The sequence below is a fragment of the Cotesia glomerata genome, linkage group LG9, assembly GCF_020080835.1.
Source record: "Cotesia glomerata isolate CgM1 linkage group LG9, MPM_Cglom_v2.3, whole genome shotgun sequence".
In the NCBI taxonomy this organism is placed as follows: Eukaryota; Metazoa; Arthropoda; class Insecta; order Hymenoptera; family Braconidae; genus Cotesia; species Cotesia glomerata.
In genome coordinates, this window is record NC_058166.1 from 9,824,672 (window position 1) to 10,064,671 (window position 240,000).

At 30.8% G+C, this 240,000-nt stretch overlaps 17 protein-coding genes and 2 long non-coding RNA genes across 36 annotated transcripts; 11 read left to right on the forward strand and 8 right to left on the reverse strand.

Annotated features, from left to right (window-relative positions):
* The first annotated feature begins 23,885 nt into the window (after positions 1-23,885).
* On the forward strand, positions 23,886-44,616 carry LOC123271852 (muscle LIM protein Mlp84B). Of its 3 annotated transcripts, none has more exons than XM_044738359.1 (9): positions 23,886-24,043; positions 25,041-25,160; positions 26,616-26,775; positions 29,811-29,937; positions 31,118-31,214; positions 39,251-39,338; positions 42,578-42,874; positions 42,956-43,276; positions 44,247-44,616. In XM_044738359.1, exons 2-9 carry the CDS (start codon positions 25,046-25,048, stop codon positions 44,521-44,523), a joined length of 1,482 nt encoding a protein of 493 aa, XP_044594294.1. In that variant the 5' UTR covers positions 23,886-24,043; positions 25,041-25,045; the 3' UTR covers positions 44,524-44,616. The 3 variants fall into 3 exon arrangements, with proteins under 3 accessions (XP_044594294.1, XP_044594292.1, XP_044594293.1); XM_044738357.1 differs by lacking the exon at positions 23,886-24,043 and adding an exon at positions 24,446-24,590; XM_044738358.1 differs by lacking the exons at positions 23,886-24,043; positions 31,118-31,214; positions 39,251-39,338 and adding exons at positions 24,447-24,590; positions 31,481-31,577; positions 38,924-39,008.
* Positions 44,617-46,815: 2,199 nt separating this feature from the next.
* LOC123271872 (paired mesoderm homeobox protein 2A-like) lies at positions 46,816-100,815 on the reverse strand. Of its 2 annotated transcripts, none has more exons than XM_044738399.1 (4): positions 100,709-100,815; positions 90,241-90,593; positions 86,885-87,078; positions 46,816-47,305 (listed from the first exon to the last, which is right to left on the reverse strand). In XM_044738399.1, exons 2-4 carry the CDS (start codon positions 90,590-90,592, stop codon positions 46,865-46,867), a joined length of 987 nt encoding a protein of 328 aa, XP_044594334.1. In that variant the 5' UTR covers position 90,593; positions 100,709-100,815; the 3' UTR covers positions 46,816-46,864. The 2 variants fall into 2 exon arrangements, with proteins under 2 accessions (XP_044594334.1, XP_044594335.1); XM_044738400.1 differs by lacking the exon at positions 100,709-100,815 and adding an exon at positions 90,695-90,807 and having other exon boundaries at positions 46,818-47,305.
* Positions 64,721-82,583, forward strand: LOC123271955. Its single transcript, XR_006510987.1, has 3 exons — positions 64,721-64,731; positions 70,918-70,923; positions 82,157-82,583. It is a non-coding gene; the product is annotated as an uncharacterized LOC123271955 (long non-coding RNA).
* LOC123271942 lies at positions 95,962-96,294 on the forward strand. The gene is made up of 2 exons (XR_006510974.1): positions 95,962-96,052; positions 96,204-96,294. It is a non-coding gene; the product is annotated as an uncharacterized LOC123271942 (long non-coding RNA).
* Positions 100,816-100,885: 70 nt separating the features above from the next.
* Positions 100,886-102,758, reverse strand: LOC123271927 (60S ribosomal protein L31). Its single transcript, XM_044738486.1, has 3 exons — positions 102,635-102,758; positions 101,979-102,206; positions 100,886-101,104 (listed from the first exon to the last, which is right to left on the reverse strand). The coding sequence occupies exons 2-3, from the start codon at positions 102,197-102,199 to the stop codon at positions 100,954-100,956; spliced, it is 372 nt and encodes a 123-aa protein (XP_044594421.1). The 5' UTR covers positions 102,200-102,206; positions 102,635-102,758; the 3' UTR covers positions 100,886-100,953.
* A 26-nt stretch (positions 102,759-102,784) lies between these two features.
* On the forward strand, positions 102,785-104,876 carry LOC123271902 (39S ribosomal protein L21, mitochondrial). Of its 2 annotated transcripts, XM_044738450.1 has the most exons (5): positions 102,785-103,047; positions 103,993-104,130; positions 104,214-104,534; positions 104,624-104,736; positions 104,809-104,876. In XM_044738450.1, the coding sequence occupies exons 1-4, from the start codon at positions 102,951-102,953 to the stop codon at positions 104,722-104,724; spliced, it is 657 nt and encodes a 218-aa protein (XP_044594385.1). In that variant the 5' UTR covers positions 102,785-102,950; the 3' UTR covers positions 104,725-104,736; positions 104,809-104,876. The 2 variants fall into 2 exon arrangements, with proteins under 2 accessions (XP_044594385.1, XP_044594384.1); XM_044738449.1 differs by lacking the exon at positions 104,809-104,876 and having other exon boundaries at positions 104,624-104,749.
* On the reverse strand, positions 104,741-106,667 carry LOC123271864 (WD repeat-containing protein 55 homolog). Its single transcript, XM_044738389.1, has 4 exons — positions 106,204-106,667; positions 105,945-106,127; positions 105,798-105,871; positions 104,741-105,474 (listed from the first exon to the last, which is right to left on the reverse strand). Exons 1-4 carry the CDS (start codon positions 106,527-106,529, stop codon positions 104,804-104,806), a joined length of 1,254 nt encoding a protein of 417 aa, XP_044594324.1. The 5' UTR covers positions 106,530-106,667; the 3' UTR covers positions 104,741-104,803.
* A 7,156-nt stretch (positions 106,668-113,823) lies between these two features.
* On the forward strand, positions 113,824-119,760 carry LOC123271823 (E3 ubiquitin-protein ligase TRIM33-like). 6 transcript variants are annotated; one of them, XM_044738277.1, is made up of 9 exons: positions 113,824-114,053; positions 114,290-115,829; positions 116,818-117,612; positions 117,700-117,808; positions 117,920-117,997; positions 118,082-118,238; positions 118,833-119,016; positions 119,108-119,260; positions 119,340-119,760. In XM_044738277.1, the coding sequence occupies exons 2-9, from the start codon at positions 114,291-114,293 to the stop codon at positions 119,505-119,507; spliced, it is 3,183 nt and encodes a 1,060-aa protein (XP_044594212.1). In that variant the 5' UTR covers positions 113,824-114,053; position 114,290; the 3' UTR covers positions 119,508-119,760. The 6 variants fall into 6 exon arrangements, with proteins under 6 accessions (XP_044594212.1, XP_044594208.1, XP_044594211.1 ...); XM_044738276.1 differs by having other exon boundaries at positions 113,825-114,053; positions 118,079-118,238; XM_044738275.1 differs by having other exon boundaries at positions 113,825-114,053; positions 117,700-117,997; positions 118,079-118,238.
* Positions 119,761-120,910: 1,150 nt separating this feature from the next.
* Positions 120,911-125,564, forward strand: LOC123271828 (RNA cytidine acetyltransferase). Of its 2 annotated transcripts, XM_044738288.1 has the most exons (5): positions 120,911-121,162; positions 121,245-121,508; positions 122,677-123,277; positions 123,377-125,326; positions 125,392-125,564. In XM_044738288.1, the coding sequence occupies exons 1-5, from the start codon at positions 121,055-121,057 to the stop codon at positions 125,412-125,414; spliced, it is 2,946 nt and encodes a 981-aa protein (XP_044594223.1). In that variant the 5' UTR covers positions 120,911-121,054; the 3' UTR covers positions 125,415-125,564. The 2 variants fall into 2 exon arrangements, with proteins under 2 accessions (XP_044594223.1, XP_044594222.1); XM_044738287.1 differs by having other exon boundaries at positions 123,377-125,564.
* A 2,579-nt stretch (positions 125,565-128,143) lies between these two features.
* Positions 128,144-132,593, reverse strand: LOC123271849 (nuclear fragile X mental retardation-interacting protein 1-like). Of its 2 annotated transcripts, none has more exons than XM_044738347.1 (7): positions 132,432-132,593; positions 131,839-132,283; positions 131,315-131,506; positions 129,170-129,468; positions 128,875-129,095; positions 128,611-128,781; positions 128,144-128,547 (listed from the first exon to the last, which is right to left on the reverse strand). In XM_044738347.1, the coding sequence occupies exons 2-7, from the start codon at positions 132,277-132,279 to the stop codon at positions 128,165-128,167; spliced, it is 1,707 nt and encodes a 568-aa protein (XP_044594282.1). In that variant the 5' UTR covers positions 132,280-132,283; positions 132,432-132,593; the 3' UTR covers positions 128,144-128,164. The 2 variants fall into 2 exon arrangements, with proteins under 2 accessions (XP_044594282.1, XP_044594281.1); XM_044738346.1 differs by having other exon boundaries at positions 131,839-132,359.
* Positions 132,594-133,755: 1,162 nt separating this feature from the next.
* On the reverse strand, positions 133,756-135,036 carry LOC123271922 (60S ribosomal protein L22-like 1). The gene is made up of 4 exons (XM_044738474.1): positions 134,895-135,036; positions 134,328-134,486; positions 134,124-134,245; positions 133,756-133,974 (listed from the first exon to the last, which is right to left on the reverse strand). Exons 1-4 carry the CDS (start codon positions 134,901-134,903, stop codon positions 133,827-133,829), a joined length of 438 nt encoding a protein of 145 aa, XP_044594409.1. The 5' UTR covers positions 134,904-135,036; the 3' UTR covers positions 133,756-133,826.
* Positions 135,037-135,485: 449 nt separating this feature from the next.
* LOC123271821 (protein mini spindles) lies at positions 135,486-145,199 on the forward strand. 2 transcript variants are annotated; one of them, XM_044738265.1, is made up of 8 exons: positions 135,486-135,715; positions 136,156-136,229; positions 136,314-136,507; positions 136,705-138,364; positions 138,972-140,500; positions 141,160-142,023; positions 142,156-142,311; positions 142,821-145,199. In XM_044738265.1, the coding sequence occupies exons 2-8, from the start codon at positions 136,173-136,175 to the stop codon at positions 144,250-144,252; spliced, it is 5,892 nt and encodes a 1,963-aa protein (XP_044594200.1). In that variant the 5' UTR covers positions 135,486-135,715; positions 136,156-136,172; the 3' UTR covers positions 144,253-145,199. The 2 variants fall into 2 exon arrangements, with proteins under 2 accessions (XP_044594200.1, XP_044594201.1); XM_044738266.1 differs by lacking the exon at positions 142,156-142,311 and having other exon boundaries at positions 135,487-135,715.
* LOC123271882 (transmembrane protein 165) lies at positions 145,136-147,854 on the reverse strand. Its single transcript, XM_044738415.1, has 6 exons — positions 147,579-147,854; positions 147,295-147,499; positions 146,589-146,764; positions 146,162-146,341; positions 145,986-146,091; positions 145,136-145,903 (listed from the first exon to the last, which is right to left on the reverse strand). Exons 1-6 carry the CDS (start codon positions 147,708-147,710, stop codon positions 145,827-145,829), a joined length of 876 nt encoding a protein of 291 aa, XP_044594350.1. The 5' UTR covers positions 147,711-147,854; the 3' UTR covers positions 145,136-145,826.
* A 3,265-nt stretch (positions 147,855-151,119) lies between these two features.
* Positions 151,120-170,287, forward strand: LOC123271835 (soluble guanylate cyclase 88E). 6 transcript variants are annotated; one of them, XM_044738319.1, is made up of 13 exons: positions 151,120-151,403; positions 151,478-151,528; positions 151,603-151,717; positions 154,530-154,715; positions 154,803-155,016; positions 155,091-155,364; positions 155,446-155,569; positions 158,675-159,151; positions 159,232-159,378; positions 159,450-159,582; positions 161,037-161,264; positions 161,334-161,684; positions 169,792-170,287. In XM_044738319.1, exons 4-13 carry the CDS (start codon positions 154,548-154,550, stop codon positions 170,220-170,222), a joined length of 2,547 nt encoding a protein of 848 aa, XP_044594254.1. In that variant the 5' UTR covers positions 151,120-151,403; positions 151,478-151,528; positions 151,603-151,717; positions 154,530-154,547; the 3' UTR covers positions 170,223-170,287. The 6 variants fall into 6 exon arrangements, with proteins under 6 accessions (XP_044594254.1, XP_044594253.1, XP_044594252.1 ...); XM_044738318.1 differs by lacking the exon at positions 151,478-151,528 and having other exon boundaries at positions 151,120-151,407; positions 151,607-151,717; XM_044738317.1 differs by lacking the exon at positions 151,478-151,528.
* A 7,377-nt stretch (positions 170,288-177,664) lies between these two features.
* Positions 177,665-183,081, forward strand: LOC123271914 (FMRFamide-related peptides-like). Its single transcript, XM_044738464.1, has 2 exons — positions 177,665-177,815; positions 182,022-183,081. The coding sequence occupies exons 1-2, from the start codon at positions 177,813-177,815 to the stop codon at positions 182,538-182,540; spliced, it is 522 nt and encodes a 173-aa protein (XP_044594399.1). The 5' UTR covers positions 177,665-177,812; the 3' UTR covers positions 182,541-183,081.
* Positions 183,082-184,135: 1,054 nt separating this feature from the next.
* Positions 184,136-212,825, forward strand: LOC123271824 (transient receptor potential protein). The gene is made up of 13 exons (XM_044738278.1): positions 184,136-184,454; positions 184,530-184,770; positions 184,863-185,005; positions 202,351-202,552; positions 202,641-202,811; positions 203,580-203,814; positions 203,947-204,099; positions 207,330-207,475; positions 207,725-208,285; positions 208,365-208,529; positions 210,336-210,558; positions 210,805-211,245; positions 212,261-212,825. Exons 1-13 carry the CDS (start codon positions 184,300-184,302, stop codon positions 212,776-212,778), a joined length of 3,354 nt encoding a protein of 1,117 aa, XP_044594213.1. The 5' UTR covers positions 184,136-184,299; the 3' UTR covers positions 212,779-212,825.
* Positions 212,826-214,240: 1,415 nt separating this feature from the next.
* On the reverse strand, positions 214,241-214,619 carry LOC123272226 (cytochrome b5-like). The gene is made up of 2 exons (XM_044738926.1): positions 214,509-214,619; positions 214,241-214,393 (listed from the first exon to the last, which is right to left on the reverse strand). Exons 1-2 carry the CDS (start codon positions 214,617-214,619, stop codon positions 214,241-214,243), a joined length of 264 nt encoding a protein of 87 aa, XP_044594861.1.
* A 1,673-nt stretch (positions 214,620-216,292) lies between these two features.
* On the reverse strand, positions 216,293-219,011 carry LOC123271880 (collagenase-like). The gene is made up of 3 exons (XM_044738410.1): positions 218,749-219,011; positions 216,902-217,276; positions 216,293-216,827 (listed from the first exon to the last, which is right to left on the reverse strand). Exons 1-3 carry the CDS (start codon positions 218,861-218,863, stop codon positions 216,427-216,429), a joined length of 891 nt encoding a protein of 296 aa, XP_044594345.1. The 5' UTR covers positions 218,864-219,011; the 3' UTR covers positions 216,293-216,426.
* A 13,096-nt stretch (positions 219,012-232,107) lies between these two features.
* Positions 232,108-234,242, forward strand: LOC123271878 (collagenase-like). Its single transcript, XM_044738408.1, has 3 exons — positions 232,108-232,341; positions 233,038-233,412; positions 233,675-234,242. The coding sequence occupies exons 1-3, from the start codon at positions 232,218-232,220 to the stop codon at positions 234,073-234,075; spliced, it is 900 nt and encodes a 299-aa protein (XP_044594343.1). The 5' UTR covers positions 232,108-232,217; the 3' UTR covers positions 234,076-234,242.
* The last annotated feature ends 5,758 nt before the right edge of the window (positions 234,243-240,000 follow it).

A 240,000-nucleotide genomic window follows, 5' to 3' on the forward strand; every position in this document is an offset into this window, starting at 1 on the left:
GTGTTAGTGATAAGTGATAATTAATGATTGTGTTTATTCCTGCAATACGAATCTATTTTACTCATTTTTATTAATTGACATATTGTAACTCCGCATATTAATTTGATTGTAATAACAAAAATGAACGTACACGATAATTCTGATACTCCAACAATTATTCATGACTTACCGACATATATATATACATATATATATATATATATATATATATATATATATATATATATATATATATATATATATATATATATATATATCGGTATCTGGACGGCCCAGACCAGGAATCGAACCTGGATCTTTTGGTATCGCGCCAACTGCTCTTCCCTTAAGCTATCCGTCCGAATTATTTTTTCAGTCAAATTTACCTTTAATGACAAATTTATATACGAATTTTAAAATCGTTTATGCCTGTACGGAATACAGGCGAACGATATTATAAATTATTAGATAAATAATTAGTTAAAAAAATCCGTGCAATAGACTGGACAGTCAATAAAAAAATTCAGATTTATAGTATTAACCAGTCTACAGAAAATATATTGTATAAAAATATGAACAATATTAACAAAATAAGATATCGTTAATGTTAGACGTTAGAAATAATAAAACGACGACAGACTTGGATAAGAGAACGAATCCACGATCAGAAGGACAGCAAACCGTTATCGCTCACTGTTCGGAGAGAACTAACTATTCTCAAAACTTATTTTTCAATCCATAGCTCCTCCAGGTAATTATTCTAAAAAAAATACACAAGCTACGTCCTGCAATTGTACATCCCGATGATGTACACTTAGGTATTGCTGTCCCTTGACTGTGGCTACGTTAGACCCGCAGATGTGATCTTTCGAACCCGAGCCTACCGTCATAAAAGACTTAAAGAAAGTTTTGCTGAAATTTCCTTAGCGGATTAAATCATAAAATTAAAATACTAAGTTTTATTTTCTAGCTATAAACTAAAAGTGCTTAGGATTTTCCTAGCATCCCTTGGAAAAACCCAGCTATTCTCATCCCCGACATCTATGTATATATCAAAAATGCATGTGGGTACTCAAATGAAAGCTCTTGATGAGTGTGACATCAGGATGAGCTTACATCATTAAAAATATCAATAATTAAGAAATGACCTTGTATCTTGTAAACTATTGACATTTTCATTTGAGTACCCAGATTGACAATTTCATTTGAGTACCCACATCAACTTTTCATATATTTTATATATATATATATATATATATATATATATATATATATATATATATATATATATATATATATATATATATATATATATGTGGAATGGTCATTTTTAGATTTAAGTTTTTCTATTTTATTGTTTTATTGCACCTTTGTACTTAGCAGTAAGTATTTTTTTCAAAAGGTTGTAAATAAAGGGATGAAGAAAAATTCACAAATAACAGATGTTTAGTTAAGATAGTTTAGAAAATTTTTGTATGCGTAGGAACGGAAGTATAGATTTGTCTCGTGGCAACAATGTACATTATAAGTACAGAGAGTGTAAGAACGAAGTATGACTGATGCGGGGGTGAGAAACCCAGGTAGTAAGTAAGATCTAATTGTATGAGACTCGAAGAGAGAGTTCCTACTTAACTTCGATGTACGACAGACCTCTGTCCTTTAACTCTGTCAATTTTTTCTAATAAATACTCACTTTAAATTAACCGCCCCGTGATACCTTAAAAATAACAACTTAATAAACATTTAGTATCCTATCCTATAAAACCAGATACTACATTTGGGGGCTCAACCGGGATCACGGAAAATCGGAAAATAAAAAGTGTGTAAAAGACGTGTCGGTGTTGTGTGAAAGTTCATATAAGTGCGCGAGTTAGTAAGCCATGGACGATTTAATTGACCAGGTTGCAAGAGGTGTTGCCGCGAGAGGAGCTAAGGCGCCGGAACCTCCGGGTGACAGGTCGAAAACCAGAGTTGTTGGCGAGGCTAAGAGCTGCACTGTTGGTGGAACGGGATCATGTAGCCGACGATGATGAAGAAAATATTGCAGACCTTGTAGACGACGAAGAAGAAGACGACTTTGAAGACGCTCGAGCTGTCAATGTTGAGGGACTCCCAGGAAGAGGAAACCATTATGTACGTATCCGAAATCCTGTGAATGATGGCCGAGGATACAACGACGAAGACGACGATGGCGCAAATAGACGTGAAGAATCACGAAGATTAATTACCTTTAAAGACGTTGAAGGTGCGTTAGAGAAATTCAGTGGGGATGACCACACAAATGTCCAGCAGTGGTTGGATGATTTTGAAGAAATGGCGGAGCTTTGCAAGTGGGACGAGACCCTGAAGATTACATACGCCAAAAGGTTATTAGACGGATCAGCAAAAATGTTCGTGAACTACGAAAAGTGCGCGAAAACGTGGAAGAAGCTGAAAGAATCTTTGAAAGAAGAGTTCGAGGAAGCTGTCGATTGTTTGAAAATTCATCGAGAGCTGAGCAAGAGAAAGAAGAAGAGTGAGGAAACTCTGCAGGAATACGCATATAAAATGTTGCAGATTGCATCACCAGCGAAGCTAAAGATACAAGATGTGATACAATACATAATAGAAGGTATTTCTGATGATGTCGTAAATAAAGCTGTGCTATATGGAGCTAAAGATTTTAAACAGCTTAAAGAGAAATTCGGACAGTATGAGAAAATGAAACAAGAGATGTCCAAATCAAAAGCACGACCACCGGAGAAGAAGTTGGAGAAGACAGGACGACCGCAGAGCTACAACCAAGGAAGAAAAGGAAGTCCAGGAGGTGCCGTTTCAACCTCAGGAAAGAAGACGAGTACAAAGTGTTACAACTGCGGCGGAGAAGACCACGTGAGTGTGATGTGTCCCGAAAAAGAAAAAGGGAAAAAGTGTTTTAAGTGCGGAGAATTTGGGCATATAGCCTCCGAGTGTCCACTGAAGTCGAAGAAAGTGTATTTAGTGTCGCGTCCTGCTAAAGAAAAATACCAGAAGGAAATTAAGATTAAAGACAGTAAGATTTTAGCATTAGTAGACACTGGTAGCGATTTAACGTTAATGAGTATGAGGGAGTACAAAAATCTAGGATCACCACCTTTGTGTAACAAACAGGTATGTTTTGAAGGTTTGGGAGCTGAGATGACTGAGACCTTAGGTATGTTTACTACCAGCATGATGGCAGAAAATTATAAGTTTAATGTAGATTTTCATGTTGTACCCGACTCAATACTTAGACGTTCGGTTATACTGGGCACTGACTTTTTGGACCAGGTAGAACTTAGAGTCAGACGGGGCACAGTTACTTTTTTTAAATTAGACGCTGATGAAAGTACAGACGAGGAGACAAAGCCGCACATTTATAAAATAAACACTATAGACGAGACGAAAGAACTTGAATTATCACACATTAAGGAGGAGCATTATCGTGAAGAAATTAAAAAGATCGTTTCAAATTATAAACCGGAAGCTACGCGTGACGTTGGTATACGCGCGAAAATAATTTTGACATCGGATAAGCCAGTAGTATCACGACCGCGCCGATTGGCTCCTTCAGAGCGAAAAGAAGTAAATGACTTAATGAATTCATGGTTAGAAGAGGGTATTATTCGTCCCTCTACTTCGGAATATGCAAGTCCGATTGTTTTGATTAAAAAGAAGGACGGTACGCTTAGAATTTGTGTAGATTATCGGAAGATAAATGCTATTATGTTAAGACCTCTTTCTCTATTACCACTTATTGAAGACTCAATAGATGCTTTAGCCGAAGACGTTTGGTTTACATTAATAGATTTGAAAAACGGATTTTTCCATGTCTTGATGGACGAAGGTAGTATCAAGTATACAGCGTTTGTAACACCCGACGGTCAGTATGAGTTTGTTAGATTACCGTTTGGTTTATGTATTGGTCCAACGGTATTCCAAAGTTATATCAATTACATTTTTAAAGATTTAATACATGAAGGAATTGTAGTAGTGTATATGGATGACATTATTATTAAAGCTAAAACTTCTGAAGAGCATTTGAGAAGAGTAAAGTTAGTGATTAAAGACGCAGCTAAGTATGGGTTAATCATAAAGTGGGAGAAATGTCAATTTTTTAAGACGACTGTTGATTATTTAGGGTATGTAATATGCCGGGGTACTGTTCGCCCGTCAGAGGCAAAAACATTAGCTGTACGAGATTTTCCCCGACCTACGACAGTAAAATCAGTTCAAAGTTTTTTGGGTCTGACAGGGTATTTTCGTAAATTTATACCTGGATATTCACTAATTGCCCGACCATTGACTGATTTACTGAAAAAAGACGTTAAATTTGTATTTGGTATGAGAGAGATAGAAGCTTTCGAGAAATTAAAAGCTGCATTAGTGTGTGAGCCTGTTTTAAAATTGTATCGTCATGGTGCAGAGACCGAGTTGCACACAGATGCATCTCGTTTAGGGTATGGTATGATATTAATGCAGAAAGATTGTAATGACGGTAAATTTCATCCTGTATATTATGCGAGTGGTAAAACGACGGATGCTGAATCTAGATATAGTAGTTATGAATTAGAAGTATTGGCTATTGTAAAAGCGCTAGAGAAATTTAGAGTGTATCTGATTAATATAGCGTTTAAGATTGTAACCGATTGTCAAGCTTTTACTGCTACTGTAAGCAAAGAGAAAGTATGTTTGCGAGTTGCGAGATGGGTAATTTTGCTTGCTGATTTTAATTATTCAATAGAGCATAGACCAGGTAAAAACATGCCACATGTTGACGTGCTTAGTAGACATTCTTTACCGGAAATATTGTATGTTTGTGAAAATGACGATGGGTTGATTGCGCGATTGAGAAGTGCACAAGACAAAGATGAATGTCTTAGGCAAATTATAGATGCCGCATCGCGCAATGAAGCCAACGGATATTTATTAAAAAACAAACTATTGTACAAAAGTGTAAATGGTGAGCCATTAGTAGTTGTACCGAAGAGTATGGAAGCGCAGGTAATCAAAAGAGCGCACGAGCGAGGACACTTTGGTGTTACCAAAACCGAAGCCATTGTAAAAAGGGACTTCTGGTTTAAAGAAATGCGTCCGAAGGTTGAGCAGGTAGTCACAAATTGTATCGACTGTATATTAGCTGAAAGAAAACAAGGTAAACAAGAGGGATTATTGCATCCTATTTATAAAGGTGATACTCCACTCGACACTTACCATATTGACCATGTTGGGCCAATGACTAATACACCAAAGAAATACAAACACATATTTGTGGTTGTGGATGCTTTTAGCAAATTTGTATGGCTGTATCCAACTAAATCGACGGACACCGCTGAAGTGCTTCATCGACTGCGTAGTCAGTCTAGTATTTTTGGGAATCCTCGAAGGATCATCTCTGATCGAGGCACGGCTTTCACATCAAGAGATTTTCAGGAATACTGTGAAAGTGAAAAGATTGAACATTCGCTAATAGTAACGGGTATTCCAAGAGGAAATGGACAAGTCGAAAGAGTTAATCGAACTCTTATTCCGCTTCTCACGAAGATGGCCGCTCCAACGCCGGAAAACTGGTATAAGCACGTGGAAAATGTGCAGAAGTATCTCAACGCAACTCCAAGCCGCAGTACTGGACAAGCACCCTGCCAATTGTTATTTGGAGTTAACATGCGGCTCAAGGACGACTGGAATTTAAAAGAATTGCTAGAGAAAGAGTGGACCACGCAGTTCGAAGAAGACCGAAAAGAACTACGAGAAAAAGCAAGAGAGAAGATACAAAAAACCCAAGAGGAAAATCGCCGAGGGTTTAATAAACATCGTAAACCAGCAAATGTTTACGAGGAAGGAGATTTAGTAGCTATTCAGAGGACGCAGTTCGGGCCAGGCTTAAAGCTTAGAGGAAAGTTTTTGGGTCCCTATCGCATTACTAAATTACTAAGGGGTGATCGCTATGTCGTTGAGAAGGTAGGCGAGCACGAAGGGCCTCAACATACATCCACAGCAGCCGATCATTTGAAGCCATGGGGAATGGGTCCGGAAGAAAACTACAAAACAACAGATGTGGAAACAGACGATGACAATTGAGGGCAATTGTCGATGCAGGATGGCCGAATGTGGAATGGTCATTTTTAGATTTAAGTTTTTCTATTTTATTGTTTTATTGCACCTTTGTACTTAGCAGTAAGTATTTTTTTCAAAAGGTTGTAAATAAAGGGATGAAGAAAAATTCACAAATAACAGATGTTTAGTTAAGATAGTTTAGAAAATTTTTGTATGCGTAGGAACGGAAGTATAGATTTGTCTCGTGGCAAAAATGTACATTATAAGTACAGAGAGTGTAAGAACGAAGTATGACTGATGCGGGGGTGAGAAACCCAGGTAGTAAGTAAGATCTAATTGTATGGGACTCGAAGAGAGAGTTCCTACTTAACTTCGATGTACGACAGACCTCTGTCTTTTAACTCTGTCAATTTTTTCTAATAAATACTCACTTTAAATTAACCGCCCCATGATACCTTAAAAATAACAACTTAATAAACATTTAGTATCCTATCCTATAAAACCAGATACTACATATATATGTCGGAAAAGCATTATTAGGGGCGTTAGTACAGTCCATTGGATTCGTTTATTCAATTATTTATTAATTTAGAATAATTAAAATATACGCTAACTTGTATAAACAATACTACGATTAATTATCCAAATATAATTAATATACAAGGTAAAAGCGCTGGGGAATGAGACCGAGAACGAATCCGGGGTCAGCAGGATGTATGCGATCTTTACTTGATCAATGCTCAACGAGAACTACTCGTCTCAGTACCCTAAGTACTTCTTCTCTCAAAAATATTTCGACAGCCCTCATTGTCTGTCGATATCTTTAACTGTATACTTTTTACTTCTATCCTGTGACCTCGGCTACGTTTGGTGACCATTGTCACTCCGGACTCAAGCCCATTTCCATAACCATAAAAATTATAATCGGCTTAAGTTATAAATAATTATTAAATATTCTATGCTTTACAATTTTGCTTAAAACTAACAGACAAACTAAAATATTGGGAATTTCCCTATCTCTAGGAAAACCCAGCTCGATATTATCTCCGACACGGCCAACCTGACGATCACACGTCCTCGGGTGCATATCTAAATATTTTATTACAAGCCATGTCATATTTTTTTTTTTTTTTTTTGAAGATATAACTTTTCTTTGTTCAGAGGCTAATTCAAGTGACAAAAACTTTCGATTATCAAATCAAATAAAATTAGTTTTCTTGAGGATGCCTTTTCAAAATTTCTATGATTGTCTATTCCAGCGATAACATGCAAGCTATATTCACTACCACTCCAGGTATAGATCCTTAGCACTCACAATGGTCTGCAACTGTATACTTCATACAGAAAAACTGTGTACCCACATAGTAATCCAACTATGTACACCTCAAGCCCCCGCCACATTGTCAAACACATATGACACATGTAGTGCAGCTTAAAACCATTTCTGGCCCCCGCCATCTCACCAGCTGGCCCTCGCGCCCTGACAATCTTGATAAACAAGATTGATTCAAACTACTCCGAGTTTGCAGTTGCGACTACAGACTGGCGCAAGTAGTGCAGACTGTGGGAGTGATAATTGTCAAAAAATTCATATTCTTCACATACAGTTCCTACAGATATAAAATTTGATAGAATCTCAAGAGAAACAAGAAATTACAGAGATGGCCTCCAAGGTCAACAGATTTCAATATTTTTCTTTCTTAATAATTATATTTTCTAACAACAATCGTCCCTTTGGCAGCGGCGAAAAAAGTCATTGTAAAGTTTCCAAAATTTAACTTCACTTGTAGCCATTCAGTCAACGGACTAAGAATTTTACTTACATTTTATTTTTGCTGATCACATAACCGATGAAATCTTCTTATTACGGGATCACGGGAAATGTAACAGATTGAAATGAATGCATTTTCTAAACACTTGAGGTGTGGAAAAAAAATTTGGCTACTTATTTTAAGAGAATTCGTAAAAAACATGTACAAAGAATTTTCTATGAAAAATTTGTCACGGAGGAAATTTTAATTATTGGTAAAATTCGTCGCACTTTAAGCTAGGCAGATTTCAACTTCACTTATGAGACCTGCAATTAGTTTAACTGAAAATTTCAATGCTCATTTCAAATTTTTTTCTTCCTGTCAATTATTATTCATTTTTGGAAGAAAGCCACGGGAATGTTATAGTGATTGCACATTGAAGTTACAATGAATACTAGCTATATAGAATAATCACATGGATAAAAGGTACAGACCACTCTAAGGAAATTTAGAATCTATGCAAGTCAAAACAATACCCCAATTGAATTTCAAGTCTAGATCTAAAAATATAATTCTATAAAGTGCCCAGCGGAGCGAGCGGATAACAGCTAGTTTTTTAATATGAAAAAGCGTGTAGCTTCACTGCGAATGAATCTATTAACTTATATCTTTTCTTTTAGTCTTTGTTTCTCATTACCCTTTACGAAAAAACAATATGGCAAAATTTGATGAACCGTTCTTTTTATTTCTTTTTCTTACTTTTTAAAATCAATGACAATTTTTTTGACAAAAACCACTTTTAATCATTATCAAAAGTATAAATGATTTATTATTCACTTTTTTTATAAAAAATTTCAGGGGCCCACTTTCCCCCCCCCCCTTCCCCTACATAGATATGATTTTAAATGAACATATATAAGGAAAAATATTTAGTTTTTTTTTTTTTATTGTTTGAAGCTTTATGTATCATCATATGTGGGACATATGAAGAATATACATCGTTTCATCAGTGTAAAATTAATACATGGTTATATATATATTTATAGATATGTGAGAACAGATGTGTATTATATTTTTTTATCAGTGTAAAATTTCACATAAAATAATATGTGATCATATATGATTCATATGTGATTAACTGACTATTAATAAAGAAAAATGAAGAAAAATATATATTTTTTACTGTTTTAAATTCCATATCAAATTATATCGACGGTCTAATTAGCAATTTGTCTATTTTTTAGAGGGTGATTTTTTAACATTTTGATGTAGCAATAATCCAATTATAAATTATTTGAATGATTCAAACCTAAATACTATATTAGATAATAATGATATTAAATGGTTTTTTAAAGTGATAATAAATTTTGAACTAATTGTTTTTTTCGTACAAATAGAAGATTCTCTAAAATAGAGTTAGACAATTTGCTAATTAGAACGTCGATATATAATTTATATGTGTTGGTACATAATTCACAATCGATTTTAAATTAACATGCGTGATGAAAAAAATACATTAGTTTTTATGCTGTTTGAAGTTTGATATAAGATGATATGTGGTCACACATAAGGAAGAATATATATTTCTTCATTTATATATGATCCAATAAAAATATAGGGGAGGGTGGGCAGAGCGGCCCCCCTAAGCCGATTATTACTTTTTGTGGTTTTTTAACATCTTATTAGTTTACCTTGGTTCTACGATGAACGAATTTACCAAAATTTTGGAAAAATTCTTGAAAAAAATTTTTTTTTCTGGGGCATACGGCCCCCACCAAAAAATGGTAAAACAAAAAATTTTTTTCTGGGGCATAACGGCCCCCACCAAAAAATGATAAAACAAATTTTTTTTTCCACCATTAAAAATACTTTAAAAAATATAAAAGTATTTCCTTATTTTTATTATTCTCTAGATTTCATTATCATTCGAAAAATAACTGCTATACCTGATGCACCTCGTTTCTTTCCGCCCCTAACCTTTTTTATTTTCTAAAAAATAATTATAATTATAATGGTTTTTCAATTGCCATGAAAATCATCATACTCCTGCTAAATTTAAATTTGAAATTGCCGCTGAAACGTAAAAGAACTTGATGAAAGAAAAAATAGAAGTGAAGCTAAGAAGAAAGTAACTCAAAAACAAAAAGTATGCAAAAAAAAAATTTTTTTAAAATAAAGGCTCAAAAAATGGAAAAAATGATTGTCATCCATAGATTCGGTAGAATCTGGCGCCAAGTTCCGTTCAAATCCGTTGTAAATGGAGCGCCAGACTACCGACTGTGTTTACTGTAAGCAGAACGGTATTTTGAGGTTGCAAAATTTTATTTAATTCTACGGTACTTCTTGTTCCTAAATTTTATATTATAACAGTAATTCATGCTTTATTTTACTGATGTTAATTAATTATATTCAATTATAATAATTAATCTACTTGAAATTATTAAATTTTATCAGCACAAACTATAGCAAGCTCAAAAATTTCGATCCTGACTTTTTTTCTATGTAAAAAGTGACATGCCAAAGACTAAATAATTCGAGAATGCATGGTAATCATCCAATAGATGGGAAACTACAGTTAAAAAAATACATTTCACAGCTTGCATCTACATCCACCAGGGTGCGCTGGAATTGTTTTTACATAAACTGTAGCTTCAAGAGGATAGTTTGCTATAAAAAATGCAGCCAACGCGAGATTTAAGTTGGTACCAATTTTAAATTTTTATTATAATTACAAAAAATACTAAAATCCGAACAAAAACAGTTTCACTGTAAAAAAAATCGCGCCAAGTCCACGTTCATAAGACTATTAAAAAAAAAAATTTTCTTATTTCTTTACAAAATAGTATATTACACACCTAGGGGAAGTAAAGTAAAAATGTCTCAGATCACATGTAATTGTTGGGCCGAGGCGAAGCCGAGGTCAACAAACATGTGATCTGAGGCTTTCTTATTTACTTCCCGAGGAGTGTATACTATTTTTTGTCCGACGAAGGCGGAAAGCGGCAACTTAGTTTAGCGCAGCGGGACGAAAGTTGCCACTTCTTCCGCCCGGAGGGCAAAATATAATAAAAAAAAAAATAAAAAAATCCAAGTAACCGATATGATTGTATTTGATTTTCGGAAATTAAAAAAAATTTTATTGTAAATTTGAAAATTAAAAAAAAAAATTTTTGGAACGTACTTGGTGTGCGTCATTGTGTATTTCAATTTTTTTAAAGTCCTGATAAATAGATTTTACGAATTTCATTAAAAGTAAAATATTTTGCAACCACGCACACTAAATACGTTCCAAAATTTTTTTTTTAATTTTCAAATTTACAATAAAATTTTTTTTAATTTCCGAAAATCAAATACAATCATATCGGTTACTTGGATTTTTTAATTTTTTTATTTTATATCTTTTTGTAAAGAAATAAGAAATTTTTTTTCTTAATAGTCTTATGAACGTGGACTTGGCGCGATTTTTTTTACAATGAAACTGTTTTTGTTCGGATTGCCTTTACTGCAATGGACTTTATTCAAAATCCACTGAATCATGGATTGTTCAAAAGTTGCAATAAATGGTCCCCTGATTCGTGTGCGGGTATCAATGAAGATCATTCTGAAGAATATATTTGTCACTATTGTTAAAAATAATTAATTAATTGTAAATAATTTACATTTGAGACTTTATTTTAAAATATTAATATTGTTACGTTTTTGAAAATTCATCATTAATAATAATTAATAATTTAATAATTGTAAATAATTTACAATGATTTGATGTTTTGTTAAAAGATTTTAATTTTGTTATGTTATATTAAAATTTATTATAAACAATCTAACAATTAATAATTTTCTTAGGATTTAATGATATAAAATATATAATTTATTAATTGTAAATAATTTACAATTAATGTTTTGTTTAAGCATTTTAATTTTGTTACATTTTATGAAAATTTATCATAACTAACAAACAATTAATAATTTTCTTAGGATTTAATAATATAAATAATAAATAATTTAATAATTGTAAATAATTTACATTTGAGACTTTATTTGAAAATATTAATATTGTTACGTTTTTGAAAATTTATGATAATTTGGTGAAAAAAAAAAAAAATATTTTTTGACCAAATTTTGAAGGGGGGCCGTTATACCCCAGGTATAATATATTAGCTCAAAAATATATAAATATGTCAGATTTAAGATAATTTGGTAAAAAAAAAAAAAAAAAAATATTTTTTGACCAACTTTTGAAGGGGGCCGTTATACCCCAGGGGGCCATTATACCCCACCCTCCCCTAAGTTGATAAATATAAAAATATAAAAAATTTTTTAAAACACGAGAATAATCATGAAACTTATCTATTTCCAGCAAACTTCAAAATAACATCTTGTCATAAAATTTAAGTGATTACCAGTTCGAAAAATAGTTGTATGAATTATTTATTTAATAATTTCCGTAAAGCATCTAATGATTTCAAAATAAGTCTTTACCAGTCATGTAAACTGACAATTAGTCGTCAAGAGAAAGGAAATATACATGAAGTAAAATTAAAGTGACAAGCACTTTTTATTTCTTAAAATACCTCCAAGATCTTCGAATATTTTGTGATTTCTTTTATTAACTTAGTACACGGTCTGCTTTTAAATAAAGTTCATGCACTCCTGAGCATACAAGTATTCATGTCTTCTTTATATACAAATATCTATAAATATTATATATAGCTAACCTATAGAATATCTCAAACTTACTAACGATGTTTTAAATTGTTACGATCTAGGGCATTTTGAATCATAGAGATTTTTTTAGAATTCTATTAATATTTAATATTTATTATTTTTTTTAAGACTTATAATGAAAATTAAGATATTAAATAAAGTAATTACACTGTTGATACAAATAGTACAATATACAATAGCTCAAAGATAAATATGTTGACAGATAAATATACAGCGATACCAAAAATATTATAGAAATATCCCACGCACGTAATACAATCCTCGTTGTAAGGTAACCAAATTTAGTTAGTGACTAGCAGACGCCCTCGAGACAAGTAAAACTTCAACATTTAAATGACTAACTCAAAAAAATGTTATCTTTTGTTAAATCTTAAATAAGCCAAGAATTTGCATTAAAGATTAAATTAATAATTGCATAATTTCATAATGCCGCAAAATTAAAATTAAAATTCCGAAAAATTATTTATCATTGCACATTGCATTCAGTAACATTAAGCTCCACTCGATAAATTTATTACCAGAGTATCATCAAAATTTAGACTAATGCCTGTTGGAATTCAGCCATCATTAGTAATTAATTACGCTGTTTTAAAAATCTCTTTTATAAGGCTATTAATGCTGATTCATACAGACTTATGAATAGAATTTTAATATTATTAATATCCATAATCTAGGTTGGATATTTTTTATTGTGATTGTTGTTTAATAATCACTTACTGATGGCTTGCACAATTTTTTTAACGAGCAAGAGGCTAAAAGTTTAGTTATGAATTATTTTTAGATCTCAAATTTTCGTCCTTCACTTGAAAAATATGAAGGATTTGAGAAGAAACGACGATTTTGAGGAATAGAATATGCTTAATTTATGTTGAAGCATGAATTATGGAAATATAAAAGAATTTGAAGTTGAAAAAGTGAATTATGCTAATAAAAAAATTGTTGATTCAAGAGAAATATTGTTGGTTAATATAAATAATATATAAAATTAGGATGAAAAAAATTAAGAAATACATGTATGAAAATTAAAAAAAAAATTTTAATACATAAAAAATATACTAAAAAATCGATTAAAAGTTATCTAATCAAAAATATTTTTTAAACAAATTTTAAATTCATTTTTTCATTTTCTTGATTTTATTCATGAATTTCTAAAAATAATTTGAACTGAGTCTCGAAGAAAGAATAAAATTTTGAGTAAACTGTTTTATTTGAATCCAAATTTTTTTTTTCAGTATCCCAAACATTATTAAATTGTTTCTATGATGAAAATAAATTTTTGGCTTAAGATTTATTGACTCAATTATTATTATCTATTATAAAACTAAAAAAACGATTTATATAATTTTTTTTATAAATTATTATACACTTCAAATCTAAATGATCTGTTTATTAAAAATAAATTTTTCAGCAATAAAGTTATCTTAAATTAAAATTGAATTATTAGAATAATAAAATCTATAAATAAGTGAAAATTGTTTGTTCATTAAACATGTGTTTATTTAAAAATAACTTACACATTCATTTGTAGAGAATATAAATGTATATAAATAGCGATAAACATTAATGAATAATAAATATTTAAAATGAAAAATAAAAATACAAAAAAAAGATAAACAGTTTTAGTAAAACTAAAATTCGGTTATAAAATCAAAGCGTCCGTGAATATTGATAATATTAAGATCTCTCGTTTTCTTCAAGTTCTTATTTCGAAATTATCAAGACGACTTATACTAATTATAGAATGGTTCACGTAAGACGATATCTTACAGTAAAGCTTCTTCTTCTTCCTCGTATTTTGTGTTTAAAAAAAATAAAAAAATTTTTCCATTATAAATATACATATTTTCTACAACTTTATTTATAGAACGTACTTTCATGCTTCAATTAAAAAATACAACGAAATAAGTCTTTTACAATATTTTGCTCCGTTTAATAAATTAATTTTTATTTATTTTGATAAGGTTTTTTCATGAAATAATTTCTAAGATTTCTTGATACAAATTTATATGATTGTTTGTATTATGGTTGCAAGATTTGCTTATAATAAAATTACTTACAATTAGATTTTGCAAAATTATACCAGATTAACTTTTTATAAAAAGGTTTTATAAGATTTCTTCACAAAAGTTTTGTTTCACATAAAATCCCTTCAAGTTTTGCTTAGAGAAAAATTATTTTTAATCAAATATGGATAAGATTGTACAAGATTTTTTTTTATGAAAAGATTTTACAAGATTTCTTTATAAAAGTTTTTTTTTAACATAAGATTATAGAAAGATTTGCTTGTAGAATAATTATTCACAACCAGATTTGCTCAAAATTATACCAGATTTATATTGTACGAAAAAATTTTACAAGATTTGTTTATAAAAAAAAATGATTTATAATAAGATTTGAACAAAATTATATCAGATTCATTTTTTACAATAAGATTTTATCGTGAAAATTTTTTATGACAAGATTATTGTAAGATTTCTTTACAAAAAAATTATTTATAACCAGATTAGAACAAAATTATACTAGATTTATATTGTATGAAAACTTTTGCAAGATTTCTCTGTAAATTCCCTCTTTCTTACAAGATTATTTCAAACTTTGTTTGTAGAAAAATTATTTATGACTAGATTTACGTTTTAAAATCTTCTAAATTTTTATATCTTGCTTAAAAAAAAAATCTACTTGGATTTTTTGAATGTCGCAAGATTTTATAAGATTTACCGATCTAAATATTAATTAAGTAATCTGACAAAGAATCTGTACAAAATTTCATCGAAATCTCTTCATAAAAAGATTTCGCAAGATTTTCTCAACAAAAGAAATGTATGAAAATTAAAGTATCGCAGCCCGTAAAAATTAAACGAAACTTCAATTCAACATTTACATAAATGTACATTGAAATATTATTCAAAAGTACTTTAAACAATGCAGCATAAACACACATATGTCGGGTATTTGCATTCATAGAAGCTTAAAGCCAAAAAAAAATTCTGAAAGATTTGTGTTCCATCTGATTGAATGATATTAATTCACCGACTATAGCGCGTTAATCCAGTCTTATCCGTCCACTGTTACTGTTCCTGAATATAAACATTTAATTCAATATTTATGCGAATAGAAATTCTCTGTGAACTAACATGCAATGTCTGTACCGATATATATATGTATAAATAATACATATAACATGTAAAACATACTGTATACATCTATTCTACTTCTATTTGCATGTTTTCGCTCACTCACCCAGCGTTTTCTGTGTTTACCTCGGCACTAATTCTCTGTTACTAATCCATGTACGTTTTACTGATTTTATAACCTTTCTCTATACATTATTACATAAATCATACATAAAAAATTTCGTATATTTCATAATAATACATAACTTTTCCTTTAATATATCTCCTTTTTTATTTTTCCGCACTTTTAATTATTTAAGGGGTTACATGGGTTTCCTTCGGGGAAAAATGACCTATTTTCAACAATTTTTTTTTAATATAAAAAATAAAATATTTTTTTCGAACTTTTTACTGTCTTAAAGATACATGTTTAATAAAGGATTATTGAAATTAAAAAAAAAAGAAAAGTATTAAAAACTCTGCTATTGTGACGTCATTTCCGGGGAGCCCTCGAAAAAAAAAGCGTCCGCAAGACCAGCAGAACTCCTAGCAGGATTATTTAAAGTGAAAAAAAAAATATGTGCTTTAGATAAAATTTCAAATAAGTAATTACTTAAGTAAGTAAGTAAGTAAGTAATATAATGCAATTTTAAGCGCCCAGGTATGGAATTAGCGGGAAGTTTCAGGGATGGTCTTCAGGGACAACCGTTTACCTAATTTTTTTTTAAATAGTCGTAATTAAAAAAAAGAATCCTTTGTCCCCGACCTTGTAAATTATATCTCGAAGACCTGTCTAAAATTTCATCAAGATCGGTTGAGTAGTTCTCGAACAATCTTGGCCACCGTCTTTGAAAACATAGTGTTGAGAAAAACGCGTTTAAAGTTTTGAGTGACAATACAACAGCGCCTTGAGCGCGCAACTTTTTAAAACTGTATCTCCGAAACTATTATTCGGAACGATTTGAAACTTTAGGACAATATTCTAGATATATTGTAAAATTTAATAAGACAATAAAAAAAAAAATCGATTTTTTGAAACCATGAAACCTATGTAACCCCTTAATCAAAAAAATCATTATCAGAAACTCAGAAACTTAGCATAACGACGGAGTATAGTTGGCGTATATGGGGAGTAAACTCGGAGTATTGTGTGCAGTTGTGACACATAAAGACGATAGTGGTTAATTGGTGTTTAATTGAGATCGTTACGGAGTTTGGTTAGAATTTCGCTGGTGTTCTCATGAAGTTTTCCCCGAGTTTTATCAGTGTTTTTTCGGATTTTCTGTCGAGTTTAGTCGGCGTCTTCACCGAGTTTTTGTGGAGCTTTCCAAGAGTATTTTGCGAGTTTTATCGGAGTTTTCTGATGGATAATAAATGAAAAACCAAAAAAAATAATTTGGACAGACCGGGACTCGAACCCGGACCATTTGATTACAAGCCAAGGGCTCAATCGGTCAAACTATCTGAGACATTTTCCGTATCTACTATTCAATCACCTAATAAGACCCACCAAGTAATAAACAACACTGTCTATCTTACGGAAACCGATTAAAATTTTGAATCGCTTTATGTATTGATAAAATTTTAATTTTAGTGATGATAATATTGTTTCAGTGTATCAACTGTAAACTTTTGACAATTTTTTTATGATGTCATTTTTTTATATATATCGTATATTTTACTTATAAACTTCATAACATCCCGACTAGAATTTTAGTGACGCATGCCGAAAAATCAGTTCGGGGCGAAGTTGGCTTTCCGAACTTAAGCTAGCCCAATTCGGATCTTATTTGTTTTAAATTAGGCAAGCCGAACATTGGTATGCCAAAAGAATTCCACATTCGATGTAATCTCGTAATAGTTTGGCACTGCCTAAGTTCGGCATATCATGGATTGCCTAATTGGTACGAAATAACGGTAACCAAAGGTTTACCGAAGTTTGGTTCACCAAGCTCAGGCTCACTTAGGCAAACCTGTGGCAATACCTAAGTTCGGCATGTCATGGATTGCCTAATTAATATGAAATAACGGTAACCAAAGGCTTACCGAAGTTTGGTTCACCAAACTCGGGCTCACTTCGAAAAATCTGTGGCAATGCCTAAGTTCGGCATTTCATGGGTTGCCAAACTGTTATGAAATAACGGTAACCAAAGGTTTACCGAAACTTGGCATACCACGATCGAGCTTCTTTAGGCAAAACTGTGGAAGTGCCTAAGTTCGGTATGTCATGGGTTGCCAAATTGTTATGAAATAACGGTAACCAAAGGTTTACCGAAACGCTTACCCGACTAGAATTTTAGTGAGGTATGCCGAAAAATCAGTTCGGGGCGAAGTTGGCTTTCCGAATTTAGGCTAGCCCAATTCGGATCTTATTTATTTTAAATTAGGCAAGCCGAACATTGGTATGCCAAAAGAATTCCACATTCGATGTAATCTAGTAATAGTCTGGCACTGCCTAAGTTCGGCATATACTGGATTGCCTAATTAGTACGAAATAGCGGTAACTAAAGGTTTACCGAAGTTTGGTTCACCAAGCTCGGGCTCATTTAGGCAAACCTGTGGCAATACCTAAGTTCGGGATATCATGGATTGCCTAATTAGTACGAAATAACGGTAACCAAAGGCTTACCGAAGTTTAGTTCACCAAGCTCGGGCTTACTTAGGCAAACCTGTGGAAATGCCTAAGTTCGGTATATCATGGATTGCCAAACTGTTATGAAATAACAGTAACCAAAGGCTTACCGAAGTTTGGTTCACCAAGTTCGGACTCACTTCGGAAAACCTATGGCAATGCCTAAGTTCGGCATTTTATGGGTTGCCAAACTGTTATGAAATAACGGTAACCAAAGGTTTACCGAAACTTGGCATACCACGATCGAGCTTCTTTAGGCAAAACAGTGGAAATGCCTAAGTTCGGTATGTCATGGATTGCCAAACTGTTATGAAATAACGGCAACCTGTATTCTGAAGCTTGGTCTATCAAAATGAAACTTGACTAGGTAAGTCTGTGGCAAGTCCTCACTTAGGTATAATATCGGAATTCCTAACTCGACCGTTGCAACGGTAACCGAATGTTTGCCGAAGTGTCGGGCTTATAAGTATCTTGAGGCAAGAGGTCGCTCATCATCGGCGTAGCGTCGCGGTATGGTATAGGGCTCTCGTGCGTCGGGTACAGTGTTCGAGTCTCGCGTTTGACATGTAAAATTTTTAATAATTAATAATTATTAATTATAATTATTCTTAAGGCGAGTGTGAGGTAAATTTAAGTGTTGTGTGTGACTAATGTATCTAACTCCATCATTTCCTCCCCCCTTGACCCATAAAATCGACCAATCAAAAAAAAACTTCTTCATAGTAAGAAAAACCCTAAAAAGCGAAAAAAATGACCGAAAATATAAAAAAAATAATACTAAATAAAAAAAAAAAAAAATTTTTTTTATTTACTTAATATTTAAAAAATTTTGTCCTAAAGTCGATATTTATATTTAAAATTTAAAAAGTAAATTAAAAAAAATAAGCATTCATTATTATTAATTTTTGCTTTATAATAAAAATAGCTAAAAACAAAAAAAGGATTCAATTTGGATTCTTCCGTGCGAATTTAGTTTCTGAATTGCTGCCTAGTTAGGTAGCCAAATTCGGACCGAATGAGGCTTGGATAGTCACCAGCAAGTGTGGTTTCCAAACCACTGCCTAAGTCGGAAGCCAAGTTAGGCCCAATCTCGCGACTGCGTTACTTCCGGGACGTGGGCCAACTTTGGCTTCCTGGTTCGGCGCGAACTTGGAATTCGGCATGCCTAATTCGAAACGAACCACCGCCGAACTTAAATTTCTGGTCGGGATATTTATTAAATAACATATTCTATGTAGATAAATATATTTCAACTCGTAAATAAATAAATAAATTAATTAATAAAAAGTACACCGTAATTGAAAAATGATTTATTTATACCCACACTGAAAAAATATATATACGCATATATGCTGACAAAAATATATATACGTCGCACATATAAAATATATACGCCACATACTTTTTTTTTGCCTCCGTATATGCGGCGTATATTTTTTTTTCAGTACGGGTAGTCATCTTTGTGAAATCAAGATTAATTTTCATGCCATGAAGTATTATTAATCGCGAGTAAACTCCACAATAACACTATCAAAACTCCGAAAAAAACACCAGCGAAATTTTTATAAAGCTCCACAAAACATCGAAAAAAACTCGACAAAAACTACCTAGCAACTCCGAAAATACTCGACGAAAACGCCAAAAAAACTCCACTGCAACTCCGAAAATATTCGACAAAAACGCGAGGAATACTCATAGCGACTCCGAAAAAACTCGTCAAAAACTTCTCGAAAACTCCAATAAAACACTTTTGTGACTCCGTGTCGTAACTGCACACAATACTCCTTGCATACACCTCTAAAACTCCGCGTAAACTCTGCTTATACCCCGATTAGACTCCGAGAGGGAGTATACTCCATAATAACTCCGCGTAAACTCCGAGTTTACGCTGAGTCGTCGAAACCGCTAGGGTAACAGAAAATTTTAAGCCTACTTAGAAGGCAAAAAATAGCGGTCATTAGATCATTTCCTGAAAAGAACTTTTAATTGATTAATAGGAAAATAGATATACATACAGTAGTGACTTTTAATGAGTTCTTTTTCTTTTACAAATAATGATTTTTTTAGCTCCTGTAGACGATCTTCAGGAGGTCTTCTAAAAAAGGTTACTTGCGGTGGGAACGATACCTTCACTTTGAATCATCGAAAATCAATAAAAAATTCTGTTAATATAAGTCATCATCTAGTAATTTATCGAAGGAATTGTAAAAATATTTGTTTTGAATAAAATCATGGCTTGTCAAAAAAAATTTTCGATGAAAATGTTAACCTTAAATTGTTGATAAAAATCCCAACTAAAAATTTCGAGAGGCATTGCCGAACAATCAATTCGGGGCAAGTTTGGCTTTTCGAACTTTGGCAAGCCTAATTCACGCTTCATTAATTCCACTATAGATAAGCCAAAGTTCGGCACTGCCATAGTTTTTCCAAGCTACGCCCAAATTTGGCAAACCGAACTTTGGTAAATCTTCGGTAACTGTGATTTCATGCAAGTCAGGCATACCAATAGTATATCAAGCTTCGGACTGCCGCAGGTTTTCCAAGCTATGCCCAAGTTTGGCAAACCAAACTTCGGCAAATCTTCGGTAACCGTGAGTTCATGCAAGTCAGGCATACCAATAGTATGTCAAACTTCGAACTGTCGTAGGTTTTTCAAGCTATGCCCAAGTTTGGCAAACCAAACTTCGGTAAATCTTCAGTAACCGTGACTTCATGCAAGTCAGGCATACTTATAGTACGTCAAACTCCTGACTAGAAATTGTAGTGAGAAATGCCGAAGAATTAGTGAGAGACAAGTTTGGCTTCCCTAACTTAGGCTTGCCTAGGTTGCACCTCATAAAAATCAAGGTACACGGAAAGATTAGAACTCGACTGGTTCGTGTTCTGCACCAGACTCAGTCGTGTGCAAGAAAAAATGGAAAAAAAATTACTTTACACCAGACTGAGTCGTGTGCGCACCAAACTGAGTCGTGCGCACGCGACTGAGTCTGGTGCAAAACACGAACCAGTCGGGTTCTAATCTTTTCGTGTAGGCAGAACGAAAATTGGCATGCCGAAAATATTCCAAATTTGGTTGTGATCCTGAAACTGTGTGGCATTGCCGAAGTCCGGCATATTATGGAAATGCCGGACTGATTTGTAATAACGGTAACCATAAATAATTGCTGAAGTTCGGCTTGCCAAACTTGGACGTAACTAAGAAAGTCTCATGGATTCCTTAAGTCTGATGTATCATGGAAATGCTGAACTGGTTTCAAGTAACCATAACCTGAGTTTTGCCAGTTTGGAGCGAACTTGGCTTTCTGAACTTAGGCTAGCCCAATTCGAATCTTATTTGTTTTAAATTAGACAAGCCGAACATTGGTCGTGCTTATAAGTATTTTGAGGCAAGAGGTCGCTCATCATCGGCGTAGCGTCGCGGTATGGTATAGGGTCCTCGTGCGTCGGGTACGGTGTTCGAGTCTCGAGTTTGACATGTACGATTTTTAATAATTAATAATTACTAATTATAATTACTATTAAGGCGAGTGTGAAGTAAAGTTAAGTGTTATGTGTGACTAATGTATCTAACTCCTACATCACCTCCTTCCCCCTTAACTTATCAAATCTACCAATCAAAAAAAACTTCTTCACATTATAAAACGCTCCAAAAAATAAAAAAATAAAATTACCGAAAAACTAAAATTGAATAATAAAAAATAATATTAAATAAAAGCAAAAAAAATTTGTTTTTTTTTATTCACGAAATATTTCGAAAATTTAGTCCTAAATTCCATATTTATACTTAAAATAGTAAAAGTAGATAAAAAATAAGCATTTGTTGTTATTAATTTTCGCTTGATAATAAAAAAGCTAAAAACCAAGAAAGAATTAAATTTGGATTCTTCCTTGCGAATTTTGTTTCCGAAATGCTGCCTAATTAGGTAGCCAAATTCGGGCCGAATGAGGTTTAGATAGTCACCAGCAAGTGTGATTTCCAAACTGCAGCCTAATCAGGAAGCCAAGTTAGGCTGAGCCTCGCAACTGCGTTACATCCCAAACTTCAGTCTAGTTTGGATGCCTCACTGACTGCAAGTTTGGAATTCGGTATGCCTTACTTGCACCAAATCACCGCCTCACTGAAATTTCTAGTCAGGATATTAAATGTGTATCGAAATTATTAATCTTTAGATCAATTACTGGAAAATATAGTTTAAAAAATGGAATAAAACTTAAAGACTGATCTGATCAGCTGTTGTTGGATAAATATTGCTCGATAACTATGAAAATACAGTTTTCAGAAAAAAACGTTTAAAGTTTTTCGGCCTGAGCCCTATTTTTGTGCAATACGTTCCGATTTGGCTTTACAAATATATCGGTATAACTTTTATCTGAGTGACGTTAAATTTTCTGGTGCACACTGAACAAAAAATTAACTTGATTCAAGTTAATTTTTTTTTTCTGTGAACATATTCTAAACTTTGTACATTACAAAAATAAAATTGCGAAATATCTATTTTTTTAATAGTCCAAGTGTGTAACATCCCTTAAATTTTATTATAAAAATAATTTATAACAAAATACTTATGAATCATACAATTAATTTCAATATTTATAGTAAATCTATCTGAGTCATAAGTGATAAACAAAGTGAGGGGTCAGCGTTCTCATTGACTATTTACTTAGCAAATTTGCAATACGTCCAACAATACACTCTTAAATACAATAAATATCACTATTTATTTTAACAATACTCAAGTATTTACAAAACTCGTTATTTTAAATCCATCTTCAATTAATCTTGATTAAAAATAGTCCTAAAAACTATACTTCATTACTAAAAAAATATGAAAAAACGGCTGGTGCTAATTTTTCATGCACCCATGCCGCTGTTTGAACGCTAGTAGTCTCTTTATGAAACTAAGGGCTCACATTTAATAATCATCTTACTTAAAACTATAATCTCGAATCCCATAAAGTATTATGAATAGTTTTGCGTGATTATTTGAGTAGAAGAAGTTATCGTTCAGTTTTACTTTATACTTTATACAACTTTTTAATCAACTTCAATAATTTCAAATTATCTTTAAGATTACGTTAATACTTCATACTAACCTTAAAAAAAATTTTAATAATAGTAATAATAAAATAGTAGAGCGAAGATAATTAAGCACTTAACTAAAGTTAAAGGGAGAGCACCGAATCCTCTAGCTCTAGCCGAAAGACGTGGAGGAGGCGGTCCTCAAAATAGAAATTTGAGCAAGTGACTATTAATATCCGATGAGTGCGTGCCATTCTTCGTCTCTGTTGCTCTCACAATTGTAATTGGCTCTATTACATTAGATCTGAGCGCACGACGTTCCCGTTGCCTCTTTTCTATGACCCCCTCTCGGAAATCAAATTTAAAAAAGTCGTAATTTTTAAAAATTAACCTTTTTCATTTTGTCTTTTTTTTTTTTTTTTTTTTTTTCTATAGACGTATGTATGTAAGTAATACTTACTAAGTATGTATGTATGTATGCATGTATGCACTCCACCCTACCCGGGTTGGAGACTCCTCGGCACCACCTCACACCATCCACTGTCTCTCTCTCGTGACTGACGTTGTTGTCCACGTGCCGTGTGCAAACTGGTACTCGGGACTATGACTAGGACGCGTCCGCGGCGAAAACAGCCAATTCGAACCCAGTATTAGTGCGGTTAACAGTGTTACAAACGGTGTCATATTCTCTGTAATTGTCTGTCTACTTTCGAATTATTATATTTATTGACAATTATTACGATACTTAGTACTATTTTATCTTAACGTGGTGAGTAAACAGAAGTTTTATTACTTAGTAATCGATAATCAATACTCAATAATCAGAAATCCAAAATTTTTACGGGGTATTATGTACTCCTAAAGTGAAGGTCTAACTGCGAGCAGAAATCACCACCTGGCGGCGTGCAAGAGAATTAAGCCCTTTTTCCCAATTATTTTAAATTTTTTGATCTTTTCATTGATAATATAAGAAATACTGAAAATGTGAGTGCTTTTCACGGAATAAACGTTGCAGTCGCGAAAATATAGAGCAAGGCAAACGCGAATGTGAAACATAAGAGCTGAAACGTGAGGCGGGATGGAGATGGAGATGGATGGATTTTTTTAACGGGGGGAAGATTGCGCGGACTTCCTTCCCTAATACGGAGTCGACGGCACCGGATTGCCGGCCTACAACTCCCTCTACCTTTTTCTCGATATATATATGTGCTCAGATATAGAAATTCCCTCTTGTCCGCCGTTACGGTGTCAACTGTTCCACGCTTATTTTTTAGACTTTTTTTCGTTTATTCTTGCGCTCTCCTCTGCACTACACAGTTCGTCAATAACTTTTTAATTTTACTTATTTTTCGTACTTGCTGGTCAATTGACTTTTTTTAAAAATAAATGTTAATATTATTATTGTAAGTTTTTATAAATAGAAAAGTAATCCCGATGTAATTCAAAATTTATTCTCGGGTTCACGTAACTCTGGATTGAATAATTTTAACGCTTCCGCAGTTTCGTTCAACGGCTACCAAAATAGAATAAGATTACAGAGACGGTATTTTTAGACGGTGCCGAGTAGTGTGCACTGTGCATGTGGATATACTCTTACAAATTAATTGCTAGTATTTTTAAATCGATTTATTTGAAATTTCAGTCGCGACTAATGAACTGAGTTTTAATTTTTAATTTTTATTTCATTTGCAATTTTATTTTAATGAAAATTTTTAATGATCACGATGATAGGAAATTAATGAATAATGGTTAATGTATTATTGCAGTAAAAATGCCTTTCAAGCCAGTGGAACATCCAAAATGCCCCAAATGCAGCAAATCTGTATACGCTGCAGAGGAACGCGTCGCCGGAGGACTTAAATGGCACAAAATGTGCTTCAAATGCGGTAAATATATTTCAATTATTTTATTTTACTTTATCTTATGCTTGTTTCCTGTATGTGAGATAAATTACGCACTGTTTAGCGGTACCGAGAAATTTTTGCTTAACTCAATTATTTTGGGGGAAAGGTGGTATGGTCAAAAAAGGTCGAAGGATATGTACAATGAGTTCTCGGATAATTTTATTGGGTTTTATTGGTTTTAATTGGATTTTTTTATTTTATGATACTAGCTTCGTGTTTTAGATTTTTTTAATTTGGGCTTTTAAATTTTCATTTGAGTACTTCTTTTCTTTAGTTTTTAATATAATTTTTTTGAGATGATGGGAAATATAATTATAGTTTCAAAACTTACTTTTTTAATGCAATTATTTACAAAATTTTTTTTATTTAAGTTTTTCAGTTAAATCACCCCTAATTTTCCTCCGCCCAAATTTTGATTTTCAATGAAATTATTTATAAATTTTTGTTTTTTAGATCGTAATGATCGACAAAATTTAATTTTAAAACTATTCTACTGCTTAAATTATTCGAATTTCATTTTTCCAATTTCTTATTTTTTAATAAAATCATTCCTGAAAATTCTGTTTCCCAAATTTTTTGTTTTTTGGACCCTAATAATTTTCAAAATTTATTATATTACAAAATTATATCCAAAAATTCTTTTTTAAAAAAAATTAAAAGTTTTTGTCCAAAATTTTGGTTATTAGCAAAATCATTTTCAACATTTTTTTTTTCCAAATTATTTTATCTTTGGTAATATAACTTCCCTAACTGTCCGAAATTCACATTTCACGTACTCTAATATCAAATTATTCAAAAGTATTTTTTTTTTCCAAATTCTATTTTTCAGTAAAATGATTTCAGAAAATTTTTTCCCTAGTTTTGAAAAAATCATATTATTTAAATTAATCTCAAAAACTAATTTATTATTATTTTTTTCAATTCTCCAAAATTTCTTCCCAAATTTTTCAAATTATCAAACATACATTCTCTCGAACTTAACCACAATCTCATTCCACTTTTTTACAGTTAAAAAATTATCTATTTCCCAGTAAAAAATTCCAAATTTCATACTAATTTTCTGGACTAAAAAATTTTTAGAAAGATGAAAATTTTCTTAGTTTACGGAAGCAAAAAAAAATAATCTTTATTTAAGAGAAAAACTCCTAAACCAAAAAAATCATTTTGAATAGTTTCACTGTCTTGAATAAAGTAAAAAATTCTTAAATTAAGGAATGTTGACTCAAACCAAGAAAAATTTATTGTTTCAAGAATTTTTTTACTTGATTCAAAATAATTAAAGTTTTTCTTGAATCAAGTTTACTTTTTTATCAGTCAAGTTTGACTGAATCAAAAAAATGTTCTTGTCCAAATAAAATTTCTTTTTGCTGAAATAACTTAGGTCCAAAATTCTAATAAAAAGCAGCCTAAAAAACTGTAAAAACGTAAAATTTACAGGTCTCTGCAGCAAGTTGCTCGACTCGACAAACTGCTCGGAGCACGAGGGTGAGCTGTTCTGCAAAGTCTGCCACGCCCGTAAATTCGGTCCCAAGGGTTACGGTTTCGGCGGTGGCGCAGGATGCCTCTCGATGGACCAGGGGGAGCACCTGCAGAGAGAGTGAGTCGCTCGGAGATCGCCCCCATTTGCGTCTCCCACAGTTATGTCCCGAGATCCATGTTTGCTATACAATTTACAATTTACAATATAACTTAAGCCCCACACATATACTATTTTTTAAATATCATATCCCGATTTTGCCTATTTAAACTACCAGTTTACTTAGTTTACCCTTTTTTGTACTCCTTATCTATGTACAAATTACCCCGTCAGTCAATAACCAATAAATACACCTTCAATTGTAATCAAAATTATCCTTTATAGAAATTTTATCACTATTTTTTATTGAATGTTTACTTACCGATTTCCATTCGTTCCTGCACTTGAATCTCGTGAGACGTAAGCACTGTTTTAATATATCAATAATAATGATACTAAATAATAAATAATTGTTGTTATAATACTCATTACACAATCATACTATGCAATAATTATTATTATATCCTTAAATTATTTTATTTGACGATTGGATTTAGTACAGTGCCGTCTGTTTCTTGTTTCACTTAATTGTCTCCGTTAAATATTATATTTATTTTATTTAATATTTTATTTATATTAAATATAAATATATTTTTTTTACCCCAAAAAAAATCACATACTACATTGTTAAATTTATTTGCTCACACACAGACAAAATTTACACAGAAAAAATATAAAATAAATAATTAGTTTGAATAAAACAAAAAAAAAAACAATAAATTTAATTATTCACAAACAAGAACTGACAATTTAGTTTTAGGATTATTTGTACCATCTGTATTAAAAAAAATAATCAAAAAAATTATAAACAAATATACTAGTAACTTTATTGAATTATCTAACATTAATTTATTAATTGATTAACACTTAATTTGTTTTTTCTTTTAATTTTAATAAAATAATTATTAACGTAAAAGTAGAAAGGAAAATTATTAACGTAAAAGTAGAAAGGAAAAAATGTTTTTTTTTCATAAAGTAGAGAGTTTAAATATAATTCATCAAAGATCCAAGTCCAATGGATTTAAACTCTAAATGAAAATGAAAACAACAAAAAGAACTTGAAATAGAAAAAAAAAACTAGAATGCCTTCACCCCCCGCCAGCCCCGCCGAGTTCGAGCCACCGGAGGCCCATTGATAAATCCGAATCACACCCACACACATCCATTCGTGACTATAATGGTGAGCACCGAGAAAAATAATTGCCAATTCCGCGTGATAAAGCTTGCCCGCGTATAAATATCCTGCATGGCCTTTTATTCACTTCAATTAACTCACACACATACTACACATAAGTCATACTAAAAACAATATTAAAAACAGTAATAACAAGTAATTACAGTCACTGAGGGGGACAAAATAAAAGGGGAGCTTTTGACAAGAACAGATATCGGAAATCAAATGAAAAATAGAAACTTTTTGGTAATTTTTTTGGTATTTTTGGGTTTTTTTATTTTTAATATTGTAATTTAATATTGATTTATTTTAGATTTAATTTTTTGTTATTAATTTAAGAAAGATCAAAGTTGAGAATTTTTTTAATTTTTGACAAAAGGAATTCTTTTTTATTGATTCAAAAATAAAAACATTAAAAATTTAGAAAATTAAATTTTTTTCATTTAAACTTGTAAGTTTTAGTTTTTGTGGATATTTTTGAAAAACTGAAATTTTTTATTCCACAAAAATTACTGTTAATTATAAGAAAAAAAATTTAATAGTATTTGAATGAATATCTCTGATTTTAATTCATCTATAATATTTTACGACAAAAAATGTTTGAAATAATAATTCTGATTCAAGGAAATTTTGAAATTAAGAATTTTTAATTATTTTTAAAGTATTATCTCTATTTTCGATTCATTTAAAATATCCAAAAGTAGAAAAATTGAACCGATTTCGTTTATAATATTCTTTTGACTTACTTAATAAAATATTTTTGGATCAAAGTTTTTGAAACAAGATTAAAAATAACTATTGAACTTTTTGTAACGACCAAAAAATTAAAATAAATAATTTTCATTCATGGTGTTTTTTTTTAAATCATGATTTTTTTGAAATTTTCAAATCAATCACTAATTTTCACTAATACAAACTATTATAAATGGAAAATTTCGACTAATTTTCTGAATAATAATCTTTATTTAATAAAAAAAAAAAAAAAAAAAAAAACTTTTAGGACAATATCGAAATTAACTTTTCAACTTATCTCCAATATTTTTTTTTTTTAAACAAAACAAAAAAAATTCTCCCATTTTTTCAAAAGTAAAAAAAAAACTCATTTCTTTCAAGCCACAAAAACTTCAAAACCAAAAAAAAAAAAACAAACTCTTAAAACAACAACCAATTAGAATAAATTTATATATCTTGTCAAAAATTTCCAAAATCACACTCTAACAATCTTAATCTAAAACCAAAACCACGCAACCCTTGCCACCCTTGTAATAACAAAATATTTATATTAAAATATTTTAAAAAGACTAACAAACGTTTCCAGCTAACCGTTTTCTTATTAACGGACCCAAACCAAGCGTCTTGCCCGACAGCCTCGCTCATTATTTATAAATAAATAGTCGCTTTTTATTACTTTTCTTATCTCTCTTGTCTCTGTTATCTTCCAATTTTAAGTTAATCATGAATTTATTTTTCCTTTAATGAATTTTTTATCAATTATAAATAAATATATAAAATGTCCTATTGTAAAATGTGCTTCTTGGCTCTCCTCTCGGGGCTCGGCGGAAGCGACTCGCGTGGTCGGGGTGTACTAACCTACAGCTAACTCAACCTTAACATATCATGTAATCGGTAATATATTTTACGTCACCACTTGTAATGAAATTAAAAAAATAAAAAAAAAACTATCTCTATAATTTTTATTTTTATTATAATTTTTAATAATTTTTTACACTACTGACTTATACTCTACATCGCTTATTTTAAGGCGTAAATTAACGCTAAGCTTATTTGCAGTTTATATTAATTATTTTATGATATTTTTTCATTTAAGCTAATAAAAAAATGAAGTGAAATAGAATTATTAATAACAATTATCTATTTTTAGCGGTGACTTACGGGGCTCGAGCGCGGTTATGGAGCCAAGGGCGATAGCCAAAGCTCCTGAGGGCGAAGGATGTCCAAGATGTGGAGGATTTGTGTATGCTGCTGAGCAAATGCTTGCACGTGGACGAGTAAGTATTAAATATTTTAAAATTTTAATAAAAATAAAAAAGTGAATAGATTTATAGTTTGAATTTTTATTAATAATCATCACTACGACCTTTGTATTAAATAAAGTTTACTTTATTTAATATGTAATATTTTATGTAGATCAAGGAGTATAATTATTATTAGTGACCTAAAATAATTTTGATGATGGAAAATTTAAAAACGGTCGAGTTATCGTTGGGTGTCCGCCCAACAAAATAGTTATACTACTTGGCGGAGCTGCCAAGTAAATGTAGCTCGCGGCTCGCTTTACTTCTCTATGTATAATGGGATTAGGAAGGGGGAGGGGGAAATGGTATGTAACGTACATACTTAACATATGTAGTATGTAGTCCAATAAAAAAAGGATTAGCTTGCCAAGAAACCGAAATTAATCAAGTGAAGCTAATTGCCAGTTTTATAGATTAATATTCCAATTGATTTAACATTACAGCTTACTGCTCTTTGATGTAGTGATGATTATTTCATTTCATTTATAATAAGGCTTTATGTAATTGGTTATTTTTTTTTTTATTAATTAATATTTTCTAATTAAAAAGATTAAAAAGTTTGAAAAGTTATTTTGTTATAATTAGAATGATACGTTATTTTGAATTTGGGAGTAACTTGAAATGTTCATAACTTTTGAAGTAATTAAAATTTAGGAACCAGATACGATTTTTTTTAAAGAAAAGGCTGTTAGCTACAATATTTGTTCAAAACTTTTTTTTCTCAAACCAATAGTTTATTTAATAAAAATTGCCAAATGTTAAAAAACAGATTTTTTGAGAGAAAAATTTCAAATCCTTACCAGAAAATTAAAGTAATTAGACTAATTATTTTTATGTCTTTGCCGAGATTTTAAGAAAGCTTATAGTCTAAACTTTAGAATTATAGGTTACTTTTTGTAGTTAAATAATTTTCTCACAGATTTTTCAGCGCTCCCATCTTAGTAAACAGAATCCAGGTTCAAAACAACGTTTTACATTAAAAAAAATTGCAATAAATATTTTTCCATAAAGTCTTATAATTAAATTATAAATACATAATTAGAATTAAATAAAAAATTCCAACGATGAATATGAAAGCGTGCAAGTATGCCAATGCATAAAGAAAAAAAGTAAAGCCGGTGTCATATTATGTCTCCTGAATTCTTATGACCAGGCTTTCCATAAGGCATGCTTCAAGTGCAAAATTTGCAACAGGACGCTGGACTCTACGCTTCATTGCGATGGTCCGGACCGTGAGATATATTGTCGAGGTATCATCAGTAAAAAAAACTCTATAATAAACAATACCGACCAAAAGATAAAACATTGCTCTTTGAGTTTTTTTTTCCATTTTTGTTAAATTTAAAAAACTAAAATCGATATTACTTCCCTACCCCATTAAAATTATAAAAATTTAAATCTCTGCACGCCGACATAATCAAGGTCACAGTTTATAAAAACAACAACCAACGTTTAAATTATTGATTATTAAAACATAATTGTGACTAACACTGACTCCTTTGTGTCCGATACGCAGCAATGGCACAGGGAATGTTTTAAATGTGGCACCTGCTCGAAACGATTAGATTCCGTTAACTGTTGCGAAGGTTCTGACAAGGATATTTACTGCAAAGGTAAGACTAAATAATCTTCTTTTTATTTAACATTTAACAAAAAGAAAAAAAAAAGATTTTTTTTCATTATTTGACAAGTTACGACACTTAATTACGTCAAGTTAATTGTTTGAAATTAATTTCACGCATTTACTGTCACATTAGGAGCTAAGAATATCGATATAATTATCAAAAAGTCATTCTGAAAATTCATTCACCTTGTCACCTATATTTTAACTTTAGTTTTATAATTAGATAATTTTATTAATTGGCCCGCAGCAGAATGAAATTATCTTCTATTTATATTTTTGTTTTAATGTTACCGATTTAATATTAATAGTTCCTTTTACATTTACACTGAAAAAAAAAATACTTGATTCACAAGAAAGATTTTTGATCAAAAAACAAAATTATTTAGTGTTAATTCAAGAACTTTGAACTCTTAAAAGCTCGTTTTTTTAGTGAAGAAAAATTCTTCATACAAATATAAAGATTAATTTTGTTAGATAAAATCAAATTCAACATTTAACAGGAAAATACTATTTTCACAAACTAACAATTATTATTGTTGTTTCTTAGAAATTTTACATTCTTGACCAGAGTTGCAAATAATGCATTAAATTTCTTCATACATTAGCATTTTCATTAGTGATTAAATTTAATTTATTAATGAAAAATATTTTCATTAAGGATTAAATCTAGTTTTTAAATGGAAATAATTTTCGTTGACCATTAAATTTAATTTTTTAATGAAAAATATTTTCATTAATCATTAATTTTAATTTTCTAATTATAAATATTTTCATTACCCATTAAAAGTTCTTTTTTAATGGTGAATTTTCCCATTGATTATTCGATTTAATTGTAATCAAAGTATTGTCATTCATAATTGAATGTAATAGTGTGTTCAGACTCCCTGCCCCGAGCGCATTACCCTGTTGAAAATCTCCAATAAGATCCCATCAAAAGCGACAAAAGCCACTTAGAAACTAATAAAATTTATGGGTTTCTAAGTGGCTTTTGTCGCTTTTGATGGGATCCTATTGGAAATTTGAAACAGGGTACCATTGTTTTACTCGAAACAATTTTATTTAAGAATAAGGAAAATTCGGATTAAGATATACTGATTATTAAAACGATGTATAATTGGATATAAAAAAATAACTTTTTATATCCAATTAATTAATATTAATTTTGAATGAAATTATTTTTCAAAAAAACATCTGACAGCAAATTGACTCTAGCCCTAGAGTGTTCGAATTTTGTTTACTTGCTCTATTTTTTCTTGATTATTCACATTTTCCAAAATATGAGCTCTACTGATGTTGTGCTGATCGAGATCTTTCATTTGAGTATACACATGCATTTTTTATATACGCGCTATATATCTACTTGATATACGTACTTATATGTCATATATATCAAATATATCAATAATGCATATGGGTACTCTAATGAAAGGTCTCGGTGAGTATAACTTTAGGATGAACTTATATTTTCGAAAATGTCAATAATAAAGAAATGTGCTTGTTTTTTCTTAACTATTGACATTTTTCAAGATATATCCTCATCCTGATGTTATACTCTTCGAGACCTTTCATTTGAGTACCCACATGCATTTTCATATATTTTTCATATATACATATTAGACCATATGAGACTGTTTCAAAAAAATCGACAATTTTTTTTTTCTTATTAATATTGAAAATATTGTTTGAAATGACAAAAAAAAAATCCTGTGAAAATTAGAGCTCTTAATATTAATATTAAGAGGTGCCAGTCGAAAATTTCAATTTCTCATTTGATTAACGTAGGAAAATTTTTTTTTCTTACTTTGGAATTTTGTAACTTTTCAATAAATCATCGAACAAGTTAAGTCAGAACATATTTTTGTAGAAAATTGAACGTTCTACAAAAAAGCTCTCTTATAATTTTTCGATAAACCGATGCGTTTCGAAGATATTCAACTTTAAAATATAATTTATAATATTTTCTTTCCAATTTTTTGACGAAACTATCAAGTTTATCAAAAAATTTTATCAAATTTTTCAAATTTTTTGTATTCTAAATTTTATTTGGTTTTACACATCCTTTTATTCAACTGTCAAATTTCTAATACTATCGTATCTTGATTTGCCAATAAATTCAAATTTTTTTTTTTCAACTAAAATTATTATTATCCATTATTTATTGGATTCTATAAGTTCATAATATTATGTATTTCAAATTTATGCAATTAATTTTATTATTTTAATAAAAATGTGCTAATATAATTTTATTATTATTATTATTATTATTTTTTTTTTTTTTGGAATCTTACGCGTCAGCCTTCAGGCCTAGACACGTGGGATTTTTAGGTCCTTTCCTACTATTTATTGTGCATGATGTGTACTAATTACCATCTTTACCTCCTTTCCGCGGCTGTGGCCGACTTACAGTCTGTACCCGCATTTGCCTGTGCCCCACCCCTTAGCACAGTGACCAAGAAAACCACAGAAACCTGGCCAGGGTACAGTCGGCAAGGGAGGAAGCCTTGGAAATCGCAGAAAAATTGCGACTGCTCGAACCCACGCCTGAGTGACTGTTGTACGGGCAGTTTAAAACTTAAACCGCTCGGCCACGCAGTCGCCGTTTATAATTTTATTATTTATCGAAGCTAGTTTCACAGTTAAAATGATCGAAGCGCGAAACAAAGAAGACATCGGTTGTACTATTTGTTCTTAATTAACTTCACTACTACCATACCATCAAAAATGCTTCGAGGACGCCCCCTCCCTTAGTTATCTAACCACCTTTCACTGCAACGCTCATTGTTTCGCGACTCAACGTTCTAACCGAGCTTTTTTGATTTGGGTAATAATTACCCATTGTTCTTACCTCCAAATTCGGACTTTTATTATTGCTATAGTTTATCATTGTTTTTTGTGAATATTTTGGCTTGTATTTTAAATTCATTTTTTTGTAATTAATTAATTCTTATCGTAGAATTCTTTTTTCATATGTTATTTGTCCAATTATTTGTTGACCGATATTTATTTTTCTCTAATTTATTTCGTAACTGAGTACTTTTTTGAATGGATGAAATCGATTATGAAAAATGGATAAAGAAGTTTATTTAATTGGTTTTCCAATAAGAGGTCTTGTTGGACGTACACTTCCAACTTTTAGGGACGTTTTAGCTTTATTTTTCTATAATCATAAAGTACAAAAATGTAGTGTTAAAAAAAGTGCTTTATTTACTGTGACCGAGGCTCAAGAACAATGAAAAAAGGCCCAAATTCCTACTTCTAAAACTCTAAATGCCATCAATAAGTTATTAAGAATTTTCGAAAAGTGGAAAAATTGCAGCATAGTTGTAAACGAAAACAATCATCCACGTAAATCAAAAATGAAACTGTTTATAAGAATAAGTTGAAGGAGTTATTTAATATTGCTCACCAGATAGCAGCCAAAACCTTAAGTGAAGAGGGAAATTAATTATTGTTAGCCAAGAAATCATCAGGTCGGCGTGGATTTATTGATAATTTTCCACAAAAACCTCTAACATATGAAGAACTGTTGGAGGTAGATGAAGAAAATATGTATTAATTCAAGTTTTTCACAAATATTTTATGTTAGTTGCTGATTGAATAATTTATTGACTTTAAAATGATATAAAAAGAATTATAAAATATGGAGATTTTTTACTTTTCTCTTTATCGGTTTAAAATTTATTTGTATTTTGATTCAATTTCATTCATCATTTCTTTTCTTTTCGACGAGTTTAAAATAACAGTTTATTAATCAATATTTTGAATTTTAACTTCTTTGCAGAAGTATCATCCAAGGAGTGACTATAGAGAATTTTTGGAGCTGTCATTAGTTTTTTTAAGAGTTGTACCAAAAGAAAATTTTTCGTTTAAAAGTCCAGGAAAATATTTCAGAATTGTATTAAAACTACTGTACACGGAAAGAAAATTGAAGGAATTTTTACTATTTCACTATCGTAATTTTTATTAAATTAAATAGTAACGGTGGACTATACTTCTCATTTAGTAATTTTTACGATCTACTATTGTAAATTTTATCCAACAAACAAGGCTAGCAAGAATCTTAAAAGTCGAATAATATAGAGCAAATTATACAATATGTGTTTGTAAACTTTACAATTCAACTATTGTAAAAATTGACGGTCGGTTTTTTTAAAAGAAATTTTAGGGAGGGAAAGAGATAGGAGGTTGGACTAATTGGTACCTATACAGTAACTGAAAAAAGAAATTGAAATTTCCGTCCTATCCGGGATTCGAACCCAGAACTCTTTGTTGGCAGCCAGAGACTCTCCCTCTACGCTATCCGAGGTAAACTAGAACAAATGCCCTTTAACATTTACATAAACTCGGAGTCTAGCGCTGTGCACGGCGATCGCTCACACTAATTGAGAAACATTCCAATTCAACTATTGTAAAATTTGTTATAGTTCCATTGGAAAGATACAGAGGCGGCACTGAAAATTATAATTCTTACTTTTTACAATAGTAATATCGTATTTTTTCTAATCGTAAATTGTAAAATTTCATGAATAAATAGTAAATTTTCTTCTAAAATCTTTGAAAATTAATAGTAATAAAAGTATGGTCCAGCTTTACAATAGTTGTATAGTAAATTTTCCCAGAAATTTTTTTCCGTGTAATGTTACAAAGTTAAGAAAATAAAATTAGAAAAACGGATGACCCGAAGGGCCATTCCTGCAATTTCCCGCTAATTTCTTACTTAAGGTAGTACTACCGTTACTACAAGAGTCAAATCATAAACCTAACCTTATTTGAATAACGTAGTAGATTTCCCTATACTAAATCACGTTGGAGAAAGAGAGACAGAGATAAATTTTGAATGTTTTTTATTAATAAATAGTCTCATATTCTTGAAAACCATACTGATTATTATTAAATATATTCTAGATGTTATTTTCTCTCGTTGTCTTGATTTTTATAAGAATCTGAACGTCCAGTTTTGTGAAATAAAATAAAGTCTGTGATTCTCCATAAGGATCAATGGTAAAAGCAAAAATATGTAGATATTAATATTTTTTTTTCAGGACTTGCTCAGGTTCCAAAAATTTTACTGCTTAATTATGATATTATAAAGTACCAATATGCCAAATTTCATTAAATTCTGAACGTCAATTCTAAAACCGGTAATACTACCTTAAGCGTTTAAAATTGCACTTACTACGTTTTTGAGCTCTTCGAGCTCAAAAATATAATTTTCGTGTCATTTTGAGCTGACGTGGTTTTTTGATATTAAGAGCTGATTAGTTTTTGAAATTGATCGGCACAGCCGTTTAAAAGTTATTCCAAAAAACCACATTTAAAAAAAATTTTTTTGTAGTTTTTTTAAGATTTATCAAAATCTACAGGTCCGAATCGGTCCAAAGTGTATTCAAAATCTAAGTTTGGTCAAACCCTTTCAAATGGCACCAACCGCGATGAAATCGGTAGAGCCGTTCAAAAGTTATGAGAGGTTTACCCACACACACACACACACACACACACACACACACACACACACACACACACACACACACACACACACACACACACACACACACACACACACACACACACACACACACACACACACACACACACACACACACACACACACACACACACACACACACTCATTCGGGGAAGCTTCCTAGGACCCCTAAACGTCAACATCCGTTGAAAACTCGATTTTTGAAAAACGGGGTGAAACCAATAACTTCCCGATTTTTGAAAATTTTCAATTTTCTTAGCGGGAAGTTAAAAAATTGAATAAAAATAATTATTAGCTGAAAAAAAATAATTTGAATTTATTGAAAAATTTAGATACGATGGTATTAGAAATTTGACAAAATTTTTTGATAAACTTGATAGTTTCGTCAAAAAATTGGAAAAAAATGAGAAAATATTATAAATTATATATTAAAGTTGAATATCTTCGAAACGCATCGGTTTATCGAAAAATTATAAGAGAGATTTTTTGTAGAGCATTTAATTTTCTACAAAAATATGTTCTGACTTAACTTGTCCGATGACTTGTTAAAGAGTTACAAAATTCTAAACTAAGAAAAAAAAAATTTTCCCATGTTAATCAAATGGGAAATTGAAATTTTCGACTCGGCACCTCTTAATATTAATATTAAGAGCTCTAATTTTCACAGGATTTTTTCTTCGTCATTTCAAACAATATTTTCGATATTAATAAGAAAAAAAAAAATTGTCGATTTTTTTGAAACAGTCTAATACATATATATAATATATATAAATATATGAAAAATTGATGTGGGTACTCAAATGAAAGATCTTGATGAGTGTAACATCTAAGTGAGCTTATATCCTTAAAAATGTCAATAATTCACAAGATACAAGGTAGTTTCTTAATTATGTTAAATTGCACTTCATTTTCTTAACTATTGACGTTTTGAAAGATATAAGCTCATCCCGATGTTACACTCATCGAGACCTTTCATTTGAGTACCCACATCAATTTTTCATATATTTATATATATTATACAGAGTGCCCCAGAAGTAACGGAGTAGCATCTGATAAACAATAGTATATTACACATCTAGGGCAGTAAAATAAGAAATGTCTCAGATCTCATGTAATTGTTGTCCGAGGCGAAGCCGAGGTCAATAAACATGTGATCTGAGGCTTTCTTATTTACTGCCCGTGGTGTGTATACTATTTTTCTCCTCGACGGAGGCGGAAAGCGGCATTTTCGTTTAGCGCAGCGGGAGGAAAATTGACGCTTTCCGCCCGGAGGCGAGAAAAATAATTCTGAGACGAAAAGTCCTTAGCCATTTTTTAATCAGATGCATAGATAATTAATTATTAATTAAAATAACGTCCTTTTATGCGTTAGAGAGAGAGCGCTAGTATCAAGTCAAGTGCGTTCCAACGAAGACGCTTGCACGTGTGAATGTGTAAGTAAATATGTGTGACTACGTTAGCTATAGAAACTAGTTAGTCATACAGTTAGTTGTGTCTTTGTTTGGCACATACTTTACTGGACACTGACGCTCTCTCTCTAACAAATAAAGAGACGTTATTTTTAATTAATAACTAATTATCTATACGGTTAATTGAAAAATGGCTAAGGACTTTTCGTCTCAGAATTATTTTTTTCATCAGATGCTACAATGGCGTCCGTGACTTTTGGGACATCCTGTATATATGTATATTATACATTATAAATTATTTATAAATTTTTTTTTTTAATTTTCGAGGGCATTTTAGAACTTTTTTTATTAAACAAAAAAAAAAACTATAAATTAAAATGATTTGTGTCGTAACTTGGATGATAATTAAAAGATTCTTCAAGTAATCGGTATTTTGTTCAGTCTGCTATGGCAAGAAGTTCGGTCCAAAGGGTTACGGCTATGGTCAGGGTGGTGGTGCCCTTCAGAGCGACTGCTACGCTAATGGGTGGGTTCATAATTGACAAATACCATTTAAAAGTTCATTTTTTCATTATTATTATTATTTTGCAAAAAAAACTCAAAGGCAGAGCAATGTCTGCCGGCTTATTATTGTCATTATTTTATCACATTATCATTAAGATTATTATCATTATTAATAATAATTATTATTTATTTATTACTATAATTATAAAATCAATTATAATAAACAAAGGATAGAAATATTTTGTTGGCTTCTCTGCTTAACAGCTTGCTATCCGAAGAAATTCGGGCCGCGGGGCATTGGTCATGCAGGACTTGTATGGCTCGGGCTGCAGTGCGACATTGAGGACGATAAGTACGCGCGTCCTTTAATGCTATCTTATTTTACGTAGAATTTGAAGTTTAATTTATTGCTGTTTGATTTGTAATTTGGATTTCTAAAATATTAATTTTAAAATGTTCAGTTCTTGTAGAAGTATTAAATTTGAAAATTTTCTTAATAAAAAATTAAAAAATCTTATAGATTCAAAATTATTTAAAATTTTATATTGAATTTAAAAAATTTATAATTTTTTTTTCAATTTTCTTCGAATTTTGTGATAAATTTCAAATCTTCTGTGATAAATTTCATTTCAAATAGAGTTTTCCCGTTTTATGTTGATTATTAATAATTCCTTTACTTTTTTCTTGTTTTTTAAGCCTTTTATTAATTAACAAGTCATAAGTTCTAATTAATGAATTGTTTTAAGCCAATTAGGGATTGTGATTGTGATATTAACAAAATATAAAACAATTTTTTTTTAAACTGATAGAAGTATTTGTTGATATCACCGGCACCCAAAAAAAAAAAGTTGTCAGTACTTTTATCGGTACCCATATATATTTATGTATTTCGACCCGCGGAATCTGAATTTGAGGTCAGTTTGACCCGTACACTGTCAAATTTTCGAGAAAACTTTGAAAAACCGAAAAAAATGACGAAAATCGACAGTTTAGGCGATTTAAAAATTTTTTTTGACCTAAACTAAGCATGATTTTTATGTATTTCGACCCGCTTAATACTTATCTGAAGTTTGTTTAGACCATAAACCATTAAAAGTTAGATATAAGCGGACAATTAAAATTAAAAAATAAACGGTTTTGAAAAGATTTTTTTAAAGAATTAAAATTTTTTGAGGATTTAGGTCCAAAAATTCAAAGTTTATATTCCACAGATCGGATAACATGTTAAAGATTTTTTATTTTTATTTAAAAATTGATTTTTATCATAACGGACTTGATATATTTTGATTTTCAGTGGTTTTTTGCCATTTATTTAGATTTTTAGAGATGTCTGAACCATATAAATTCGAGATTTATATTCGGCGAATCGAAATACATGAGAATCATGATTGATCTACTTTTATAAAATTGTTTTTAACACAATATCTGGAATTTATTGCTTCTTTTGCTATTTTTTGCTTTTTTTGCAATTTTTCAGGATTTTTTGGAATTTACTTAACAGCCGAGACCAGTGATTGCAGTTTCAATCGTCTTAGCGAAACGAATGGAAATTTTGAAAAAACGTTTTTAGAGATAATAGATATTTTAATAAACTATTTCACCACAAAGCGGTTTTTTAAAAAATTTCATTCGTTTCGTCAAATCAATCGAAACTGCAATTGCTCTGCTGTTAGGAGTGCGACAGAGATAGTTCCGTTGAACTCCGTGAGAGCAAAGCGAGAAAAAGATGGTCTCGCCTGTTAAACTTTTAATGGCTTATGGTCTAAATAAACTTCAGATAAGTATTAAGCGGGTCGAAATACATAAAAATCATGCTTAGTTTAGGTCAAAAAAAATTTTTAAATCGCCTAAACTGTCGATTTTCGTCATTTTTTTCGGGTTTTCAAAGTTCTCTCGAAAATTTGACGGTGTACGGGTCAAACTGACCTCAAATTCGGATTCCGCGGGTCGGAATACATAAAGATATATGAGTCCCGTCGAAAGTACTGATAACTTTTTTTTTTGTGTGCCGGTGATATTTAATAAGATTTATTAATTCTTAATAAATTAATTTTTAACATCATATGTTATAAATTATACGCGATTTATTAACAGTTAATTAACATTTTTTAATAGTTGAAATATTTATAAATAGTTATCAAATCGTTTATAAACACATAATGTTAAAACTGATAAAAAAACATTTCTTAGCTATTAATAAGTATTTATTTGGAGCTCTGAATAAAAAGTGAGTGTCGATATTCTATTTAGACACTTTTTATAATCCAATACAGAAAAAAAAAATTAGAAAAACGGTTGACCCTGAAGGCCATCCCTGCAACTTCCCGCTAACTCTATACCTAAACGCTTGAAATTGCACTTATGACGTTTTTGAGCTCTTCAAGCTCATAAATACAATGTGTGTGTTATTTTGAGCTCTCCGAGCTGACAAAATAGCTTTTGTAGGCTTTTGAGCTCTTCGAGCTCAAAAATTTGATAGCAGTTTGATAGAACACTATTTTTTGAATTTTCAAATCGCAATAACTTTTTAATGAATGAACCGATTTTCACGCGGTTGGTGGCTTTCGACGCAGTTTCTTAAGCTTCATGAAGAATCTTCAAGTTTAAATTGATAGAACGAAAAATTTTGGAGTAATTCCGAAAAAACACTTTTTTCGGTTTTTTTCCGGTTTTCTTTCGTTCACGCTATCTCTCGAACGAATCAACCGATTTTGACCGGATTAGCGGTAATCGACGTGGTTTTTTAAGCTCTAGGGCGGATTAGTTTTTGGAGTTGATCGATGGAGCCGTTTAAAAGTTATTTCAAAAAAACCATTTTTAAAAAAAATTTTTTTTCCGATTTTTTTTTAGATTTTTCAAAATTTCTTAAAATCTATCAACCCGAATCGATTAAAATTTATAGGAAATCTAAGTTTGAGGGAACTCTTTAGAACGCCGTTTGGTAGATTCCGATCGGTTCAATCGTTCAAAAGTTATAAGCGATTCACATACTTACACACACACACACACACACACACACACACACACACACACACACACACACACACACACACACACACACAATTTTACACACGGAAAATAAACCAATAACTTCCCGATTTTTGAAAATTTTCAATTTTCTTAGTGGGAAGTTAAAAATTAACTTGAATTAAGTAAATAATTTTGAAGTACTTTTTCATAGCAGGAAGTTAAAAATAATTGCTTATACTTAATAAATTTTTTCTAAATAAATTAATTTATTAATAATAAATTCTCCTACCAGCGTAGAAATTAATATAAGAAAAAAATTTTTTTTTTTTAACAACGTAAAATTTTATCATCTGAAATATTCAAAAATAGTTATTAAAACTCTTATATAAAAGTGTAATTTTTTTTTTTCAACAAAAGCTTAATTAACGCAATTGCAAGAGCACGATGTTTTGCATACATGTTTTTTTATAAAAAATTTTTTTGTATGTAAAATAAAAAAAAGTTACTGATAAAATAAATTTTAACCAGCTCGAATAGAAATTTGTTTGAAGATAAACTAACAATTAACAAAAGATAATGAAAAGGAGACCAATAATATCAATAAAAAATTTGAAAAAATAGCGATGCAGCTCCTCGAACAAAAGTGAGTGATACTGCGTCTATACAAGCACCACCAGGTAAAGGGTGTCCTCGATGTGGCGGCGTAGTCTTTGCGGCAGAGCAAGTTCTTGCGAAAGACCGCGAGTGGCACAGAAAGTGTTTCAAGTGCAAGGACTGCACTAAGACACTCGACTCGATAATAGCCTGTGATGGTCCTGATAAGGATGTTTACTGCAAAACTTGCTACGGCAAAAAGTGGGGACCCCATGGCTACGGATTCGCTTGTGGATCTGGATTCCTGCAAACTGACGGTCTTACGTAAGTATAAATAAATTTTTCTATTAAAAAATGGATGAATTGCTGTTTATAGATGAAATTAATTAAATTTATCACCTACAGAGAAGAAGAAATCGCAGCAAGTAGACCATTCTATAACCCAGATACAACTTCAATAAAAGCACCAGCAGGTCAGGGCTGTCCCCGATGCGGAGGAATGGTATTCGCGGCGGAGCAGCAACTTGCCAAAGGCACAATGTGGCACAAAAAATGCTTCAACTGTGCTGAATGTCATCGGCCTTTAGACTCTATGCTCGCTTGCGATGGACCTGACAAGGAGATCCACTGTCGCTCGTGTTACGGCAAACTTTTTGGACCAAAAGGCTTTGGATTTGGTCACACTCCAACTTTGGTATCGACTAATGGTGACGGCGCGCCTTCTTTGTAAGTTTTTAGTAACTAATCAAGAACAATTTAATATTAGTTCAAAGTTTTTTCAATTTTTAAATGAAAATTATGGCCAAAATATTGGAAAATCATCTTTTGTAAGAAATTCAATTTTCTACGAAAAAGATCTCTTGTGATTTTTTACTATTTTTAATATTTAAAAAAAAATTGAAAATTTGAAGATTGTATTAAGATTTTTTTTAGTTATACATTTTAGGTATATAGCAAAAATATTTCCAATAGTTTGAACTTTGATTTTTGAGTTAAATATTAAAAATATGGAAAAATCATATGAAACCTTTTTTGTATGCTGATAGAAGGATTTCTTAGCATTTAAGTAGAATTTTTTGTATTTAAGAAATGATTTCTTAAACATCATTTCTTAGTATTTAAAAAATATTTCTTAGTATTTAAGAACACATTTTTTACAAATATAAATAATGCTGTGAAGCGGGAAAGAATAGGAGTTACGGTAATTATTACGTGAAGCGTTCCTTAAATACTAAGAAATATTTTTTAAATACTAAGAAATGATGTTTAAGAAATCATTTCTTAAATACAAAGAAATCTTCTTAAATACTAAGAAATCTTTCTATCAGTGTAGAGGATTAAATTTTCTACAAAATTATTTCTTATCATTTTTTCATGTCTTTTATATTTTTAACTAAACTCGAATTCAAAAAACGTTTTAATATTTTTTTTAAGAATTGTATCTAATGAACATATTTCTAAAAGTTTGTATTTCGATTTTTAAGTCAATTATTATTGCACATTATTATAAGCAAATTATTGCAGATATGAAAAAATAATAAGATACCTTCTTTGTAGTAAATTAAATTTCCTATAAAAAAGATCCATCAATTTTACCCTATCTCGAATCCTGTAGCCAGAATTTTGATTTATAGTTATAATCAAAAATTTTTCTCATGATAAAAACAAATGTGATAACATAAAAATAATTTTTCAGCATTGACGCAAAACCGCAAACTGGAACAAAAAGCACCGACGGCCACGGGTGCTCACGTTGTGGCTACCCGGTTTACGCAGCCGAACAAATGATCTCCAAAGACAGACTTTGGCACAAACGTTGCTTCAGCTGTGCAGCATGCCATCGTTCATTAGACTCGACAAATCTAAACGACGGACCCGACGGTGACATTTACTGTCGCGGGTGTTATGGACGGAAATTTGGACCACGTGGAGTTGGTTTTGGTATGGGTGCTGGTACTTTAACGATGGCTTAATCGTTCTTTCTTTATCTTCCATAACAAATAATTAATAATTAATAATTAATCTTTAATAATTAATTATAATTACATTTTATTTTAATTATTTTAGAAGCCAACGATTAAAATATAACACCGCGGATTCGAGTACGAGACGAATTTAAGATGATTAATTTTTTTTAATAGAAATAAATTCATTAACTAAATTTATTTATTTTATTCTATTTATAATTTTTAATTAGTAAATTTAACATAAATTCTAATTAATTAAATTTTTAGCTCGGTGAATTTTATTCATAAAATTTGAGATCGAATAAAAAAATATTTTATTTAGTTGTGTCAATACGAACGAACGTTTGAAAAATAAATAACAAAAAAGAATAAAAGAGAGGACGTTTTTTTTTGTACAATAATTGAACGTCAAAATGCCGTGAGTAAACAAACAATACCTGAACTTTTTATCCATGCAATAAAATTACTTACCGTCATATCGGGTGTTTGTTTGTTTGTTTTTTTTTTTTTTTTTTTTTTATGTAATTGCATTCAGCTCGCGGGTATTTTTGTAACGAAATTAATCACGTATTTTAGTGCACATTTTAATACACCGTTATAATTGAAAAAAAAAAAAAAAAAATATGCTAAATATTAATTATTAATTTAACGTTATTATTACAACTATTATTATTATTATTATTTTACGTGAAAATGGTTAATTTAATTAAATTGCGTATAACGATAAATAAAGATTTAAAAATATTTTCAATAAATATAAGTTTTAAAATGTAAGTATTATTTATTTATTTCCTTTTTTCGTTTTAATGCTCTGTTATAGGGTGTAATATTATTAAATATGGTGCGATCAGTTGTCGCGGTGCGCCATATTGATTCGAACTCTGGTTTCAGTGTCTTAAACAATGAAACAGGTAAGTAAAAATTTTAATTACTAAACTAAAAATTTTTAGGGTGAACTAAAAATCAGTGTTAGTCGTTTTTTCTAAGTGTTTGTTGATGAAAGAGTTTTTAGGGCTATTTTCAAATAAGATAACTTAGAAATGGATTTAACATGAGTAGTTTTCTAAATATTTGAGTATTGTTCAAATAAGTAGCCATGAATTTTGTATTTTAGAGTGTATTGTTGGACATATTGTAAATTTGGTGAGTAAATGATCAATAAGAATACTGATGAATTCTTACTTTGTTTATGACTTATGACCCCAATAGATCTACGATAAAAATTAAATCTACAATTGTATGATGTCTAATTATTATTACAAATTACTTTTATAAAAAAATTTAAGGGGTCACACGCACTTTGAATTTATCAATAAAGTTCAAAATCACTTCTGCATATGTATCCATTTTTATAATAATCAATTGATAAACCTCTGCATAAAAAATTATTCAAAAATGGCTTTTTCAAGCTTTATAAGTGTGTAAAAACTCTTAAAGAACAAGAAGAAACTAACGATAGGTAATTTCATTAAAAATAATTATTGAACATAAAAAATTTTAATTATTAGATCCAGGGCTGTTTTTAATAAAAGTTTAGAATTAAATAACAATAAACAAACGTATAAAACACTGATTTCATATATTTATAGCAACAAATGTACAAGTTTTTATTCGACCCATTCACACATTACTGAGACAATAATAGAGATAATGATGATAATAATAATAATAATAAAGTAAAAGTTATCGAATACGTGCACGGATGACTACTCGATTTACCTCTTAGCTGATTCAAATTAATAAATTACAACTTCTGTCGATACTTGTTCTGTCGGTTCTTAAAAAATTAAAACCTCAGACTAAAAAAACTACTTATAAATAACGTAGGACATCCTTGCACCCTGTATAATCCAAATATATATTTATATATAATATATACGACTTAAATCCGTGCTACCACACCACGAATATCACATTTAATACTTAATCATATAAATTTATCATAACTCGTATCTCATATCATTCATCACATCAAAACTCATTACTCATTACATCGATTCAGATGCAACAATTGTTAATTGCGCATATTAATGTTTCTTCGCGTTAAATAATACCCGTCTATGTACAATTATTTTATGGACAGTTAATTATATTTTATTATTTTATTCGATTGCATTGATCTCTCTATTACTTTATCATTATATAATTATAATAATTAATAATTTATAATAATATTTTTTTAATGATTCAACAAAATTTCCAATTCAATGATTTTAATTTATATTATAAACTTCTAATTTTTTGGAATTGTAATTTCTACTTACTTATTAGAAAATCTTGAAAATAAAAACAAAAATAATTAAATGAAATTAAATAATTATGATGATGATAATAATAAAAATAAAAATTAATATAAATTAGCAGTTTTAAGAGGAAGAGGATCGAGAAGATACGGAGGCAGTGTCGTAGAAAAAGGCCGAGGACTACAGGATCCCCAGGCACCGACTCCACTTCCAGTTCCACTTCCATTTCCGTTTCCTCCACCCCCGCCGGCACTTCCACGACTGCCGCCATTCGAGGGATTTTCGCTGTGACTGTCAGCGTGCTGCTGCTGTTTTATGCTCAGTAAATTGGGATTCGCGAGCGGTTTTATCTCCGCTGCGGACAGGTGGCTGTTGGAGCCTACGGGGGTCGCGGGACTCCTGGGTGAACGGCTTTCAGCTTTTACGCTGTTCTGAATCGGGCTGGAAGCTCCGCTATCCACGCCGACCGAATTTTGGCTAGTTGATTTTTGCTGGGCCATGCGCTCCTGCTTTCTGAATTTCGCTCGTCGGTTTTGGAACCATACCTACAATTATAATTTTTATTTTATTAGTATTATTGTTATCATAATTAATATTACTGTCATTATCATGAATATCATTATCCATATAAATGTCATCAATTATATGAATATAAATATCAATATTATCATCAAGCTCATTGTCAATGTTATGAATATCATCATTATCAATATCAATATCATTATTAATATGAATATTAGGGTGGCGCAAAAAAACCGACTATTTTTTTTTTAGTCTCGAGTGAAAAAATGTTAGTTGTTGATGTTTTAAGAGCCCTCTCCAAAGAACAGCTCAAAAAAAAATTTTTAAGAGGTCGTTCTAAATTCTTTTCAATTTCAAAAATCGAATTTATTTTTTTTTTTTTTCTTGTTACGTCATAATTTTATAGACCAAAAAAAATAAGTTCCTGAAAGTTTCAATTCAAAATTTAAATTTTAAAAGGTCGTTCATAATTTTTTTTAAATTTCAGAGTCAAAAAATGCTAATCTAATTAAATAGTCACTAATGTACCATAAATGTCGAGAAAAACTTTTTGGTGCTGCTGAACCTAACTTTTGATTTTATTCTTTAAATTAAACCAAATCTTTTAGTAATTGTAAATCAATGCTCGGGGCTATAGTAGGAATTTGGCGAAGAAACGAGGCGTTCAGATAAATTTACGAAATATTAAGAACTCAGAGAAAAAACAATTAAATATAATAATACATTTTTTTTGTAAAATTATTAAATTAAAAAAAAATTATGTTTTCTATATTGTGCTTGATTTTTAGTACATCACGTGGTGTATTTTTATCGATTATTGTACTAAATAAAAAAAAAAAAAGAAATGCATGGAATTTTTATTTGAATATTAAAAGGTCGCTCAAAAAAATCTAAAATAATGCACTAATAAATTAAAAAAAAATTATGAGCGACCTTTTAAAATTTTAATTTTGAACTGAAACTTTCAGGAAATTATTTTTTTTTTGGTCTATAAAATTATGACGTAACGAGAAAAAAAATTAAGAAAAAAAATTCAATTTTTGAAATTTAAAAAAATTTGGAGCGACCTCTTAAAAATTTTTTTTTTAAGCTGTTCTTTGGAGAAAGCTCTTGAAACATCAAAAACTAACATTTTTTCACTCAAGACTGAAAAAAAAAAATAGTCGGTTTTTTTGCGCCACCCTAATGAATATCACTATCAATGTCAACACTATCTAATTTAAAAAAAAAATTTTTAAACGAGCGACAATATTTCTTCTTCAGAAGAGAAGATATTCAAAGGTATTGAAGGTATTCAGAAGTATCAAAAAGAATTCAAAATTCGGTATTTCAATCAGAAATGATGTCAATATCATTATCATCATCTATCATAATATCAATATCATTAATTATGTTAATGTGAATATAAACATCAAATATCTATATCATAAATATCATGATCGTTGTCTGTATTAATATCAACATTAATATAAATATCAATATCATCATCATTATTCATTATCAATATGAATATGAATATATTACTTTTATTATTATCAATGTGAGCATGAATATCACTATTAATATCATCATTAATACAAATATCAACATCATGAATATCATGATCAATGTTGATGTCATTATCATTATAATTTATAATTATTATTATGATTATTTTTCATTTAAAAAAATAAAAATAAAAACGAGTTGGAGGAAGAGCTGGACGGTACCAGTAATTGGTTCACTTGGAAATTAAATATTTAACAAATAAAACAAACGAAGGACGGTGACCTGCATGTTAAAGTAGCGGATTTATTTGCTCTGCTGTTAGTCCGACGGAGGGTGGATGTTGGATGTTGGATGTTGGATTCTGGATGCTGGATGCTGGATGCTGGATACCAGATAGAATGTATAGAACACACACATACACAGGCAAGGGGGCGGAGCAGGGAGGCTGAGAGCGGCCTACCCAACACGCTGTCAGGACAATCCAGGGCTGCGTGAGCAATAGCATCCAACATCCAGCATCCAATATTCTCATCCTCGTCCTCGTCCAGGGCACAGAAGGGAGTAGGGATGGTACACCATGACGAACGTGATTGCCCTTTCCGGACGGCAAACACAGCTATTGGATTTTTATCATTCGCTTTAGCTCCTCCACTACCTTTCCGGGTACTTTATACTTTATAGTTTATACTTTCTGTTTTCGCCTAGATGCTGGATGCTATACTTTGCTCCAGACCTTCTGTTTCCATTGCTGGAACTGCTATTTCCGGTTTCTACTTCTAGAGTTTGAATTACTCGCGACACCGGTTCGTTTCTTCGAGACTTTTTTTTTTATTAACAATTGAAACAGAGATCCGATTTTTTTTTAAGAAAAAAACTTTATTTGTCTGTTGATTATTTTTAAAAATTTTGAGAAAATCCAAAATTGAAAAACTTATAATGCTTTATAAACTTTTAGTTGATAGAGGGGAAAAGAAGAAAATTTATTATTGTCAATTACTGAAGTAATTTGTAATTAAAATATTCTACGGCATTTTCCTTTTTCAATTCAGCTTCAACTGATATTATGATGCGCATGCGCGTTAGGAACAAAGTTACCGTATATATTTTATGTTTAATCAAACGAAATACCAGTTAAGTTTTTCATTAATTATAATTAAACAACACTAGAAATTTGAATAGCGGGCTACGCGCGCGCCTAAATTTTAACCAATAATGAATCGTGGCCCGTTTTTTGCGAGTTTCGACCTTTGACTAACTTCAAGACTTTCATCTATTTTATAATATAGGACCAAGTTAGATAGCCATTTAAGATACTAAACCCTGTACACAGAAAGAACAAGATGACACTGGATATCATCCCAGATTATACTCTGAGATATATCTTATTAGTTTACCTTGGCTCTATGATGAACGAATTTACCAAAATTTTGGAAAAATTCTTGAAAAAAAAATTTTTTTTTCTGGGGCATAACGGCCCCCACCAAAAAATGGTAAAAAAAAAATTTTTTTTCTGGGGCATAACGGCCCCCACCAAAAAATGATAAAACAAATTTTTTTTTCCACCATTAAAAATACTTTAAAAAATATAAAAGTATTTCCTTATTTTTATTATTCTCTAGATTTCATTATCATTCGAAAAATAACTGCTATACCTGATGCACCTCGTTTCTTTCCGCCCCTAACCTTTTTTATTTTCTAAAAAATAATTATAATTATAATATGGTTATTCAATTGCCATGAAAATCATCATACTCCTGCTAAATTTAAATTTGAAATTGCCGCTGAAACGTAAAAGAACTTGATGAAAGAAAAAGTAGCAGTGAAGCTAAGAAGAAAGTAACTCAAAAACAAAAAATATTCAAAAAAAAAAAATTTTTTAAATAAAGGCTCAAAAAATGGAAAAAATGATTGTCATTGCCTTTACTGCAATGGACTTTATTCAAAATCCATTGAATCAAGGATTGTGCAAAAGTTGCGAGAAATGGTCCCACGATTCGTGTGCGGGTATCAATGAAGATCATTCTGAAGAATATATTTGTCACTATTGTGAAAAATAATTAATTAATTGTAAATAATTTACATTTGAGACTTTATTTTAAAATATTAATATTGTTACGTTTTTGAAAATTCATCATTAATAATAATTAATAATTTAATAATTGTAAATAATTTACATTTGATGTTTTGTTAAAAGATTTTAATTTTGTTACGTTATATTAAAATTTATTATAAACAATCTAACAATTAATAATTTTCTTAGGATTTAATGATATAAAATATATAATTTATTAATTGTAAATAATTTACATTTAATGTTTTGTTTAATTAAGCATTTTAATTTTGTTACGTTTTATGAAAATTTATCATAACTAATGAAACAATTAATAATTTTCTTAGGATTTAATAATATAAATAATAAATATCTTAATAATTGTAAATAATTTACATTTGAGACTTTATTTGAAAATATTAATATTGTTACGTTTTTTCAAAATTTATGATAATTTGGTGAGAAAAAAAAGATATTTTTTGACCAAATTTTGAAGGGGGGCCGTTATACCCCAGGGGGCCATCAGACCCCACCCTCCCCTATAACAATAACAATAGTTTTAAAGAAGAAGCAAAAAAAGTTCTACATTGATCGTAGAGTTATCGAGTTTATTTTTTTTTCCACTTATTAAATAAAATGATTAAAGAATAAATAATTTGATTTTGAATCATTTTTAATTAGATAATATGAACATAGATGGCGCTGTAGCAAATGCGCGAAATTTGAATCATAAATTATGAAAAATTCTGTTATTTTATCTTATTTTTATTTAATACTAGCTGACCCGGTGAACTTCGTATCACCTACAATATATTTTAAAACACCTTCCGAACAGTGATTATCAATCTAAACTCTAATCTAGTTCGATAAAGAATAAATACTGGCTGCATGAAGCGCGGTTAGAATTTTGTCAAGTTATTAAATGAAACTCGCTTCTCATTATCGCCTGAAAATCAAGATCCTAAAAAATGAACACTGAATTTATAAAATTTTTTTTTGTCCATACATACAGAAGATAAACGTTTAACAATTTTAGATCTGTTGATTTCCTTAGCTAAACTTTCGGATTTTTCAAAAATTTTTTTCTTTCGAAAACATCCCTGAACTATAGCGAGATTAACGCACAGCTATTCATTTTTATCTATATATATAGATAGACTTATATAGGTGACAAATGAAATACTGCTGTGAAGCAGGAAACAATTGATGTTACTTGATATTTTTTATTTCTTAATATTTATGATTTTTTTTTCAACTTTTTATTTTTTTATTCTAAACCATCCTCTAACTATACCTGATGATGTACAAAATAAAAAAAAAATTATCAAAATCGGTCCAGTCGTTTTTGAGTTTTAGCGAGACTAACGCACAGCTATTCATTTTTATACATGGAGTATTCCATGCCAAAGCGACCACATTTGAACTCGACCCCTTTAGATTTAACTGAAACTATCATTCTTTTCTACCTTTTGAAAAACATTTTTGAGAATTTTTTAAAATTTATTTGTTCAACCCAAAAAAGGTTATGAATTTAAAAAAAAAATGGCTTTTTTGAGCTAGAAGAGCTCAAAAGCATATAAAACCTATCTTTTTGAGCTCGGAGAGCTCAAAACAACACATAAATTGTATTTTTGAGCTCAGAGAGCTCAAAAACGGCATAATTGCGATTTTAAGCGTCCAGATATGGAATTAGCGGGAAGTTGCAAGGATGGCCTTCAGGGTCAACCGTTTTCCTAATTTTTTTTTTATTTAATTGAAAAAAAAATTGTCAAATTTTCTAAAATAAAAAATTTTTTTTTTTTTTTCAATTAAAAAAAATATAAAAAAAAATCGGCCCTGCCCGGGATGAGTGGAAATAGTTGTCAAATTGATTGAAGTTTTTTTTTGAGAAAAAAAATTAAAAACAAAAAGTCACCAACTTCGAAAAAATAACGATTGTGCTTAAAAAAAACCGATTATTTTTTATAGAATTGATCATATTTAATTTTTTTTGCATTTTTTTTCCAAAAGTTCATTCAAAAACAAAAATTTATTAAGTTAAAAGAAAAAGGTACCCAAAGGTCAATGCCTAAAAAAGTTATGGCTATTTGAAAATAAAAAAAGCCATTTTTTTGAAAAATTCATAACTTTTTTCGGGTTGGATAAAAAAATTTGAAAAAATTCTCAAAAATGTCGTTTGAAGGGTCGAAAAGAATCGTAAAGTTTCAGCTAAATCTAAAGGGGTCGGGTTCAAAAGTGGTCGATTTGGTATGGAATACCCCATTGATAGATAGATATAAACATTACAAAAATAAACACGAACAAAACAAAAGTAATGACAAACATTCTTCTTGCGTTTCTTCTTGAGATTTTTGGTTATGTCCGACAAACTGAATAGGTAAATAGTACAACTCTGCAGTATACTTGTACGTATCTTCCTATATATCGAACAATTTTGGTACTCTCTTGCAACCTTGAGGCTCAAGCGTAACAATAGCGATTCCAACACAAAATTAATAATTTTTGATTTTTTTAGCTGAACTTTCGCGTTTTTCAAAAATTTTTAACTTCCCGCTAAGAAAATCGAAAATTTTTTAAAAATCGGGAAGTTATTGTTTTCACCCCGTTTTGAAAAAATCGAGGTTACAACAGATCTCGACGTTTTGAAGCCCTAAGAAGCTTTCCTGACTATTTTTACGATGATGCCCGTACGTCTGTATGTGTGTGTGTGTGTGTGTGTGTGTGTGTGTATAAACCTCATAACTTCTGAACGGCTTGACCGATTTGATCGCAGTTAATGTCATTCGAAAGGTCTTCGCCAAACTTAGATTTTTTTGCATTTTTTTTAAATATCTCCGAATTGGCTGAACCGATCGACCTCGAAAACTCATTAGCTCTTAACCTTAAAAACCTTCATCGATCACCAAGAAAAGCGTCAGAATCGGTTGATGCGTTCGTGAGATATCGTTGTCGAAAAGAATCGAAAAAAGTGTTTTTTTGTAATAACTCCGAAATGTTTCATCAGATCAATTTTTATATTCTGAATTATTTATAGAGCTTAAAAAGCTGAATCTATCACTGCCAAATGCGTGAAAATCGATTAATTCATTCAAAAGTTATAGCAGTTTGAAAATTTAAAAATTGTGTTTCATTGAACTTTGATAAGATTTTTGAGCTCAAAGAATTCAAAAGCATAGGAAAGCTGTCTCCTTGAGCTCGGAGAGCTCAAAATAACATATAAATTGTATTTTTGAGCTCGAAGAGCTCAAAAACGTCATAAGTGCAATTTTAAGCGCCTAGGTATGGAATTAGCGGGAAGTTGCACGGATGGCCTTCAGGGTCAACCGTTTTCCTAATTTTTTTTTTAAATCATCCCTTAACTATAGCGAACAAAACAAAAAAAAATTTTTCAATCGGTCCACTCGTTTTTGAGTTTTGGCGAGACTAACGCACAGCAATTTATTTTTATATTTTTTTATTATTCGATGATGATTGATGATAATGATTTTTTTAGCTAAACTGTTGGGTTTTCCAAAAAAATTTTTTTCTGAATCATCTCTGAACTACAGCAAACAAAACAAAAAAAAACAATTTTGAAAATTGGTCCAGCCTTTTTTGAGTTTTAGTGAGACGAACGCACAGCAATTAACTTTTTTTTTTTTTATTTTTTTAGCTGAACTTTCGAGTTTTTCGAAAATTTTTATTTTTCTAAACCATCTCTGAACTATAGCGAACAAAACGAAAAAAAAATTTTGAAAATCGGTCCAGCCGTATTTTAGTTTTAGCGAGACTAACGCACAGCAATTTATTTTTATATATATATAGATAAAAAAATATACTTGTAACGAATTAATAAATGGTTATTAATGAATAAAAAAATTAGGAAAACGGTTGACCCTAAATGTCATCTAAATGTTGACTAAAGGTCATCCCTACAACTTCCCGCTACCTCCATACCTAAGTGCTCAACAATTCACTTATTTTTTAAGCTCTTCGAGCTCAAAAATATAATTTTTGTGTAATTTTGAGCTCTCCGAGCTCAAATAAATCGCTGTTCTGTGCTTTTGAGCTCTTCGAGCTCAAATGGCTAATGCAAGTTTTATAGAACACTATTTTTTGAATTTTCAAACCGCAATAACTTTTGAATGAATTAACCGATTTTCTCGCGGTTTACGGCATTCAACGCAGTTTTTTGAATTCTTTGAAAAATCTTCAAGCGTAAACTGGTCAGACTAAAAATTTTATAGAAATTCTGAAAAAAACATTTTTTTCAATTTTTTTCGACAACGATATCTCACGAACAAATCAACCGATTGTGACCGAGCTGGTGGCTATCGACGTGGTTTTTTGAGGTTAAAAGCTGATTAGTTTTTGGAATTGAACGGTTAAGCCGTTTGAAAAACGAATTTTTGGAAATTTTATTTCTGAGATTTCTCAAAATTGATCGACTCAAATTCTGTGACTCAAATTCTGACTCAAAATCCGATCGAATCGGATGATCCGTTCAAAAGTTATGAGAGATTTACATACATACATACACTAGAGTGGTCCAAAAAAAACATTTTTATTTTTTTTTTCAAGTGCTGCTGTTTCAAAAACTTCTCTAAGGTATAAAAAAAATTCTCTCCAAAGCGCAGCTTGATATCTCAATTGTTCATGAAGCTCAATGAATTTTTATTTTCCCATTTAAATAACACATCAAAAAATTTTATTTACGTTTTCATCCGGTAAAACTACGAAAAAAATTTTTTCTTGTATTTTTGGTCAATGATTCTTGTAGGAAATTTAATTCTCTATAATCAAGTACTAAGGTAGTTTTTTCGTAATCCTAACAAGTAAAAAGTTATTAAGCTTTAAATACTCGCAATAAAAGAAAATTTAATCAGATATGATTTTAGAATCCATGTTGTATCACATTTTCTGTTTTAAAGTATTTGATTAAGTAATTTATATTTTTCTTAAAAACATAGTATACAGTCTGATATCGGTCATTCAGTCTGGACCAGTGATAACAAATGACAATTCAATATATCGGTTTGTTTATTTGAACCACATGTTAAATGCACCGAAGGAGATTACCAGACTTTGTAAATACTCTAACCACTGCTTAAAAATTAAACTAGATAATTTACTTTTAGCACTCTCTTGCGGCCTACATGAAGATATATAGTAAATTAAATTTTTGTTGACAATTAGTTTTTACCTCAACCTAGCTGCATTTTAATAATTATGTCTTATAAGTCATATAAACTAAAATAAGAAATAACCAAAAATTAAATCAGTCTCAAAGATTATATTGGTTGTATGTTTATTAGCAATTTTTTTTTATAGTCAAGCTTATTTACTTAAATATGTGATGACTCCTGAGATAAGGCAGTTTTCCGCACTAACTCTACCTGTTTATTTATCATTTTTTTCAATGATTAAATTTAAAAATAAAAGAATCAATTCACGAAGGACTTCTATTTACGTACTCCTGCAAAGTTTCGTGATTTTTCATTCGGTCAAAAAGCGTCCCAGCATCATGTTCAAAATTTAAATATTCACCTGTTCTACCTGTCCTACATCTTCTTAAATAAAAAAATTAAATTCGGTATACATCCGGAAGTACTAGCTTGCTCTTGATTCAGATTCCGTAATGAAATTCAAGTTCAATTTTAATAAATCACTGCTCATCGGAAAAAATATCCAAATTGTAATGAGAGAAATTATTCATCATTCACAGTTAATACTTCACCAAAAGACATGTGTTAATTATATTAGAAACAGTCTAGTTTGATAAATTTTGAAATAAATACATGCAGTTACCGAAAAGTTTTCGAAAAGTTGCTTTGAAACTATCTTCGTTCAAATTTTTTTTGTGCAAGTATTTAAAGCTCAATAACTTTTTACTCGTTAAGATTACGAAGAAACTACCTCAGTACTTTTTTGTAGAGAATTAAATTTCCTACAAGAATAATTGACGAAAAATACAAAAAAATTTTTTTTCGTATTATTGCCGGATAAAAACGTAAATAAAATTTTTTTACGTGTTATTTAAATGGGAAAATAAAAATTCATTGAGCTTCATGAAGAATTGAGATATCAAGCTGCGCTTTGAAGGGAATTTTTTTTATACCTTAGAGAAGCTTTTAAGATGATAGGCAAAAAACTTTTTTTTTTTGGACCACTCTAACATACACACACACACACACACACACCTCGTGTCGGGCTTGCTGGGTCCCGCATCGGGCACCTCCCCAGGTGGCGGATAGGGGAATGCCCGGCATATCTACCCTTCAGATACGTCGGGTACCGAGGAAATAGAATACTCGGGGTGGACCAAAACCTAGCAAAAGATGATATGAAAATGACATGAGGGAAGGCGTGCAAACGGGCCTAAACTCGTCGTTATCAAGCGACCGTTTGAACAGCGGAGTAGACCCCATGGCTCTGCTGTCTAGCAATGCTAGAAAGGTTACAGGAAGTACGAAATCAGCCCAGATGGCAGAGAACGGACAGCTGAGCAACATTCCTCCAAAAAGTGGAGGACCTTTTGCTCCTGTCACTAATCAAACCTACCGAGGAAGAATCAACTCTGTACCGACCGTTACAGGCCAGCAGTCACCAATGGAGAGGCTCGGCAGCAAGATCGAAGAGTTAGCCGACTTCATAAAAGACAAGAAGAATCTCCATCATGAGATCAGAAAATTGGTTACGTCTATTAGTACGGCATATAGGCTGGCCAACAAATCACCAACGACGTCGGCGTCAACGACTCAAACTCAAACATCTCCGAGTCTGAGCAAAAAATCACAGCCACCTCTGGTCACTCCTAAGAAATTATCACAGCAAGGAGAGGGCAACAACAAGAAGAGGCCGCTGTCCACGCCCAGTCCTTCCGCAGAAATTGACAAGCCAGCACAGAAAAAGACAGCCCGGGATGATACCTGGACTAAAGTGACTCGGCAAAACAAGAAAAAGAAAGAACAGGAGCCAGCGGCTCAATCTGCTACAGCCCAAAACCAGCCAAACAATGGTGGCTCCAAGAAACTGAGGAGGAAGAAGACAAGAACTAAAGATGTGCTTGTCCAACCAGCTGAAGGGCGAACATACGCCGATCTCCTCAAGGAAATCAAGGCCAAGGTAAGCCCTGTCGAGACGGGCGTAGACATAAAGTCTATTAAAGAGACGAAACACGGAGGCGTTCTCCTTGAAATGGCTCGAAAGACCGAAGACAGCAAGGCTTTCACCGATGCAGTATGGTCAGCCACTGCAAACATCGGCACAGTCAAGACGCTAACACCAACAACAACGATCGAGATCCTCGATTTGGATGAAATCTCTACCGAGAGCGAAGTCCGTGAAGCACTTAAACGTGAATTCACTGACAGCCTGGAGGTCAAACGGGTAAATTTGACAAAACCCACACCACGAGGCAATCGGGCAGCCTTCTGCGAAGTAGACGAGGCCAGTGCGATTAAGGCCCTTGACAAGGCCCGTATAATAATCGGTTGGGTGAACTGTCGTATACGCCCAGTTGCAAAAGTAACACGCTGTTTTAATGTCTTGGTTTTGGACACCAAACACGTCAGTGTGCGGGACCAGACAGAAGCAAGTGCTGCTACAAATGTGGCGGAGAGAACCACAAGGCCGTAAACTGCACGGAGAAGCCAAAATGCTTCCTTTGTGCTCAGGACAACAATGCCCAGGACGGTCTATGCCATATTTCTGGCACTTGAGCTTGCAAGGCATTCCGCACAGCACTTGTAGAAGCCACGAGAGGGCAGAAATGACACGCATACTACAAGGCAACCTGAATAGGTGCGCCTTGGCGCAAAACCTGCTGCGCCAGCGTGTCTTTAAAGATAAAATCGACGTCTGCTTTATCTGCGAGCAATATCTAAACATCGAAGGTAAAACATGGTTCGCAGACGAAACTGGCATGGCAGCAATTTGGATTGTGAACACAAAGAACGTTACCGTCAACAACAGCGGAAGTGGAGTAAATTTTGTCTGGATTCAAACCCCCACAACCTACTTCATGAGCGTCTATCTCTCACCTAACGAAGGGATTAGTGTGTTCCGACAGAAACTGGCAAATATAGAAAATGCGGTCACTAAATTCGACGGTGAAGTCATCGTAGCCGGAGACTTCAACGCTAAATCGGCTGAGTGGGACGCTGCTTTCTCCGACACCAGAGGTAACGAGGTCGCTGACGTCGCGGCTAGACTCGACCTTATAGTGCTGAACACCGGGAGCACCACGACCTTTAGAAGACCAGGTTACCAAGAATCCATTCTCGACATCTCGTTGACGACTCCAAGGACTGCCAACATGATTTAAGACTGGACTGTATCCGAAGAATACAGCGGCAGTGATCTCCAGCTCGTGACATTCAACGTTGGATTGGCATCTGCTTCGGTTTCACAACGCGACCTTTCTAAGCAGAAGTGGAATGCCAAGAGGCTTGATCCAGAGGCATTGCAAGCTTCACTTGCACGAAGCTGGTCTATCCTTCAGAACAACCCGACTCCGGATACCTGCAGCGAGACGGAAAAGGCAGTGCTAAATACGATGAAGGAAATTGCTGCCGCATGTGACGCCTCTATGCCACGGCTGAAAAATCAGAGTTTTCCTAGGCCGGGTTCTGGTGGTCAACAGACATAGCAGAACTCCGGAAAAAATGCCACAGACTACGTCGACTAGCAACGAGAGCTGCGAAATGCTCCCCCAATCAAGAACTACATTTAAGCGAGTATAAGCAGGCCAAAAAGAACCTAAACCGGGCAATCAAAGCAAGCAAAGCGAAATTGTGGCAAGAGATCTGTAACGACCTTGATAAAGATATCTAGGGTAAAGCCTACCAAATTGTCACCAAACGACTTGGAAAAGCTCCACCAGAGGCGCCGAAGTCTCCAGCCTTAATGGACAGCATTGTAGCGGAGCTTTTCCCCAAACACCTGCCGCGGGAGAAGAAACACTACACTAAAAACAGCGAAGTAACACCCTTCACATTTAAGGAACTACAAGACGCGGCCAAGTCACTCAAAAAAGGAAAGGCACCCAGCCCTGATGGCATCCCAGCATCGGTGATCAAGACTGTTACCCTGGAATACCCAGACATACTTCTAAACACCTAAAACGCATGCATGGCAACTGGCACGTTTCCCGCGGTCTGGAAGCGGCAGAGATTGGTTCTTTTAGATAAAGGCAAAGGTGGCCCTGTAACACCCTCGTCGTTCAGACCTCTTTGCATGCTGGACATTGCTGGGAAATTGCTCGAAAAGCTTATACAGGGAAGACTACGAAACGACATCGATCGTGCTGGAGGCTTTGCCGCAAACCAACATGGCTTCCGGAAAGGACGTTCAACAGTCGACGCGATCCAGACAGTCGTAGGGACAGCGAGAGAAGCATGGACTGATAGCCTCAAAGCTCGTAAAGTATGCATTCTCCTCACGCTAGATGTCAAAAACGCATTTAACAGCGCGAATTGGAGAGATATCCTAGACGCTCTGGAACAAAAATTTGACGCAAAGCCAGAGGATTTGGCACTAATCGACAACTACCTTAAAGAAAGAAAGCTAATAGCGGAAACTACAGAAGGACCACAAGAATACGCCATAACGGCTGGCGTGCCGCAAGGCTCAATAATTGGGCCCGATTTATGGAACGCCGACTATGACGAGCTTCTTAAGATTCTGTTACCAAAGCAAGTAGAGCTAACGGGCTTTGAAGATGACGTCGCAGCCACGATAATAGTAAACAGTGTAGAGGAGGCCGAACAACTAGTTCGGGAAACCATTGATGCCGTCGAGACTTGGCTCGATAAACACCACCTGAAATTCGCCAAGCACAAAACCGAGATGGTCGTTCTGACTCGTCAAAAATGGTTCCCAAAACCATTCGCTGTGGACATGGGAGGAACAACACTAACGTCAACAAGGGCCCTGCGCTATCTGAGGGTAATAATAGACGAGAAACTATCTTTTCACGAACACCTCGATAATGCATGCCAGAAAGCCAGCAAGACGGTGTCTAGCCTAGCAAGAATTATGACCACCATGGGACCAAGAACAAAAAAGAGAAGAGTTCTTCTAGAAGCAGTCCACTCGGTACTGCTCTATGGAGCTGAGATATGGGCAGACATATTAAAGCAGAAGACCTACCGGCGAAAGATAGCAGCAGTACAGCGGCGAGGCGCTCTCAGGGTTGCCTGCGCCTACCGCACAGTTTCCGAAGCGGCTGTATTGGTCATTGCGGGAGCCACGTCCATCGACCTATTAGTGTTCGAGAGAGTTAAACTCTATGACGCTAAAGATAGTGACGAAAACATGAAGGACGCAAGAACGAGGATAAAGGTGGAAACGCAGCAAGAGTGGCAGGACCGATGGACATCGGGAGAGACGGGTAGATGGACAGCGCGCCTGATCCCAAACATCAACGTCTGGCTTTCTCGAAAGCACGGGGACACGGACTTCTTCCTGACCCAGCTATTGACGGGACATGGGCAGTTCAATGCCTATCTTTTCAAGATGAGTTTGCACAGCACACCAACATGCAAATACTGCCCAGACAAAATTGACAACGCCGAGCACACGTTTTTCGAGTGTGATCGGTGGAAGGACGACAGAATCAGCACCGAAGAAATAATAGGCACAACGCTCTCCCCTGAGAGCTTGGTAACCTGCGTGATCACAAAAGAAAAAAACTGGTCAGCTGTCGCAGCCTACGCGCAGCGCCTTTTAAACGAAAAAATCGCAGAAAGGAATTAGAAGCCAGTAGTAAAAAGAAGTAGGTGTCGTGAGACACAACATGGACTGGATCGAAGTAATGCTAACGCGGTCCCGATCCAGTCTTCCCTGTAACATCTATGGGGAAAGGAGAGAGGAGGATGTTTAGTCGGTATTGTTGCAAAATAATATTAACTTCTGAGTCCTACATACCCAGGCACCAACACCTAGTCCTGGCACCAACACCAAGCCCTGGCATACGTAAATGTATTTTACCTCCTCTATAAAAAAAAAAAAAAAATACACACACACACATATACATACAGACACGGTGAAATCACCGCGGAAATAGTCAGGAAAGCTTCCTAGGACCTCAAAACGTCGAGATTCGATGGAAACTCGATTTTCGTAAAACGAGATGAAAACAATAACTTCCCGATTTTCTTAGTGGGAAGTTAAAAAATTAGGAAAACGGTTGACCCTGAAGGCCATCCCTGCAACTTCCCGCCAATTCTATACCTGAACGCTTGAAATTGCATTTATGATGTTTTTGAGCTCTTCGAGCTCATAAATACAATTTGTGTGTTATTTTGAGCTCTCCGAGCTCAAAAAAATAGCTCTTGTATGCTTTTGAGCTCTTCGAGCTCAAAAGTTTGATAGAAGTTTGTTAAAACACTATTTCTTGAATTTTCAAATCGCAATAACTTTTGAATGAATGAACCGATTTACATGCAGTTGGTGGCATTCGACGCAGTTTTTTAAGCTCCATGAAGGATTTTCAAGTTTAAATTGATAGAACGAAAAATTTCGGAGTAATTCCAAAAAAACACTTTTTTCGGTTTTCTTTCGTCAACGATAACTCACGAACGAATCAACCGATTTTGACCGGACTGGCGGCGATCGACGTGATTTTTTTATGTTAAGAGCTGATTAATTTTTGGAATTGATCGGTAAAGCCTTTTGAAAGTTATTCCAAAAAAACCACATTCGAAAAAAATTTTTTTTGTAGTTTTTTTCCGATTTCTCAAAATATACCGGTCCGAATCGTTCCAAAGTATATTCAAAATCTAAGTTTAGTCAAGCCCTTTCGAATGGCACCAACAGCGATCAAATCAGTCAAGCCGTTCAAAAGTTATGAGAGGTTTACATACATCCACACACACACACACACACACACACACACACACACACACACACACACACACACACACACACACACACACACACACACACACACACACACACACACACACATACACACACACACACACACCATCGCAGAAATAGTCAGAGAAGCTTCCTAGGACCTCGAAACGTCGAGATTCGATAAAAACTCGATTTTCGTAAAACGGGGTGAAAACAATAACTTCCCGATTTTCTTAGCGGGAAGTTAAAAATATTTTATAAGCGCAGCACTAAAAAAAAAAATTTTATAATTAATTAAGACATTGTGCTTCTCATTGCGAGTCGTACAGAATTTATCATTAAAAGTAATAACTTTTTTAGTCAAATTTAATTCTTCTACTTTTATTATTACTGTAAATGTAAATCTCAGCGTAATTGAGCTTAAAAATCTCTGTAATTTAACGTAAATATGTATACGCCTTAGGCAGTTAATCCAATAAAGAAAAGGGTTGCCCGGAAAATCAAATACTGATAGAAAAAAAAAAAATACCGGCGGCTTAATGTTGAGTATTTCATCATATAAATAAAACTATCAAGTAATTAACAAAAATAAAAAAATGAAAATAATAAAAATAATGAAAACGAAGATAACAAATATATCACAGATGTACGAAAGTTTATTTAATTTATGAACCGGAGAAGAAAATACTCGTGACGTTTATAAACATAAAGTCGTAGTTGGAAGCTGGTAGCTGTGGCTTATAGAGCCTCGATTAAATATTTATCCACGGAGAGGACATCTGTCACCCTGTCCGATGTCTTCTTTTGGTAGATATTCTTTTTCTATCTCACCCTTGTATGTTACTTTTATCTTTTCACTCTTTCTTTTCAGGATATATTCGAGTTCGATTTAGCTGCATGTAGCCCACCTTGTAACCTCCACCCTCGGATCTAACGCCTAGTTACATTTTATTTAACCCCTGTATTTATTCAACATTAACGCCAGCCGTGTGACTAAACAGGGGGCACATGTTATGGTCCAGACTCTTCTGTCAGTCTGGGGTTTTTCTATTTAACAATTGAATACATTTGTAAACATTCTAGTTCATTATTAGCTTCATGAATATACTCAACAGAGGCTTCATTACTTGTGTATACATATGTTATGAAATTTAAAGTTAAATGAGACTTAAAAATTTTGGTAATTATTTTGAAGTAGGGTTCACAACTTTGAACTCGAAAAATTCTTATCAAAATTTTTTTAACGATGTTTTTTTTTTAAAGTTCATAAAAAAAACAAATATTTTCAAAAATCTGTTTTTTTTTTATAAAAAAAAAATTTTTAAAAACGGGTCCCATGTTTTTCTCTCCTTGCACTCAACGAAAAAAACCGTACTATCCTTGTCGCACTCGCAACAGCAAAGCTATCGCAGATTCATAAATTTTACTTTAAGGACGTTCCGAGAAAAAACCGTTTTCTTAAAATATCGTTCAATTTTTAATACACATACTTTTAAGTGTCCTTTATGCGTAGAAATTTTTTTTTTTTAATAGTCTTTACGGTACTAAATTTCGAAATATTAACGATTAAAAATCGTAGATTTAACATGTATTCCCTATGCTGACCGACGTTCAAGCAAACGTTGCATTAAATATCAATCGTACGTTACTTAGATTGTTTTAAAAAACTGAAAATCGTTAATTAAAGATATAACAAGTATTTTTTATCAAAAATAACATAGACGAGCGGTATTCATTTTTAACTTCCCGCTAAGAAAATCAAAGATTTTCAAAAAATCGGGAAGTTATTGGTTTTACCCCGTTTTGCAAAAATCGAAGTTTCAACAGATCTCGACCTTTTGAAGCCCTAAGAAGCTTTCCTGACTATTTTTACGATGATGTCCGTACGTCTGTATGTATGTGTGTGTATGTATGTATGTATGTAAACCTCTCGTAACTTTTGAACGGCTTGACCGATTTCATCGCGGTTGGTGTCATTCGAAAAGGCTTCGCCAAACTTAGATTTCCTGTAAGTTGGAACCGATTCGGACCAGTAGATTTCGAGAAATTGCAAAAAAAGTGGAAAAAAAAGTTGTTTTTTTTTTCATTTTTTTTAAATATCTCCGAATTGGCTGAACCGATCGGTCTCAAAAACTAATCAGCTCTTAACCTTGAAAACCCGCATCAATCACCACCAAAAGCGTCAGAATCAGTTGATGCGTTCGTGAGATATCGTTGTCGAAAAAAATCGAAAAAAGTGTTTTTTTGTAATAACTCCGAAATTTTTTGTCAGATCAATTTTTTTGTTCCAAATTATTTATAGAGCTCAAAAAACTACATCAATCGCCGCCAACCGCATGTAAATCGGCTGATTCATTCAAAAGTTATAGCAGTTTGAAATTTGAAAAAATCGTGTTTTATCGAACTTTGATAAGATTTTTGAGCTCGAAGAGCTCAAAAGCATAGGAAAGCTATCTCTTTGAGCTCAGAGAGCTCAAAATAACACATAAATTGTATTTTTGAGCTCAAAAAGCTCAAAAACGTCATAAATGCAATTTCAAGCGTTCAGGTATAGAATTGGCGGGAAGTTGCAGGGATGGCCTTCAGGGTCAACCGTTTTCCTAATTTTTTTATAAAAAATGTTTGAAGTTAGTGGCTTTCGATATTTTAAGTGAGTGGAAGTAAGTGAACAATAGCCTGTAAAGAGAGGCAGCACTAATGTGTGAGAAAGAAACCAATAGCCATAATCTATTGGTGTCGTTTTCTTGTCTATAGGAACGTCCTTAAACGAATTAAAGTTCCGTAAAAAACTCTCTGCTAGAATAGATAGTTAAATAATCTAGCTGTCAAAATTTCACATGTAAAATCATGTCGTTTTTGTACTCAGAATGTGTTCCGATTGATAAAGATTATTTTTCAAAAACTTTCAATGTGCAATCACTATACCATTTCCGCGGCTTTTTCACCTAACTGAATAGTAACTGACATGAAGAAAAAAATTTGAAATGAGCATTAAAAGTTTCAGTTAAAGTAATTGCAGGTTTCCCGAATAAAGTTGAAATTTACCTAGCTTCAAGTGCGATGAATTTTTCTGTTAATTGAAATTTTTTCAGTGACATCAATTTTTTATAAAAAATTAATTGTACATGATTTTTACGAATTCTATTAAAATGAGTAACTAAATTTTTTTTTTACATATCAAGTTTTTGGAAAATGCATTTTAATGTGTTACATTCCCGCGATCCCACAATAAGAACAATTCATCGGTTATGTGATCAATGATCAGCAAAAAGAACATGTATGTAAAATTCTTGGTCCGTTGACTGAATAACCACACGTAATGTTAAGTTTTGGAAACCTTACAATGACTTTTTCCCCACTGTCAAAGAGAAGATTGTTGTATGGAAATTTTCAGTAAATGTTATTGGAGTTTAATAGATCGGTTTTAAATTTAATATCGTCCTATAGTTTATAAGCAACATTTTTTTCTATTCTACTCACCACTATGACATAACCTGCATATGAAGTCAATTGTCGCGAAGTTCGTTTATTTAGCGGATATCTAATTATTAAGAAAGAAAAATATTCAAATCGGTTGACCCTGGAGGCTATCCCTGAAATTCTCCGCTTCTCTTAAGCTTCAAACGTTCGAAAATCAAACATTCGATTATGAATACTTTTGAACGCCATGTCCCCCATGCCAAGCTGTTAATTCGTTCTGAAGATATCGTATGACAAAATTTTATTTACATGCGTATTAGACGCACACAGATTTACACACAGTCGTAAGTCCACACAGATAGAAGGATTTATTTGTATTAAATAATATTTGTTAGTAGTTAACAAATCATTTATTAGAGACCACTTTTTAATATTAAACAAATATTTCTTAGTATTTAAAATGATTTGTTTGTATTTAATAAATCTGATATTCATTTATTAAATATTAATAAATCTTTTTAAATACTAAGAAATATTTATTAAGGACTAACAAATGGCTGATAATAAATGATTTGTTAAATATTAACAAATCTTTTTAACTATAAACAAATTCTTCTATCAGTGCAGCCGGAAACAGTCGAAATAATTTCCTAGGCCTTCAAAATGTGGAGAACTGATGAAAACTTGCATTTTCTAAATCAGACTGCAATCACACTGTAAAAAATTTACGGATCGAACGCGGAGTGAATGAAGAGTGAATGATTTTTAATTGATTCACTCCCAACGGGAGTGATATTTACTCCGAGAAGGAGTCAATTTTTATTAATAATAAAATTCACTCCGCATTCACTCCCAAAATAAATGAATTTAGAAATAAATAAATTTTTGTAAAGAAAATATTTTTATAAACCCTTTTTATATTTAATTATTAAAAATTTAATTTATTATTTTTTATAATATTTCATTTTAATTATTATTATAATGTTTTTATTTATTTTTTTTTTTTTATAAATTAATAATTAAAAATTGTCAAATGTCTCAACAATAAAATTTGGAATTTTTTTTATATTCAATATCTCAAATAGTTAATAAAAAAAAATATGTATACATATATAGCGGACCCGACAGACGTTGTCATGTACACACGTCTTAAATTTAGAAATTTTAGGAATGAGCTTGTATAGTTAAAAACATCATTAGTTAACAATATGCAATGGGCATTCTTCAATAATTAACATTTTCGTAAATATAAGCCCATTCTGATTTTATACTCATCAAGAGCTTTCATTTGAGTACCCACATGCATTTTTGATATATTTTATATATTTATATATTTCACAAATACCATATATACAGAGTGTCCCAGAAGTAACGGACGCCATTGTAGCATCTGATAAACAAAATAATTCTGAGACGAAAATTCCTTAGCCATTTTTTAATCAGACGCATAGATAATTAATTATTAATTAAAATAACGTCCTTTTATGCGTTAGAGAGAGAGCACTAGTGTCAAGTCAAGTGCGTTCCAACGAAGACGCTTGCACGTGTGAATGTGTAAGTAAATATGTGTGACTACGTTAGCTATTGATAAATGGCAATTGCACGACACCACCTAGTGGTCAAAGTCATCACTACTCAAAGCGGGTCATGGGCTCTTATGGAAGTCGATGCAATCGCCACCTGGATTTCAAAAATGTAACTACTCAAAACGGGCCGCAAAATACATTGGAGACATTTACCAATAGAAACTAGTTAGTCATACAGTTAGTTGTGTCTTTGTTTGGCACATATTTTACTGGACACTGGCGCTCTCTCTCTAACAAATAAAGAGACGTTATTTTTAATTAATAATTAATTATCTATGCGGTTAATTGAAAAATGGCTAAGGACTTTTCGTCTCAGAATTATTTTTTTCATCAGATGCTACAATGGCGTCCGTGACTTTTGGGACACCCTGTATAAAATATATAAAAAATGAAGCGGCATGATGGCCGAGCGGGTTAAGTCATTATCCCGTTAGTTCGCTCGCACATCATGCCGTGAGGCGAGGGTTCGGGCCCCGACGGTTGTTCGAATAGTTCCAACACCAACCGTCGAGGGTCGCTCCGGTAGCCGAACTGTACTGGCATGGGTTTTCTCTGTGGTTTCCCCATCGCCACTATTCCAACAACCGATAAAAAGAGGTGAGGAATAGGGTAAATACAGTACAGAAAGCACAAGTCGGTCCACAGCCGCAGTGATAATAATAAAGAGTTGAATATATAAATGTGCGAAAAATAAGGTTGATTATGTAGTGAAAATACAGGAGTGAAAAGAGGACGTGCTGGGGTCCAAAAGAGCGTTGAATAAACAAGGACAGTATAAAAACACAGGACGGTGGCGCACTCGCGGAATGCGACAGCTACCATCTACCCAGCCTTGTAAAAACCAAGAACGGTATACAAGTAAAAATCAAAATAATAATAAACTATATAAAAAATGTTATGTGGGTACTCAAATGAAAGAACTCGATGAGTGTAACATCGGGATGAGCTTATTTCTTTAAAAACTTCAATAATTAAGAAATGACATTGTATCTTGTTAACTAATGATATTTTTAAAGATATAAGCTCATCCCGATGTTACACTCATTAAGACCTTTCATTTGAGTACCCACATCAATTTTTCATATATTTTATATATTTATATATATTACATATATATGTATATATGAAAAATATATCAAAAATGCATGTGGGTACTCAAATGAAAGCTCTTGATGAATGTAACATCGGAATGAGCTTATATCGTTAAAAACATCATTAGTTAACAAAATACATTATCATTCGTTAATTATTAACATTTTTATAAATATAAGTCCATTATGATTTTATACTCATCGAGACCTTTCATTCGAGTACCCACATGAATTTTTTCATATATCTTATATATATGATATTTATAAAATATATGAAAAGTGCATATGGGTAGTCAAGGTCAACAACAATTTATAAATAAAAAATCTATTAAATAAAAATTTTCCCGTGGACTGAATTGTGAATCTAAACCATTCTGAAATCCACCGGAAGACACACAAAAAATTTCATTAAAATCGATCCAGCCGTTTAGGAGGAGTTCAGTGACAAACATACGCATATATATATATATAAAGATTAATTTTGAGATTTTTTTTGTAGAACGAAAATTCAACCTTATTTTGTTTATTTTAAAAACTCCGAACGCGGATGTTTTTCGGAGTGAAATTCGAAATCACTCTGAAATCACTGCGCAAATAAAAACTCCGGATTCACTCCCTACGCGGAGTGATTAATTACTTCACTCCGGAACTCCGAGTGATGGGAGTGAAATTCACTCCCGATTCACTCCGGATTTTTTACAGTGCAATAGCTCCCGAATTTCCATAATTATTAATTGTCGAATTATTTATATTCTAAGCGACATTATTCGTACAATCACATGTTTTTACTATATCTTTATTTTTATCAAGATTGGTCAAACCGATCTTAAGTTACAAGAAGACATATAGACAGACAGAAAGACAAATAAAAATTTAAAAAAAATAACAGAATTTGAGATCAACGCATCATAAAACGATTATTTATCACAAAATTAGATGAAAAAAGTCAATGTACAGACAGAGCGAATAGATTTATATAGTAGTATAGATATAAATAAAATTAATTACTTCGTAATCAATAAATAAGTATTTTTCAAAGCAATTGAATATCAAAGATTAATTATAAATAATTTTTGTCAGAAAAACCATGTTAATAATTGAAATATAATAATACTCTGGTCAACAATTGGTGTTATAAATTATTGAATGTATCTAATATTAGTATGGCTTTGGCTATTGATTTTAATATGAGTACTGAAGATAATATTGTATCAGAATACTGAAGAACTAACAACAATACTGAAATTATCAACATGTCAGTAGGTAGATTACCTCATGTTGAAACTATTATAAATTAAAAATAAAAGTTATTCATACGTCTAGTAAGGATAAGTAATACCACTGGGCAGTATTTGGTACATAGGCGGTCAATATTTAGCGCGTAATAGTCAATATTCCGAGTAATCCGCTGTAACGTAAATTATCACAATTTAATGTTTATTATTTTATATTTTATTAACAAAAGTATTTTATAGTTTGTAAGCTAAAACTATAAAAAAATTATAACACTCGTTTCATCAGCTCATAAACTTTTTCTATAAACTTACAAATAATGTATTTATGTTGATTTTACTTAAGCTGATCGATATTTGGAGCCTTAATCCTAAAAAAAAATTTTTAATTTAAAAAAAAAAATTTTTAATTTGGAAAAAAACAATTTTTTTGACCGCATGAATTAAGCAAAAGGTATTTTTATATTTAAATTTGAAAAGGATTTCACGTAAATTTGTGCCTATTAGCGATTCTATCTATTTTTTTGTGATGGTAAAATTTTTATGTCAAGTTTTCGGAGGAGCTTTGAATATTTTGTTGGTTCTATAAATTTGTTCCGTGAAATTTGTCCATTTAACAATTTGGTTATTGATCCTGTGACAGCAATATTATTTTTAACATTTATTTCAAAACTATCAAACTTTGAATATTGTGATTAAAAATATTGAAAAATTATTAATCCAAAGTTTTTTTATTAATGATTTATAATTTTCGGCAGTCACATAATGCTAATAGTTAATTAAGACTTTATACATTAGAAGTAATATCTAAAAATGAATTGAATAGTTTCTATTAAGCATTAGATAACTTTTAGCATCGATCGACAAAAGTAATCGGCTAATTAAAAGTATCTGGCAAATGGTATTAGTTACAGCAATAAAGATCAGAAAGTTGTTATTGTAAATGTATAGAATCCAGAGAATTTAATTAAGCTGATGAGGAAAAAATAATAGAGAAAAATAAAACGATAATGTAGGAGAGAAGATACTGAATTGAAGATCGTTACATCTACATTCTAACTACGATTTATGAGAGTAAATGTGTGTAAAAGTGTATATGTGTGTGTGTATGTAGTTTGGTACACAAACAAGTCTACACTTGTAGCAGAAGATGCAGGAGCAGGAAGCAGAACGACGTTACTTTTCGTGGCAATAGTGTCGGGATGATGCTCGACAGGACGGTTTTTAATCACTGTAAGTGGATCTACATGGAACTCGCAATTACCTCGGGTACACTTGCAAGCACACACAAACACAGTAACCCCCTTGTGTATCAGTCATCCCCGGTGCTAGCATACTCTACATAGTACATAGTACATAGCGTTGAACGAAGCTGGTCTTTCTGGAAAGCAAAGGGAGCGAGAAAGATAAATGGAATAGGAGCAAAGAGAACCCAAAGAAAAGCTACGAGCGCTTTTCCCGTTTTCTCGCTTCAGACTTTTCTCTTTTACACTTTGCTTCCCGTTTTTATTATTTTATTTTTCTAGACGTTCGCCGGATGTCGTTAATTTTCGACGATTAAATAATGTATTTTTTTTTTTTTTTTTTTTTTTTTCTAAAGGTAATTTGATAAACTGAATTTTTGAGTCCAGTGTTCTATTTTTATAAATAATGTTTTTATATCTTTTTAATTTTGATTTTTTTTTATTTTCCCGCTTTGTTTTGAATTATACCAAAAAACTCATCCTATTTTTGGCCGTAAAAATTATAATTTAATGAACCAAATTAAATATCAAAAAGTCCATTTTGACAGTAATTGAGCCTATTATTTTATTGTAATATTATTTTTCATTGATAAATTCAATTTACAAAAAGGATCAGTCAAGAATATAGCGCCAAAACAAAATTTTTCCGTTTTAATGTTGAAAATACGAGAAATAACACACGTAAATGGCACATCGGTAAATGCGTAAAATTTGAATTGTAAAATATGAATAATTCTGTTAATTTAACCTTTTTTTGTCATTTGACATTAGAAAAAAAATAATTATAATATTGTATTCATATTAATCAATAATTTCTTATGTTAAAAAAAATATTTTTTAAGCGCAATACTATATTTTCAAAAAAATTAAAATTATAAATGAAATTAATTATTCAAAAATGAAAAATGATTTGAATTTTATTACTTATTTGAATAAATATAAACATAGTTAAATTTTTTTTAAAACTGATGTATTAATTACAAGATCTAAAATTTGTAAATTGAATATTTGGTTCATAAAGCTATTAAAATTCTGTGTAAGATTTAGCTCAATTACAAGAACTATTATTTTAAGACACAATAAAGTATTAATATAGTGTTAGAAGTTTGTTTTAACTTTATAATAAGGGCGACAAGATATGAAAACAGATTTAATAAATCAATACGACTTAACACTAGGTCAAAAGTAATATAAATCGGTTTTTATATTATGCACAGGGTGTAATAATATATGATCTTAATGGGATTGCAATTCACATTAAACTGCTGATTGATGATTTTGAAGCGGCAAGTGAACGAGTAAAGAAAGGAACGGAATTGAAATTATTTATCATGTGAATGAGTCACAAGTGAATTTGCGTTTGTGAGAAATGAAATTATATTTTATATTTTTGTCCTACTGATTACTTTTATATGCTTTGAGCATAGAGGTAAGGGTAAAGTGGAGACACAGCGTGATGCCGGCACGCGTCAATGGGATTCAGCATCCAGCTTGGTGTTACGATGACGCTTTGGTTGTAATTTAAGGGGTCAAGGGGTCGACCACGGTATTATATGTCAAGTGCGTTATTACATTCGGATAGGTCGGTGGATACTATACATATAGATTTAGATTGATAAACATAAGTATATTGGATGAGTGGCTTGTATCCAATTTACGAATGAGTACTTTGATAATTAGACTGTTTATCGTTCTTAGATTATCTTAATTATTTTTTTCGTTTTTAATAACAATAATAATCAATATTATACTGTCAGAAATTTGGGGAGTGATTTACGGAGTGAATGCGGAATAGATGATTTTTAATTAATTTAATCCCTCTGAAGTGAAATTCACTCCGAAAAGAATTTTATTTATATTATTGATAAAAAAAAATCTGTATGGAATGAATTCTTTATTTTTTCATAAAATAAAAAAAATAGTAGTTTTTTTTTATTAAAAAATTATAAAACACGTATTTGAAGATTTTTAAAATTGATGTTAAATTTTTTCCACAGTCTGACAAAACAAATGAATTTCAATTTTTAAACAAAATTGCATTAATTTTTTTTAATTTCTACAAGTAACATTTTTTAATAAATTCTCTCTATAACAATTTATTTATTAAAAAATCCTAAAAATTATCATATAAAAGCTAATTTAAGTAATATTAAAGTTATTCTATTTATTTAATTGAATACAGTGATGCTAATAATAGATTAATTTTTTCAATGTTTCAGGGTCAAATTTTTTAGAAAAGTATAATTAATATTCACAAATTTCAACTTAGAATAAATTTTATAAAGTATTTATAAGTAATTTGGCCCAAGTAATTTTTTTTTTTTGAATTAAAATTAATATTCACGCCGCTGACAAAAAAAACTCCAAATTTACTTCGGACGCAGAGTGTTTTATTTCTTCACACCAATACACCCAGTGATGGGAGCGAAACTTCACTCCTCATTTTTAACAGTGTAAAAATAATAATAATAATAATAAAATTTCATTGATAAACTTAAGTAATTAAATGAATAATTAAAGATACAATTGATACAAATTTTTAAAAATAAATATTCTCAATCGAAAATGACATTTAAATAATAGATTATTAATAAAATATTCACGCTTATCGACGGGTTTAATTAATTAATTTCATTCAATCTTTCTTAACTGAAAATGAATGACTTTTTTTTTAAATTAAACTTCACTCAAAATAATGAATTAAATTTATCAAGAAATAATTATAATAATATCATTATTTCCTGTCTAAGTGATCTGTTTTATACAAACTAAAGGATAAAAGATTTAATCCAGGAAATAACATGAATAATTAAAGTGACAGAAGACTTTATAAATAAAGTCGATTTTTAAATGAATGATTATTAAAAACTAAACAGATGTATGAATTTACTGTGGGATTAAGTTGTAGTTTAGTCATGTAAATTAAACGAAATGTATTTGGGACGTGAGTTGGATCGCCAGCGAGCAGCTTTCATGTATAGTCTTGTGCTGGTCTTTGGTATGTGTAGTGTAAAGGAGTCCATAGATACTTTACTTACACTAGTGCAGGGAGAATAATAGTAAGACCGCAAGTACTAGAAAATTTATAATACGGCGCTAATAATCTGATGTGGTTGTGCCTAATGTCAGTTCTCATAATAATCAAGTACAAATATCTTTGCTATTCTAGACTTAAATTATTGTAAGAATGTTTAGACGTTTATCTTTAAGATTTTTTTGTATAGTATGTATTATTATTTTCCTAAAATTTAAAAGATTTTTATGAAAAACTTTTTATAACTGAATTTCAATGCTTAAACTTGAACTTTTACTTGAATTTTTACTGCCAAAAAAGTTTTTTTTTATTTTTTAGGGGACAAAAAGAAATTTGCCCTAAAAAAGTGAAGACAAGAAATGAAATAAAGTTTGAAAGAATAACATTTTTCATCAATAATTCTATTAATATACTGTAAAATATTTCGATGTAAAAATGGTCCCCGAAGTGGACAGTGTATAATCAATAAAGTTATAATTCAAGAGTATAAAACTGACAAAAAAATTTTGTGGAGTTAAAACTGTTAAATTTACAGTTTCGCTCCACTCAAGGCGTAACTGTAAAGTTTACATTTTAAAAAGTGTCAACCTGAAAATGGAAATTTTACATTGTAATAAATGTAAGTTTTGAATTATAAAAAATGTAAATTGAGTAGGTAGAAAAACTGTTAAATTTACATGGAAAAATGTAAATTTTGCATTAGAAAATTTGTAAATTTTTTTCTGAAATATTCATTAAGTATATAAAACTATACAAACTTATGCATAGCCAAAATTTATATTGTGTAGATCTAATAATAATACATTTAATTAAAAAATTTTTTTAACTTCCCCCTAAGAAAATTAAAAATTTTCCAAAATCGAATTTTCATCAGATCTCGACGTTTTGAGGTCATAGGAAGCTTCCCTGACTATTCCCGCGATGGTGTCTGTATGACTGTATGTAGGGGAACCTGGGGCACGAAGGCCCCCCCGGGGTACGACGGCCCCCCTCAAAAATTAGGTGAAAAATTTTTTTTTTAATTTCCCTCAAGTTATGACCTCTATAATGTTTTTATGATATTTTGGGCCAATATGTGATGTGGGGCATAATGGACCACTCGAAAAAAAAATTGTAACGAAAAAAAAATTTTTTTTTAAATTGTGATAAATTTGTGGTAAAATGAATCAAAAAAAATTTTATTGAACTGAAAAATTTTACAAAAAATTGAATTATATAGCTTATAAAAAATTGAAAACATAGTTTTTTAAATTAAAACAGTAATAATTATATTATTAATTATTGATCACGGTATCTTCTGCACCAGACAGAAACCTAATCTTAAAAATTTATTTGAATTCCTCCAAGGATATCTTACTTTACCCAATTCATATTTCTAATTTTGACTTGATAAAAATATAAAAAAAAGGTCTGGTTCAAGATATTACGGATTTTAAAAGCTCAACCTGAAAACTCAACCTGTGATTTCAATCAATGTCAACTAATGTAACCAATTCATTGCTAAATAACATCTATATTTTTTCTTGTACGTAGATTTAAAACCTCTAAGTTCAATAAAAGGAATTAATTATATATTAATTATTATCTATTTAAAATTAATTAACAGCTTAACAATAAAATTTATAATCATTTTTTTATTAAACGTTAACAAAAATTAAACTTTGAATAAAACATGAAATATAAATGTTCGACGATTAGGAAATCACATCGAGATATTTTAATGAATTTACGATTATTCGTAATGATCATATCAGACATATTCGTCAGAATAATCTTCGCCAATACCTGCGCAAGAATCACCCGCACGAAAAAAGTATATATTTTGGAATATATTCTGAAATATATTCCAGAATATATCCGAGAATATATTCCGAATATAACCCGTTTTGCCCAAGGAATATATTCCGGAATATATGGGCATGCACTCACTTGTATTCCGTTTTACTCAAAATTTTTCTCTGTTCTATAGTCTGGTCAGTCGTCAGATCTATGGTCTGATCCATCGTATATATACTGAATATATTCAGGGCGATTCCGTACTCGCGGGTGCAACATTTAGACTCACTCAAGGCTTCTTACTAAGAAAATAAAAACTCTTTTTAAAGAAATGACTGGTCGCAGGATTACATTATAATCTGTTTTACAAAAATTAATATAAAAAACATTTAATAAAATGTCTAAATAGACACGGGAGAGGTTCAAAGTGCTATCGCGGATGCAACGAAATCGGCCCACCATTAAAGGTCATGAAGCTAGAATGAAAAAAGTCTGTTAATTATGAAATATTTATTAAATTATTTTTACATTCTTTGAAAGAATACAAAACAAACTAATTATTAATTTAAATAAAATTATTAAAAGAAATAAATATTATAAATTATTCACTTTTTATCCAGTCGCGGGTGCAACGTAAAACTATCGCGGGTGCAACACGTCTCACTGTAGTGAATATAAACATTTCCATGTAACTTTAAATTAAAGATATGAGATCATAGATGCTGTATCACTAATTAGCACTTTCTTATGTAACTAAAATAAATTATTTGTTTGGAATAGTCGGCGATTTATCAGACTTAAGGTTCATCTTCAGAATCGCTGTAAACATCAGAAACGCGTAACTTTTGCGTAACTTTTTTGCAACTTTTCTACGTTTTTTTTTTAGTAGCAGTTATCAAAACTAATTAGCTTTTCAAATTAGACTTCGACGTTCGTGCAACACAATTACTCTTACCCTCCTCAAATTGAAAAAAATCGGTATAAAAAAAAGTAACAAATACTGTGATTTAAAAATTTATGTCAAAAATCGTCTCCCGCGGAATCGCCCTTCAGGTATATATACTTTTGAAATATATTCCTTGGGCAAAACGGGCTATATCCGGAATATATTTAGAATATATTCTTGGATATATTCTAGAATATATGGGTCATTCCACCAAATAAGAACATTTTTACGGGGCGACCCTCGCGGATTATGTTTAAAATTTATAGAGGTGTTCTCTATCATAAGACAAAAATTCCCTGAGAGTTTTAGCTCTTAATACGCAGCGGTCTTGAAGTTATGATTTTTTGAAATTTTGGAAAAAATTTTTTTTCAACTTTTTCGTCAATTTTTCTGATATGAAAAACATTTTTAAACAAAATTGACAAACATTGTATTTTGTAGGAAAAATTCTCAGCTTTTGAATGAAAATATTTATTTTTTCATAAACTCATCAGAAGACCCTTAAAAATCGAATTAAAGTGGAAAAATTGATTTTTTTCGGTGTGCAGCCCAAAATTCTTCAAATTTGAATTTTTTTTCTGAAAGCTGAGAGTTTTTTACACAAAATATAGCGTTTTGCCGATGTGCATATTTTTTATTTCGTCACAATTAAATTAAATGTTAGATTCACTATGCAGTAATATAATTCAGAATATTAATATAATTTTCTCTTTAATACTAAAATTATAGTACTCAGAAATTTTGGACCACCTGCTTAAAAGATGAGTCTATACTTCGTCACTTATCATGCAGATGGCGCTCACAACTCCCTCTATTTACTTTCATTTTGTGATTCTTTCTTGAGCGATTTCTTTTCGGATCGTTTGTTCTTAACAAAAATATAATTGCTCAAGTTTTTAAGTAATAATTATTGCGTTACTTTGATATTTCATCGCCATGAGTAAACGTATACGGTCAGTAAATTGTTGTAATCCATTCAATGAGTCACGTAAGTAACTAATACAGTGCACTTGACCTCTTATGTATAACCTCTACGTAGAACCAATTAAATTAATGGCCTTGTGTTTAATATTGACTTTTGACATCTAATTAAACGTAACTTTTAGATAAAAAAGGAGTTAAAGATTTAAGAAAATTTCCCGACGAAGATCGTTGGAAATTTCCTGACTTAGATGACACTTCAATGTTATGTGTGCGTTGTCGATTCCGTGTCAAAGAATATATTCCGCCGGCATCAAAGGAAGACGAAATTATTTCAAGCCAAATTAGTGTTGAAAGTCTGAGTATATCAGCTGAAATTTGTACTGAAGGAAGCAGTTTATCTCGAACTGTCAGTAATTTTAGCGACAATCTATGTGATTACAATGATCATTCTTTAGAGCGATTTTTGAAAATTCCTCTTATTGAAAAAGGATGGTAAAAATTTTCTATTGATTAAGTTTTTCATTTACTGAGTGAGAACTTACTTAATTATTTTTCTATGCGTTTAATTTAAGGTTATATTCTGAAAAAAATTATGGAGTAAAAAAACTTGATGAGAGCTATGCTGCCCTAGAGAATAAGTTCCAATCACAATTTGGAATAGTACCTGAATCTACCTACAGAAAGATTAATCAAGATCATTGTTCCATGATAGCTAAAGTGAAGAAATTATATAACGCTGAAAGTGAAAAGTAAATTTTTTTAACAATCGATCATTTTAAAATATCTTCATTTTTTCATATTAATACGATCGATCGTTTGCTTTACAGATCAATAAAAAAGAAGCTGCTTTCAATTTTACCCGACAGTTAGGAAGTCAGTCGTATAGCATCTGAATTTAACTGTTCTCGAAAAATGGTACTGAATCTTAAAAATGATATCAGTGAATCTGAGAATGTTGATTTAGACTCTGGTGAAATGACTACTAATACTTTGAATCCCACAAAAGTTCCAGGCAATCAGCTGCTTAAGTTAGATGTAAAAAAACTTGTCATTGATTTTTATGAAAGCGAAGAAAACTCAAAACAATTAGCGGGCATGAAAGATTTTAAATCTGTGAAGAATTGTGATGGAAATCGAACTAGGGTACAAAAAAAGTTGATTCTTTGTAATTTAAAAGAATTGTACCAAAGCTTCAAAGCGCAATATAATTCAGTGGCAATCGGATTTTCTAAATTCGCTAGTTTGAGGCCTACTTATTGTATTCTTGCTGGAAGTAGTGGTACACATGTCGTATGTGTTTGTACTATTTATCAAAATGTAAAATTGATGTTAGAAGGTACTTGTGTATTTGACATTCTCTATAATTGTACTAAAACTAGTTATTAATCTTATTACATTTATTCCATTTAGGATGTAATTTTCCAAAATTTGCGAAAAACACCGATTGGGTTGTAGAATCTCAGCCAATTTACAAAAATTTATTAAATAAATTAGTTTGTAACAATCCAAAAGAATTGTGCTTTTCCAGAATGTGCAATAGTTGTCCAAATAATGAAGAAATCGCTGATTATTTTCGTGTGTCGTTTAATGAATCTGATTTTAATGAAATCCAATATAAAATGTGGACATCAACAGACCGTTGTACTATTGTGAATGTTACTTCAGATTCCGAAGACTTCATCGAGACTTTAGTGACGCAACTTGATAAGCTTTTGAAACATGATTTTATTGCGAAAACACAAAGTCGATTTTTTTCTGATACAAAACTAAATTTAAAGAGCGGGGAATTCGCCGTAGTATTTGACTTTGCGGAAAATTATGCATTCGTTGTGCAGGAAGCAGCTCAAGGCTTTCATTGGAATAATGATCAAGCTACTATATTTCCAATGGTGATTTATTATAACGAAAATGATACTATCAAGCATTTGAGCTTTGTTGGTATTTCAGATTGTCTTAAGCACGACACAGTTTTAATTTATTTATTTCAAGAGCAATTGATTGCCTTTCTTAAAAAGAAGTTTGCTGTCATCAATACGATTTTTTACTTCTCTGATGGAGCTCCACAACAATTCAAAAACAAGAAAGCATTTACAAACTTTGTAACGGAGTACACGGGGCCTTCTTTACCCAGAGAAGGTCTCCAACCCGCGTGAGTTAGTTATCGACTGATCCCCCAGAGCGCTGTGCTCCGAAGTACTCGCGCCTCTAGCTATAAGTTAGTGAGTAAGTCCCTGAGAGGGAAACGCCGGCGAGGAGAGTGAGTGGGGGAGACGGAGCGAAGAAAGAAACGTACCGACAAAGCTCAGAAGATTCATTGTGACCGAACAGTCAAATCTAACGGTCGCACAAAAGTTAACAAACATCAAAGCACAGGTAATTATTTTTATTTCGCTCAAGATATAGTGGAACGAAGCGATACTAATCAATTAATTTATTGCTTGCTAGGCCTTCTGCCAGCTTGCGTAAATTGATTTTAATTAGTGATAATTTCTAATGCTTATTTGCGGTTACAGATTTTGTAAAGTATCCGGGGAACGAGTGACGGTGACCTGGGTCTCGCCGCCAAGTAGATTCATCCACCAAAGAGGGACTTGTACCAGCAACGACGACAAGAAGTTGTAGCTCCTCGAGGGAGTTCATTAGCGTCGTAAAGGAAAACTCCAGGTACAAATAAAATGTCTCAATAATATCTTGGTGGTGCGCCATCAGCCAGGCATTGAAGTCGGCTGAAGGTCATCGTCATTTCACGTTCGGTCACAATCATTAGTTTAAGTATTATATCGTAGAATTTACTTAATTATTATATTGAAATTTATTTATTAGAATTTACTTGGAATATTATTTGGGATATTATTTAAAGAATTATTTAAAATATTGTTTAGAATATTCTTTAGGAGGTTAGTAAGAATTTATTAAAAATAAAATTCAGAATGAAATTAAGAAAAGTCCAGAATAAAATTAAAAATGAAGTTAAGAACAAGTTAGGGATAATTACTAAATATTTAATTAACAAAACCAGGAATTATTTCGGATTGTTAATTAACTACGTAGGCAGAGTTTGGACTGACTTTACCAGGAATAATTTCGGTTGGTCATTTCATGACTTCGGTGCCATGTAGAACAAAATGTCGTTGATAATCGAGTTGGTCGGATTTATTTAATTAATTGCTTAAAATAAAATCAGTAAAATGTTTTAGAGGAACTTTAGTAAAAATCATTTGAAGTAAAATTTATTAAATTCGGGAAAGTAATTTATAATAAAATTTAATTGTTTAAAATAAAATCATTTGCAATAAATTTAGAATCAGTCAAAATTGCTAGAAAATTGTTCGTGTAAATTTGTTAATTAAAAGTAGAAAATAAAACTTGTAAAAATTCGTCAGAGAAAAAATTACACCAAAAACTTGCGACAGAGACGCAAGACCGAGCGAGAGCGTCAGCCATCTTGTCCCGCGTGAAGCGCTGGGTAGAGGACACTCAAGGTCGAGACTAAAATCTTACGATGTTGCTAGGCAGAAAATAATCCTCGAATAAAATAAAATAAAATAAATGCTAAGTTTTTCGTGCAACACAATAGAACGTAAAATAAAATAATGTAGAGAAAATAAAACTCGATTATTGAATGACAAGTAAAATAGTTTAGTAAAAATTAATTACATAAAATCAATTGATGAATTTTAGTTGATAACAAATTAAGTTCTTAATTAAATAAAATAATCTGGACATAAATTAGAAATATTCGGAGAACAACCAAATAAATAATTGACAAATTCTGGTAAAATAAATTATCCAAAGTAAAATAAATTAACGAAACAATTTATAAAATAAATTAAGTAAATTCAGGAAAAATTAATTTGTAAAATCTAGGAAGTAACCGATCATTGTTGGCAGATTATTAAGACCTCTGTCAATAGATTTTAATCTATTAATTCAAGATACGAAGACCTCTTGTAATTAAATATTTATTGTTGTATTATTAAGACCACGGCAATAAATTAGTTAATGATTTTAATTTGAAATTTGGAATTGGATTAGGATTTATGAAACAAGTTAGGAACTCGGATTTAGCAAATTAATGAATGGAATAAATGGATCTAGGTATTAAATCGGATTTCATTTAATTTTGGGAAATTAATTTTGTTAAATTGGAAAATAAATATATAAATTTTAATCTGTAAAGTCCGGGGAAATATTTAGTGTGTTTGGAAATTTAATTAATAGTGTGGGTGGGTTAGTGTTAAGTATTGTAGTGTTGCCTAGGGATTCATGGTATCCTCCTCTGCTTCCTGGGCACACTTAGAGTCCTTTGCATAGACGCCCAGGTGGGGGTGCAATAGGCATAAGTATTTTAAATAAATATTGTGGGTGTGTGTGGAATAGAAAATATTATTGCAGTGTAGCCTAGGGATTCATGGTATCCTCCTCTGCTTCCTGGGCGCACTTAGAAGCCGTTGTATAGACGCCGGATTTGGGGTACAACGGTAGTAAGATAGAAACCGCGGTATAGACGCTCCATATGAGGGTACCGTTCGGGAATAGAGACTATGATAGAAACCGTGATAGGACGCTCCATAAGAGGATATCGTCGGGATTAAGTTGTTTTGATATTTTGTAAGGGGTTTTATTGTGTATTAAGGGTTGGTTAAATAAAATGGATTGTAAAAATGAATTTCTTGTTATAATTTCTGTTTCCTTCCCGACAATCTCTTACGACCCTGAGTGTTCACTCCATGTTCTGGGCCAGTTTCTGGATACTGTGGGAAAAATCCAGTGGCGCCTTAAATAAATTAAGAGGCGACCAAGAGAGCGGTGGATCACCGTTTCAACTTATGTTATCATTATGCTGACTTCGAAATCAACGTTGAGTGACATTTTTTTGCAACTGCCCATGGCAAAGGACCATGCGATAGTCTTGCGGGTTCATTAAAACGATATGCTGCTAGAGCTTCATTACAAATGAACAATAAAGAGCATATACTGAAACCACAAGATTTGTTTTCCTGGGGAACGAAAAATTTTACAAGCGTTGACTTTACTTTTATAGCTAATGACGATTATTTAATAAAAAAAAATGTGTTAGACGTACGATATTCTCAATCGAAAACGGTGAAAGGTACACAGTCATTACACACTTTTGTGCCTTTAAAAGATGAAATTGGTTATGATTTCATTAAAACTGTGTCCACATCTCAAAAAAGTTCAAAAATAAAAGTATTTTAATTATAATGAATTTGCGTTTAATTAAATTGTGACGAAACAAAAAATATGCACATCGGCAAAACGCTATATGTTGTGTAAAAAACTCTCAGCTTTCAGAAAAAAAATTCAAATTTGAAGAATTTTGGGCTGCACACCGAAAAAAATCAATTTTTCCACTTTAATTCGATTTTTAAGGGTCTTCTGATGAGTTTATGAAAAAATAGATATTTTCATTCAAAAGCTGAGAATTTTCCCTACAAAATACAATGTTTGTCGATTTTGTTTAAAAATGTTTTTCATATCAGAAAAATTGACGAAAAAGTTGAAAAAAAATTTTTTCCAAAATTTCAAAAAATCATAACTTCAAGACCGCTGCGTATTAAGAGCTAAAACTCTCAGGGAATTTTTGTCTAATGATAGAGAACACCTCCATAAATTTTAAACATAATCCGCGAGGGTCGCCCCGTAAAAATGTTCTTATTTGGTGGAATGACCCATATACTTTTTCCGTGGGGGCATAAGACCATTTATTACAATTTTTACATTGAATCCATGACTCTGAGGACTCTGAGGAAAGTCCATAGCAATAAAGACAATGGCAATCATCATTTTTATATTTTAAATGTTTTTTTTTTTTTTCAAATTTTTTGATTTTGATTTTGTTTTATTTTTTTTGTATAATTGAAGTCTTTTTTTTTTTGCTTCATGTTGATTTTTTTTTCTGTGAGTTCTCGGCGATACTCAAGACTCGTAAGAATCGTGGTTTTCCCTCGACGCCGTTTTCTGGGAGGAGAATCTCTAGATTTTGATGGTAATAGCTTTAGTAAAAAAAAATTTTTTTTTATATGATTTTTTGGGGAGGGGGCCGTCGTGCCCCAGTCTCCCCTATGTATGTATATTTGTTTATGTGTGTATGTGTGCGTATGTAAACCTCTCATAACTCTTGAACGGCTTGACCGATTTTATCGTGGTTGACGCTATTCGAAAGGGCTTGGCCAAACTTAGATTTTAAATACAATTTGGATCAAGCGGCATGATGGCCGAGCGGACTAAGTCATTATCCCAATAGTTCGTTCGTGCGTCATGTCGTGAGGCGAGGGTTCGAGCCCCGACGGTTGTTCGAATAGTTTCAACACCAACCATCGGGGGTCGCTCCGGTAGCCGAACTGTACTGGCATGGGTTTTCTCTGTAGTTTCCCCATCGACACTATTCCAACAACCGATAGAAAGGGGTGAGGAATAGGGTAAATGCAGTACAGAAAGCACAAGTCGGTCCACAGCCGCATTGGAATGAAATTATATGTGCGAAAATTATATGTTGATTATAAAAAGTGAAGAACATGTTGATAATAAAAAGTGGAGAACATATTGAGTATAAAAAGAGTGGAGCATATGATGATAATAAAAAAGGGTTGAAAAGCTGAGTTGATAATATAGAGCGGAAAGTAACCTTGTAAAAACCAGAAAACGGTATACAAGTAAAACTCATAATAATAATAATAATACAATTTGGATCGATACAAAGCGGTAGATTTTGAGAAATCTCAAAAAAACTACGAAAAAATTTTTTTTAAATGTGGTTTTTTTGGAATAACTTATAAACGGCTTTACCGATCGATTCTAAAAACCAATCAGCTCTTAACATTAAAAAACAACGTCGATTGCCGCCAAGCCGGTCAAAATCCGTTGATTCGTTCGTGAGTTATCGTTGACGAAAGAAAACCGAAAAAAGTGTTTTTTTCGGAATTACTTCGAAATTTCTTGTTTGATCAATTAAAACTTAAAGATTTATCATGAGGCTTCAAAAACTGCGTCGAATGCCGCCATTAACCGCGTGAAAATCGGTTCATTCATTCAAAAGTTATTGCGGTTTGAAAATTCAAAAAAAAAAAGTTTTATTAAACTCCTACCAGACTTTTGAGCTCAGAGAGCTCAAAATGACACGAAAATTATATTTTTGAGCTCCAAGTTATAAGTGCAATTTTGAGCGTTTAAGTATGGAATTAGCGGGAAGCTGCAGGGATGGTCTTTAGGGTCAACCGTTTCCCTGATATTTTTTCGATTTTTTAAAGTTATAAAAAAATTATTTTTATATAAAATTTTTGGGATACCCTGATTTTTTCCCCTTTCTCCTCTATTATTATTTTTATAGTTATTATTATTGAAACCTGAGAATAATTATGTGAATGGAAGTATATACATATATTAAGATAAAAGAACCAGAGCTCTTAATGATGTATACATCACTAGGGATCTAATTTTAAGGCTCTGTCTGGTTGACGTTTTTAATGAGATTATCAAGAACCGGGTGACTCGTCTATCGTCTTTCACCTATCGCTCCTTTATACCCCTAACCTCCGCAAATCCAAATTCACTGATTGTAATAATAATAATAATAATAATAATAATAATAATAATAATAATAACAATGAGGTAAAAGATATTGAAATGAGTGAGTGAGCTTCAGCTATATTGCATGACGAGGATCATACTACCGACGGAATATTAAACTCACTCGTGCATTTCCTCCTCTCATTTATCTCCTATCCTGTCTACCGGTAGTTATAGTCACGGACCTAGCCGTGACACTCGTCTAATTGATTTATACCCAATTCAGCCTCGTTAATGGATCCTACATACATCACTCCTATCAATTTTCAAATTTTACATTCGTGAAAAATTGTCTAAATATATATATATATATATATATATCTTCCTTTACCTTAATAACTACTTTTTACCGTTTCTAAATTTACTGATTAATTATAACTATAATCAATAAACAGACTTAATGTTAAATAACGTATGTCACGGCTTTTATTTTATTATTATTATTATTATTATTTTTAGGCTTTAACTACAGCGTAGCTAGTCTTGTAGGGCAATATAATCTGTCAAGATCAACGGGCAATGTAATCCATCAGATCACAAGACACTACCTGTCCATGAGTACTAGTCGAGGGTAATTTAATTCCATCAGACATCTCAGAAATAGATCTTCAATCTTACAAAAAACTTATCCTTCTTCAGTTTCTTTTAAAAAATGTATACATTTTTTTAATACACAATAATTAAAAATTATTACAATTAATAATTGTATTTTTAAATAATTTAAGGAGTTAGTTATACGCCCAAAGAGGACGAAAAAAAACCGGTATTTCAATCATTTATTCTGAAGAGGCTTTTTAATGAATTGATATAAAAATGGATAAAAATTTAGTCGTGACTTTTAACTTTATTAATAAGTTCCTTTTTTACAAACAATGATTTTTTTATCTCCTGAAGACGATTTTCGGAAGGTCCTCTAAAAAAGGTTATATGCGGTGGGGACGAAATCTCTACTTTAAATCATCGAAATTCAAAAGTCCAAAAAAATTCCACCAATATAAAATATTATTTAGTAATTAGTTGAAAGTATTATAAAAATATTTATTTTTAACAAAATAGCGGTTTGACAAAAAAATGATCGATTGTGTAAAAATTAGAGACTGATTTTATTAAGTTCAATAAATTTTCCTCACCGACTTTGAAGACAGTTTTGAGAAAAAGGTATTTAAAATTGTCGACCTCAGCCCCTTCTTTTGTGACACGCTCCGATTAGGCTTTTCAAATATGCATGTAACTTTTAAAATACTCGTCCGATTGACATCAAATTTTCTGTGTATTTACCTAAATATACGTACATTACAAAAATGAAATTAAAAAAATTGATTTTTTTTAATTCCAAGTGTGTATAACCCCTTAAATCATTTAATAATTATTAGTTCTCACCTGTACTCTGGCTTCCGTAAGGTCAATCTTCATGGCAATTTCTTCTCTCGTATAAATGTCAGGATAATGTGTTTCTTGAAACGCGCGTTCCAGTTCTTTCAGCTGCGCTGATGTAAATGTCGTTCTTATCCGTCGCTGTTTTCTTTTCTCAGCTAATCCGTCATGAGCCGAATATGCTTTGTACCCAAGACCACCTAAAGTCAGATAATCTTTATATTACTATTAAAATTTTTTTTTCAAATTTTTCAATTATATTTTAATTAATTAATATCAAAATCTTTCTGTATATTTAATTCAATAGTTTCCAATTTTTTTTTTTATTCAGAAATAAAGTTATATGGTCCATTACTTCTCTAATCATAAATCAGTTGGTAAATTGATTCATTACTTAATTTCTATTTTATTAAGAAAAACAATTTAAAATAATTAAAAAACAATTAAAAATTATTTTAGTTGGCTACTTTATAGATATACACTTTGCAAGGATTGAATCATTTAAAATTTTTTTTCTTATCAATAACTAAAAATAACATAATTTTTTATCGACTGTTAATTAATAAAAGTAAATTTCTTCATAAAAATACAATGCTCGAAAAATACTGAACGTTTATTGATGATGTTGTTATTACTTATTTTTTATGTGAGGTTTGTGTCGTTGAGTAACGATATTAAATCGGAATGAATATCGAAATTTTATTGATGCATTACTGAATTTATACTCCATAAAAGGTGATAAAAAGATACAAAATATTTAGCAGATAAATTTCATATAAAAAATTGAGAAATTACATTTTAATTGTGCAAGATTTTATTATTATTTTAAGTTGTAATTAAAACTTAAATTTTAAACTTAATTTATAAACTGATACTTATTGATCGAAAAAAAATAATAATCACCGACTTATATTTCAATAAAGTTTGTAATTGTTAAAAAAAATTGTTTTCAAATATTTTTTAACTGTAGTAGCTTTCAATATTTTTTTTAAATATTTATCAGGTCACTCAAGAATATATCTTATTTCAATAAATTTTTTATAATTTTAAATGTACTCGATAAAGTAATAAAATATTACTTATTTTAAAAGATCTTTTTCCAGCTTCGAATTTTAAATTTCCAATTTCCGTTGAAGGATTTCTGTGAATAATAAATTAGTGTTAATTTTATTGTATAAACTCTGAATTGTAACATCGTAATCCAGGGCCAGATTTTCAATATCTTCACTTTGATAATTTTATAATTTTAAATTTACGATGTTATATCGTAAAAATTTAGATATTTGTCACTTTTATAGGCATTTTTATGATGTAACATCGTAAATTTTTAAATATTAAAGTATTAAAGTAATTATAGAGGTTAAGGCATACCGTCAAAAAATTCTAAATTTTTGTATACTTATCAAGGACATGATGATACAATTGCCCTTAAAATTTGAAGTCGATTGACCACCTATAACCCGAGATGAATTCAATTAAAAATTGGATATTTAACTTTGATTGCATACGCTCTCTGCAGTTCTGTACCAGTTTTTTAGTTATAAAAAAAAAAAAAAAAAACTGTTAGAAACTTTCAAAAAATTGACATCTTCTAATGTATTTGTTGTGAGTTTAAAAAAAAGTTTTTGACCGTCTAATTATTCATAAGTAACGAATTAAAGTTCAACAATTTATGAAAAAGTTTATATCTACGGAGTCGGATAGAAATACTGTATGGGTTACGTCTCCACGGGGACATTCTTGCGTAAAAATTATGGATTACTTAGCTACAAGCTCAGATACTTTTGCGGTGCGTATAATCTCTAATTTTTTGACAATATTGTACCATGATAACTACCTTAAAATGAGCTATTGAAAGTTAAGTCCTGGAATACAATGTTACAATTGTAATTTGTCATACAAATTTTTTTTTCCGTATAGTTGTTGAAAGTATTGAATGATTTAAAATTGAATTAATGGAATGAAGATAAAAAGTAATTGGAAGATCATAAGATCATTGTGAATAAATTAGACTCATATGACTAAATGTAAGAGGGGATGTAACCATAGCAATGAGTGAGGACACCAGAGGAACATACATTGATTTTCAGTGCCATCTTGTCGTCGTATTCCGGCCAAACCGCTGACGGCTTGATGCTAATCGTCTGACTGTTTATTTGCTTGTTCTACTTGTTTATGATATTTATCACTCATTTCTTATTTCTTCTTTACATTTTTTTTTTTTTTAATGATTTTTTAGATTTAAATCGTTAATTTTGTTCAAGAAGAATAATTATTGGTCAGTAATTGTAATTGAATATTAATTTTAGGAAATTTTCTGGATTGGTATGACGAAACTATAATTTTTTTTAGATTCAAAAATATGATACTTAAATTAATATGCTTTTTTTTATTATTAGTAGTTTGATATTATTATTGAAACTTGATCTTTTTTGGAAATTATTTTCATAGAAAAAAAATTTTTTCACTTTGATAAAAGTTAATTTACAACATATTTATTTAATAAAAATTATATGAAATTTATTGCATAAATTAATTAATTTTAAATCGAATTTTGATTTTTAATATCAACTACCAACTAAGAATTTTTCATTTTCTATAATGATAATTTTTAATTTATATTAAAAAATTGAAATATAATTTTCGGATTGATTATTCTAATACTGACTAATCTATAACTAAAATTTAATTCAAAAAAATTCATTTTAATTTTCTAAATTCTTGATCAAAAAATGATCTATGATTTTAATGATGTGTATAATTAAACATTCATATATAATCAATGGAATCTATATAAAATTTTCAATTAAAAATAAAATATAATAATAGTAAGAGATTATGGAAAGTTTTTGTCGAGCAAATTTTTATCACAAAATTTATAAAATTTCTAGTTAAATTTGGTAGCATCACAAAGATTCGGCTTGAATTTTTTCTCTATACATTTGTTTTGTAATATTTTTAATTAAACTATTGGTATTTGCTCCTGTGATAGCAATATTATTTTTTTAATTTATTTCTAAATTACTCGAACTATGTATTTTATGATTAAAACTACAAAAATCCATTGAGTCAAAATTTCTTCAACCATAGTTCTTAATTTTCGGCATTCTGCTCTTATTTTCTTAAATTATTAAAAAAATTTTTAATAACTAAATAAATTTTCAATAACTAAATAAATTTTTAAACTTTCTTCGTAAAATTAAAATTAAAAATTTATTTAAAATAGTTCAACTAAATTTCTTTAGGAATAATAAAAAAAAAACTTAACTCATGAATAATTAATAAAAATCAACTTTATAATTACAATAAATGATTAAAAATAAAAAATAATTATTCCTACAAATAATAATGATGAAACTTACTTTGAAGATTAATAGACTGATTAAATATAGAAGCAGCATGTCGATGAACATCTTGAGTTCTTGCGGCCATTACCGAGCAGGGGGTAGCATGGGCCGCATGGTGGGCATGGGCATGAGGGTGACTTGCATGGTGGCCACCAAGCGTGGGCCCGCTGGTAGCGCCTCCTCCTGCGGAATTTCCCGGATACCCTGCGGCTCTCGCGGCCGTATATCGGTACGCCGCTTGGCTCATCTGCGAACAAGATCCTAAATCTCCGTATCCACACTGCATGTCGCTCGCCAATGCACAACTTGAAGCTTCGAATCCGGCGGCCGCCGCTGCCGCCGCTTGGTTCAAATACGAATAATCCATCCTGACAAAAATTATTAACCTTCAATTTTTAACACTTTTATTTCCTTATTATTTATTATTTAATCACAAACTTTTTAATTATTTATTTCACTTAATTATCACCTTGTATTAAGTACTAGTTATTTTTCCACATGTCTTCTTTCTAATTTTTTATTTTCAATCTATTTTCTTTTTTAGTAGTTTCTCACTCTATTTTTTTCAGTAGTATGAAAAGTTTTTTGTCAGACAAAATTTTATACTTTTTAATATTTTAAGTTGATCTTGAATAATTTTTTTTTTGAAATTGTAATTCCACACTTTGTTTGGAATAAAAAAAAAGGCTAATAGTCGTCCGGGAAGAAATCACCTACACAGAAAAAATTTTTGTTAGGAATTAACTTAAAAATTTATTTTTCTTTCAACACAGTAAAATGTTATTTGTATCAAAATTAATTAAAATAATTGATAAAATTAATAAAACATAATTCAAAACATTCATCATTAATTTTTTTATTCAAATCTATGATCTTTGATCTTCTTTTGCCAAATTAATAAATTAAAATTGGTCTCTTGCTGAAATATATTTTGTTTTTCTAATTAATTAGTCATGAATATTAAATATAAGTAAAAACTAAATAACACGCATGTCCGATTATATACACATGTGTTTGAACGTATACTTGGCGCAAGACTCTAGACAGTCTCTAAATTAATAAAATAACAGCCCCATGATAGACACGTGACTTGTTTGCTTTTGTAATATTGTTGTATTATTTTTCAATTGTCATTAAAATTTTTTATGACAAAAAAATTTTTTTTTAATTCTGATGTTTTTTAATTTTTCAAGTTTTAAATTCTCGTTCACGTAATACTTTAATTTAAGGTAAAAAGAATTATTAAGTCTAAAATCTACTATTTTAAAAATTATTTAGGTTTTATATTAATTTTTAATTTTTTGAATAATTATAAAAATTTTAAATTAATATAATCAATAAAAGTTACAATTTATAAGATAACATTTAAAAGAAAGCCATTTTTCATATAAACTAGTGAATTTAAAATATAAATATTATCAATTTGTTCCTTTATACAAATAAATTATCTTAAGCAGATTTTTTTGATAAAAAAGCAAAAATTATTTCTTTATTCAAAGTTTCAAAACTAATGATCAATTAAATAGACTTTTAAAATGTATAAATTTTGTCATTAATAATTTAAATAAAACGTTCACACATTAACATTCTAAATTTTCCAAATTAACATTTCAGTGTCAAAAACACTTAAATATAAACCACGTATTTCACAAATAATTTTTTACCGTGAAATTATTCACATCCACTCTGAAATTTGTATAAAAAAATCACCACAAATACCACCCCCAGATCTAATTAAAAAAAGTCTAAACTAACCAAAATAAAAAAAAAAAAAAAAAAAAAAAAGCAAACAAACAAACAAAATATAAGAAGCGATTATTAGCGAGCTCCTACAGTAATCTTAAAGGTTCCCCACCCTGACAAAATGAGCAAACTTGAGACAGACCGCGGTATCAGTGTGTAAGCCGCGGGGTGCTGCTTACGATATAATCGTATCAAGTGCGATATCAAATTATTGCGATTATCCCGACGATATAAAAGTTTTTGGTGGTGCTTAAGAGCACCGATAGAACCGACTGGTGGCTCTCCTCAAAATCAAATGATAAGCTTAATTCAATAACCTACGGTGGATGGAGAATGGAGGATGGAGGATGGCGGACGGAAGATAGAAGAAGAGATCCAGAGAAGAAATCCACCGAACAGAGTAGAGCAGAGAACCGATGACGAGCGAGGGTTGCGCGCAGGGGCGTGGTTTTCCCGCACATCGAGATGGCCCCCGAACACCAGGATAACTCTCGCCGGTTATTGGCGGATTAAAACCCTCCCGTATTTTATCCTGGGGGTGAGTTTTACATCCCGGCACTTCCCTCCTATCTAGATTCCCGAACTAAATCGACGCCCCCGAAGAGAATCGAGACTGCTAAGAGTGTATTTGTTTTCCAGCATCTGCCACCCTTTTTAAATCCCCGACGTTCTCTTCTCCAGCTCTTTATTCTCTCTTACTCCTGGGGAAGATAACTTTTACTCACTCTAACACCGCATTATAATCACCTCTCTGTTCAGCTCCTCGTCCTCGTCCTCGTCCTCGTCCACATTCACATTCACCGTTTCCCTTCCTCTTCACCATCACTAGCACTGCTGGCTGTTTTAACAATTTTCGCTGGTGCATGAACAGAAACGGGACGATGTGGACGGTTTGAGGGTGTCGGTGTTAAAACGAACGCTATCGCCTGTGATGATGCCTAATGTGTTCGGTGCTCGCGATTTTACGACCCGCGAACCGTGGAATGCTATAGAGCTTTATTCCTACTTTTTATGTCTCTCTCGCTCCAAACTCCAATTCGTTATTCGCTATGCGTATACGTACTGGCAATATGAGCCCGCTTCTATAGTTATCTCTCTTATCTATTTTTATTCTGCTACTGTATGCGCACGTATCACAATGCTGCGAAATATTCGCGACCAGGAATACGCGATCGAATCGACATTTTGCGGCTTGTTGATTTAGTGCTCAATACGAGTCAACTACATGCGAATCTCATTCGCTTTTTTAGATTATTACTGAATTTTACACAGAGAATTATTCGACTAAAATATACTGATTTATTTGTTTTATTAATTGTTATAAGCAATTAATTTTGTTTTTTTTTTTTTATTTTTTATTAAATTAGGAAACTATGTACACGGTTAAAAAATTTTGGTAAGGTAAAAGCCCCAATAGATGATCATGTACCAGTATATGATCACTCCATGTATTTGTATACCTATACTTATGAATACAGATATACAAATACATGGAGTGGTCATATACTGGTACGTGATCATCTATTGGGGCTTTTACCTTAATTTAAAATTAAATATCGATAATATGAAAATAAATTTATAATTCATGCATAGTAATATTTCGATATTATCCCGACCAGAAATTTAAGTTCGGCGGTGGTTCATTTCGAATTAGGCATACCGAATTCCAAGCTCGCGCCGAACTAGGAAGCCAAAGTTGGCCCACGTCCCGGAAGTAACGCAGTCGCGAGTTTGGGCCTAATTTGGCTTCCGACTTAGGCGGTGGTTTGGAAACCACACTTGCTGGTACCTATGTAAGCCTCATTCGGTCCGAATTTGGCTACCTAACTAGGTAGCAATTCAGAAACTAAATTCGCACGGAAGAATCCAAATTGAATACTTTTTTTGTTTTTAGCTATTTTTATTATAAAGCAAAAATTAATAATACTGAATGCTTATTTTTTTTAATTTATTTTTAAAATTTTAAATATAAATATCGACTTTAGGACAAAATTTTTTAAATATTAAGTAAATAAAAATTTTTTTTTTTTTTATTTAGTATTATTTTTTTTATATTTTCGGTCATTTTTTCGCTTTTCAGGGTCCACAGATTCGGTAGAATCTGGCGCCAAGTTCCGTTCAAATCTGCTGTAAACGGAGCGCCAGACTACCGACTGTGTTTACTGTAAGCAGAACGGTTATTTTGAGGTTGCAAAATTTTATTTAATTCTACGGTACTTTTTTTTCCTAAATTGTATATTATAACAGTAATTCATACTTTATTTGACTGTTATTAATTAATTATATTCACTTATAACAATTTATCTACTTGAAATTATTAAATTTAATCAGCACAAACTATAGCAACGCAAAAATTTCGATCCTGAGTTTTTTTCGATGGGCAAAGTGATCTGCCACAGACTAAATAATTCGAGAATGCATAGTAATCCTTCATTAGATGGGAAACTACAGTTAAAAAAAGATATTTCACAGCTTGCATCTACACCCGCCAGGGTGCGCTGGAATTATTTTTACATAAACTGTAGTTTCAAGGGGATAATTTGCTATAAAAAATGCAACCAACGCCATATTTAAGTTGGTACCAATTGTAAATTTTTATTATAATTACAAAAAATACTAAAATCCGAACAAAAACAGTTTCACTGTAAAAAAATCGCGCCAAGTCCACGTTCATAAGACTAATAAGAAAAAAAAAATTTGTTTTTTTCTTTACAAAAATATATAAAATAAAAAAATAAAAAAATTCAAGTAACCGATATGATTGTTTATGATTTTCGGAAGTTAAAAAAAATTTTGTTATAAATTTAAAAATTAAGAAAAAAATTTTGGAACGTACTTGGTGTGCGTCATTGTGTATTTCAATTTTTTTAAAGTCCTAGTAAATAGATTTAACGAATTTCATTAAAAGTAAAATATTTTGCAACCGAGCACACTAAATACGTTCCAAATTTTTTTTTTAATTTTTAAATTTGTACCAAATTTTTTTTAATTTCTGAAAATCATAAACAATCATATCGGTTACTTGGATTTTTTTATTTTTTTATTTTATATATTTTTGTAAAGAAAAAAACAAATTTTTTTTTCTTATTAGTCTTATGAACGTGGACTTGGCGCGATTTTTTTACAGTGAAACTGTTTTTGTTCGGATTTTTCTTACTATGAAGAAGTTTTTTTTGATTGGTCGATTTTATGGGTCATGGGGGAAGGAGATGATGGAGTTAGATACATTAGTCACACACAATACTTAAATTTACCTCACACTCACCTTAAGAATAATTATAACTAATAATTATTAATTATTAAAAATTTTACATGTCGAACGCGAGACTCGAACACTGTACCCGACGCACGAGAGCCCTATTCGCTATGAGTGTGACTGCAGCGCCAGTCAAAATATGAACTACGGGAGGCTGTCAGAGTATGTTTTTATACGTATGTCAATAGCAAGAAACATAAAAATAAATAAATTTTATAAATAATTGTAAAAAAAAAGTTATAAAAAATATGTGACAATTTTATACACCGATAGAAGGATTTGTTTGTTAATGAATATTTTTTAACTGTTAGCAAATATTTATTTAAAATCAAAAGCAAAAATAGCATTTTCTTTTGACACTTTTTATAATCCTATAGCTGGAATACATGATAATAATTCAATTCACTAAATAAATTAACCTTTTTAATATTTATAAATACAAAAGATAATTATGAGCTATGATAGAATTCGGTATTTTACAATAAACGTTATTATAATGTAATATAATTAATACAAATAATTTATAAAAATGATTTTTGTTTATAAGAAATCTTCATATCATATGATATTACAAGCAAAACAAATTCACTCAACAAAATATTTATTAACTGTTAATAAATATTCGTTAACTATTAATAAATAGTTATTAACTATTAATAAATGTACTTTCCTACCAAATAAATATTTATTGAATGTTAAAAAATATTTATTAAAGTTTAATAAATTAAATAATTGTCTTCAAATAAATTAAATTATTAATAGTTAATAAATCCTTTTATCAGTGTAATAATTGCAGTTTTGTTTTTTAGTTAAACGAATCAACAACAAGTACGTATAATGATAAAAAATAAAAAAGAATGCAGTAAATATTTCTGCTGGTATTTTTTAAGACACAACAACTCTGGTGTCTCATTTTTTTTTAATTTATTAAAATTAAAACAAAATAAATACTTCCACGTGTACTTGCTTATAATTTTAGGAATAATAGCCTCCCGTAACTCCGAAAGTAACCACTGCGAACGCTTCAGTCGATTTCATTTCCCCTACCATGGCTTCACTCAGAGCGAATACCATACCGCAACGCTACGCCGATGATGAGCGACTTCTTGCCTCAAGATACTTATAACCCCGACACTTCGACATTCGGTTACCGTTGCAACGGTCGAGTTAGGAATTCCGATATTATACCTAAGTGAGGACTTACCACAGCCTTACCTAGTCAAGTTTCATTTTGATAGACCAAGCTTCAGAATACCTTTAGTTACTGTTCGGTAAGCTTTTGGTTACCGTTATCTCGTATCAGTTTGGCAATTCATGGCGTACCGAACTTAGGCATTGCCACTGTTTTGCCTAAAGAAGCTCGATCGTAGTGTGCTAAGCGTTTCGGTAAACCTTTGGTTACCGTTATTTCATAATAATTTAGCAACCCATGACATACCGAACTTAGGCACTTCCACAGTTTTGCCTAAAGAAGCTCGATCGTGGTATGCCAAGTTTCGGTAAACCTTTGGTTACCGTTATTTCATAACAGTTTGGCAACCCATGAAATGCCGAACTTAGGCATTGCCACAGATTTTTCGAAGTGAGCCCGAGTTTGGTGAACCAAACTTCGGTAAGCCTTTGGTTACCGTTATTTCATACTAATTAGGCAATCCATGACATGCCGAACTTAGGTATTGCCACAGGTTTGCCTAAGTGAGCCCGAGCTTGGTGAACCAAACTTCGGTAAACCTTTGGTTACCGTTATTTCGTACCAATGAGGCAATCCATGATATGCCGAACTTAGGCAGTGCCAAACTATTACGAGATTACATCGAATGTGGAATTCTTTTGGCATACCAATTTTCGGCTTGCCTAATTTAAAACAAATAAGATCCGAATTGGGCTAGCCTAAGTTCGGAAAGCCAACTTCGCCCCGAACTGATTTTTCGGCATGCCTCACTAAAATTCTAGTCGGGATCATGTGAGTTGAATAGTATATTACACATCTAGGCCAGTAAAATAAGAAATGTCTCAGATCACATGTAATTGTTGTCCGAGGCGAAGCCGAGGTCAATAAACATGTGATCTGAGGCTTTCTTATTTACTGCCTGTGGTGTGTATACTATTTTTTTCCTCGACGGAGGCGGAAAGCTGCATTTTCGTTTAGCACCGCGGAACGAAAGTTGACGCTTTTCGCCCGGAGGTGAGAAAAATCTATTTATAATAGTTTCAAAATCAGTTTATTATATATTTAATAACATACACTGTAAAAAATTTTTTGGACTCGGTGTGGTGTAAATGATTCGGTGTAAAAATTTTTAACATGGACGGTGTGAAAATCGCACTAAGTGTAGTGTTAAATTTGAACGGTGTGAATCCTAAATTTTACACAATCAAGCGTGTAAATGTATTTCCTAAAAATTTCTCATTAATTAATTTGATTGTTTAGTTTCAGACTTGTACGATATTAGATTATGAATATAAAGATGTATAGAAATGAATATTTAAAAGTATGTTTTTTTTTATATTATGTCATTTCACGGAGTAAAGTCATTCCAACGTAAATCTTCATATCATTGAAAAGTCTGCAACAAGAATGTTAATATTCAAGTTGTTAAAAATTTATCTAAGTATCTAAGAATCTTCATTTAAGTACCCACATCATTTTTTCATATATTTATATGTATATTACATATATGTATATATGAAAAATATATCAAAATACATGTGAGAACTCAAATGAAAAGTCTTGATAAGTATAACATCGGGATGAAATTATATATCTTTAAAAATATCAATAATTAAGAAATGACCTTGTATCTTGTGAACTATTAACATTTTTAAATAAATAAGCTCATCCCGATGTTACACTCGTCAAGACCGTTCATTTGAGTACCCACATGCATTTTGATATATTTTTCATATATACATATATATAATATATATAAATATATGAAAAATTGATGTGGGTACTCAAATGATAGATCTTGATAAGTGTAACATCGGGATGAGCTTATATCTTTAAAAATATCAATAATTACGAAATGACCTTGTATCTTGTGAACTATTGACATTTTTAAAGATATAAGCTCATCCCGATGTTACACTCGTCAAGACCGTTCATTTGAGTACCCACATGCATTTTGATATATTTTTCATATATAAATTTATATAATATATATCAATATATGAAAAATTAATGTGGGTACTCAAATGAAAGGTCTTGATGAGTGTAACATCGAGATGAGCTTATATCTTTAAAAACGTCAATAGTTAAAAAAGTACAATATAATTTTACAAAAGTCATTATTCAAGAAAGCAAAATTTTATTTATTTATAGTTTACAAGTCACGGCAATCACATACAGACTGCAAGGTTGCTAGTAATATTTATTAAATTTTCAAAGTGATAAATAGTAACACGGAATAGTGTAAAACAGTAAATTACACCGTGTTAAATTTACACGAGTGGAAATTTAACACGGAAGAAATTTTACACTTACACGGCGGTATAAAAGTCCCTGGATCCAACTTTACACCGAAATTTTTTACAGTGTAGTGGCAAAAATTCAAAAGAAGAATACATTGAAGTAAAAAATCAAACTCTAGTACATTAAACACAAAATTATTAATAAAATTATAAAATTTTGTTATAGTTTTAAGAACATTTTCGTAATCTCTAACACATTTACGCAATTACTTTTATAAATTAAATGTGAGATTTTTTATTTAAACCGGCTTTCGTATTTTTACATGGCAGAGTTTCTAAAACTATACATAACTTTCATTTATTATTACGAATTATGATCAATTTTTTAAATAAATTTATTACCAGACATATAAAATAAAATGACTTCTTAGAAATGAACTTCCAATGTTGGTAAAAAATTACTTTTTTTTTTTAACAGTGTTATTATCAATAGACAAATTTTCTAAAAATCACAGAAAATATATTGATATTGATAAGATTTTTAGAATTGTAAATAAATTTTTACCTAAAACTATTTTCTTCTTTGATAAAAATTTTTTTATAAATTTCTTCATTTCCTTTGTTTCCGAAATTAGAACAGTAACATTATTTTTAAAATAATTTATTTCTTCTTAAATTTTTACTACTTTATTTTTCAACCTCTGCTGGGCTTATATTCTTCTATAATTTTTATCTGAAAATAAAAGAAAAGGTGATATAAATCATCTGATGTAAAAATGATCTAAACTATGATAATGTAAGTTACATTAAATAGAGAATTTTTTTATTGGGAAGAAATACAAATAAATTATGAATTTTCTCTAAGTCAGAATTACTATTGAAAATTTTAAATGAAATATGAATTTATAAGAATTAAAAACGAATATACTTAAAAAAAAAAAAAAAACATGAGTACCTACAATAAGTAATTTCAGGTTATTGAAAATACAATGGCACTTGTTCTCACGAGCAAGCTGAAAAAGGCTCTTTTTCCAGAGTCATCCCAAGGGATTGTTAGTAGAGTTTTCGACGTGTGGCACACGCTGGCGTCTATTGCTCTCAGGCTAAAATTTTCTCCCTATTCCCTATCCTTACCCCATCTCTCTCGTTCGTTTATTACATATGTATCATCATACATGATTGTAAGGACGTCACGCATGTGCACGCGACCCTTACATAAGTCTCTTTGCACACATAGGTACATATGTACAAAAATTTATCAACTTTTACATAGTATAACATACCCGCCGCAGCTACAAGCTACATATGTCCTTGATTTGTCCGGAGAATAATATTCTCTAGTATATTCTATAGTAAAGTTGATTAAATATTGGTCGGCGCAATCCCCGAGGGATCTCGACAATTCGCAGGAATACAATTTAATATCTCAACGCCAGGATGAGCACCCGATCACTTAAACTTTGTATCTATCCATCTTATTCTTTCTTGTTGTTGAGTATGCAACTTTTTTTTATTATTATTCAATTGACCTTTAGATACAAAAAAATCTTAAAATTGAAAATATTAAGTTTGAAACATAAAATTTTAGTACCTGTTATTTATTAATTTGAATTTTTCTTAAATTCAAAGTCATAAATTATTTAGACGGATTTATATTATTGTTAAAAATTTATTATTTTAAAATATATTGGAAGTTGGAATGATAACTTGATTTTAGGACATTGACGTGACTTGGTGATTCTATAATATAAATTTTTGATAATCAAGTTTCGAATTTCAGAGCGCAGAGGTACCCGAAATTTAAATACTGAGGTATATAAAAAGAATGATTGACAAAGGGCTTAGTAATAAGAGAATATTAATTAAATAAAATAGAAATACCGTAATTAGAGATCATAGATATGATCGTAATAATCCAATAAGTAACGGAGAAGCTATCAAGAGATATTTAAATTCTTACCTTTCGTCTACCGTCTTCATTGATTATTGAAAACCTGAACCATTTGTACATCTTCAACAATTGATACCCAAATAAATTAATTAGCTTATTGTATTAGAGGATAATTAACTTACGTAATTCCACAATCGTCGGATTTTACTGATTTAATTTAGCATTAAATTGATTTGATTTGATTTCAAAGTGACGTATTTAGGACGCATATGTATGTGTTCATATTTTTATAGGTGGGAAAAATATTGGGAAAAAATGGTCCTCTGGGAGATTGATAATAATAAATTATTAGAGAATAATTTAGCGTCAGAATAATTTATTATTTTTTTTCCTTTATTATCTTTTAAATGTGTAAAACAATGATAAATTAATCTTGGCTTGCATCGACATTTTCGGTTTGGAGCCCTTTGAAAGTCGCTACTGGTATGTAAGTGACCAGGGTGTACAATTTGTTGGCTGAGTCCTCGTCGTCGTTACGTCTTCGGCTCAAGCGTACACGTACTCGGAATGGAACGTTTCTGAAATATTATGATTTTATTAATTAATATATAATCTGAGAATAATAAAAAAATAAAAGTATCTCAACGTTTTTTTTTTAAAAACATTAATATGAGATAATGTTAAAATATTAATATCACCTAGAGTTATCATTTATAAATTTCTGACAGTGTAATATAAGAATGTAGAAAATTATAAGTTATTAATATAATTTACAATATAATAACAACATAGAAAATGATAAGTTATGAATAATTCAATATAATTGGTAATTAACTATTTCAATTTTAATAGTAAAGAAAAACTATTTTAAAATGTGGATAATTATTTTTCAATTTTAATGACTTAGATTTATCCATAAATTTTAAAAACCTTTGTATTAGTCTTTAAGATGATTGCATGTTAAATTAAATTAATTCTGTATGTTTATAACTTGAAATTTATACAAGACTCATACTTCAACTGTCATTATACTTCAATTCCAAATAAATAACTTAGGGTCAGTTATTCAATCCGAGATAAAATTTTAATGAAATCAAAGTTAGCAGTCGCTTGACAATTTTTTAATTTTCTTAAAAAAAAAATTTGCTCCAAAAAATCATTTTTAAAAAATTGGATTTTTTATTTTTCTAATTTTTTAAATGTCAATTTTTTTCTCATTTTCTTTGAGATAATTTATTTGTTAAAAAAATTCTTAAAATTATAAAATATCTGCTAAATTAATTTTCATAAAATTTTATCCAGGATAAAATTATTATTGCCAGTATATCTATAAACATGAAATATATAGATTTATTTTAACAGTGGATAAAATTTTATCTCGGATTGAAAAACTGGCCCTTAATGAAATATTAATCACAAATACGCATGATTGTAAAAATTCATTTCAATTACCTGATACCCTTGGACCACAATTGTTTGTTAAGTCTGGTGTCAATTCGGACATCAGGTGTGCCCATCTGTTTTTCGGCGAATTTTCTAATTTCCTTGATGGCGCGTGGTGCCCGTTTCTTGAAACCAACACCGTGTAGACGACGGTGGAGATTAATTGAGTACTCACGCGTCACGACTTCGTTGATCGCGCTTTTCCCTTTTTTGTCGGTTGTTTTGGCCATTGCTGTCCTGTAAATAAATAGAAACATTATTAATCACTCTCAAAAAATACTCGAAAAAAAATTGTATCATCAATAACACAATATTTTGAAAATTTTTAACGTCAAAAAAATTTATCCAAAAAATGAATTAATTTATAATAATCAATTTAATAAAAACGAAACATGATTAGAATTATTGTTGACACTATTGTTATTAACAAATGTTTAATCGTAAATTATTAGATATATATTTATCTTAGGCATGTAAACAATTGCACATTGAGGTTAAAACATAAGAATGTCACTATTTAACAGAAGAATTTGCAATTATCAAAAATATCGCAAAATTTTTGTAAATTAGCTTACGGAAATTTATGGGGGTGTGCAAAATTATTTCATTAGTTTATAATTACAGTGATGTTTGAAGATTTATTTAACATATAAAAAATAGCATACCTATCTTACGAAAGTGTGGACGAAAAGGAGTATTTATAGAACATTAAAGTTTTCACAGCGCGACAGTAGAAATCGAGCGACACAACCTTAAATACTTGACGCATTTTCATGAATTTAAATTTTCAGTTGAAAAGGAGTAGAAAAAAAATAATAAAAATACTATTTGATAAATAAATCATTAATTAACTAACTGTACAACAAAATAATTTTTGTTAAATAATTGATTGCTGAAGATAAAATTCTTTTGATTTCATGAGAATTGAACGGCGAGGTTCAGTAAAATCAGTAAAAAAAGACAGAAGATTAAAAAATAAAAATGGCGTTGTTTATCAGGTTACCACGAGTTTCTAATGTTATTAACAATTGTTTAAACAAACAATTGCCAATTAACAATACATGCATTGTACGACATGGTAATTATTTAACGTTTTTTTAATTTATATTTTTTCTGTGAACTGACATGTTTGTATGATACTGAAACTATCAGGGATTTTAGAATTTGTTGAGTTTTTTTCAATAAATAAATTATTTTTAAAAAATTAAAAAAAAATTCCACATGTATTTTTAAAAATAAAAATAAATTTTTTAAGAATACTTTCCAAGTAATTCATTCCAAAAAAATAATTTCTATATTCGGTATTGATTAATTTCAGTATCATCATTTTTATTTATTTATTTATTTATTTCAAATAGAATAAACGCCGATCGGCTATATACATATAAAGTTTTTATCACAATATTAAATGATTAGATGATTAGATAGCATCATTTTTATGCATGTACTTGATAAATATAAAGAAATTATTGCACAGACTAATGCAGACTAATAGAGTAGTAACAATTTTTTTACATTAGATGTAAAGGAGGAAAGTGAACCACCAAAGTAATCTAACTCAGTACAATAATTATTAACTAAATTCACAATCCTGTTTATTGGTCCATACCATACGTAGTTTTTTGTTATTTTTATTGAATACAGTAGCCTTCGTGATCTCAGATCTGGTCTCGAGCAGATGAAACTGAACTGTCCCAAGATTTCAGGGGAATCGATACATCCATTGATTGTTTTGTAAAAATGGATTAAGTCAGCACACTGTCTACGACTCTGTAGACTATTTATCCTGTACTGACTGTAAATATCATCAGTATTCCTTGAACGCTGTTTATTTTTCTGAATATTTTCATGTCATCAGCATAAAGTAGGTAATCGGATTCCAGGTTGTCAGCTATGTCATTGATAAAGATGTTAAAAAGTATAGGGCCTAGATGAGAGCCTTGAGGAACACCAGAATTCACATTACATTTTTGTTAATAAATTGATAGTTATTTATAAATATATTAATTATTTGTATTTTTAGTTGGTGGATACCGGGGGTTGTTTAATAATCTTCCTAAAAAACCTGTACGAAAATTATCACTACCATGGATATATAAAGACAGAAGTCAACCGATGGAGATACCAGAGCCGACGCAACAAGAAGAACAAATGGAAAAAAGTATTATATTTTATTTTATGTTAATATTTATTTGACACTATTCTAATTTAAAATTTTTATTAAACTTTTTAATTATTCTTTAGGTGTAATAGAAGAAATAAATAATCAAGTATTATCTAAAAATACCTCAAGACTGTTTGCTATCATAGTACTGGCTGGCAAACAATTCAAAGTAACAGAAAACGACCTGATAGTCGTACAAGGATACTGGCCACCTAATCCAGGTGACAAATTGAGGTTGGAAAAAGTATTACTAGTCGGTGGTACGGATTTCACTTTGGTAGGCCGACCCCTACTTAACAGAGAGCTGGTGGTTGTAGATGCCACCGTAGTTGATAAAACATTTTCTCATACCAAGTACGAGTTTCGTTACTTACCACGTAAACAGTTCAAGCGATTGCACAGTGAGTATTTTAACAAAATAACTTGGTAATTATTGATTTAGAATCAAATATAATATACATTAATTAAAATTATCTCTTAAAATGTGCAGTGATGAGATCTCAGCTGACAACTTTGAGAATAAACTCGATCGACATCAAAGGAGCCGTCGATGAGAAGAAGGAAGTTGAAGGATTGGATCGTGTTTATTAAGTTAAATAAATCGTAATTTAAATTACATTTCTTTATTTTGTACATAAAAAATATTAAAGAATAATCGATTGAAATGTTTTTAAGCATCGTTTTTGAAACCATCAAAAAAATCTGAGGGATTTTCAAACTTGCTGCTGGGTAAATTGAACTTGGCTTGCTTAACTTTCTTCCCTTTATTTCTCTGCGTTTGGACTTTCGTAATATCAAAGGTCTCGAAGTACTTAACGTTCCAGAATTTAACAGAATCATCAGACGAAGATGCAATCAACGATCCGTCCCGAGAAATGTCTAAAGCGTCGACAGAATTTCCATGCTGGCCTGCGATACCCAATTTTTCATGTGGAAAGACGCTGAATGCCCGTAACACTCCGTCTTCATCACCAGTTATCACGATGTTATCAGTAATGGGTATCATGCAAGCGATTGCCTTCTTATTAACATAACGAAATACATCCGTAGGCTCTGCAAATTTGTCCCAGTCGAAAACGTAAAATTTACCAGAATTAGTTGCTGTCAATATTTTACTACTGTGTTTGAACAATCCCATGCAGCTACATTCATCATACTCTGCATCCTCTGATGTTCGGCAGTAAACTTTTTTAGCAGGCATGTTTATGGTCGTAATAGTGCCATCACCGATCGCACATACTAAGTATTTCTTTTCGTCGTTTGTCAGCATTGCGTTCACCGAACTTCCCTCTCCTTTGACTGAAAATATTGGAAGTTTTCCTGACTGTCTCAAGTCCCACACTGTAAATATTTTTTTTTTTTTTTTTTTTTTGTAATTAATTATTGAATAAACTTAATGTAATTCATCGGATTAATAAGAAGCAGATGACAAATTTAAAAATTATTACAGAGTCATTGAATAATCAGTTTTTTTTCTACCTACTCAATTATTTTCACCTGAATAAATTTTTATTTTAATTTGTTACATTAAAAATTATTAACTCGTGTTATCAATTTAATAGACTGAAGACATTTTTAACATCGAATAAGATAAAAATATCATATTAAAAATGAAATATGTTTTGTGATTGATACATATACTTTTAGTATAAGAAAATACCTACATTTTATCGTTCCATCGTCATCTCCTGTCGCGAATGTATTTTCACTAATCACACTTATAACATGAATCGGTGAGCTGTAAATTAAATTACAGTATGATTAATATTTTAATTCATCAAAAAATAATTTATACAAAGTCAACAACTTACTCATGTGCTTCTTCATAAATTCCTTTGAATTTTTGCGTAGCAAAGTCTGTTATTGCGATTGATTTGTCTTTGGATGCCGAAAACAAGGTGTCTCCATTTGCACTGAATTTGACATCCCGACATGAATCCTCATGAGCTTCTATTACAGATTGCGAAATATTCTCATCATTACTATATTTATACCTGTAACACAAACAAATATGATGATAATAACAATAAAAGAATAAATGAAAAGAAATAAATTAATCAATGAATTTACACTTTAATGTCACCGTTGGTACAAGCAAGTGCAATAAAGTCCTGCTCGGGATGAAAACAAATATTGTGAATAGAAGGATCTTGATCATCAATCACTATATCTGGAGGGTGCTCTCGATGAAACTCCTTGGAAGCAGTAATAGCTTTGACAAGTTCATCTTCTTCTTCTTGTTCACCTTCTGCTCCAGCTTCTTGCTGCTCTTCTTCACTGTCATCGTCCTCCATCGGGGAATCTCCAGACATAACCTCATCTTCCGAAGAATCCTCGCTCATACTCACGTCACTGTCTGAATCTTGGTCCATTGAGAACGGATTATCCAGAAGCATATTCTTTTTTTATGATCAACTAATTTATTTATTTTTAATTTTATAATTTAGATTTGTAAATACACTTATTTGTTTCAAGATGTTGGTGAAATTATGGAAATAAATAACAACACAATCACATGGCCGCTGCTCATGGTGTTGTCATATTTCAAATCAGTAGTTGGTAGAACTGTCATTGTCAAACATAAAGTTTCTTGACATGGTAGCATTTAAATTCTTGGAAAAATCAGAATTATCCTTTTACAAGTAATTAATTATTTTAAAAATCATTCTATAATTAATGAAATTTTCGGATATTTAATTTTATTAATTTTTCAGTTCCTAAGAATAATACGAGAGTGGGAAAAACAGAAGAGACCTACTTTTAAACAAAAAAAAAAAAATTTGTAACACAAAAATTAACTAAAAAATTTATTTATTTTGTACGTAAATTTTGATAATTTTGTAAATAACTGATTGATATATTAAAATGAGTAAATTAAAAAAATTATTTTTTTTTTTTTTTTTTAATTTGTTTAAAGTCGCATAAACTACTAAGGTCATGAGCGACTACGGTAGGGGGTAAACTTTTGAGATTGGAACTCGTTTTATTTTTTGGGCTGAGCAGAATAATACACTTTAGTCCAGTTGAGAAGAGGCAAAACAAAGACTTTACTTCGCAAAAATCGCTAAGAAGAAATTTCTTTCACAGAATGATCCAAAATATGCTAAAACTACGACATTCGAAAAAATCCAACAAAAAAGTTTGTTGCGAGTCTATTTATTTATAACAAAATGGTCAAAATTGTGGTTTTAAGCAAATATATGATCAACTGCAGTACACAGATGAGTAAATCCTTCGTAGTAGTATATAGTTAAAACTAATGGATAGAACAAGTCAATCAGTAGACTCCTACGTGCTATAAACCTTTAATTATTTAAAAGTTATTTAATTTTCTCCGCAAGGTAATGTTTTTGTTGATCCGCCATATTGCTTGGCGTCGAAAGTCGTATTGCGCATGCGCAGCATGCGCGCGCACCTACTCAAATTCAAACGCTGAAAAATAATTCCAAATTTTTTCAGTGAACTATATTTTTATTTGGAGAAAAAAATTAAATAGTATCAAAATTTTTACATCAATAATTAAACATTAATTAAGAAATTCTTATTTTTAATTTTATTAAGAAACATTTCACTCAATAAAGTTTATTTAAAAAAATAATTATTTTCATAATCAAATGCTATACATCTTTTTAGTATAATCAAATTTTAAATAAATTAGAGCATATGTATATTATTTATTAATTTCAACAATTTATTTATCACATTTACAATAAAAGCAGTAACAATAAAAAAATGCTGATTCAAAAGTTCTCTAAAATAAATTAAAATTTAAATGTCATCGTCAGAACTATCAGAACTTTCGTTGTTATCCAGTTTAGCTACTGTTTTTCAAATTTCATCAGCCTCTGAACAATGTTCTCCACATATGAAACAAAGTGATCTAAAATTAGTGCTGATTTGAAATTGAATCGTTCATTGAATTTTCGCGGTTACGACTTTCAATACTCCGTTTTCTCGCGGTACTTACACTTCTTGCAATAGTGTACGACTTACGACATTTTTCGTGTAAGACAATTGATGGACAATTATTCGATTTATGCCACAGATTATCATTTCGCTTTTGAGTTGCTTCTGTCTATTTCAAAAGTCCCGTCGACACTGTAACAGTTTTAAAATCTTTCAAATTTTCATCACACAAAACACACGAATCTAAATATGCACGATCAACTTCCATTTTTTCCTCTCCACTTACACTTGATTATGAATTTTAGTCACTTTAATTTTGAAAATTATCGATTTATGTCTGCTTACTACTGAAGTTCACGTAAGAATATAACTTATTACAGCAAGAATTGTTTACATATCCTCCTCAGAGCAATACAAATTTTATATTCAACGTTATAGGTATTGTGTTACATTTGAGAAAAGGCATAGATTAGTATTCAATTAAGTAAGGAGCTTGACGGACCCGTACTGAAAAAAAATATATGCCGCATATACGGGGGCAAAAAAAAGTATGTGGCGTATATATTTTATATGTGCGACGTATATGTATTTTTGCCAGAATATATGCGTATATATATTTTTTCAGTGTGGGGGATTAAAAGGGGCGATCCTACCTGGACAGAGCAATTAAAAGGCACATCAAATTTGACAATTAACAAGAGTCATCTGTGTACTGCAGCTGATCATATATTTGCTTAAAACCACAATTTTTTTTATTTATTTATTTATTATTTAATTTCAATGCCAAGGCAGTATAGCCAGATGGCAAAAGTATACAAAAAGAATTACAATAAAAGTACACGTATGACTAATGAAAATATAAAATTTCAAAAATATTAGATATTAAGAATTGATCGTTTTTCTTTACTTTACTTTGGAATACAATTATGACAAATACAAGAAAAAAAAATAAATTTGAGTATAAAAATTGAGCATTCAAAATTTAAGAGTTAAACTCAGTGGTACAAATTATACAAATTATAGAAGATGATAATCTGAGATGATCTAGAACGATAAACTCATGTAACAGAAATGTGTAAATGAATATCAAAGGTTTGAAAATTAGGATTCATTGTCTTCTTTAAAAGTTTGAAATTAAGATTCATTATCTCGTTCACGTTTCATGAAGAATTCAAAAGTACTAGTTTTAAAAGAATTTAAGCTAAGTAAATTTGTGACTTCAAATGGTAATTCCCTCCAAATTCGGATCGCAGAAACTACGAAGGAATGTTCAAAAGTAGTAGTTGAGAAGTTTGGCATTTTAAAAGACACATTGATTTGTTTAGCAGCAATTCTTTCCGATCTTCTAATATCTGTGGATTCTTCAACGAAGAGACTTTTAAGGAACTTTGTATCACCTGATTTTAGAAGTTTGTAGATGAAGCACGCTAACGAGTACATTCGTTTAGATTTAACCGTGAGCCAGTTTAATGAATGCCTGTAGGGAGTAATATGTTCATCTCGTCTTAAATTAAAGATGAATCTGATGGTGTTGTTTATAAGACGTTGAAGTTTGTAGTCTAGCCTTTTGGATAAGTCAATCAAAACTATGGAACAGTATTCAACAATTGGAATTATGGTAGTCATGACTAGTAGTTTACGCGTTCAAGTAGAGAGTATGTTTTTTCTGTGTTTTAGACAATTTAATGTACCATAGACCTTACGAGTAATGTGAGCCACATGGATATCCCAAGAGAGATTATTAGTTAGGTGTATGCCCAAATGTTTGGTTGAGTTTACATATGGTATAATATTACCGTCAATGATAATTTAAGGCAAATCCCAGTTGTTCAGATTTCTTAGTTTTTTATTACTTCCTAGTATCATAACTTTAGTTTTATGAAAATTTACTTCAAGACCGACTTCCTTCGCCCAGTCAACTACCGCATTACCATCAGACATAAAAAATTTTGACCGCTTTGTTATAAAAAAATAGACTCGTAACAAACTTTTTTGTTGGATTTTTTCGGATGTCGTAGTTTTAGCATATTTTGGATCATTCTGTGAAAGAAATTTCTTCTTAGCGATTTTTATTAAGTAAAATCTTTATTTCGACTGGACTACTTAAATATTGAAAATATTCATTGGTGTACCCCGGACTCGAACCCGGTCCAATGCTTTGGTAAGCAATGGCCGGATCCGATAGGGCTACTGCGCGCCTAAAAAAAATATTAATTATTATAATATTTGCATAAAATATTAAGATATTGAAATAAAAATCTGATTAGCATTTTTTTGACAACCTGAATTATTAAAAAAAAAAAAAAAAAAATCCACATGTAAAAAATAATTGATGCAATTATTTTTTTTTCAATATTTTCATTATAGTAATTAAATTGTTTGAAAAAATCAATATGTGATCAGATGTCGATTGATTTTAATATCATTAAATGTAAGCATCAGCCGTCAAATGTCAAATGAAGTGGATGTAAATTTTTTTTACAGAAAAATTGGATTTTCAATGCAGTGTAAAAATATATCAATTGATCAAACGACAAAAATAGAAAAACTGTGATAAGTAAGTGATAAATTTTCTTTTAATATGTCTATTTATCATGTAATTCGTTAAAAGAAATTATGAAACAGATACATCAGTAAGAGTTTTTTTTACAATAATTTTTTATAGAAAATTATCAGAAGATAAAAAATTAAATTAAAATCTTTGATATCTTTTAAAAAATAGCAATTTTTAATTTTACAGTACGCAATTTACCAATACTCAAAACTAATCTATTCTTTTTACAAAATAATTCTCTGATTTTTAATTTAACTCAAAAAATTAAATGGTAACATAATATTTCTCCTCATGATTTTTTCATAAAAATTCTTTAGTACATATGTATTTTATTTAAAAAGAATCTATTGTAAAAAATTTTCATGAAAATTTACAAATCAGCAGACAATTTTTTCCCCTTGTCTTCGACTTTTATCTTGCGATATAACAGTAGGCGCCTGCAAGTAACTAGTACTATTATCATTATCATTGTTATTATTATTATTATTATTATTATTATTATTATTATTATTATTATTATTATTATTATTTTTCTTATTATTATTGTTATTATTATTATTATTATTATTATTATTATTATTATTATTATTATTATTATTATTATTATTATTATTATTATTATTATTATTATTATTATGTTATTAAATGCTCAGAGGGGTTGTTCCCGGAGTCCGATTCTCCGAGGGCCCAGCCTGAGCTCCATCCATTACTGCTGGACCACTCCGCACAACAAGGCGGTTAGTGATCACAGCAGGCCAAAGTCATTTTCCTAAGTAGACGGAGGGAACCTAGTATGACAGCCTTCTGCATCCTGACCGCCAAGAATTCAGCTTTTGATGAGCAAGCTGGAACTCTGGCAAGTGAGGATACAAAAGACTGTTTCATCCCTCCGAGGACGCCAACAATCAGGACGACGAGCTTGACACGGTAACCTGGGTAAAGTTTGCCAATTTCAAACAGGAGATCCTGATATATTTGTCTTTTGTGCTCTTCTTTGGCTGAGATGTTGTATTCAGCCGGGGCCGAGAACTCAATGACATAAATGTCACGAGTAGCCTTGTCGAAGAGCACAATATCAGGTTTGTTGTGATCTATCCGCCGAGTTGTTGCAAACGGCATGTTCCAATAAATTTTGCAACTGTCATTCTCAACAACCTGGGGAATATCTCCTGGCAGATAAGGCAGCACCGGTGTCACGTCAATACCGTAGCGGTGACGAAGATAGTAGTACAGTACTCTCAGGGCAGCATTGTGACGCTGGATGTATGCACCTCTCGCCAGCACAGGACATGCTGACAAAATGTGCATAAGCGTCTCCGGATGTTGTTTACACGCCCTGCAGGTCGTGTCCGGGAGCTGCACCTGGAGCACCTTGCTACGGTACTCTAGAGTGTTAATGACACCATCTTGGCAAGCAAATATGAACCCTTCAGTCTCGGACATCAGGCCAGCTGACTTTAAGAAGGAAAACGTCAGCTGGATGGACAAGCCATGATCACGATTATTATTATTATTATTATTATTAATTCACCCGATACCTAAAGTTAAGGGTACTAATAAGGCAGAAGAGTACAGACCGATTAACACCCTACCTGAATTAGAAAAAATTTTAGAAGAAGTGGTTAAAAATAGATTAATAAAACATCTTGATAGCAATAATATTTTAAAAGAGGAACAGTCTGGCTTTAGAGTACAACATTCATGTGAAACAGCATTACAAAAAACAATGTGTGAATGGAGAAATGAGATAGATCAAGGCAATATGATAGGAGTAGTTTTTATAGATTTTAAAAGAGCATTTGAGACGATTGATAGAAATAGATTGTTAAAAAAGCTAAAAATGTATGGTGTGAGTGGTAGTGCACTGGAGTGGTTCAAATGTTACTTAAATGATAGAACTCAACAGGTAAAATTTGGTGAGGCTACCTCTGATAAGATTTCTGTTAATCACGGTGTGCCGCAAGGGTCTATTTTGGGGCCCTTGCTCTTTATTTTATATATAAACGATGTTGTAGATATTGCAAAAATATGGCTGTCAATGCAAATTATTTGCAGATGATAAGATGTTATATTACAGTGCTAAGGATGAAACAGAAATAGAAAATGTTTTAAATAAGACACTAGATGATCTTGGAGTATGGCTTAATGTTAATTCACTTAAACCAAATGTTAAGAAGACTGTTTTTATGCTAGTTAGAGATAGAAGAAAAAGGAATGTTAAAAGTTTAGAATTGTTTTTAACAGGGGAAAAGATTGTGCAATGTAGTCAAACTAAATACTTAGGCGTAATGCTAGATGAATTCTTATGTTTTGATAGTCATATATATTATATTATTAAAAAATTAATACTAGAATTAATTTGATGTACAGACTGAGTAGTTATGTAAGTGATTACACAAAAGTATTAATTTACAAAGCGATGATCGCTCCATATTTTGACTATTGTTCAACTATTTTGATTAATATTAATGAGGAATGTGTGAAAAAATTACAAAAATGTCAGAATAAAGCGATGAGAATAATATTAAGAGTGAATAGATATACGCCAATTAGATGTATGCTAGATACACTATGTTTTCTGTCTGTGGAAGAAAGAATTAAATTTAATGTATGTGTGTTTGTATATAAGATGAAAAATAATTTGTTACCAGAATATTTAAATAGAACTGTTGTTGATAATGAACATAATTATAATACAAGATACAAAAATAGACTACTAGTACAAAGAACAAGAACTGTGAGTGCTCAAAAAACAATAAATGTGTATGGTTTTTCATTATTCAACAAGTTAAATATAAACACAAAAAATGCAAGAAATTTAGTAAATTTTAAAAAATTGTTAAGAGAAGAAATAAGAGAAGGAAAGATCTAAGATCTTTTATAAATTTTTTATTTTTTATATTGTATATATTTGTAGCTTAAAGCTAAATAAAGAAACTATTATTATTATTATTATTATTATTATTATTATTATTATTATTATTATTATTATTATTATTATTATTATTATTATTATTATTATTATTATTATTATTATTATTATTATTATTATTATTATTATTGTTATTATTATTATTATTATTATTATTATTATTATTATTATTATTATTATTATTATTATTATTATTATTATTATTATTATTATTATTATTATTATTATTATTATTATTATTATTATTATTATTATTATTACTTGCTATAGTCATTGTAAAGTCAAATAAATACCTATAGTAAAACATAGTTACCCAATCCCATCGAAGTACATACAAGTAGTGCAGAGAAAGCGCAAACTGTGTCCAATGAAACATCCCAAAAAAGTACTCACTCAAAAAAGTATCATAAAAAAAAAACGTTATTCTGAAAAATATTTACCACTGACGTGAAATGTGAATATTAAATAATTAAAACAGCCGTAACCTTTAAGTTACAAACAAGGGTTAAGCAAACAATTAAAACAAAAGTAAATATAAACACTTTGTACTTACAGTTATTAACCTAAAACGCTTGTATTGGCTACTGTTAATTTTTTCTATCTAAAATGTTGACAGTGTTTTCGTTAAAATGATTATTTTCATTAAAGTGATAAGTGATCAATGACCAATCAATAATTTTACATGAATAATTTTTAATTTATTTAATTACTGTAACTTCAACTCGTAATTATAGTTATATTCACAAATATATATTGTTTAACAGAATGGAGGAGCAAGGTGAAGAGGCGACAGTGTCCTTGATAGGCGTGAAAGAGGAGCCAATGGACATAAACAGTCAGGAAGTCCAGCCATCGCAGCAGCAACAAGTATCTCCAGAAGATGACCAGGAGCAGCGCAACGCTTGCACTCCAGAGAGTCATTCCGAAGCGCGAACATTCCTGGCGAAGTGCGTCTTCTGTAGTAAAACGTTCACAAGTGACGATAACTCGAAATTACTGGAGTGTCTGCATGCAGCTTGTACCGGATGCATCGCGTCTAAAGTCAGCGAGCACAATATTTACTCGGACTCTGACATTGTGATCGAGTCCAACATGATCGTCTGTCAAGTTTGTAACGTAACAACGCACACGGAGAATTTAATAGACAATAAATTTCACGCTAAATTTCTCCTGCTTGATGATTTAGAGGCTGGTGATACTTCTGATGACACTTCTGCGGAGGATGAAGAAAAAAAATGTACAAGCTGTCACGACAACGCATCCGCAACGAGCTGGTGTGTCGACTGTAAGGAATTTATCTGCGAAAACTGTGTTAACGCTCACCAGAGATTGAAGATAACCAAAGACCACACGATAAAACCGAAAAATGAAGTGACCACCCAGTCGACGAGTGATTCGCAAAAGAAAAACTTAAAGTTATTGCAGTTAAGTTCTCTGTTTTGCTCTATACACACTCATGAACAGTTGTCGCTGTTTTGCCAGACCTGTGATCAATTAACGTGCCGGGATTGCCAACTCAGCGAGCACCGAGATCACAAGTATAAATTTATCCACGAAATAGCAGCGGAAACGCGGAGCTCGGTGTCTACGCTGCTAAAGGAAGTTATTTATAAGCGAGTGTTGTTGAAAAGTGCAATGAAAGTTATCGAAGATCGGCAGGTCCTGATTTTTGATAAAAAGAAAAGCCTGGTTCAGGAAATCACACATATGGTGGTCCAGCTGACTAAAGCGATTAGTTCTAGGGGTAAACAGCTGATAACGAGGCTGAATGAAGTGTGTGATCAGAAGCAGAAGACGTTGAATGAGAAAAAGGAAGCCTTGGACCAGTTGTCCAAGCTCACTGATCACTGCATTCAGTTTGTTGACTACGCACTGGAGAAGGGCTCGGATATGGAGCTGCTCTATAGTAAGAAGTCCGTGGTGGGTCATTTGCAGCGGATTAAAAACCGGCGAGCTGATATTCCCAACCCGGAGATCCCCGTGAGGATTAATTTATCGCTGGAAAAAGTTCCGGATTTGATTAAAATTATTTCGTCGATTGGAGCTATTGTGGTTGATGGAAGAGTTTACCCATCAGGGTCGCCTTCCTCGAGGACCAGCACGCCGACTACTCTGGATGTCGAACCGAAGCAAGTGAGCGTAGCTGGTGCTGAGGCGTCTGGGAGTCAAGCTACCACACAAGCTGCGTTCCCTTCGGTTACTTTGCCTTATCAGCAGCCGACAAACCCACCACAGCCGCAGTCTCAACCGCAACCTCAACCCCAGCCTCAACTTCCAGGATTACAATCAATACAACCTGCTCAAGTAATTTTTTCATTCACTTTTTATTGTTTTTGTTTGGTATGATAATTTTGGGGGTCGCAAATTTTATTTTAAGATCAATTAATTTTTTATATAATTGAGAGAATAAGGAAAAATTTTTTTTTTTTTTGTGTAATTATATGATAAAATGTTTTTTTTCTTTTAAGTTAAATTTAGTATAATTAAAAAGGTCTTCACTTGAATTTATGCCTTCTAAAGGTTTCATATGATTTTCTTAGATAATTTATTTATTACGATAAATTTTTGGAATAGTTGTAAATAGATCAGAATTTCGCACGAGATAAATTTGTTTATTTATTCATTTTGTTCTATACATGTAAATATTATTGAATCTCAAATATTAATCTATATAATTAAGAGAATAAGAAAAATTTTATGATGGGACTATCTTTATTATGAAACGGGTTTCTATACTTCAATTCGATACCATTAGAAAGGTCGTAACCTCAATTGATGTCTTTTTATGGTTTGATATTTTTTTCGAAGATAAAAAATTTATCATCTAAATAACTAAGATGACAAGGAAAATTTTTTAACGGGGACATTTTTATTTTAAAAAAGATTTTTTTATAACTAAGTTCGGTATCATCAGAAAGATCTGGACGTTTATTTGTAACTTTTCATGATTTTATATATTTCTTTATTCTAGTCAATTTTCTATTTTGATTTTTTGGAGCAGTTTTAAATAAATTATTGGTTCATTAAACATTGGTAATTGATCCTGTAATAGCAATATTATTTTTTAAATTTATATAAAAAAAAACCTAAACTAAAGAACATTAATAAATAACTAAGCTAAGATTTTTTTTAAAAATTTATTTATAATTTAAGGTAAGAGCCCCAGTAGCTGCTATTCACAAATATAGATATACAAATACATAGAGTGAGCATCTACTGGTACATGAGCAGCTATTGAGGCTTTTACCTGACAGATCGCTAATAAATCATTAATTAAATATTAAATTTACAGCAAAATTATCCACCACCGTATCCAGCTCACACAATGCCACCGCGATCATCACCACAAACTCTCCAACCTCATCAACGAATTCCGTACACGATGTTCAACGGCTCGACAATGAGACCAATGATAATGCCGCGAACTGGGCTGCCAAATTGTCACCAGCAGCAAGTGACTTCCTCGACTCATCCTCAGCAGCAGCAACAGCAACAGCAACAACAGCAGCAGCAGCAACAACAACAACAACAACAACAACAACAACAACAACACCAGCAACATCAACAACAACAACAACAACAACAACAACAACAACAACAACAACAACAACAACAGCAACAACAACAAATTCACATGGAACTTAGCGGGCAGAATTCCAGCTTGCGAGGACTGCTGGCACACAATCCACCACCGTTTCGCCCGACAAATCATGTAACTTACAGACTGCCTCCAGGATACAGATACCCTGGAGGTCCTGGCGGTAATATAACGATTCCTCGCACAGCACCGCCTACATATCAGCCGACAAATCCAGCTCTTGTTTCCGGAGGACGTGTCCAACAATTAACTCCCGGTGGTACAGGAGTAAATTCACCTATCAGCTATCCGCTGTATCCGCAGACTGCTCGCTGGCATATTCCTCAGGGTAACACGCCCGCGTACTACCCAAGACCTGCTGTTCATCCACAAGTGCCTACACCTCATGATGCATACAAAATAATTCTTAAAAATCAGAACAATAACAATAATAATAGTAATATTAGTAATAATAATCATCATCAGAATGTTAATCATAACATAAGTAATGTTAGTAATAATAATAATAGTAGTAGTAATAATAATAATAATAACAACAATAACAATAGTAATAATAGTAATGTTAATGCAAATCAGAAGAATATTGGCGTTAATCTCAATGGACAGAATCAACTGCTGGGTCATCCCAGTGGTCTGGCGAACACAGTATCATCTTCCGTACCAAAAACTCCAAGCCCAGTTCCAGGTAAATCTGACGAAACAGAAAAAACTTTGGATAAATTTTGTCAAAAGTCACTCAATGATTTGTTGATTACTATCGCTAAATTGGATTCTAATGGAATTGTTGTGATACCAGAGGCCCAGAAAAATCAAATGGACACATCACAGGTTGACAGTTCTACTGATGAGGGAATTAATCTTGATGCCGCCTCGGGTAAATAATAAATTCTTCATTTTTTTTAAGTTATTTTCATTAGATGGTGCGAATAATCGGTGTATTTTTACTCTTCTTCAGTAGACCCTAAAGCTACTGCAGTCTCGATGACCAAGGATGATCCTAATGAAGATTGGTGTGCAGTATGCATGGACGGTGGCGATGCTGTTCTTTGTTGCGATAAATGCCCGAAAGTATTTCATTTGTATTGCCACATTCCTAGTTTAAAAACTTTCCCTGAGTAAGTTTTTTATTTAAATTATTTTTAATGCTTTCAATCTATCTGATTTTCATATTTATTATTTAAAACCTATTGTGATAAATTTCTACTGTATTTTTTCATCATTAAATTCTATTTTCTTTTTTTTTATTGAAAATTTAAATATTAATTGTTATATGTATGTGCTTTCTTGAGATTCTGTAGAGGCTTTTGAAAAAAGTATAAAATATGATTTTGTATTTGATATTGAAATAGTAAGTCGATTAATATAAAATGATGCGTTAAATAATAATAAATTAACAATCATTATATGTGTTTATGTGACACCCTTTCACAACCCTGAATAAAAAAAAGTATTGAGACAAAGAAAAAAGTATTGAAAAGTATTGGATTGACTAGAAAACCAATACTTTTCAATACTTTTTTCTTTGTTTCAATACTTTTTTATTATCAGGGAATAACGGTTGATTTTTAATAACTGAATAAATATTTTAAATTGAAACTTGATGTTTTTGGCCATGAAAATATTTTACCCATAAATTATACTAACGGAGTGAAAGTGACTACAAATTGAATCTTATTATGTCCTGATTTTAAAATTTTCCTTTGTTTCAGTGAAAGTGAAACCTGGCAATGTATGCTATGTACAAATGTGCTAGACTGCACTGAAGACCCACCAGAAGATAAAAGATCCAACACAATGAGCCCTAAAGATTTAAGGATAGCTCAGAGAATTATTTTAGAGCTTTACTGCCAGTATGAGCAAAGTCTTCCATTCCGAGAAGTTGTTTCTCGAGAAGTATTTATTCAAATATACTTATTTATGCTTGTATTAATTTATTTGATAATTACTTTATTAATAATTTATATTTTTGTTTTATAATCAACAGATCACCGAATATCATCAAGTAATTAAAAAACCGATTGCCTTAGATGTAATTAGAGATAAGTTAAAATCAGATAATCCGAATCATTACACAGAGTTAAAACAAGTGTTGGCAGATGTCAGATTAATGTTTAAAAATGCTTATACGTTTAATCCTGTAAGTTTAATTTATTTTTATTTTTAATATTAATTTTAAATGATTTATTTAATTAATTTATTCACGTTTTTATTTAAAGGTTGAATCATCTGTTTATCAACAAGCACGTAGTCTCGAAGAATTTTTCGAGAAGTTATTGTTAAAGTGGGCTCCAAATTTTGCCTACGACGATCCGTTATTAACACCGGAAGAAGATGAAGATTTATTTCCCCCTCATAGGAAATATCGACGGATAATTAATGATTAATATTTTATTGATTGATTAATTATTGATTATTAATTAATTGAATAGATTTTAACAACAGAAACTATTGTTAAAATCTACTCTAAATATTTTAGAGTAGACTGATGATATATTTATGTATTTACAGGACATTTTTACAACTATTTTTTTTTTTGCAATTGTAAACTTTTTTATCACACGAAACGATTAGAGAACCGTAATCAATTTTTTTTTCTATTTAGAGAGATAGAACTATTTTTTTTTTTTTTTTTAATTACAGTAGAACCTCGATAACTCAAACCTCGATAAGTTCAAAACCTCTGTAACTTAAAAATTTTTTTGATTCCCTTCTCTTCACAGCTTGAAACCTCTATTACTTAAAGTACAAAACCTCGATAACTCAAACAATTATTTTGAGCATTGCCCTCGATAACATAAAATAATATTTTGGTGACTTCCAAAACTTAAAGTAATATCATTGAGTCATCGTATTACGTATGTATGCAAACAAAAGGTTTTGCCAAAAGCTTAATTGATTTTCACTTTAGTCTTTCACTAAATCGCTCAACGTATAGTTGTACGCAAGAAATATTAATAATCGAGTTCAAAAAATATAAAATGAAACGTAAATTGAATACTTTGACATATGCTGATAAGTTGAGAGCGATTGAAGCTGTGAAAAGTGGTTCAAAAAAGAAAGATGTTGTTGCTCAATTTGGAATTCACGAGAGTACGTTGTCACTTATTATAAAAAAGGAAGGAGAGTTGTTGAAAAAACAAGGGTTAGGTGTTGGACTTCAGTGTAACCGACTCAGAACAATGTTCGTTCACGAATTTCATTCATGAATTGCTGACTTTTTCTTGAGGAATTGAATTTACTCAAAGAAATAAATAAAAATCTATGTCATTTCTCTTGGATTATATGTATCTTTTTCACACTCAAGTTTCCAATTGGTAAACCGCTAAAAATTTTACTTTAATAACCTCTCTAACTTAAACTCTCGATAAGTAAAAAACTCGAGAACTCAAATTTTTTTACGTTTCCCTTGAATTTTAACTTATCGAGGTTCTACTGTAATTAAATTGTATTTTTAATTTTTTTTTTTCTTAAAATACATCTTAACGTTTAAAAATAGTAAAATACATTGTTTTTTAAATAAACAATAAAAATTTATTTACTGAATTTTACTAGTTCGAAATTATAATATTTTGTATAAAAAAAAATTTTTTTTTAGTTATTGGGCATTGAAAATCAATTGTAGTTCAATAAAAATATATATATCTTTTTGATAAATAATTAAGGTTCTTTTTTTTACCTTGTATGAAAATAAAATATTTTTGAATGTTACCGCTTTAAATTAATTATAATTTCTACCATCTGATGGAACTTCTCCCCCACTCGTTTTGTCACACGTTTCTATGTAAACTCAACTATTGTGAATGTAAAACATAACCTATTCACTTGTTTGCTTTCTGTAATAATACACACTCTGATCTTGGCAGCCACGTGTTTCAATAAAAATAAGTATACAACATTTACTTAAAAGTTTTAAAAAACAAAAAAGGTAACAATGGTTCGTAAAAAGTTAGACAATCGTATTCGTACATTAATTGAAAATGGAGTTATCGAGGGACATAGAACAATGTTTGTTGTAATTGGAGAAAAAGCACGAGACCAGGTAATTAATCCACCAAGAATTTTAATTAAATTTAATTATTAGTTATTAGCTTATTAATTTTATTTTTTTCCCTCTACTATAGATTGTCGTGTTACATCACATGTTACTGAAATCTTCAGTAAAACCAAAACCTAATATCTTATGGTGCTACAAAAAAAATCTAGGATTCAGTAGTCACCGGCAGAAACGTATGAAGAAGATAGAAAAAAAAGTTAAATCAGGAAGAATTGATACAGATACTGATGATCCGTTTGAATTATTTGTTTTGTCTTCAAAGATACGTTATTGTTATTACAATGAGACCCATACTATTTTGGGTCAGACTTATGGAATGTGTGTTCTTCAGGTAATTTATAAATAATTATATTTATATTTTTGTAATTTTTTACACTGAGAGAAAAAAACTACTATTAAGGAATTTTTCTCGACACAAGAAAATATATTCTTCATTATTATTAAAAATATATTTTCTTGTTTAATAAATTGGTCGAATTGACTAAAGTAATTTTTACTTAATTCAAGTAAAATTATTCGTGGTATATCTGTTATAATTAAGGCAAATACACTACTCACAAAAATTAAGGGAATAAAAAAAAAATGTTTTCAGGGGTACATTGAGGTTTAAAAATTCCTGCAATGCCTAGCTTCCCCGTCAATATTTATTAAGATACAGTCGATTAACCAAAATAAGAGAAAAAATCACTTTTTTCAACTTTCTTTAAAGCGGTATCGTACATCGATAAGATTTTTTTTATGGGATTTTATTGGAAATTTTTTCTAGTTTCCAAAACTGTCCTTTTTTTTGCTGTGCGATTATTGGTTGCAGAGATATTGATGGTTAAAGACATAAACGTCCTTTTTCGTCTAATCTCGGATATCTCCGCAACAAATGGTCGTATCAAGCTAAATAAAAAATGAAATTGAAGCTGAATAAATAGGATATCTGTTTCATAAGGTCGCTTTGTCTGAAAAAATTTTTCCGAGCCCGTAGAGCGAAAAAAAAAATCAAAAATTTGTAAAATTTTTTTTTTCGCTCTATTTCTTCGGATCATGTTAAAATCGTAATTCCTAAAAAATTTTGATCTCAAGATTTGAAAACTAGAGTCTTGGAGCTTTAAAATGCATTTTTTGTTTTTGCGATACGACCATTTTCCGCTGAAATACAGCCCATCAAAAATCTAAAAAAAAATTTACATTTTTTTTATTCCCTTAATTTTTGTGAGTAGTGTATTTTAAAATGAAAGCAGATATTAAAATTCTTTTGTCAAAAAATTGATGAATTTAAATGGTTTATTTCAATAAATTTTTGAGTGAAGAAATCCTTTTTTAGACAATAATTTTTCTGTCTCAGTTCATTTATTTAATATGTTAAATATCCCGAGTTTTAAAAAATGAACTTACACGTTATATAAAACAATCGATTTAAGTTCGTGTAAGTTCACTTTCGATTCGGGATAGTATTAGATTAGTCAAAAATTTTTATAAATAATGTAAAATAACTGAAATTTTTCCAGGATTTTGAGGCCCTGACTCCAAATTTACTAGCTCGTACGATTGAAACTGTTGAAGGAGGCGGTTTAGTAATACTGTTACTACAATCAGTAAACTCTCTTAAGCAATTGTACACCATGACGATGGATGTCCATCGGCGATACCGGACTGAAGCTCACCAGGACATAGTATGTCGGTTTAACGAGCGTTTCCTTTTATCACTCGCCTCCTGCAATCGCTGCCTAGTAGTCGACGACCAACTCCGCGTGCTACCTATATCATCAGAGAATTTGCAAATTGAGCCTGCTCCAAAGATTTCATCTGAAGAGGAGTCTGGTGAGCTAAGTCTTCTGAAAGACAGTTTTCGGGACACTCAGCCGGTCTCGTCGCTCATAAACTGCTGCAAAACTGCTGATCAGGCCAAAGCTCTGCTCCGATTCATCGAAACTATTTCTGAGAAAACTTTGAGATCTACTGTGTCGCTAACTGCCGCTCGAGGGCGTGGTAAATCTGCGACACTGGGGCTTGCCATTGCTGGTGCAATTGCTTTTGGATACTCAAACATTTATGTCACTAGTCCTAGTCCTGAAAATTTGAAAACTGTCTTTGAATTTATTTGCAAAGGTAAGTTTTTTAAAATTTTAATTATTGATTGACAAAATTTAAAAATTATGACCAACATCAAATTTTAAAACAATTGTAATAAAAAATGTTTTTCATCAGGTTTCGATGCCTTAGCGTATTCAAAAATTGCCGACTACGATTTGATAGAATCAACAAACCCAGAGTTCCGTCGAGCAATTGTTCGAATCAACGTAACCCGTGATCATCGTCAGACAATTCAGTACATTCACCCCACCGATTCAAACAAACTGAGCCAAGCCGAGCTTTTAGTAATCGATGAAGCGGCGGCGATTCCACTACCATACGTTAAATCACTCCTAGGACCTTACCTGGTATTTTTATCCTCCACCATCAACGGCTACGAAGGCACAGGACGTTCTCTGTCTCTAAAACTATTGCAGCAGCTCCGAAATCAGTCAACTGTTGCCCTCAAAAACGACAAGTCCAAAAAAGCCAAGTTTGAGAAAAGTTTAGGCCGCCAGTTGCATGAAATAACCCTCGAAGAATCTATCCGGTACAAGCCAGGGGATCAGGTCGAAGAATGGCTCACAAAACTACTCTGTCTTGATGTGGTCACGCCGATTTTATCAGGATTTCCTGACGAGAAAGATTGCCAGCTGTACTACGTTAACCGCGATGCCTTGTTTTCATACCACAAAGCTTCCGAGATGTTCCTTCAGCGTTTAGTATCGCTGTACGTCGCTTCTCACTACAAAAACTCACCTAACGATTTACTGATGATGTCAGATGCACCTGCGCATCATCTGTTCTGCTTATTACGTTCTTTTGATGCTTCTAGTACTTCTCTCCCAGAGATTTTGGTCGTTATTCAAGTGTGTCTTGAAGGAGAGATCAGAAAGTCCACAGTGACAAATAGTTTAGGCCGTGGCCAAAAAGCTGCCGGTGATTTAATTCCCTGGACTTTGGCGCAAAATTTTCAGGATGAAAATTTCCCGAGTTTATCGGGCGCGCGCATCGTTCGCATCGCCGTGCACCCAGATTGCTACGGTAAGAAGTACGGTACTCGAGCCTTTAAACTTCTCAAGCAGTATTATGAGGGTAAGATACCGAATATTGATGAGAGTGAAATTGAAGAAACAAAAACAGAAATAGAGAGCGTTCCTGAAGAACAGGTAGATCTGCTTGAAGAAACAATCGAACCAAAGAAAAAGCTGCCTCCATTGTTGGTAAAATTAAGCAAACGCCGTCCAGAACATTTAGACTACCTTGGAGTTTCTTATGGATTGACGGAACAGCTGCTGAGGTTCTGGAAAAGATCTGAGTTTGTTCCTGTCTACTTAAGTCGCGTCTGTAATGACATAACTGGTGAGCACTCGTGTATAATGATCTCTCCAGTAAAGCATAACGATGATGAAAAGTTCGAGTGGCTTGAAAATTACTGGAATCAATTCCGCAGGGTGTTTATAGCCGAACTGGCAGGAGTTTTTAGGAAGTACTCACCAAGCATGGGTCTCGAGCTATTGACAAGCAACGTTTTTAAGCCTCAAAAGGTGACTATGAGTAAAGAAGATCTGGATAGGTACTTTAACCCACTTGAAATGAAGTTTTTGGAACAGTACACTAAAAATATGATGGACTTCAATGCAGTGGTGCCCTACTTGCGTAAGTTAGCAGAGCTTTCCTTCCTTGGTCTTATGGCTGAAACAGAATTCAAGGCTTTGCCTGCTGCGATTATGTTAGGGTTAGGATTACAGCACAAAAGTGTCGACCTTATTGCGTCGGAACTTATAGTAAAGGACAAAAACATCAAAGACAAAAAAGACAAAGCCTTAGAACCGTCGCAAGTGTTGGGAATTCTCACCAAGTATATTCGGGGAGCGACGAAATATTTGGACGAGATTAGCAAGGGCCATGTAGCGAAGACTTTAATGGGCGATGAAACGATGCATGATAATGTCAAAGTCGATTCAGAGGGTAGTAAGTCTTTACAGAAAGAACTGGAAATGGAGGCGAAGGAATTGCAGGCTAAGCAGAAAACCGAGCTCGAGAGACTCAAGAGGGAAGATTTAAGACGGTATGAAATTAAAGGTACTGATGAGGAGTGGAATAATAGTTTGAAGGGTAAGGGTAATAAATCCTTGATTTCTGTTAAGAGTGGAGAGAAGAGGATAAGTGACGAGCCGATCGAGTTTAAGGAACCTGGTGAGCAAAAGAAGAAAAAGAAGAAACGCTTTTCAAAGTAATGTTAATGCTACTTTTGTATAAAAATATTTTTTTTTATTAAAAAGACTTATTAATAAATAAAAAATTTAATAATTCAAACAAATTTAATTTTTTCCTGTATTTTGACATTTAAAGCTAAAATTAGAGTTTCTCAATGCAAATCTACTCTTTTTATGTTCTGCATAAGTTATATGGGGTGATAAATGTCTAAAGGGACTATGAAAAAAATTTTTTTTCCATTTAACAGACGAGACCATCTTTTTCTCGCTTTGCTCTCACAGAGTTCAGCGGAACTATCTCTGTCGCACTGCCAACAGCAGAGCAATTGTAGTTTCGATTGGTTTCACAAAACGAATGAAATTTTTGAAAAAAACGCTTTGTGGTGAAATAGTTTATTAAATTATCTATTATCTCTAAAAACGTTTTTTCAAAATTTCCATTCGTTTCGCTAAGCCGATTGAAACTGCAATCACTGGTCTCGGCTGTTAACTCAAAATCTTTTTAAGCCATTGTACATGCGTCGAATGCTAGTGTTCTCAACTGAACAGCTGCGGCATTTTTATTCTAATGTCAACGATATTTTATTTAAAAAACAAGCGGCCATATTTTGATAAGCAACCTGGTAGACATATATTCTCTTAATCATAAGTAGGGTAAATACCCCAATAAATGGACGGTTAAGCCAACTCTCGTGTTCTATTAAAAAAACAATATAGTAATATACAGATAAGTTGTGATAAAGTAAATTATATTTATGTAAAAATATATAATTAACCAGGAAAAAATAAGTGAAACTTCGTAAAACGTTGTAGTAATTAATAAAAAATAAAAATGTAAGAAAAAGTCCAAAACCCCAGTAGATGGACAGTCAATACCAATAGATGGACACTACTTACAAGCGATATTTTCAATTCATTATTTATATCAGAAATAATTTATTAATCAGAATTAATTTATTAATTTTTTCCACTAAAAATTAAAGCTTGATAAAATTAAAGAGAAAAGATGATAAATCGGATAGTAATTTTCAAAATACATCATAAAGTAATTTTATTATTTTTGAATACGTGATGCTTTCTTATGCAAAGTAACATATGAAATATATTAATATAAAGAATACTAATAATTAATAAATAATCAATATAAATTTATAAAACACAATGTTAAAAATATTTTATGTTTTCTTCTTTCTTTTAATGAGTCTGTTCTTTTTTGCTTCTAAATTTCCTTCGTTCAATTTTCTCTTTTATTCAGAGTTTTCTTTTTTCTCTTCAATTTCTTCAATAATCATAATAATACTTTCATTTTCAGTACATGTCTGTTTATTATAGTCTTTACTCTTACTTTCACATTGATCCACCAAGAAAATTAAAAAAAAAATTGGTTGTCTGTAAAGTCGGTTTACGGACTATAGTTTTACGTGATAACGTCATAAAGAAACATTGATGAAAAATTGCATACTTTTATAAATTGAATTTTGTATTTAAAAATTAAAAAATTTTGAATTTTTTAAAATTATTTTAACAAAAAAAAGGACTTATTGATACATTGTTAATCAAAAATGGATACAATAATTTGATAATTGATATGATTATTATTATTTATAATTAATATTAATTTATTATTTTTTATTATTAATTATTTTATTAATTTATCGTTTATAATTATTATTAATTTATTTGTTTATTATTGATATTATTTATTAACAATTATTAATATTATCAACAATAATCATCTGATATAATTTGTTTAAATACAATCACGAACAATTAGTTATAAAACAATATTCTGACTGCTAGCTCTGACGTTACACGAATAGAGAGATATATGTGTCTCGCTTGCACGCACAGGCTCAGGCGGAAGGCGACATTTTTTCGTGAGCGCTGTCGGTGTTCATCAATTTATAAGACGTTATCACGTCAAAAAATAAGAAAACTCATCATATAAACTCAATGTCCATCTATTGGATAGATATCAGAAGTGTCACCAATAGATAGACACTAAATTTTATTATTTTTTTTCGATTTTATCATTAAAATATTATATTTCTAACTTTGTTAGTGAAATATAAGCGTAATCAAATGTAAAAATCTTACTTTTTTTTTATTATTTTTAATAATAACAACAAATAACTCCACCAGCTATCTGTCACATGCTTACTAGTGATGGCGCTATCGGAGCAAAACCTCGAGATGTCCAATTTAAATAATTTTTTTAAACTATTATTTTTAATAAAAAGTTAAAAAAAAATTACTTTTCGCTCTCAGAACTATATGTAGTTATAAAAAAAAATAATGACTCAAGATTTTTGTTCTTAAAACTAATGTAATTGCTCCTGGAAACAATATTTGTCCATCTATTGGGATATTTACCCTATACATAAAAATTTGGTTTTTAGCACAAACTCGATGAGCGCACTAATTCTGCAGCCAGATCTCGTACTATAAAACGTCAAGATCAATATAAAAAAAATTTTGGAATTACTAAAGCCAAAAAAGCGTACTTCAAGATATACGCCGTTTTGACTTCAAGAAATAGGCTATAGTTTTCTCATTCTAAGAAGAAGACATCTGATACAAATATAGAGTGTGGTTTTGGGGTGGCTTCGTTTGAGAAACTTAGCAAAAGAAGTAAAATAAAAATATATATATATTTTTTTTTTATTAAAAAAAAACTTATTAATAAATATAGTAATATACACCTTCAAGATTCTTTTTTTTCGAAAAAGTTATTATCCACAATATATTTTAAACATTGGCAAATGTAGTTTCGTTCATGAGCTATAGACTTTGACAATAGCTGCTCTAATAAAGCATGTCTTTGATATAAATTTTTTCGTTTGTCTGATTGACTAGTAATATTGTTATTATTATTATGACTAGTATTTTTGTTTTTGCTATTTTTATTATTGTTGCTGTTGTTGTGTTTTAGATCATTTTTATTAGATCTTTTACTAGTTTTATCTAATTGTGGCGAAGTTTTAACATCCTGAAATTGGTTATCTGTTGTATTTGAAGATATTGGCTTTTGATTCACATCAATTTCTTCTATTTTCGCTTTTTTAATTGGAATTTCTTCAGGTGGTTCTATAAAATAAAATAAACTTAGGATTTAAAAAGTTCTAAATAAGAGTTACTTAAAATATTTACCATCTTCTGAGCTACCGTAATCAGCAACCAAACTACTGATTGATTTAATAACTGGTTCCAGTGGTGCGTTCGTCGTTGGAACTTCATCTTCATCATCAGTGAAATGATTCTCCAATAGTGACTCTTCTTTTGCTACATCACCGTCTGATTCGTCTTCACTGATCATCATTTCTAAAAAATTATTTTCATGTTGAGTATTACATACTAAAAAAGTAAAGTAAACTTAATGAGGAATAAGATAAAAAAAAATTTGAGACTACATACTGATGCCTTTGAACGGTTTGACTCCTTGACAAGTTTCTTCGACCTCAACCTCTTCAGATTTAGCATCTGGTCTTTTTCTCAATTTTTTCTTCCTTCTCTTGTTCTTGTTATCATTCCGGATATTTGTTTTCGGCTTTGTATCTTTAATTATTTCTCCCCGAGATATTTTTTCAACTTGCTCGGCTTTTCTCGCGTCAACATTATTCTTCGTTGGATATTTCCTGCAATCAAATATAAAAATGATTTATCTTCGAACAATCAAGAAATTAATTAAATTATTGAATAAAACCATTACCGTTTACGTTCGTTGATCCATTTTTCAATATCTTCAGGTGTGCTCAAATTTTTTAATTTACTAAAATATCCAGTGCGGTGTTGCATAGCGATATGTTTGTCGACTAATTTCGGATGTGCCGAAAACTCACATCCGTCGATCCCACAAACTTTGTGAGTGCTATTGTGATCTTCGAGGAGTTTCTCAGTTACAAACTCACGATCACATATTTCACAGTAAAAAATAATTTCTTCATCCTCACTCAGATTATTTTCATCACGCAGATCGTGATAATTTTCATCATCTTGGTACAAGGCTGCCTAAAAATTTTCGCTTAAAATATGTTTATAATATTAATTTTAATATAAATTATTATAAAAAATTAATTCATCTGATTTTTTTTTTAATAACAAAACCTTTCGGATATTCGTGATTTTTTGTCAAAATTTAATTCAAAATTTGGACTCTTCTTAAGTTTTTTATGCTCAGGAAACTAGAGAATTCTTCATTAGTATTAAAATTTAAGTTATCAGTATATTCCAGTAAATAATAATTTCAAATAAAAAAAAAAAAAATACAAACAATTTTTTTTGCTAATGTAAATTGGTAATTAAAAATTTTTGTACACGAAATTCTTCATTTAGAATTTGTAGAAATATTTATTTTTGACATTATATTATTTAAATACAAATATCTTTGTTTTGTGTTTATTAATATTTTTTCAACTAAATTAATAAGTGAATAAAAATGCTGTCAAATTATTTTAAATATCCATAAAAATGAGTAATTATTTGCACAAAATCGTACCAATTGGCACATAGTAATAAGTATATTTGAATGATAATAATAGTAATAACTTACAAGTGACAGGAAAATTCAATTAATTTTTAATAAACAAATTTCAAATTACAATTTTCAGTTTTGAGTAATTGAACGCTGAAACTACGTATTTTATTCTACAATTATTTTTAATCAAAAAGAACTCTACTCATTTTTTAAATGAGACTATTATTAACCATTAATGTTAACATTAATTGATAATTTCGTAAACTATTAATTAATTAATTTTATTTTGCATAAACATTACCAGCCTCGTTCAAATATCTAATTCATCTCTAAACCACGACATTTAAAAAAGAAATAACTAGAGCTCCTTGTGATTAAAAATAAAATTGTTAAACTTGATATAATTGAATAAATTCATTAATCAATGCAATTGTCACAATAAGGAATGTAATGACAATAACTATGACTCTAGCATTCAATACAGAATTTCAAACACAAACAAAGCCAAACAATTAAACAAATCGACAATAATTTTCAAATTACAAAAACTATTTTAATGTATGAAAAAATTAATTTAATTAAATAAAAAACATCAAACAACTTGTACTTTAACTTGATGCTTGTTTTGTTATAACTTATTACTTTATCTTAATCAAACGTGCTAATGATTATTAAAATATTAACATAACTTGTTTATAATTTGAAAAATACGTTTGATTTTAGTAAATATTAATTAGTCGTATATTAATAACAATAACGATAATTATTATTATTAATTTTACTTATGAATTATTTTTTATCTTTTAAATAGACTTTTGTAAATAATTTATATTTATAAATTTGTAAATTGTTAATACGGAGGAGTAGCCCGAAGCTTTAAGACTGAGCCTGTTCGCTGGAAGGCCGCGACTCCTCCGTTACTTCCATTTTCGTAACCGGTTCAGCTTGAATTTCTGTTTTCTCTGTTTCCTGAACACTCTCGGACTCAACTGTATTCTTATCACTTGCTTTTTGACCACCCTGTAAGGAAAGTTGTTCATAAACTAACGTTTTTCTTATTAATTTTATTTAATTGTTTATTTTTTTAATAAAAATAAGAATGATTATTATTTATTTTTTATCAATAAATATAAAATCAATAACTTGTCAGTGACTTGGTCTTGACGTGATCCACACATATCTTTAAAAATAAAAATCAACATTTATGAATACTATCCAAGTGAAAAATAAAATTTAAAATACCAATTCCATCGAACATACCACCAGGATTGTCATAAAAATATAGTATAGTAATCAATCAATTTATCACTCGTTTTATCAGTTACTAATTAATTGATTAATTAATAAGTGTGATAAATAATATCTAGAGAATTAACATACCTGGTCAGGATTCTTAGCTAAATACTCATTCTTAGCGTCTTTTATCATACGTGTTACTTTATTCCTGAGATCTTTGAATTCTTCCCACTCTTTAGCGTCTTTATTTTTTTTGGCTTTTGCGTAAAGTTTGTTTTTACGCTGGACTTCACCTCGTATTTCATCCGTCATCCAAGGTTTTTTTAATTCCATTTCCTTTTAACATAAATGTATTTTGATTCATTTTAAAAATTGTTTTTATCAGTTTTTACTCAAATAATTTTTCTTTAATCAACTTTGAATTTTTTTTAAATAAAATAATAAAATCATCAAATTATTTGTTAAAAAATAAAATTTAAAAAATTTCCATACTAAAAAAAAAAAATAATTTTAATAATTCTGCTGCAATAATAAATATTTTTCTAACCTAAAAGTGATGGAAAGTTCTAGAAAAAAAAGCCTATCATGAAATTCCATTTTAACTTTAGGTAAAAAAAAAAACTATCGGATAAATTTTAAACTATAATTATGAGTAACTAAAAAACTACCTCTAATTTGTTGCCTTTTTTGGGATTATTCATAGATTTAGCTTTAATAACTCCATTTCCAGGCGGGAACCTCGGTCTCATGTGTGGTAGACCCTGTGGGGGTAAAATTCCTCTGGGTCCAGGTCTCATTGGCGGTCCGCGTGGGCCCATACCTCGGGGACCCATCATCATAAGTGGTGGTGGTCCTCGAGTTCTAGGTGCGAAAAGAGGCATTGGTGGAGGGCCTCCAGGTCCTGGACGCATCATCGAGCCAGGTCTGGGTGGTGGTGGAGGCATCCGCTGGCGCATCGGTCCAAAAGCTGGCCCCATAGGCGGAGGAGGTGGAGGCATCCTCGGAGGCATTCCAGGCATTGGAAGTCGCCCGAAGCGCGGTGGTGGAGGTCTCATACCTACTGGAGGCATCCGTGGCGGCATCAAAGGTCCTCTATTTAATGGGCTCATGTTCCTGTGTTTAAATTTCGGTATATTATTATTTATTCGCAGACTAGCCGGCAGTTATTTTAGAGTTTCGAGGTTACAAGCTGAAAATTTCAGTTTTTAACGAAATAAAAAAAAATTTAGAAAAGTTTTTATTAGTTTATTTTTATAGTTACCTGGTTATAATTTTTTTTATTAATATATAATCACTGAGTATTTGTCTTTAACAAATATATTTTCACTTTTACTAAGTAACTATGAGTTGGTTATAAACGGCGTTATCAAAATGGCGACTATTTATTTTCGGAGAGGCTATTGGCGCTATCTGGCTCTGTCTAAAGTCACGGAAAACCAATGGGAGAAAAAATAAAAGAAATCTTAAAATTTATAACGTCATCCGTGACTTTAAGAAATAAATTCACAAGACGGAGTTTTATCAACATATTTAAACACGAATGTGTACAGAAATTCAAGTTTTTAATTTATAAAAGCTATAAATATTTTTAAAAATTTTATTTTTGTAACTGTCCAAAATAAATTTTAGAATTAAATAAAATAAACATACAAATAAATATGTCCATTAAGTTTTTCGCTTAGCTTAGCTTGATTAGAAAAGAATAAATATTTCAAAAGTTTTATATTACCTGTTTTTTTTTTAATTTTTCCAAAAAGTAATTAAAAAAATAATAAAATTTCACGATACTGAAATTGACATATTTTTATTTTATCGAAGTTGAATTACAATCAAATAAAATTAAGTAAAAAAATTCTGATATTGAAATTGAGAGACACGTGATCATTTTCAGGATTTTTTTATAAGCGCGGGTTCTCAAAAATATTTTTTTATAATGAAATGAATTGCTTTAACCCTTCAGTACCCACGTTCTTTTTAGTGTCTCACTTGCACTGTAGCGACATCCTATAAGTTGAATGTTGTTGCGTGAGAAAAATTCTCATAGCGATTGTACTGAAGGGTTAATAGTCTCAAAAATTTTTAGATATCTTTTGATTTCAGCATCATTAAAATTTCTGAAGATACATTTAATATTATTTTCAACGTAATTAATATTACATATATTACTTCAAGTAGGGATAATTAATTGAAATTGTTTAACATCAGAAAACACTGCTGCGAGTTTCTAAAAATAACTGACCCTTTTTAGCTCGTTCATTACCTTTATTTAAATTCATAACAAAAACACCACAAATCCCTTATATTAGTCACGAAAGCTCGTACGAAACAACAGATAATTAAAATTATTCTTACATCTATAATTTAAATGAATTACTTGAATTAAGTTAAATAGATAAAATTTATTATTAAGTAAGGTAAAAGCCCCAATAGATGATCATGTACCAGTATATGATCACTCCATGTATTTGTATACCTATATTTGTGAATATAGATATACAGATACATGGAGTGATTATATACTGGTACGTAATCATCTATTGGGGCTTTTACCTTAATTCAGAAAAAAAATAAAGAACAGTATTCACAATTTCCCAGTCGAAGAACTTTATTTGATAAACACATAAATTATATGTACAAAAAAAGCTCAGGATTATACTTAATCGGCATCTTCTTCATCATCGTCTTCCTGGCTAGTAATCTGGAAGTATCTAAGTTCGTAGGTATTCTTATCCTTGGATACAACACGAAGCCAATCACGGAGCTTGTGCTTCTTCAAGAATTTCTTGGTCAAGTATTTGAGATACCTATAAATTAATCAAACAAGGCGTTCGAATTAATGAAAATATCTGTTCAAATGTAGCCTAATATCCACGTGCGTGACTTTTAATCATCACAACAGATATTTATAAGTGTAGAATAAAAATATAAACAATTTTAGATCTTTATTACACACCTCTTAGACAACTCGGTATCACTGTTGATGATGAGCTTGTTCTTGTTACGTTCAATATTAACAAGATTTCCCAAGTTTCCAGTTTTGCCATTGATCTTGATGCGCTCCTTCATGTACTTATCCTGTAATAAAAAATTTATTAATGAATTTTCATGACTCTTCAGTGAAAAATTAAAAAATAGCAGTAGTTACAATTTAACTTACGAAACTTGCAACATCCATAATGTTGTCTTCGACTGGGTGGGTGCAGTCAATGGTGAAAGACAGAGAAACTTTCTTCTTCTGTGCTTTACCACGAAGCTGGTTCTTTTTTGGAGCGCCAGTCTTCTTTGGCACTGGTTTTTTAGTGCTAATTTTAGCTTGCTGAAAAAAAAATAATAATTAATAATTAATTCAAGTTTGATGGAATGCTTTACTTGCTGTCATGCTGTCAACCAGCATGGTTGACAAAAAACAAAATTATTGAACCCATCAATTTTAATCTTTTTTCTTCAATAGTTTATAAAAAATATTTTAAAACTCGAAACATATCTCAAAAATGTTTATAAAGATTTTGTTATTAAAATAAAAACTATATGTTTACAATCTTCAGAATGCTTAACCTATGTGACCTCAATAATCCATAAAATTAAATAGCATCCCAATATTTATGCAAGTATTAATTATCCAAAATAAGTTATCAATGATTGAAGATTGTTAATTGCATAAACATTTTTCATTGTTTAAACTTTTTAATTATTATATATAAATTATTTATCAAAAAATACTCACAGGAGCCATATTAGCGTTGAGTGTTTATCTGAAAAGAGATTAGCCTGGCCGACTTTAATGCAGACCAACGAGATTTAAAAGAAAATCTATATTTAGTTTAATAAAAAAATTATAGATGGCAGCCAACGCACTTTTTTGTTCCCGCCATTTTGAAATAAAACAACAAAAGCTATTTTGTTGAAGTTGTAAAAAATTTATAAATTTTAGTTACAAAAAAATAATAATTAAAATATTTCTAATAATTAAACAATAAAATAATAACCCAAAGTTATTTTTTTAACAATTTTCATTTATTGGAAATTCATTTCACTCAAGCGCCATCTGAAAAAAAAATTGCATAAAAGATTTAAATTACAGTAATTTTTTAATTTAATAATAATTAGCTTTGTAATTAATAATTGTTTGGAATAAATTTAGAAATAAGTTCTTAATTTCTTAAGACGGGAATTTGAATAATTTTTAAGTGTTAAAAAAGTATAAAATTGTTCGAAATTTAATTTTTTTCGTGAATGACAGTTGAGCTCAATAATAATAATAGTAATAATGGAAATAAAAGTAAAAAAAAGAGGCAAAGTGAGTTACTGGTCGACCGTTTGAAAATCGAGACTATATTCACCGTGAACATCGCGACCGAAGCTCAAGTGCGCTAATGGCCGCCGACTAGGATCTAAAACCTCAAACGCAGTATGTTGTAATAAGGATTATTAACTTGCAGTATTATTAATTATAAACATTAACGACTTAACTAAGCTCAGAGACCTAGCATTTTAGTAAATAACTGCTAAAATAGTCAGTCAACCGAGTGTATTGTGTTCCTAAGGGTAAGTCATTATTTTACAATTTTCAATAATTATTTTTAAAATATTCAACGTACTTTTAACATCAGCATCATCGACATCATCGTCGTCATTATCATTGTTAGTAGTTGCTAAAAATTTTCGACAGTCGGTTGTCTTCAAATAAATTTATACTTTTTAATGCGACGTACTTTTTTTAATTTGTGGGTTAGCCGACATAAAATGAGACATTGATAAAAAAGGAAAACAGTTTGAATCATTCATAGTCATATATGGTCAATACGTTCTCCTTGTAGAATATAGACTGTAGGATGTTATCAATATTTCATTTATAAATAAATTTCATGACATAATTCCTTTTTAAACCTCAGATAATAATAATTATTATTATTGAGCGAATATATTTATTGATATTTAAGTCCCGGGTGACAGTAAATTATTTATTTGGTAAATTGTTTGTCTAGGAACAATAAAAAAAATCATGGAGGAAGAAACTGAGTTTACTAAGCTGCCAGTTGAGGACAGATGTGTGCATAAGGTATTTTATTATTATAATTGTATAATTGTAGTTTGATTATTTATTAAAAGTATTTTATTTTATTATATTTTTTGTGATTTTCAGTCATGGAAGGCAAGAGTTCATGGATATGAAGAATGTACGAAGAAATTCGGGTGTATTGACGACGAGAAATCTCCCGAGTGGAACAAGTTCTTGGGGTTGATGAAGAAGTTTGTGGTTGACAGCAATGTTGCTGCTCAGGAAAAAGGATTAGAAGCAGCGTTGGCTTTTGTTGAGAATGCTGCTTGCGCTGGAAAGTAAGTTTTGTTTAATAATAAAAAAAAACTTGAATCAAAATGAAACTAAAAATAATGATTTTTAGAATAATTTTCAGATGTTTGTCGATTCTAGTATTATTTAGTTTTACATTTTAATTATTGATTTATAATAAAAAAAAATAATAATTTAATACTCAAGTCAAATATTTATAATTTATTAATTTATTTTCAATCAGGACTGTTGGTGAAGTAATGAGCGGGATAGTAAATAAATGTATAGCAGCTCCAAAAGCCAAAACAAAAGACTTAGCAGTGCAAATAACCTTGATGTACATTGAGATAGAGAAGCATGAGACAGTACAAGAGGAGCTTCTGAAAGGGACTGAGGCTAAAAATCCAAAAATAGTCGCGGGCTGCATCAACACTTTAACTCTTTCACTTCGCGAGTTTGGGTCTAAAGTAATAAACATAAAACCACTGGTAAAAAAGATGCCTGGCTTCTTAGAAGACCGTGATAAGATCGTTCGTGAGGAAGGTAAAGCAATGGTTATTGAAATTTACCGGTGGATTGGGATTCCAATAAAGCAGCAGCTCAACACTTTGAAACCTGTGCAAATGTCTGAGTTAGAAGTCGAGTTCGGCAAGCTTGATGGTGCCAAAGCATATCCCACTCGCTACTTACGGTCACAGAAGCCGAAAAATGTAATTGCTGAATCCGCAGCTGCTGAAGGGGATGACGTTGATGATGACGAAGCCGGTGAAGAGGAAGCTGCTGAAGACATCGATCCTTACGAGCTTATTGACCCCGTGGACATCCTTTCCAAGCTTCCGAAGGATTTCTACGACAAACTCGAGGCCAAAAAGTGGCAGGAGCGTAAAGAAGCGCTTGAAGCTCTTGAAACTCTGTGCAAAAACCCCAAACTCGAGAGTGGAGACTACGGAGACGTTATTAGGGCGTTAAAGAAAATAATCGCTAAAGATTCTAATGTTGTCGTCGTTACAATCGCTGGGAAATGTCTGACAGGACTTGCCAATGGACTGAAAAAGCGGTTCCATCCTTACGCCACTGCATGCTTGCCGGTAGTCTTAGAGAAATTTCGTGAAAAGAAGCCCAACGTGGTCGCAGTACTTCGTGAAGCGGCAGACGCAGTTTTCCAGAGCATCACCGTGGATGTAATTCTTGAGGATGCGCTAGCTGCTTTGGAAAACAAAAATCCGTCAGTGAAAGCTGAAACTGCTGCATTTTTAGGTCGTTGTTTCGCACATACACTGCCTGCAACTTTAAACAAGAAATTGCTAAAGGCTTATATCGGCGCGTTGCTCAAGACTTTGAACGAACCAGACCCGACTGTGAGAGATAATTCCGCAGAGGCGCTTGGTACGGCGATGAAACTCGTCGGTGAGAAAGCTATGATGCCTTTCCTGACGGATCTTGACGCGCTCAAGATGGCCAAGATCCAAGAGTGTGCTGAGAAAGCTGTGATACTTGTCAAAGTTGTTGCGCCAAAGAAGCCAGAGAGACCTACAACTGCACCAGCTAAAGTTGAGTCCAAACCACCGGCCAAAGGCAATGCTAAGAAACCTGCTGCTTCTGTTAGTAACAGCAATACTTATAAAAAACCTAATTTGAAGAAACCTGCTGCTGGTGGTAAGAAGACTGTTGCGCCAAAAACACAAATCGAAAAAGATTTGAGCGCGGAATCGGTTGATGACATAGCGGGTGAATGCTTGACAGGAGATATTTTGTCGGGATTAGTTGATGCTAATTGGAAGTCCCGTTTGGCTGCAGTCGAACAGCTTAATGAGACGATCAAGCAAATGGGTTCTGATGTTCCGTGCCAGGTTATCGTTCGGATACTTGCCAAGAAACCTGGATTCAAGGATACTAATTTCCAGGTATAAAGGATTTTTTTTTAAAGTTATTAGATTTTAAATTCATACACGCTCAGTTTTATGGTAATGACGGCTATCTTTCATTTTTAATGATTACTATCGTGTATTTAAAAACATTAATCCAGTTTTTAATTAGTTTTTATTAAGAATTTTTATTTTTCATGCATCAAAAATTTTTTTTATTAAATATATCCAAATTTATTAATAAGTACTTATCATTAAACGATAACAACTTGTAGAAAATTGTTATTTGTACAATTTTTTTTATTTTTTTTTTTTTTTTTTTCAAAATTATTTAGAAACAAATTAAAACTTTTAACTAATCTATATTAGTGTAGAATTTTATTTGTAATTGAATATTTATTATTACTTGAAAAACATGAAATATAAAGTTATGTAAAAATATTTTTTATAAGTATAAAAAAAAATTAAAATTTTTAAAATAATATTTTCAATATAAAATGGTGACTATTACTGTCTTTTAATAATAATTATTATCATAAATTTCTTAACACGTAAAAACATGGTATTGATTTGCACGATTAAAAAAAAATTCTCTAATACCTACACTAAGTATAAAAAAATATTAATTAATATTTTATGTTTCTAGGTATTGAAGCAGCGTCTCGAGGTCATAAAAATGCTCGCTGAAAACTACACATTTTCGATCACAGCTGCAAACTATTGCATAATGGACATTGCGGAAAAGTTAGGAGATGCTAAAAATGGATCTACAGCAGCAGAAACTTTGCTAGCAATCGCTGAAGCGACGTCTTTCGAGCACGTGGCCAATGAAGTTGTGACTTTCGCATTTAACCAGAAGAGCCCAAAAGTACAACAAGAGTCGTTAGTGTGGTTGTCAAATGCCTTGTTAGAATTCAGCTGCGCGTTAAACGTCAAGTTAGTGATTGAGAGCGTGAAGAAAGCCGTGGCTGCAACAAATCCCGGAGTACGCACTGCGGCGATAACATTGATCGGTACTTTGTACTTGTATGTTGGCAAGCCACTTCTGACCTTTTTCGACGGTGAAAAACCGGCATTGAAGCAGCAGATCGAGCAGGAGTGCGAGAAACACGATGGAGAACGACCTCCTGAACCCACGCGAGGTCCCAAATCGCGAGACAAGAAAGTTGCCGACGATGCAGAGGAAGAAGAAGAAGAAAATTACGTTGCAGAGACTGTAGACATAAATGATTTAATTCCGAGGGTAGATATCAGCAACCAGATCACAGAAGCGCTGTTGGCCGAGCTGGGTGATAAGAATTGGAAAGTACGTAACGAAGGACTCATCAAAGTCCAAGCCATGATTACAGATGCTAAATTTATCAAAGGATCTATTGGAGAATTGCCTCGTGCATTGTCGCCAAGGCTGGTTGACAGTAATACAAAAATAGCACAGACTGCACTAGGAATTTGCGAGGCTTTATCGAGCGCAATGGGCCCTCCGATAAAGCAACATGTTCGTGTTCTTTTCCCAGGATTCGTTCACTGCCTCGGAGACTCCAAAAATTGGATCCGAAGTGCGGCAATTTCATGCATTAACTCCTGGGGCGACCAGTGCGGATACAAAGAATTTTTCGACGGCGAAATGATTGGTGACGCGCTTAAAGCCGGTTCGCCAACTCTACGTATAGAGTTGTGGAACTGGTTGGCGCAAAAATTGCCTCCCATACCGGTGAAACAGGTTCCTAAGGAAGAGCTAATGTTATGTGTGCCGCATTTGTACAGCAATTTGGAGGACCGTAATTCGGATGTGCGGAAAAATGCACAGGAAGCTATTCTAGGATTCATGATGCATTTAACTTATGAAGGCATGTTGCGTCAGACGGAGAAACTAAAACCGGGTTCCAAGAATGTCGTAGTCGCTGCTTTGGAGAAGACTAGGCCGAGTTTGCCGATAAAACCGCTCCCGACTAAAAAGCAGGAACAAGTTAAGACTGTAAAAAGCGGAGGTGCTGCTAAGGTTGCCAAAGCAGTGATTAAACCTAAGAGCGCGACGGCTGCCAAGCCTGCTAGTGCTAGGAAGAAGGACGATGATGTTGATACCAGTCCTTTGTTGGCTGTCAATAATTTGAAGCATCAGCGGGTTATTGATGAGCAGAAGCTCAAAGTTCTCAAGTGGAACTTTACAACACCTAGGTAAATTTTTTTTTTTTTTTTTTTTTTTAATTAATGGAAAATCTGAAAAAATCAAAGTTTAGAATTTGTAAAATAGTCAAAAAATTTATAAATCAATTTTTTTCATTATTTTCATCAATTTTTAATCATTTTTAAATGAACGAACAAAAATTAAATTTCAAATATTTCCACTGTTTGAATAAGTTACACTGAAAATACTTTAAAATAGGTATGCTTAAACAATTGAACCAAATTGATGAGAAAATTAAACTTTCAATCTTAGTCAACTGTGCTCTAAATTGAAGTTGATATTATTTTATATTATTTAACTTCTTCAATTTTTATTTTTTTTTAAACTTATGATATATAACAATTAAAAATTATTATAGAAATAATTAATCAAAAAAGTTAATATTGACTTTTACATTATATATTGTATTTTAAAGAGTTAATTTATTTAGTCTAATTTTTTAATTAAATACGGATTTTTCATAGTATTTTAAAATTATAATGAAAGCTTTATTAGCGAGATGGTTGAAAAATCTAATTTTTATTTTTTTTTTTTTTTTGTTGGTCTTGTAATTTTATTTAGAATCAGAAATTTGAAAATAAGCTTTCGATCGTCATATTCTAAATGAAATGATGATTTAATAAATATATTTATATTTTCTGTACTTTAGAGAGGAGTTCGTGGAATTACTGAAGGAATTGATGAGCACCGCTGGCGTAAACAAGTCCTTGATTGCCAATATGTTTCATACGGACTTCCGGTACCATTTGAAGGCCATTGAGTCGCTTTCTGACAACGTCCAGGACAATAGTAAAGCGCTGACTTGTAACTTGGATCTGATCCTCAAATGGTTGACCCTGAGATTTTTCGACACAAACCCCTCTGTCCTACTCAAGGGTCTCGACTTTCTACAAGCTGTGTTCCAAATTCTTATTGAAGATCAGTATCATATGCTAGAGAACGAGGCTGCCTCTTTTCTGCCGTATTTGATTCTCAAGATTGGAGACCCTAAAGATTCTGTGAGAAACAGCGTCCGTGCATTGTTCAAACGCATCGCTCTGGTTTATCCTGTCAGTAAATTGTTTTCTTACGTGATGGAAGGATTAAAGTCAAAGAACGCGCGTCAGAGGACTGAGTGTTTGGACCAGCTGGGCTCGCTGATCGAAAACTACGGTGTTACTGTCTGCCAGCCGACACCTGCGGCTGCTTTGAGAGAAATAGCCAAGCAAATTGCCGATCGTGATAACTCGGTGCGAAATGCCGCGCTGAATTGTATCGTTCAGGCTTACTACCTCGAGGGTGAGCGAATACACAAATTGATTGGTAATATATCCGAGAAAGACATGTCGCTGTTGGAAGAGAGGATCAAAAGGGCCAACAAAAATCGGCCAAGTAAACCGGCTTCGGCTGTTAGGATGTCCACCATGCCAATGATTGCCGCTGCGGCGAGTAATGAGGATATTGAGCCGGATGATGAAGGCAGCGATGAAAAAGACGAGGAAACTGAAGAAATCGCTGAGGACTTTGATGATCGGTTAGTTAATTTTTTTATTATTATATTATTGAATTTATTTATTATTTTTTTTTTTTTTTTTATTTATAATGATAATATTGGTTTTTATTAATTGACATTTTATTTTCATTCCACCACACAAAAAATTTACAGGACACATGTTTTATCAACAACAACAAAGATCAACAAAATAAATCTCAATGTTCCTCCTAGTGTTAATCGCGTCGTCGTTAAGTCGCCAGATAATTTGTCAAATGATCAGGAGAATAATTTTAACAACACTTATGTTAATAATAAACCTGAGAAAACGTTCGTGATAATATTACAGAGATTTTTTTTTTTTGTGGGTTCTGGTGATGGGTGAATGTCTTTCCATTTTTAAATCATATTATTAAGGATATTCATTCGTCATATGTCATCAAATGAAAAGTTTCATTTTTCTTATTAAAATTTGATTTTTCAAACTAATTTTATTTTTCATTAATAACTAACTTTTTGACAAAAATATTTCTCTTGAATTTTTGTATTCTTAAAAGTAAAAGTAGTTTTTGTCGAAAAGTAAGGATCCGTTTTTCAATTTGGGATAAAATTTTATTTAATTTTAAAATATATCTGCATACTGGAAATAATAATTCTAGGTTAAAAAACTGACCTTAAAAATAATTTTTGTCAGAAACAGCGGAAGAACGTCCTTAATATTGTTTTGTCTTAATAAATAAATTATATGAAAGCATGGTAGCGCTGATTGTGATGTCATCTGTGTGTCTAAAAATCCACTACTAAATTTAAAAACTAAATTAATTAAAAATTGTTTTCAGGTACGCAATATCACCACCTCAATCTCCTGTCCGAGCAAAACCGTCAGGGCCTTTCGGTCTGGACATGGAGTTCCTGCGACAGCTGGAAGAAAAATACCCAGCAAACTGGACCGTACCCGTGCTTCCAGAAATAAAGTGGGATCCAAATGACTCAATAACCTCCATTCAAAACATCGACCGGCTCCTCGTTGAGATTTCTCCCTCAAAATTACCAGCAAGCAAGCCATCTCTACGCGTGTCCCCAGTAACCTCGCCTGTCAGCAGTAAGAACGACAACTTGGACTGCATAATCCTTCTGATGGCCAGTCCGCGGCTACAGACCGCCCTTCAGGCATTGAACAACATGGACGAAATGATTAAGTCCTCCCCGTTAACCCTCATACAATCCAAAGAAGACAAGTTCATAAATTCAATAAACATGCAGCTTAAATTTTTACAAAAGTACCCACTGACTCCCGAGAATAGCGAAGTTACCAAAGTGTATCGCGCGACATTTGTTGTTCTGCTATCATTTTTAGAATCAAAAGTTCTGGGTAAGAACGTGTCGATGCCCCAGCTGAAGGAGCTTATTTATTTGATGTTGATGCTGCTGGCGGAGAATAAATTCGAGCATGTAGAAGACACAGACATGTACATGCGCGTCGTAAATGTGATAATTGTCAAGACTATTGACTACTCAAACCACACAACACTTATCTGTGTGCTGATAAAACTGCTGCAAGAGTGTGCAGAGTCGACGGTGATGCCTAAGTACGAAGAATTGGTGATGAAATGTTTGTGGAAAATAGTTAAAACTATTTCAAACAGATCAGCAGAGCTTGACTATGACACTATTCTACTAACAGTCCATCAATTTTTCAAGGACTATCCGTCTTCTTGGTGGAAAACTCGACATTCGGACTTGCCAGTACGTACTGTAAAAACAGTCCTTCACAGTATGACCAAAATAAAGGGCAGATCGATGCTGAACCACTTGACACTGATAAACAACATTCAGGAGTCAGAGTTGCGCTCGTATTTGAACCGACTGATTGATATGGTCAACAGCTCCAACAATGGCCAGACCAAACAAAGGCATATGTCTAAAGAAATGCATGCCCAGCTGACAGAGATCTTCAAAAAAATCGGATCCAAGCAGCAGAGCCACGAAGGTCTTGTTCAGCTCTATGATTTCAAGCAGGAGCATCCCGAGGCTGACATTCAGCCGTTCTTAGCCAAGTCACACCAGTTCTTCAGAAATTACATCGAGCAGAACCTCAAAATTATTGATCAGGAAAGGAAAAATCAAATGTCTGCGGAGGATCCGGTCCAAGAGACAGCTAGGGCAATTAGTGCTGCCGAGGAACGAATTTCCATGGATCCTGCGCAACGGTTAGAGAGATTGCGGGCTCTGGAAGCTCAGTACCGTGGCAATGGTTCCAGACCCACGTGAATTAACTTATTTTCTAATGAATATAATAATCGTTAATTTTATTATGTACACAGTCTAGAAACGAGTCTGATTTTTTTTATTTAAATGTTTTTAAATTTCAATCCTTTTGATTTTTATTTATTTATTGCGTAATATATTGAAACAGTGTCAAACTTGTTTGTTTTTGGAGTGTTTATAATGGCCTCATCATGACTACTCAGACGTTTAAAAAATTTCAATCTGAGTTTATTAATCCAAAAAAAAATTTTAATTAAAAGTTAATTGATTAATAAATAATAAAAATAACGAGGATTGATTTTTGAACATTTAAGAATCTAGTTACATGATCTGATAATTAAAATTTAACATATTTATTTATAATTTTGATTTTATAATTGATAAATGAGCCGAATGAATGAATAAGACTATGTACGTAATAAGCTCTCTTTATATATTAATAATAATAATGATAATAAGTACTATACGATATCAGTGAACAATTTATAGTTGTGTATAGTTGTCCTAAGTAATAATAGTTACTGATTTATTAATTGATATGACTATTGATTGATAATAATTAATATTGCTACTATTAATTAAAACAAAATAATTAAAGATATTTATGTTATGTATTAAATGTATTTATGGATAGTATAGATTCTAATCTAAAAATTAACAAAGAAGCGGTCCATATTTTTTTAGACTGATATTTTTTTATATTGTAGTTGTGTTTTATTTTTATCAATTTTTTTTTATCCGCTATTTAAATTTAATATGTACAGTTGTTTGTTTATGTAACGTGTTAACATTCAATTATCGTTATGCATTGATTATACACTTATAACGTTAAAAATAATTATATTATTAATCTTATTCTTATTATGCCAAGAACAAAAAAGAACACTTTTAAAACAAATCTCAATGTACACTTTATTCTATTAAATACATCAATTTATTTCGCATGGGCTCAAAAATTTGTTTGTTTTTTTTTTAATTATATCTAAAATTTTATTCGATCTTTTGAGTGTAGTAGACTAAGATTTTTTTTTTCAGTTTACAGTCAGAGTAAAGAATCAACGCTCAAAAGATCAAATAAATTTATAAAAATTACATAGTAATTTTAATCTAATTAGAAAAATATTACCCTGGTGAAAAAGAGCTATCACAAAAAAAATAAAACTAATAGAGCAACTTAATAGATCAATATTTAAAAATACTGTTTATTATTTACAAAAACACTAGTTACTTAAATCCTTTAAATAATTAATGTATTGATTATTAAACAATACAAACTATAGTGTTTGAATTAATTTCATAATCAGGTACGCGAATGCTATTAGTATAATACACTCGCAGTAATAAGTGAGATGCCCGTAAAAAATATTTTTTTTTTTTTTTTCAATATAAATGAAGCGTTCAAATCCTATGATAGAATTTTAAAAAATAAGTCAATTTACACTAGTGATAGCAATAGTAATTAGTAATTAATATTAACTAGTAACTAATATAAAATATAATATATAATTTCGATATCCATAATTTAGGAAAGTATTTTAATGTACGTTGTAATTTAATTTAAGGATTTAAGATCTATTTCACGTACTCTTAGTGGGGTCTATAAAAAGCGTAGTCAGTGCGAAGATTAGGAAGACAACTCCACCGATTATTGTTACTGTAAAATAATATTAATAATTATTTAGTTAATTGATTTATTTAAGATAATTTAAATATCATTAATGAGTGATATTATTTACCAGTACGGACGGAGATTTTTTGAGCAATCATTCGACCTCCCAAGACAGCTAATCCAGTGCACATCGAATGTCCCAGGATACCACCCACAATTACACCATAAACATCCTAAATATTTTAAATGATTAATAACATAACAGTTAAAATTATTAACGAAAAATTGAAGACTAAAATTTACCTCACGAGCAGCAAGAAGAATAGTAGTAAGTTGAGATCTGTCTCCCCATTCAGCCAAAAACGTCAAAGTAAATGCTTGTAAGAAAATCCGAGATAACAACATCCACGGATTAACTTTTGTTTTTTTAATCACACCTGTCTCTGGATCTTGCTCTATTGTCCCAGCAGTTTTTTTCTCGAACTAAGAATAAGAAATATTACATTGATAATTCATTATAAATATATTTTATCCATTAAACCACAATAACATCTTCCGTCATCCTAAAGCATATTTGCACATAAAATAATCTGTGCTATGTAAGTACCATGTAAATCGTAATTTTTATAATCGGTAAATCTTTATCAGATAAAGAATGATAAGAAGTGAAAGTAAACTGATAATTCATGATTATCTTGGTGGTATAATTAATTAATAAACAATAAATTACCTCGTCTTCGCGTTTTCTTAAGTCCAGCTGGACTTCTTCGAGCTCTTCTTGGCCTTCTGTAGGCGCCATATAGTATCCATCTTTCAGCATCTTCAGCCCGAATAACGTGAACAACGCCGTTGATATATAATTAACGTATTCACGTGGAATTATTGTCGCCGCGTATCCAAAGAGTACTAAAAATTTTAATAATTTTTTAGATTTTTATAACAATTAAATTATTATGAAAAAAATATAGTGAGAAATTTTATTTCCAAAAATGAAAAAAAAAAATGTTTAAATTTTTTTAAATATTTTTTTATAATAATAAATTTTTTATTGATACTGAGTTTAACAGACATCTAACAACTTTTTAGATTTTTATAAGAGTTAAATTTTAATGAAAAAAATTTAGCAAAATAATTCCAAATGCAGAAATTTTATAACATATTATAAGTGCGAATTTTTTAAAGTATTTTTTTTTAAATAATTGATTAATTTTAAAAATTCAAAAAATTGTCAGATGTCTGTTAATTTCAGCATAATATTTTTTAAAAAATTAAAAAAAAAATTTCAGATTTTTACTAATTTCAGAGTAATAAATATTCATATCATTTTCCAAGGGCTTTTTTTTTTAAATAATTGATTTCTTGGCTTGTAGCAATTTGCGATTTCTTTTTTTTTTTTTTTTTTTTTTTATTTCAAGAAAACAATTATTGTAAATTACCTGAGAGGATAGTCATTAAAGCAAGAGCCGCAATAGCTCCAGAGAAAACTGTTAACCTTGGATGCTTCATTGCCATGATAGCGGCGATGAAAAATGTTTTGTCACCAAGCTCTGACACAAGTATCACCGAGAGCGACCCGACGAAGGCATGTATGAATCCTAGATTGCTCGACTTTAAAACTTTTGAATCTAGTTGGTTGCTATCCTGAAAATAATTAATGATTATTAGAATTAATTAAAATTTTATTGTTGAAATTGTCAGAAAAAATATATTTTTAATTTACCTCGGTGGTATGTTGGTTCGGTTTTTCCATTTCCCGAGGGAATTCCTCGGCGAATGTTGATGAAATTACATAGCAACAAATAATTGATGACACCGCTAGTGCTCGAGAGGATGGACTTGGTAGGCAAAACATATTTGACAGAAGATTTGTTGTTTCGGAGTGGTGTCAGGTGAAATTCTAACCTCAATTAAAAGTAAACCTAAAGCTAGTAACTGCCAAAATGCACTGCCACAACACACTGATTTTTTATTTGAGAGTGTAGAATGGAAAACTTGTTTTTATTATGTATTTAGATAGATTGTGGAGATTGGAAGTTTAAATTGAGTAAGAGCTGTTTTATTGGTTTATTTTTAGCTGTGAGATAATTTTTCTCAGCCAGTAGCGAGATTTTCTTTTCGCGGGAAAATTTGAATTTTAGACATTTAGTAATAAATTTATGATACTGAAATCAATAGACAACAGAATATTTTTTAGATTTTTATAATAAATAAATTATTATGAAAAAAGTTAATAAAAAAATACTACATGTAGAAATTTTAAGAATTATAAGTGCGATTTTATAAAAATATTGCTTTTCTATCAGAATTGATTTGTTATGAAAATTTTTAAAGATTTCAGAAGTTTGCTGATGTAAATATTATATTAAATTTTGATATTTAAAAAATTTTAAGTTGCAAAAATAAGTAAATAATAAAAATTAATAACAATAATAATAATAATTATTATTATTATTACTATTTCTAATTGAAGTTTATAAATATTATCTTCATACTTAAGATTTAAAATATAAAAAAAAATTTTTTTTTCTTTATTCAATATTTAATTAAAGGAAAACTGTTGACATTAAAAATACCAAATAATTATGTTAAAATTACTTTATTAAAATTATGTATAAAAAAACTCATAATTTCTGTTAAGAACGTAACAAAAGAATTTATAAAAAAAAAAGAAAAAAATTTTGCTCTATTCATTGTTCTGGCAAGATATTATTACTTATGAATAGTTCTGAACATTTTTTACTAAGATATTAATTCGATATAAACTGAGTTGTTTCATTCACAATTGTAGAATAAATTTTTTTTTATTGGTAAATTGTACAAAAATTGGAATTACACTGTATTCATAATTTTTTTAAATTTTCACATGCAAAATCTGTTAATTAAATTAATTACGTTTTCTTTGATTAAGAGATACAAATAATTTTCTAATATTTATTGACTTCAAAATAATGAAATTACTTATTTATAACAAATAAAATTTGTAACAAACAATTATTTGTAACAAACAAAAATACTAAAAAGTAATCATTCATTTTCGATACTTTTTCTTTTTTAATTTTACTTCACTTAAAAGAAGAAATGAAACAAAATTATTTTCGAATATAAAGTGTATTAGTTTGACTTCTCTACTTAAATACATAAACCGTATATTAACGCGTAGTGGTCATTATAGATCTAGATGACCCCAGTTAATTTTTGAGTTGCTCTTGTTTCGAAGATATCATTCAAAATGGTATCTGTGGTACCATCTATTTTTGTTTGAAGATTTTTTGAGATTCATGGATACTTACGATTTCAATTGCACAAATAAATATACTTTTTGATAAGCTCGACATGACCACTTTTTTTTTAAGTATGCGATATCCGGAGTAGAACCCCGGAGATCATTTTCATTTATTTTAAAAAATGAAGTTTTATGAAGTTTTTAGTAAAAAAAAGTTAAATTTTTTGAAATTTGACTTTCTCGTATTTTTTTATGGTTAAACAATTAAAAAACGATTGAGTTATTCAACGGAAGTGTTAAGAATTACTCTCATGTACGGCTCGAGTGAAAATATTGAAAAAAAAAAAACGCTTTTTCCGTGCATAGGGTCAACTACCCCCAGTATGACCACTACGTTATTTTTAAGAAGTGTGACCACTACGTTAAGGTAGTAGGGGAGAGGTGCTGCAATTGTAACAAAAATTTTTATTTTCTTTATTCAATTTGTTTTTTTTAAGATACTAAACTTAAAAACTGTCAGAAAGTTAGTTGATAGTATCTTTTATGTGACTGACTTAGATAATTAGTAAAAAGTCAATGTTAACTTATTAAAAAATTAATTTATTTAACTAAAGTCAGGGACCAAGATGGCGGCGCGCATGGGTTGCAATTGTAACACAGTGCAGGGGCAATTGTAACACAGAACGAAATAGATATTTTTCATCAAATTGCTTCATAGATATAGATATTTTCATCAAATTGCTATTTAAATACTAAATATTACACAGTAAATAATCGAATGTGAAGTTGGAGGGAATCGACACTTTCATCATTCGAAGTTACGGAATGAAGAAATAAAACATTACGCGTATGGAGAAAATTTGAAAATTTTTTTTCAATGGAGTGAATATGAATTTTAATGAAAAAAACATCCACGTACGGAGTTTTTACACTAAAATTAATTTTTATTTAGTTGAAACGAGTTTCATATGACATATGACCAATTACTGACAAATACTTCAAACAATTTATTTCAAATTAAAGTTTGTAAATATTAATTATATTTTTCAAAAAATTTGACTTTGGAAAATTGAATCAAATTTTTATAAAAATTATTTTTTTTTTCAAGTTTTGTTGATAAATTTGAACGTAAAAAGTAAAACATAATAAATTATAAATATTACTACATTTAATTATATAAAATAAATAACTTAAAAATGAATAAAAAAACAAATTTTGATCTATTTTTTTTAAACTTACGAATTTGTTTGTGATGTCAAACCAGGAATAAAGGGTATATATTAATTTTTTAAATCTCTGAATACACATTTTGCAGTTTTTAAATGAATAAAAATAATTTTTTTTTTTTATTCCATGAATAAAATAAAGAATTTTCGCCACGGAGTTTTTTTTATTCAATAATATAAATAAAATCCTTGTTGGAGTGAGTTTCAAAGATGCTTCTATTGAAGAATTAAAGTAATTAAAAATTGTATACTCTGCATTTACTCTGCAAATAACTCCGTAAATTATAACAATCTAAGTATCAAATCCACTCTTATAATTTAGATGAAAAATATGAAAATATACACAATAAGACAAACTATTCGTAACATGATTGGTCAAATATATCATAAGTATGAAAATATAGATAATTCCATACTAAATTAAAATATTTTAAATATGTATAATCGAAATTTCGGAGGAAAAATAACTGTAAGGAAATAAGAAAATTATCTTATATTGACATTGAATTCAAGTATATAGATTACAACTTTATTATTACCCAAATCTTATCAAGCTTCTCATATAAGTATACATATATATTTCAATAGTAAAACTGTAATTTATTTATTTCTTCCATGTAGTTTATTTACAATGAATCTGTCATTATAATTCAAGTCATTTATTAAATAAATAATAATAAAACTCAATTAATAACTAGTGAAATAATAAATTCATGTGTGTCTATAAATAAATTCTGTACATCATAATATAATTATTATTATCATGTATCCATGCGTGACGGGTATCTTTAACAATAGTTAAATTAGCCCAAGTATTATAATTATTTCTTTTACACAAAATCAATTTTGTGCGTTACTCCCTCTTGAGTTTATGTTTGTGTAGTATTTTTTTTCGATAAAACCTAAACACATTTGATAGGGTGGATCGAGACTTGCGCGTTATCTTCCCTTCACATATACTCTTCTTTCGTCGGCGTACAACTAAAGGATCTCTGACTTTAGTACAACGTGTTGATCGCTCTTTACTTACTTTAATATTTATAAATTCAATCAGCATATGAATCTCAAAAATCGCCAATCACCGGCTTTATCTTTTGTAAGTAATTACTTTCAATTTTTACTCAACAAAAATTAATAAATTATCAACATTAATTTCAAATGATCAATTAGTCATCTTTTAAAAACACCTGTCACATGCGCGCGTAAATTTGTAAATTTATGGTACTTGTTGCTTCTACTTTTTCATTATTTCATTATAAGAGTTTTCGCTAATTAATTTTTTTTTTCTTTTTTAGGTAGAAAATGAAGCGAATCGTTGAAAGTAAACCAAACTGGAATTTTTTATAAATTTTTTTGATTGGAAAAATAATTTATTGAAGACAAATAATTGGCTATTTTTAAACATTCGAGGTATGTATAATTTTTTTTTGTTGAAAAAAATTAGTTAGTTTGTACTTGGATAAAAAACTTTATTAGTTGTCAATAAATTAATTTATTTAGGAAAAATTTATTCATTAATAAAATATTGCTAATTGTTTTCAATTTTTAATAAATAGTTTTTTTTGAAGATAAGTACATTTATTAAAACTTAATAAATTTTTTTTTAACTAATAATATTACAATTTTTGATAATAAAGATACACTAATAATTTTTAATAGGGAACAAAAATTTGTAATTTATTGCAAGTATTGTTTTATTATTAATTTTAAAAAGAAAACTATTAATCTACTTGATATCTCTTAGAGAACTTTATTATCAATAGAAATTGTAGGACTATAAAAAAGTGTTAAAGTGGAGTTTTTATACTCATTTTTTTTCAAGGGAATAAACAAATGCTCATTCAAAATTATTAAATCATATAATATTCAAAAATCATTTATTAACAGTTAATAAAGCTCCTTAATTAAATATTAACAAAAATTCTTCCATTACTGTTAAGTTACTAGTGTATAAAAGTTTTGGCATCAGTTTTGGCATCAGTGCAAAACCATGACAGATTCTTGCAGTTAATTTTTTGTAGTAGTTCTCAAAATCACCCTTAAATTTTGTATGCTATAATTAGTTTCTAAGGTATTGATTTTTGGGTATTTTGTCTGTATTTTATTAAGCAGCCAAAATTTATTATCAATTATAATTGTACTTCACAATAGGAATAGTTTTAATTTTTACTATTGTTATCAGTCATTAACTTTTATCATGTTTTGCACGGTTATGTTTTAATAAAGTTTGTAAATAAATTTTTTTTATTTAAAATTTATTATTATTATTATTATTATTTATAATTTTGATTTAATTCTCACTACAATGACAGAATGCAATTACATGTGTGTCATCGCCGTAGACCTTGTGCGTAAATCGTGACGCAGGTGTACGTTTTGTCATGAATAGGAAACGTTTATTAATTTTTAATAATTATAGTCCTAAAAAGTAAACTCAGTAGTAAAGAAGAATAAAAAAAAACAAAAAAGTCCATTGCCATTAGAAAACAAAAATACTAAAAAAAAAATTAAGCATAATAAGTATAAAAAAATTTTTATATATAAATTTCTAGTATAATATTATGAGAAATAATAAGTTGCACTGGAAATTTATTTCAGGATATTTTTTTAGTGACTCCACTACGGTCCTCGTTCGTTTAGTTGCCTTTTATTATTTTTAGAAAGACGAAATATACCGCACTTGTATCGAGAAGTTTGTGGGTTTAAAACCTCGTAGTCATACTCATTAGTTATTAATTATTAATTATAAATTCACATTCAATAATATAAAACCGATTACTGCCGAGTTAAATTTAAAAGTTGTGAGTTATTAATAGATGACAATTATAAAACAATCAGTGCGTGCTTACTAACCGTGAGAAGACAAGTTCGCGTGTTGTTTCAATTTAAAGGATATTTTGTTTTTAGTTTCGGAGGTAAGATCTATTTCTGTTTAATGATAATTATTATTTAATTTTCTAATCAATTTTTATTATTTATAGCTATAGTTTAAATTTTATTAATTGATAGTTTGTATCTAAAAGAGAAAGTTAACATATTATTTTAGCGAACTAAATTTTTGCAAATAAGATCAACTAAATTTAAAGACCTTGCTCCTGAAGAACGCTGCAGAAATTGATTCAAGTTTTATTGTTTAATGTATTCGTTGAGTAAGAAAACGTGACCGAACTTACAAGTGTGCTCACAATAAATCTTTTTATTTTTATGCTTTATTTTTTTCAGATAAAGTTCTTTAAATTAATATAATTCTTTTTTTTTTTTTCTTTTTTATTAAGTTTACTGTAAATAATCAAGAGTGAATTCGGAGTGAATTTACACTTCCATCATTTGAGGTATCGGAGTGAAGAAATAAAACACTACGCGTAAGGAGTAAAATCTGGAATTTTTTTTCAACGGATTGGATATGAATTTCAATTCAATTTTTCGATTTTTATTTAGCTGAAACAAGTTTAACATGAAAAATTACTAAAAAATTTTTTTTTTTTTTTTTTTTTTGGCGAGAGGAGGGAAATCTTCATAAGACTACGGCTAGATGTTGATGATTTGGTTGCCGGTAGTGTGAGATTTTTACTCACTAAAACCCTCCCCTCTCTTGTATCTGATACTGCGGGACCGCGTTAGCTTTACTTCGTAGTTTTTTTTAAAAGTCCATATTACAAAAACAAAATTGAAAAACTGGAAAAATCGCGAAATTTTAAATTTGCATATCTTTTGAAAAAAAATTTTTTATTTTTTTTTCCTTTGGCAGAACTTCGTTATATGATAAAAGAAAACTTCTGACCAAAATTTGTCCAAATCGAAAGGGGTCGATTCCAACTATTGGTCGATTTGACATGAAATGACCCATTTATAAAAAAAATGCCATTTATAGAAAATAAAATTTTAATGCACTTTTTTTTAAATATTAAAATTTATTTGTTATATATTTGTCATATGTCAAACTAGTAATAAATGATATAATAATTGGTTGAATTTCTAAATACTCATTTTGTAATTTCTAAACGAATAACAATAATTTTTTTATGTTTACTCAACAAAAAAAAATAAAGAATTCACTCCACGGAGCTCTTGTTTATTAATTATGTACATAAAATCCTTTTCAGAGTGAATTTCACTCTGGAGGTATAAAATCAATTAAAAATCATTCACTCCGCAAATTTTTTACAGTGTATTGATAATTATTAGTAATTGATTAGAAAAATTAAATTTATCTTTTGCGCAGAAAATTGAATGCGAGAAAATGTATGGACTAATACTCGAAAATATGTCCGAATTCATTCGGCAAAAATACGGAGAGGACAAATGGGAAGAAATAAGAAGACTGGCGGCTGTTGATCAGCCCAGTTTTAGTGTTCACCAAGTCTATCCGGAAACTTTGATCCCACGACTCGCTAAAAAAGCCATTGCGGTAAGTTCTTCTTAATAAAAAAAAAAAAAAAAAAAAAAAAAAAAAAAAAGTTAGCTCATCAATGATAATCCATTAATTCATCTTCAGATACTTGGTATCTCAGAAAAAGAGTTCTTCGATCAAATGGGAGTACATTTCGTAAGTTTCGTCGGTCAGTATGGATACGACAGAGTTCTGTCGGTATTGGGCCGACATGTTCGTGATTTTCTCAATGGGCTCGATAATCTTCATGAGTATCTAAAATTTTCTTACCCTCGTATGCGAGCGCCATCCTTCATTTGCGAAAATGAAACTCGTCAAGGTAAAAATAGTTATTTACATTAAATTTTGGAGATAAGAATAATTTTTAATTTTCAATGTTTAATAACTAAACAGGTTTGACGCTCCATTACCGAAGCAAAAGACGTGGCTTCGTTTACTACACCATGGGCCAAATACGCGAAGTTGCGAGACATTTTTACCACAAGGATCTGCTGATCGAGCTAGTGCGTGAAGAAGTACTTTTCGACACGGTACATGTAACTTTCCAGCTAACGTTCGATAATCGGGCGTTTACGCTAGCGTCACTAGCGATGACGCGGGAAGAAAAACATTTACCGATCGGGGCATCTGTTTTGTTTGAAATATTCCCATTTTGCATCGTTTTTGGGTAAGATATTAGGTCATAGATTAATTAGTAATAGATTAAAATGTTGGATTGTTACTTAAAAATTCAGATTTGTTACTTCAGATATGACATGATTGTTAAGAGCATCGGTAATTCTCTGATGGTAATTTTACCAGATTTGGTTGGGAAGAAAATCACACATTGGTTTGATTTAGTGAGACCGTTGATTGCTTTCAAGTTTCAATCGGTGAGTATCAGTGATTGATAGATTTTATTGGATTTTAAGACTTCCCTGATTAGAAAATAAAAATTCAAAACGATTGACAATGTTAACTCTCCACAAGAAATTAAAAAATATTGAAAGTATTCAGAAGTATCAAAAATAATTCAAATTTCGTTATTTTCAATACTTTTTAATTGGAGTTATTTAGTGCTTAGGTGGGTAATAAGGTCTGAAGAATATTAGTGATAAAATACAAAATATCCAATTTAATTAAAAGATTTTTATGTCAAACATTATTCGAGTATATTTTGTTAAAAATATAAACAATAATGGTTTTACCATAAACAAAAATAAAAATGCGTATTTAAAAAAACTTACAATTAGATCTCATTTTACTACAGTCGGAAAATTTTTACATATTTTTTAGCATAATTAAATAGTTTAAGCATTTTTAGTATTTAAAATCTATGGTTAAAGTATTATTTTTAAATCAATAACATGATTGTTAATTTCAAATACCATGTATATTAAGTATAGTTTAATGATTTTACACAGTAAAAAATTTTTCGTCAAATTTAACACAAAAATTTGTGTTGATGACTTTTTTTTACACAATCTGTATTGAATCAACACTCTATTTTGTTGAATCAACATACTAAAATGTTAAATTCTACACACTAAAATGTTAAATTCTACACAAACATTTTTACACTTTACACAATGAAGAAAAATTTTTTTTGTAATACCAACCGCGAAACTTGGATTTTCGAGCTATAGTTAGGAGGGGTAAAATGAATGATATCTGGTCATCTATAGTTGAGTCTACTTTTCATGCACACGTAAGGATAAGTGACATCTCTCTCTCAATCTGTCTCTACATTCTCGCATGGATGCTAAAAAGTACTATAGGATATTTAGTTTCGTTTATTTCTACAATCATCCACCAGGGAGAGTATGAATCGAAAAAAAAAATCTTGGCAACAAATCGATTCTTGTAAACAATTTTACTAATATTTTAGTTTGTCATTTATTTACGTGTGACAGTTCATAAATGAATAACATTTTATTTGCATCCTCTCAAATCCGAGTTTCACCGTTGCTTTTACAAAAAATTTTGTTCGATACGAATCCGCAAAGGTTGGTATTTTGATAATAAACTTGAAGTGATAACACTCGTCTGAGATTATAAATACATTCTCAACAAAACCTCGTACGTTTTATCTGGTCTCGCTTCGCTCGACCGATAACAACGTACTCGGTTTTGTTGAGAATGCACTCATAATCTCAGCCTCGTGACGTCACTTCAAGCTTACCAAAATACCTACCATTGCTCATACGTATCGAAAATAACTATTACTGTGTAGTTAGTGTGCAAAAAGCATAGACTTCATTACCCTACTACACTTTAAATGTTTAATTTTGTTTTTATTTGTAGTAAAAATAACTATTTTTCGATTATATTTGATAGAAAATGTCCTTAAATAGTTTTTAACATCAACATTTATTGATAGTTTTCTTTTCATTAAAAATATTATTTAATAAAGGGCCTTATTATCTACAGATACTTTTTTTTTACAACAATAATTTTAATTTGATAACCGACGGGCACATAAATTTATAAACAAAAAAAAAATGAATAGAAAGTAACAATTATTTCATTGAAGAGGTTCGAAGATATCTCATGGAGAAAAATTTTCTTCTACTTTGATACTTGAAATTTTATAATTGCATGGTTTTTTGAATATACATCAAACCATCAAGTTTCGTAAAAAATGTTTTTGACAATTACAAGCTTGAAAACTAAAATTTGTAGGAAAATTTTCTTGAATAACTCAACATAAGATCACTTTCGTTTTTAAAATTTTTTAATTAATAAAATTTTTGTTGATCAGATAAATGTATCGAAGAAACATTAGGGGAGAGTGGGGTATGACGGCCCCTCTCACAAATTAGGTAAAATTTTTTTTTTCCTTTTCCGTCAAGTTATGACCTCTATGATGTTTTTATGATATTTTAGGCCAATATGTGATATGTGGGGTATAATGGATTAGACTAGATATTTATTTCAATGTATAGCAGTGGAAACTGTCCTGTACACTTTTTCTTAACAAAATACAGTAATGACTATATAAAACCATCTTGTACTATATCTACATGACTAGTAAACTGAAAAATTTATAATCTTTTATAATTACCACATCGAGATAATTTAATAACGACGGTCTAAGCAATTGGTCTAATTCCTTATTTTTTAGAGGGTGATTTTTTAAGATTTTGATGTAGCAATAGTTAAATTTTAATACAAATTATAATTACAAATTATTTGAATGATCCAAGCCGAAGTGTTACACCTCTATTAGATATTAAATTGTTTTTTAAAGTGATAATAAATTTTGAACTAAATTTCCGAAACATATTCGTCGGAATAATTTTCGTTGATACCTGCGCAAGAATCATGAGACTATTTATTGCAATTTTTACGCTGAATCCATGACTCCGTAGATTCTGAGTAAAGTCAATTGCAATAAAGACAATGGCAATCATCATTTTTATATTTTAAACATTTTTTTTTTCAAGTTTTTTAGTTTTGATTTTATTATTATTTTTTTTTTTTGTTAACTGAATTCCTTTTTTTTTTTTTGCTTCATTTTGATTTTTTTTTCTTTGAGTTCTTGGCGATATCCAAGACTAGTAAGAATCGTGGTTTTGCCTCGACGACGTTTTCTGGGAGGAGAATCTCTAGATTTTGATGATAATGGCTTCAGTAAAAAAAAAAAATTTTGTTATATGTTTTGTTGGTGAGGGGGCTATCGTGCTTCAGAAAAAAATTTTTTTTTTCGATTTTCTGAAAAATTTCGACTGTTTTATTCAAAATATACAGAAAATAAACGAATTTGATGGTTAAAAACCCCAAAAAGAAATAACCGACTTAAGGGGGCCGTCTTTCCCCACCCTCTCCTACATTGATTAATTTTTTATTTGTCATTAATTGAAATAAAATGAAAAAAAATCTATGAAGAAATATGATTTTTAAATTAAAAAAAAAATGAATTCATAAAATATCTCTTAATTAGGCTTTATTGACTGCTGGTATCGAACTGTAATTAAAATCGGTGTAAATTGTTTCAGATATTACATAGAACGAATAATATATTCGAATTAGTATCAGTCGAGCCAGTTTTAACAGAGCGACCGTCAGATCGAAAGAAACACGCGTTACTTCTTAGTGACGATGAGGAAAATTTATCAGACGACAAAACGTTGAGATTAAAGGGACAAATGATTTACATGGATAATTGGCGGATGATGATGTACCTTGGTACTCCAGTAATGCCGGATCTTAACGCACTAATTGCAACTGGATTGTACATCAACGATCTGTCGATGCATGATTTTAGCCGAGATTTGATGCTAGCTGGTACTCAACAATCTGTAGAGCTAAAACTGGCGTTGGATCAAGAACAATTAAAGAGCAAAAAGTTGGAAGAATCGATGCGTAAGCTTGATGAAGAAATGCGTCGTACTGATGAACTTCTTTATCAAATGATACCGAAACAGGTTGCTGATAGGTTGCGAAATGGAGAAAATCCTATCGATACTTGTGAGGTGAGTTATTATCGATTTTAAGTGACAATTAATCAATCAATTTTATACCAATATTTAACATTTAATAATTATTCTTGCAGATGTTTGACAATGTTTCGATTTTATTCTCTGATGTAGTAACTTTTACAGCAATTTGTAGCAGATTAACACCTATGGAAGTTGTATCAATGCTGAATGGGATGTATTCACTTTTTGACACTCTCACGGAACGCAATCGTGTCTATAAGGTTTTATAAATGATTATAATAACATAAAGGACAATCATTTTTTTTTTATTGCCCATTGTTGATTGTTTTAGGTAGAAACGATTGGAGATGCTTACATGGTTGTTTCTGGAGCGCCCTCTAAAGAAACAGATCATGCTGATCGTGTTTGTGATATGGCTTTAGACATGGTTGAAGCTATTACTGATTTAAAAGATCGTTCTACTGGTAATTGAATATTAAATTAAAATAAGTTTGAAAATCTCAAAAGTGCACGATTCATAATGCTCATTGAATTTTTAAGAGAAAATATATTGTATTGGTAATTTATAGAGTAAAGTGGGAAAGAAGGAAATTTATGATTGTTGATTATTGGAGTAATTTAAATTTCAAACTTTCGCGGTATTTCCCTTACTTGACTCAGCTCCAGCTGGTATCAGAATGTGGATGCGCATTAGAAACAGAACTTACCATATAAATTTTATGAATAACAAGGAATATATTAGTTTAGTTTTTCATTAATTATAATTAAACAATACTGAGCTAGATAGACGTTTGTAATACAAAATCCTGATAGGGATACAACGAGTCTATTAATAGACATCCTTTCAATTAAAAGGAAAATGACGTAGATCATGAATTTTTTGTAAAGATATCGTGTTTCCAAACTGCAACCATTTTTCTATTTCTTGGAAAAAAAAGTTTTTATTTGTTTAAATGATTTTATCGTCTCTACTATACTGAATAAATTTTCGAAAATTGGAGAGTTAATCTTGATTAAGTTATCTATTCGATGGTACATAAATTATGTGGTCTCCGTGTACTAACAAGAGTATAACAATTACAATAGTTGTAGGCAGAAGGAAAAGAAATTTTTTCGATTGAGAGCACTCTAATGCTTGTGTAAGAAACTTTACCAACTCATACAATCTATTGTATTTCGAATTACGCGCGCTTACCGTGCGCCACCTATGTACGTCGTTTCCCTTATTGCCAATATAAACTGAAGAAATACTGAAAGATTAAATATTATTTTAGCGTTATATTCTTCACTGATCATTTTTTCAGTTAATTATATTGATGAAAACATAAAATATTAATTAAAAACTATAGAATTCAATAATTTCAATTCAATAAATTTAATCAGTATTTATAATTTTTTTGTTAAAATTTAAATTTTTAACCAGAATAATTACACTAAATATATTTTTAAAATTTAAGAATTAATCTCCTAGGAATTATCTGTTTGATAGTACACAAATTATGTTGGCGTCTGTTTGCTAACAAGAGTATAACAATAATAATAAGTTGCAGAGGGGAGACAAAAAATGTATCAATTGTAGAGCACTTTCTAATGCTGCGTAAAATCAATTTCATCCAAGATAATTTTGGACTATTTTATACATTTTTTGAATCAATAACTTTTATACTTCAAACGCTGACATTTTTTTTTGTTTTACAATTTAAAGCTAAATGAAAAAAATATTCGGGTTATTGATTTTGTATAATTTATTTATACACAAGTTAAGATTATATGAACCATTGGAAAGTCTTGTTAGAATAAAGCTTCATTCCTTTTGAATATAAAAGTCAATACTTGAATTTGTTCAAAACAAAACAAGAAAAATTTTCGTAAAAATGTGCCTTAATACAATTTAATTTTAATAAGAGTTATTTTTAAGGTGACCATTTGCAAATCCGGGTGGGTATCCATAGTGGTGCAGTAGTAGCAGGAATAGTTGGTCTAAAAATGCCGCGATACTGCCTGTTTGGCGACTCTGTAAATACTGCCGCGCGTATGGAGGCCACAAGTGAGGCCATGCAAATTCATATATCAGAATCGACTAAAGAGTTACTGTCGCCCTCCTATAAGGTCAAGGAGCGTGGTGAAATACAGGTCAAGGGAAAAGGTAACTAATATTTATAATTTACAATTTACAATTTATTTAATAATTCTTCTGTTAAATTCTATTCAATAGGTTCAATGAAAACATACTGGCTGGAAAAACGCCCCCTGCGCTCCAACGTAACAAAAAACATAATAATTCAAGAGCCGCCGATTTGGATGAACCGCGTTTCTGAGAAACGCGCCCTGATTTCTTCAAGTACTGGAGGTAATGCGGGCTGCGTATCTCCTAACAAATTAGCAGACAGCCATTCGCATGGAGATATGTCTGCGAAATCTCCTGGCTCAAGAATATCATCTCCCACTCCTTTTGGATCTACGGGAATTATTTCTGATGAGAGGCGCATTTACTCGCCAATTACGTTTCAAGATGTTGCGCGTCGTTCAGAAGCTAATACTCCTACCAAGAGCTCTAATACTTTAGGTAATTATTATTGTTATTCATTAGATTGCATCAAAAAATCGACTACAGTATTTTTTATGAATAGTTATCTGTATCATCTATATAATTGAGAGAATAAGTAAAATTTTGGCTCAGATTATTTATATGATTAAATGGTTATTTTAGTTAAATTTAGTATAATTTGAAAGGCCTTGACCTGAATTTGGACTTTTTTAAGTTTTCATATGCTTTTGTAAAATAGTTTATTTATTATGATAAATTTTCGGAGTACTTATAAATAGATTAGAATTTCACGTTAGATAAAATTTGTTCATTTATTTATTTTATTTTGGACTTGTCGATCTTGATATTTGTAAAATACTGATCTATATAATTAAGAGAATAAAGGAAATTTTGTGTTAGGCCTATCTTTATTATTAAATGGATTTCTATAGTTATATTTAGTACCATCAAAAAAGTTATTGATGTTGATTTGTACTTTTTCAAAATTTTATATATGTTTTGGTGATAATCAATTTTTTAATGTCGAGTTTTTTGTTTTGTAACATTTTTTATTAAATTATAGGTAATTGATCTTCTCATAGTAATATTATTTTTAAAAGTTATTTCATAAGTGCCCAAACTGTATGTTACGATTAAAAATGTCGAAAAATCATTAAGCCAACGTTTTTTTTATTCATAATTTATAATTTTTGACAGTCTCGTACACTGAGAGAAAAACAGCGTTCTCAAAATTAATAAAATCTAGTCAAATAGCATCATCAATCACGGAAAAAAATAATCTGTGGAAATGACAGATATGGGAATGTTAAATTGACATGGTTAGATTTTGTTAGATTTACAAAGAAAAACTGTCAAATTTACAGAAATAATATGTGAAAATAACATAATCATACGATGTTAGATTTACATATAAAAACTGTCAAATTTACAGTAATAATATGTAAAAAGTTAATTAGGGGAGCCTGGGGCACGACGGTACCACTAACGGTTTTTGACGGTTTCTGTAGGTTTTCACCATCAAATTCGTTTATTTTCCGTCTATTTCAAATAAATCGGTCAAAATTTTGCAAAAAATAAAAAAAAAGTTTTTTTCTGGGGTACGACCGCCCTCTCCCCAAAAAATTATATGGAAAAAAATTTTTTTTTTTTTTGAAGCCATTATCATCAAAATCTAGATATTCTCCTCCCAGAAAACGTCATTAAGAGAAAACCACGATTCTTACGAGTCTTGAGTATCGCCGAGAACTCAAAGAAAAAAAATCAAAATAAAGCAAAAAAAAAGAGACCTCAGTTAAACAAAAAAAAAAATTAAATTAAAACCAAAAAATTTGAAAAAAAGCTTACATCTTTAAAAATGTCAATAGTTCACAAGATACAAGGTCATTTCTTAATTATTGATATTTTTAAAGATGCACTGAGAAAAAAGAAATTTTTATCCAGAAAAAAGTCGTTTAAGATGAATTTTGGTTTTTTGACAAAAAATATCAATATCTATCATGATAATAATATGTTGGCATTAATTTCGATTTGTTAACAAATGAATGTGTTCACTTGAATTAAACAATAAATACTTTGATTAGTTCGATCAATTCTTGAGACAAGAAAATATATTCTTGAAAATTATCAAGAATATATATTCTTGTGACAAGGAAATTTTCTCAAGAGTAGTACTTTTTTTGTCAGTGTGTATGCTCATCCCGATGTTACGCTCATCAAAAGCTTTCATTTGAGTAACCACATGCATTTTGATATATTTTTCATATATACATATATATAATATATATAAATATATGAAAAATTGATGTGGATACTTAAATGAAAGGTTTTGATGAGTATAATATCGGGATGAGCTTATATCTTTAAAAATATCATTACTTGGCAAGATATCAATATCAGTTCTTAATTATTGTCATTTTTTAATATATAAGCTCTTCCCGATGTTACTTCTGGGACACTCTGTATAAATATATAAAATATATGGAAAATTGATGTGGGTACTCAAATGAAAGGTCTCGATGAGTGTAATGTCGGGATGAGCTTAGATTTTTAAAAATGTTAATAATTCACAAGATACAAGCTCAATTCTTAATTACTGACATTTTTAAAGATGTAAGCTCATCCCGATGTTGCACTCATCAAGAGCTTTCGTTTGAGTACCCACATGCATTTTGATATATTTTTCATATATACATATATATAATATATATAAATATACAAAATATATGAAAAATTGATGTGGCTACTCAAATGAAACGTCTTGATGAGTGTAACATCGGTATGAGTTTATATCTTTAAAACTGTCAATAGTTCACAAGATACAAGGTCATTTCTTAATTATGTATCTAGGGATAGAGAGCACTTTTGAATGCAGCCTAAGGACTTATCATCATAAATTGACTATTGGTGATAATGATATGAAACCATGAAAAGGCCCAACTCCAGGTCAAGACTTTTCCAACGATACCAAATTTAATCATAAAACCCATTTTATCATATAAATACACTGGCCACAGAATTTTGCTTATTCTCTTAACAATATAGATAAATCTAATATTCATTATTATAGTTATAGCCATAATTTATAGCTGTAACTTATAGTTAAATTTGTCATTAACGACAAATTTGGGAACTGGGGAAATAAAGGATGAAGGGGGAGGGGGGGACCTTACTCAGTAGGAATTTTCGGTAACCGAAAAAATAATTTGGACAGCCCAGACCGGGACTCGAACCCGGATCGTTTGGTTACGCGCCAAAGGCTCTACCAGTTATAGCTGGTTATTATATGCATCTTTATGCTTTTTACTTTCTATGGTTTGCAGATTTGAACAATTATTTTATGTGACCTAATTTTTAACTTCCCGCTAAGAAAATCGAAGATTTTCAAAAATCGGGAAGTTATTGTTTTCACCCCGTTTTGCAAAAATCGAGTTTTCATCAGATCTCGACGTTTGAAGGTCATAGGAAGCTTCCCTGACTACTCCCGCGAGGTTGTCACGGTGTGTGTGTGTGTGTGTGTGTGTGTGTGTGTGTGTGTGTGTGTGTGTGAAAGTATGTGAACCGCTTATAACTTTTGAACGGCTTGACCGATTTCATCGCGGTTGGTGCCATTCGAAAGGGCTTGACCGAACTTAGATTTTAAAAACTATTTGGACTAATTCAGATCAATAAATTTTGAGAAATCTTAAAAAAACTGAAAAAAAAATTTTTTTCAAATGTGGTTTTTTTGGAATAACTTTTAAACGGCTTAAAGGTTCAATTCCAAAAACTAATCAGCTCTTAACCTCAAAAAACCACGTCGATCGCTACCAGTCCGGTCAAAATCGGTTGATTCGTTCGAGAAATATCGTGAACGAAAGAAAACCGAAAAAAGTGTTTTTTCGGAATAACTCCGAATGCTGCCAACCGCGTGAAAATTGGTTTATTCATTCAAAAGTTATTGCGGTTTAAAAATTCAAAAAATAGTGTCTTATCAAATCTCTATCAGACTTTTGAGCTCGAAGAGCTTCAAAGCATAGGGAAGTAATCTCTTTGAGCTCGGAGAGCTCAAAATAACCCATAAATTGTATTTTTGAGCTCCAAGAGCTCAAAAACGTCATTGGTGCAATTTTAAGCGCCTAAGTATGGAATTAGCGGGAAGTTGCAGGGATGGCCTTCAGGGTCAACCGTTTTCCTAATTTTTTCAGTTAAAACTTCAATTTTTAGAATCTTTTTTTTGTTTATTGTTTACATTTTACGAAATGTGAAATTCTTACTCACAAATAACAAGTTCAATTATTGTTTTAACATAAATTTCACTTTTTTTTTTTTTAAGTGAATTTCACATTTTTTTAATGTCATTATTACATTGAAAAACTGTAAAATTAACAGTTTTAGATTGACAGTTTTCACAATGTAAAAATAACATTTTTAACTTTGTAAAATTGACATTTTCGGGTTGACAGCGGTAAATCTGTAAATTTGACAGTTTTTTCTGTAATTTCGACAGAGTCTTTTTTCCGTGATATTATTTAATTGAAGTCTTTATACCTAAAATTATTCATTATATTGAACCTCAATAGTTACTTAAACTATTTTTAGTTATGGGCTCAAAAGTCATCTTGATTCACTTTAACTCAGAAAACAGAAAAATAATTCGGACAGCCCGGACCCGGAATCGATCCGGATTTTTTGATTACGCACCAAAGGCTTTTCCCGTTAATCTATCTGAGACATCGTTCTCAACAATTTTTCAGTCACCTAACATTTTTTTGTTTAACACGATAACAGAAAAATATTTATTAAAATATAGTTCTTATAACTATTTACCCATAGTAACTTCAACTAATGCATAGTTCGAGTAACTACAAAAAAAAAATTCAGAAAACTATGTGATTAAACTTGTGATATAATAATAATAATAATAATAATAATAATAATAATGATGAACGATGACGACCCTGGCGCTTTAAGGACTTTCTTTAAGTGGACGGAGGAACTACGAGTCGACCTCTTGGTGTGCTACCAACGTAGCGAGCCGGGGGTGAGCGGTTATATGGCCCGGATGCACACTCTTTGGAGTGATATGCATCCGGAGCTAGAGCATTTTACGCCTAAACACCTGCGTAATTATGCCGCTTATCTTCGGCGTAATAGAAGATCGCTTGTGCCGGATAGAAGGCAGTCTAATAGACTTTCCTTTCCGGCGCAATTACACCAAGAGCGACGCCGTTCCTCCTTGGATGACAACAATCCCTTTATAGGACGGCAAGTAAGTATATCTAAAAAGATAACTTACTCCCAACAACAGCTAGAAGCGGTAAATGAAGATCTCCGTGCAAACATCCTGGAGGATTCCACCCTGCTCACTGTGAGCCAGGTTGTGTATGGTGCAGCAGTTTCGGCTTTTCCGAGAGAGAGAAATTGTCTCTCGATCGAGGCAAGGTTGAGACAGCGCATCTCACAACTTGGACTCAAAATTGACAGATCCCGGAAACAGGTCTCCCGCATTCAGTGTGTGATTGAGTTTGAAACAACTCAAAGAGCATACACGCCCCGAATTCGGCGCATTGCTGCTGAACTTCGGTGGCGTCATCACACATTGAATAAGAGTACTCTTCTTGTCATCAAGGAAGAGTCTCTCAATAAATTGCGGGCTTTAGTGACTGCCAAAAAGTCACTAGAGAAAAGGCTGAAGCGGTTGGTCGACAACTCGTTGTTTCGATCCAGCCCTTCACGCTTTCTGACACCAAAGACCGATGTTACCGGGAATTATCCAACACCTGAGCGGGTGGAAGCTTTTGGACTGAGTTGTATGGAGATCAACCAAACGTGAACGCCAATACTCCAGCTCTGCACGACTTTAAAGCATTCTGTCGGGAACACCGTAGACAGAATGCTGATGAAGAGAGCCCTGCAGTCAGTGTGAATGAAGTTCGTTCAGCTCTAAATGGCAGCAAAATTGGGCTGCCCCGGGACCAGATGGCATAAATGTCTTTTGGTGGAAGAAGTTTACTTCTACCCACCTCCATCTGGCCCGTATATTTACATCGTACATTAGAGCTGACGAACCGATTCCAGACTGGCTCGTGGAAGGGCGAACCGTACTGATACCAAAAAAAGGTGACTTGTCTGACCCAAAGAATTACAGGCCTATCACCTGCTTGAATGCGGTTTATAAAATTTTTACAAAAATTTTAAACAACCGTATTTTTGCATGAGATAGAACCTGTATGGCAACAGATATATGAACAGCGTGGCAGCAAAAGAGGCCTGTCAGGTTGCAAAGAGAACTTGATAGTTGATCGATGTGTCACACAAGATGCGATCTACTATCAACGCAACCTGTCAATGGCCTGGATCGACTATCGCAAGGCATTTGACTCAACTTCTCATGAGTTGATTTTATATCTCCTCAAATGCCTGGGGGTCAATCCTGAAATAGTGGAATGCATTCGGCGTACAATGCAGCTCTGGCGAACGCGTTTTCACATTGGAAGTGGAAACGCATTGCACATAACCGGAGTTGTAGAGTACAAACGAGGGGTCTTCCAAGGTGATTCCTTGAGCCCTCTGCTGTTTTGCATCTCACTGCTGCCTATATCTGTTGCTCTCCGTAAAACTCGTGGGTACTCTGTGGGGCCTCCGGGTGATCGAAAATACTCGATTACCCATCTGCTTTATATGGATGACCTGAAGCTGTATAGTGCTGATGAAGATCATCTACAGGCGGCCCTTAACATCGTAGCAGAGTACACGCGGGATGTCGGAATGTCTTTTGGGTTGGACAAGTGTGCGGTCGTACATCTGGCGAGGGGTAAGTGCTCTGTTACGGGTGATGATGTCGAGTTGGTAGATGGGAGCGTTTTAAGACAATTAGACGCCGGAGAGTTGTATAGATATCTAGGAATGGAAGAGCACCGCATGCATGCGGCCTCCGAAGTCCAAGCAACTCTCCGTAGCGAGTATGTTAGGAGACTCCGGAAAATTTGGTCCTCCGAACTTTCCGGCAAAAATAAAGTCTCCGCTACTAACACGCTCACTGTCCCAGTCTTACTATACTCTTTCGGTGTCTTAAAATGGGCCCGAAAGGATCTGCGAGATCTCGACATCAGAACCCGTAAGACTATCAACATGAACCGGAGCATGCACCCCAATTCATCAGTCGCCAGATTATACCTCTCCCGGTCGATCGGTGGGAGAGGTTTGCACAGCTTGGAGCGGCTTCACGATCGTTTAGTCCTGGGTTTAACACACGAAGTTGTCAATTTCACTGCAGATGAGGATGACTTTCTTATGCAAATTGTTCATAAACATGAGAATGCGCATAAGGGGTCGTTCTTATATAAGGCAGCAATATATGCGGCAAGAACCCTTGGTCTTGGAGAAATAAACGCTCTTATGGAACTCCGAAAGGAGAAATTCAAGAGCGCCATCAGGAACGCCGAGGAAAAACTACTCCTAGGCAAACTGATGGACAAGTCTATGCACAGCGTGTTCTTCAAACACGTGCGTGATCATGGCTTGTCCACCCAGCTGACGTTTTCCTTCTTAAAGTCAGCTGGCCTGATGTCCGAGACTGAAGGGTTCATATTTGCTTGCCAAGATGGTGTCATTAACACTCTAGAGTACCATAGCAAGGTGCTCCAGGTGCAGCTCCCGGACACGACCTGCAGGGCGTGTAAACAACATCCGGAGACGCTTATGCACATTTTGTCAGCATGTCCTGTGCTGGCGAGAGGTGCATACATCCAGCGTCACAATGCTGCCCTGAGAGTACTGTACTACTATCTTCGTCACCGCTACGGTATTGACGTGACACCGGTGCTGCCTTATCTGCCAGGAGATATTCCCCAGGTTGTTGAGAATGACAGTTGCAAAATTTATTGGAACATGCCGTTTGCAACAACTCGGCGGATAGATCACAACAAACCTGATATTGTGCTCTTCGACAAGGCTACTCGTGACATTTATGTCATTGAGTTCTCGGCCCCGGCTGAATACAACATCTCAGCCAAAGAAGAGCACAAAAGACAGATATATCAGGATCTCCTGTTTGAAATTGGCAAACTTTACCCAGGTTACCGTGTCAAGCTCGTCGTCCTGATTGTTGGCGTCCTCGGAGGGATGAAACAGTCTTTTGTATCCTCACTTGCCAGAGTCCAGCGTGCTCATCAAAAGCTGAATTCTTGGCGGTCAGGATGCAGAAGGCTGTCATACTAGGTTCCCTCCGTCTACTTAGGAAAATGACTTTGGCCTGCTGTGATCACTAACCGCCTTGTTGTGCGGAGTGGTCCAGCAGTAATGGATGGAGCTCAGGCTGGGCCCTCGGAGAATCGGACTCCGGGGACAACCCCCCTGAGCATTTAATAACATTTAATAACATAATAATAATAATAATAATAATTATTATTATTATTATTATTATTATTATTATTATTATTATTATTATTATTATTATTATTATGATCATAATATTATACGAAAAGTTATAAAAGACAAATAAATTTTTATTATTGCATTATATGTAATTAATAAATGTAAAAATTTTAACTGGTTTCATTTAAGTTATGGTTCATAAATTATCATAGAAATTTGTTTCAATTTTTTGAATATAATTTAACACCAAATTTTTAATCTTACCCCACAGAACTCCGTTCCAAATCAGTCAGTGAAGTATCATCAACTTCTACAGCAGTTTGCAATCCCTTAAACGTCTTCGGCTCTTTACTGAACGATACCGAGGAACATTTTCGTCTTCACCGAGACAGTCTTCCAATCAGAGAACAATCAGCAGGTGTACACGGTAGAACAGAATCGAAAAGCAACAGCAATATCAGCAATAAATCGGGATTAAGCAGCACAATAGACACCAAATCCCCCGACACAGAATTTTCAGGAGAAGCGACGCCTTGTAACGATATCAACGTCCTCATGAACGCATTTTGCCCTGCAATGGAAAGCAATGAATCTCTCGACAATTCGCAATTATTAATCAGGTCCGACCAATGTTGTCCTGGTTTTGCTATCACCAAAAGCGGAAAAGCTAAACATCATGGCAATGGATGCTCCATTTGTTAAACTTGATATTTTATTAAATTAGTTGATAGATAAATTGAAAATTAAAATATTATATAATTTTATTAATTGTTAGTGTTGATATTTATGGGTTATTAATTTAATTAATATTGTATGTATGTATGTAATAATTAATGATAAAATATATATAAATGATAATACTACTGTTATTATTGAAAAAATAAAACAATTGTAGTAATAAAATATTTGCATGTAGAATTACTACTTATTAAAGTAAAATTGGTTTTAGTGATTAGAGAAGTCGTAAGTCTAGAAAAAATCGGTCTGCCGTACTCGGGAATATGACCCAGGCATACTTGCACAGTCTTCCGGATATCGCGGATTAACAGCGGATTATAGGGTATATTGTATAGAAAGGATGGCTGTTCCATATAGTACCTCTGTACAATAGCAAAGCTGGATAAGAAAAAATAGACATTTTTCAAGATAAAGAATCGTATATACGATAGTGTTTGTTATATGAAGTCTATTCACACCTTTACTTAATGTTATTACACTCAACTTGCTTTATTATTGTTTTTTTCTGCTGTTAATTTATTTTATTCACTTACGTGGGCGGACCGCGAATGAAGAGGGGTTCTACGGATGAGAGTGGGTGGAAGTGTAAAGACTATTTAAGCTACGATTATTATGTGTTTTAAGTTTGTATTTATTGTATCATTTATCGGGAATTAACCGAGGTTGTTAATATAGAAGTACAATTCCGGAATTGGGTTGTGGGAAGTAGTTCTTAGAATTATATCATAATTATCATAACTATCTATTCAATTTTTGCAAAATTAATGATTTTAATATTTTCCAATTAATTGGAGTTTAAAAACTAATAATTATTATTTTTTCCTTATTTATTATGTCAAAATTTATTTGTAATCTCAACGAAACAGTTTTGTTGCCAAAAATAGTTGTAAGATTCTGAGAAGCTTTTCTCCAAAATTTGAATTAAAGATATAATTTCCAATTTTTTTATTATTGTAACAATTAAAAAATCCTGGACATAGTTCACTCTGCATCTTATCCCTGGAACTTCTTATTATATTAAAGTTCAAAACGTTAAAAAACTTTTCTATTGCAAAGTTTGAACTTCTTGAAGCTCAAAATACAACTCCAAGATTGAAAATTCAGTTACTGTATTGGAAAAATATTTTTGTGGAAATTTAGCTAACAAAATTAGTCGTTATTAGAAAAATATAATTTAGCTATTTTGACAACATTTTTTATACCAAATGACTAGTTTATATTGAACCAGCAAAAAATTTGTTGTTATCTTGTCACAACAATCTTGTTATTTCAACAAATCTATTTGTTCATTCAACTAAAATATTTTGTTGAATCAACTAAAAGATTTTGTTATACCAACAAAACTGTTTTGTTATAAAATATAAATTACTCATCATAACTTAGACTTTGTTATCATAACATACGATTTGTTATCCCTCTGCTAACATATTCATTTGTTACCACATATCTTATGTTGTCTTAACAAAAAAACTTTTTTACTGGATATTGCAATTTTTCATTTTCATAAAAACTTACATTTAACTAATGTTAAAAATGAATAACTTTGAAACGAATAGTGATAGGTTAATTCTGTTAATTGAATTTCAAGTTCATGCGATTTACTTTAATTATCGTTGTTTAACTTGCTTCTACTTTCATGTTAAAATTATTAAATATTGTATGACGTTGCTTATTATTTATTTAATATAAACAATAAGATTTGTAGCTTTATTGATAACAATTGGAGGAATCAAGTATCGATTTTTTAGTAAAATAATTTTTTTTTAATATTCTAATAACAGTTATAAATGAAAGATCGTAAATCATAACTTAATTTCATAAAATAAATGTTGGAGATTATAGAGTAAGCTTCAATTCATACTACTGCGACTTTATTCAAATAAGAGATCACAATTATGTCCACATTGTTTTACAAATTTCAAAGGATTAGAATATTATTTTAGTTAAAAATTTTTCAGATATTATAATCCGAACAAAAACAGTTTCACTGTAAAAAATCGCGCCAAGTCCACATTCATAAGACTATTAAGAAAAAAAAATTTGTTTTTTTCTTTACAAAAATATATAAAATAAAAAAATTAAAAAATCCAAGTAACCGATATGATTGTTTATGATTTTCGGAAATTAAAAAAAATTGTGTTACAAATTTAAAAATTAAAAAAAAAATTTGGAACGTATTTAGTGTGCGCGGTTGCAAAATATTTTACTTTTAATGAAATTCGTAAAATCTATTTACTAGGATTTTAAAAAAATTTAAATACACAATGACGCACACCAAGTACGTTCCAAAATTTTTTTCTTAATTTTTAAATTTATAACACAATTTTTTTAATTTCCGAAAATCATAAACAATCATATCGGTTACTTGATTTTTATTTTTTTATTTTATATATTTTTGTAAAGAAAAAAACAAATTTTTTTTTCTTAATAGTCTTATGAATGTGGACTTGGCGCGATTTTTTACAGTGAAACTGTTTTTGTTCGGATTTTAGTATTTTTTGTAATTATAATAAAAATTTACAATTGGTACCAACTTAAATCTCGCGTTGGTTGCATTTTTTATAGCAAACTATCCCCTTGAAACTACAGTTTATGTAAAAATAATTCCAGCACACCCTGGCGGGTGTAGATGCAAGCTGTGAAATATCTTTTTTTAACTGTAGTTTCCCATCTAATGAAGGATTACTATGCATTCTCAAATTATTTAGTTTGTGGCAGATCACTTTGCCCATCGAAAAAAAGTCAGGATCGAAATTTTTGCGTTGCCTATAGTTTGTGCTGATTAAATTTAATGATTTCAATTAGATTAATTGTTATAAGTGAATATAATTAATTAATAACAGTCAAATAAAGTATGAATTACTGTTATAATATACAATTTAAGAAAAAAAAGTACGGTAGAATTAAATAAAATTTTGCAACCTCAAAATACCGTTCTGCTTACAGTAAACATAGTCGGTAGTCTGGCGCTCCGTTTACAGCAGATTTGAACGGAACTTGGCGCCAGATTCTACCGAATCTGTGGATTATAAAAACTAAAAAAGCCATTCGGCAGCCAAAATAGAAGTGGATTTCATTAATAAGTACAAATAATAATAAAATAAAAAATATTTATAAAATCTTATTTCCAACATTTTCTAAACTCTTGAATCATTAGAATCTTTTTTCAGATTTAATTATATAATCCAGAATATATTATTGTGTTTAATTTTTGTTAAAGAATATTTAAGTAAGATACTAATGAACCTGTCAAAACAAATGCAATAGTAAAATTTCATTAAAGCTATAGGAAATTTTAATTAGATTTGACATACATATTATATACAGAGTGTCCCAGAAGTAACGGACGCCATTGTAGCATCTGATAAACAAAATAATTCTGAGACGAAAAGTCCTTAGCCATTTTTTAATCAGACGCATAGATAATTAATTATTAATTAAAATAACGTCCTTTTATGCGTTAGAGAGAGAGCACTAGTGTCCAGTCAAGTGCATTCCAAACGAAGACGCTTGCACGGGTGAATGTGTAAGTAAATGTGTAGAAGCTAGTTAGTCATACAGTTAGTTGTGTCTTTGTTTGGCACATATTTTACTGGACACTGGCACTCTTTCTCTAACAAATAAAGAGACGTTATTTTAATTAATAATTAATTATCTATGCGATTAATTAAAAAATGGCTAAGGACTTTTCGTCTCAGAATTATTTTTTTCATCAGATGCTACAATGGCGTCCGTTACTTTTGAGACACCCTGTATACATATATAAACTTGAACCACTACACGGAAAAAGTAAACTGTAATATTCACTCGGATTCCAGTTAATTTTTATAGTTTCAAACAGTAAAGCGGACATCGGGTTGGCAAAAATATAAATATTACAGAACTTAATGTAGAAAATATAAAAGCTACAATTTATAATTTAATATTCAAAATAAGTGATTAGTAGCTGTCACTGTAGTAAATAACGACTCTTTCATCTTAAAAAATTACAGTTTCAAACAGTAAAAATTGCCATTTCAATATATAGTCCATATTATGAGGAGAAGGGGAACTTAGATGAAAGAGAAGGGGTCTCACTCTGGGTGAATTTAACATTTGAAACAGTAAAAATTATCCTAATATAAAATTGAGATGAAATGTATGTGGCATCAAACTATTCGTAACGTGATTGGTCGAATATATCATAAGCATGAAAATATATGCAAATGCTACAGTCAGGCGCGCGCTTGCGCGCGCAAATTTGAATTCTAGTACTTTTAAAATATACATTTTACCAGTCCAAGCAAGTCAATAATTACAGTTTGATTTTTAGTGTTGCGTTTAAAATTTACCATTTTACTTTGTAAATATTGACGTTGCTTGTATTAGAAATTTAATAACTTTATTTTATACTTTTTACATATCATAAGATCATTTTTTAGGTACGAAATGATAAATATCAAAGTCTGGATTCTTAATTATTATACTTTAACATTTTAGACATTTACATAGCGAATATTACTGTTTGAAATAGTATTTTCTTCCATGTAAAGAGTAAATTGTAACGTTTAAATGGTAAATATTATATAGTGAATAGTAAAATCACGATTTTACTGTTTGAAATGGTAATTTTTAGTAGTTGATCATTACTTATTATAAATCGACTGTTATTTATTACAGTTTACTTTTTTCCGTGTAGTATTTTCTAAACCAGCTTGACGAACTGAATCGGAAAATATTAAAATCTTCGAAAGTTTTGAGGACAAATAGTACACAGTAAAAAATTTTTCGTCATTGTGTAAAGTGTAAAAATGTTTGTGTAGATTTTAACATTTTAGTATGTTGATTCAACACAATAGATTGTTGATTCAACACAGATTGTGTAAAAAAAGTCATCAACACAAATTTTTGTGTTAAATTTGACGAAAAATTTTTTACTGTGTAGTTAGATATTTAAGAAATCTACTAAAAAATTGAAAGGTCATTCACCTTAAAAATTATTAAAAAAATAGAATTAAAACGAATTTTACTGATAATTACAATTGACTCATCCGAGAAAAATGAGCAAAGTCATGATTTTTATATATTTTTTTTCGGATGGAAAATGTTACTCAAATAAACATTTGTAATGGATGAAACACGTTTTATTTGTCTCTTTAAACCGCGGAAACTACATACCAGACTTACACCCCTATCAATCCAAACTATTCTATTCAACAAATCAATTTAAAAGTTCAATTTCCTGTATGATGCATCCATATACATTTATCTGCTACACGTATTTTTAAGGCAAGCAAGTTTAATTTTTTTGTAACAAAATTTTTTTTTTTAATTTATGATAAATTTTTTTAAATAGTAAAAAAAAAATGTCTAATACAATTAGAGTGTTTTGCTTTTAGTAAATAAAAGGTACTAAAATTATTTTGGTTTGATGATTAATTGTTTTTTAATAAACTTTTTTTTAACAGTAAAAAAAAATTTGGTGTTATAATTAGAGTATTTAAATTAAAGTAAATAAAATTATAGTATTAAAATTTTTTTGGTTTTATTAACGAGATTTTCACGTGGTCAACAGAATTATTAGGCGATTAACTGTAATCTGTTGCTTCAAATGGGCTTCGGGTGTCTAGATCATTGTCAAATATTTTCGTACGAATTAAGAGAGACGTCTTGAAATAATGCACTTTAAATTGCTACTATTTTATTAAATTGTAATCAATTAAATTTAATTTTAAACAATTTTAACTTATTAAATTTTCGAAATTTTTAATAAAGCTAAAATTAATTAAAAAAAAATAATTGTTTACTATTACGGTCAATCGATTTTTTGAAATAAAAATCATATTCAGAATTTTTTCCAAAGTTCATGAACTATAAAAAAATTGGAAATGAAAAAATAATTTTCAATGTCAATTTATCAATTATAAATTTTTTTTTTTTTAATAATTTAAAAGAAAAGAAATTGACATTTTTAAGTTAAAAATTTTTTTTCCACACACAGAATACTGAAAAAATTACAAACGTTTTATTAACGATTTTTGGCGGACAAAATTCTTTCCAACCGGTGACGTTAGCCGAGTCGTCTAAGGCGCATGGCCTATAGAGAACTCGGACTAACTTACCGGCCAGGCGTGGGTTCGAATCCCAAGCTGGTCTTAGAAACCAATTTGGTTGATATTCGGCCCTTGCCGCGTAGGTTAAGATTTACACAACCCAAAAAGACCCAACGTACCACTCCCAACAGTTAAAAGTCGGCGATATGACCACAGCAGTTAAAACCGACTCTAAATAATAATAAAAAAAAACAAAAACAAAAAAAAATTCTTTCCGATATTAAAAACTTCAAAAAAAGAACCGTACAATTATTAAAAAAAAAAAAAAATTTTATAATTATCATCGCAAATTCGTCATGAAATAAAGTAATTTGAAAGAATAATATTTCAAAACATTTAGTTTTCAATTTCTCATGTCACAATAATAAATCGAGTATGAAACTAACTAATTACAAAAAAATTTGATTAAAAATAAAGTATTAATTTTTTTGGCAAAAAATCATATTAATCCTCAAATATTCTCCTCAATTATATACAATTACACGCTAAAAGTAATTAAAAACCAAGCATTAAATAGTGTCAATTACGCAAATCTTTTTAATAACCTGCCTATTAAAAATTTTTTTTACACCCTTTATAAATAGCAATTCACACCACTACCGTCATATTTATGCATTTTATCTAAAAAAACTGAAAGCAGTGTACAATTATACTTTTCAATTGACGAGTATCATGTAGGAGTTTTTTTTTGCATTTAAGTCCTAAGTGTTAGCCTTTTCACGCGTTTCCAAGATTTTTATAAAATTTAATTTTCCCCGTCTGTTTATGTTAAGATAAAAATACAAATTTCTGCTTAATGATAATTAAATGATATAGGGGCCTCAGACTTTTAAATATTCTCCCGAATAAATTTTAATTACCGTGGCTCAAGACAAAATTATTATTAATAAAAAGAAAAAAAAAGTATACATTACAGATTATTAAAATATTAGATTGCCTGAAGGTTCGGCGTCGTCGAATAACAAAATACCGATCTCGGGGTGTGTTTAGGATCAACCTACATCCTGGAACCTACTGTTTTTGATTATTATTCACGATTTATTATCAACAACGGTCATAAATAATGAGGTATAATTACGTGGTCGTCTGGGTACGGGTTACCGGTAACTAGGGTGTAATTGAATCAAAATATAATGTCGCGGTATCGTGTTAAATGCGTGGCAAATAATAATTCAGCGGATACTGTCTTACTATTGTTATCCCTATCCTTATCATCGCAGGTACAACGATCATGATCATATCCCGAGGTTACGGAGGGAGCGGGAAGGGAGCTGCGCACACCTACACTATCTCTATCTGTATCTGTATATATAAGGGTGTCATCTCCGTATCCCGGACACTCGTTACATCTCTCAGCTTCACACGCGATCTCCTTTAAAAAGTTTTCTATAACAACAAAATCGTACATACCAACATTTTTTGTGGGTTCATTTATTCGTTCAGTGCTACATTTTGGCTAATTATGGTGAGTGGATTTTTTATATTTACAAATTTTTTTTAGTTTTACTCGTAGGATTAATTTTTTTTATTCTTTGCTAACTGAATTTTTTTGAATTGCGCGGGTGGAATTTTTCTTGTGCTGTTTCTTATTTATTTTTTAAAGTGAATTGTGCGGGTTTAAAAAAGACTCTGACAATTATACACTAAAAAGAAATTAACTTGAGTCAAGAGAAAAATTCTTAGACCAAAAAAATAATTTTGAAGAGTTTCATAGTCTTGAATCAAGACAAAATTCTCGAATCAATCAAACATTACTTAAACCAAGAAAAATTTCATCGTATAAGAATTTTTCTACTCAAATCAAAAAATGAAGTTCTTTAAAATTATTTTCTTTACTCAATTTAATTTTTTTGTGTAAAAATTTTATTGAGAAAATTGAAGAATTTTTGGTTTAGGTTCATTAAATAAAAATTCAAATTTTTAAAAGATAAAAATGATTAATTCGCCGAAAAAAATACTTAAAATTTTTTCAAAATGTGTAATGATTTTTATCAAAAATAATTTTATTTTACCTAAGAATGTTAAGCTTCGCTTTATAAAATTTTGTCTGGCCATTTTCTGTGTAAAATTTAATGAAATTTTATTCTAATCAACTTTTTTCCGGGATTTTCAGAATTTAAAAAAAAATTTCATCATTCACAAAAAAAAATTTTTGGTAAATTTTTGTCAGTAATTTACTCAGAATTTTCATAAATTTTTTGAAGCGTTCATTGATGAAAATCTTAAAAATTTGCATTAATAGTTTCTGTACTATTCAATTTCTGACGAAATTCATTTGCGGATCGTAAACTCACGGTATTATTGCCGCGTTAATTACGCGCTGTAAGTATCAGCATTAATTATCCTCAGTTTACAGTGATAACAAAATCTAGACACCTGATACGGAGATGTCTTTCAAGGTGAAAAAAAAAGTCATTAGAAACACGAGAGTTTGTTGTGCAAAGATACATTGTTCGATGTAATAGGAAAATGCAGAGGAATCGAAACTCGTTTAAGGGTTCATTTATTTTTTAATTTCTTAACTTTATGCAATATTAATCTTATGCAATGACAATATTAGTTATTAAGAGATAAAGTTTCAAATTAACTTTACCAATTTAGAATTTTTTTTTATTTTAATATTACAGTCAAATTTTATCGTTGAAATATAAAATTGATAGAGTTTTTTCTAATAAATAAGAATTTTTTTAAGAAAATTTACACGCTCAAAAAGTCGAAGCATATACATTTAAGCATCATTAGGTTTCGTAATCAGATAAACCAATTGCTTATGCATCATAAATTTCAAAGTGAATTTTAACCTACACGTGATTTGAGTAAAATGCAAACTTGCTTCATTTCAAATCTTAAAAAAAAATATCTTCTAGTCAATTTGGAATTATTTAAAAAATTTTTTAAATAATATGCTATCCGAATAAGTCTTAAAAAGTAAGAGTAAGTAGGCTCTAGTCAGAAAAGAAAATCGAGTACCATCGGCTAGCAGCTACCGGAAAATTTTTTTAGAACGTAGTGTATCGTTTTGGCCGAAGTTAATTTAGTTTGAGAACGTTAAATTGGTTTGACTAGAATCCATTGACATGTTCGGAAAAAACTATGAGTTAAGTAAATATACCGAATAAAAACAAACTAGTTGATTCAAAACTAAAAACTCAGTTTACGAGGACTCAATGTAAAAAACAGTTTCTGAGTTGTCTATTATTCAATTATTTATTGTTTTTCCTTCTTATTTTTTTTTTTATTTTTTTTGATGAATTTTGTTAAAGAAATATTTTGTTTTCCAAGATATTAAAGTATTAGAAGAAAATGATTGAAATAATAACTACGTATTAAATAGTTAAATGCTGTAGATGAAACTCCCTCGGAGAAAAGTTTAGTCGGGAGATTAAGGAGATCAAAAATAACTTTTTCGCATCTATCGTACTAATTTTTTACGGGGATAATTTATTCTTTGGGCAAAAAATAATAAATATTACTCTTTAGGTGTAGCTTATTTTCTTTTGGACATATTTTTTTTTATTTTTTAATAAATTTATATATGATTAAACTAAGACAGAGCGACATTATGTTTAATAAAGTCTAATACACGGAGAAAAAAATTTTGCTATAGGAACTCTATAGTAGTTAGTTAGTTGTAAAAAGTTCCAGTAGGTTAACGTATTCTTATAGTAACAATACCGTTTGGCTCCTGCAACTCTACATCGTTGAGCTCTGAGAGCTAAACTTTATTTACCTCTCACAACTCTACATGATCGTTCTGAGACTATAACAAATTTTTGAAAGTCTGCTTAATAATTTTTTTTTACGATTTAGCATTGATAATTTAATAAATAAATGCGGCAGAACGAATTTTTATTGCCAACAATAATTGTATATGACAAATAAGAATAGTATTATAATAGAAATAAAATAATAATAGAACTTATATTAAAGTAGAGCTCTAGAGTTTTTTTTCAGTCTACACGGAAAAAAAAATTTCTTTCTGGTAACCTAACTGTAGAGTTACCACAACTATACTCAGTTTACTATTCGTTGTAGAGTTACAGTAACATAATGTTATTTAGTTCTGATAACTCAATGTTGTTGAGCTCTCAGAGCTCTACGGGATTGTTCTCAGAGCCAAACGGTATAGTTGGGAGCGCCCTACGTTGCGCAGTAGTGGAGTGCGCTGACATATTTCATAACCTTCTAAAATGACAAACAGAATTATTTTGTTACTCATCCATATTATTAAAAATATATGAAGACAATTAAGTTTCCAGTTTATTTATTTAAGGAAATAGGTTTTTTTTTGTGAAATTAAATTTCGTTAGAACAGTTATGTATTTATGGTTTTTCATAGTTCATTTGCAGTGACTGTTAATTTAATTTATTAGTTGAATATATTTCGATAAGTAATAATAAGTTATCGGAATACATTAAAAAGACCCCTTTTAACACAAAATAAAATTTGTTTTCGTTTATCTTTTCTTGTACATATACGGTAGTGATTTTATGTCCAATATTTATTGGTATAATTAAAAAAATAAGATAATTTTGTGACGACCATATTTTTATTTTTAATATAAGTTCTATTATTATTTTATTCCTATTATAATACTATTCTTATTTGTCATATACAATTATTGTTGGCAATAAAAATTCGTTCTGCCGCATTTATTTATTAAATTATCAATGCTAAATCGTAAAAAAAAATTATTAAGCAGACTTTCAAAAATTTGTTATAGTCTCAGAACGATCATGTAGAGTTGTGAGAGGTAAATAAAGTTTAGCTCTCAGAGCTCAACGATGTAGAGTTGCAGGAGCCAAACGGTATTGTTACTATAAGAATACGTTAACCTACTGGAACTTTTTACAACTAACTAACTACTATAGAGTTCCTATAGCAAAATTTTTTTCTCCGTGTAGCCGATACTTGAAAAATTTGTATTTTCTTTTCAATGTTATGTCTGAAAAAATATGATTTTGGATTTCGGTAGCCGGGTTAAAGGAGGTTCGGATAACAAGTGAATTTCCCTAACGGCTGAGCCGTTAAGTTTTTATTTTATGGGTTCGCGAAGGTGAAAATATCGGAGGGGGCCCCTCGAACACCACAATCGACCTCGGAAATAACCATAATAGCATCCACTTACTATTTTGAATCTTGACTCCAAAAAAATAATTTAATAAATAAAAAATGAAAAAAATGCATTTGTGGACAATAATAAAAAATACAAGTGAAATTTTAAAAATTATTGTCTGGAAAAGTGTCTTGAAAAAAAACAACTCGATTCAAGAGAAATTATTTTAAAGAGAGCTATAGTTGTTTTGGCTCAAGAGATTTTTGTCTTAAAGTGCGAGATACAATTAAATTTTTTATTGAAAAATTCAATTCTCCAAAAATAACAATAAATTCAGAAACTAACAATAAATTTTAATTGAAGAATTTATTCTCATATTAGGAATTGATTGAATGTCTTTATTTTTTGATTTGGGCAAGTAAAATGATTTAAATTTTGTTTAGTTTCTTGAAATTGAGATTGAAAACAGAGATTACACTGAAAAACAATTATTTGATCCAAGAGAAATATTCTTGCTGATTTTTTTCTGTGCATTTATAAACCTTCAACCTGAAATATAAACAAAAAAAAAAAATCAAACAGAAAACAAAACAAAAATGAAATTAAATTTTTAGATTGCCTACGGATTACTATACAGCCTCGTGATAATTGGAAATGGCATATTGTCATCGGCAACAATCCTGTCTCCTCTAAAAGTGGACCCGTCATCCTTGCACCTCTACAAAACCAATTTTCGTCCGGTGAACGAGCTAGACTATATCCTGAAGCGCAGCGGGGTAAGAACCGCCGATGAAACCCCGGATTCAAAAGAACGCCGCAGCCAAATGGGGTCATCATTCATCCGGTTTGGTCGGAATCACATGGCCAATAATGGGGAAAACATCGAGTACTCATTGAACACCGTGAATGACCTCGACACTTCTTCAAGAATTCCCCGCGGACGTTCCGATGTCATCATCCGTTTTGGTCGCAGCGGATCCGGAAAACTGGATTCGATGATTCTGCGCAACAATAAATTACTGAAAGTTATTCCGATCGAAATTTTTTGCGCAGATATTTTGGCTGGTGAAAATTCTCCCGAACTCACGCGTCTCTGTAATTCGTTTATGTCCAACGATGATAAAAATGAATAATTTTGTTTCATTTTTCATAAAACTTTTCTTTTTTTTATTACGAATACACTTTGTATTGTTTCTCGCATTCGCAAGATGTTATTATTATTATTATTATTATTTTTATCATTTTCATTTTAAGTTGAATTTAATTTTATTGAAGTAAGTAGAGAATTAAATGTATTATTCTGTTGTTACATTGAGGATTCATGACTCGATTATAGCTGCTCAGCTGTTCGATATTCAAGGCTAATCGTTATATTGTTCGTTACGTAAAAGTACATCCACCCGACACCCGACGGACGACAGATTTGTCAACTTTAAAATTACATATGGATATTCAATTACTATTCCATTATTCTTGGTCACGTTTTTTGTATTGTTATTTTTTCTATTATTATTTTTCAAGTAAATTTAAATTATTTTTTTAACTTATTAATTACTGACGTGATCTGTCTATTTGTAATGATAAATGTCTCGAACTCGGGGTAACTTGTATATGTATTTAGATTTAATACTTAAAGTTATAAATAAATAAAAAGAATATAATGGCTGGAATAAATTGTTTTATTTTTTTTTTTTTATTTTTATTTATTTATGTATCTGATTATATCTTACTGGATTTTGTCATATAGAAAAATTTTAAGGATATAATTACATATATCAGATGGATCAAATGTAATTTTTCCCCAGTAAAAATTTTTTAATTTAACAATGTAAGGAAAATTTTTCCTTTACTTTTAAGAAAAAAAAAACAATAAAAATTCAACAAATAATTTTCTAAAATTATTCAAGATAACAAAAATTTTTAAAAGAAATTCCTCGTATCTTTTTCCTTCATATTAGCCTCTCTCACTAAATTTTTTGGTTATTTTCTATCGAAGCCCTCGGGGAAATAAAAAAAGCAACTTCCAATCCAACAAAATTCAGTTGTCAAAAATGAATGAATTTTTATGTCATCTTATGTTACTTATATAAATTTAGACTTCTTACAAAGAGAACATAACGCTGGTGAATAAAACAGTAGTGAAAAGAATGAATTCAAAAAAAAAAATATCCCATCCTACACATATATACTGGTTTATATCAGTGAACATGTAATATTCAAAGATAAATATGTTGAAAAATAAAACAAGTAAAGAAGGGCATAAATGAAACGGAAAAGAATGAAACTAAAATCGTCTAAACTACAAATAAAAAGCGTAATGAAGATGAATGATAAAAGTACGAAGCTAGAATATCTGTTCATTAATCCCTCGAGCTATTTTCCGTGTCCACATAACATGTTCCTTATATATCCACATATGGATTTCTAATTTGATTATGATTTTATTAGAGCAGATCCACGTATTAAGTTGATAATTGTTACTAATGCGAGTTTATTGGACAAAATTAATCTTTTCAATATCAATTTATCGAACATATGTAAAAAGAAGAAACATCTATAACAACAAAATCATTTATATTAAAGAAAAAATAAAAGTAGAGCATGAAAACTTTTCGATACTCGTGGTTTATTTTGTTCTTAATCCAGTTCTTAACTCCCCCTCTTAGATTCGCATTGTTAAGGATTCTACGAGGTATCTAGGTACTATGTTCAGTCTCGTTAAATAATTTACCGTAAAAGCTTCGTAGAAATAATCATAACTCTCGTGATTTATAAATCACAAATTACCTCAATAATTTATATAAAATAAAAATTTTTAATTATTTATTTTTTCACTGTCGATTTTAAAAATTTACATGAAAATAAAAACAAATAATAATAAAATTAAAAAAAATGAATCAATCGGAGTCAAGGGAAAATTTAGTGGAGAATGAAGCGCGAGCTCCTTCTATGCAATCTCTGCAACCACCTACGGAGTATGTGCTCGGTCAAACTGAAAAACATTTTTTGCTAAGTGCTGAGAGAGGAGACTGCGCTACTGTCCGAAGGTGAGCTTACATAAAAATAATTGACTGGAAAAATGAAAATAATTAATTAAAATTGAACATTTATTGAAAATTCAGGCTGCTGGAGGAGCATAAGGACCACCCGGAGATCCTCAATATAAATTGTGTGGACCCGCTGAATCGGTCGGCATTGATCGCGGCGATTGAGAATGAAAATGTAGAGCTGATACATATACTTCTGGAGTGGAAAATTCAAGTTAAAGATGCGCTTTTGCATGCAATTAAGGAGGAATATGTCGAAGCGGTTGAGATTCTTTTGGACTATGAAGAAAAGATCCATGTTCCAGGAGAACCTTACGTTCGTATTATACCATTTTAATTAATTTTTTAATTGGGTTTTAGTGGTGATTGTTGATAGTGAAAAGTGGAAATTTTTTTTATTGATTGTAGAGTTGGGAAGCCTTGGAAAGTGGTGACTATAATTTCACACCAGATATCACACCGCTGATTTTAGCAGCTCATAAAAATAATTATGAAATACTTAAGATTTTACTTGATCGCGGGGCTACTTTACCGTGTCCTCATGATGCAAGGTTATTGTTATTATTATTATTATTTTATTTGGCAATCAAGTTAACTTTAAATTTTTTTTTATTAATTAACAATTCATGTGATATTTAGTCTTCTACACACTGATAGAAGGATTCATTTGTATCAAAAAATATTTATTAATAGTTAACAAATCATTTATTAAAGACCGCACTTTTTAGTATTAAACAAATATTTCTTAGTATTTAAAATAATTTGTTTGTATTTAATAAATCTTTTTAAATACTAAGAAGTATTTGTTAAGAACTAAAAAGTTGTCTCTAATAAATCCTTCTATCAGTGTACTGGTTTAAAAAAAATTATTGTGTGGTTTTATGAAACCACGATGCAAGTGAAACTTTTTTTGGATTGTTGACATTCAACTAAAAATTTTCAGAAAATTAATCAATTTAAGGTATTAAAATTGTGTTTTTAATCCTAACTTGATAATTAGTAAATGAAAAGGGTCAGCTTAGGGGATGTTGCCGCGATTGTGCTTATAGTCATTAACGGATCTTAATGAAATTTAGTATATACAGGGTGTCCCAAAATTACTGTAAGAGCTTTTATGGGGGTATAGAGATGGAAATTTTGAATCAAAAGTTCCTGAACGATTTTAAAGAATTTGCATTACAATTTAAATTACAGCTAATTAAAGTCGGCCAATGAGAAGGTAGCTAATTGGCGCCTCTAAAATTCGAGAGTAGGGAGGTCAGGTCGATAAGCTTAGAGTAAATTTGAACCTATGGTAATGCCTGTTTTATTTTTTGAACCTATGGTAATGGCTATTTTATTTTTTGAGCCGGAAGATGGTAGTAGCTTTTCTTTCTAGTCCAGAGGTCCGAAGAATTTTTATTTTCAGTGATTGTCAATGAAAAAATGAGTAGGTATACAGTTAGTATTCCAAAGGAAAGCAGGGATATGATATTTTCCTTTTCTAGGCTTCAGATGAATTTTTTGTCTACTTAGTTACCAACCATAAATAAATTTGAGCTAACAGTTTTACATTTCTAAGCAATTTCACATTGAAAAAATAATAAAAAGAATTAGTGGTGGCTTCAAGAGTTAACCGTTTTTCCGATTTTTAACTTCCCGCTAAGAAAATTGAAATTTTTCAAAAATCGGGAAGTTATTGGTTTTACCTCGTTTTTCGAAAATCGAGTTTTCAACGGATGTTGACGTTTTGAGGTCCTAGAAAGCCTCTCCGAATGTTTCTGCGGTGATGTCCGTATGTCTGTCTGTCTGTCTGTCTGTCTATGTGTGTGTGTGTGTGTGTGTGTGTGTGTGTGTGTGTGTGTGTGTGTGTGTGTGTGTGTGTGTGTGTATGTGGCCGTATGTGGCCGTATGTAAACCTCTCATAACTTTTGAACGACTCGACCGATTTCATCGCGGTTGGTGCTATTCGAAAGGGCTGGACCAAACTTAGATTTTGAATACTATTTAGACCGATTCGAAGCAGTAGATTTTGAGAAATCTCAAAAAAACTACAAAAAAAAATTTTTTCAAATGTGATTTTTTGGAATTACTTTTAAATGGCTTTACCGATCAATTTTAAAATCTAATCAGCTCTTACGATAAAAAAACCACGTCGATCACCGCGAGCCCGGTCAAAATCGGTTGATTCGTTCGTGAGTTATCGTTGTCGTTTGAAAATTCAAAAAATTGTGTTTTCTACCCTCCGGCCGGAAAGTGGCAACTTTCTGGCCGCTGCGCTAAACAAAGTTGCCACATTCCGGCTACGTCGAGCAGAAAAATAGTATACACACCTTGGCCAGTAAATAAGAAAGCCTCAGATCACATGTTTGTCAACCTCGGCTTCGCCTCGGCCAACAATTACATGTGATCTGAGACTTTTCTTATTTTACTGGCCTAGGTATGTAATATACTATTTATTAAACTGCTATTGGAGTTTTGAGCTCGAAGAGCTCAAAATGACATAAAAATCATATCGTCTCCTAATACTTATAAATTTTATAAAACAAATCAACCGCGTGGATTGAAAATTACAAAAAAGTTTTTTTGTTAATGCAGATAACGGATATAAAACGATAGAAAAAAAAACGAGTGAGCCTCACAGACATAAGGTTACAATAGAAGTGAAACTTTTTTTAGCCGTTTTAAATAAATAAACACATTAATATCTATATATATATATATACTATAGCAGCTCCTTATTTTTAAACAAAATAAATTTATTGCATCAATTATCCGGTATTTCAGAATTAAAACAATCACAAATTTTTTAATTAAAATATAAATGAATTTATTAATAAGAATAATATTTTTACAACAAATGTAAGTTTTATTTTTCCTTTTTTTTTTTTTTTAATTATTAATCTTATTATTATCTTATTTATTCTTTATTGATACTTGAATTATCAACATATGTTATCAGCGGCTTGTGATAGCTGAAATGTGAAATAAATATTTTTGTGTCTATTGTATTTAACTATCCGAACAAAATCAGTTTCACTGTAAGAAAATCACGCCAAGTCCACGTTCATAAGACTATTAAGAAAAAAAAATTTTATTTCATTACAAAAAGATATGAAATAAAAAATTAAAAAATCCAAGTAACCGATATGGTTGTATATGATTTTCGGAAATTAAAAAAAATTTTGTTGTAAATTTAAAAATTAAAAGAAACAATTTTGGAACGTATTTAGTGTGCGTGGTTACGAAAAATTTTACTTTTTATGAAATTCCTAAAATCTATCTACTAGGACTTTTAAAAAAAATTGAAGTACACAATGACGCACACCAAGTACGTTCCAAAATTGTTTCTTTCAATTTTTAAATTTACAACAAAATTTTTTTTAATTTCCGTAAATCATATACAACCATATCGGTTACTTGGATTTTTTAATTTTTTATTTCATATCTTTTTATAAAGAAATACAATTTTTTTTTCTTAATAGTCTTATGAACGTGGACTTGGCGTGATTTTTTTACAGTGAAACTGTTTTTGTTCGGATTTCAGTATTTTTTGTAATTATAATAAAAATTGACAATTTTAATTTAATCCATTTCCGGTGGCAAACTATCCCCTTTAAGCTATAGTTTATGTAAAAGTTATTCTTGCACCGCCTGGCGTGTGTAATTGCAAGCTGTCAAATATCTTTTTTTCACTGTTGTTTCCCATCTATTATAAGATTAGCATGCATCCTTATATTATTTAGTCTCTGGCCGTCCGCTTTTTACATAAGAAAAAAGTTAAAATCTAAAAATCTGGGTCGCTATAGTTTGTGCTGATTATTTTTAATAATTTTAAATAGAAATTATGAAGATAATTGATAATAATCAAGTAATACGCGTAATAAAAAGCATGAACTACTATTATAAAATATCATATAAAAAAAAAATCAAAATAAATTTGAAAAAAAATTTGTAACTTCAAAAAACCGTTCTGCTTACGGTATATACACACTCGGTAGTCTGGCTTGAGAACGGAACTTGGCGCCAGACTCTATCGAGTCTGTTGATCTTAAAAAAACTGCGTCTATTGTTGTCCCATGTTTTGTCGTTGATTCATTCGGATTATTATTCATCGATAAATCAAATTTGGTCCTTAAAAAATCAACCAAAAGGGCCGATGACTCCGATGAAAAATTTACAAATTCCACAAATAAATATTAAAATATATACTAAATAATTGTATGTATCTATATGTATTGCATGCCTTAAGCGCGAAGCGCGCAGGTATGCTCTACTCTCGCCTAAAAATCGTGATTTCGATTAAAACGTGATTTTCATAATTTAAATGAAAAAAATTATGGATAAAAAGCATATTGAAATAAATAATAGTAACTACAGAACACGTTAAAAAAATTTTCTTATCGATTAAATAAGATTTCTCAGAAAAAACTCGTTTTTGTGATGAATTAAATGGATAAGAGCGTGGTATTCACGGGAGCTATGGGCTTGATAACACCACAACTTTGTCAAAAATCACTTTCACGATTTAATTTTTTTTTTGTTTTATTCCTGAGGAAGTTTATCAAAACCCTTGTGAAAATTGCGTGTAAAAATAATTCCGTTTCGATACATTTAATTTTTTTCGATTGTCAGTTCAGTGACTTTTTCTGCGATTTCGGCAGCCATATATATTATTTTTCATAAACAGAATTGAAATAACTATAAACAAGCAGAAACTATACATACATGATGGTATAATTATTAACTGTTTTATCATCTGTTAAAATTTTTCTTTAGCTCGACCTACAGAGGGGATAATACTACTCGCGGGAAAATTCAAATTAAAAACGAATAATTTTTATGATCTAAATAATTTATGTATGACATGAGCGCTTAAGGTATGCTCATTTGGATTTTCCAAACTTTTTATGTATTAATTTATGCATATATTTATACCGAAATGTTTGAAATAAAAACAGTTTGCGACAGCTGATATACATTAGCCCGACCAGAAATTTAAGTTCGGCGGTGGTTCGTTTCGAATTAGGCATGCCGAATTCCAAGTTCGCGCCGAACCAGGAAGCCAAAGTTGGCCCACGTCCCGGAAGTAACGCAGTCGCGAGTTTGGGCCTAACTTGGCATCCGACTTAGGCGGTGGTTTGGAAACCACACTTGCTAGTGACTATCCAAGCCTCATTCGGTCCGAATTTGGCTACCTAACTAGGCAGCAATTCAGAAACTAAATTCGCACGGAAGAATCCAAATTGAATCCTTTTTTTCGTTTTTAGCTATTTTTATTATAAAGCAAAAATTAATAATAATGAATGCTTATTTTTTTTAATTTACTTTTTAAATTTTAAATATAAATATCGACTTTAGGACAAAATTTTTAAATATTAAGTAAATAAAAAAATTTTTTTTATTTAGTATTATTTTTTTTATATTTTCGGTCATTTTTTTCGCTTTTTAGGGTTTTTCTTACTATGAAGAAGTTTTTTTTGATTGGTCGATTTTATAGGTCAAGGGAGGAGGAAATGATGGAGTTAGATACATTAGTCACACACAACACTTAAATTTATTTAATGTTAAATAAATTTAAATATATTTAATGTTCGGCTTGCCTAATTTAAAACAAATAAGATCCGAATTGGGCTAGCCTAAGTTCGGAAAGCCAACTTCGCCCCGAACTGATATTTCGGCATGCCTCACTAAAATTCTAGTCGGGTAAAGGTTTACCGAAGTTTGGTTCACCAAGCTCGGGCTCATTTAGGCAAACCTGTGGCAATGCCTAAGTTCGGTATATCATGGATTGCCTAATTAGTATGAAATAACGGTAACCAAAGGCTTACCGAAGTTTGGTTCACCAAGTTCGGACTCACTTCGGAAAACCTATGGCAATGCCTAAGTTCGGCATTTCATGGGTTGCCAAACTGTTATGAAATAACGGTAACCAAAGGTTTACCGAAACTTGGCATACCACGATCGAGCTTCTTTAGGCAAAACAGTGGAAATGCCTAAGTTCGGTATGTCATGGATTGCCAAACTGTTATGAAATAACGGCAACCTGTATTCTGAAGCTTGGTCTATCAAAATAAAACTTGACTAGGTAAGTCTGTGGCAAGTCCTCACTTAGGTATAATATCGGAATTCCTAACTCGACCGTTGCAACGGCAACTGAATGTTTGCCGAAGTGTCGGGCTTATAAGTATCTTGAGGCAAGAGGTCGCTCATCATCGGCGTAGCGTCGCGGTATGGTATAGGGCTCTCGTATGTCGGGTACAGTGTTCGAGTCTCGCGTTCGACATGTAAAATTTTTGATAATTAATAATTATTAATTATAATTATTCTTAAGGCGAGTGTGAGGTAAATTTGAGTGTTGTGTGTGACTAATGTATCTAACTCCATCATTTCCTCCTCCCTTGACCTATAAAATCGACCAATCAAAAAAAACTTCTTCATAGTAAGAAAAACCCTAAAAAGCGAAAAAAATGACCGAAAATATAAAAAAAATAATACTAAATAAAAAAAAAAAAATTTTTTTTATTTACTTAATATTTAAAAAATTTTGTCCTAAAGTCGATATTTATATTTAAAATTTAAAAAGTAAATTAAAAAAAATAAGCATTCATTATTATTAATTTTTGCTTTATAATAAAAATAGCTAAAAACGAAAAAAAGGATTCAATTTGGATTCTTCCGTGCGAATTTAGTTTCTGAATTGCTGCCTAGTTAGGTAGCCAAATTCGGACCGAATGAGGCTTGGATAGTCACCAGCAAGTGTGGTTTCCAAACCACCGCCTAAGTCGGATGCCAAGTTAGGCCCAAACTCGCGACTGCGTTACTTCCGGGACGTGGGCCAACTTTGGCTTCCTGGTTCGGCGCGAACTTGGAATTCGGCATGCCTAATTCGAAACGAACCACCGCCGAACTTAAATTTCTGGTCGGGTAGTTACCGTTATTTCGTACTAATTAGGCAATCCATTATATGCCGAACTTAGGCAGTGCCAGACTATTACTAGATTACATCGAATGTGGAATTCTTTTGGCATACCAATGTTCGGCTTGCCTAATTTAAAATAAATAAGATCCGAATTGGGCTAGCCTAAATTCGGAAAGCCAACTTCGCTCTGAACTGATTTTTCGGCATACCTCAATAAAATTCTAGTCGGGTAAGCGTTTCGGTAAACCTTTGGTTACCGTTATTTCATAACAATTTGGCAACCCATGACATACCGAACTTAGGCACTTCCACTGTTTTGCCTAAAGAAGCTCGATCGTGGTATGCCAAGTTTCGGTAAACCTTTGGTTACCGTTATTTCATAACAGTTTGGCAACCCATGAAATGCCGAACTTAGGCATTGCCACAGATTTTTCGAAGTGAGCCCGAGTTTGGTGAACCAAACTTCGGTAAGCCTTTGGTTACCGTTATTTCATACTAATTAGGCAATCCATGACATGCCGAACTTAGGTATTGCCACAGGTTTGCCTAAGTGAGCCCGAGCTTGGTGAACCAAACTTCGGTAAACCTTTGGTTACCGTTATTTCGTACCAATTAGGCAATCCATGATATGCCGAACTTAGGCAGTGCCAAACTATTACGAGATTACATCGAATATGGAATTCTTTTGGCATACCAATGTTCGGCTTGCCTAATTTAAAACAAATAAGATCCGAATTGGGCTAGCCTAAGTTCGGAAAGCCAACTTCGCCCCGAACTGATATTTCGGCATGCCTCACTAAAATTCTAGTCGGGAGGGTGCTTCATTTGAGACGACTATTTTTTTTTCTCACTCCATTGACGAAATATTGTTCTGAACATAGAAAAAAAAATTCTCACCAAGGGATAGTTCTTAATTTCAATTTTAAGTACTCGCTGGATGAATTTAAAGTTTTCCCATATAATTAACCCGTTAAAATAATTTTTTTTGCTTAAATTATCTCTAGCATAGCGACATTTCATGATATTCATTTGACCATGGGCAGAAGTTGTAGAGGAATCCTTCCTCTTTAAAAGCTCTGACAGCTTATTTCCAATTCGATTTTTGCTCAAAAGTCGTGGTTTTTTGATTTTTTCTCCTAAACTATTGATCTGACACTTAAATTGCAAAGGACCTTTTTTGTAAAGAATTCAATTTTCTATAAGATAGATTGATAGCTGAACCCTTTCAATAAATTGCCTCTGAAATAAATTTCATTAATTACAAGAAAACAATAAATGACACTATTTTATCGTAATTTTTATACTTTTTAATAAAACAACAGTTGATAAAAAAAATTATAACATTGTATATTTTTATAATCAAATATTGTGATATCGTTATAATGCCTAAATTTTTAAAATTTTTAATTGTCTGACAAATATTCTAATAAATATAGTTGTTACATAGAATATATCCAAAATATATGATCATACATAACTCCGGCACACAAAAAAAAGTGGTATGTACTTTGGATTGCACCTACCTATCGAAATGAATATTGACCCACTGAATCCGAATTTCAAGTCCGTTTGACCCGGTAACCCTCCAATTTTGAGCATAATGCAAAAAACCCCCAAAAAAATGCATAAAACTGCAGTCACGGCGATGAAAAAATTCTTGTGGACCCGGATCAAGTATGATTCTTTTGTATTTTAATTTACTGAATCTAAATCTGAACGTTAATTAGCCCAGTGCCCCATTAACGTTTAAAAATTAAAAAAATCTCAAAAAACCAAAAAAATTGGGAAAATTGCAGTAACAAATTTGAAAAAAAAAACCTGTAAAACACGATTAAATACTATTCTTGTATTTTTCCACGCATGAAATACAAAAGAGAATAACAAACGGAAGAAAAATTTACGGCGTAGATCGTTTGAGAACAAAAGAGTTCGATTTCAATGAAGAACAGTTTGAAATTCGAGAAAATCGTTCTCTTTATTCTATTTACACGTCATTTTTTATAGATATTAAAATTTTTTATATTTTCAGAATCTTAATTTATATTTTATGCGCAAAAAAACACAAAAAAAATATTTAATCATGTTTTATAGATTTTTTCTCATATTTATAGCTGCGATTTTCCCGATTTTTTTGGTTTATTGAGATTTTTTTTAATTTTAAAACGTTAACGGGGCAAGAAAACTTCAGATTCAAATTCAGTGGAACAAAATACATGAAAATCATACTCAATCTGAGTCCAAAAAAATTTTTATCTCTATAACTTCAATTTTTCATGATTTATTGCAATTTTTTTGGGTTTTTCGTTTTTTATTTCAAATTTGGTCGGTTCAGCAGGCTAATTAACGTTCAGATTTAGTTTCATTAAATTGGAATACATCAAAATCATACTTGATCCGGGTCCACAAGAATTTTTTCATCGCTGTGACTGCAGTTTTATGCATTTTTTTGGGGTTTTTTGCATTATGTTCAAAATTGGAGGGTTACCGGGTCAAACGGACTTGAAATTCGGATTCAGTGGGTCAATATTCATTTCGATAGGTAGGTGCAATCCAAAGTACATACCACTTTTTTTTTGTGTGCCGGAGTTATGTATGATCATATATTTTGGATATATTCTATGTAACAACTATATTTATTAGAATATTTGTCAGACAATTAAAAATTTCAAAAATTTAGGCATTATAACGATATCACAATATTTCATTATAAAAATATACAATGTTATAATTTTTTTTTCAACTGTTGTTTTATTAAAAAGTAAAAAAATTACGATAAAATAGTGTCATTTATTGTTTTCTTGTAATTAATGAAATTTATCTCAGAGGCAATTTATTGAAAGGGTTCAGCTATCAATCTATCTTATAGAAAATTGAATTCTTTACAAAAAAGGTCCTCTGCAATTTAGGTGTCAGATCAATAGTTTAGGAGAAAAAATCAAAAAACCACGACTTTTGAGCAAAAATCGAATTGGAATTAAGCTCTCAGAGCTTTTAAAGAGGAAGGATTCCTCTACAACTTCTGCCCATGGTCAAATGAATATCATGAAATGTCGCTATGCTATAGATAATTTAAGCAAAAAAAAATTATTATAACGGGTTAATTATATGGGAAAACTTTAAATTTATCCAGCGAGTACTTAAAATTGAAATTAAGAACTATCCCTTGGTGAGAATTTTTTTTTCTATGTTCAGAACAATATTTCGTCAATGGAGTGAGAAAAAAAAAATAGTCGTCTCAAATGAAGCACCCTAATATACATAGTGTATATATATACGCATTTACATATAATATATACACACATAATATATATATATATAACTTGGTTAAATTACGACGCACGCGCACTGCACTCGTCCATTCTACTCGACTCTTCTTGACTCTCCCCACTCTTTAAAATATATAAGGCTTTCTCGGCTTGCTAGACAAGCAATTCCCCTTCTCGCCTATTCTAAACTTTCACTCAATGATTCTCCTCTGGCGCTACCTCCCCTTTTCTGTCTCAAATCGTTCAATTTTACCCTCCGTAAAGAAGTTTCACTTCAAAAATCGGAAAAACGGTTAACTCTTGAAGCCACCACTAATTCTTTTTATTATTTTTTCAATGTGAAATTGCTTAGAAATGTAAAACTGTTAGCTCAAATTTATTTATGGTTGGTAACTAAGTAGACAAAAAATTCATCTGAAGCCTAGAAAAGGAAAATATCATATCCCTGCTTTCCTTTGGAATACTAACTGTATACCTACTCATTTTTTTATTGACAATCACTGAAAATAAAAATTCTTCGGGCCTCTGGACTAGAAAGAAAAGCTACTACCATCTTCCGGCTCAAAAAATAAAATAGCCATTACCATAGGTTCAAATTTACTCTAAGCTTATCGACCTGACCTCCCTACTCTCGAATTTTAGAGGCGCCAATTAGCTACCTTCTCATTGGCCGACTTTAATTAGCTGTAATTTAAATTGTAATGCAAATTCTTTAAAATCGTTCAGGAACTTTTGATTCAAAATTTCCATCTCTATACCCCCATAAAAGCTCTTACAGTAATTTTGGGACACCCTGTATGTTACTCAGACGATTATCTCAAATAAGTTCAAAGATTAGCTAAGTAGGTCAATAAGCTTAGAAATAATAGCTGTTTGAATTTTTCTGAAGATAGTGGAAGTTGCATTTTCTGTCTTGTTATTTTTAAAGAACATTTAATTGAAATAAGATAGCTTATTATTGAAGTTATACTTGTTTTGGCGCCTGTAGATGAGAGTGAAATTTTTGAGCTGCGCGCTCATGATGTCCCAAAAAAGCGACATAATGAAGTTGGCCATCAAATAAAATTAAATTTATAGATTTCTTTTACTGGCTATAGTTTACTTAAAAGTTAACTCATATACAGGGTAGTCGAAAAGTATCCATCGAAACGTTGTTATTATTAAATTCGATAGAAATACCATTTAATATGAAATATATTATTCATATTATTAATAAATTCTAAAAATGGTCAGTTAAATATTTTACTTTTTATTTAACTTGGTGATAATTTTTTTTTAATTAATATTTTTTTTTAAATAATAACAATTTCATGATCATTCCTTTAACGTACAATTTTTAGGAGTATTTCCTTGATGTACGGTAACGATTTCATGAATTAAAATACTTGAACTAAAATATAAATATTGTAGTAAGGTAAAAGCCCTAACTAGCTGCTCATGTACCAGTACATGCTCACTCCATGTATTTGTATATCTATATTCACAAATATAGATATGGGGTATTCCATGCCAAATCGACCACTTTTGAACCTTACCCCTTTAGATTTCGCTGAAAATTTTTTACCTTTTTCTACTCGATGAAAGACGTTTTTCAGAATTTTTTCAAATTTTTTTATCCAACCCAAAAAAAGTTATGAAGCTTTCAAAAAAATGGCTCTTTTATTTTCAAATAGCCATAACTCTCTCAAAAATTGACCTTTCGGGACGTTTTTTCAAAATTTTTGTTTTAATTGAATTTTTCGAAAAATAAATAAAAAATTTAACATGATCGCTTCTATGAAATAATCGCGTTTTTGTATAAAATCGTTATTTTTCGAAGTTCGTCATTCTCAATTTTTTTTTCAAAAAAAACTTCAATCAATTCTACAATTATCCCCGTGTATCCCAGAGTGGGCCGATTTTTTTTTCTATTTTTTTTATTTAGTTGAAAAAAAAATTTTCAACATTTTAAAAATGCAGAAATTTTTTTTTTCATAAATATTATTTATATAACATAATTAATGTAATTATATGATTTTAAGGTATTATATTCTCTATATATTGTCCAAATTTACCATTACAACGATTAAGATTCAAATTTTAATACGTCAATACGATCGATAACCTAGGGCATGATAATTACAGACTTACCTACAGCCAGTTTACTAGAGTATGTTCTAATTTATAAAATATATACGGCTCTTTTATATTGAGATCTAAAACATAACCTATAAATCTTTTGTGCTTCATAGAGTTGAATAAAATATTTTTGCCATTACGTTTGTTAAGTAAAAAATCTCTAGTTTATGAACATTTTCCTGATCTATTCTTTTGAGGGTGTTTATTATTTTGATTGTACCAATCTACATTTATTGAGATAATTTGATCTCCACATAATGGCATCAAGTAAACAACGCAGCCGGTGTAAAAATCACGATGCTGTTGCTGTTCATGTTTTCATCAAAATAATTACTGATTATGTAAAAAGTCTTCCTGAACGTTGTAACAAGATTTATTATTTTTCTGATGGGGCTCCTCAACAATTTAAAAACTTTAAAAACTTTGTGAATTTATATTATCATGAAGATGATTTTGATATTCCTGCTGAATGGCATTTTTTTGCGACTGCCCATGGCAAAGGCCCGTGTGATGGTATTGGTGGCATCCTCAAACGACTTGCAGCAAGAGCAAGTCTCCAACTCGCGGTTGATAAACAAATAACGACACCTGTAGGACTTTTTGAATGGACTTCTGATTCGGACAACTTGCCAAATATTATCGTCAACTTTTCACCAGAAGAGGATTATAATACAGCAGTTGATGATTTAAATGAACGATTTTTGAAAACAAAACCAATTGTAGGAACTCAACAACTACACTGTGTAATTCCCGACAAAAATGGTTGTTTGTGCGTTAAAAACTTTTCTAACTCGAATGAATACAGAATTTGTAAAATATTTAAACGCCAAAGAAGAAATTAATAAATAATTTGTTGCATTATTTTTGAGTCATTAAATGTTAACTGCATCAATCATTAATCCTAGTAATTATAATGGTAAATTAGGACAATATATAGAGAATATAATACCTTAAAATCATATAATTACATTAATTATGTTATATAAATAATATTTATGAAAAAAAAAATTTCTGCATTTTTAAAATGTTGAAAATTTTTTTTTCAACTAAATAAAAAAAATAGAAAAAAAAATCGGCCCACTCTGGGATACACGGGGATAATTGTAGAATTGATTGAAGTTTTTTTTGAAAAAAAAAAAAAAAAATTGAGAATGACGAACTTCGAAAAATAACGATTTTATACAAAAAAACGCGATTATTTCATAGAAGCGATCATGTTAAATTTTTTTTATTTATTTTTTCGAAAAATTCAATTAAAAACAAAAATTTTGAAAAAAAAAACGTCCCGAAAGGTCAATTTTTGAGAGAGTTATGGCTATTTGAAAATAAAAGAGCCATTTTTTTGAAAGCTTCATAACTTTTTTTGGGTTGGATAAAAAAATTTGAAAAAATTCTGAAAAACGTCTTTCATCGAGTAGAAAAAGGTAAAAAATTTTCAGCGAAATCTAAAGGGGTGGGGTTCAAAAGTGGTCGATTTGGCATGGAATACCCCATATACAAATACATGGAGTGAGCATGTACTGGTACATGAGCGGCTACTGGGGCTCTAACCCTACCTATTACATTTAGGTATCTTTTTATTGAGTTCATAATTTTTTAATACAGGCTTAATCATTTTGTTTATCAAATCTAGTAATTCTATTTATATTTTTTAAAATTTATTTTATAGACCATTTTAATAATTTTTCGGAATTTTATTAGAAACAAAATCTAGTTTTGTACTACAATATTTGTAAGTCTTTTAATTCATGTAATTAATATTATTTTTGAAAAAATATTAATTAAAAAGATATTATCAATAGGTTAAATAATTAATAATGAACTATTTTATAAGATACACATATTTTAAATAAAAAACAAACAAAATAGCGTGGAGCACTGGCACACGGAGAAAAATTAATAATAGTATTTACTATACGAAAATATTAACTCTTACTATTTGAAATGGTAATAAAATTAATTAGTCACAAAATAATAGGTGTTATCATTGACAATTGTACTAGTTACTATTAATAATGGTAACGATTACTATCGAAAATGATAATTGTAATTATTAAAAATTATAACTGCTATAATCGAAGATGGTAACTGTAACCATCTCAGATTGTAAAAATTCTGAAAGAAAAAATAATATAAATTTATTTAATTTAATTCTTTATTTGCATCCATATTTTAGTGATGAGCATTTTTTCCTTTAAAATATTAAAACAAATAATAACACAATCGTTTAAATCTATACATGATAAAAATTTCCAAATATTAGAGCTGTTATTGATTATTTTGAATGATTGACTATGATTATCAAAATAGCAATCATCCAAGATTTGGGTTACTAAAAAAGTCTTATTATTATCAATTATTAATATTTTTTCACAAGATAAAATTATGAAACATCATTTTATGGTTCCATTATAATTGAATTAATTGTAATCCTATCATCTATATTATTAAGAGAATATCATTAAGAGAAAATACTCTATCTCTAGATTCATAATTAATAAATGACCTTATATCTTGTGAATTATTGACATTTTTACAGATATAAGCTCACTCCGACATTATACTCATCGAGACCTTTCATTTGAGTACCCACATTAATTTTTCATATATTTATATATTATATGAAAAATATATAAAAATGCATGTGGGTACTCAAATGAGAGCTATTGATGAGTGTAACATCGGGATGAGCTTCCATCTTTAAAAATATCAATAATTAAGAAATGACCTTGTATCTTGTGAACTATTGACATTTTTAAAGATATAAGCTCATCCCGATGTTACCCTGATTATCCTGATGTTACACTCATCGAGACCTTTCATTTGAGTACCCACATGAATTTTTTACATATTTATATATATTATATATATGTATATATGAAAAATATATCAAAAATGCAAGTGGGTACTCAAATGAAAGCTCGTTATGATTGTAATATCGGGATGAGTTTATATCTTTATAAATGTCAATAGTTAAGAAAGTAAAGTACACTTTAACGTAAATCATTATACAACTAAGCAAAATTTTATTTATTATAGTTCGCAATTCTTGGCAGTCACATAGGGACTGCAGGTTGCTAGTTTTGATAATTTGTGCATTGAATTTCTTCAACAGAATGCATAACTAGAACAGGTCAATGGGTTTATTTCATCTGCTAGCTTTAAGAATATCATTTAGTTTAATGCAGAAGAAAAATTACATGTAGTCAAGCTGATTCGGTGCATTTCAAAATACACTACCATCAGCTGGAGCAAAGAGTATGCTCTCTTTAATTGCAATTGTTAAAGGGAAAATTTTAATTTAAATAATTAGATAATTATGATTAATAATTAGTTTAAAGCTTCATTGTATTCAAAATTTTTTTTGAAAATCTTAGATTTTTTTAAAATTATGTTTTTTAAAAATTTTTTGTAAGATTAAAATTTTTTTTTGAAATTTTAATTTTTTTGAAATTTGAATTTTATTGAAAATTTTGATTTCTTTGGAAATTAAAAATTTTTTTTTTTGAAAAGTTTGGCGTTGAAACTTGTTTTAAACAAATAAAAATTTAAATATACATTCAATCCGAATTTAATCCCGATTTTTTGTGTACTACACTGCGCTACAACTGCTTTTAGTTTATTCAGAAATGCATCCACGCTAACGCAAATTTTAAATTTTTCAAATTTTTTTTACTAACTTAGATAGTAGCTATTATTATTACTGATGGTAACTGTAACCATCAGGTTATATTAGGAATTATGTCTTAGGAATTTTGATAATAGTAGTAACTAGTTAAAATAATAATAGCTATTATTACTGATTACCATGATAATAGTAGTAGTAACCATCAGGATGGTAACTACTACAATTCAGATGGTTTACATAATTATTTAAATAATATTTACTATTATCGAATTCAGTTAATAGATTTTACCATAACTAGATAGTAATCTCTACTATAAAATTTTCTCCGTGCACAAATGAGAAATTGTCTATACACTACACGGTCAGCTGCTGCGAACTATAGGCGCTGCCATATTCCATATTGGCCTTGGCTGCTCTGACGAGCGCCTTTCACTTTATCCCTACTCCGCGGCCGACCGTCACGCGACATGCAACACACCGACGAAAAAGTTTGAGACGATGTAATAAAAGTTTCACTTTAAAAAACATCTTCAAACAATTATAAATTACAAATAAGCAAAAATTATAAAAAAAGACATAACATCATCTCATAAATTTCTCTTACAAACTATTTAACAAATGAATATAATTAAATTTTAACAATTGATTTTTACATAATTTTTAATAACAACTACAAATGAAGGTAAATATCTCGTATCTTTACACAAACTGAACACTGAAAAAAAAAACATTAACTTGATTCAAGAAGGAAATTTTTGAACCAAGAATAATTATGTTTATGAGTTTCACTGCCAGGAATTAAAACGAGATTTTAAATTGAATGGAATTTACTTAAGTAAAGAAAAATTTCTTGATTCAAAAATTTTTCTACTTATATCAAGATTATAAAGCTCTTCAAAAAGAATTTCTGAGTTCAAAAATGTCCTTGAATTCACAAAAGATGTGAATAATTTCAATAAGCTTAGGCACATAGCTAATCATTTTATAAAACAAATAAATGGTTATTAGCATTATTTTTTTTTTTCCGAAAGATGCATGAAAAAATTGAATAAAGTAAATAATAAAATCACAATAAACATGAAAAGATTATTATAAAGTAGAGTAGGAAAAACTTTAAACACAATAATGTCAGGCATAAAATTCTATTTAAAGTGCTTTTAATTTGTTTTATTAAGGATAATTAGGACAAAAGTAAGAAAAACGGTAGTGAGAGAAATAGTAATTTAATGCATTTACAAATGAATAAAAAAAAAATATTTAAATATATCAAGGACTCTCTTTATAATAGTAAATTGGTGAAATTTTAACTTATTGAAATATGAAAACTACATTAGTCTTTATTTTGTACTAATTTAAAAAGTCATGAAATTTAAGTTCACCACAGAATTATTAAAAAAAATTACTTTTTCATTTGTGGAATTTCTCATCTAATTAGTACAAATTTTCTAATTAAAAATGTGAACATTTCATTAATTTAAAAAGTTGATAACTACACAGAAAAAATAAATTATAAAATATATTCAATATTTATTTATTTTTTACTGTTTCCAGTAATAGTTGTGGCTTCGGGGTGATATTTCATTTTTTTGACATTTGCGTCACTATTATTAGGATTTGAAATGGTACTTATTGCAATATAATTTTTGAATTTTAGCATTCGAATAATAGATTTCAAAAGTTAATTATTAAAATCACAATTTTACTTTTTTAAATAGAATTTATTATCCATTGATTATTATATATTTTTTATAGTTCATAATTCTCCTGACTAACTACTAATAGTACACACTTGATTTTTCGGAAAAGTAATTATAATTAGTTTTTTACTAATTCAGTTTTAAAGAGACAATTTCTTAAAATAAATTAAAAATAAGATCGATAAGAGTTGTTGATGTATTGTTTGAAAATATATATGATTTCATTGAATATAATGATGATAAATTTTATCAATACTCATAAAAAATTCTAAATTTGATGACCAAGATGTGGTTGCGACGAATGTGTAACGTCGAATGATCAAGATTCATTACGTCATTCACGCTCACGCATAAATGCTTATCGCGCTCTAACATCATCTTCTCTGATCGCCCTATCATCACGAGATCCTATTCTAACTGCCTTCGAATTATCCTGGGAATTGAGACGGCTAAGTCGTATGGAACAAGAGTTCAGAACCGATTACAATGTAATTATCAAAATATAAATTTAAAAAATGAATAATTATTAAAATAAATATCAATAAAATTATCATTTATTATTTATTATTTCTTCAGGAACTGAAAGAACTATGTCAAGTATTTGCGACATCGCTGCTGGATCACGTACGCACTTCACACGAACTTGAAATAATTCTCAATTACAATCCAACCGGTGATAATTGGGAGCCTGGCGAAAGGCAAACATTAGAAAGACTTAAACTTGCTATCAAGTATAAGCAAAAACAGGTCATTGTACCCTCATTATTTATATTTACCATTATCTTTTAGTCCTCTGCAATATATCTGCCAGCTATTTTTTTGGAAATTTTTCTCCTTAGGAAAATATTATACGCATTTAGAAGGCGAAAATTTTTTCGTGTTAACAAAAATTTTTTTTCAAAAATTAAATTTTTTTTTATCTTTGAAAAAAAAATTTTTTTTATCAGTATGAATAAATTAAAAATACTTTGTTTTAATTCATTTTAATTTAATCTATTTCTTACTTATTTATTTGTTCATATAATTAAATATAACTTAGTAACTTGCGCAGATAATAGAGCTAGTTGTAATAAATAAAACCAAATAGCGTCAAAAAATGGACCACACTGTGTTAAATTTACCGGATTAAAATTATACCGTCATTTTACGGTGTGCAGCGTTCTCGGACTTCATTTTTATATCAAAATTTTGTAAAATGTATAGTTAAGAAGAAAACTGTGTAATGTTTAAAGACTGATCTTATCAGCTGTTGTTCGATAAATCTGGCTCGCGACTTTAAGAAAACAGTTTAGAGAAAAAGATATTTAAACTTTTTAGACTACAGCCACATTTTTTGTACCACACGTTCCAAGATAGCTTTACAAATGTCCTCATATATACTAAAATATATGTACATCGTGAAAAAATTGATTTTTTTTTTCAATTCTAAGTGCGTATAATCCCTTAAAAGGATAAAATATTTCTTATAATTTCATTTAGTCAACAGTTAATATAAACTTTAACAGTTTTCAATAGTTCGTAGCACACCCCAATGTCCAACAATTGTTAGCTGCAATTTGGTACGACGGACTACCGGGTTTCCGGCGGCTGAGCATGGTCGGGCAATTAATAGAAGTCGGTAAGCTTGGAGCCATGTTTCCGGTGTACAGTACCATTTATATGGTATCACCTACATCGAAAATGGGATTATTCATGAAGAAACCATTCGTTAAGTTCATCTGTCACTCGTCTTCTTACGCGTTTTTTCTCAGTAAGTTTCAGTCTTTTTCTGATAATCTTCTAATAATTTATACAAAACGAATTATTTGGATCGAGAGAATTCAATGAGTAATAATGCAAATTTTATTTCATTATCATAATTATAATCATTTAATTACTACAGTGTTACTCGGAATGGCGTCACAGCGCGTTGAATATCTTGCAATTGAGTTATTTGGAACCGCCTGGATGAGAGAAATTCTCGCTGGATGGAAGAAACATGAGCGTGGGTCTATTCCTGGCTTTGTCGAAAGCGGAGTGATTATTTACATTATTAGTGAGTATTATTGATAATATTTAATTAAAAAGCAATAATTTAATAATAACAAACAATAACTATTAATAAAAAGAGTTTCAAATGCTTTTTACAGAAAGTTTACATAGTTGTTATTAAAACGGCGCGTAGAGTCCAAGAAAATTCGAGGATCCGGGTTCAATTCCTCGTTAGGGTTTTCCAATTTGTTTTTTTCTGATAAGTTTTAATTTATAATAACTTTCATGAGAAAAGACGAGGTTTTAAACTTTCCGCTATAAAAATAACAATTTAATAAACATAGAGAACTATTTTTATTTTATTTTTTACCGTAATGATATAGTTATTATTGGTAATTTAAAATTAATTATGGATGATGTAATTAAACTTCCCACGATTGATTTTCCACCCGAGTTGGTTCAGGAGAAAATTTAATTCAAGTGTATTTATCAATAACAGTAACAAGTTGTAAGTTTTAATTCACTAGTTTTGTAATTTATTTTCTTTCAGACATGCGTTGATTAATTTTCTTTGATTAATATGTTAATGGAATAGAATTAAGGAATAATTGAGCCGTTTTGAAAATTATTAGAAGTACTTATAAGTTATGAGTAAAGAAAAGAAGAAATAAAAGCTCTAAATGTAAATCGTTACAATTCGTGCGTGAGTCAATCTCATAAATTCTCACCTAAAATTTAACATCCCAGAGTAGAAAATTTATTGGTGTTAATAAAAGTTCATATTTTTACTGGATAGTAGATTATGGTTTATCTTGGGAAGACATGAGATGCATTGAAAAAATTTTACAGTCTGTTTACTATAAAGAATATTTTATTATAAAATATTTCATATAAAGTTTACTATAAATTATATGTTATAATAATAATAATAATAATAATAACATCACGATCGTTTAGTCCTGGGTTTAACACACGAAGTTGTCAATTTCACTGCAGATGAGGATGACTTTCTTATGCAAATTGTTCATAAACATGAGAATGCGCATAAGGGGTCGTTCTTATATAAGGCAGCAATATATGCGGCAAGAACCCTTGGTCTTGGAGAAATAAACGCTCTTATGGAACTCCGAAAGGAGGAATTCAAGAGCGCCATCAGGAACGCCGAGGAAAAACTACTCCTAGGCAAACTGATGGACAAGTCTATGCACAGCGTGTTCTTCAAACACGTGCGTGATCATGGCTTGTCCACCCAGCTGACGTTTTCCTTCTTAAAGTCAGCTGGCCTGATGTCCGAGACTGAAGGGTTCATATTTGCTTGCCAAGATGGTGTCATTAACACTCTAGAGTACCGTAGCAAGGTGCTCCAGGTGCAGCTCCCGGACACGACCTGCAGGGCGTGTAAACAACATCCGGAGACGCTTATGCACATTTTGTCAGCATGTCCTGTGCTGGCGAGAGGTGCATACATCCAGCGTCACAATGCTGCCCTAAGAGTACTGTACTACTATCTTCGTCACCGCTACGGTATTGACGTGACACCGGTGCTGCCTTATCTGCCAGGAGATATTCCCCAGGTTGTTGAGAATGACAGTTGCAAAATTTATTGGAACATGCCGTTTGCAACAACTCGGCGGATAGATCACAACAAACCTGATATTGTGCTCTTCGACAAGGCTACTCGTGACATTTATGTCATTGAGTTCTCGGCCCCGGCTGAATACAACATCTCAGCCAAAGAAGAGCACAAAAGACAGATATATCAGGATCTCCTGTTTGAAATTGGCAAACTTTACCCAGGTTACCGTGTCAAGCTCGTCGTCCTGATTGTTGGCGTCCTCGGAGGGATGAAACAGTCTTTTGTATCCTCACTTGCCAGAGTTCCAGCTTGCTCATCAAAAGCTGAATTCTTGGCGGTCAGGATGCAGAAGGCTGTCATACTAGGTTCCCTCCGTCTACTTAGGAAAATGACTTTGGCCTGCTGTGATCACTAACCGCCTTGTTGTGCGGAGTGGTCCAGCAGTAATGGATGGAGCTCAGGCTGGGCCCTCGGAGAATCGGACTCTGGGGACAACCCCCCTGAGCATTTAATAACATAATAATAATAATAATAATAATAATAATAATAATAATAATAATAATTTACTGGAACATGCCATTTGCAACAACCCGGCGGATCGATCACAACAAACCTGATATTGTGCTCTTCGACAAGGCCACTCGTGACATTTATGTCATTGAGTTCTCGGCCCCGGCTGAACACAACATCTCAGCCAAAGAAGAGCACAAAAGAAAAATATATCAGGATCTCCTATTTGAAATTGGCAAACTTTACCCAGGTTACCGTGTCAAACTAGTCGTCCTAATCGTTGGCGTCCTTGGAGGGATGAAACAGTCTTTTGTATCCTCACTTGCCAAAGTTCCAGCTTGCACGTCAAAATCTGAGTTCTTGGCTGTCAAGATGCAGAAGGCTGTAATATTAGGTTCCCTCCGTCTACTTAGGGAAATGACTTTGGCCTGCTGTGGCCGCTAACCGCCTTGTTGTGCGGAGTGGTCCAGCAGTAATGGATGGAGCTCAGGCTGGGCCCTCGGAGAGTCGGACTTCGGGGACAACCCCCCTGAGCATTTAATAACATAATAATAATAATAATAATAATAATAATAATAATAATAATAATAATAATAATAATAATAATAATTTTTTTTAATTAGGAAAGTGATAATACATTTTATGTATACAATTATTTTTAATTGTTATACTTTTTTTTTTTTTTTTTTTCGTTCTTATATTTGTCATCTATCGTTTGGAGCTGAAAATAAACTTTTTTTTTTTTTTTGGTTTTTTCTAATATATTGAAAATATTTCCTATGATAAAAATTGATATCAAAAATATCTTAAAATTGAATAAATATTATACAAAATATGTATAAAAAGTTTACATAGTTTTATATATTCTCCATTAATTTTTAATACTTTTTTCATATTCCAACATATATATTAGATATAAATTATTTTTTTTAGGGGATCTGGGCTATTCCAATCTAAACCAATAATTTTCAACAACTTTATTCGTAAAATTTATTTCCACCTCGGGGTGAAAAAATTTAATGTATTTTTAGTAAATTATAATGATTTGTGCCTCCAATGACCACCCCAAATTTTAAACTCCAATCACTAATTTCCAAAACTCGCATAGTATTTTTATAGTTCAATTCCCAATAGATATCATCTTAAAACTATCAAATAATAATTAAGTTATTTCCAGAAACTAATAAACGAAATCTTTTCAATAATAGGTCTGGTGACGGCTGAAATTCGATCTCTGTGGGCGGATGGTTTATTGGAATACGTATCTGATCTGTGGAACATCGTAGACTTTATCCAAAACACGTTTTACGTGGTCTGGATAATGTTGAGGGCGACGGCCTGGTTCGTTGTGCAGGTGAGTATTGTCAGATAATAACACAACAACAACAACAATAATAATAATAATAATAATAATAATAATAATAATAATAATAATCATGCTATTATAATCTCAATAAAATTTCCATCATACGTTTCAATTTACTGGATTTCATAAAAGTTTTCCATCAGCAAAGAAAAATATAATTAACTTTGACAGAGTTTGACAAATACTTATTACTATCATTGCTATTCCTAATTTAATTCAGTTTTAATAAATCTCCAGAGAGAATACTGGAGCGGAGAAGATCCTTGGTACCCACGAGATCAATGGGACGCCTTTGATCCCATGCTATTATCCGAAGGAGCCTTTGCAGCGGGGATGATCTTCAGTTTCCTGAAACTGGTCCACATCTTCAGCGTGAACCCTCACTTAGGACCGCTCCAAATTTCCTTGGGCCGGATGATCATTGACATTATTAAATTCTTCTTTATCTACACTTTGGTACTGTTCGCGTTCGGCTGCGGGATGAACCAGCTGATGTGGTACTACGCGGACTTAGAGAAGGCCAAGTGTTACCACCGAAATCCGGACATTCCCGACTTTGACAATGAAGAAAAAGCTTGCTCGATTTGGCGACGGTTCGCTAATCTTTTCGAGACTTCGCAGTCGCTTTTCTGGGCTAGTTTCGGAATGGTTGATCTCATGTCCTTCGATCTGACGGGAATCAAAAGTTTTACTAGGTTCTGGGCCCTGCTGATGTTTGGATCTTACTCGGTTATCAATGTTATTGTTTTGCTAAACATGTTGATTGCTATGATGTCCAATTCTTATCAAATTATCTCGGTAAGTGTCATTTTTTATTTATTTATAATTTTTTATTTTTTTTTTTGTATCACGGATTGATAGATGTTTTGTTTATTAGGAACGAGCGGATACTGAGTGGAAGTTTGCGCGAAGTCATTTATGGATGAGTTACTTTGAAGATGGTGATACTGTTCCGCCACCGTTTAATATGGTGCCTACTGCGAAATCCTTTAATAAGATTAATCCGTGTGGCAAAACTGGACGGCCTACTAAATCAATAATGGTATGTATTGCACGCCTAATAAGCGAAGCATTGAGGTTGTGCTCTACTCTCAACATTTCAAAAAAAGCAGTTTTCTCGAAACTGAAATTACTAACTTATTTACTTAAAAAAAAAAAACAATATTTTAAGTACCGGCCGATAATGAAGTCTAATAGCTTAGAAAAATTTGTGATAAAATGAAAAATATCCAATTTAATTAATAGATTGTTATGTTAAACATTATTCGAGTACACGGAGAGAAATTTATAGGAACCTTTCCAAAAATTATGGGAATGGTTCCTATAATAAAATGATCATTATAGGTATCAATCCTATGCTCATTATGGGATCCATACCCATAATTTATTGAAAACATTCCTATAAAATAATGGAATCGCTTCAATATATTATGGGAATGGTTCCTATAATATTATAGAAATGGTCCCTATATTATTAAACACTGAAAAAAAAGTTTTCTGCTCCGCACGATACGAGATCGCTATTGTCACAATCTACACTTTACTATCTAGAGGAGAGTGAGGTTAGGAAAACTGTATACTAACGGTAGCAATACGTTTCGTGAATGGCACCGAATAGATCGTGACGGTCATGATCCAGATTGCTACTCGTAGCCTCTACGGATCATACCGGTGACGATTCACTTTTACGATACAGTAGATCGTGCTGAGCAGAAAACTTTTTTTTTCAGTGAAGAAATGGTTCTTATAATATTATAGGAATGGTTCCTATAATATTATAGGAATGGTTCCTATGATATTATGGGAATGACGCACATAATAATAGAAAAATGTTTATGTTCATAATAATGGAGCAATCACATCAAAAATGTAAAGTAATTATTATATATTTTTTTGATAATAAATTTTTTTGTAAATAAAAATTGATCTTTCACTAGAGAGTGAAAAAGTTTCTTTTTCATCATTTTTATTCACGTGTGTACTTAATCTTAAATTGATTATTCCAACTCAGTTACTATTGTGTTAGATAATATTGAAAAATATTGTAGCAATTCTGAAGTTTCTCTAATAAAAGGGATATTTTCTTATTATACAATTAGAGGAGCAAGGTAGATATGGAAATTCATTGTTTATTTTTACAATTTCATTTTATTTTTAAAACAAATTATTTATTTACAATACATACGCTGAACATTTATTAAATCCACTTTTTGGGTGTGTAAATTTTATTATTTATATAAACAATATTACTTATTTTACATATTTCAAATGATGTTATTGGGAAGCAAGTAAAATTATCGAAATTACTAATAATTTCAAATGCTTCAAAGTGGTCATCGAAGTTGCAAATAACTTGAGTTCTAATGATAAATATCTCAATATTATTTGGCATCATCACTATAATATTATGAGAATAGTTCCTATAATATTATAGGAATGGTTCCTATAATATTTTGAGAACCATTCTTATATATTATGGAAATCATGTCGATATTACATTCATATTTATAGGTATCGTTCTTATAATTATAGGAACCATCCCCATAATTATAGTAACATTTTCCAAAAATTATGGGTACAATTCCCATAATTTAAGTAATCGCTCCTAAAATGGTATTGGAAAACATTTCATTATAATTATAGAAATGACTTTCATATTTTTCTCTCCGTGTACATTTACTTAATATTATATACAAAAAATGGCTTTACCATAAACAAAAATGAAAATACACATTTAAAAAAAGTTTATAAAATTTTTATGGAATTCACTGACAAAATAATTGTAATTAACTAAAATATTCAAAAATTTTTAAATTGGCTAAAAATATTTGTGTCTAATTTTTTACAGAAAAAAAATCGTGAGAAAGCTCAAGAAAGACACGACATAGTAATACGAATCCTAGTCCGTCGTTACGTAACAGCAGAGCAACGAAAAAGAGATGACTTTGGAATAACAGAAGACGATGTTATGGAGATCCGTCAAGATATTTCAACTCTGAGGTATGAGTTGATTGACATACTTCGTCAGAATGGAATGCAGACTCCAAATGTTGATCAAAATGATGCGTCAAGTAAGTTTCTTCTTTATAAATACCGATTACACAGAAAAAAAATTTACTTGAATCAAGTAAATAATTTTTAAGTACATCTTCTTGATTTGAGTACAAAAATTCCTAAATTAAGAAATTTTTCTTGGTTTAAATAAATTTTATTTGGTTCAAAGATTTTTATCTTGATTCAATTCAATTTTTTTCCCAATGTACTTATTGATAAAAATGAGATTTTAATATTATTAATAATTTTCCAATCTCTTATAGTTTCTGGTAAAAAAGGCCGTGTAATGGAGCGAAGATTGCAGAAGGATTTCCAGATCGGTATCGTCGAAGGAATAGTGAACTCAGTAATCCAAAGTGAAAAGGAGCCTAAAGATGTCTTCAGTCAATTAGCCCGGGCGATTGGAAAAAGATCCAGCGGAAGCAAAAAGAAAGATTGGAACGCCGTTGTACGTCAAAGTACGATTGCAAGAGATCCAATTGGCAGCAGAACAGATGCTCAGATTCGTCAGACACGTCGCAGTCTCAGGATTCATCAACGGAACCATCCAGAATCAGATTTGGCGTCTTTGGACCCGAATCGGCTGGTCGAATATAACCCGAACTTGTCAGAAGTATCTCCAGCGACTCGAGTCGCTTATGCTAAGTTTATCATGGGGAAGATGAACAAGGCGGAATTGAATCGAGCTGTTTCGTTTGAAAAAGGTAATTTTGTTTCTTCTTTTAATGATTTTGTTATTTTGATTGCATGCCTCGAGCGCAAGCATGAAGGTGTTCTTTGTTGTCGCTTAAAAAACAAAATTCCAACGTTTTTTCTTATGAAATCGTATCTGACGAATTAAAAAGTGGTTTGAATGGATTTTGGTATAGATTTTTCAAGTTTTTATGAATGATTAATCACGATAGCTTTTAAAAAATCAATTTTTAACTCAATATGTTTTTTAATCTCTTCAACTGTTTTATGGAAAGTTGTAGAATGAACATTGTAGCCTAATATTGTTTTGTTTAATTATAATTAATTTCTATCGGTTAGCAGTGGAAGAAATTTTTTGCTCTTTGAACAACAGTGTAGAAAAATTTATTTTTAAATACAGCTGGAAGTCAGACGATACTATACTCAATTATTTCGTTAAATTATGTTCAGTAAATCATTATTATGGTAAAGTTAGTACCAAATCTATTTGCATCACTCGGCATCAGTGGCATCAGTGGAACGGAAGATTTCATACTAACTTTACCATCTATACCTCTACGTGTAAAAGATGCAATTTCGAAAATTAATTACTTAAAAACGGTGCGGTGAATTGATTTAAAATTTTGGTGGTGAATTATTAATATATTTATCTTTCGATAAAAAAATTCCATAAGTTTCTTGAAATATGCTTTTCGTGGAGGTACTACCTTAAAATGGTTTTTAGTTGGTTCTTTTTTAGGATTCACTTATCAGAACGAAATAGGGCGTTCAATTCATATGAAAATATTACTATCCGCGGAAAAATTTAAACGAGCTTTAAAATTGAATTTTAAACAAAAATAATTTTTTGTAATTTATTTATTATTATTTTTTTTTAATTTATTTTTGTAGTGTACGGTAGATAATTATATTTTTTCTATCGACGATGGATATAAAATTATTAAAAAATAGAAAATATAATTAAGTTTTATTAGTGAAAACTTGTACGTTTAAATTTCACTTAGATATTTTCATTTTTTCCAACAGACGAGACTGGGAATGGAGGAAAAGATGGTAAAGAAGAAAACAAAACAGTATCAAGATCCTCGTCAAAGGTAACAATATCTGCTCCGGCTCAAGCTAAGCCGAACCCGCCATTATCAGCCGCTGGATCGGTGAGCGGGTCGCTTAGAAAGACTCTGCTTAAAGCCACTGCGTCGATGAGTAGTCAAGATAAGGGAGAATCTTCGGAGTCCAGGATTATTCCTTCGCCAATACCTGAAGAGCCCGTTGATGATGAGGAGAAGAAGAAGAAAGAGGAAGAGGAGAAGAAGAAAAAAGAGGAAGAAGAAAAAAAGAAGAAAGAAGAAGAAGAGAAAAAGAAAAAAGAGGAAGAGGAGAAAAAGAAGAAAGAGAAAGAAGAAGAAAAGAAAAAAGATGAACAACCTCCAGCTCCAGCTAAAACTGTTCCAGATAAACCCAAAGTTGAAAGACCTCCGGAAGCTGAAACTAAAGCGAGGGGCAAGTCGAAAGCTACTGGAAAGGTTATGGGCGGATGGCTTTAAATGTCAGTCATTATCATTATTATTATTATTATTATTATTATTATTATTATTATTATTATTATTATTATTATTATTATTATTATTATTGTTATTATAAATAAAAATAAACATATTTTATTTCATTGAATAAATATATTTCGACACCATTTTGTTTCGATTTTTGTGAAAATTGAATTAATTTTCAACTTTTATTGAAAAAAACTGTTATTTTGTTTGTGAAATTAGTGTTTTGGAATGTTATTTTTACATTCATGTTTTTAATACGCCTTTATTAGTTTGGTCTGCAGCTGTGACACGAAATCTTTCGATGTCATTTTTGCCGATTTCAAGACGTCTGATTGACTTAAAAACTCACACGCGTATTGAGGACCGATGATAATGCAATAATTTAATAAGTTTATCTGAATGCCCCGACCAGGATCATTAAGATAGAAAAATGAATCATTTCAAAAGCTAAACAAGCACAATTCATAGAATTATAGTGAAAATCGTTTTTTAAATTAGACAAAATACTAAAAAATTGAAAAAAATTTATAATTTGAAGAAGTCGAAAATAGGGCTTAATAACAAACACTTTTTGGTGTTGATTTAAGGAAGTTTGAGCGTAACTAATGAATCAAAATAATGTTAAAATTTTTTTTTAATTTTAGTTTCCCCAATATTCGTCAAAATTCTTTATTTTAATTTAAAATAACTTAAGCAATTTAATAATTGATAATTTTTACTTACTCTCTAAACATGAATTAGTGAAAATTCACTTGAATAAGTGAATATTCACTATTCCCAAGTGCCAATCAAACCACAGGAGAATTAATACAAAAAAGTGTTAAATTTAGACATAAAAGTGTCAAATATTTAACTTAAAGTTGTTTGACGCAAAATTTTTACTGTGTACAATATTTATAACAATTTTATCAAGCCCTTAAATATAATTTTAAATTATTTTCTACTTTTTAGTTTAGTTTGCTTTAAAACCGTGTTTTTTAGTTTTTAAAGAAATAATTTTAATTTAATTTTTACATGTACGAATCCAGAACTTAAGGTAGATAGTATTTGACTTATTTTAAATATTTAATATATTATTTTCCCTCATTATTTCAATTTTCATAAAATTCAGAAAAAATTTTTTTGTAAAATAAAACAAAATAAAATAGTGACTTCTGATAAAACTTAAACATTAAACACAGAAATTATAAATTTAAAGATATTTTTGCTAGTTTTCTGTAGCTCTTCAAAAATTTAATGATATCATAATTTACTAATACACCAAATTTCCTTTAATTCTGACTTGTAAGTGTACGAGTGACAGTATAACCTTTATTCAGTCTTTATTTACACAAGTACGGAATAATGGAAAAAATATTAGGTGTTTTCTCCGAAAGTTTTCTGTGCTTGAATTTGTTTTCTTCAAATTTTCTTCCTATGGGAGGAAAGATAATGTGAATTGTACATTGTACACTATTTAAAAAATAAAGTAAGCAATACCGACCTTAATTTTGCCAATTTTATATAATTTCATGAGATTGTTGGCATCACTAGAGTGTCCGAAATTATTAAAATCACTTGTTGCATCCTTGCCGGCGCATTCTTTGATCAAATCAGCACCCCCGGGATGCTGTCGATTAATTAAAATTAAATATTTACCGAGCCGGTATTATATAGAATAATACAATCAGAAATCAGTTTAAAATATATTAAATCATTATTCCACTAATCGATTGATACTTCACCTCATTCAAGTAATCCGTGACGTCATAAACATAACTTTTTATAATTATCCATACACTCTCACTGTTATTATGCTTTGCAACTTCTTCGTGGGAAAAATAGTTGATCGACATTATGGATTAATTCTTATATGTAATAAATATTCATTAAATTATAATGTCATTTGGTTGATTTATGAGCTGATAATTCATGTATTTATATATCAGAAAAATTAGGTGTTATTATTGTTATTAAAACAATTATCGATAACGAAACGAAAATCAGTAAATGATCTTGGAAAAAAATATTATTTGTTTGAAATAATTATTTATTATTAAATATTAATATTTAATCTTTTTAGATATCATCTGTAGGTGATATAGTAATACTCACATACAGTTTCATATCGGTCGATCTACTGCGCATGAGTTTGGCGCCAACACATATATTATACACATATGTGGATAATTTTACAAATTAATTTTTAAAATTAATAAAATTTACCTCTTACCAAAATATCTTAAATTATTTTGTAACATGATCTTTATTTTATAAACGATGCTAATTAGCGCTTTAATGCACAGGACCTTATTTGCAGAAAATTAAATTTTCTACAAGAAACTTAAATTCGGATTTTCAGTCACTTTAACCGTTCCATCGGAAAATGTGAAAAGTAAGATTATTTCATAGAAATTTGACTTGTCAGTAGTTTTTAAAAGTATCTTATCGTTTACAAATTATAAATAGAAAAACTTTGAAATTAAAAAAGTAGTTAGAATTAAAGTTAAAGGCTCTAATTTTCAGACATTTTTTTTTAGTATTCTGTAGGAGCGAAAAAAATAGTCATTTAAAATGAATCTTCTTAATGTTTATATTTATACAAAGGAACATGAGATTCTTTCCATTAAACTATGTGCGCGGTTTTTTTGACATTCTCCTAAATGGATGTCACACCGGTCGTATTTTTAAAAATATCACACAGGAAACATGACTCTAGTGGGTGTCAACACAATTCTGGTTTATCATCTTAACCTAGCTATTAATTTATACGGGCGTCGTAATAGATACGAAAAAATTTTGGTTTTTTTGTATCCGTATCACAAATCGCTGAGCATAGATTTTATACTAAAAATGTTTTTTTTAATTTGCATTTAGTTTTTTTTTTTTTTTTTTTTTTTTTTTTTTTTTTAATTTCGATACATTCTAAGCGATAAAAATTTTTGTTGTTGATATTTTTAATGAATTTAAGTTGACGATTACTAGTTTTTGACTTTTTGTTGAGTTAAATCTGTTAAAAAGTCAAGATTTTTTTTTGTGACGCTTGGGATAGAATTTTTTTCAAATCATAAAAAATGTTGGTTGTTTGTAATTTTCAGTTCAAAATATTAAATTTTCGTAAAATTCATACCAATAAATTTTTTGTAAGCATTCAATTATTTTGCACAGCAAAAAATTTTGCATCATAGCAAAATTTTTTACTGTGTAAAGTTTTTTATGTTTTTTTCTTGTATGAATTTAATATTTTTTAACAAAATAAATTAACGTTCTAAATAAAATTAAAAAATTTAATTTTCATGAATTGTAATAAAAAACTTAAGAAAATTAAGTGACCAATTATGGATAAAAATAAAAATCTCTTAATTACCATCTCACCGATAAGATAATTGCAACACTTTTATTTGTTATTACACATGTATAATTAGAATAATCAGAAAAAAAAATTAATTATTTATTTTAATGATAATAAAAAGAAATATGCTTATTATTTTACAGTAAATAATTCTTATACATTTTTGTAGTGGTGAGTAGTTACTCTTGAGTATTTACATTACTCAAGTCATTAACGACTAATAACTCTCAAGGTTAATTTCAAAAAAAATCTTCAGTCTTGAAATCTGTAAATGTCGAAAAAACATCAGTCAAATTTTAGAAATGTCAAAATCAAAATAGTATCCCAGTGATACTTTGAATCCAAAGATAGTGGGAGTCAACGCGCGTGTACCACCCAGGATACGCACTTGGACAATCATTGTCCAATCCAGTACTGAAAATACCAACTTGGATGAATTGACGGTAGTAGTGATTGTAAACGATTAGTGGACTGCCACTGTCACCTTGACATGCTTCAGCTCCAGTGTCGCTTGCCGTACACAGTAAATCTGGGTCGATGTATCCGTCTTCGTAACATTTATTATTCGGGATGATTGGCAAAGACCCATATTGAAGAATGCTGCTTCCTCTTCCCGTACCGTTGTCTCCCCAACCCATGATTAAGGCTTTCTTTCCATCGTAGGATTCGTCGGTATCCATGTGGCTGGAAAGTCTTATCGGCTTGACCGTGGCTGTTGATTAAAATGACTGATTATTAATTATTAATTATTTATCGATTATCGAGAATTTTTAAGAAAAAACTTACGTCCGAAAGGAATTTCCTCGGGCATGTAGATCAACGCAATGTCATTTTCGTGGTGTTCGTCCCAATACGGGTGAGAAAAAATGTTGGATGCTATCATAGCAAACCCTGGCCCCTGATAGAAACGAGAGTCAGCATGGTCATTGTTTACATCGCCGAACATTATCAATATTTGTTCAGATTGCTTCACGCAGTGTGCAGCGGTCAGTACCCAACGATTTGAGATTATTGACCCACCACAGTGGGAATACTCATCATTATTGTTGATTATGGATGCATGGATTGCTACCATCCATGGAAATTGTCCGATGCTTGCGTCATTTTCTCTTGATGCCATTCGGTCCGCCATTTCGTATATAGAATCCTTGAAAGTGTCGGCTGGAAAATCGTTCAGGTGTAATTGTATTGTAACTTATTGATTTTAAACAGAGATTTAGTGAACAAAATATGTCTAGATGAAAAAAAAATGTCAACAAATATCCGTTGCACAAAAGATTCCTCTGATATATACCAGACATTTCATGCCAAATCGGACAATTTAAACATTTTTTGTCATTTTTGGATATTGCTTCGTATCGATAAAAAAATTTATTAAGGTAAATTCAGAAATTTTTTTAATTACTCGTTCAAATGATGTCGAATTAAAAAAAAGCCTCTTTTTTTTTGGTTTTTCGCTCATAACTTCTACAAAAATCGTCTAAATTAATATTCTTTTGTCAAAAATTTTTGTCTTTCAAAAAAACAAAAAAAAATAATAAAAATAAATTTTTCAGTGATTTTTTCCAAATTCAAGCATATTTTGATTTTCCTGAAAATTTGTCATCATAAACTATTATATTTTCTGCAACTTTTTAGTCCAGTCTAATCAGGAGATCAGGAGATCTTCTTGGCAACTGATTATTTTTGATTTATCAAAACTTAATGGATTTACTTTTTCCTATTATGATGTTACTACACACGGCTATTGAAAAGAAAAGTAAAAATATATTTGTAGAGTACATATTTTATTAAAATCAACATAAATTTGTTTCATTTGTACGTCACTGTCGTTATTGTAATTAAAAAATATCATTTTACAAAATAGAAATTCAATTTTTTATACGTATAATTATTGTAATTTATTCATCATAATAATTATAATAAAATATATGTCGATTATTCCATCAATGATATTGATGACAGTAGTTAAGGTTATTCGGACAGTACTCCGTAAGTCACAATAGAATCTAAATTTTTTTTTTTTATTAAAATTAAAAATTTGAATACGAAAATTAGACCTGACAACATGGCGATTTACAGCTGTTTATATTTATCTCGCTGTGTAGTGTTGAGTTGAAAAACATAACCCATAAAAATACATAGGAATTATTAAAATTCGAAGTTGGCGCGTTCTATTCTGTGCAACGTTGCCACACTGCGCTGAGTCACGTGGTTTATTTATTTTAAAGTGTGGTGGACTGATATTTTTTTGTGAATTTCTTATATTTTGCATTAAAATGTCTTTAGAAGCTTTATACAGAAAATTTTCTTTTTCTTTTTAATGTATTTTACGAAAGTTGATTAATCGAAATAAAAGTTAGTTGTTTTTTAATCTTTATAAAAGGTAGTTACATAAATCGATATGTGTGAATCTTGCCAATATTCTCTATAAGCTACATGTTAAATTTCAATTTTTTAATAATTTATTTAACGACAATTCTTCGTCAGATCTATTCCAAAAAATTAATTTAGACGTATGTGATAGAAATTCATAACATATAAAAAAATTAGCTTTTGATCTTTACAAGTATATCTATGCCCGAACAACATAACAAATATTCGAAAAAATAAAATAAAAATAAAATGCATACCTTGACCAGGAACAAGAAAATCCTTGCGTTTAAAAAAAGTTATTGATTCAACAAAACTATTGTTGATAATAAGTGCATTGAATAAAATAATAATTGTCTGAACACTAAAAGCCATTTTATAATTTTGTAAAATTGTTCGTTTTTCTTCGAAAACGACTTGGTTGGCACTCTATTCAGTAAAGATCGAAAATATAACTGATTGTAACTAGCCAAATATATGTGCACTTACTATCTGAGAAATCAGCATGTTCTTTATCAAATTTCATCTACACTTAATGTTAAATACTTCTTAATTATGAAAATGTAGAAATTTGGATGTCACTTATACCTGGCCTTGCTTTAAAATTGAAACCCTTTAAGGAAGGATACGCTTAGATTTGACATAGTTTGAGTCATTGTCATATTATTATAAGTATAGTTAAAATTTTTCGCAGTATATTTAAGTTTTGGCTATGCTATTATTGATTTTGTTTACTACCATAAATCATTAGTAATTTTCTCTCATTAGTCAAAGATTTCTTTTAGAGCTCAGCAGCCATGTAATTCGAATCTTTAATTTTTATAAAATTGTAAGTAATTTTATGTACTTAAATTTCTATTAAATGAAAATTTAATCAGCTATAACCCATAGAGGAAAGTACCATGGGGCCTAGCTTGGCCCAACTATGTAAAAGTCTGGGCCAAGCTTGTAAGCCAGGCTTGGCTCAGTCTTGGTTGAAGTCTGGGATGATAACGATGGGCCAAGCCTGGTTACCAGGACTGGCCCACGCCTGATTACCAGGACTGGCCCATGCCTGGTTACCAGGGCTGAGCCATAGTTAATTTTCAAGTCTGGCCCATGTCATTTGATAAAAAAGAATTATTGGGATGTTATTTTTTTATTTTATTTTGTAAGTAAAGTAAATTCGAACCTAACTGTTGCTAATTATAGAAATAAAGTGAAAATCGTATCCGTTCTAACTGAGATCCGAACCCGAGCCGCGCGCTTGCCAGACTGATAACTAACCCTTACACCGTACGACCGATAAGTTGATGCACATCTCATTATTCTGATAAGCTAAATCTATATGGTGACGAAGTGTGGCGGTTTATTATTTATATAATTTATGTTATTTAATATTGTGCTTCGATGAAAATTAACTATTTTTTACAAATGTTTATTATAGTTAAAAAAAATGCAAGAGTCAAGTTCTTATATTACTTTAAACTTTGTACATCGTTATGTATATTTTTAATATCTTATGATAAATTTTTATGTTTAAAATTATCAATATTAAAAATTCAACTGTAAATTATTATATTTTAATTTTTTTAAGACTATATCAATTTTGACGATATGCAGTTGTCTTGGTTAAATAATAAATTTTAAATTTTAGAATTTGTTAGCAAATATTCGTTAAAAAATAAATATTTACTGTATAAAATTCTATTACTTAATGATTTATTAAATTTGAATTTCTCATTGAATGGCTAAGGCTAGGTTACCCAATTCTGGCTCAAGTCTGGGTTGCCATTCAACGCCCATGGCGACAAAGAAAAAAAAATTTACTTAAATCAAGTAAATAATTTTTAAGAATTTCATCTTCTTGATTTGAGTAGAAAAATTCTTAAACTAAGAAATTTTTCTCGATTTAAGTAAATTTTATTTAATTAAAGAATTTTTCGTTTTGATTGAAGAAAATTAAACTCTTCAAAGTTATTTTCTTGGTTCAAGAATTTTTTTCTTGAATCAAGTTAATTTTTTTTCAGTGTAGGTTTCCCAATCTTGGCTAACTCTTGGGTAATCATTGTGGCCGTGACTGAGTGACCCAGTTCTGGCCCAGGCTCGGGTAATAATTGGGCCGACCAAGGCTTGGTTGCCCAGTATTGGCCCAAGCTTGGGTCGCCAATGAATCGCCAAGGCTAGGTTAGACAGTCTTGGCACAAGGTTGGATAATCATTGGCATGGTCGAGGCTGGGTTAACCAGTCTTGGCCCACGTTTTGGTCGCCAATGAATGGCCAAGGCTAGGTTAGCCAGTCTTGGCCCAAGGTTGGATAATCATTGGCATGGTCGAGGCTGGGTTAACCAGTCTCGGCCCACGCTTGGGTCGCCAATGAATGGCCAAGGCTAGGTTAGCCAGTCTTGGCCCAAGGTTGGATAATCATTGGCATGGCCAAGGCTGGGTTAAACAGCCTGGCTCACGCATGGGCCAATACAGGTACGCCGAAGCTAGGTTTCCCAGTACTGGCCCAAGCCTGGCCCCTTTGTCAACTCTGGGGGTTTCCTGCATGGGAACGTAAAAATAAAAATTTTTATTCAGTTTTTCCCGATAGGGTCCTGTGTGGGACCTAAGAGGGATAACCCAACGAAAAATAAAAATAAAATTGCTAAGTTTTCCTAAGTGGGATCGGTGTGGGATCGAAGAGGATTTTCCCAACGTAATGTAAATAAGGCATCGATGGGTTTTCCTAACTGGGCTCGTAGTAGGATCCAATTGGAATAACCCAACCTGAGAGTAGAAACATGAATAAATAATCTTTAAATTTAGACAATCGTTTATTTATATAAAAAATCAATCACCCAAAGATCTGGTGAGCGTATATTCTTAGCACATATTCATTGTAAATTAATTAGAAATAAAAATAAAAATTAGCCGTTAAGTATAGAAAATAATTAGGAAAAAAATTCATCCAACATTGTTAAATAAAAACTACAAAATTTAGATTTATCAAATTTTACATAACTTTATATTTTGAAAAATTTAATTTTACGAGATTAAAAATAAAGTAAATCTTAATCCAAATTAAAATTTAATCCCATTACTCGGAGTTTTGGAGTAAAGTCATTAAACGATTTGCGTATAGAGTGAATCCGAAGTTTTTTTAGCGGAGTTATTCCAGATTAATTTGGGATGAATTCGAGATTAAATTCAAGTACTCCACAGAAAAAAAGGTTCACTTAAGCCAAGAAAATATTTTTCTTCCTAATTATTTTCTTAAACGAAAAAAAAAATTTTTTTGGCACAAGAAATTTCACTTATTCCAATAAAATTAATTTTCTTGCTTATTAAAGAAATAAGCATCTTGATCCAAGAAAATTTATTTAAGTTAAGAAAATCTTGTTGTTTTGAAAAAATTTAGTCTCTTGCTCCAAAAAATTTAGTTCTTGATAGAAGTAAATTTTCTTACCTTGAGAAAATTTCTCTTTTGCTCCAAAAAATTAAATATCTCGATAGAAGTAAATTTTCATTAATATTTTTATTGATCAACATGTCAAATGGGAAGATTATATAATATTGAATCTTTTTTTTCATTTAATATGTATAATTGCACGCTAAAATAATATAAAATGGGTATCAAATATTCAAGAGAAAAATTTTCTCAAAGTGAGAAAATTTTTTTCTCAGCTGAAGTAGATAGCGTTGCTTCTCTAAAGTACCTAAAAATCTTGATCAAATATAAAAATTTATTGTATCAAGTACTTATAATAATTTGAATTAAGAAAAAATTACTTCCACCGAGAATAGAATTTCAAAAAAAATTTTTACTTCGGCCAACACAACTTCGGTCTTCCTTCAGGCACCCGAAAATTTTCTTGAGCAAAGAATTTTGTTCTCCAGTCAAGAAATTTTGCTTTCCGTGTGAGTTTTTAGACTGAAATATATTTTGATGTTGCTGAAACAAGATTCATACTCCGAATTTTTTCTTCTCAGTATAAAAAAAATTTTATATAAAGATAATTTTTATTATTAGTATGTAAGAATTCAATTTTTGAAAAATATCCAACTTTTGAGTATTCACATTTGCAAAAGAATTTATATTGTAAAAAAAATTAAACTTTTTCATAATTAAATTTTTATTCATACAATAAAATTTTTAAAAATAACTTGCATTTCAAAAAAATTTTAATTTTCTAAAAAAAAAAATTTTATGTTAGTATAAGGGGGATACCAAATTTAATCGGACATTTTTAAGAAATTTTATTTTTGATTTTTTCAATTTTTTTACATTTTTCAGTCGTTTTTTTTTTTATTTTAAAATTTTTTATTTAATTTGTACAAAAATTTTATTTTCACGTCAGTAAAGTGGATAAATAAAAAAAAAAAAAAACAATTTCTTAAAGCTTGAACATAACATGAATAATGTCTCAGTCAACCGGTAAAGTTCATGTATACGAGATAGGAAATTTTCTCATCAGCACTCCTGCTTGGACCAGCGATAATGTCAAGGACTGAGGACCCAAAGGACGCAAGTTCGAGCCTAACTCATGACAAGGATTTTTTCTATCAACGATTTCATTTCAATTCAAATTAAATTTACTAACGAGATCATAATATAATATGAGTATATGGTTCTAAATTATTTTTAATCTTTTCGAAAATCACAATATTTTTTCTTTCAAAATTTAGATTGGGCTCTGATGGGGATTTCCCCATTGGGACCTGAGAGGGATTGCCCAATGAGGGCCGCATAGGACTTTGCATGACATCCCCATGTGGGGTCCCTATTAGGAAACCCAACGAGGGCCCAATAGGTCTTACATTATAATTTCTAGTCGGGGTCACGAGGCCTTGCTCGATATATCTCTCGAACGAATCAACTGATTTTGACCGGATTAGCGGCGATCGACGTGATTTTTCAAGATTAAAGGCGGATTAGTTTTTGGAGCTGATCGATAGAGCCGTTTAAAAGTTACTCCAAAAGAACCACTTTCAAAAAAATTTTTTTTCTTAGTTTTTTTGAGATTTTTCCAAATTTCTCAAAATCTATTGGTCTGAATCGGTTCCAATTCACAGGAAATCTAAATTTGAGGGAACTCTTTAGAACGCCGTTTGGTAGGTTCCGATCAGTTTAGCCGTTCAAAAGTTATGAGAAGTTTACATACATCCACACACACACACACACACACACACACACACACACACACACACACACACACACACACACACACACACACACACAAATTTTATTAATCAATAATTTTACAAATTTTATTCATTAATATCCAACCGTTGCCATGGTAATCGTTGCTAAAGTGCGGTTGCCATAGCAACGAAAAGTGACAAAAATGAAAACATTACATAAACTTTTTGATGAGGAATTGCCTGCCACATGTTGCTGTCACATGATTTTTTCATGTTGTTACCACAGGATTTTCCTGATGCTGTAACATGAAAATCATGTGGCAGCCACATTATTTTTTCATATGGCTACCACAGGAATGTATCATGTGGCAGCCCCTAATTTTTAACTTCCCGCTAAGAAAATCTCAGATTTTCAAAAATCGGGAAGTTATTGGTTTTACCCCGTTTTACAAAAATCGAGTTTTTATCAGATCTCGACGTTTGAAGGTCACAGGAAGCTTCCTTGACTATCCCCGCGAGGGTGTCACTATGTCTGTATGTATGTATGTATGTATGTATGTGTGTGTGTGTGTGTGTGTGTGTGTGTGTGTGTGTGTGTGTGTGTGTGTGTGTGTGTGTTCGTGTATGTGTGTGTGTGTGTGTGTGTGTGTGTGTGTGTGTGTGTGTGTGTGTGTGTGTGTGTGTGTGTGTGTGTGTGTGTGTGTGTGTGTGTGTGTGTGTGTGTGTGTAAGTATGTAAACCTCTCATAACTTTTGAATGGCTTGACCGATTCTATCGCGGTTGGCGCCATTCGAAAGGGCTTGTCCAAACTTAGATTTTGGATATAATTTTGACCGATTCGGACCGATAGATTTCGAGAAATCTAAAAAAAACTGTAAAAAAAAATTTTTTCAAAAGTGTTTTTTTTTTTTAATAACTTTCAAACGGCTTTATCGATCAACTCCAAAAACTAATCAGCTCTTATCCTTGAAAAATCACGTCGATCGCCGCTAATCCGGTCAAAATCGGTTGATTCATTTGAGAAATATCGTGCAGGAAAGAAAACTCAAAAAAGTGTTTTTTCGGAATTACTCCGAAATTTCTAGTTTGATCAATTTGAACTTAAAGATTTTTGAAAAGGCTTAAAAAACTGCGTCGAATGCTGCCAACCGCGTAAAAATCGGTTCATTCATTCAAAAGTTATTGCGGTTTGAAAACTCAAAAAATAGTGTTTTATCAAACTTCTATTAGACTTCTGAACTCGAAGAGCTCAAAAGCATAGAAATGTTATCTGTTTGAGCTCTATCTAGAAATGTTATCGGAGAGCTCAAAACAACACATGAACTGTATTTTTGAGCTTGAAGAGCGCTCAAAAACGGCATAAGTGCAATTTTAAGCATCCAGGTATGGAATTAGCGGGAAGTTGCAGGGATGGCCTTCAGGGTCAACCGTTTTCCTAATTTTTTTTTCCGTGTAGAAATTGAGTAACTACAAAACTAAACAATTGTTTTCAGTTTGCTCCTTTTTGAAATAAATGAGCTTTGTGTACTAAACTGTTTTTTTGATCTAACTTCTTGTGAAGCTATTTATCAAAATTTTTTATAAAAAGTTAAATTTCTTTCTATGCGCCCTTTTAGCTTTAGGCGCTACTTTTCTTGAAGCTAAAAGGACGCATGTTTTTAGTTACGCTCTTTTAGCTTTAAGCTGCTCGAATTTTTTTTGCACAGATCTGTGTTTTGAGTAATTTTAAGAAAAATGACAAAAAAAAATTTTTTATGTGCTCTTTTAACATGGATCCCTACTAACCTGTAGCAATGCGCCCTTTTTGCTTTAAGCACGCGATTTATATATCAAATATTATCACTTCACAAGCAAAGATTTTCCAATCAGATTACAATTAATATTGACATGCAATAATTGTGTTAATCCCCGTGGCTTGCACACACAATAGTAAAGTTATCGTATTGTTTGACACAGGAATCCCGGACACTCGGGATATCCCAAGGAATTTGACGGCACTTGCTATACCTATGCCTATATATTTCCATTCTATCTCCACATCTCTGTTGTGCCAACTCATAGACAACAAAACACTTGATCTAAACAATAGTAAGCTCTTGTTATTTATTCAGGTGCAGCTGTCGACCATCGACCATTGGCTAATTGTTACCGGATTAACACGACTACAGTTAAATGTTACTGTAAAGCATGGAGCAAATGGACTTTTATGCTACCATTTCTTTTCTCTTTATCTATTCAACCCTATTTTTCCGGGATTTTACCACGGAATCAGGTATTTTATCCTAAACATTAGGGAAACAAAAGAAAATTTTCCTTTATCTTACAGAGAATTTTAAACTCATTAACTTCCGAAATTATTTTGTCAAAAAACAAAAGTCAACTGTAAAGTAATATAAAATTTAATGAAAAATTATTTCTATACTTAACTCGAGGTTCAACCATAAATAATAAAATTTTGGAATTTTCTTTAGAAAGTAGGTAAAAAAAATTTGAGAAAACGGTTGACCCCGAAGGCCCGGCAACTTCCATCTGTGCAAATTTAGCACCTCATCCAAGGATTCGCGAAGTAAAAATGACCTTAATCGATAGGTCTACGTTAGGTCCGGATAGGTCCACCAAAATTTTCGTTAGGTCCCTCATAGTTTTTTTACAAAAAATTTTTTTAATTTTTACTAAAAAAAAAAAAAAAATAGCACCCCATTCTATGAAAAGCTGGCTAATTTTATCAAAATCGCATTCTTTATCGTTAGGTCTGTATTGGTCTATGTTTTTTTTTTATATTAATGATTTTATTGTCGTTATTAATAATTATAAATTAATTAAAATCTGCGCATGCGCACATCGCATCTAATACGACGCACAATTTAATGTATACCCGTTTTGATTTTTCAACTTTTAATAATTCAATAGAAAAATATATTAATTCATGAACTGCTTTCAAAATGATTAATTAATAGCACTTAAATGAGCTTATACCTTTAAAAATGTCCATAGTTTGCAAGATACAAGGTAATTTTTTATTTATTTACATTTTTTAAAATATAAACTCATCCTGATATAATACACTCATAAAGAGCTTCGATTTGAGTATCCACATGCAATTTTGATATATTTTATATTGTTTACTGATAATATATTTAAATAATATTTACGTTATTTTAATTTTTTTCTTATTTCGCCTAAAACGTCAACTGACATGTTTTGCCGACATATCAGTAGTAAAAATAATTATTTGAGTTTACAATGTTGAAACCTTTTATGCTACAGCTTGTAGACTCTGTTACTGCTTAATGAACAGTAATGATCTTATATAACATCATTACATATGTAAGTAGTTTAAAGTTAATGACCACGTGTTTTGGCTTATTTGTAACCAATAAATAAAATAATTAAGATTAAATAAAAAAATAATAAATATGTCAATAACGCCAAGAGTAGTGTAAGTATTTTTTATATATTAAATCAGTCAAAATTTTTTTCATATAAAGTTTATATTCGTTGATTATTAGCGCTTAAGTATGGAATTAGCGGGAAGTTGCAGGGATGTCCTTTAGGGTCAACAGTTTTCCTAATTTTTTTAATTAGATACAGATAGTAATACTAATCAAATCATTTCAATTTATATTTCATGCTTGGAAGAAGTGAGTTATTAGCCAAAAGTAAGCAAGCTGATACAAATTTGTATTAAAAAAAAATGTTACCAATTTTAAAATTAAGTTAATAAAGTATCAAATTTTGAAAACTATAATTTTCTATTTTTTATTGGTTTTATTTGAATTCCTTACTCATTGATTGGCTATTTAGGTTAACGCGCGCGAAACACAGTCGATTCAAATCTTCAATCATTAGAAAAATACGAAAACTAAATAAATTAATTAATTTTCTAATAATAATATAAGTATTTATTATTTTTATAATTAACTTGTCATATAAACAAACTAATTACGAATAAAAAAAAATAAAACTGATCACATTTAGATAATAAAAAAATAAAGTATGACACGTTGGTTTTTGTTGATCAAATAATTATTCAAGTTTATATGACGAGGTAAAAAAATAAAAAATTTTATTTTTGTGATTATTTATAAAAAAAGCTAACAATTGAAAAAAATGCCTTTTTTAAAATCAAAAATACGATCATTTGTATTGTATATATGACATGTTAAAATTTTTTTTTTAAATTGAGAAAAAAAAGGTGGGCATCAACATATAATAACGCAATCATGAGGAGCATACTTTGAAATAATCTTAAGTTTATTTAGATTACCAGAATCCCATGTTAAAAAAGTTTTTTGAATATAATTTTCATACGGTGAGTTAAAAAAAAATATAATTAAGGGCATACTTACTGGTATTTTTTTAGTATAAGCTGAAAGCACCGGTTGGTTTAGTTCTGCAGAAAAAGCACGATGTACTTTCTTTCGAATGTATAACTCCAATTGAACAGTTTTGTAAAAAGTATAATGCTTATCAGTTTATGTTTGTTTCGAATAACAAAAACGCCCTCATAATCTTATAATGGATAGAACGTATGCACTTTTAGATTTAATTGAAAATTACAAAGACTTAAATGAATTTAAAACGGATAAAATAATAGCTCAATTTAAACCGATGCTTGTGTTTAACGGAGATTTATTTGAAAATAATGATTTGTACAGTAGTATTAAAAATAGATAGATAGATAGATTTATTCATGTGTAGTAGTGAAGACTACCTTTTACATTTTTTCATAAATTCTCCTGGAATAAATATATATGTATATATAAGTACTACATTGTTTACACTGCTGTATTTATCACATATAAAAATATATCTTATGCTTTGTGCTGCTATTCTTATGTTCATCAGCTGCTTGAAGTTCTTCCCTCGAGGGACTTAACTGCCTCATTTTGTGATGCATCTCTTCCTTCTTGGACTTCCTTTGCTAATTTCTAGAATTTACCGAGGAATTGACAGATTTCATTGACTGGCTCTCCTCTGAGAGTCTGTCTTATAGTATTAAAAATATTTTAATTGATATGTTTCAACGAAAAGCCATTAATGATGTTAGGCTTTCAAGATTAGAACAGGTACTCAGCTTTACAGCTGTAGATGGCAAAATTTATTTAAAACATCATAAAGTGAGTCTATTGTTATTGATTGCTGTTGGTTTATTTTTGAAAATAATTAATCTGTTGATTTTTTTTACAATTTTTTAGAGTTTCATTGAAGAAATCTCGTAGTAAAGTTCCCAAATTCGAATTGGTGGAAATTAGACCGATCATGGATTTAATAGTTAGAAGAACAAAATTAACGTCTGATGACTTGTAAAAGCGAACGCGTGGAAGGCCTAAAGAAATCAAACCCAAAACGAAGAAAATATCAACTCTGACACTTTCTGTACGAAGTATGGTAGAATCCGAACAAAAACAGTTTCACTGTAAAAAAAAATCGCGCCAAGTCCACGTTCATAAGACTATTAAGAAAAAAAAATTTCTTATTTCTTTACAAAAAGATATAAAATAAAAAAATTCAAGTAACCAATATGATTGTATTTGATTTTCGGAAATTAAAAAAAATTTTATTGTAAATTTGAAAATTAAGAAAAAAATTTTGGAACGTATTTAGTGTGCGTGGTTGCAAAATATTTTACTTTTAATGAAATTCGTAAAATCTATTTACTAGGACTTTAAAAAAATTGAAATACACAATGACGCACACCAAGTACGTTCCAAAATTTTTTTTTTTAATTTTCAAATTTACAATAAAATTTTTTTTAATTTCCGAAAATCAAATACAATCAAATCGATTACTTGAATTTTTTTATTTTATATCTTTTTGTAAAGAAATAAGAAATTTTTTTTTCTTAATAGTCTTATGAACGTGGACTTGGCGCGATTTTACAGTGAAACTGTTTTTGTTCGGATTTTAGTATTTTTTGTAATTATAATAAAAATTTACAATTGGTACCAACTTAAATCTCGCGTTGGCTGCATTTTTTATAGCAAACTATCCTCTTGAAGGTACAGTTTATGTAAAAATAATTCCAGCGCACCTTGGCGAATGTAGATGCAAGCTGTGAAATGTATTTTTTTAACTGTAGTTTCCCATCTATTGGAAGATTACCATGCATTCTCGAATTATTTAGTCTGTGGCATGTCACTTTTTACATAGAAAAAAAGTCAGGATCGAAATTTTTGAGCTTGCTATAGTTTGTGCTGATAAAATTTAATAATTTCAAGTAGATTAATTATTATAATTGAATATAATTAATTAATATCAGTAAAATAAAGCATTAATTACTGTTATAATATAAAATTTAGGAACAAGAAGTACCGTAGAATTAAATAAAATTTTGCAACCTCAAAATACCGTTCTGCTTACAGTAAACACAGTCGGTAGTCTGGCGCTTCGTTTACAACGGATTTGAACGGAACTTGGCGCCAGATTCTACCGAATCTGTGGATTCATCTTGAGTTCTAAAACTTGATAAAATACGAACAAGAAACATGAATGGTCTAAAAACAAGAATTCCGAAGGAACAAATCACCAAAATAAAAAACAAAACTTGTAGAGGATAATCAAGACAACTGATAAATATTGGGAAAAATTCATTATATATTTCGTTTTTTTAATGAAAAAGTTTTGTAATTACATTTTATTTCATTTAATCTTTTACAAAAGTCCAAATAGAAGTTTGTTTAATCCTAAATCATTAAAAATTAAATATAGTCATTAGTATTCAAGTACAAATATTTTCTAAATTATCTTTATTTTAACACCATGGGCTTCTCTATTTTTTTTAACTTCATCATATGCATCTAATCACTCTTTATTCTTAAGACTCTGGTTGAGACTTATTTCGTACAATAGTTCTAAACCTAGCTAATGTTTTATTTGTACATACTTTCAGGATCAATTACTCAAAGACAATAATAAAATCAATTGTTATGAAATAATTCTTGAAAAAAGTAGTTTTTATTTGGAGTAAAACAAACACGGAATCGCCATCGAAACTTGTATTTATGCATATGTATATATTTCGTTCCATGAGCGCATGCGTAAGGAGCTTATTAAGGCGCACGTGCATCTGCCTTACATTATGTTAATCACCATTTCAAATCATAATAATTAATTTTAATTAATTAAAAATAAATAAGTAGAATTAATTAATATCTTGCATAGAAACTGAATGAGTAAGAAGTAAGTAATTCATTGAAAGCAAATATCATAAGAAAAGTTCAATGCTTCTCAAATAAATCGAGAAAAACTATTTGTATATTTTATTGTTAATCATTAATTAATATTATCAGCAAATACAGATGTTAGTTGAGTAATTATTGAATTATTAAAAGTCTAAAAATCAAAACGGTTATACTTTGAATTTCCCGTCGCATTAGATGCATTGTGCGCATGCGCGGATTTTAATTAATTTATAATTATTAATAACGACAATAAAATCATTAATATAAAAAAAAAACATAGACCAATACAGACCTAACGATAAAGAATGCGATTTTGATAAAATTAGCCAGCTTTTCATAGAATGAGGTGCTATTTTTTTTTTTTTTTAGTAAAAATTAAAAAAATTTTTTGTAAAAAAACTATGAGGGACCTAACGAAAATTTTGGTGGACCTATCCGGACCTAACGTAGACCTATCGATTAAGGTCATTTTTACTTCGCGAATCCTTGGATGAGATGCTAAATTTGCACAGGTGCAACTTCCCGCTAATTCCTTACATAGGCGCTTAAAATTGCATACATGAAGTTTTTGAGCTTTTCGAGCTCAAAAAAAAACACTTTGTGTGTTACTTTGACCTCTCTGAACTCAAAGAAATAGCTTTTGTATGCTTTTGAGCTCTTCCGTACCACTCGAGTGGGCCAAAGATTTCATACTAACTTTACCATCTCTCTATACCTCTACGTGTAAAAGATGCAATTTCGAAAATTAATTACTCAAAAACGGTGCGGTCAATTGATCTAAAATTTTGGTAGAGAATTATTAATATATTTATCTTTCGATAAAAAAAATTTCATAATTTTCTGTTGAAATGCCTATCACGCAACAACTACCTTAACTAAACTATAGATTGCCAGAAATCGTATTCTTTGCGCCCTCTGTGTGTTGCTCGAAAATCCAACTTTCGCGGTTGATATTTCAAAAAAATGTTTTTTTCGAACATTTGTTTAAAAACAAATAGAAGCCGAGATCTCGTAAGATACCTTGAGAAGTATTAATCGAATTAATTTTTAATTTTTAGGAAATATTTTTGATACACTATACTTTCAGAAAATTAATTTTTGAAAAATTTAACCTATACCTAATCTCTTAACTTAAAACTAATAATTATAAATTCTGATTATACTTATAAGTACTTATACAATATTGTAATATAATGACTCAAACTATGTTCAATCTAAGCGAAGTCAAGTATAAGTGACATCCAAATTTCTACATTCTCATAATAAAGAAAGAACCAACATTAAGAGTAAAATAAAAGGGGATTAAAGCGCCATGCTGAATTCTTAAACAGTAACGGTATATGCATGTGGCTAGTTACAATCAGTTATATTTTCGAGCTCTTCCAAATAGGGCTCCAAATCGTTTTCGAAGAAAAACGGACAATTTGACAAAATTTTAAAATGGCTTTTAGTATGCAGACAATTGTTATTTTATTTAGTGCAGTTTTTATAATCATTCTCAACAGTAATATTGTTGAGCCAATAACTTTTTTTAAACATGGAGATATTCCTATTCTTGGTCGAGGTATGAATTCTGTTTTATTTTTTTTTAATTATACAAATGCTGTCAAATATCATTAATGATAACCATCATATAAATATTATTATTATTTATATTAATATAATCATGATTATCAAATAAAAAACTTTTGAAAAGTTATTACAATGTTAAAAACATTATTAAATAATATTAATAACACGTAAGACAAAATATATTTTCATTAAAAAAAACAATATTTTGAAACTACGGTAACAACAGTAAAGTAAAAAGTAAACAAAGTTATGTTGATTTCAATAAAATACGTACTCTATAAATGAAGAATATTTTATTTACTTTCAATAGCCATTTTTAATAACATAACTTTGAATTTTCAAAAAATTAGTGTTTGAATAATTTGTAACTTGCAAGTATTGAAAAGTCAAAGATGAAAAAATTTCAAGAAAATTAACTAACTTTGGATTTAATTTGACTCCAAACTTCATTCAATACAATTAAATTCTTATTAAATTATTAACTTTTTATTAAAAAAAAATTGAAAATGTGAATAAAAACAATAAACATTTTTTTTGTAATTTTCAACATTTAACCCTATAATATCAGTGAAGCTTTTGAACAACGTATATTTGTTGATAGTTTTTTTTTTTCCTTAGAAATATTTTTTACATAAAATCTCTGTCCAAAATCAAATTATAATACAATTACAACTGAACGATTTTTCAGCTGACTCTTATCAGAGATCTATTTACAAAATGGAGAAACCATTGACATCAAGAGATCATGACGCAAATCCCGGACAATTTCCGTGGATGGTATCAATCCATATTATCCAAATTGACAATGATGATCAGTACTTTCACTGTGGTGGATCGATAATCTCAAATCGTTGGGTACTGACCGCTGCACACTGCATGAAGCAATCTGAACGAATATTAGTAATGTTCGGTGACGTAAACAGGGCACACGCTGACTACAACTCCTATCAAGGTCCAGGGTTTGCAATGATCGGACCCCACGTTTTTTCTCATCCATATTGGGATGGACACCAAGAAAATGACATTGCACTGCTCTACATGCCCGAGGACATTCCTTTTGGACGTAAGATTCTCTTAAAAACTTTCAATAATTAATAATCATTAATAATTAATCATAATCATTAATAATTGATTATTAATAACCAAAAATTACTGATCATAATAATCGATGATCAATTATGAATCATCAACAAACAATCATTAATAATTAATGATTAATAATAAATAACTCATATTCAATCATTCATAATTAATCATCAATAATCAACAAGTAATCATCAATTATCGATAATCAATAATTAACATTCAATAATTCTAATTAACAGCTACGGTCCAACCGATAAAACTTTCTGGCCACATGGATACCTACAAGTCCTACAGTGGAAAGCAAGCTCTAATTATGGGCTGGGGACTGAACGGCACAGGAAGAGAGACCACCATTCTCCAATATGGATTCTTGCCAATCATCTCAATCGAGATGTGTTACATAAGCGGATATATAACCTCAGATACACTGTGTACCGCAGCAAACACAGGACTTGACGCATGCCCAGGTGACAGCGGTGGTCCTCTTATCGTTTACAGTCAGAATTACAATTGCTACATACAAATTGGCGTCGTCCGTGCTGGAGTGAACAAACATTGTCCAAGTGCGTATCCCGGGTTTTACACACGCATTGACTCCCACTACCTTTGGATTCAAAAAATCACGGGGATACTATTTTGATTTAGACATTTCTAAAATTTGACTAATGTTTTTTCGATATTTTGAGATTTCAAGACTGAAGATTTTTTCTGAGATTAACCTTGACAGTTATTAGTTGTTAACGACATAAGTAATGTAAATATTGTGATTACACAAGGAGATTAGACTGTTAGGAAATTGAATTTAATTATAAGTGTAAGAATACTGTAAATAATTATTTAACTTAAATACTTCGATAACTTTTGACGTCTAGATACATTCAATACAAGTATGTTTTGTATCTTAAATATAAAAATTATTTACTGTAAAATACTAAGCATAATTTTTTCCACTGTCTCTAATATAAATAATTTATGTATTTATCTGCTAATCATAAAAAATAAATAAAAAAGTTTGGAAAATCCATGTAAATTTTACATGGATATATATTAGAGTGATTTTTTTGAAAATTTTTTTTTTACTTGACGTCTTAAAAGTTTCTTTATGGTAAGAAAAAATTTTTCCCGCCTGGAAAAAATTTTTAATTCCAATTATAAATTAGCCTCAAAGGGGGGTCCCCTTTTCCATGTAAATAACATGGAAAAAAAATTTTTGTTTAAAAAAACAATTATTACTCGTGGAAAAAAAATAGTAAAAATTTTTTGACAAATGTTTCTTGTAGGAAATTAAATTTTCTACAAAATTGATCTGATATAAAATTTTCATAACTTGAACGGTTTAAAAGTTATAGGCCATCAAAGTAGAAACAAGTATTTATGGATTTTAAATAAATGCACATAAAGAGATTTTTTTTAATTTTCACTTTTTATCATCATTTTCAAACAAAAATAACATTATTTGTGGGCAACTAAGCTTGGCGCACCGATATTGGCCCATGCTTGGGCCAAGACTGGGCAACCAAGCCTTAGCCGGGCCAAGGATTACCCAGCGTTAGCCAAGACTGGAAAGTCTAGCTATGGCCGTTGAATGGCAACCCAGACTTGAGCCAGAATTAGGTAACCTTAGCCTTGGCCACTCAATGGGAAACCCAAACTTAATTAATCATTAAGTAATAGAATTTTAAATAGTAGATATTTATTGTTTAACGAATATTTGTTGGAAAATGCTAAAATTGAAAATTTACTATTTAACCAAAACAATTGCATATCGTCGTAATTGATATGGTCTTAAAAATAATTAAAATATTATAATTTACTGTTGCATTTTTAATATTGATAATTTACAAATTAAAATTTATAGTAAGATATTAAAAGTATACAGAACGATGTTCAAAGTCTAAAGTAGTATATGAACTTGACTTTTGCATTTTTTTAACTAATAAACATTTGTAAAAATTAGTTAATTTTCATCAAAACACAATGTTAAATAACATAAATAATATAAATTATAAACCGTCATACTTCGTCACCATGTAGATTTAGCTTATTAAAAGAATGATGAGATATACATTAGCTTATCGATGTAGGTGTAGGGGTTAGTTATCGGTCTTGCAAACACGCAGCTCGGGTTCGAATCTCAGTTAGAACACATGCGATTTTCACTTCATTTCTATAATCAACGAAAGTTAGATTTGAATTAAGAGTTAAACGGTCTAAACTTACGTTGGCTTTACATCAAAATGAGAATAAAAAGAAATAATTAAAAAAATTTTTTTTATCATTTTTTATCAAACAGGATGGGCTAGACATTAAAATTAACTATGGCCCAGTTTTGGTAACCAGCCAGGGGCGTGGTAACCAGGCTTGGGCCATCGTTATCATTCCAGAGTTAAACCAAAACTGGGCCGACTCTGGCTTATACACTGATAGAAGGATTTAGTTCTATTTAATAAGATTTAGTAACAGATACTAAATGATTTAGTAACAAACCTTTCATTACCAAATATTTAGTAATAGGTACTAAATCATTTATTAAAGCTCATTTAGTTCCACCAAACAAATATTTAGTAGTATTTAACAAATGATTTATTAGTACTCAATAAATCGTTTGTTGGTATCAAAGAAATTAATTTTTTAACTAATTTTAGCGTGTAACCTAACTTTTTAATTTAAAATAAATAAAAATAATTAAAATAAATAATTTTAAGTAAAAATATAATGTATTATAAAGAAAAGAATCTCATTAAATTATATTTTATCGTTTGAGACCTTTATAAAATTTAAAATTAAACAAGTTTTTAACACATCAATAATAGACAAATTAAAAAATGTAAACTAAACTCCACTGAGAAAAGGCATAAATAGAAGATATTTATTGGGAGTATGTGTGTTTTTAAAGGTTTAATAAATCTCCCAAAATCGAGCTGAATAAAATAATCTAAGTCAGTGAATAGGTTATGTATCCCATAAACATTGGAATTAAAGTATAGCCATCTACCGACAATACTTGCCAAAGAAATATTTAGTACCTGTTACTAAATATTATTTGGTGGAACTAAATATTTATTTCCATGTATTATATTCAATTTCTGCGAATTGCACCTGAAAGCTTATTTAATAAGCTTTAATTTGCATACTTATATATTTTTCTAAATTAAATAGTTTAGCAATGACAGCAATTCAAAAATTATTGAAAATTACAAAAATTTTTACTTTTTCCGTATTTCAGTGGGATAACAATCGAACGCGACGTACCATCAAATTTCTGTAAATTGCATCTGAAAGCTTATTAAATAAGCTTTAATTTGCATACCTCATTATCAGTCTAGTCCAAAAATTACCTACTTTCTCAGACAGATTTAATGAAATTTTACTTTTGCATTCGCTTTGATGTCATTGTTTTGTTTTTTTGTATACAATCCTGCTAGTTTTTCTTATATTTATTATGAAATTTACTTCCATTTCAGCTTTTTTTTTTTTTACTTTTGTTGCAATTTCTCGAAATCTACTGGTCCGAATTGGTTCCAACTTACAGGAAATCTAAGTTTGGCGAAGACCTTTCGAATGACACCAACTGTGATCAAATCGGTCAAGCCATTCAGAACCCGGGAAAAAATGATCAGGACTGATCAGACCTGTTCATGTCTGAAGTGTTCAATACGCTCAGACCTGATCAAGCCTGTTCATGCCTGCTCATGTCTGTTCATGTCTGAAGCATTAAATACGCTCAGACCTGATCAGATCTGATCAAGCCTGTTCATGCCTGTTCATGTCTGAAGCGTTAAATACGCTCAGACCTGTCCATGTCTGATGATGTCTGATCTAGTCTAAAAATAGATAAGGACTAAAACTCCGTATATCAGCTGACAAGAACTGTTCATGCATGATTTGCTCTCTTAAATGATATTTTAAGTCTGAAAGAAAAATTTTATTGAACTATAGACTGCAGTTCTATTTTTAAAATTAATTTGTTCCGTATGACGTATCAGTTTCTATCCCCTTATAAATTTTAAATGTACAACTTTCATCAAAAATTTCGGCTTATATAAGCATGAACTTTTTAATTTTCCATGCCAAAACGATGATTTTTAACGATGAATTTTGACGCAATGACATAAAATTTTTTACTGTGTTCCATTGAATACGCGAAAAATAAGATTATTTAGTAAAAGTTTGAGTTTGATAGCGTGAAAATACCAAAATATATCAGTTGATATCGATAGGCGATAAGTCCTTTCAAGGTTCTGTTATTATCTTAAGCTACGCTTTGGTCCATTGCGGTAGTGTCAAAGGCTGCTAAATTGTAGAACACACAAATAATTCTTCATTTCCTATACGTTTTAATTAAAAAAAACTTCAATTTCAAAAGAAAACAGTAAAATTATAATTACGGAATAAACCTTGAAGAAATTTTTTTTTCACTTATTTATATAGAACCATATGTTAATGGAGCGAAAAAAATACGTAGCCGTCCCAAATAAATCACTCTAATATACACAGTAAAAAATTTTGCGTCATTGCGTCAAAAATCTTAGTGTTAAAAATTTTTGTGTTAAATATTTAACACTTTTATGTGTAAATTTAACATTTGTTCTGTTAAATCAACACAAAAAAGTGTTAAATATTTAACATAAAAATTTTTAACACAAAATTTTTTGATGCAATGACGCGAAATTTTTTACTGTGTATAATTAATTATTAATAATTAATGAATGAAGTATAGAACTCCATTAACTATAAGGATAAGTCATGTATAAAATTTAAATTACTTAAACTAGTTTGAAAGGTACAATAGGGTTAAGATAAGTCATTGGGTCAACAGGTAAAGTATCAGTCTGAAGAGCGCGACGTACATGGTTCAAATCCCCGTCGGCACCAATATTTTTTTTTCTTTTATGGACCTGATCGAGTCAGACATGAATAGATCTGATCAGACATGAAGAATCATGCCTGTTCATATCTCATCATTTTTTCCCGGGAAGTTATAAGAGGTTTACATACACACACACATACATACAGACGTACGGACATCATCGTAAAAATAGTCAGGAAAGTTTCTTAAGGCTTCAAAACGTCGAAATCTGTTGAAATCTCGATTTTTGTAAAACGGGGTAAAACCAATAACCTCCCGATTTTTCGAAAATCTTCGATTTTCTTAGCGGGAAGTTAAAAATTTAACTTAATTAATACATTTTTTCGCAAGTTATAGTGTTTTCAGAGTTTCATAAATGACTGACAGGAAAATTTGTGACCTATTTTAATGTTTTTTTCCGTTTCTAGTGCACTAAATCAATTTTTGAAAAGTGTCAAATTAATCTTCATTAAATTATCTTGACAATAGTATGCAAAATATCTTGATTCCGTGAACTAACAAGATTATAATAATGAAAATAGTTACCGAAATGAGGCGAAAAACATTCTTCGATCGTAAAGCACTCTCTGATGCTTCGCATCATTAGTCGTGCAATATGTGAAATTATTTTATTCGGTGGGATGATTATTGAAAGAGTTTTATTTATATCTGCTGTTGGCCACTTGATTTTTTATTTTGAGTTAAAATAAAAATTAATCAATGAAAATAAAATAAGAAGCTTTTTATCATTATTTATAAGAGATCACATTTTTTCAAATTTTATTTAGAACAATTAAGAACGCTCATTTATTTTGACAAAAAAAATTAAAAACACACAACACGAAAAAATGGAAACTTTTGGAAAGATTGAATTTTAGAAAAAAAATTTACTGAAATAAAACCCAAAAAAATCAATTTTTGAACTGATTACAACAGAAATCTAACAGTATTCTTTTGATGTACAATTTATAATTTTTTTTTATTGACAAATTTTAAAAATCTGAAGTTTTTCCCATGCAGGAAACCCCCAGAGTTGACAAAGGGGCCAGGCTTGGGCCAGTACTGGGAAACCGAGCTTCGGCGAGCCTGTATTGGGCCATGCGTGGGCCAGGCTGCTTAACCCAGCCTCGGCCATGCCAAAGATCACCCACCCTTGGGCCAAGACTGGCTAACTCAGCCTTGGCCATTCATTGGAGATCCAAGCGTGGGCCAAGACTGGCTGACCCAGCCTTGGCCTTGCCAATGATCACCCACCCTTGGGCCAAGACTGGCTAACTCAGCCTTGGTTGTTCAATGGGGTCCTTTTTTTTTTTTTTTTTTTTTTGGAAAAAAGTTTATTTGCTTTTGTAGTTAGTTACATAAGTTTTACAAAAATTTTGGCTGCAAATTAACTTAAAAACTAGCCATTACAATAAGTTTAGTTCTAATTAGATATTAGTCTCCGCGTGTGGAGCTACTTATATCTATTCAGTAAGTGGGTATGGACTTCAGAACCCTAGTATTTAATGTTATTTAAATATTTATTTTTAAATTTCCATGAAGGTAATAATTATTATTTGTAAAAAGCGGTGGAAAATTAACAAAAAACCTCCGCTTATTCAATGAGGTCCCAAGCTTGAGTCGTTCGGTTACATACGGCGCGAATCGGGTATTTTCGTTTAGTGTCTCATCGCCAGCCATACTTGTTTTCATTATGCTCCAAGTCCGAGCTGCAAT

Bases quoted from the DNA above. Each gene is read 5' to 3' on its own strand.
- LOC123271852 (XM_044738357.1), top strand. From the start codon at position 24,479: ATGTGCTCAGATATAGAAATTCCCTCTTGTCCGCCGTTACGGTGTCAA. The intron at 31,215-39,250 runs GTATCATCAGTA...TCTGCTTAACAG, and splicing joins CCGTGAGATATATTGTCGAG to CTTGCTATCCGAAGAAATTC. The intron at 43,277-44,246 runs GTAAGTTTTTAG...ATAATTTTTCAG, and splicing joins GGTGACGGCGCGCCTTCTTT to CATTGACGCAAAACCGCAAA.
- LOC123271872 (XM_044738399.1), bottom strand. From the start codon at position 90,592: ATGGATTATTCGTATTTGAACCAAGCGGCGGCAGCGGCGGCCGCCGGA. The intron at 87,079-90,240 runs GTAAGTTTCATC...ATCTGACTTTAG, and splicing joins TCAGTCTATTAATCTTCAAA to GTGGTCTTGGGTACAAAGCA. The intron at 47,306-86,884 runs GTGAGAACTAAT...TTATAATTGTAG, and splicing joins TTACGGAAGCCAGAGTACAG to GTATGGTTCCAAAACCGACG.
- LOC123271927 (XM_044738486.1), bottom strand. From the start codon at position 102,199: ATGGCCAAAACAACCGACAAAAAAGGGAAAAGCGCGATCAACGAAGTC. The intron at 101,105-101,978 runs GTAATTGAAATG...ATAATATTTCAG, and splicing joins TTGTGGTCCAAGGGTATCAG to AAACGTTCCATTCCGAGTAC.
- LOC123271902 (XM_044738450.1), top strand. From the start codon at position 102,951: ATGGCGTTGTTTATCAGGTTACCACGAGTTTCTAATGTTATTAACAAT. The intron at 104,131-104,213 runs GTATTATATTTT...ATTATTCTTTAG, and splicing joins AGAAGAACAAATGGAAAAAA to GTGTAATAGAAGAAATAAAT. The intron at 104,535-104,623 runs GTGAGTATTTTA...TAAAATGTGCAG, and splicing joins ACAGTTCAAGCGATTGCACA to TGATGAGATCTCAGCTGACA.
- LOC123271864 (XM_044738389.1), bottom strand. From the start codon at position 106,529: ATGCTTCTGGATAATCCGTTCTCAATGGACCAAGATTCAGACAGTGAC. The intron at 105,872-105,944 runs GTAAGTTGTTGA...TTTAATTTACAG, and splicing joins ATTTATGAAGAAGCACATGA to CTCACCGATTCATGTTATAA. The intron at 105,475-105,797 runs GTAGGTATTTTC...AAATATTTACAG, and splicing joins TGACGATGGAACGATAAAAT to TGTGGGACTTGAGACAGTCA.
- LOC123271823 (XM_044738271.1), top strand. From the start codon at position 114,291: ATGGAGGAGCAAGGTGAAGAGGCGACAGTGTCCTTGATAGGCGTGAAA. The intron at 118,239-118,832 runs GTAAGTTTTTTA...CCTTTGTTTCAG, and splicing joins AGTTTAAAAACTTTCCCTGA to TGAAAGTGAAACCTGGCAAT. The intron at 119,261-119,339 runs GTAAGTTTAATT...TTTTATTTAAAG, and splicing joins ATGCTTATACGTTTAATCCT to GTTGAATCATCTGTTTATCA.
- LOC123271828 (XM_044738287.1), top strand. From the start codon at position 121,055: ATGGTTCGTAAAAAGTTAGACAATCGTATTCGTACATTAATTGAAAAT. The intron at 121,163-121,244 runs GTAATTAATCCA...CCTCTACTATAG, and splicing joins GAGAAAAAGCACGAGACCAG to ATTGTCGTGTTACATCACAT. The intron at 123,278-123,376 runs GTAAGTTTTTTA...GTTTTTCATCAG, and splicing joins CTTTGAATTTATTTGCAAAG to GTTTCGATGCCTTAGCGTAT.
- LOC123271849 (XM_044738347.1), bottom strand. From the start codon at position 132,279: ATGAGCCCATTAAATAGAGGACCTTTGATGCCGCCACGGATGCCTCCA. The intron at 131,507-131,838 runs GTAGTTTTTTAG...TTATGTTAAAAG, and splicing joins AAAAAGGCAACAAATTAGAG to GAAATGGAATTAAAAAAACC. The intron at 128,782-128,874 runs GTATGTAGTCTC...ATAATTTTTTAG, and splicing joins CAAACCGTTCAAAGGCATCA to AAATGATGATCAGTGAAGAC.
- LOC123271922 (XM_044738474.1), bottom strand. The intron at 134,246-134,327 runs GTAAGTTAAATT...TTTTTATTACAG, and splicing joins TTATGGATGTTGCAAGTTTC to GATAAGTACATGAAGGAGCG. The intron at 133,975-134,123 runs GTGTGTAATAAA...ATTAATTTATAG, and splicing joins GATACCGAGTTGTCTAAGAG to GTATCTCAAATACTTGACCA.
- LOC123271821 (XM_044738265.1), top strand. From the start codon at position 136,173: ATGGAGGAAGAAACTGAGTTTACTAAGCTGCCAGTTGAGGACAGATGT. The intron at 136,230-136,313 runs GTATTTTATTAT...TGTGATTTTCAG, and splicing joins AGGACAGATGTGTGCATAAG to TCATGGAAGGCAAGAGTTCA. The intron at 142,024-142,155 runs GTTAGTTAATTT...AAAAATTTACAG, and splicing joins GCTGAGGACTTTGATGATCG to GACACATGTTTTATCAACAA.
- LOC123271882 (XM_044738415.1), bottom strand. From the start codon at position 147,710: ATGTTTTGCCTACCAAGTCCATCCTCTCGAGCACTAGCGGTGTCATCA. The intron at 146,765-147,294 runs GTAATTTACAAT...TAAAATTTTTAG, and splicing joins TTTAATGACTATCCTCTCAG to TACTCTTTGGATACGCGGCG. The intron at 145,904-145,985 runs GTAAATAATATC...ATTATTTTACAG, and splicing joins AAAAATCTCCGTCCGTACTG to TAACAATAATCGGTGGAGTT.
- LOC123271835 (XM_044738318.1), top strand. From the start codon at position 154,548: ATGTATGGACTAATACTCGAAAATATGTCCGAATTCATTCGGCAAAAA. The intron at 155,017-155,090 runs GTAAAAATAGTT...ATAACTAAACAG, and splicing joins CGAAAATGAAACTCGTCAAG to GTTTGACGCTCCATTACCGA. The intron at 161,265-161,333 runs GTAACTAATATT...TCTATTCAATAG, and splicing joins AATACAGGTCAAGGGAAAAG to GTTCAATGAAAACATACTGG.
- LOC123271824 (XM_044738278.1), top strand. From the start codon at position 184,300: ATGAATCAATCGGAGTCAAGGGAAAATTTAGTGGAGAATGAAGCGCGA. The intron at 207,476-207,724 runs GTGAGTATTGTC...ATAAATCTCCAG, and splicing joins CGGCCTGGTTCGTTGTGCAG to AGAGAATACTGGAGCGGAGA. The intron at 208,530-210,335 runs GTATGTATTGCA...AATTTTTTACAG, and splicing joins GGCCTACTAAATCAATAATG to AAAAAAAATCGTGAGAAAGC.
- LOC123272226 (XM_044738926.1), bottom strand. From the start codon at position 214,619: ATGTCGATCAACTATTTTTCCCACGAAGAAGTTGCAAAGCATAATAAC. The intron at 214,394-214,508 runs GTGAAGTATCAA...ATTAATCGACAG, and splicing joins TCACGGATTACTTGAATGAG to CATCCCGGGGGTGCTGATTT.
- LOC123271880 (XM_044738410.1), bottom strand. From the start codon at position 218,863: ATGGCTTTTAGTGTTCAGACAATTATTATTTTATTCAATGCACTTATT. The intron at 217,277-218,748 runs GTATGCATTTTA...ACGATTTTCCAG, and splicing joins TTTTCTTGTTCCTGGTCAAG to CCGACACTTTCAAGGATTCT. The intron at 216,828-216,901 runs GTAAGTTTTTTC...TTTAATCAACAG, and splicing joins CGAGGAAATTCCTTTCGGAC to CCACGGTCAAGCCGATAAGA.
- LOC123271878 (XM_044738408.1), top strand. From the start codon at position 232,218: ATGGCTTTTAGTATGCAGACAATTGTTATTTTATTTAGTGCAGTTTTT. The intron at 232,342-233,037 runs GTATGAATTCTG...ACGATTTTTCAG, and splicing joins TATTCCTATTCTTGGTCGAG to CTGACTCTTATCAGAGATCT. The intron at 233,413-233,674 runs GTAAGATTCTCT...TCTAATTAACAG, and splicing joins CGAGGACATTCCTTTTGGAC to CTACGGTCCAACCGATAAAA.